Consider the following 288,358-nt stretch of genomic DNA (forward strand, 5'->3'; position numbering starts at 1 on the left):
AACTAACAGAAAGAGGAGAAAAAGAGCTAACACATATACACTCTTAGTTCTTTCTGAGCTCGTTTGTTGTTGAGCATACAGGCCTCGAAAAAATTCCAAAATTTTTGTTGCCACCCGTTATAACTAAACTTTTGAAACTTGTTCAAGTATTCTCCGACATGATTTTTTGAAACAAAACCAAACTTTCAATCGATATTGTGTTAAGTTCCAACGGATTACGGAAATCATTAACTTTCAGTCGTTTTGGAATGTTTTTCGAGTCTTGCGAAGCATTTTTTTGAAAGAGTAGACAATTTAGCATTTCTATGCATGTAGTAATGACTAGTATTCCGTTTTGCATAGTACTTCAAATAGCAAAATCTGTGGACAAAATTATTGAAAGCTTTTGAAATAATAAACTCATGAATTACTAGCAATCAATTTGCGAAATGTTAATTGATTCAATTTAGATAAAGCGAAATGATATTTAAGAAGAAAGAAAAGTTTGAGTAATAGGAGAATAATGTTATTGTTTGTGGTCTGACAGAAATAGTGTCACCAAGCAGGAAACTCTGACAACACTGCCACTAAACGAGATTCGCTGAGATTAACAACGGCGCCAGTTCTCTGTTTTATTTCCAAGCGCGATAACCGCGTCGTCGTTAATAACGAGTCATTTGTAGGTCGGAGATTTATGAAGTGAAAATTTAATATGTGAATTCTCGTAGGTATTAAGTTGAGAGTCAGTTCGTGCTCGCAACTCATCCGACACAGTCCAAAATTGCTTACAGTCGAGACGATAGAAACAAAGAAGACAATACAGTGTAGTGAACAATAGAGTGTACGAAATGGGCAAATACGATTTAACAAAGCCTGAAACATAGCCTACAAGACCAAATTCAATTTGTATCGATTTCAAGCGCTGCAAAGTTAGACCAGCAGCAAACGAAATTGAAATCTAACTTAAAGAACAAATGCATCTAGACGCTAATAATGTAATTGAGACTCAATTCAACAAGGCATCTAACTGTGTGTACATTATGTTTAAATGTGAAAGAGATGCAATTGCATTCGCTTCGGTTATCAATGTTGTGCACAGCGTTGAGTGTGACAACATTAAATACAACATTCCTGTATACATGGTGGACAATGCCATAGAAGTACGCGTGCATGACCTTCCTCCGCAGGCCAGCGATAAATTCGTTCGGGAAAATATGTCGCAGTACGGTGAAATCCTTTCCATCGAAATGAAAGTATGGCGGAATTTTGTCCCCGGCAACCGGAATAGCGTGCCAGTGGTACGTATGCAGCTACGTAAGACAATTCCATCTTACATCATTTGTGGTCAAGGTGGGACACATCCGTGTAAAACGCTGATTACCTATGAAAATCAGCTGGTTACAGTTTTGTGAACAACCTGCACACAACGGTAAACCTTGTACTGGAACAGCGAAAAGGACTTCTTCAACCAAAGACAAGGACAACTGTTCAGTTACGGGAGCTAGTGAACCCAGTACTTCTACTTCAAAAACGTTTCCAGCATCAAACCAGCAATCAACTGCAATCAATGTACAAGGCGCATCTACAGCAACTAGCAACGAGCATGAGACTACGAACAATAGCGAGAAAAAAAACGGAAACCATCCATAATAATACGTTTGACAACACCAATACCGACGATGCGACTATAAACGAAACGACGAGCCACGAACAAAGTGCTCCTCAATCCTCGTTGGATGACAATGGAAACTCCTATCCCCCGAGAAAAAGGGTGACTACGAGATCCAGTATTAAAAATAACAAATTCTTTTAAAACATCGGCTCAATCAGCCACGTGAAGCTTGTAAGTAAATAGGCCTGAATAAAAAATTTTATTAAAGAGAAGTTGAGAGTGAAGAATCATAATAGAAAATATCAAATAATTAATTAGTAGCATTTAATGTTTCGGATTCATCGTAAGGAGTGAACTTAACATAACATTTCAGAACCACACCAAATTCTTCAGTTTGTTACTACGTATCAGGAGTCATTATTCACTTTATTCAGCATTCATTACAGCTCAAGCATGTTTACGCACACATTGTTGACATTACTTAGCATGTCAACCTTATTTTAACTAAAGACTTTTTATAGACTTTTGAAACAATAACTGTTTGCAGACATTCGTCAGAAATTGAAGACTTTTGAAAATTGGCGCGATCTTTCAGTTTTTGCTAGCTAAACTTATTGTATTACCTGGCATCTCTGGTGATATGCAATACGTGAACAACTTGAATACTTCAATACATCCGTCATATACTTAAAAACTTTGGTAACGTATTCAATCCCACGAAGCAACGTATTCAATCCCACGAAGCCGGATCCATATCATTGGCTAAAAAGGCGAAGTCACCATCAGACAAAGAAGACTTTTGTCCAAAGCGCCTCCGAAAAGAATACATTCCGGTTTTTTCTTTGAGTAATTGTAGTCTCTGCTTATATTTTTCCATTTTTTAGCGAAATTTCTTGGGGTGCCTGTAACCAAACACCTTTTTTGAAATAGCCAAAAGGGTGTAGCCGGGTTTTCATACAAAAACTGCCCCCAAACAGAAAAAAATGATATACGCTGTTTGAAAGGGTTTATATTGAAGATGATTTTCCCAAAATTTTAACCCTTTAACTACCATATTGGTGGAATTAGGGTGGTTCTTCTGATTTTCATTTAATTTAAATTTTTCAAAAACCTCTTAAGAAAAATAAATGAAAAATAATCTGAAATATTTTAGGAATTATGGAAAACCTTCTTGATTTTTTTCAGAATTTTTCAAAATGTAATTCATGTAAAAAAAATTATCACCATTTTCGAACTTTTTTTAATCGCACTTACAATTTTTGTACCACTCTAGATTTTACATCAAAAATAAATCATTTATGAGTACATTACGCTGTATTTTTTCAGATTTTTAATAAATGTGGACGGGTATAATATCAGACTTTAAAAAAATCATCCGAAGGAGACGCATGGTATTTAGTTCTAAAATCATATATCACATGCCCTTTAAACTAAATACTACGCGTTTCCATCTACAACTTGAGTTCAAGGCTTAAGTAAGAATTTTCATAAGGAAGGACCATTTAGCGCGTTCAGAAACGATGTTCGTCTTCCTCTAAGAAATCTTCCCTGGCAGAACCCGCTTGAGCTTCCACCGTACCACGATCGGTGTCGACTGATCGAACTCGACTCATTCACAGTTCGAAAAATTCTTGTGATTTTATATCTTATAAGATGCACATATATGGAGCGTCATATGTCACTCAAATTTATATTCAAGAACATGTAAAATTGTGTGATTTGAAAATTACATGGCTTTAAAAGAAATGAAATAAAAATCAAAAGATCGACAGCAACAACGCGACTTGAACCGAAAAACATTAGATCACAAAGCACACCAATTAGTCGACTAAGCCACAGAAGCACATATCTGTTAGGCTGGTAAATCGTGCCTATAAATGTATACAGTCTCACTTGCTAGCCGAGTGCAGATTACACTCGGAGCCAGTAAATTTCTGTACGAATGGAATATTGCGTCATTTGAGAAGTTAAGTAGTTATGAATTGTATCGTTTGAAGAATTATGTCAATTGTAAAATTCATAATTTCTTTCTGTGCATTTTATTGTCAGATGAATAAATTTTATAGTAAATAAATGAATAAATAAATAAATAAATTTAATAATAAATTCTGTCCGATTAAGAAATATTAGCTAGATTATATTAGATGTCGTTTATTATACCCCGGTTCTAACTATTTAGTCGTTCACCGGGGATCACAAATATTGGCTAATAACAAAACGTAAACTGATAACTTGTTTGGACTGTTTCATTCAAGGAGAAATAGTGATTGTTGAGTTTGACGAAAAGAGTGTCAAGAGATGACTGATCATGAGTGCTTCAATAATTCGTCATTGTACCGAAACTAAAACTGTATTTAACTATTGATATTTATTTTATTACTTATTACTCAACTAGTTTATCTAAAAAAAACCTTTAAAAACAATTTTGGCTATCTGAGATGCAGAGAGAATAATGAAAAGTAAAAAAAAGAGAGCTTGAAATTTTTTCTAGAATGACTGATAAAAGCTTCGTCTAAATCTGTAACATTGGCAATTGACTTGGATATTGAATTTCTTAAAATTCATAGTTATGTGTAAAGTGAATTGAACATAAATTGCCCGCAATGCCTCACTCTAACCACTGTCCCAGTTATAGTCTAATCATCACCTGTTGTGTCGTAGTCGATGTAGTCAGCTCCCGGCATTGGAAGGGTCCGAGCAGAGCATCAGACGTATTCAAATGACGACGATAATGATTATAGTTATTATGCGTTATCGATATTGATTTTTTTCTTCAACATTTATGGCAACCACCGGTACGGAACCCAACAGCAGAACGTTTGGTTGGAAATCTTATCGCTCGACTGCCATCGCCTAGCTACGGTCGATACCGAAGTATGCAAGCTGCACAGATCACGTCAGTTCCCGGAGGGGGACCAACGCGCTTAGATCAGTGGCCCCCGAAAATTGACGGGTATTATTTTATGAATGAGGATCCATCATCAGCATCATCATCCGTCGGGACAGTGGGCAAGCAGCGAAAAACGCAAAACCAACAATGTATTCTCGAGAAAATCCGGATAATTGCTACCCTAGTCGAAACGTTTCCGTCCACTCAGAGGGAACCGTTGTGCACATCTGCCTTCTACAGACGGTTTCGTTCGGACCGATGACGGAGTCGGTTGATATTTTGGTTGTAGGTTTTGCGGTTCATTCTAATCATGTACCCAAATCGGCTAACGGCCTGTAGAATAGATGGCACGAGTCGTCAAGCCGGTGTCGTCGTAGCCCCACGTCAGTTGGTTCAGTCTCATACCAAAACAAAGCGATGTGCCGACGAATGGAAAACAAGTCGGTGGAAATTGCGATGGTGCTTTGAGCTAATAAGCGATTAATTTAATTTTTAGGAGCTAACCGAACCACGGACAAGATTAGCATAAGTCGGTAATAACTAGGTACGGCGAAAATGGGTAGCTAAGACGGTTGAATTGAGATTGATGGTATCTTAAGGGAGTGTGCGGTACAAATTTATTACAGCTTGGTTCGATCCAGCACATGTCCGGTGGTCTATCGATAATATCGTTTGAACAGTATATTGCACTGCAACGACAGATACGAGGAAAAATATTTCGATTCGCTTTCAGGTTGCAAAGGCACGGTCAGTCGCTTTTCACAGTCAAATGAAATAAAAGGACAGTAATTTCCCTAAAACGTAAAAGCAAATAAACCTGGTTGCTACATTTATACTTTTGATGATTTTATCTTGAACACTGCATGTGTTACGTTATAAAAAAATTAACCCTAAGAAGAAAACGTGTAATTTATGAACTTCTTAATGTTGGTACGAAATTGATTTTTTGATGTGGAACCCATTTTTATTCTCCATGTAGGAGTGCAAATCAGAAACTCAAGAAAAACTGCACGTAGAAATGTGGTCAGGTTTTAAACACTTACAGCTCAGTCTATTTTGTATCAATTATTAATATTATTTCATCATTTGATTGGAAATATTTCTAAGTTTCGATTTAAATGTATCAGGCTACGTATTTTCAATTATATATGATTGAAATATTGACTTTTAGCGAGCAGTGTCCATTTTTGTCTGCTAAAAATCTCCGGCGTGCCGGATTTCCCTGCCATAGACGACGGATTTGAGGGAGTAAGCTATATATCAAAGGGAAAACATTTCTCTGATTGGTCAATCGATGCAAAAACGAAGCTGTTGGAAGCACGCGAATCTATAAATAGAAGAGAAATTTTAGCTAACGTTTCAGTCCTACGTGTAGCATGCCAGTGGTAGATTGTTGCTAGACAGTAGCACAGAAAGCGCTATAAAGCGATTTGAAGCTTTAATTGGTATGCTCTGATCTTGTGTCATGCAAGCTCGGAGGAAATTCCATGTTATGTCGCTTCGCCTGAGAAATGTACAACTACCCTAGGGTAAATTTTGAGTGCTTAAGATTAATTTCTAATTTATATAAGATGAACTCGATTGATAATGAGAAAAAGTTTATCGCTTCAACCGAAATCGCAGAATGGTAGAGAAACTTAACACTATGAAAATAACTGCTTGCATACAAAACTTGAACACAAGCTTGGCGAACAGAAGCTTAAGTATGGAAATCCGTATCGCAAGTATGTACAAAGATATAATTGCATACATTTGGTATATTGGTGTAATTTCGTACGCTATAAAACAAAAACAAACAGAGTTTATATTCTGAGTTCACGTGTTCGGTGTTTGTTCTTTATCAAGATCAATCTAAGCAGACTCTCGTGCAATTGCGGATTCAAAAGTGTGACGGTTGATTGAACTTTTTGGTTGTAGATCATTAGAAATTTTGGTTACCTTGTTCCACATCAATGGCTCGAACAACCCATACAATTCATATAATTAAAACCATTTTGCCTTTCTCATATAGAAAGGCTATGCAATCAATGTGAAAACCGAGTTTCGAACGGTGAGCTGGAGGGCCGAATGTTATATACCATTCGACCCAGTTTGTCGAAATCACAAAATGTCTGAGAGTGTGTGTGTATGTATGTGTGTATGCATGTTTGGGTGTATATGACAAATAATAAACAATAATGGGGAAGGGGGGTTTCATGAAAGTCTATGTTTGTCTACGAAGGAGAAGGGGGGGTTTTGGGCAAAGTCTACGTAGTCTAATTTTTTTATTCACAAAACAATTGCAGAAATCAGCCAACCAAACCAGAATTATGTTCCATCGGCTTGGCTTTACCTGGAGCAAGTCAGATGCGAAAAAAAGAAAGTGTATAGTATTGCTGAACTGCAAACTTGCGGAAAATATCTCTTTCCTATCGTTCTACCGGTAAAGATATTTGAGAATAATTACCGCTTGTGTATCTGAAATAATTAAGAATTGAGGACACCTGTCTGTGTACGACATTCAAAGTTAACGATATAACTAAACTACTTTTCAACACAAATAGTGCATTCCTGCGCTCGTCTTGGGGCTTGTAGTATCATCTTGTTGAAAAACAAAATTTATTTCGACTACTGGACCATCTCTCGAATTATTATAACTATTAGTTAAAATTTGACATTCTAACAGTTAGCAGTTTGTCGTTATAAAAAAAAACTTCCAAAACAATTATAGATTTAGATATTGAGTAAACATTACTTCGTTATTATGTTAAATTTCAATTTCAATTTTTGATCACCTTTGACTGTCTCTCCAGTTATGCAGATGAACCGGTTAAATGTCAACGGAAACATTTCGTTTAAACAACGTGGACAGGATAGGCTATTGTTTCCGATTTGATCTAGTGCTAAAAAGGCCATACAACATAATGTCTCGTTGTTGGGTCCAGTACTGTCACGAGATTCACGAAGGGTTTACGCACTACTTTACTAATTTTTTTCGGCAATTTCTTAACCGATGTTTACAAACTAAGTAGCAAATAAAAGGTCTTGAAATTCTTTAAAAAGTCCCTGAAAAGTTAATTAAGATTCGATTCCCGGTTCCGGTATTACAGTGCGGTTAGTGAAAAATTTCAATCTCATGAGTATTTTTTCACAAGCGATGGCAAAACGAGGTGCACATTTTTACAGAGCTTACAGATCTTGTTAGTTAGTGAAGCTATAAAACTACTTTGAGACGACTAGTCCCTGGTTTTTGCTTCCGAAAGCACCGATAATAACGAAGAAAAGCTCCAAAAACGGAACTCACTTCGATTTCTCAGCAATGCTCACTTACTGTTCAATTTCATCCAGATCCGACTTCCGATCCCGAAATTATAGGGCGATGAGTGTCAAAAAAAATCAAACCGTCATTCAAAAAGACGATGCAAAACTGGTACGTGCGGCTTTGCTCCGTTCGCAGTGTGCTTTTCTCAATTTCATATAGCGTGCAGGGTTGGACATTTAAATCTATATTTTTTCAGGTGAATTGTAAATATGTAAATTTTTAAATCTTCTATTTAATTTTTACCAATTTGTTAGTGTTATCACAAAATCAGGATAACGATGCTTTTCTATAGAAGTACACTAATTGCCTTTCTCATGTTTTTGCAATCACTTGAAAAATTGACTAGTGAAAATTGGCCGAGAGGGCTAAATGTTCTATATCATTCGACACAGTTCATCGATCTAAGCAATGTCTGTGTGTGTGTATGTATGTGTGTCAAATAATGTCACTCATAAAATAAACAATCTCATAGTCCCAAAAAAGGTAGATTTGGCTCAAAACTGATTTAATTTGTAGGCTATATTAGTTACTTACTAAACGAACCGACTTCAGCTTTACTGGTTTCAAGTTCCCGGTTCCAGAAGTACCGGAAAAAGCAAAGCCTTGGTATTACATTCCTGTAGTGGAATTTGACCTTCTGTTTCAACAGACTTCGCAGCCGATTCAGAGTGTACAGAACCATTGCATGGCTGGTGCTACAATCCTACTGACACTACGAATCCTTCCAGGTCGGGGCTCGAACATACGCCAACTGGATTGATAGATCATTGCCCTATGCATTGAACTGCCAGCCCGGGATAAGTGTATCGGGACAAGTACCGGAAATAGTGGTCAAAAACTTTAAAACGAGACTCACTCAATTTTTTCAGAGATGATTTGATCGATTTCCACAAACAGGCTCAAATAAATAAAATAAATAAATTTTGAATTAAAGGAAACTACATGCTGACTTAAAACTAACTTGAATATATTTCACTTCTACTTACAGAGTTTTGATATCACTTCCCTTTTGTTTGTGTCTTGTGCAATCGAGCGGTGCTTACGGGTCCTACTAAATGCCGATTGCACATTTCCTGCTGACGTGACGTTAGAACTTAGTTACACATCAATGGTCCGCCTTTTGATTGCTGCTTCCCGGGTTTTAATGCGTGCTGCGTTGCTTCTCCACTCCCATATAAAGATGACTTTATTCAAGACTAAAAAAAAATTCTTGACGGAATATTCTAATGACATGTTTGGAAGTATAAGTAATATAAGAAAGGCAGCATTACACCACTAGTTGAATTAAAAAAGACTTTTTTATCAGTTAACCATCAGGCGGATACAATACGAATTTATGTGAATACAATTGAAAACTTTAATGAATCTTAGGTTTGAAACAACCCACTGACTAGTCCAGGATTGAGAGTTAGAGTTGATAACTTACCACCAAATTACAAAAGTGAATGATTTTAACCTTTGAGTGCTATATATGCTGACTCGACTAATGAGATGACCGTTTTTCCTAGAGCATATGAAATGTGTGAAAATGAACAAGCCTTTTCAGAATGTCCCTCCTGGATAAGAAAAGGCGGGTGAATAATGTCAAAGACATAACTGGAGGACGTGACTAATACATCATTGCCTATTAAATGATGTGCCTCAAAATAGCTCCGTCAATTCGATCTACGTGAACTGAGGATATACCAATATTTGTAATGAAGATCCATTTGCGCTAGAAGCTAAACCCATTTGTGGAACAGGAACTGGACACTTAAACTTCAGAAAATACGAGAAAAAAAATTGTATGGAACTCACCAATCCGTTGAGTACAACAATCGATTATTGAAAAAAGAAACATTTCCGTCATTCGTTCTCGGCTCAGCGAACAAAATGTCTATTGCGTGAGAACAAAAAGCCATTTAGTCAGCCACGCGGTTGATCGTTCCCTGTTCAGTCACGGCTTGTTGATGCTAACAAGTGAAACTGAATTCCTACTCATCATTCGTTCCAAAGCGGCAACGATTTCGAAGAAATAGGAACTACTAGACGGCACCAGACGGTCCAATGTATTCGGTCGACGATAAGCGAAATCTTAATCATCTCACAAATCCGACAATAATCGGAGTAAAAAATTACCCCATTTAACTTTAAAGCACACCTTCAACAGTATTCTTCCGTTATCTCACCGCACTGCAATAATGTAGCCTCGCAAAGCCAAATGTCGTCACCACTTACGGGCATAATTTTGCGACAATCATGTCCGCTTAGGAGAGCAGAGTACCTCGGCAGCGACCGAACCCGGCCGGAACGAAGCGAACCGAATGAAAACTGCGCAATTATTAATTTTCAACACCTCCGGCCAAAATCCTTACTTACGAGAAGCGATCATACGTTGGTTTTTTTTTCTTGCTGCTCGCCAGCTTACTGGACGTCAATTAGCATCCATTTTCACACTACTTGGGTGCAGCTAATTCGGAGCGGGTGCACACAAAGGCCAATAACGGGTGCAAATTTGCAGCCAATATTCGGCGGGAAGCACATTCCGAAGTCTCCCGGCGAATGCGGATTAAAAAGGCAAGCAATAATGGATCGAGCACCATTTATCATCACACCTTCGAGCTGTGTTTTGAAAACTGGGACTCGATCAGGCTAAAAATATTATGTCATTAATTAATAACGGGTGAGTGCCCCCGTTTGCCATTCGCCAAGCACTCTCGGTTGAGTTTTGCGTAATTGGAATTAGTTGCGGTTGTAATTTGTTTTGTCATTTCAATAATATGTAATAATTCTGGGAAGCCGTTCTCTCGATAAAGCTCAGGAATATCATTTTGAGTCGATGCATCAGAGTTTTATTTTGGAAATGCAAAAACTAGTTGAAATACACAATTCAAAATGACGAAAAAGCTGTAATTTTACTACATCCGCAAATCGCTTGCGAGATCAGGAACTTCTATGACAGTTTCGATCATTTCTTCTTTCGAACATCCTCCGATGTATCAATACTTATACTTGCCAACGAAAAAAACTGGGATAACGGCTGCTTCTCGCAGTGATGTTTTGCATTTCATTTCGCACCTTCTAAAAACGTCACTGAACACGCTTTAAAGTGATTCAGACGTGACGAACGAAAACGTTGCTTGTTTAGCGGTTCAAGTTGAACTGTTTAAGTTTGCAATAAGCAGTTCAATTCGAACTGCTCTGCACTGACGAGTCTAAGACGAAACGTAAAGAACAGTTGAATTGACACATTTGGTCGATTCTTAAAGTGTCATTTTTACTGTCAATTGGACCACTTTTACGACCATTTCCTTCCTTGCTTTCCACTCTACTTTTCACGAGAGTTCCGGTATTTTGTTTACATTATCATGTCGTAGTTGATTGTGGGTTGAGCATAAACATTTCTGGGCATACAAAGTTTCAGTGCAATAGGTTGAACAGTGTCAAAGACAACCACGCTCTCGAGCAGGTTTAATTTTTAAAAACGAAGAGAATCCAAATTTAAAATTGAAATAGTTCACAGCCACAAGGTAAAACGTAGTCCCAAAAAATGCACGCAATATTCTAACCGCTTAAGTTGAACGAATCGTCGCACAAAGCATAACAGGCAAAACTGACTCATAGAAACACGGAATATTTTTAGTGATTGAGCGCAGTGAGCTTCCCAAACGTTTTGTTGGCTTGTAAAAGAGACTCATTGATTTGTAATGCATTTGTGAATAATTTACAATTGAAATTTTGATTACTATGATACTAGAACTATGAACCATTAGTATTTATAATTGACTAACATGAGGTTATATGTATATATTGACTAACATACTTGATTTACTAGCCTAGCAGATATGTGCTTCTGTGGCTCAGTCGACTAATTGGTGTGCTTTGTGATCTAATGTTTTTCGGTTCAAGTCGCGTTGTTGCTGTCGATCTTTTGATTTTTATTTCATTCCTTTTAAAGCCATGTAATTTTTAAATCACACAATTTTACTTGTTCTTGAATAAAAATTTGTTTCAAATATGACGTTCCATTTATGTGCATCTTATAAATATAAAATCACAAGAATTTTTCGAACTGTGAATGAGTCGAGTCCGATCAGTCGACAGCGATCGTGGTACGGTGGAAGCTCAAGCGGGTTCTGCCAGGGTAGGTTTCTGCCAGGTTCTGCCAGGGAAAATCTAAAAAAATACAGCGTAATGTACTCATAAATGATTTATTTTTGATGTAAAATCTAGAGTGGTACCAAAATTGTAAGTGCGATTAAAAAAAATCGAAAATTGTGTTAATTTTTTTTCACATGAAATACATTTTCGAAAATTCTGAAAAACTCAGAAAGGTTTTCCATAATTCCTAAAATGTTTCTGATTTTTTTCAATTTTTTTTTTCTAAAGAGGTTTTTGAAAAAATTTAAATAAAATGAAAATCAGAAGAACCACCCTAACTCCACAAATATGGTAGTTAAAGGGTTAAAATTTTGGCAAAATCATCTTCAATATAAACCCTTTCAAACAGCGTATATCATTTTTTTCTGTTTGGGGGCAGTTTTTGTATGAAACCCCGGCTACACCCTTTTGGCTATTTCAAAAAACGTGTTTGGTTACAGGCACCCCAAGAAATTTCGCTAAAAATGGAAAAATATAAGCAGAGACTACAATTATTCAAAGAAAAAACCGGAATTTATTCTTTTCGGAGGCGTTTTGGACAAAAGTCTTCTTTGTCTGATGGTGACTTCACCTTGGTAGCCAATGATATGGATGCGGCTTCGTGGGATTGAATACGTTGCTGCAGTCGAATTTATTGACTTCTTCTCCACTAAGTAAAGTTTAATGGACCAATCAATGCATTGAAGTAAATTTTCCTTGACTTGGAGGATTTGTTTGAAGTCGCCATGGCTAACAGAACCAGAGAACCAAAGTTTTTACTTATATGTATTGAAGCACTCAAGTTGTTCACGTATTACATATCACCAGAGATGCCAGGTAATACAATAAGTTTAGCTAGCAAAAACTAAAAGATCGCGCCAATTTTCACAAGTCTTCAATTTCTGACGAATGTCTGCAAACAATTAAAGTTTCAAAAGTCTATAAAAAAGTATTTAGTTAAAAATAGGTTTACTTGGCATCTCTGCAGATTATTGACAATTTTTCGCGATTTGCCGAAAAAATGGAGTGCCGGTAACCGAAATCGGTAGACATTTTGAAAATGACAAAAAAATACTTTGGTTGCAAAAATTTTGATAGCATCCGGTATTAAACCACGAAATAGATCTATTTCACCTAACAAGTATTCAATCCACTCACCTTTTCGATTGATGCTTTTCAATTTATGATACAATAAAAAAAGTTATAAAAAACTTTTATGTTTATTTTCACGCAATTAAAATTTGTTTTGAGTGCAGCAAAAAGTACAAGCGTCTGTTTGCTTTGGTATTCGGCACGAAAAGAACGTGCTGCTATTACGCACTCACACACACACACACACACACACACACACACACACACACACACACACACACATGATATTTTTCAAAATGGCGCTATCTGCTTTCTGTCAAAAGTTTTGGCGGGGTTCCGGCAATCGAACACAGCCAGAAACCGAACATCTTCCCCTACATCGTTATGAATCGCTTCGCATCGATCCGCGTTCCGCAATCAGTCTGACATCAACCTAAGTCGATTAGTTTCGCTACAGCTAGTGCCAAGATAAGTTTGGGAATCATTGGCGTAAACGAAGGCTAGATAAGTTCCAAGACGAAGCATCAGAACGTTTATTGGACGAAGATGTACGCAAACATTAGAATTGACTCTACAAGCTGTTTTGCTGTGCCTTAGAGCTGTGGGACCGTTACCATTCAAATGGATGAGTTAAAGCAAACAAATATTGGGATATGTTTTTCGGCTTGTGAACTATTATCTGAAAGACAGAATACGAAAGAACTTCTTGTATTGTAACACATGGATCAATAAGTCCCAAAACTAAAGCAGAGATGGCGCTCGTAGTAAACCAGTAACCACGTCTTTCTAGAGTACTAACCTTTGCTTGAAACGGGTCAAAATTTTAAGTCGATCCGACCAGAAACTGCTGAGTTATCGAGGTTGGAGTAAAATGGAAAAAAACCGAGTTTCGTGTTTTGAAAAAACATTGTTTTTCAATGGGTAACCGTGCAAGCGAAACAATGGATTGAAAAATGTTATCCGGACTCTTGTCCATCAAAAGCAACGATTTGTCGGTGGTTCGCCGAGTTTAAACGTGGTCGTACCGACACAAATGACGCGGAACGCTCGGGTAGACCTGTGGAAGCCATTACACCGGAAAATGTGAGTGAAGTGACAAAAATTATAACGAAAGATCGTAAAGTGAAGCTCCGGGAGATTGCTGAGATGACACAGATATCATATGGAAGTGTATTTACTATCCTTCATGAAAAAGGTTTTTTTCAAGTGGGTGTCGCGATTGTTTTCGATGGAACAAAATGCACCCTGCCACAAGTCGATGAAAACAATTACGAAATTGAACGAATTGGGCTTTGATCTGCTTCCCCACCCCCCATACTCGCCAGATTTAGCCCCCAGTGACTACTGGCTCTTTGCTGATCTTAAAAAAATGCTCCAGGGAAAAAGATTTGGCTCAAATGAGGAGGTCATCGCTGAAACTGAAGCTTATTTTGAAGCGAAAGATATTTTTTTTTTATAAACATGGTATTGAAAAATTGGAGAAACGTTGGAACCATTGTATCACCCTAAAAGGTGATTATGTTGATGGATAAAAAAAATTTGGAAAAAATGTTGTTTCCATTGTTAGTCTCGGGACTTATTGATCCATGTGTTAAGTTGGGATGAAAAATGGGTCTCGTACAACAATCTCAAAATGCGATAGGCTTAACCACGCAGCAACTGAAACAGCGGTTGTCTGGACACCGCTCTTTGATACAGCGGTACCAAAAATTCGTCTCGTCGGGCACCGATCAGAGTGAGAGCAAAACGGATGAATATAAAAAGACAGCGTTAATGGTGCACATGATTGAATCTGAGCACATTTTTGATTTGGACAGTGCAAAGATTCTAGATCAAGATAATAGGATCAATGCACTGCAAATTTTAGAAATGTGTCACATTTTCACAGATGGTTCCACCATTAACTTTAGAACCGATACACATAATTTAAATGCAGCATACTCTGGTTTGTTGTACTCTCTCTCACATTAACAACAGTATCTTTCTTTTTCTACGTGTTCATCTCCTCATTTTCGCTGTCTATTGCTGCTCATCTATCTCTTTCTGATGTTTGCTCTAATATCAGCCATGACTAAGAAATATTTCAATGTTTAATCTGGTTTGATGTGCGGGGGAAGTGACTGTGTAAGTTAAAACAAACATACAAATTCAAATCGTAGTTCGTTCAAATTAATGTTTTCATACTGTTTGTACTTTTAGTGTAGAGTAGCCGTTCCCGTTTTTGATCATTTTAAATGTTTCAATCCACTTGACGAAAAATATTTGTTGTCGTTTGTGAGTAAACAATTTGTTATGAAATTGTATAATGTGAAAACTGTGACTAATCATGTATGTTAACCTTATAGTTGCCCTGAAGATGAAGGGATATTCCTTCGAAACGTCGGCTTTTAACGCAAAATAAATATTTTGTAAAGCAACATTGACCAAAAAGCCATCTTTCAATAAAATAACAATCTCAAATACCGAAAACCATGGAAAAAGCCGGGTCACACAGCACCTTCAACATCAAGGCCTAATATCCTCGGTTCCAAGGTTGTTCTTGTTGTTGTTGAAACTTACCTCCAAATGCCGATGTGGGACTTTCTACTTCACCCGCTATAGAGCCCAGATTTAGCCCCATCATATATCTATCTGTTCCAACAACTGACCTTACTGGATAACTGCTCACCTCATACGAGGTATTGACTCGACACGAAATTTTAAGTGGAGAAAAAATATTGGATGTGATGACAGTATCATTAGATGATCTGACGGAAGATTCATAGTACTGAGGTTGAGTTTGGTACGGATCCGAGTTCCAGTGCTCGGCATTTATCTCGCTCAGAAAGTTCCCAAGTGTTGCGAGTGACTGATTGTAACGTGCATAGTACAGAATCAGAGGGAGGGTTGAGCCCCTAAGCTCATACATATACTAAGTACACTACTGAAAGTTCAAAGTACGGCCTATCTATACGGACAAATGAAAACAAATCTCTATTCTGTGTGGAATCGATCCTCAATATGTTCCATTGAAGGGGGGTGATATTTCCTACGGTTAACCATATTTCGGATTAGGAATTACACATTTTGTTTTCAAACTTTCGTTATTTTTATCTCATTTTTAAAATAAATTGCGTTACTTACACTAATAACACGAATTTTTGTTATCGATTTTTCTACCAACGATCACCACTGGTTCTCATGCTTTTTTCTATCACTAGCTTATCCCTTTTAGCTCACCATGAACGTTTGCATTTCACAACTCTTATCGCACTAAATAAAATATATAATTTAATTAACCTAGTACTTTGTATGTTTTGTGTGTGTGTGAATATGAATGAATTATCCGCTCTCATATCTTATATCATTTCTCACTTTGCACTGCCTAACCTGTCTCCGGTTCGTGTAGGAATACAACTCTATTAATTTAGTTCGAATTTGCTTATCTACTCTACAGTGCTTTTTTGCCGTTTTCATTATCATCTTCATCATCATTATCATTGTCGAACAAGGAGACGTGCGCGTGTTGTTGCTCTTCTACTTGTTTTTGTTTTTTTTTTCAAACTTCACATCAAGATTGCGACATAATACAGTGCCTATTTACAGTCTCGCTAATTACCATTAGTAGTAGGATGGTAATAGGTGGCAAGATGCGTTTACCATTTTTTTTTCTATTATGTTGTGTCCGTGGGAGCGGAGCTTGTGCCTATGTGAAAGTGCATCATCCTACGAGCTACCAACAACCTTATCAATAGTGTATGTATTTGCCTCTGCTTTTTGTTTCTCTGGGCACAGCTTGTATAGAGACTGATTAGGATAGATTAATAGTTTCCGATATCTTTCCCGTTTCGTTTTTGTTTGCCGCTTCACGTGTTAAAACGAAGGTTTTTACATTAGCAACAATCTAAGTTGGCCTTGCCAGACACAGACCGAGTATCGTTGATAATTTTGACAGACCGTAGCGCACCTGGTGAGCAACGGCGGAAGCAACAATCCGCAGTAAAAGAGAAGAGAAGAAAGAATCACGATTTGCGAGACAAGTTTCCAATCTGAGAATGTTTAGGATTAGTGAACGTGGACAGAACCAGAGTGTCTCATTGGTGCAACGTTTGAGATAAACTGTATTTTCGTATTATTTTATGTCAACATGTCAATTTCTATCAGTCTTTGACCAAACCCTTTTATTTTGAATGAATGTATACGGAAAATAAAAACTTCCTGTTGTTTGACTTGTTTTTACATACATACATTTCACATAGTGGTTTTGAATCTTTCCTTTTGTTCGCTCCCTCCATTGTCGTCGAAACACAAAGAGAAAACTAACTAACTGACTTGTCGAGCAAAAAAGGTCGCGACAATTTCAAAAGTTTTGACGAAAGTCTGCAAAAAACTCGATTTTCAAATGTCTGCAAAAGTCTGCACAAAAAAAAATGTCTGCGGCACTATGTACGAAATCTGCAGATTTACAGACAAATCTGCCGATCTGGCTTCTCTGGTTTATAGTGTCATATTAATTTCTCAGGCACTCTAATTTTTTGTACAAGTAACAGTTTACGAGTTACAAAGATTTGAAAAGAAAGTGCGCGCATAACAAAACATTCACTATTTTCTAACATTATTTTTTGAGTCGAATCAGTGTCTCGATCCATGCAAAATAAATGGCTTACCGTACTGACGACATGTTCAAAGTTTCATACAAATCGGAGCAAATCGATTTTATTCCGTTTTTGGCTGGTAATTTCTGAAATAGCTTATTATGAAACTCAATTTGATGGACGCTGACGTTTTAGTGGCAGTGACGGACCGTCTGAATCGTACCGTATGGCACTGCTCATAATATTGATTGTAATATTGCAGCAAAATTCAATTACAGGTAGCGACACCTCACACTTTAAAAAATCCCTGTGATTTTACATCTTATAAGATGCACATAAATGGAGCGTCGCTGTTCACGCAAATTCACGTGGAAGAACATTTAATATTGTGTCTAAAACTCCATGACATGAAAATCGTTGAAATAAAAAAAGAATACTGATATCAACCGCCGTGACTTGAAGCGAGAATCATTGGAACGCAAGTACGTCTGTTAATTGACTGAGCCATAGAAGCATACATTTGCTTGATTGGTAAAAGGTGCATTTAAATTCATACAGTCGCACCTGCTAGCAGAACGCAAGTTAGAGTCGAAACCAGTAAAATTCGAGCTATTCTAACATTAAGTCATTACAAATGAAATCTTCCGTCATTTGACAAATTAGGTCTCTATGAATTACATCGTATGAGGAATTGAGTCACCTGTAATATTCAATTTTTTTGGTGTGTGCATATGAAAAATGAAATGATTGAAAATGAGTATTCTTTTGAATTTTTCATAGATTTGTGATTTGCACTTTTGCTTTTCGCTTATTCAAATAGATACCAGGAATCAAAATTAACTCGGAGGGTGTGAGAATGGATCTGGAAGTAAATATTACTACTTCTTCTAATGTGAACTGAATGTAAAAAAGATATATGCACAATTATTGACATGATATAATGTTACATCTTTTCGGTTGTAAATGGGAATCGATTGCGACGCTCCTTTAAAGTGTATCTTTCGAGATGTAGATTTACATGATTTTTTCGTGTTGTGTGTATGACCGACTTACAGGGTCCGGCACTCGAAGTGTAACCAATTAAAAAGGCCATAAATTCAGTTTGGAAAATTACTTTTACTTAGTTCAAAGTACAAAATGTGTAAAAATAATACAAAATTCAGAATCAATTCACTTTTGCTCGATATGACCACCTTTTGCCTTGACTTGATGACTTGAGAGAGCGAAGGAGTTGCTTCGTTTGGCCGAATGTGACTTGCAGGTATTTTGGCCCACTCGCGGACAATAACTTTTTTCAGCGCCTCGAGACTGGTGTATCTTTTAGTTCGGACTTTGCTCTTCAAAATGGCCCAAAGAGAATAATCCATTGGATTCGCATCTGGTGAATTCGAGAGCCATTGTGTGGACGTGATGAAGTTCGGAACGTTGTTTTTCAGCCATTCTTGGTTCACTCGAGCTTTGTGAGACGGTGCCGAGTCCTGCTGAAACGTCCATGGTCTGCCACCGAAATGTTTGTCTGCCCACGGCTTCAAAGCAACCTCCAGAATACTTTCCCGATAATATGTCGCATTTACCTTGACGCCAGGCTCGATGAAAACGATTGAAGAGCGCCCATCTGCGGTTACTGCTGCCCAAACCATTATCTGTTGCGGGTGCTGCCTCCTGGTGGCCAATCGATGACTCAAATTCTCGTATGAACGGTCGGTCAAGTAAACCCTATCGTTTTGAGAGTTTACGAATTGCTCAATTGGAAAAATTTTCTCGTCAGAAAATACAATGTTCGGAAATTGACCGCTTTCGGCCAAACGAAGCTACTCCTTCGCTCTCTCAAGTCATCAAGTCAAGGCAAAAGGTGGTCATATCGAGCAAAAGTGAATTGATTCTGAATTTTGTATTATTTTCACACATTTTGTACTTTGAATTAAGTAAAAGTAATTTTCCAAACTGAATTTATGGCCTTTTTAATTGGTTACACTTCGAGTGCCGGACCCTGTAGGTTAGTTACTAATAGGCTAACATTTTTAATTCATTTACTTGCTATTTTCATTAGTATTCAAACACACTTAAAAATCCCTGTGATTTTACATCTTATTAGATACACATACATGGAGCGTCGCAGTTCACGCAAATTCACGTGGAAGAACATTTAATATTGTGTCTACAGCTCCATGACATGAAATTAGTTGAAATAAGAAAAGAATACTGATAGCAACCGCCGCGACTTGAACCGAGAATCATTGGATCGCATGTACGTCTGTTAATCGACTGGGCCATTTCCACAGATTTTCATGATTATTACTGAAAACTGACAGATTTTGTTGATAAGATTCACAAAGGTTTTCACCGATTTTGGTGTACTTTATGGTAGAGTTGAAAAAAGGAAACTTCTTGATCAATAATGAATTAGAAAAGGCTTTCCACGCTACCTAATCTTGAAGGAAAAAAATCTTACATACACTCTTAGAAAAAATGAAATTTACGCTTGACGTATCGATGTAAGCTTCAGCTAAATTAACTGTGAAGTTAATGATATGACTTATCTTTACATGTTTTGAATTGTGAATGTATATGAATCGTGACGCTCCTTTTGTGTGCATCTATGAAGATGTGACTTTTTCTAAGTGTGTACCCCAAAAATGATGTACTCCGAATGTCACTTAAAATCAGTGGCACTTTTAGCGGACAATCATATCAATAGGGTTCAATCCAATTTAAGGTTGTGCAACCGAGCAGCGGTGAGTAATCACACTCTCTTAATTGGCATAAATTGAAACAGCTCGCATGACTTCCACATTGAAAAAATGTTTTAGTTTTAATATTTTATTTCACGGTGCACAGTATTTTATTCAACATTATTTGTGGGGAAATCGTTTAAATTTTTAAAGGCAATTTGGTATTGTAAGGTGACGCCAAATCAAAATAATGTTCTTGGACAAAGCCGTTTCACGAAAAACTACTGAGTTGCACGACAATCATTTTGAAACGACATCAGAAGGTGAAGATTCACACGGAATCGATTTATTTTCCGAATGCTGTTATTATAAGGTCTACAGGAATTTCTTACTTTTCTTTTTCATCCAATCGCAATTTAAAACAGCACTAACTAATTTGTTCCTTATCTTAGATCTTTTGCAATCGTTTGCATAATTTGAACAAGTTACATTATCTCTTTCCTGATTTTCTCAAATAAAACAATCACAGAAAGAAACAAATCAGTGGTATTCTATTTATAATAGCAAATTCTTGCATTTTTCTGGAAACTGCTTGTAAATAGTATTCCGGTTTTAGCTTCCTTGCATTATCACACTCCATTGGTAACATATTCACATTTCCATATGGGTTTCCTCTTTTATTCAATGTGGTTGGAAAACAAATTGTTCAGTTGAATAAGTTGTAAATGATTTATATTTACATGCTTTTGGACGTAAATTTAATGTCGTTTTCGCTTGAGAAAACTGAAACTGACCCAGAGGAGTTTCATCAAACAAACACTTTTCACGAAACTGTGTTGGGTTCGCACTGATGCCCCGTTTACACTTCTGCTGGCTGCCAGCATGCTGGTGCCCGAGTACTGCCCTCTTAGGAAAAAACGTTCAACTGTGGTCCAATGATCCAACGTATTAGACCAACGAAGGTCCACCGTTGAACGCATGCTGGCAGCCAGCAGAAGTGTAAACGGGACATTAGCAACGGGGGTTTGAACCAACCTGACATAAAAAACCGATTCGATTTTCACTTCAACAACGTTGAAACTACACGCTCGTTCAATGTTACTCTAAAGTAAGTACAATTTCACTCACTTTCGTTAAAAGTGGAACTACTCTATAGTGAGTAAATCTTATGTACTCACTTTTAAGTAAATATGGTATTTGTCAAACTCTGAGTAACATTTACTCTGTGCTACAAATAGGAAAATTAGCTCTAGTGAGTAAATATTACTCAACATCATTCGAATTGAATAAGGAATTCTTTGCTTTAAACAAATACTGACTCACTTCCATCCAACGTATGAAGGGAGCCGCTACCTGTTCATCGGTCATTGGGAAGGATCCGTCTGCCTTCCTACGTTGCCCACGTACTGGCATTTTGCACAGCATTCGTAGAAATGCCGATATATTCTGATATAGAAAAAATAAATAAAATACTTGCTATATGACTGAACACTTTTTTACCGTCTTCAACCTGCGCAAGTTGCTTTGAGGTGTATAGTAAGCATTTCGATAATGTGCCCTTATGATCTGGCTCCGCCTCCGACAAATTTTCCACAACGTTTTCAAAACACTGTGAGTAAAACTTCTTGTCTACTTAAAATCTGAGTAGAAGCAAAAGTGAGTACAAATTACTCACTTGAGAGTAACATTGAATGAGCGTTTAGGTTCGAAACTAGCTTCAAACAAACGGAGCGAAAAAGACATAAGTACCCTTTTAGAAAAAACGTTCAACGGTGGTTCTTCATTGGTCCAATACGTTGGATCATTGGTCCAATGAAAGTCCAATCAATCGTTCAACGGGAGGCAAACACGGGATCTTCGTTTGCCGATTTTGAAACAGACCGTTGAACCGAATGCCATTTTTTTCGTTCAACAAACCCGGCAGACAGAGGTTCATTGTTGAGCCATTTTTAACATGAGGAGTTAGAGCCCCGTTGGACTAGTTTTACTGCATAATTTCTGAAGTTTTTTAAACTTATTTTTTAAACTAACACTACATACCAGCACAATTCTTCTACTTCACGTAGAATAACAAAAAATTTTCCTTCTATGTAAAGGTAACACTTAATTTTCACACTATTTTTGCAAGAGAAAAAACAGCAACTAACCGTTCCAGCAAATTGAACGAATATTTTGTGCAATATGTCGTTCATGCCCCGTTTACACTTCTGCTGGCTGCCAGCATGCTGGTGTCAGTGTACTGCCCTCTTAGGAAAAAAACGTTCAACGGTGGTTCTTCGTTGGTCTAATACTTTGGATCATTGGACCACAGTTGAACGTTTTTTCCTAAGAGGGCAGTACACTGACACCAGCATGCTGGCAGCCAGCAGAAGTGTAAACGGGGCATCAACAAGCGCTCAAAGACCAACAAAATAGAACGGCCTCCTGAGAGGGTATCAATTTTTCGTTTTTCATGTTTATTTGCGTAGGCTACTTTGATGTCGTTTTGGACTGAAATTTCATCAATGAAACCGTTCTGTAGTGTTTGTACTATTATTTGTTCATTTTGACGGGTATTTATTTGGATGCTTGCTGCTCGGAAAAGACAGCGGGTGCAAAATAGTTGCTCTCAAATTGCACCAAAAGTGCATTTTTTTCGTGCGATGCAAATCAATGTAAGTGGCGGATATGAGGCTACGATCCTCTAGCCAAAAACAAGAAAACACAACAACAACAAATCAATGTAACACAGTGCACCTGTTTTGAACGAACGACCGCGCCAAAAGCGCCCAATTCGAGCAAAACACTCCACGAGTGTTTCCATTTTTTTTTAATTTCACACACAACATAAACTGGAGATGACCAGGAACGTGCTTCATAATGGAATGATACAGAATAAACAAGCAAACAAACCACTGATAGCTGTCAAACGTTGTCCATTTAGCTCAATTTTTTTAGGTTATTTCAAGCTGTGAAATCTAACGTTATTGTGTTACTGCCGGTATTGGAAAAGGTTGGGAATTTTTCCGGGAAAAAATTTTTCAATGCTGTAATTAACTAGTACAGAAAGAAAACAAAATTAGTTATTTTCCGAACATACCATTCGCAATTCTTCGGTTTTCGTCCATTCAGTAAATCATCCGTTCACCACGGACGGCAGGACTGCCATTGTGGCGACGCCGGACCTATCAAACTTACTGTCACTGAGAGGAACCAGTGTTACGCCCGTGCTGGCGTCTAAGGTTTCGGTCGGTACACCTACACGTCTAACGCCAGTGCCGAAGGGTGTTGTTAGTGGTGCGCCATATTTTAGCACGACCGGATGGGAATGGTGAGCGTGATTCATGGCAGACACTTGTTCCACACACGGCCCAACTGTGGACTCAACTGTGTGTGGTTTAATTCGAAAACGAGGGGTAATCGTGTTTGCGCCTGGGCAAGGGTATTCAATTTTTAGGGTTTCCTTTTCCATTTCGCTTGCTTGTTTGCTGTTGCTGCTGTCTACCGGTCTAGGGACCGGTCGAATGGATGGACAAAACGACGACGGCGGCAATGTTGGCGGCGGCCATGTTGAAACGAACGCGAAGCGACGGGGAGAAGAGAAAGATATCTGAATTGCACCATAAGTATTGTACATGCTAGCTACAGCCTAGAAGGAGGGTAAAAATAGGACGGGCTTGTGTGTTCCGTTCCGTGTGCCGAGTGGTTTCGGAACCGGGGGAGTGTAATATTTACATAATTGCTTAAATATTGAGTACTACCGGCGCTCCTAGTGACGTTCGTGTTTGGTCAGTTGCAGTGGAGTAGATCCTTCGCCATTCCTGCTCGATACCTCGATGTCAGACTCGTCGTCGTGGACGTTGATTTCTTCGTCTGAATCACTGGGAACGGGACTGACCGATGGGTTTGAGGAGCAGCTGGCTGCGGTGGCTGCATATGAGCGAGTTAGTCCGGCGAACAGAGCAGCCGCCGAGGTCGGTACCAGGGAGCGGAATGCACTGTGTTCACCGCCCATTAATAATGGAGTTGATGCTGTGACTAATGACGCCGCCTGTGCTGCTGCCACTGCTGCTGCCGCTGCCTGCGCCTGGTGGGACGTTCCCACTGCCGGTGAGGTTGACTGGTTTTGGTGATGTGCTGCCGTGAGGCCCGGCAACGGTTGGACTCCCGTGGCCGACATTGATCCCGATCCCGGTGGTGGTGGCGGCGGGGAACCAGGGGTGAAAGCGGAACTTGCTGCTGCTGCCGCTGCTCGGGAACTCGGGGAGCTGGACCTTTTTAAAAGATTCATTCTTTGATGACGTCGCCATTTCGCCCGTCTGTTGGAAAACCAAACCTAGTAGTTCAAGTTATAGAATTAGTCAAACACTTATGACTAGGGTCTCGACTACTAACCTGAACACGGGCTTCACTCAGCGATGTTCGAGACGCCAACCGTTCCCTCGTACTCACGCACGGATAATGCGACTTGTCGAATTCCTTCTCCAGTTCCTCCAGCTGTTCCGGTGTAAAAGTTGTCCTATTCCGTCTAAACTTTGGTTGATCTCCATCCAAGCTGTTCGAATCTTCGCCCTCGATATCTGCAATCCGAATGTTTCCCATCAGTAAATACCCGCTCTCTACAGCCACAAATCATTTACCGAACTCACCAATCAGTCGGTTGCCATCCGGACTGCCGAGTGTATCGTGCGAACCGGAACCAGGGGATCCGATGGTTACCGGAGTGGAATTACTGCTACTGCCGGGTGGCGTCATTCCGGGCAGTGATTGTCCCGGTGGCCACAAATGGGCTGGTGCTGGCCATGGAAAACCTCCGTACGGTGGCGGTGGGTATAGACCATAACCGGCAGCACGAGCAAATTCCGCGGCCGCCCGTTCTGCCGCCCGGTTTCGTAGAATTCGATTGATCGAGGACACCGACGGGGCGGTGGCATTGGTACAAACGCCTGTGAATGAAGGAATGCAAGAAAAAAAGAAAGAGAAAAAAAATGGTGCGATCAGTGCCTGTGATTCGAAATAGCATTGGCATGAAACGGGACATCTGTTATCAAGCTTGTAAAGTCAATGCCGGAGCGGCGGCTATGGCCGCAACAACTGCAACCGCAAACGCCGGAAAACTAGTTTATTTATGGTGTTATTAATAATATTTATTCGCGTATTAATCAGTAATTTATTGCCGCTTTGCGACCGGAAAATGCAACGGTTGGGGTGTGTGCAGGCGTGTTTACGGGATTGCTGTTGACACAAACACAACAGCGGATTAGCGACATTTCTCATCTCAACTGGTCTTCAGCGGTTAAGTCATCTTTTTCAGTTGTGGTCGAAAGAAAAAAAATCGTTCTAGGAAATGAGTGAGAAGCTCGTGTTCAGTCACCCTGTCAGCTGTCAGTTTCGTCAATCCGACGGGATCCTTGGTTTCGCTTCGGTAAGGAATGAGCCATCTTCACTTTGCACATGTACGCACGGTTGACTGCGTTCCACTCGTTGTACCGAGCAGGCGCAAATGCTAAGTGACTTGTTTGAGCATTTTACAGCTCACTTGATCTGCAAACAGTGGAGGAAAAAAAAACCTCAACCTCATACCTGAAAGGTAGTAACTTTTATTCTTCTAATTCGCTCCAGGAAGGACCCGGTACGACCTCGTTTCGCAGAGCGAAAGCGAAACAAAAGAATGTGTTAAAAGTGTCAAATTATAATCAACCGTGCTCATTGGGTCGGATAATACCGAGAAAAATATCTTAGCACACAGCGTACCGGGGCAGCTTCGTTGATCAACGTTCGTCGCCCGCCCGGTACTCAAGTCTCCCCCGCGATAGCCTTTTCTTTTTCGATCGAATTTGGATCAGGTTTTTTTTTCTCGTTGCTTCTCCGGAGTAAAGCAAACATAGGGAGAAAATCTTATTTCACTAATTTGATGTGTATAATTCCCTTGTTTACATTTTGTATAGCCTTTGCTTCACGCTGGCTGGTCGGTTGGTTGACAGCTGATTCGGGGAAGTCGAGCACGCCGAGCCTTGATGCGTGGAATGCTATGGAATTTCTTCAATTTCGATTAGGCTTATTCCGTTCCGTCGGTGACGGTGGCTTGCTGAGTGTAGCAGCAGAAGCAGCGATGGCCACCTCTGGCGTTTGGTTCGATTGGATTGCTGCGATCAAGTTCTCTGAAGTGGCATTAGCAGACGGTGTCAGTAACAGCTCAACACTTGATGGTAGTAGACTGATGCATTTGACAGACGGGCGGCCCTGGCGCGTTGGATAAATTGAGATGTCCTTTTGTGGTGGGAGAAGCCATGATGGCATTTGGAGGAAGCAGCTAATCCAATTAGAAACGGTCGTTGGGTGAACGAGTTTGGGGCTTGATTTCTAAGCAACTTGAGTTTTATGGTAAGTAGGGGGATTAGGCTACTTGAAATGTGTCCAGAACTTAGAAGTAATCCGGTTAGTTTTTGTTCTACCTGATGCATTCAAAAGATAAAATTCTGTTCAACACACATTCGCGCAAATATACGAGGGAAGCTCGATAGGTTTCGAGTTAAACAATTAACATCAAAGGGTTGTTATCAACAATGGCTACGTTTTTCTTCAAATCATGAAGATCAACACTTTTTTGAATACGATCGAACCATATCTTGAAGGCTGGAGGTTTGAACGCATCAAATGCTTCTTCAGGCGTCGAGAAACGTGAACTACTGCGTTTTTTTACGTGGGGGAATAAGAAGAAGTCGGTGGAGCCTAAATTAGCTAAAAGAACTATACGGCTGCTGAGACATAAATCCTTCAAAAACTCATTTGTTTGTCGCAATGTGTGAGAACTCATATCGTCATGATGGAGGATGATTCTCGCTTGGCGATTAGTATCCACAATTTTTCCGAAGGCTTTAAGGAGAAAAAAAGGGTTAGCCTTGAATTACTTTGTGCATGAACAACAATTCTTCGTATTGTGCTCGTCTTGAAACATTCGTTTAGTCAACTATAGTTTAGTCTCGAGCTCATATGCACAGCTGTTTGATTCGTCACCCATCATGATGTTATGGACGTCAAATCGAAGCATCGTGATTGAATTTGCGTTCAACGTTTCGTTATCCAATAGACACGACTCATCATTTAAGATATAGTCTGTCATATCATGCGGTATCCAATGCGAGCAAATCTTGTTGACAGTCAAACGTCTATGCAGTTTTAATGTAAGGAAGGGGAAGTAATGCCCAGACATGACGGTCAATCACATATTGATCATTCGAAATTAGATCACGCACAGTATCAATGTTTTCTTAGGAAAAAAAACAGCTGACCAAAAACAGTGTTGCCATACCTTTAAACTTATCGAACAACCCAACAATTCGATTCCAATAATTCCTAGACAGTCTGACTAAAAATTAAAGTTTTCTCAAATAATTGATATCAATAAGCATTAAAGAGCAAAAATCATGATTCTCGGACGATGGTTTTATAGTGAATGATAAAGTAAACAAAGACAAACTGCCATTTGCAGTAAGGCTCTTTGGCCGTGGGTTCTTGGTCGTGAGGTAGGGTTAGTAGTTTAAATTGGAGAAAAAATATCAGCATTCAGTCCATTAGCAGTCAGTCCTTGATACCTACTGGATCATATGGTTCTTTTTTTTTTTTAATTCCGCCTGCATTGACTGACAGGACGAGTTGCTGAATGAAAAAACAAACCAAGTTCAAGGATTCAGTCCCACGTTCAGAATTCAGTTTCTGAACCCAAGCTCTGACTTCAGATTAAATTTGGAACGCGGAACGTTCGATAATTTTCCGAATACAAAAATTCCAATTTATTTAATTTTTTTCATTTGAAAAATCGTGGGAAATTTCGAACTACTTTGCCCGATTTTCGAATTCTAGTATCGAATCGTTTTTCAAAGCTCAATCGTTTTTCAAAAAAAGCTAAATCGAATTTCAGAATCAAAAATTCAAATTAAAATAAACTTATAGTCCCATACAAAATTAATTAATTTTATACAATTCTGACTTCCGATTCTTGAATTACAGGATGTTGAATTTTTAAAAATCAAACAGTTATAGAAGATGACAAACCCGAGAAGCTTTAAAGTTGGACTCAAAACTATTGCAATTTATTCGTCATATCGAATCGGTTTAAGTTATGCTGGTTCCTGAATACCGACTCTGGAAGTACCTTAAATTACCGTAAACTTCAAAGTGGAACTTACTTCAGCATAGCATGGAATGTTTAATCGATTGTCACACTTTTATAATCAAAGTCGATCCGATTTGCAGTTTCGAAAAAACAGAGTAATTAAGGTCTAAGACAAGTGTGTTTTAGGGTGATTTAAAGGGCTATTTTCACGCTTCAAATCTGATTTTCTCAGAAACGGTGACAAATATCAAAAACCCAACTGACAAGCTATTAGAAAATTAGTTTAGATTATTCTGTAAAAATTTCAGAATGATCCATTGACTTTAGCGGTCGAGAAAGTCTTTATTCTGGAGGAAGAATTGCATAGCAGAAAACGCCGTCTTTCAACTTGTTCATTGAATATCTCGCCTTCAAAAGCATGGATCAAAAATCTATTCTGGCAATGTCTAGATATTTTAATTTGGATGCGATTAGTGCATAAAAACATATATGTTGTCGCGATAAAAATGAAGTGAACTTTAATTTTGTGAAGGTAAGTCGATTTCTATGGCGGCGCCATTTTTTCTGAGAGAGAAAAAAAATCGGTTCAGAAAGGCTGCCAAACAAGTGGTAGCTTTATTGGATTTTATGTGATGTAGTCAAACTTATAATCGAAAATATCAAAACTTTCTTGGCCACCCGGCCACATCGAGAGTCATTTTGCACATTTGCGAGGGAGTATGGAGAGAAATGTAATACTCACAGCGAGTCACGTGGTTTAACGCGTCGCACTTGCCTCAGCCCTTAAAATCTCAAGTTGCCGCTAAAACGACGGTCATTAAAATAATGTCATGAAAACTGAAACAACGAAGTATATTCATGCAAAAAGCATATGCAGATTGATAAAAAAGCTATCATCTCACTGCTTGGTGGATTAAGACGTTTTTACTTAAAAATTCATCACTTTGATCGAAATTACCGATTTACCGCTATACTTTCATAAATTCAGACGTATTCCGCTTAGCTTTTTACCGAAATTTGGCTGTCTAAAATACATACATCGAAAACTTGGTAATTTTGTAACAACCAGTTTTCACTTTGAATTAATTCGGTAGATTTGGAAGAAATAGTACTGAACCATCACGAATCCAATTGTCATCACGCCATATTGATTTTTAGTTGAATTTCATAATATTGAGTAAAGTGGAATTTAAACAAAATTCAATGTCTAGATGCTTCGTTATTTGTTATTCCTGTTATGCGTTTATCTTCGAGTTAATTATGGATTGTAAGTATAAGTTGAGCACAATGATGATTAAAGTGATTATAATTATGGTGCTTTTCCGCTGGCGCCCTTCTTCGTTCTATAAAAATATGGTAGCACAGGCTCTAGTTTCTAAATATCCGGCTCTTGCATCACCGACAGGCGATGCTCCTCAAGCACTTCGGTTCCATGCAAATGCAAGAAGCATCTACGCGGCTACAATATTTGGAATCGGAACACTAACTACAACTGGAGAATGTTTCCGACAAATTTTGGAATTCATAAAAAAAATAACATATATATTTAATTCAGTTCGCTTTCACATCTCATCCAAGTCAGTCGATAAAACAAAACCGCTTACGTTCGGGACAAAGGAAACCAAGTACAGTATTGTGTAGTGAGCCTCGAAAAGATTGAACCAAACGAACAAAAGCTACTGCCGACAAGAAAGAATACACACCAACTGGAAGTCATGCAATATTCAATTCACCGACCACTGCCGAACGCCAGCTAAAAGCTTTTTCCAAAAATTCTAGACGACATAATCTAATGATACTATTCTAGTTTTAAGTTAGTCGTTAATTAAGATTAGGAAATACCCTTGGCATCTTAGAGCTTAAGCAGTGTGCCTAAAAATATATATTATACTATTGAATCAAAAAAAAAAAAAAGAAAGAATACAATTGTTGTTGATTTCAGGCAGTGCAAAATTCGACCTTCGATACGAGAACTTGAAGGTTTGCTTAAGGAGCAAATGCATCTTGACATTAAACGTGTGCATTTACTTCAATGCAATAAGAACAATAATGTTGTTTACATCCAGTTTTATAAAAAGTTGGATGCAATTCAATTCGCAAAAGACAATAACAATGTGCACTATGTGGAGCATGAGAACATTAAGTACAACATTCCAGTATATATGGAAGATAGTGCTATAGAAGTGCGTGTGCATGAGCTTCCCTCAAGCGTCATCGATCCTTATATTCGCAAAACTTTGTCCAAATACGGAGAGATTCTCTCTATCGAAAAAGAAAAGTGGAAGAACTTTTTCCCCGGTATTCTAAATGGCGTACGTTTATTACGCATACACTTGAAGAAGACTATACCTTCTTATGTGATTTTCGGTCAAGATACCAGAATTCCGTGCAAATCACTTGTTACCTATGACAATCAGATGGCCACATGTCAATATTGCCAAAACGCTGTTCACTACGGTAAGCCATGTGATAAACTGGACAAGGAGACAACTACACCAAAGGACAACGGTGCTTCCTTTACACCAACCCCAAGCAACCCCAGTACATCTGTGACAGCCACCAACAACAATGAAGCATCCCCTTCAACGAATCCATCATCATCCCCTATAGAACAAAGTACACCAGCTGCAGATAACAACTTACCCTCCAACCAACCAGCAATTGCGACCAATGTACAACAAGGTGCATCTACAGCAACTCTCAACGAGCCCAAGACTACGATCAACAAGGACAACGGAAATCACACACAACACCGACGATGAAGCAATGGATGATGAGATAAGCCGCGATAATTACTGAACTGATTGCGGGACGTTCAGCTGTGTAAAAGTCGGTAAAAATATTGCTGAGTTCGGTAAAGGAAATTAAGTGTGCAGGTGACAACCCGCACCCGTGAGATGATCTACACGGAAAATAAAATCTACCTATTATTTGACTTCTTTTTACTTAATCTTGAGTTCTTTTGAATCTTTTCTTTAGCGGCCCTTACACGATCATTAAAAGTGTCATTACGAAGTAATGACACTTCTGCTCAAACGCTCGTCATTACTGCATTACTTTACATCATTACTTTTTAGCATTACACGTTCATTATTGATTATGAGTATTTGTAACTACTCCAGCACGGGGCTTGTAAACAGAATAACTTTCCCTCATCAATTAAAGAATATTAGCAATATTCTTTATCTTCGTTTAGCAGAAAATAAATTTGCTTTGCCATTGAAACATTAAGGTTAATGAAACAATAACAATTTAAATCTACACTTTGTCATTTCCAGAATTTTTTTTTCACGTATAGTTCTGAAGAGAATTTTTACTTCATGGTTGTCAAATTTTCTCTTCTAATACAACTGACGATATTCAGCACTTCCACAAAAAAATAATAAGAAGAAATAATGTCGGTAATGATGAAAAATCCGGAATTCCATCATTACTGAACTCGTAGACCTTATATGATCATTAAAAGTGTCATTACTTTTCAGTAATGACACTTTTAATGATCGTGTAAGGGCCGCCTTTTGTTCACTCCTTCCATTGTTGTTAAAATACAAAGAGCAAAACAACCCAACAGCGCGAGTTTCATTCAATGAGCTAAAATTAAGTAAACCGTATCAACTTGAAATTGAGTTAGCACGACTCAACTGTAGAGTAAATATAACTTACCATTGAGTAGAGATAACTTATCTTTAAGTATTTTTTTTGTGCGTGCCTTAAGGAAACTACGTAGAGCCACTTTACCAAAAATTAGGTTATTGAACGGAACCCCCAAATTGGATGGAATGTACCTAAAATTAGGTTGTTTTGCGGTTCCATGTAAAGAAAGCTACTCTCAAAATAATCGAGATCCGACAAGTAGGGACGGTACAGTACGAAAACAGTGTTTCCAGATATTAAATGATTCAAATATTTGAATCATTTATTATCTGGATTACTGTTGATTTTAAATAACAATTACCAGAACCATAGCTGCGTATGTAGTTTAATTGAAACATGCTATATAAATAATCTCAAAATAGAAACGAATTTTGAGATTTCTGAGAGCCGGAAGAAATACGGACGATTGGTTACATTGTTCCTAGGATCTGCTTTACTCTTGGTTTCGTTTAGCACCTCCTGAAAGGCAGAAACTGTAGAGCATAAAACAGCTGTTCGACAAAATGTACATTGTGCAAAAACGGGCGGTAGAAAATGGCAAAAATGCGAATAGCAGGTACTAGCTTTGAATGAACATTTTGCTTAACTCAATTTTACACTTCATTGTAGATCAAATTCTTCGGTATGAATGAAACAGTTTGCCGAGAAAAGCGAAAAAAACCTATATGCGGAAATGCCGTGATCGATCACGAGTCACGCCAACTGATTATCAAGTAGAACGGGCAAATAAAGCAGATGTTGCGCGTTGACGTAGTCAAACTGGGAACATTAGCTGAGGTTTTGCTCGTGAAAGAAACTCTCAAGCAAGGATGGCTTTTATCGTATCAAAGAATGCTCACTCGCAACTCTTCCACGATTAAATCAGTGCCATCAAAGAGAATCGGAAATCATCGCAACAACAAAAAAAAAACCGGCATGGTACATTTAACATAGAATAGACACTAGTGCGAGAGCGAATTTCTCTCGGTGAACCGTCTGAGAATCAACGGCTAGCACGCTGCTGTGGGGATTCTCTCTGAAGCAACAAACGGTCGCTTATTCTCGTTTCGCGATTCGATTCTGTATGGGCAGTGGATAATTGCGATAGAATCATTTTACTATTGCCGCTTATTCTAACTATGTGCTTATAACCTTTGTATAATTTGTGTCTATGAAAATGTATGTGAATGCTCCACACAAGGGTTTTTAAATATTGCAACCTAGTATGCGAATCATCAAGTCGAATCATCGATTCGATTTTCTGCGAGAATTGTCAACTTGCGATTCTCTCTTGGTAAATTCCACACAGCGGCGATCATTATCAAACTGAAATTTTTTTTAAGGGCCATGAAATACTCAGAGTATGAAGTGGAGCGAAGAAATGTAGAAAAATTGTCTCGAGGTTTATGCATTGAGAGACTCGAATTCTTGTAGCATTTTCTACCGGATTGAAAATGTTGTATACGATATAGATAAAAATCGAGCAGCTTCTGTCAAATTTTCAGCAATCACCAACACTGCTCTCAAGTATGGCAAGTACTTAGTAGTCTAAATGATCGGGCATCATACGTACGATGATACAAAACATGGAAATGGTTAAGTAATTGAAATAAAAGACAGCAAACAAAAGAAATTGTTACTTGTTGTTAAGGCCTTTTAATGAAAAAATCAACAAGAATTATAAAGTAGATTGTTTGACAACTTCAAAAAAATTGAGCTTCTACCTACTTTTTCATTCTCTTGTGTGATTTTTGTAACCGTATCCTACATCGTAATCGTCAGAACATTTCAAAACTCACGATAAATGCAATGTTTCTTACAAAACCATTTTCAACTTCCGCCTTTGAGACGCTTGAGACTAGAACATGTTGACTGGTTAGCATTTGAATTGCATACAATGGAAAGTTACCCTTCATTAAATTTTCATGTAGAAGTCACTGATTCTATTCTTGAAATACACGCAGATATTTTCTACTATATTTTAGGAAAATCTGTGAAAAATGCCCTCTCGTATCTTTTGCGTTTCCAAATTGTTTGTTTATTTACTCTGCACGGAACCACCCGCGATCCCATTTCAACCAGAATATTAGTTGATTTTCTGAATTCGATTGGTTAAAATTTGGTACAACTAATCGATTGTTGTTTTAACTAAACTGTCATTTTTGTTTTTCGATTAGCAGAAACGATGGTTGAAACAACTAATTTAACTGTTTGAAAAAAAAATGCTGTCAATTAGTGAGGACATTCAATTTCAACAAATATTTTAGTTGAAATAATTGGTGTTGTTATTGAAACAAAATTCTGTTAGTTGAAAAATAAATCGGTTTTATTTGTTTTAGACATTGCAAATAGTTGAATCAACACGAACAATGTTAATAATTTGCGAAAATAATCAAAATATACTTACTGATACATGTCATGATCTATTTGAAATAAGTTCGGTATGTTGAGATTCATGAAATAAATATCGTTGTTAAAATATAAACAGTATTTTATATTGACATGTAATATCATTAAGGCTGGGAAAACCACCGATCAGTGCTGATTTCAAGTGATCTTAACCAAGGAATAAATCATCATCATGAAATCAGAACTGATCTGATCTCTAAGTGATTTTGATTTTTGTATGATCATGATCATGTCAAGTCAAGATCAGTAAAGATTTAAATTCTAAAAAAATACTTCTGATTCGATCGGAAATGATTGATGTAGAAAAACGTTTTTAATCAGCAAAAGTGCCCGGAGGGGCGAGTAAATTAGCGAAAAAAAATTAAAATACCTAAAATGAGTATTGAAAGTTGATACCTTCAAACGGTTGAACTAAAGTTATGCACTGATAATTTTAGTAAATTTATATGAGCTTGGGTGCATCAACCGCTGGGAATTGGAATTTTGCGACGGCAATTCAAATTCATGTTAAAAAGCGTTTTATTGCTAATGCATGAACATCATCATCGGTATCAAACAGCTGGAAGTAAAACAGTCTGCTGGAAGTAAATCAATGATCGAATCTGAAGCATAAAATTTTTGCGCATAGCTGAAAGATTACGAGATGATAATTCATTAACATTTTCTAATTTGTCACCAAATCCTTTTCATCTTAAACAAGGTTAACTTTATCACAACACCGCTGTTAGATAAACACTTGTTATGGAATCATAAATTTCTCAAATCGAATGGTCACAATTTCACCAAACGCTTTAATCATCGATGTTGTTTTCATTGACATTTTGAAGCGACGCGAACAGATTTCAACTAAAAAAGTTGTTGATTTTTGCATTGCGATTATTGTTTTGCTTTCAACTGTCTCCGGTATTTGACAGTATTCAAAACAATATATTTTTTAACTACTTGAATATATGCAAATCAAAAACCATATTGGTTGAATCAAAAAGAAATTAGTTAAATCAACTATCGCAAAAATCAAAAACTGCGATATAGCAATTTTATGATCGAGGGGTTCTCCGTGTGGGGATTCTTGGTAACTAGATCCTGGAACACTTAAACAGTGTTGCTCGAGAAGGTTATTTTCATAATTATCAAGGTGTCGCTATATTTGCGGTAACTGGCGGTGAATCGTTAACGGACGATTTCATTGTCAGTTTTTCTTCGGAGTGCCTGGTCGTGTCGTCGATTTCACCCTTCAAAAGTAACGTTTTATCACAGCGGCTGTCAATAAATGTTTATTTGTGCTGATATATCAGTTGATTAAAAATATTTGGTGGTACAGCAAGTTCAAAACTCGTCAAAAAATGTAATAATTACCGAAGTTCAGTATACGCACTAGACTTTGTTCGTTAATTTTTTTGTATCTTTTGACGAGTTTTGAATAACCGAACTACCGAACATTTTCATTCTACTGATATATCAGCACAAAAACACATCTGTTGACAGCTGTACCTCAAGGTACCGCTGTTATAAAACATTATTGTTACTGAAGAAATTTACTAAATGAAACGAAAAATACTTCCCTAATGGTTTTTAAAACAATGACAATATATGGTGGTGTTGAGCCACAATCACTGACAAAATATTCTCTAATCGAGATCAGAGATTTCACCTGTAGTCATCAATCTTATTCAAACTCTTGCGCGAATCCACTACCGACTTCGGCGATCATTACTCATTGGTTTATCGATCGATTATTTCCGAGTCTGCCAGCCAGGTGCGACCAGCGTGTAGAGGTAATTGAAATACCGCCACGGCAGCGCGATCGGATCTGCACCCCAAAAGAACAGTGATTTTCACCGGTGTGGGGTCCTCCGTGGTGGTTAACTGAAGTAGAAAAAAATCAAAAACTTCCCGTTCGGTATTCGGTACTGACAGTAATTGTTAGGGCATAAATTGAAAACTCGAACACCTTCTTTCGCATGTACTCTGAACGAAGACAATTTATGATCTGAGCAGGCTCTGACAAAAATCACCCGCTGTTAGAAACAGTTTCCCTCACCGCACAGTTCGACATCTCAGCATTCCTGTACTCATTCGGACCAATTTAAGTAATAACTTGAAAACAGCATGGGTGACCTGAGTGGGGAACAGAAACGAGCTCAGATGTGACCACGCGAGTTTTTTCAGGGTCCGAAATTGGACCGAACAGGTTTGAACAAAATCTTGAAACTATTACCGGCCCAGTGTGGACCACGATTATTGACTTTGTTTGCCGACTAGCCGCGCACAACAGTAAATAGTAATCAAATTAACCCCCGTTCGTAGCGTGGTGCGTGACTACTCTTCTGGGTCAGCGCAGCCGTCAGTTAGGACCTCCGAAAACGCACGCGAAGCCGGTCGGCTTATTATTTTAATCACCTCCCGAACGGTCTAATTGTGCTCGATGGAAACTATAATAGCTGAGTCATGATTTCAGCGCGAGCAGTCATTTATGTATTTCTATTGGTGACTGAGCTGTCCCAGGAATCGTTTCAAGGGAACTAATTACCCAGTGGTGGTCACCTACGGCTACGCCCGAAAAAGGCAGTGTGAAATAGACAAACGTTGTGAGTTAAGATGGTGGCAACTGGTTGTAGTTCATTGGTTGTTGTCACCGACGGTGACGGCGAACGGCGTGAGATTAACATTTCAGATCACAGCTCGAACGGACAGGTACAAGCAATATCAATTAAAGGTTATGGCTTCGAGTGGGTTTGAACCTTCGAACGCGATGGCGCCTAGGCATTCGAAGTAAACTGCAACCAGCGTTCGTTGTTATGGGATATGCTAATTGGAGGCCGCCACTTTTGATGAGGAATCAATCTTGTGGCGGTCGCGATTGCCAAGAGAGTGAAGTTTTACTGTTTGCATGAAGCTCTCATTTCCATGCATTTTCATTAAAAATTAATTTTGTGGATTACCAAAACCAAATAATAAAATGGGTATATCATATAAATCCCCTTTCGGAGTAGTCGGCCCTGACCGCACATGATACCGATTGTAGTCCAAACGATATAATTGCTTACACACAAGAACCGATTTGTAATCCTCCTGTTTACACCTCTTTCTCGATCACAATATATTCATCGTTGGTTCGGGGTTCCTCTTGCCTTTCCTATGGGCACAGGGCTTCTTCAGGGGCCTGACCCGGCAGCCGATCTCCGTTGACGACTGCTGGTGGCTTTCAAATCGAGCGCAGATTTCACTCTCAACGGTAATCCAACCATCGGACCCCCACTTGAACGGACAGTTTTCTCCAATTGAGTGGAAGAATTATAACAAGCACATTCCTACCGAACCCAAACCCCCGACACCGGGACCGGGATCGATCGCATCGGACTGAACGCCCAAAGGTGCGATCGTCGAATAGAATCGATTCACGTCCGATTCGATCAATCGTGGTGAAAGAGATCGTTCGCAAAATTTGGCTGAGTCACTGTCTAATTTTTGGTTACTCTTTGGCCCCTGCAGAGTCAATGTAGGCCCGCTTCCAAGAGCAAATCTGGAATACAAAAAAAAGGAACCGTTCACAATCATTTCGATCCTAGCCGCTTGTTCGGAGACCCGCCCGCCGGGGTGAGGTTCATGAGCAATTCACGCCATTGGATCATCCTCGTTCCTTCGCCGTTGTCTTCCGTCGATTCGACACCGATCGGGGATCGGAAACCGTCTTGCGAGCCATCAATCATCGCGGCTATCGGTGCGATGAAGTTTTCGGGCAGCCGTGCGGTGAAATAATAATAGTTTATCGAACTGAAGTGTTATTATCAAAATATTGTTATTGTTGTGTTATTGATTAAGTTTTTATTGATTTTCACTTGGGACATGGAAACGAAGGCGCTCGCACTTCGGGTGAGTTGATTTATGAGCACCCGAAACGTTGGAACGCGGGCACGGTTTTGGTGATGGTCTCGCGGGGTGTGTAATTAATCCATTTCAAAAGTAACCGAAATAACAGGGCACGGAAGGGTGAGCGTGAGGACGTTCGTTCGGAAGACGCATAGCTTACTGAACCGGGAACTTACTATTCATTTGCTTCTCTCGTAGTGATGCTGACACTTCCAAGTGATTTTCAATGAGTATAGGCTCCTCTAATCGGGAATGAAATTATAGGGCGCTGTAAGTCCGAAACTCGGTAGGTATGGACTGGGCGAGCTTTGAAGTGGGTGTTGTTGACCCGGAAATGGGATGTCTTGGAAGTGATGTTATTCGACAGCGCGTCCACGAGCGAACTTCGGATGAGACTGTAATTTACGTTCTGTGAAACGAATAATTTGTCTGTTGATTTTAAAGGCGGATGGGTAGTGTCAGAGACATAACTGGATAACGTGAATAAGAATAAAACTGACACGTTTCCATCGCATTTGCAAATATCGATCGCTTGAATTGTGCCAGTTTCGACAATCCCTGCTTCCTGAATTGGAAATGGTGTGCGTATAACAGTTCGGCTGAAAAATTCGTATCGTTTAATAGAAACAAACATTTTTTTGCCAAAATTCGTTTTTATTATTCAACATAATTGCCATCAGAGGCGATACAGCGATTATAGCGATCTTCCAACTTTTCGATACCATTTTTGTAGTACTATTTGTCCTTTGCCTCAAAATAGGCCTCAGTTTCAGCGATTACCTCTTCATTGCTTCTAAATTTTTTACCAGCGAGCATTCTCTTGAGGTCTGAGAACAGGAAAAAGTCACTGAGGGCCAAATCTGGAGAATACGGTGGATGAGGGAGCAATTCGAAGCCCAATTCGTTCAATTTCAGCATGGTTTTCATCGACTTGTGACACGGTGCATTGTCTTGATGAAACAAAACTTTTTTCTACTTCAAATGAGGCCGCTTTTTTTTTAATTTCGTCCTTCAAACGTCACGTCACTGACAACATTCATAGTCACTGTTGATGGTTTTTCCCTTTTCAAGGTAGTCGATGAAAATTATACCATGCGAATCCCAAAATACAGACGCCATAACCTTACCGGCCGATTGTTGAGTCTTTCCACGCTTTGGGTTCGGTTCATCGCGCGCAGTCCACTCAGCTGACTGTCGATTGGACTCCGGAGTGAAGTGATGGAGCCATGTTTCGTCCATTGTTATATATCGACGAAAAAAATCGGTTTTATTTCGATATAACAGCTCCAAACACTGCTCAGAATCATCAATTCGTTGTTGTTTTTGATCGATTGTGAGCTCACGCGGCACCCATTTTGCACAAAGCTTTTTCATTTCCAAATATTCGTGAATAATATGTCCAACACGTTCTTTTGATATCTTTAGGGTGTCAGCTATCTCGATCAACTTCACTTTACGGTCATTGAAAATCATTTTGTGGATTTTTTTCACGTTTTCATCGGTAACAGCCTCTTTTGGACGTCCACTGCGTTTATCGTCTTCGGTGCTCATATGACCAGTACGAAATTTTGCAAACCACTTACGAATTGTTGCTTCGCCCGGTGCAGAGTCTGGATAACACTCATAAAGCCATTTTTTGGTATCGGCGGCACTTTTTTTCATCAAAAAGTAGTGTTTCATCAACACACGAATTTCACAATAACAAAAGTAGCTTCACTCAAAATGCAATATCTTACAAACTAATAATCAGACAGCTGTCAAATTTATACACGTATCTTTTGAAGGTTGGTACTAACTGAAAATGGTATGGATTTAATTCTAGTGGCGCCCTCTCATAGAAACGATACGAACTTTTCAGCCGATCTGTTAGTAAAGTACAACTTATTCTTAGTCACACTTAATGATTATGATTAGTTATGATACGAGCCTAATGTTGAAAGACGACGAGTTCAATTTGATTTTCGATAGGATCCAACCACTTTTATCATCTATTCCCAGACTGACTTTGGTGCGATACATGTAGCACCTATTTTACTCTGAAGCTAGCGTCCTTGAGTGTCTATTAGTGTATCAAGCATACGTCTCCATCTAACTCGGTGCCAGCCACTTGAGACACGGATACTTTGCAGATCGCCTGATCGATCTACCTTACTCGGTGTGTTCCTATTCTTCTTGTCCCAACCGGATCGGATTCAAGAATCATTTTCACTGGACTGCTGTCCGGCATCCTAATGGCATGTCCGTCTCAACGTTCCGTCTTCTATCCGCACTCCGCCATAGATGGTACGCAGCACTTTTCTTTCGACCACGCTGAGGGTGCGTTGGTCTCCGAGATTCGTAAGGACTCGAGAGCGTCCCAGATACTCGAACGTAACAAGTCACTCTATCCTTCGTTGATTTGACTAATCGCGTCAGTTTATCCGGGCAAAATCCATTGTTGTTCTCGATCAATCGTGGTCTCTAGTCTTTCTTCCTTCCCTTTTTCGTGGTCGGCGTCGTTTTTACCCATTTCATTGAAAGTTTTAAGTGATTATTCATACAAAGTGAAAATGATTTGCTTCTCCCAAGCTTCCTTTTGTTGATTCATTGTGCATTTTCACTCATTTGATCACCTACTGGTGGTTTAACATACGTCAGCCAAAGACATCATATTAACAAGATATCCAGCTCTTACATTTCCTGAACAAATCATTGGCAACATCCTTTTTTGCGAACATGGTGCCCTCAGGCGAGTCCGTATCGAATCTCGTACATAGAAGCAGGGGAGAGAAATGTCAAATTCGTGCGCGCCAAAATAGCAGCACTGCGCACCCATACAATTGACATGATATTTTGACGGTGACACCGTGCGATGGCGTTGTTGAACTGAAGATTGATTTCGCTCCAAGCTGACAGGGTTTGCTTCAGCTTAGCTCAGCTTAGCGAGTGTCACACAAAGCAAATCTCCCAACAGGCTCTCTCGCTGATGCCTCGCAAACACAAGGAAATATAACTGCTTTGCCGCGGAACTGTTCACGGTGTGGACTGAATTAATATTGAAGCTAACCGTTTGAAATGGTTCTCATTAAGGTCTGAGGACAGAGGGTGGCGTGTTGAGTTTTAAATCCACCACGTGGCTCGCTCAATTCCCTTTACGCATCGTATTTCTATTGTACTCTCTCGTATATGAGAAAACTGTACCGGGTTGCCAGCATACATTTTATTATTTTGATGAGAAGTTTTATCACATTAATCTATCGTATGGGTTGGACATTACATGGATTCCAATGAACAATAAAAAAATATTCAACTTGTCGAGCCAATTTTATTTCTCTCTCCTTTTTAAGAATGCTATCAGAAAACCAAAGCGAAAAAATGGCGGATGCATTGAAACTGACTTTGTGTCATAGAAAAATTCAAGGGAATTGAGCGAGCCACGTGGTCGATTTAAAACTCAACACGTGGCTCTCTGTCCTCAGACCTTAAGATCTACCAGTGTAACAAAGTGCATTAACAACCTTATCGTTGTAGGTCCATATTCGTGTTGTCACATGCGAATAATAGGACAATAGTGATTAAGTTGTAGATCTAAGACTACGAACAGCATTGAAAAATTATACATGAACTATTGAACTACGTGTAGATCTTAAGACCTATTTTCACCGAAGTTCTTGGACGACTGGAACAGCTATAAATAGACAAGTAAGCAATGTATGAACCACAAACAAAAACGGTATTAGCCGTTGTTGTTCTTGCTGTGACACAGTGTAATCCCTAAGGGCAATACTCCAAGTAGTTCTTGGATATTGGAACATCTCTTAAGCATTTCCATAATCTCAGAACATACTCAGAGGGTCCTCAGGCGCTAAAGCATCGGACGTAGTAGGATTGTACATGTTATTTACACTAAAATCAAATGAGATTTGAAAAACTTTTCTTTCACGCGATAAATTCGCAATGATGCGATGTTTGATTCAATTTACGCACCCCCGGCTCTGTGCGTAAATTGAGGTTCCAGTGTACTCGTTTGGTGCGATGCTCGAACTGTGAACAGTTCGGTAAAAACTGATTATTTCCCTTTCAATTTGCATACTGCAACAGTTTAATAATTCTTACAGCTCTTTTGTAGACATTTGTAGCCCTTAGCCTGTTTTGTAGAATTATGTTCATCGTTGTTCACATTTCGGTGCATTTTGTTGCCATGTAAACGACCAGCAGCTTTGTTTGAAGCGAAACTCACACTGCAAACGGTGCACAAAATAAATTCTGCCGTAGGTTTTTGACATACCAGTCAATACAAAGTCAATATAAAATATACCGATTTGTTAATGCCAAAGGAATAATATCGTAATAATTCGTTGCGAAAAATGGTAGGGGGCTTTGAAACGAACCGATTGATTAAGTCATGTCGATGCTCCACAATATTGATGCAATTTCACTCGAATGTACAACGCAGGAACAGCAGAATATTCCGACTCCATTTGAAACCGAAATCTGGAACTAGTTTCTGTATCTAGAAATGAATTCTGAAACCAGGAGTTGTAACTATATTTAGGAACCGAGGAGCTTGGTACTGAACATTCCACCTCTAAATCGTCGTCGCGGGTAAGCGTAATAAATTTTCCTCTTTGATACTTGTTAATACCATACATTACAGAAAACTTTTGAGTTGAGTTGAGTTATGTGATAAGGAGTGTATCGAAAATAAGCTATCCACAATTTTTTCTTTTAAATTATGATAAAAAACGATATTTTATTAAAACTAAAAATTGATCCTCTATTGTACGAGGTTAAACTTGAGCATAATGAAAACCGGGTGAAATTTAAGTTATTCCTTCACGAATTTTCGAATTTTTGATCGAACGCTCTTCATCAAGTTCCGGACAAGTGTTGCATCGCATTTTTTGTACGCTTGAGCCCAATTTTTTTTTAACTTCTGCATGTTCCGAGCTGCCTTACCAGTGTTCTTGAAGACCCTCTTCACGATTGCCCAGTAACGTTCGATGGGTCGAAGCTGAAGGCAATTTGGTGGATTAAGCTTTTTCTCAACGAAATTTATACTTTTTTCCGCAAGCCAATTCAGAGTGGTTTTGGAATAGTGAGCCGAGGCTAAATCCAGCCAAAACAGTGGAGGTGTACTATGCTTCTTTCATAAAGGCAGCAATTTTTTCTGGAGATACTCAGATCGATAGATTTCTGCAATTTATAGTTCCGGTAGTGTAAAAAATGATTGACTTCATACCATAGGAACATATTGCTTGCCATACCAGTACCTTTCGACCGAATTTCTCCACTTGAATCGACCTGTCCGCATCGCTCACATCCTCCCCAACGACGACAGTAACGTATTGTGGACCTGGAAGGGTTTTTTGAGTCCTCAGTTACATAAGTCTCATCGTCCATCAAAACGCATGCATCCGGACACTGCAAAAGACGCGAATACAATTTCTGGGCTTCCTTGTTGCTGCTCGCTTCTTCTGTTCTACACTTTGTTTAGAGATTTTCTGCTTCTTGTAGGTCTTCAGGTGATTTCGCCTCTTAATACGCTGGATCATTCCGACACTCGTTCCTGCTTTTTTGGTCAAATCACGTTTTGACATTGATTCGTTCTTCATGATTAGAGATACCACTTTCTGGTCCAGTATGGGGCTGGAAGAACGGAGTTTTGTGCCTCTTTCTGTTATAAATCCAAAGAATAGTGTTCCCCAAACTTATTAATGATGGTTTTAATACTGACATGATGAATTTCAAACAGCTTCGCCAATTTTCGCATTGTAATACCTTTCTCACTTAGCCATGTGTCCAGAACCTAAATTTTCACTTTCTTTTCAATACGCGACATTTTGAAAACGCAGAATTCCTACCGCACAAACAAGTAAACAAACGAAAGTTGGCAGCCAAACGCACAGCATGCTGTGATTTGAGCATAAAAAACCATCACAAATACATGCGTGCAACACAAATATATGTGGATAGCTTATTTTCGATACACTCCTTACAACTTAAAGTTTAATCGTAAAGTATGTTCATACGGTATATGCAATAAGATATATTCACTATCAAATACTTTCCATTCTCTGAGAGGGTGAATTTTGAAAAAGCGCTTCATACGTAAAGTAAGACGTATTCGAGTAAAAATAATGCCCAACCGAACCACCTCATAAATCTAGTGCTTCTGGTATATATATCTCCACGGTAAGGAGAAGAGTGAAGATTCGAAAAAAGTGTGATATCATAGAATATCTCTACCAAATTTTCAAAGGTATTCATGGAGAACGGTACATCAAATAAAATTATAGGGGATGGAGGATAAACTTCAACAGTCGCGTACAAAGTAATCACGCATGTGTTTCACCTTACCTAATCAGGTAAGGTAATCTCATGTGCCAGTGTAGTTTAGTTGATATATAGGAAATAGTTACGAGTGACTCTTATTCGCAAATTTCCAATCATCTATCTTACTTCATAGTATTTTATTTATCGTTGACAAAAAGTAAAAACTGATCTCATGATTTACTGTACTGTGGAACTAAACTGAAAGATTCTGTGTCCCCGAGACACAGTTTCTCAGCTTGAAACTCACAAACTTTAGACATCCAGTAAGCTTTAGTAACTGAATCAAATCCCGGACATCAATTCACGAAATATTCTACTTCGTTCCATTGTTGTTATTTTATGGCAACAACAGTAACTCATTACCGCCAATAGCCCGATTACCTATAGTTTAATCCCGTCAGGGTCCCTCGCCGCAATAAATACGCCGTAAAGATAGCAGAAAATTGAAAAATCAAAGCTAACACTTAAATCGAAATGAATACTAATATCCATCGTTCGAAACAGCACTGAAACAGAACATAATCTCGTCAATCAGTGCGGCGGCACCAATTAAGAAGTACACTTTTCCCATGCACACAAACCAAGCGGTTGACCAGCGACCACGACCGCGACCGGAGGATCGTACCGTCGCGTTCCCTTATCGATTTGCATAAGAACTTGGGAGCGAATTGGCGGGAGGGGGACAATCTTATTATATTACAGCTAGCTTTCAGTGCACCAGTCCACCACCACCGGCAGTCGAGGCCATGTTTATGCAAAAGCCGCCGCCTTATGGCCGAAAGAAAGATCTTATCAGGTCTACTAGATCAAGATTTATAGCCCGAAAGTACAAGCGTTCCATCCATTCCGAAACGGTTCTATACCGTACCATAGTTGGCTGGCTGCCCGGTTGGTTAGTTCCCATATGGTGATGATGTCTCAAGCAACGCGACAACGACGCGGAGCAGAAATGAGCTTGCAATTATATTCCCACAGCCTACTATGGATTCATTTTCCACCTCGCGACCTTGTTCGAAGCGTTGTTGTTCTGGCTATCGGCGACCGGCTAGCGACCGGGGGGAGGGGGGTAAATAATAGAATCATCATCCGATAATGATCTTTATTGGCTTATAAAAAATTTTCGTTTTACAACCAATGAAGCGGGTGGACGGACCTGGACATTCCCGTACGGTCGTAAATCACGTGCCGATTTCTCCCCGGATTCCAACCTATTAGCGTGTTTTCAACCCGAAATCACTAACTCATCGAACTAGTAAACCGCCCCAATAAAAAGTTGATTTTGTTTTTTTTATTCTTGGCCAACGATCTTCGATCGTAGAGAGTCGTAAAACGCAGCAAAATGTCCCTCTCAAAGAACTACTTCGGTGCCGACATTTAACTACCGTCCGAATGGGACAACCCATTAAATTCTCTAATAAAGCACTGAATTGATCACTGGTGGCAGAAATTTTCGTGTGTGTGTGTGTGTGTGAAATGTACATTGTATAGACGAACCGGTGAAACAGGTTCGGCATTGGCGCACCGTCGTCGTCGCCGTTGCCGTTTGGCAAACGAAGCGGTCAATAAAAACTGATTATGCGATTTCAATTACCGCGGGTGGGTTGAGACCACTAAAACTTAATACTGTTTGACCAGTCGAAGCTAGTCAGGATAGTGTGTCTCTTTATTACGTGTCACGTCGTCGAAATGACGATCGATTAACTCCATCGAGTGTATGTTTTCATTCAATAATTCAACTGCGTTAAGCACAAGAGAAAAGAAAAGAATAACCATTCTGACAGTGACAATTGTTACCACGTGTAGTCATCGTCAGCGCCGAAAAACTTTCTCGCAACGAAACCAATCGGCCAACCAAACCAGCTAAATTCCCAGTTCCCGCTTTCCACTTCATCAAGCATCAAGAGTGGTTCCGAGAAGTGGCTAAATGACTAGAAAATTCGGTCAATTGCTGCTTCAAATCGTTTTCTTTTATATTGATCAGCCTATATAGCATATCGAATACATGAGCCTATACGCATTTCTCTCCGGGGCTCTATTCAGCAGGATCATCATCATCGAATTGCCCGCTGGTAGCACCGCCATGCACGAGGAAAAAGGATAGCGCATCGGTGAGCCAGCAAATAACAACAAAATCCGATCCGATTTTCAGGTATTGTTTGAGAAAACATAGAAGTCTTCTTGTGAGGGGAGGTTGAGGTGTGCCATGGTGGAGGTGGAGGAACGGAGTCGATCGAATTCAAATGAAATCACGCTTGTAATAACAAAGCTCAACACCCAAGGCCCCTAAATGGGTCGCGAAGAAGGGTGCTGCTCGTACGGAGTCTGTAATCAAGCGCTACCAAAAAATAAAATCGATCCGAGCCTCGCGGGTTCCGCAGTAGAACGGGCAATCCGGCGAACAATAATAACAAGCTTGCTTTTACCTACTATTATGATTGATACAACAACAACAATGTGTGTGTGTAGGATGGGTGCTGCACGAAGACGGACGCAGGACGAGCGGAGGAGTTTGATTCGCGTAAGGGAGGTCTCTCCGCCTAACGCGCGGAATGAGAAATCATTTTGATTATGATTATTTTCATACCATTTTTAATTCTTTCTTGAATATCATCCTCACATCATTACGCGCAATGGACACGGGCGCGGTGCCTCCGCGGGAAGATTTTTGTGAAAACGAGCGTCGATCGAAGATTGATCGATCTTCAAAAGCGCAGCCATCCCGAACAGTAAGGGAGAACAAAATTGTATCTGAGATTGTTACGTAGTGGGGCATTATTTCTAACAAGTGTGTGTGTGTGTGTGTGTGTGTGTGTGTGTGTGTGTGTGTGTGTGTGTGTGTGTGTTGTCAACAAAGAGGTGGAGATCTCAGAGATGACTGGACCGATTTCGATCAAATCAGTCGCAAATGAAAGGTTTTGAGATCGGAAGTTGGCATTTTAAATTATACGAAGTTTTATGTCAAAATTTTTAGTTTTTTAACAATTTTTGTCACAATTCACCTTGTAAACAGAATATGTTTTTAAACTCAGATTCCGCACGGTAATAGTTATCCAACAATAGCTAGCGATAGATTGTTAAAATCCATCCATTTTTAACGGAGATATCGATATTTTTGTGTAAGCGACTTTTCGCTTTATTCCAGTAGTAGGTTTTTCACGCGCTTGATACTAAAGTGTTGTTTCGGAGCAAAGTGAAACACGATTTTCAATTTTGTTTTATGCAATTGTTCCTTAGCACCTAAAAGACTATGCACAGCACCCTTTTTCATGACGTTTCGATTTTAGCACGCTTCGTTTTTGACAACGTAATCGTTCGAACATGACATAAGGAGTGTATCGAAAATAAGCTATCCACATACATTTGTGCATTTGGCTGTCAGCATTCATTTGTTAACTTGTTTGTGCGGTTGAAATTCTGTGCTTTCAAAATGTCGCGTATTGAAAAGAAAGTGAAAATTAAGGTTCTGGACACATAGCCAAGTGAGAAAGGTATTACAATGCGAAAATTGGCGAAGTAGTTTGGAATTCATCATGTCAGTATTAAAACCATCATTAATAAGTTTGGGGAACACTATTCTTTGGATGATCTACCGGGAAGAGACAGAAAACCCGGTTCTTCCAACCCGAAACTGGACCAGAAAGTGGTATCTCTAATCATGAAGAACAAATCAATGCCAATTCGTGATTTGTCCAAAAAAGCAGGAAAGAGGATCGGAATGATCCAGCGTATCAAGAGGCGAAATCACCTGAAGACCTACAAGAAGCAGAAAATCTCGGAACAAAGTGTAGAACACAAGAAGCGAACAGCAACAAGGGCCCGGAAATTGTATTCGCGTCTTTTGCAGTGTCCGGATGCATGCGTTTTGATGGACGATGAGACTTATGTAAAGGAGGACTCAAAAACCCTTCCAGGTCCACAATACTTTACTGTCGTCGTTGGGGAGGATGTGAGCGATACGGACAGGTCGATTCAAGTGGAGAAATTCGGTCGAAAGGTAGTGGTATGGCAAGCAATATGTTCCTGTGGTTTGAAGTCAACCATTTTTTACACTACCGGAAATATAAATGCAGAAATCTATCCATCTGAGTGTCTCCAGAAGAGATGGCTGCCATTATATAAGAAGCATAGTACACCTTCACTGTTTTGGCCGGATTTAGCGTCGGCTCACTTTACCCAAACCACTCTCAATTGGCTTGCGGAAAAGGGTATAAATTTCGTTGAGGAAAATATCAATTCATCAAATTGCCCTCAGCTTCGACCCATCGAACGTTACTGGGCAATCGTGAAGAGGGCCTTCAAGAAGGCTGGTTAGGCAGCTGGGAACATGCAGAAGTGCGATGCAACACTTGTCCGGAACTTGATGAAGAGCATTCGATCAAACGTTCGAAAATTCGTGAAGGAATAACTTAAATTTCATCCGGTTTTCATTATGCTCAAGTTTAACCTCTTACAATAGAGGATCAATTTTTAGTTTGAATAAAATATCGTTTTTTATCATAATTTGAAAGAAAAATTTGGGGATAGTTTATTTTCTATACACTCCTTATAGGAGGTATTCGTATTATAAGTATTTTATAGGGGTATTATTAGTGTTTTGTTACAAGTGACGTTGTGAAAAGGTGCGAATTCCATAAAATAATTCCAATAAATCTTCTCGTAGCAGATTTTGTTAGTTGGTAGATAAGTAAACTTTTCTTTTACACTACCGCTCACCGCGTTTCCGTTTCTGCAAGCACCGGAAGTAGTGACGAAAAATTAAAAAATGGACTTTACTTCGATTGCTCAGCGAATGCCACATCGATTTTCACATAAATAGACAAATATTGAAGGTCTCACAGTTTAATAGACTGTTTGTTCACTTTTATTTGGAACCGATTTTTGGTTCCGGAGGAGCGTCTCAAATTTAAAACCGTTATACGAAGTAACTTTGCAAATCATGTGAGAAATCTGCGAAACTAAACCCAAAACTGCTACGAGTTTGAGGTCATGTTAGTTTATGACCAAACAAATCGATTTCGGATATACCGATCCCCAGTTTTCTGTTTCGGAAAAACTGGCAATCCTAAATGGAATTCATATTGATTTGAATTAATTTGAGCTCAAATAAAAAGTTCAATGATTTCATAGGGTACGATTGAATTTTACTCAAATCCCGGTTCTGCGGGAGTTATAATGTGTTTAGTATTAAAAATTGCAAGCTATCAAAAACTCCAAAAAGGACACGTTCACTTTTGCGCAAAATTACAGTAAAATAGGCATCATTACACCAGGTTTGAAACGTTTGCTTTTATTTTGAAAAAATGTTCTAGTTCTCAAAAGTGTACTTAATGAAAGTAGGAACTATTCAGAAACGTTCTCAAATCACAAATTTTGGCTTGAATAAGAAAAACAAATGAACGGTTCACTTCAAAAATCGGATCACTGTGACTTAGTTTGGAAAATCAGTTCCAGTATTTTTCAAAGCAGAAACCGGAAAAAAACAATGAGTGCAAAAACCGGACCTAGATTTTTCAATTCAAAACCCGTTCAGAAAACTTGTTTTTTTGCAAGAACTGAACAAAAAAAATTTGAATGGAGATATCGGATTCTGAAACAAATGCTTTTATTCGGTTCTTGCGTTCGATCCGGTAACCAACGAGCAGCTCATGCTTCTTTCGCAGCGAAAAAAAAAGAAAAAGTTTTTCTTGCTGTGCTAGGTGTCTTTATTGAACCACAACTTTACAGCAATCATGAATCTAACACCAGCTGCAATAAACGATAAAACGATTGGAATATTCAACAATGAATGAATTTCAATCTTCAATTCTGTAGTATTTTTTAACTTGAAATATAACGGCCCCTTATATTTAGAATCACTACAATCTTAATACAATCTGCTTCTGATTTCGAATCATGTTATTAACTTATCGAGATTCATATATCAAGTTCAAATATAACTTTGAGAGCATCCTGTTATGCTCTATTGATCGGGAACCTCAGAATAATCCACCATTCACTACATCGAAACCTGGCGTATTTTCACAAGCTTCACAGTTCGACATGAGCGATGGCGATGGCAATGATGATGGTGATGATGATGATGATGATCAGTCAATAAAGGTAAACAATCTATCCCGAATCGGTTTTGGAGTGGGAGACTCCACTCGAACCCGGGCCGGAGAAGATTTGAATAAGTATGTTCGGCAAGGTTCGCCGAAGCCGAAAAAAATTGGATTAAATCCCTCCTCAAGTGGGGGTAGTGATATCTGACAATTCGAATCCAAGTGATGACGCTGGCCAGGAGTGGGTAGTTCGGCTTCAGGAGATGGGCTTTGATTGAGACTCAATGGGCCTGTGGCAGGCTCGAGTGCCCGTCAGCGTTGGAACGATCCAAAGTGGCTCTGGACTGGCTGCTTCAGGTCAATTGCTTACCTCTTAAGGAGGCTCGTTCCCTCCCGTTATTTATTTTTACAATATTATGAACTGCTTCCTTGTGCTCGCAGGCAGAGCCTCTTTGCAGTGGAGCTAACAATGCGAACCCTCCAATCCACTCGAGCGTTGCGTAAAGGAGCCAACCGATCTCGGGTTCCCATTCAAAGTCGCACATCCACGTACACACACACACACTCACTCACTCGCTCATGAAGGAAATATAAATTATTTATGCATTACGAGCAATGTTGAACATGAGTCCGGATAAGATTAAATAATGCGCACTTGGCATGGAATTGCTGTTCGGTACACGGTGCGGAATGAAAGTACCTGCTCCCATTCTTCACCGGAGTGGTTGCTGGAGCCTCCTAATCAAGCTTAAGCAGCCGTCTGTCGCTAAAGGAAGATGAATGGTGAATGAACTATAGCTGGTTCAACAAGTTGGATTATTTATGTCCGCTGCCAACGATGTCGGGACCGATAAGAAAGCTACGATGACTTAATAGCAAGGTTGGATGTCCCAGTCGATTGGTGCGATCCCTTTCCAAGTTTGTTGGATTCTCCACAAAGAAACTTTCAGTTGTGTGCTTGATTGTAGATGCACAAATTCCCAAAATAAGAGCAAATTTGAGTGTTGTTGAATTTTTTGCAAAAGTTTGTGTCCATTTAGCAATAAATAGTACTAATTCTCACTCTATTTGCATAAAGCTATTGCGCAAAAGTTATTTTTTACTAAGTAACACAATCAAGAAGCCATGCATGGAAACTTTCTGATTCCAAGTAATGTTTAAATACTATGCAAATTTCAATGAAATAAAACGTTAACTTTTTGGACTTTTGAAAATCGAATTTTTCGCAGACATTCGCTGGAAGTTACCGACTTTTAAAATCTCAACCGAGCAAAATAATAAGTGTATAACAGAAGAAATTTTCAAAGTCAAACAGTCACAGTGTCGAGAATAATTGACGATTCCAGCTAATTCTTTTGCGATTCGTGAATCGGCGGTTTTTTGTTAGTTTAAAAACTTTGTAGGACTTTGTTCATAATTTCAAAACTTTTTATTTATTCTTCCAAATTTATTTCGTCCCGCTCAGAGTAACCAGAGTAACCTAAGAGTGAAATTTTCATTATGGGAGATCGAAAAACGGTTTCTTTTCATATTCAGCTAAATTTCAAACACAAAAACAAAAGTGAAAAGGTTGTCCAAACAAATCGAAAGGATGTATCGTGCTGAAAATTGACATGTCTGCTAAAAGATGAATGAAGTTCATACACATCATAATGTATTTTCGAGATTGCAGCGCATTTCGACAGTCAAAGAGGTTACTTTTTGCCATTTCTGGTAATTTTATAGAGAAATCTGGAAAATTCGAATACTATTCCTAACGAAATGTTCTAAGCAATGGCCAAACAAACAGATATTCGTTATAGTTCATTACCTCACAATACCCTTAATTTGCTTTACAATGTGTAAAACACACATCAAATTACCCTTTTACTGTTCAGTATTTTTCTACGGTTGTGAATTGTAGAACATTATTTTCACTTAGTGATCTGCCAAATTCATTCTATTCATAGTCATCTGTCAATGAAACCACCGGATTTCAATAGATCGTCTGAAAATACTTCGAAAAATTCGCTTCTACATTACTGGCATGTTCGGTTGTCTTTGAAATGTCATTATTTTTCGCAATTCAGGAAAAGTTTGACCAATTTTCAGTATAAACAATGAATGATAATGAAGATTGAGTAAACATTTCTCCCAGATTGATTTAATTTCGAAAGTGAAAACTTTGTCTAACATCGAAAAATTCGTACATGAAATTCTCAATTCGTTATAATTCCCGTAATTTCCTGATAGGTTTTTCAATAAGAGAATCTGGGAGGAAAATGGCCACTTTTGGTTTTACTCGAAAAATAGTACAGAATATAATATTTTCATTCGGAATGTTATATAGTATTCGAAAACTGCAACTTTTGCAAATGACAATTGTAGCTAATGCTCAGGTCCTTGTATAGAGAGCTTACCCGATGGGATGTGACTTTTAGTGTTCGAATCATTGCGAGTGACCATTTTTGTCACAGTTACCTCAAAATATATTTTAATACAGCCTAGAGTTTATATTTCATAGAAAGGTTATGTAGTCACTACGAAAACCGATTTTTAAGCGAGGCCCAGACCGACTCGCAAAATGTCTGCAGGCGTATGCATGTATGTATGTATGTATGTAATATTTCTTTGCACATTTCTTGGAGATGGCTGGATCGATTTTCATAAACATAGATTCAAATGAAAGAAACATACAAAGTATTCGAATTCGACATCAGGTTCGGGAATTTCAGGGAGACATGTGCAAAAAAAAAAGAAAATAAATGCACTAACTTTTCTAAGAAATGGTGAATGCTATTTTCACAAACTTAGAATAAAATCAAAGGTATAATTTTCTTATACAAAGTTGCTGAACCTTAGTTGGATCCGACTTCCGGTTTCGGAGTGACAGGATGATTAGTGTAAAAATTCCAATTTCAAATAACTTCCTTTTTTTCTCGGACATGGCGTGCTGATTTCGATAAACTTAGGTTATAATGAATACGTAATACGTCCAACTTTCATCCGGACCCGATCTCCGGTTCTGGAATTACAGGATAAATAGTATTGAAAATTAAAAACTTTTATAAGAGCGGTGATGCAAAATACGTAATTATATTTCAAAACTGGGCTCAAATCAATTTCAATCGCTAAGCCTTGTCAGTTGACGGCCAAATGAATCGATTCCGAATCTACTAGTCCCCTACTTCCGGTTCTGGAAACATTGGGAATATTGCTCACACATTCTAAAATCGAACTCACTTTTCTCAGCGATGGCTTGATCTATTTTCGCAAAATTAGTTTCAAATGAAAGGTTTTATGATTCCATACGGAGTTCCTGAATTTCATTCCGATCCAACTTTCAATTCCAAAAATACAGAGCTAGGAGTGTAAAAATTTCAAACCTTCATATAAAGCGCACCGGTACGAACATGCGCTGGTACGGTAGAAGAAAACACAACACCACATCTCCGAACGAAGCACACGCCATGCGGTGTTCGATTTTGTACACGAGGTAATGACACCGAAGATCAGGGTTGAAAATATAAGCGAGTCCATCGGCACCGAACACACACGAGCACAAGTTTTCGACCGTGTCGAAAAAAACCAGTATAACTATAATGATAGTAGAAATAATATAAATCCACGCCAGGTGAACGACCATAATAATAACGACGGTATAAAAATATCAATAAAAATCTTATCAAGCATATTTTATGCTACTGGTTCAAAAGTATTACTCTATATAATGGTATAAATTTCATATACGGAACTAACGAGAGCGCAGGATTTCGCTTGTTCAATATGTTTATTCGAAATAGTGCATGAGCTGTAAATCAACCAGCTTGAATTAAAACGAGGTCATTGTCTCTAAAAGGTTATGCAAAATCACTTGAAAACCCAACTATTGGTCCAGAGGGCCAAGTGTCATATACAATTCGACTCAGTTCGTCGAGCTGAATAATATCTGTGTGTGTGCCAAATAATCTCACTAGGTTTTCTCGGAGATAACTGAGCCGATTTTGACAAACTGAGGCTCAAATATTGGTCATATATTCCAGAATGGATCTCTAACACTTCTCTCAGCGATGGCTTGACCAATTTTGACAAACTTAGGTTCAAATGAAAGGTCTTCTGTAGGCACATACCCAGAAGGGGGCGTACTGTGTCAAAGATAAATAAAATGGAAATTAAATCCAGGGCAAAATAAACGACAGTAATAATAAGACACTTAACTGTTCTGGATGACTCTCTGGAAAGAGAATGTGCGCAACCTTACCATCGTTGAGCAAGAATTAGAATTATCAAATTAGAAAGATATCCTGCCGCTGGATCTCGCACATACTTATTTAGGACTAAAAAGGCGAGCGCAAGTGCACTTCGAGTACATGTTTGGCTGGACCCATTATTATACGCCAGAGAAATAAATGATTACCCGACAATGGACTGAAGTCGTCGTGGCACGAGTGTCTGGAAGGGAATGGGTCGGAGAGATCATGATGCTGGTTTTCTGGGATTGTCGTGGTATAATTTTGGAGTACTAAATTGATTAAAGACCGAAATCGCTGCGAAAGGACCTTACATGAAGCACATGAGCATCGCCACGATTTAGCGCTCTAATTCTACTTTGCTCACCTGATTTGGCCTCCTCGAACTGTTATCTATGCCCAAACCTAAAGTCATATCTGAGAAATCGATGTGAGTTTCGTTTTGGAATTTTGAACCGCTACTTCCGGAACCTGATACCGAAACATGTATAACTAAAGTATGTTTGTATGGCCATCAACTAATATGACATACAAATTACGAAGATGCTCTCGAAATGAACATTTAGTAGGTCCTAAACATGTGACATTGAAATGGCATGACGGTAAACGTTAAGAAATGTAATACAACAAAATTCTTTCGGTCATAGTTTCAAAATTTTATTTAAATACCTAATAATGATAGTTCTAGTGTAAAAGTTTAAGGTGTCTGTTAAAAATGCCGGTTAATGGCGCACCGGAAATTATCCATTTAAGCAATCTTCAGTTAGATTATTTTTTCATTCTGACCCTCTCCCGAAATCAAATCCTGGGTACGGGTCTGTGGCTGATGGGACGAATCTTACATAGGGATTGTCCAGATGACGTGGGTACTTGTCGATGGTGACCGCATTCTTTTGTTCCTGTGGGAACTGTCCACTTGGCATCAATATGATCTAATAACGGTTAAAATGCTTTTGTGGCGTTTACAGTTTCAATGTGGGATTTACCTATGATGTAACACTCAAAAGAGCTACAAGTATTTACTAAAATTGAAAATGTTACTTGGGATAACCTTACAGGAAAATAAAATAATGTGTGTTCGTCTTCATGGTGTTTGTTGAAAAATTGTTTTTAAGCTAGTCTCGGGCGCCAGAAATGTTCACTACGGCTCTGTTCATTTAATATATTAGCTTACATCAAACAATCGAACTGTTAGAGTATATTCATTAGTATTATTCGAAACATTAATAAATTGATCCTTGCACACTCTAAAATGCACCTGCAACAGAGAAGCTAGTTTTTATCCACTGGATTGGCGGGCACACGTCTCGTCTTGTTTTGTCTGTCATTGTTCCAAAGCACTCCGGTCTCTCGTTCTTCCACAACAAATCCAATCGGTTCGCGCTACCCGGTCAAATAGCCACAACCAATCGAATTTATCGCAATCACACACGACTGACAGCCCGGGTAAATCCGATTGACTATAAAAGCCGGTAAATTGAATTTTTAATACTCGGTCATTTTCCGATCGGTCCTTTCCGGACGATCGAGAAGTGTACGGAATCGATCAGGCTAATTGAAAGAAATATGGCAGTCACAACTATCAGACAGCTCCTCACCGGTCCTGGCCCCCGCGCGCAAAACCCTGTGGAGGAAGAGGGAACCCGCCGTAGTGAACCAGAGCGAAACAGGCAGAACGTGCGCTAACGGATTATCGCGGTACTTTCGCACCGTGGTCAACCGATGGCGACGGCGGCAACGGCGACGACAACGACAACGACGACTGATGATGGGTCGATTGTTGGCTTCTTCACGCTCACGCCTTGATTCAATTGAATGGTGCTATTGATACTTTTAATATCGACTGGACGGCTGACTGTAAGTGTGTGTGTGTTAATGTGAAAATGTTGCAATACCCTACCAGTATGCAAATATCACGTGCGCTTAGGATTGCAATTGCAGCACCAAGCAAGCATCGCCCATCGTCTTCCGCATGGCCGAGGAAAAAAGGGAGGAGAATCGATTCTGTTTTGCTCGCCAACGAGTATGGGCTGGAAATGGTGCGAAATGAGATTAAAAGTCGTAATTGAATCCAGCCCAAGATGGCATCAGGTACTGAGGCACTGCCCGCCGGTTGTGTCGAAGTTGAACGAACTTTTTCAACTGCGACAATGAATTGCGTGTACTTTCAGTACCGTGAGGTAAGCAGGCTTGTTTGGTGATGCGATTTGCTGTGCTTCCCCGGATTAGTCTAATGTGGGAGGGCATGAAGCGGAGAAGTAGGGAACCGCCAGACTGATAATCTGTCAAATTGTCAAATTTCAGTTAGACTTTCATTACGTTGACTGATTTGTGCAAAAAAAGTGTTGGTTAAATCAATCTTCTAGCCGAAAAGTTTTTGCGATAATTTTACCAACACATGGGTAATCCACACTATCAAGCCTGTAGCGTTTACGAAAAGCATCGACAAAATTGTCTTCTTCACACATCTTAATTCACGTTTTCGACATAAATTCTCGGCAATCAAGATTACTCGTTTCGCGTTCCGAACACCGAACGTCTCAACCCCTGAACGGAATCTCGGCACGGATAAGATGTTACCGATACGATAATGTGACGCGTACGCCTTTTTAACTGCTCTCACGTTTTTTTTCTTTTTCAGTCTCGCTCCCTATGTAGAGTCCGTTCGCTCGGTACGCGGTACGAGTGGCCAAACCGATGCTGTGATATCAGTCAGGCCGTACCGTGCCCCACCCGAGTCACACGGGGCACGCACATCAGTGACTAACTCACCATAATGAGTGGGTTAATTCTCACATTTGTCACAATTTTACATGCATCAAAATAATATATGGCATGGCAATGGGTGGTGGGAAAATTCTGCACCGGAAGATATGGGCTATAAGATAGATGGATCGCTCTGATTTGGTAGCCGGTGGTTGATCAGCGAACGGCCTCCGGCGTGAAACTGAACGAGTTCGAAGTGGTGCAATGTGTTCGAAGGATGAGGAATGAAAAATTATCCCCGATAAACGGGAACGTGGTTTAATTTTTTCATGCCGAGCGTGTTTTTTTTGGATCGAAAGATAGGTAATCCTGAACTGTCTGATTTTTGAATTCTTGAACATACATAGTTGAAGGTAGATCTATTCTCTTCGTCAATTTGGACTTTCGAGTACTTCTCCAAATGTAACCTGCAACCAAACCAAAAAATTCGAAGCACTCTTCACATATACTCGAAAAGTTGAAATACTAAGTTTCCGACTAAGCATGCTCAAAGATACAAAATTTATTTTCGTTGACAAGTTATAAGTTGTCATTGTTGATTCATTTATTTTATTTCGGCTTTAACCGCTGGAAAGGAGAATTCATTAAGTTCGTCAAAGTCGTTCAAATGAAATATTATGCCGTGGCCTTGTCGAATAACTTAAAATTAGCCCTCATTTCAAGTCAGTGTTGGTGATTGCCGAAAATTTGACAGAAGCTGCTATATTGCTATCTATGTTGTATACATTTTCAATCCGGTAGAAGATGCTACAAGAACTCGAGTCTCTCAACGCATGAACCGTGAGAGAATTTTGCTACATTTCTTCGCTCCCCTTCATACTCTGAGTATTTCACGGCCTTAAAAAAAATTTTCAGTTTGATAATGATCGTTGCTGTGTGGAATTTCTTAAGAGAGAATCGCAAGTTGACAATTATCGCAGAAAATCGAATCGAATCAACTTGATGATTCTCATACTAGGTTGCAATATTTCAAAACCCTTGTGTGGAGAATTCACAGACATTTTCATAGACACAACTCATACAAAGGTTATATGCACATAGTTAGAATAAGCGACAATAGTGAAATGATTCTATCGCCTGCCTGTATAGAATCGGATCGCGAAACGAGAATAAGCGACCGTTTGTTGCTTCAGAGAGGATCTCCACAGCAGCGTGCGAACCTTTGATGCTCAGAAATGTCATCGAGAGAAATTCGCTCTCGCACTGGTGTCAATTCTATGTTAAATGAGCCATACCGGGTTTTTGTTGTTGCGATGATATCCGTCTCTCTTTGATGGCACTGATTCAATCGTGTGGAGAGTTGCCAGTGAACGTTCTTTGATACTATAAAAGCCATCCTTGTTTCAAATAATGAATTGTCAACTGGTAAATGTACGTATTAACGTACTAGCTCCGGTGTTCGGAGAGCAGAATTGTCAAACGACTAAGCGGTTAACGTTTCTCTCCAATATTTTTCTGATTACTTAACCTACAATCAACGGAATTCGACACACATTCGCTTTAGCCAAAAAAAAAGAAACATTACCAACAATTAATGTGACAATGTGAAACACTTCTGTTAAGTAAAAATAGAACAAATGAACATACTGTCATCTCATCCTTTGAATCAATGCACTGAACAGAGATCCCTCTCTAATGACTTCGACATAATGGATATAAGGTGCTATACGTTTTCTCTTCCAGATGTGATTCATGCTTCCGGTAATCGATAAAAAAGCTCCGTAACTTGAATTTTGTATTGATAAACTTAATACAATGTTGAAGTGTTTTTCTACTAGAGTTGTTCATTCGGTAGAGTAGGATATATTTACAATTTGTATTCAGCCTAAGTAATCAAAATTTCTTCTTCGTTCCGTTTTAAGGAATTACTCATACGTGAATGTTCACTAAGGTGGGACAAAATATTGATATCTGCTCCACCAAACTTTTCGTGTTTCTTTTGGGTCCCATAAGCATCATGCAAAATTTTAGCTCGATCGGAGAAATTATATTTTCGCGCCCGTGGTTTAATGTTTGTATGGGATTTAGTATGGGGAAATTCACTTTTCTAAAAAAAAAATCGGCTGGAGACCAACCTATGAACTCTAAAAATCAGCGCTTGTGTTATTTTCGTAGAAAATTTATCGAGCAGGAAAACTTTAGAAGACAACAAAACAATCCGTTATTATTAAAGTTAATAAAGGATAACCGGACAATGGCTCACTCCCTAATATATCTAGCACCACTGCTGTTAGTGTTGGTAATATGATTGTGCTTTCTTTTATTATGCTCTAACGGTTGATTTGAGTTGTTTAATGTCTTCACAAAAGTTTCTCAGCTGAGTATGAGGATTATTTTTTAGGTGACAAGCCATGTTCCAAAACATACTGTAAAGACACAAAAAAGTCTAACTTTTTAATCCGAAGAAATAGGTTCTTAGAACCTTCTACAATATTTTAGATAAACTCAAATCCAATAACTTTGCCGATTATATAAACTCTCTATCTCTTATAGTTTAGAATATATAGATGGTACTATTTTATGCAAACAAAACCACTATCTACATGACTTTTTGTGTCTTTACAGTAAGGTTTGGAGCATGGTTTGTAACTTAAAAATGATCTTAATACTCTGCTGAGTAACTATCGTGAAGACATCAAACAACTTGGATCGATCGTTATAGCACATTAAATGGAAGTCACATCATATTACTTTCACTAGCAGCAGTGGTGCTAGATATAACATATTAAGGAGTGAGCCACTGTTCGGACCTTGTGTCGGTTTTCCTTTAATAACTTTTTCTACAAACGTCGGATTGTTTTGCGGTCTTCGAAAGTTTTCTTCCTCGTTAAATTTTCTACGAAAAAATCACATGCACTGATTTTTAAAGTTTATAGGTTGATCTCCAGCAGATTAACATTTTGTTAAAAGTGATTTTTTCCACACTAAATCCCATACAAACTTTAAACCTCGGGTTCGAAAATAGAGTTTTTTCGATCGGGCTAAGATTTTGTATGGTACTTGTGGGACTCAAAAGGAAAACGAAAAGCGAGAAATAAACCTTTTCATCTTTTTCCCATACATTCTTGTCCCACCCTAATGTTTACCCACACGAAAAAGCCTGCGATTGCAAAACAACTAAAATATTAGTTGTTTTTCTGATTTTGATTGGTTAAAATTTGGTACAACTAATCGACTGTTGTTTTAATTAATCTGTCATTTTTGATTTATCGTGCTGGCAGCTTAGCAACGACACCCAACAAAGACACGCACCACAAACAAGTAATGAAACGTTTCAGTTGAGCAATACCAAACTCCCTGAGCGAACAATGAATCGTTCCAATGAGGTGTCACTCTTGCAATTGAGCAGACACAATACCAGCAAAGTTACTTGTATGCATGAAAGCAAAAACATGTCTCAGTTGTTTCAACCAATCATTCAGTTATTTGAACTTAAGACGCCAATTTCAATAAATATTTTTTACTGTTACCCTCTTCGGGGGGCAGCTAATCGTTCACTGCTTGAACAACGAAATTTTACCTAATTAACTGCTTATATCTTTATCACTAAACTCACAAAGGATATATAAATGCACCAAAAGATTACAATTCTCAAAAGGGAACTCACCAGAAAAATGATCACAGGGAATTAGGAAATTTTTTCCATCACTTGCAGAACGGCTCGCTGGTAAACCTAATGCTACAGATACAAATTAAACATTTATACTGTAGAAATATCTATTTAACACATGTAAAACTTGTTTTACAATTAACTGTTATATTCTTCAGCATGCTTTCACTACCACTACGCAACTAACATAAATGACGTTCATTTACCATTGAAAATTTTCAATATGAAACGCTTCTGGTGAAATGAAGAGGTTTTTTGTTTTGCGTTTTGCTGTTTTCGTTCTCCGCCAAGTGACAGCATTTGAATACAACAGTTTCGGTTACCTGAATGGTTATGACAAAATCAACAGATATATTAGTTAAATCAACAACATTTTAGTTGAAACAACCAGGGCGTGAAACAACAACTGCAATATTGTAATTTTGTCATCTGCGGGTTCTCCGTGCAACAGAACAAACTTTGAAGCAGCTCCTTATACAGCTTTTAAGCACCGAGAAAGTTTTTTCAGAACTTGTTCTGTACGTTCAAGTTGCCAAAAAGTACCACGCGTACTTTAAAGTGGATATTTTCAGGTACTGTGGAATTTTTTAATTGCCCTAAGCGACGACGCCCAAATTTTAATTTGATATTGATCTTACCAGTTTGAACATTTTTTACAGAATATGAAATATAAAATAGCAGTCTCAACTCATTATGCTAATCATCTTGAACATTGATATCTAATTACCACTTATTGTATGCGCTTAGTCTTATCTAAATCATTAGAAAGCAAAATGCAAGGAAAATCTCTTAGTTTGACCTTAGCGCTTCTACAGCACAATATTTTTATTAATTAATCACGCCCTCGATGACCAATATTATTTAACTGTCACCATTGGACACAATTCATCAACTGGTATATAATATCAGAACTTCTTCTCCTGCCTGCACTACCCATACTTGCATATCAGTCCCATGTGGATGTCCCATGTGCCGATGTCGAGAAAAAGACGATCAAACTTTTTTTAACCGAATTTTTTTATTCATTGTGCCACTTAATGCTAAACCATAATATTATTATATGAAATATCGGTAATACACCTTTGCTATTCCAATATTGCAACAAATGAAATTATTGAAATTTGCACGGAATGGGACTGACATGCGGGTACATTGCAGATGGGACAGATATGTGTTGATATTTTTTTCACATTTTACTGAATAAACCCTCAGCTTTTATTGCAATTTCTGAGAGTATATTGAGGATAGATTTCATTTCACAAGCTAACTCAAAATTGACGAAAATCAATACGCGAGTATGGACAGTACAGCAATAATTTTGATACCCAAATAAGCACGTGGTTCGAAATGACGAATCATATGGATCAAGTATGCATGTGAAATCTCCACACAAAACGATCTAGTATTCCCTTCTTCGATGGTCAAATACTTATGTAACTCGTTATGCGCCAATGCGCCAATGCGCCAAACACCTATCGATGCTCTAGCAAGCATAGATATATTTTTTTCATATAACTATTTTTTTCGGTAAAGAACTCGAAAATATTCGACACGTATTTTTTATTTCAATATGGTACGTAAAATTTTTCGAGGTATGATTTTTCGAAATTTCGCGTTTTCAAAAAAGAGCCATATTTCAACAGCCTATACTGTAAAATGGAATAAAGATTCAAAAATTTGTCCAAGACATGAAATAAGCGATTCCATAAAACAACTTTTAAAGTTAATATAATGAAAAAAGTAAAAATAATAAACAAATAAGAAATTTTCAAACGTGGGCCTAATTTTTTTTTTTGAAAAAAGAAATCTTAGGGTTTTAACTCAATCTCAGATGATAATCGTTTTGATTGCGAGGTATAGTGCTGGATTCACGTATCATCCATTGTTACATATCGACGCAAAAAATTGATTTATTACTTGTAAACATGGCCAAACACTGATCTGAATTATCAACACGTTGTTGTTTTCGATTGGCTGTAAGTGAAATGTTCATGCAGAATTGTAAACACGACCCTCTGGACCTTGGTTCAAAGATCGGGTTACACTGTGAAGAAAGACAGAAAGCAATGTGTTTTATTGTATTGCTACATATATTGATATAATGATGATAAAAATTCGACTCAGTTCGTCGAGTACACAACATTTTTTGCACTCAATTATTTCGGAGATGGCTGTACTGATTTGCATGAGCTTAGGTTCAAATGATCCAACTTCCAGTTGCGGAATTACAGGGTGATATGAAAAAAGTGCGCTAACTTTTCTCAGAAACGGCTGAACCGATTCTCACAAACTTAGTGACTCAAATCAACTCAAATTAAAAAGCTACAATTGTCCCACACAAAGCTCTTGAACTTTATTTCGATCCGACTCCCGATTCCGGAATTACAGGGTGATTAGAGTAAAAAATCCTGTTTCAAATTTAACTTAAGTTCAAATTTACGGTCTTCTGATCCCATACATAACTTCCAAATTTCATTCCGATCCGACTTCTGGCTCCGGAGTTATACGGTAAAGTGTGTTGAAAGCTACTCCAATCGGTAGCTTTTATCAATAGACAAGCAAACAAACTGGTTCCGTCTATCCTGGTACCCGTTTTCCGATTCCGGAACCACTGGAAATAGTGGTCATATATATTTCAAAATTGATTTCACTCACTTTTCTCAACGATGGCTTGAGCGATTATTGCAAACTTAGGTTCAAATGAAAAGTCCCATATTGAATTCTTGAATTTCATCCGAATCCGACATCCGGTTTCGGAATCAAGTGGGTGAAGATTGTTTAAATATTTATACCGTCACTAAGAGCGGCGAAGTAAAACACGTAGAATAATTTCTTAACTTGCCTGGAAACTATTACAATCGGTAGTCATTGTCAGTAGATGGCCAAACAAACTATTTCGATTATTCAAAGTTGATAGTTTTTGTTTAATTTTAACATCGGTCCACCGTGTTATACTCACTGACATTATACTGTACAAATGCAACACACCGATAGCGTTGTAATTGTTACTTGTACTTCAAAAATTGGGGAACATAACGATACATCGCTTTAAAGGAAAAAAATGTTATTCTATTCTACTATATTATGATATATAGTGAAATTTATGTTCTTTTAAAGTGATTTGTTACGTTCCACTAGTAATTTTTGAACATAATGTTGTACATTCCTATCGACACCCTACGAGAAACTTATTGGCATAAATCTTCAAATAACCAGGGAAAGCGTCTCCTCATCGAAGTAACTCTCATGTAACAGAAAAAATAAATAGATTTCACTCCAGCTTCATGAATATAAGTACTAATTGTGATGAAAACAACTGCACAAATTACTTCGTTTAGCCGCTCGAAACAGAAGCTGCCTGTAACGCAAAACCGTGGATTAAATTTCACAACACCCTACACTGTAGTAGGAGCAGTTTACAGCACCTTGGTTATTCCTTAGCCGCCCGATAAATCGTTCGATTATCGATGTGCCATATTTCCCCGGAATTGGTGCGAATCAAACACCGCAACGTCCATACAGACAGCAGCATCGGTAGCAGTCCAAGCCAATTCCCGGCAAGATTGGATTGTTCCGATAGCGATTATGATTTACGATGCAGCGTAGATTATGGTTTCGATTCCGGCTCATTATGGTGCTATTTTCTGGCGAGTGATGGGTTGCGCAGTGAATGTAGAATCGAGAGAAAGCCCCGCCTCGGATGAGCTGCACCAGTTCCGCCGAGCAACGATGTTTCAATTTAGGTCCATTCGCTGCGGTTAAACCTGTGGAAGACACCGAACAATGCCAGCTTTGGGAAATCGATTTGATGGTGAGAATCCGAAATTTTCTTTTCAATGGACCGGGGCAACAAGATCCAACATTGCACGTCACAATAACTCAATAGTTATCCTCGAGTGATAAACCCGATCGATTCCCACCCTCCAGCGTTCGATCGTCAACCGTGCTAAGAACTCCCGTCTTTGCTCGCATCAATAAATCAATCGTTTATCAATTTGCCCTGATCTGGTCTGAAGTCTGGCTCCCCCGGATTCAGATTACAAACTTGTTGCACAAATTTGCTTCTCATCATCAGCATCATTTGATGCATCAGTGAATCACTGCTTCTGCTGCTGCCGATTCTGCTGTTGCTGCTGTTGGTGCATCCTCAGAAGTCCATCTCGCGAAGACATGACTCCCGGACGGTGTGCGTGTGCATGCGGAAAAATTTGCATATCAATCTGGGCGGCATGAAGCGAGACTCAATCGACGCGAGATTGATGTGTCTTCCCAATCCGTCGTTTCCCTTGCGTACAACGGACGAATCCGTACGAATCCAGTCAACCAGTGTGTGAGACGGTTTATAGCAGTCATTAGTAGGTAGAAGGAGGGGGGTTGTGACTTTTGCTTTGATTTTTGATTGATCCCGGTTTTATATGGGACCCGGGATGCTCTTGCAGATTCCCATCCGGTGATAAGTGTCACAACGCAGTCGTTCCGGTCCATCCAAGCCGGATCGATCGATCGGATCGATTAACCGACCGACCGACCGACCGAGCGACCGGCCGACCGACGGCAATCAATGAGTTCGGACTTACCTTCTGAGATGAGACGCTCGCGGATTTCCCAGGCGAAGATGGTCGGGTTCTCCCGTTTGTACTGTTCGATTTTGGAGACGACGGCCGGTGTCGCCACTTTCGGCTTGGACCCGCCGATCAGACCGGGTGGTCGCAGGGTACCTGCAAGTAACACAAAAGATTGAAGGAAACATCGTCAGAACAAAGCTGCATTTGCATACGCCCCGGGTCGAGGTTTATATATATTTTGTACTGTTTATCTTGATGATGGAGACATGATTCGGCGCGCGATTTGGTTTGTGTTTGTTTAATGTAATTACGGTTACCGGAGCGATTGAATGCGTCGATTCTCCCGTGGAGACGAGTGATTGACAGGGAAAGGAAGTTGGTGTTCGACGATGGATTTCCGCCGCAGCGAGGGTGGTCTGCGTAATAAGTATTTGACCGGTTATTTGCACTGCTGGAAGGACGGGGATTGTAAAAGGTATCGAGTTGAGAAACGGTCAGTTGTTCCAGATAGAAGTGTTAGAACTGGAACATTTCAAATTCGATGTGTCTTCGAATTGATTAATTAACTCTTAATTGTCAGTGAAAAATACATTTTGTTGATTTTTTATACTTTCAACATAATGCTTTGATATAGCATCATTCCCTCGTAAGAAACTTCGAACCTCAATTTCAATTTCCCCACTGATACGCCACATAAGTTTCTTATCTACATCACTTCACCGTTTTCGAATACTGATTTGATTTTTTTCTAACTTTTTTCGCTAGAACATAGCTTGAGATAGTTGAAAGAATTTCCAACTTCCTTACAAATGGATGGAATTGAAATAAATAATGATAAAGCCTGTACCTAACCCATTTTATGATGGCAACTCTAGGCTTTGCGACTTGATGGATGACAGCAACGTTCGTTGAGAATTGAGAATCCACATCTGCAGATTTCACGGAAATCGATAAGTTACCAATTGATTGAGATTTGATTAATGACAAAAGACAACTGAAACCGCAATGGCAGATTCCTTGCCAATCGGACGTTTCCATAAACCGATGCATAATTTGCTCAAATAACTAAAAAAAACTATTGGGAAAACATAACGGTAAGTTTTTTTTTCTATCGAGGACTCAACCTTATGGTTATTCGGCTCTCCGGCTCGGAATTTGTTTTAGTTCTGTATGCGAGAAATGGAATACAGGAAAAGGCGATGGCTCTACCTATTTTGAATAATTGAGAAAATACATTGCAATCGGACCAACATTTTACTAATAAGTCGTACTTCACATCTGAGGAGAACTTTTTTGTCGTGAATACGACTTACTTTACTATGGGGTGCCTTTTCAAAATTTACCCTCTGAGAGAGTGATAAGTTTTTGATCGTGAATATCTCTTGTTGTATCTAATGAATCAACATAATTTTTGCTACATGCCATCAGAAATATGATCACAATTTTATGATAAAATATTCAGTTGTGAGACATAATCTCAAATACTTGAAAATTAAACTTTTCTGAAATGTTTGGTATAAACGAGTATCGAAGAGGATAATTCATAAGGCGCGTTTGTCTTTCTCGTATTTTTAAAGCTCATAGCTCAGTGATCTGTGAAAGGATTTATATAATATAACTACCAATAGAATCGAAATTTTTCTACTTAAACGTGTATAGCAAAAGCATTGAAGTATTTCAATAGTACACTATTGAAAAACCTGTCTCATTTGACCCATGTCAACACCAGCCAATCAGAACTCGTTCTGAGGAAGAGAACAAAATATCTGCTGCTATACAACAAATCGTTCAAGAAAATGTTCCGAACAGTGTTTAATATCGTAGTGAGATGCACAATTTGGTCCTTCTTAAAGGCAGGAATGATTCCGTCCAGGATCCGGATAGTTTCTTTCAATGAAATGCAAATCTGAAATGAAATATCAAAATTAAAATTCTATATGCTGCTTTTTTTTTTAGAGCCGTTAGGACCGCCCATTAGTAAAAAAGCTACAAACGAAATCAGGTAAAAACAAGCCTCTCAACAAAAATTGGATCAGTTTGGATTCTATCGCCACTGCGAGCAGATGTATTTTGTGTCGATTGCAAAGCTAGTTTCGCTTCCGACAATAGCGATTACGTCGCAGCTGCCAGTCATTTGCATTGGTGAAAAAGCAACGGTGGAAACTCTAAAATTACAATTGATTGATAATTCATACAATTGATCAACTAATTGATATTCGGAAGTGTTAAGGAACATGTCAGTTGTTTTCGTATTCACGACATCCAGTTATGTCTCTGACATTACCCACCCGCCTTTTTTTCTTTCAACAATATATATAATACGGCACACTGTGTTAGCTCTAAAATGTCGAGAGTAAAAAGAAATTTTTGTTATCTATGACGTTTTAAGATCGCGAGATTTTCTTTTTCTTTTCAAAGTTGAATAACGTAATCATGCTCATCTGAATATGATAAAATATTCGAAAACTATTCCTAAATTCTTTGGCTATTATATTTAAAAAAACAACATCATTTTTAGGTTTGTTCGCGACAAAATCTAAACAGATTGAAATTGGAACACAACAGTTGCTTTAAGTTCAATCCAAACTGCCCTTTGTGATTTAATTGTGCATTAGTAGTAATCTTAAAACTAATTACAGTTCATTTAGGGGTTAGCCAAATTTTGTGCTAGGGCACATAACCGTTTTTATTATTTTTATGTTTCGTCTTTGACTCATCAGTGCAAAGCAGTTCAAATTGAACTACTTAGTGCTAAACTCGGCCAGAAATAATCGAAAACACGCTTTCGTTCGGCACGTCAGAAAAGACATTGCTCTCCGTTGAACTGCCGAGTTTAGCACTAAGTAGTTCAATTTGAACTGCTCTGCACTGATGAGTCAAAGACGAAACGTAAAAATATCTATTACATTTACTTCATTAGACTTCATGTTTGAACTACAAACGTTTGAATTTTCTCCAGCCATTAGAGTCTGTTCAGATTTCTCTGCAAGTTTAGCTGCTCTTGTTCAAGATTTTAGATTTTTTTCTATAGTTTTAGCTTATTGTTTATATTGAGAGAGTTCTCTCTTCACGAGAGCCCAATAGCGTTCAATAGGTCGCAACCACGGGCAGTTAGGTGGATTCGCCTCTTTCGGTACATTCACTTTATACCATTCCAAAACATCTTTGGCGTAGTGACAAGATACCAAACCAACCCGTAATAGCGAAGGAGCATCATGGCTGCGTAACAACCGCTTCTTTAAGCATTCTTCACGGTATATTTTACCTTGTTTACCGGTAAGCTTTGGCTTGCTCGACCACTGCTTAAAGTCGGAAATGGAAAACGCGTATGCAAGAAATGAATAAGAACGCAAGTACGAGTTTTTTTCCAAAAACATCATCTTTTCTGTGAAGTTTTGTTCATTATACTTCTCAATCTGGTTTTCCACATTTCTGGAAAAAACTTATTTTCCACGTTTCTGAAGAAAACAGGATAATTTAAAAACTTGTTTGTTATTAGTTGAATTTTTGATCGTCAATAATCTAAAATATGCAGTATTATCTATTCAAATCGATGTGTGGAAATGTTTCCTAGCAATAGGTAATCAATCATACATTTAAAATTGGTTGAGCTGTAGATATTCAAAACCTCTGACCTCTGTTTGTACGGTTTTAATTTATAGAAATATAGAAAACAAAGACATAGTCCTACGTCAAAAAGATCATGCAATAGTATACTACGAACAAAATATAGATGATGAACTTTTCGATTTAGCATTGATATTGCACAATACCCGTTTTTCGCATAAAGTGGAAAGCCAGTTAGTGGAGAAGTGAACGACTAAAACACGATTAGGAAGATACTGTCTCGCTTGTGTTGTCGATTGAACATGGATCTCGTTTTCACTATTTACGTACGAGTTACTCTAATTATTCTTCGTTTTCGTCTAGTTCAAATCCGTTGAATTTTTGGTTCTAATAAAGAGTCAGCTTCAATTGTTTGATGAGTATTTATTTGTGAGTTTCAAATCGATTCAGTTTTCAGTTGTTTTTTAGATAAAAAATTACTAGGAAGTTGGAATCTTTAAAGTGAGAAATTGTCAGATTGCGTTATAAATAGCTTGTTTGTCGAATACGATTTACTTTACTATGGGGCGCCTTTTCAAAATTTACCCTGCACAAGAATAGGTAGAACTTAACCACGAATATCTATTTATTTATTTATTTATTTATTCGTCAAACAAATGTAGACTACAGACAAAAAAAAATTACAATGGTTGCTTATATGCTATACATTATTTCTACGATTTCTGGTTAGATCGATTTTTTGGCAGTTTTCGTTATAAAAGCGCATCATTTGATTAATAGGATTATTTTCGGCATAACTTGTTTTATTTTTTTTTTTCGAGAATATTTGACGACTTCTGAGATGGCGACCAGGAGCATAAAATTTTAGTTGTGAAAGCAATGATTTAGATTGTACTCGTTGAGAAATAATGTCGTTGATAAATAAAGCATTGTAGCTATGCGGCGTTCTTCGAGTGTTTGTAAGTTTATGAGCATACAACGCGCTTTATATGATGGAAGAGGAAATGTATTTTTTTCAGTTTAGTCTACGAAGCGCATACAGTAGAAATTGTTTTTGAACAGATTCGATGCGTTCTACGTGTACGGAGGTACATGGGTTCCATACTATGCTACAGTGTTCCAAAATTGGCCTTACGTATGTTGTATATAATAATTTTATTGTGTAAGGGTCCTGAAAATTATGACTAAAACGTTTAATGAACCCTAACATACTATTTACTTCATTGACAATTGTATTATAATGCTCCACGAAAGTAAGTTTTGAGTTTAAAATTACGCCTAGGTCTCTAATAATATTACATTAGAAGGAGACATGATTTTTCTACTAAACGTTACTGAACTACATTCTTTAACGTTTAGTTGGAGTAAGCTTTTATTGCACCAAATGTTGAATACGTTGGAATACTTCAGCATCTACAGCATTTGCTATTTCCATAAAGAACTTGATGTCGTCAGCATATACAAGTACTTTTAGATGTTTGAGTATCAAAGAAATGTCGTTTACATACAAGATAAAAAGAAGAGGGCCTAAATGTGAACCTTGGGGAACACCTGAAGTGACATTTATTGATTTGGAGTATGTGTTTTGATAGCGTACAATTTTTTTACGTTTTGTGAGATATGATTCAAGCCATTCCAATAGTTTTTGTTCAATGCCATATTTTTTATGTCTATTCTGTCGAAAGCTTTGCTGAAGTCAGTATAGAGAGTTTCGACATAATTTCCATTGTCCATAGCTTCCAAAGTGACTGTAATGAATTCCAAGAGATTTGTTGACGTAGAACGACCTTTGAAAAAGCCATGTTGTTTTGGAGTTATGTAATTTTTACTTGTTGAAATATTTTCCCATTGATAATTTTTTCAAATAATTTTAGAATGCACGAAATAATGGCAATTCCTCGATAATTACGTATGTCTGATTTTGAGCCTGATTTAAAGACCGGTACTAAGAAGGAGGATTTCCATGTTTCTGGAAATATTCCTGTTCTTAGAGATAAGTTGAAGAGATGTTGTAATGGTGTTGTGAGTTCAGTAGCTAATTGTTTCAAAAATATTGGTGCTATTCCGTCAGGTCCAGGTCCCTTTGCTGCGTTGAGGTTTTAAAGTGCAGTGAATATTTCTTGCTTTGATAATTGATTGACACTGATGTCATTAGAAAGCTTCGCTATAAAAGAAAAGTAGTCACGTTCACGATCTGTTTCGGCATATGATGTATGTTATATATTTCTTGGACAAAATTTGCAAAATTCAGTGCTATTATTTCCAGTAGTTCCGTCTAGGTTCGTCTGGGAAGGAAGGTTGTTATTATTCAGTTTTGTTTTAACATAGCTAAAGAAATTTTTAGGATGCTCCTTGATTTCGCTTTCAACTTTAAGATTATATTCTTCGTGTGCCGAGTTGATTGCAATCGCTTGGTGTATTTAACGCAGCAACACATTTTTTTCTCCATACCATCGGAAATATGGTCAGCTATTTAGGATAAAATTTTCAGTAGTATGAAATAAACACAAATAACTCAAAATTAAAATTTTCTAAAATGTTGATGACCGACCGTTAAGATGAAATTGAGTGCCAAAATAGGGCGCGTGAAAATTTCAACCGCATGAATTGAACGAATCAACGTACAAAGCGTATACTGCAAAACCGCCACATACGGCAGTATGGAATATTTTCAATTGTTGAATGAAGTTGGTTTACGACATGTTTTGTTCAAGGATAAATTTTTTAATATTACCATTTAATTCTGTTATAAGTATGTCACTATACAAATTCACTATGTATCTCACAACATTATAAATCATGTATAATAAACGTCACATCACATATACGTATTTCGAATACAATTTGTATTCATCTTCAGTGTATTATTAATTTAATTTAAAAAACCGCTAATACACTGAAGATGAATACAAATTGTATTCGAAATACGTATATGTGATGTGACGTTTATTATACATGATTTATAGTGTTGTGAGATACATAGTGAATTTGTATAGTGACGTGATATACTTATAACAGAATTAAATGGTAATATAAAAAAATTTATCCTTGTAAAATCATTCTGTTCAAACACTCAAACGAAAAGTTAATGTTTTGTTCGCTAGTAAAACAGACACTAACTATCCAAAAAAAATTGAATTTTACAGGTGACTTAATCCCTTATACGATGTAATTCATAAAGACCTAATTTGTCAAATGACGGAAAATTTTATTTGTAATGACTTAATGTTAAATGAGCTAGAATTTTACTGGTTTCGACTGTGACTTGCGTTCTACTAGCAGGTGCGACTGTATGAATTTAAATGCACCTTTTACCGGCCAAGCAGATGCATGCTTCTGTGGCTAAGTCGATTAACAGACGTACTTGCGATCCAATGATTCTCGGTTCAAGTCGCGGTGGTTGCTACAGAATTCTATTTTTCATTTCAATGAATTTCATCATGGAGTTTTAGACACAATAATAAATGTTCTTCCACGTAAATTTGCGTGAACTGCGACGCTCCATTTATGTGCATCTAATAAGATGTAAAATCACAGGTTTTTTTTAAGTGTGTATGTATGCTTATATACCATGAGTATTTTTAATTGACTAATGTTAGGAAGACTCATTTGTGCATGTTGTATAAATCGGCCAATTTAGTCATTCAAATTAAAATTAAAATGCTTTTATGGTTGATTTTTTCGCCTATGGCGAAGTTTACAAATACATTAAAAAATATTCACATTTATGTCCGGAGCCAATCGAAATAGATAAGAATCACACAGAACTGTTCATCCCCGCTTGGAACACGTTCTGTTGCTGTCCTGAAACTTAAAAAATAATATCGATTAAAACTTGAAAGCATCCAAGTGAATCGTCACCCCAGGCAATCCAACAATTACTCTTTCTCAATCACTTGACGATTCTACCGGCGTGCCTTGGTTGGTTAGACTGTTCGGCTACCGGGATCCCATTACCATATTACTACCACCCGCTGGTTGCAACAGGCAGCAACGGTCGGCCCGGTATCCCATTTACGAATCGGTTGCCTCGATGCGGGTTCCAGTTGATTTCGGTCGGTCGGTCAGTCTTCGAGGTGGTCCCGGGCAGTCGCACCGAGCCGCAAATCTGCACAAGTTGATCAAGTGTTAAAATTAAAAATGTACCATTCGCTACGCCTCCTGACTGAGCAGCAGCAACGGCAACAACAGACAGCCACCAACCGTGGCAGTCTGCGATCATTCTGCTCCGATCCTCCGGGAATTCTCTCGAAATGCGCAGCCGCACTGGAATCGTTTGCGAAACGGAAAACTCCTTCGGGACATTAAAATGCAATAAATCATCATTTTCGGGGCCCATAAGTCAATTAATTAGACCAGTCGAGAGGGCTGCAACCAAGGCATCAGCAAGGCAGCTTAAACGGAAATCGAAGCTTATAAATATGTAAGCATCTGCGTTGGAAATTTTCTAGACAGCCAGCCCTGGTCTGCATGTAGCGGATCGGATGAAGATCAAAACCCTTCGCTCCTTGTGTTTTTGTTGTTGTTTTTTTTTTGTGTATTGCAATAACAGTCACGGGAAAAACAGAGTACACAGCAAACTGACTGAAATCATGTTATCTAAGTTTGCAACCGGTGGCTTGTGTGAGGATTGAAGCGATCAACGTGAGACTCCGGGAAGCTCCCAGACTGCTGGTTGATGGGCGAGAGTACAAATAAATACAGGAAGCCGGAAGGCATATATTTTGAGTCTCGTTTGCTTGCCCTCCGGCGAGGGGATAAGCCTTCAATAATTTTCCTTCAGTTCCAGTTTTTCCTTTCACGCTGCTGATTCGATTTTATTCCCCAACGCAGCAGGAAGGAAGCAAATTGTAGGAATTAAAGAAACTGATCAAACAAAAATGATAACGATTTACGCCGCTGTGACCACCCAGTGCAAAAACACATTTAGCTGATCGGACAGGAGCAGATATCTTTCCTGATGTGGGTTTCGGTAGAGCTGGGGTAAAGCCCGAAAACGGAGCATTAGCACCGTACCGCCGTACCGCGGTTTCGGATTGGCAGTGGAAAATTATAGATGTCATCACCAAAAAGCGAACGAAAACACTCAGTAGTTTATTCGGGGAGGTTTTCGCATATCCTTCGGCCTAAGTGCGGACAATTAATTACGCGGTTCTACTTGCGGATGCCCGGAACGCCCCCGAACCGGAATGGGTACTGATTCGCGGCGAGCTTCGATAAATGGGAAAAGGGCCACGGTGTGCCGGTGCGTGAATCGGATCCGCACAATAATTTACCATAATTGCACGGTGTGCGCAACACTGCTCCGATTTCGACAGCCACTTTGGAACGGAAACGGACCACCGGCGAAGCGAAAACACGCAGTAGCGATTCCAATCTACCTCCCCACCGGTTCGTAAATTCCGTGTCCGCAGAGGATGATCGAGCCTAGGTTCAATTGCTCAATGTTCATTACCGTGTTGGTTACGGCTATCGGTTCACTTGTCTTCCGATTGTTGTTGCCATCAAACCAAGCCGCAAATCAAGTTGGTGAGACCTCCCTCCCGGGTGGTTGGACTATTTCGGTCCGTCCGGTTCACGGGGTGTATTGATTGGACGAGAGCAACTTCAACCACCGGGAGGGGGCAGAACCAATGGGTTCCAGATCAATTGCCATTGTTCAAGATCGATGGGGAGCAGCAACTTTGAAGTTCGAGGAACCACGTGAATTACCGGTGCTGGACAAGGATGACTAATCTGAAGAATTCGAATCGTACTTGGAAAACTAAGAGATGCAATAGATGTGATAATTTCAATCTTTTGAGTATTGATGGAAGAAGTGAAGAAGAGGCATCAATAGATCGTATAGCAAAGAAGCTTCAAACATACGAGATAAAGAAGACTCACGTGGAAATGAAATATACTCAACTGCATTTCGGTTTTGAAAAATTGTCAAAAGAAACTGATCTGCCAACAGCTTTGTTATCCAACAGTTTTCTCACTTACCGGCAGATCGTATAAAAGTCATTTTCTTGTGTTCGAAATGGACAAAAATGATGAAGAAAAAGAGTTACTTTCTGCCTCGCTCGTAGTTGTGAGAACGGGATCTATGTTTAGTGGACACTACTAGCGGAAAAGTATCCTTAAAATTGAGAATTCGTTCTCCGTTGTATGAAATGTACGTGTATTGAGCAGTACCGATGTTCCCGATTGAAGCATCAAGAATCGATATTGAAAAAAATCGATTCATAATGATTTTAATCTGCATGTTGCTTCCAAAGAAGTTGCTAATTTCAAATAGAAAAGGTAAACAAAAATAAGTATAAACTAGCTCCGATTCCGATGTTAGATGAAACTTTGCACACGTCCTCAAAATGGGAAACCATTAGTTTTGAACGGATGAAGAGACCAATTCTACTCAAGACTAAATGAAAAAAAAACGCATGTACTTCCACCAAATCATTGTTATTCGAAACTGCTGTAGGCACTTCAACGCATGTTCAATATTCATAACAGCAAGAGCCATCTTTTGAAAAACTGACCGAACTAATTTGTACTCCCAATACTTTTCACAATTCAGGATTCTCTTTATATTACGAACATAACTAAACACTAGAGATGATCGGGTATGCAAATTCCAAAATTTCAAAAACACTCGTACCAGATTGAAAATAAAAATCTTCACCAGTTCGTGGTTCGACAAAACATTCTATTGTCCGTTTTTGGTTCGAGTTTCGAATTTGAATACCCGAAACCTGATCAACCCTAAGTACAATTCTTTGAGCTCGAGCCTAACAAGAACGCAAAAAAAAATTTTGTATCCAAGCCCGAACCGGTCGGGATTGGGTTTGGGTTGTGTTTCGGGTCCAAAGAAGTGCACCGCAAAATTTAAGCCGCATGAGATGTGTAAATCATCTTTTAAAGCGTATAGCAAATGATGTGTTAATGGCAATAACTAAACCACGCATATAAGAGAACCAAAAAGTCACCATTTGTGACATGAACACCCAACTTACATCTTAACAATTTAAATTTAATTCAAACTGTATGCATTGATAATACATTAAGAACGAAGCGCATCGTGCGTAGTCGTACTAAAGAAATACGGAATATTTTCAGCGCAGTGGGCTTGCGGCATGTTTCGTTCGCTAGTAATACACGTGTCAACTACGTATGGATATGAACCATGAATATATAAAATCGAGGGACATGCACAGTATATGCTTCCGTGTAGAATACGATTACACCAATTGGCTTATGTTATTTTAAAAATTGCTTTTCTAGACAAATTTCGCGTGAACTCGAACAAATGTTGGCCGTGCAGAGCAATTCCAGAAATACTTAGCAGATCATCAGACCTTCTCCGATTTGGACATGGCTTCAGTATGGCAAACCATAAGTTTTGAACTGATGGAGAGGTCAATCTGACTCACGACTGATTCTTAAAAAGGGCGTATGTATTTTTGCATTTCACAAAAAAGGCCTGTTTCAAATCGTTGTAACTCGGAAACCGTTAATTGTACAAAAATGGCGTTCAGGAAGAAGTTGTAGGAAATCGATAGGGCACTCTAAAAAAATATACACTGAAATTTTTTTTTGATTTTTTTCTCCATAATTACAAAATAATCCGAAAAATTGAAATAAAAATAAACGGGTTTTAATTTTTTTTTGATAATTTCTATTTTAAAGCTGTTATTAAAACCTACAGATTGATGGCTATCCCATCCGTGCCTTTTGAAAAATGAAGAAGTTACAGCTAAAACAGTTTACGGGTGCATGAAAATGATCAAGTTCTTCTCGTTGTAATTCGGAAACCGTTAATCGTACAAAAATGACGTCCAAGAAAAAGTTGTAGGGCACTCTAAAAATCGGTTCAACACTTATGGTTTGCCATACTGAAGCCCTGTGCAAAGTTTCATCCAAATCGGAGAAGGTCGATTCTTATTTTGTCACTTTTTCGTCTACTCATTCCTGTAATTGCTCCGCACCCTCTTGAATATAACACTTTCCTTACATGGATACATTGTTACAAAAAAACTACAAGGATCACCCCCGTAGGGTTGTTGGAGCTATCGATGTGGGCTAAGGCAACCAAAATTTCTAACGATCGATATTTTCAATCAACCGCCATGCTTTTGAATGCACGATTGCACGAGAGTTTCCTTCGATTGATGTCTTACACTCGATTTTGTTATATGCGTTTGTTACATGACCTCAGTGTATTGAGAACCAACATCGAACACGCGAGCACAGGCTCTGTTTGCCTTGATTCGCGTTTGTCTCATATCGAACGAAATTACATCCACAGCCCAAATATTTGCAATTATACCTACGTGCATACTAGCGTAACGGATTCCGATATTTAAGCTTCTCTTCGGTAAGCTTGTATTCAAGTTTTGAATGCATGCATTTATTTTTATAACGTTAAGTTCTCTACCATTCTGCAATTTCGATCATTATTCGAGTAAAGCACTCAAAATTTACCCCGAGATACTTGCAAATTTCTCAGGCGAAAAAGACTTTTCATCCAAACTCGCATTACACAAGATCAAAGCAAACCAATTAAAGCTTTAAATCGTTTTACAGCGCTTTGAGTCTTGTTGTCTAGCAGCTACCTTCCTCTGACATGTTACACGCTTATATTTATAGATTCGCGTGCTTCCCTAAAGCATCGCTTTTGCATCAATCGACCAATCAGAGTGATGTTTTCCAGCTCATAGATCGCTTACTGCTTCAGAACCATCGTCTCCGTAAGGGAAATCCAGTAAGCCAGCATAGCGTCTTAGATTTTTTTTGTCGTGAATGCGACTTACTTTACTATGGGGCGCCTTTTCAAAATTTACCTTCTGAGAGAGTGATAAGTTTTTGATCGCGAATATCTCCTGTTGTATCTAACGAATCAACATAATTCTTGCTACATGCCATCGGAAATATGATCACAATTTTATGATAAAATTTTCAGTTGTGTGACATAATCTCAAATAGTTCAAAATTAAACTTTTCTGAAATGTTGGGTATAAACGAGTATCAAAGAGGATAATTCATGAGCCGCGTTTGCCTTTCTCGTATTTTGAAAGCTCATAGCTCAGTGATCTGTGGAAGGATTTATATAATCTAACTACCAATAGAATCGAAAATTTTCAACTTGAACGTATTACAACAACATTGAAGTTTTTGAATAGTACACTGAAAAATCTATTTGATTTAACCCATGACAGCACCAGCCAATCAGAACGCGAGATGTCTGCTTCTGTACAAGAGCATCCAAATAAAAGTTGAGTGGTTAATTTTTCCAACCATTTGCTGAGCAGCTGTTTCCGAAACAAGACACACAAGAGAGCAATATCGAGGACCTGTTGTCTCACTGTTTCCCGTTCTGCGAACAGGAAAAGGAATTTTGGCAAAGGGGCTGTCCGTACACCGCTGCCAGTAGCAGGTATAAAATGAAATGTGATGTGAGAAATAGCGTCATTTAAGTTAAAGCAGCTACTCTGAACGTACGAGACACCGTCAGCACGATGGTACCGAAAACCGGTAGAAAGGCAACCAAAAAGTCCAGCAAGGCCCATTTGAAGCACTTTTCAGTGCTGAAGATTATCAGCCAGAACTAGTTGAATTTTGTCGCTTTCTTACCATTTTCTGAGCAACTGTTGCCGAAACAAGACTCACACGAGAAGTTAAAATAATTTGCACCATTACTAACACATTCAATTACGAACGGCAATGCGAAAGTAGAAGTGTTGATGTTGAACACATCTTTATACTAGTATACAAATATGCCGTGCGAAACAGAGTTGCCACGTATACATATCAATATGTATTTTTGTCGTGAATACTTTAGTATGCGGCCGAAAACAAAAATGAACAAATTGTTAGCACAAAGATTTCCACTTGATTTGCGCATTCTACTTTCCAGGCGTATAAGAACTGGCTAAACTTAAAGCAATCTTTAATATTTCTTTATCACAGTGATGATGGCCAGCTGGAGATGGCGAGGAATGATTTTCGTTTCCTTGTTGTCACGGGCAGCGTTACCGGCCAATTCCAACACTTCGGCAGCCAAGTACTCCATCACTGCCGCCAGATAGACCGGTGCACCGGCACCGACACGCTCGGCGTAGTTTCCCTTCCGTAGCAAACGATGGATTCTGCCAACTGGAAACTGCAGACCAGCACTGTTCGAGCGGGACTTTGCCTTGCCCTTAACTGTTCCTCTTGTGTGCGTGTTTCTGCGTAAAAATTCCATGAGATGCTGTTCACAGCTAGACAGTCAATTCAGTATTACTGGCTGCTGCTTTTCTAACTCTCTCTTTTATGTCGTCTCACTGTTTCCCGCTCTGTGAACAGGAAAAGGAATTTTGGCAAAGGGGCTGTCCGTACACCGCTGCAAGTAGCAGGTATAAAACGAAATGTCATGTGAGAAATAGCGTCATTTAAGTTAAAGCAGTTACTCTGAACGTACGAGACACCGTCAGCACGATTGTACCGAAAACCGGTAGAAAGGCAGCCAAAAACTCCAGCAAGGCCCAAGCAAAGCACTTTTTAGAGCTTTTCAGACAATTCAAAGCACTTTTCACTACTAAAGATCATCATGAAGAACTAGTTGAATTTTGTCGCTTTCCTATCATTTTCTGAGCAACTGTTGCCGAAACAAGACACACATGAGAACCATCTCAGATCTAAATGCAGATCTTGTTGATTGTGACAATTCAAGGCACTTTTTAGTGTCATAGATAATCATTAAGAGTTATTTAAACTTTCAATATTTCCTACCAAAAGATTCATCAAGATGGAAATTAAAATAATTTGTACCGTCACTAACACATTCAATTACGAACGGCAATGCGAAAGCGAAAGTGGTGATGTTGAACACATCTTTATACTAGTATATATATATATATATATATATATATATATATATATATATATATATATATATATATATATATATATATATATATATATATATATATATATATATATATATATATATATATATATATATATATATATATATATATATATATATATATATATATATATATATATATGTGTACAGAATAGTCTGTATTATTTTCATTAATATTATTATTATTATTGTTATTAATATTATTAATATTATTATTATTATTATTATTATTACTATTATTATTATTATTATTATTATTATTATTATTATTATTATTATTATTATTATTATTATTATTATTATTATTATTATTATTATTATTATTATTATTATTATTATTATTATTATTATTATTATTATTATTATTATTATTATTATTATTATTATTATTATTATTATTATTATTACTATTATTATTATTATTATTATTATTATTATTATTATTATTATTATTATTATTATTATTATTATTATTATTATTATTATTATTATTATTATTATTATTATTATTATTATTATTATTATTATTATTATTATTATTATTATTATTATTATTATTATTATTATCATTATTATTATTATTATTATTATCATTATTATTATTATTATTATTATCATTATTATTATTACTATCATTATTATTATTAAAATGACTCTTGCATACCGAAGATCGTCGATACATTTCAGGCCAGACCATTGTAATTGTCTCGTACTGAAATTTCGAAAAGAATCAGATAGCTTCGAACTTCATAGCTTCAATAAAAGTAAACTACAAATTTGTCGTACCTAGCCTCCCATATTAGCAAATTAAAAACTAGCTGTTTAATGTAACTAATCTGTACTTTAATATAGGTGCATCGCTTCAAACTCTATTACTCTATATTTATACAATAAATCAACTAACTGATATTCGGAAAAGTGATGGGAACGTGCCAGTTTTTTCGTATTCACGACATCCAGTTATGTCTCTGACATTACCCACCCGCCTTTTTTGCTGACAAAATAGGACATTGCTCGTTACTAATCAAAATTTCAATCATATATAATTGAAAATACGTGGCTTGAAACATTCAACTTACAAATATTTTCAATCAAATGGCGAAATAATGTTAATAATTGATACAAAATTGACTGTTACATAGAAACGCGTTTACGAAGTCAATCCATGGTTCAAAATATTTGCTAGATTCAAGGATATTTAAGCTGTCCGATTTAACCCCTAGTCCTGTCTCGGTCCGGTGTCCCCTAAAGTTTGTTGATGGCCTTTCAAACTGACGTCGGCCATTATCGTCCTTTCTAGTTCCGAAAATTCCGGACAAAGTGAACATCTCAATGGTAGTAATTAACATTATTTAGTTTGAAATAAGCGTTGAAATATTAAAAATCCATAACAAAGACTGCAGGAGAAAATAGCAACAAAATATAAAACTCTGGGTCATTATATAATATCAAAACAAGAACAAAACAACTACTTCGGGCCGAAGCATCTATATTGGCTCCGAATTCATCGTCTCTCGTTAATTGTAGCTCGACCTATAAGCTTACTATTGGTACAATTACCCTATATCACACGTTTATCATTAACCGCGACAGAAGGTGGTTATCCCAAGAAAAAAAACCGGCAGTCATCCCCTTGTTTGTTTTCGACTGCGTGAAGCCTTTCATCAGCCGTTTCATCGTTTCGATGATATATATTTTGCGAATCGCGTCGTTACCAAAAACAACTCACAAAAAAAACCGAATTAGCATACATTGTATCGCTGGACGGAACAAAAAAATGATGATGATGAAGGTGTTTCCACTGGATGAAAGGCAAACGGACACCGGGTGTTCGAAGCAAGGCAGCAGGGAAAATGTGCATCTTGTGCCTGCTGCCACGAACTGGCTGAGCTCCTTCTTTCGTACGTTCCGATCGTGGGCAATCGATCGTTCGATCGAATTAAGCATTTCGCGAAAGGGTAAGGGGGATTTAATAAAATAATACATACCATCTTAAAATGGAAGCGTTGGGTTGCTTTTTTTTCTGTGCGGAATAATTTTTTTCCTCCACCAGGTGCTTCATCATCCTCATTGTCGGCGTTCATAATTTGCCTCATTTTCTTCGTTGGCTGTTGCTTCGCGGCCACTTCATTAGCATCGTTTACTCGGTTGGGTCCTCCTACTTTTTTTTTCGTTTGGTTGCTCTTTGCAGTAACGCAGCATTTGTGCAGAAAATCGCTTGTAAGACTCACCAGCCTTCTGGCCGCAAAATGTACGGCTGGAACAAGTAGTAATTGTAGCACATTTCAATTGGACCTAATTAACGCGTTGACGATAATGATCTGAAGTGACAGGCTCCGATCGAGGTGTGAAACATGTGTTTTTTCAACAAATGTTGACTTTCTTAAGAACCATAATTTATGTTCATGATCCAAAAAGAAATTTGTTTTTGGAAATTAAAAATTTTCAATGTATTTCATCTGTCAAATTTCGGAACCGATCGACCACTTGCTGGCTCTAATTTGCAATTATTTGTACCCATATGCATTGAATAGGACTTTACGCTTGCGTTGCATGTAAAGTTGTGATGTTGGGAATGCCACCTGATATCTTCCAGTTCACAGCTGATCGACCAATAAGAGTTGTTTAAGAAATTCGAGATACATCATTGCCGGTCATAGTTCTCAGAGAAAGATAGAGGATATGAAAAAGAGGAAATGTTCAGGGCCTTTCCATAAAATTCAAATGGAGGGGCCATGCCTCCCCAATATTTCGACAACTGGAATAAATATTGGAAATTTGGAAGAGATACTCTAGGATATCCCACTTTTTCCTCTATAATCCTCATAATTCATACTCTGGATCTTTCATATTTTCACACTAATCAAATACAATGTTGGAGATATAATAATTTGAATGGACCCACCTGTCCACATACGTTGGAACAGGTAGGCACAAGTAGGGACATAAAATACGGTCAGAGGACGTTGGCACGATATTTTTGGAACTTGCCCTCCTTACTATCCGGACAGACGATGACTCTTCAAACTCTTTACAGGTGGCGCTCAGTTGATGATTTAGGTTAGATGATATGCGGTCTAAGATTTGCTCTTAGTAAGCTTCGGGTGGACGTTTAGAGGAACGATAGTGAAGAACTCCAGTATTTTATATATTATTACACGTCACCGCTAGCTAACGAGTCCGTACAGTATGATAATTGAAACATAACAACCATGGACAAACATAACAACCATGGATAAGTGTATAAATAAGTTCGTGCCGTTTTTTTTATCATATAGCGGAACATGATTTAGAAAAATGCGTTGGAAAGCCACTGCCATACAGTTTCAGTTCATTTAGTTGAATCGTAAATAACAATTTATTTTTTCAAAGAAAATACCTAATTTAGTGTTAGTGTTTTGCGGGGAGTTCTTCTTCATTATTTAGAAACCGTTTAGAAGTGGCAATTTTGAGTTGGAAGACGAAGAATGAGCTGGAGTGCCACCAAAGTTCGAAGATAAAGAATTGGACTCTGCACTGTGCATTATTCAGCCAACCATTTGTCAACGTTTAAAAAAATTGAGAAAGATCAGAAAGTTAGGCAATTGGGTACCGTATTATTTGAATCCAAGAGATGTCGAACGCCGTTTCTTCATATGCCATCAACTACTTAAAAGGCACAAAGGAAAAGGTTTTCGCTTCGAATTGTTTCTGTTTCTGGGTCTATTACGATAATTCAAAACGTCGAGCAAAGTTTGGATAAACCCGGCCATGCATAATCATCGACGGCCTTTCAGAATATTCGTGGTCTGCAAGTTATGCTCCGTATATGGTTTATTATAAGCTGCTACAACCAGGAGAAAGGATCACGGGATAGATCTACCGAAGATAATAGATGCGTTCCAGCTGCTTACGACAGAGTAATTTCACCCTTCCGATTAGTATTTGTTCCGGTCGATGAGGAATGACCTAGGTGACCAGCACTTCACCAATTATGGTGATTGAACTTGCTAAGGAAAACTTTCAATCAACGAATTGTGATGAAATCGAAAACATTATTTTTGCTCTGGCACTACGAAGCAATACCGCAGAAAAAATAGATCGAAAAATTGTTCATTTTATCCTTAAGGTCAATCTATCGAACAGAGATAGCAGATCTCACTTTAACTAATGGTTTTAGTATATAAGATGACTACTGGAGCAGTGGTGACTTTTGGAGCCGTTACCCTACCCGATTACCGGATTACCGGAAAGATAGCTCTATGGCAGTACAAGTGCATGAGCTTCCCTCAGCATATGAAATTATTCGAAAACCTTTGTCTAAGCACGGTGAGGTCGTATAAATTGAAAAATAAGCATGGAAGACTGACTTCCCCGGTATCCTGGATGATACACGATTATTACGCATATGTTTGAAGAAAACTATACCTACTTGGACAACATTTGGTCAAGATCCAAGGCTCGCATGTAAATCGTTGGTCACCTACGACAAACATCCATATTCAAGGACAATGGTCTGTTACATCAGCTCCGAGCGACTCCAGTGCTTATGAGATAGAACGAAATACAAATGAAACACTCTCATCGACGAAACCATCAAATGCAACCAAGAAAAATGCAAGAACCATAAGATTCCAACCAGTGTTGGTGATTGCCGAAAATTTGACAGAAGCTGCTATATTGCTATCTATATTGTATACAACATTCCGGTAAAAGATGCTACAAGAACTGGAGTCTCTCAATGCATGAACCGCGAGAGAATTTTTCTACATTCCTTCGCTCCACTTCATACTCTGAGTATTTCACGGCCCTTAAAAAAATTACAGTCTGATAATGATCGTTGCTGTGTGGAATTTCCCAAGAGAATCGCAAGTTGACAATTATCGCAGAAAATCGAGTCGATGATTCAACTTGATGATTCTCATACTAGGTTGCAATATTTCAAAACCCTTGTGTGGAGCATTCACATACATTTTCATACAACATATACAAAGTACTTATACTTATACAAAGATTATATGCACATGGTTAGGATAAGCGGCAATAGTTAAATGATTCGATCGCAATTATCAACTGCCTGTATAGAATCGGATCGCGAAACGAGAATAAGCGACCGTTTGTTGCTTCAGAGAAGATCCCCACAGCAGCGTGCTAACCTTTGATTCTCAGAAATGTCATCGAGAGAAATTCGCTCTCGCACTGGTGTCGATTCTATGTTAAATGAGCCATGCCGGGTTTTTGTTGTTGCGATGATTTCCAACTCTCTTTGATGGCACTGATTCAATCGTTGAAGAATTGCCAGTGAACGTTCTTTGATACGATAAAAGCCATCCTTGATTCCAACAACAGCGATGCCATTCGTGTCGTGACTATCGGATCGATCGGACGTAAATTCGGCTTTCTCCAATCGCGTGGTGAATTGTTTTATTCCGTTATCAAGGTCATTCCGTATTCTATTGTTTGCATCAGTGATAATTCGAATTAATCCGTTCTCAAGGCCGACTGTGAGCTTGTGTGAAGCAGCACTGCGTGCGGTACCGTTAGCCAGCGCCAGCGCTGGGCGCTGCGTATATATCGTTGTACATTAGAAACAGTGATAAATATATATAGTGATAAAAAGAGAAACGTTTCATTGGACAGTGTAGTGAGAGGCAAAAAAAAAGTGCTTTTTCCTGAAAGAGGTTTTTTGCACTCTACTGGAAGGAATATTCACCCATTGCCTCGGACTGGATATTGGCAGCCGTTCACCGTTTTGGAGCTTAAGCTAAGTAAAACTTTATTTTCTCTGTTGTTTAATACCACTTCAATTGCACCCCGAATCTGACCGCACGGACACAAGTCCGTGACATGACAGGCGATATCAAATTGCCTGACCTTCCCCTTGATGATCAGATGGATGCTTCAGATGGCAATAAATCGCGCATTAGAAGCTATCCCGATGGGCTTGCACTCTCGGCCGGACCGTATGCGGTTTACATCCGGACCAAAGCGAATGGTAAAAAATTGAACCTTCTAAAACTTTCTAATGACCTGTCCTCGCGATACAATACTGTACAAAAAATTGAAAAAGTACGCCCGGACAAGCTTAGGGTCTTGTTAGCCAGTGCAAAACAGGCTAATGAGATCGTTCAAAGTGAGAATTTCACGCGGGAGTATCGCGTATACGTACCAGCTCGCGAAGTCGAGATAGACGGCGTGATCACCGATCCGAGTTTGACTTGCGAGGACGTTCTTAAGCATGGGGCAGGCGGATTTAAAAACCCCCTACTCAAGAACGTTAAGATACTGGACTGCAAGCAATTGCGTTCAGTATCGACCGCTGAGGATGGGACTAAGTCCTATATCCCATCAGACTCGTATCGGGTGACTTTCGCTGGCTCGGCTTTGCCTAATTACGTCCTCCTGGACCGAGTTCGTTTACCTGTTCGTCTTTATGTACCGCGGGTCATGAACTGCACCAATTGCAAACAATTGGGACATACAGCATCCCATTGTTGCAATAAATCCCGGTGTATAAAGTGTGGAGGGAGTCATGCGGATAACTCCTGCAGTGGAGACAATGAAAAGTGTCTCTACTGTAAGGAGGGGCCGCATGACCTCTCTGATTGTCCCGTGTATAAATTGCGTAAGGATAAAATGAAGCGTTCACTCAAGCAACATTCCAAACGCTCATTTGCGGAAATGTTGAAATGTGCTACGCCACCTACCGAAAATCCTTACGCTTACTTGTCAACCGACGAGAGCGAATATGATGACCCCCTCGAAGGTACATCTTCGGCTGTCCCTCATAGCTCATCAATTAGAAAGAGAAGAAATAAATCCTCTCAAAAGCTCCCTAGTAAGGGTTCGAAGATGTCCTCTGATGGGTCTCGAAAAATTACAACAACTGGTAGTGATGGCAAAAAACCAGAGAAAAAAGCTCCAGGCCTTGGAAAATTAAATTCCGAGCAAGAATTTCCATCACTTCCTGGGACTTCAAAGCCCCCGAAAGTCCCTGAAGATCAATCAGAGAATTTACCAAATACTGGGTTTGTTAAATTCTCTGATATTGTGGACTGGATCATGTCTACTTTCAATATTTCTGAACCTCTTAAAAGCCTGATAATGGCTTTTATTCCTACAGTTAAAACATTCTTGAAGCAGTTGACTGCAAAATGGCCCCTTCTTTCAGCGATCGTATCCTTCGATGGCTAAGTCACCCACCGAGGTCACGGATACAATCACTGTTATACAGTGGAATTGTAGAAGTATCATCCCAAAAATAGATCCTTTCAAATTTCTAGTAAATAATCTGAAATGTGACGCATTTGCATTGTGCGAAACTTGGCTAACTTCTGAAATACCCTTAAACTTCCACGATTTTAACATTATTCGTCTGGATCGAGATGATCCCTATGGAGGAGTACTTTTAGGGATCAAAAAGTGCTATTCTTTCTATCGCATTAACCTCCCATCGATACCAGGTATTGAAGTTGTCGCATGTCATGTTACAATCAAAGGCAAGGATCTTTGCATTGCTTCCATATATATCCCACCAAGAGCCTCGGTTGGGCATCAGCGGCTCAGTGATATTATTGAGCTCCTTCCCGCACCGAAGTTGGTTTTAGGAGACTTTAACTCTCATGGTACGGGATGGGGTTGTCTTCACGACGATAACAGATCAGCTATGATCCTTGATATCTGCGACAACTTCAATATGACAATCTTGAATACGGGAGAAATGACACGAATTCCTGCACCACCAGCAAGACCAAGTGCGCTGGATTTATCCCTTTGCTCGACATCGCTACGGTTGGACTGCACGTGGAAGGTGATCCCTGATCCCCACGGTAGCGATCATCTGCCTATCGTGATTTCAATCGCCTATGGATTAAGACCATCGGAGACAATCAATGTTTCGTATGACCTCACACGAAATATTGATTGGAAATGCTACACAAATTCGATATCTGAGAAACTAGAAACAACACAAGAACTTCCTCCGGAGGAAGAGTACACGTTTTTGGCTGGCTTGATTCTCGACACCGCGATTCAAGCTCAGACGAAACGTGTACCCGGCGCGAAAACTAACATCCGTCCTCCCAACCCGTGGTGGGACAAAGAGTGCTCGGAATTAAACGCGGAGAGAACTTCATCATTTATCGAGTTTAGGAAAAACGGAACACCTGATAATTTTAGAAACTACGCGGCATTAGACGCTAAGATGAAAAGCTTGATTAAAGCGAAGAGAAGCGGTTATTGGCGTCGATTCGTAGACGGATTATCGAGAGAAACATCAATGAGTACTCTTTGGAACACAGCCCGACGAATGCGCAACAAAAACACCACGAACGAAAGCGAGGAATATTCTAACCGCTGGATATTCGATTTCGCTAAAAAAGTATGTCCTGACTCTGCTCCGGAACAGACGATCATGCGCGTCGCCTCATCTAACAGAAACGAAACACCTTTTTCGATGGTCGAGTTCTCACTTGCGCTTTTATCGTGTAACAATAAAGCTCCGGGGTTAGACAAAATCAAATTCAACTTGTTGAAAAATTTGCCTGACTTTGCCAAAAGGCGCTTATTGAATTTATTCAATAGGCTTCTTGAGGATAATATTGTCCCACATGACTGGAGACAAGTAAGAGTTATCGCCATTCAAAAACCAGGGAAACCAGCCTCCGATCACAATTCGTATCGGCCGATTGCTATGCTTTCCTGTATCCGGAAATTGTTCGAAAAAATGATTCTGTTTCGTCTAGACAATTGGGTCGAGACTAATGGCTTACTTTCAGATACACAATTCGGCTTCCGCAGGGGCAAAGGAACGAACGATTGTCTTGCGTTGCTCTCAACCGAAATTCAAATGGCATTTGCTCGTAAAGAACAAATGGCATCAGTTTTCCTAGACATCAAAGGGGCTTTTGATTCAGTTTCCATAAACATCCTATTTGAGAAGCTGCTGTTGTCCGAGAAATACATGTATTTCGCGCATGGTGATTTGTCGACAATACGATTCAGTTACATGGGTCTTCCTCAGGGCTCATGCTTAAGCCCCCTTTTATACAACTTTTACGTAAACAACATTGATGAATGTATCAACACATCTTGCACGCTAAGACAACTTGCCGACGACAGCGTTGTGTCTATTATAGGACCCAAAGCTGCCGATCTCCAAGGACCATTGCAAGATACCCTCGACAACTTGTCGACATGGGCTCTTCAAATGGGTATCGAGTTCTCTACGGAGAAAACTGAGCTGGTTGTATTTTCAAGGAAGCGAGAACCAGCACAACTACAGCTTCAACTAGGGGGTGAAACCATAGCTCAGGTCTTCACATTTAAATATCTCGGGGTCTGGTTCGATTCCAAAGGCAACTGGGGATGTCACATTAGGTATCTGAAACAAAAATGCCAGCAGAGAATCAATTTTCTTCGCACAATAACCGGAACTTGGTGGGGTGCCCACCCAGGAGACCTGATCAGGCTTTACCAAACAACGATATTGTCCGTAATGGAATATGGATGCTTCTGCTTCCGATCCGCCGCGAACACCCATTTCATTAAACTGGAAAGAATTCAGTATCGTTGTTTGCGTATTGCCTTAGGTTGCATGCAGTCGACTCATACGATGAGTCTCGAAGTGCTCGCGGGCGTATTACCGTTGAAAAATCGATTCTGGGATCTCTCATATCGATTGCTTATCCGATGCGATATCTTGAATCCGATGGTGATTGAAAACTTCGAAAGGCTTGTCGAGCTCAATTCTCAGACCCGTTTTATGTCCTTGTATTTTGATTACATGGCTCAGAATATTAATCCTTCTTCGTTTGTTTCCAACCGTGCTCATTTCTTGGATACTTCTGATTCTACTGTGTTTTTCGACCCATCCATGAGAAAAGAAATTCATGGAATTCCGGATCACGTGCGCCCTCAAGTGGCCCCAAATATTTTCTATAATAAATTTAGAACAGTCAACTGTGAAAAGGTGTTTTACACTGACGGATCAAACATCGACAGGTCCACAGGCTTCGGCATCTTCAATCAAAACATCACCGCTTCTTACAAACTCAGTGATCCGGCTTCAGTTTACGTCGCAGAATTAGCTGCTATTCAGTACACCCTCGAGATCATTGAAACCTTGCCCAAAGACCATTATTTCATTGTCACGGACAGTCTAAGCTCAATAGAAGCTCTCCGGGCAATGAAGCCAGGAAAGTATCCCCCATATTTCCTGGGGAAAATACGGGAACATTTGAGAACTTTATCTGAACGGTCTTATTTAATATCGTTAGTCTGGGTCCCTTCGCATTGTTCCATTCCGGGCAATGAAAAGGCAGACTCATTGGCTAAAGTGGGCGCATTGGAAGGTGATATTTATGAAAGACCAATCTGCTTCAATGAATTTTTCAGTATCTCTCGTCAGAAAACTCTCGAAAGTTGGCAAACTTCATGGAGCAATGGCGAACTGGGACGATGGCTGCATTCCATTATCCCTAGGGTATCGACGAAACCTTGGTTCAGGGGGATGAACGTGAGTCGCGATTTCATTCGTGTTATGTCGCGGCTCATGTCAAATCACTACACTTTCAACGCACATCTCCGGCGTGTTGGGCTTGCGGAGAGCGGTCTCTGCACCTGTGGCGACGGTTATCAGGACATCGAGCATGTCGTGTGGTCGTGCGTAGAGTATCGTGACGCCAGGTCGAAGCTACTGGAATCCCTCAGGGCCCGAGGTAGACCGCCTGAGGTGCCGGTTCGGGATGTGTTGGCGAGTCGGGATAGTTCATATATGCTTCTCATATACCAGTACCTTAAACACATTGATATACAAGTGTAATGTGTTATTCCTCGCTCAGAAAGTATAATCTCCACCTACAGGTTCGGCACTAACATCCGCCCGATTCTCTCGATCCCCGTCCCTGTCCACCATCTTCATTGGAACTAACAAGATCTTTTTTTTGTCACTAACTTTTTCGTTCCCCCTTCCCTGTCTCTTCACCATCTCGATGGCAACTAATTAGATCTCTATCGTTTTCAGACATTTTGTCCCCACATCCCCTGTTTTACCGCGTTTCCACAATATTTACTTTTTTTTTCTTCATCTCTTCCGTAACATCACCATCATCGTCCAGGGAAGACCGCTCCAGTCGAAAACCAGCATGCGGGCCACCCGCCAGGCCTTCGTAGCCTGGGGGTGTTTCCCGCGGACCCACACGGACCGAAGGATGCGGCCAACATGGATATTTGCAAACGCCATATGGAAGACCCTCATGCAATATCCAATTCACCGGCTTTACATAATGATACTATTCTAGTTTTAATATAGTCGTAATTAAGATTAGTAAATATCCTTGGCATCTTAGAGCTTAAGCAGTGTGCCTTAAAATTATATTATAATATTGAATAAAAAAAAAACAGCGATGCCTATCCAATCGAAGAGGGCATAAAACCATGTATTCTTCTTGAAGAACAACATAATTGATCCAACGGTGAATAAACATTCCCACACCACTTTTATACCACGATATCTTCTTTGTCTCAAATCTCTTTCCAACTCGCTTCTTACTTAAATCTGAGAGCAGTAAAAAAACGTTGCGGTCTAAATCAGTCGAATATGGTGGATGGGATGGCAATTCGTATTTATATTCATGGAATTTAGCCATCGTAATAATTGTAAACTTGTGCATTATCCTGATATAAATGTCCTTTTTTTCTGACAGGTCGTTTTATCTCAATTTCGACTTTCAAACGTTCCTACAATGCTCTGTAATATTCACTATTAACCGTTTTACCCGTTTCCAAAGTAATAAATGAACAATTTTGCTTTCGCATCCCGAAATACAGAGGTTTTAATCTTGCCCGCCGATGTTTGATTCGTCGGACGCTTTGGCCGGATTTCATCAGTCGCAGAGATGGGTAGTCTGTTCGCAAACGGTTTAAAACAACTAGTTCTTCTAGAAGAATGAGTAAACAAGAAATATGGCGAAAGTTACATACATTCGCATTCTTTGAAAAATGCACAAAAGCGAATGATTATTAAAGACTGTCCCATAAAGCAACCAAAAATCGATGCCATTTCGCAGTTTCAGAATCTGTCAATTTTTATGGCTACGTTCTGTTGTTTACACTCTTCTCTAACCACTTGTGCAGTTGTTTATTCGTTTTCATTAGTTTGTTTCGAAATGCGTGGACTTTCAGCAGAATACCGTCGAAAAATTGTGTACAAATGGTGCACAGAACGCGGACTGTCACTGAGAAAGATAGCAAAAATGGAAGGAGTAAGTGAAAAAGCCGTGCGAAATGCAATCAGGAAGTTCGGTGAGGATAACACCTTTGAGGATAAACCGAAAACGGGTCGAAAAAAAGATTCTTCTAACCCTCAGTTGGATAAACGTATACTGAAGGCGTTCGAGCAAAAGAAGGAGGTTTGAGTTCGGGATGTGGCCAAAAAAGTGGGCACTTCGAAGTCAAATATTCTTCGTGCTAAAGAACGTTTGAATCTTCGAACCTATAAGTAGCAGAAACAACCATAACGTATACCGAAACAAGAAGCATCGATCAGACCGAGGGTTCGAAAGCTGTACAATACGATTCTTGCTGGAAATTTGAACTGCATAATCATGGACGACGAAACTTACGTGAAACTCGATTACAAATCCTTGCCGGGATCACCATATTATACGGTGCAAGAAGGGCAAGTGTTAAACCAGTCCGAGACATCGATTGAAGTCGAAAAATTTAGTAAGAAAGCTATGGTCTGGTAAGCAATTTGTAGCTGCGGTAAGATTTCGAAACCCTTCATCACCACTGTTTCAATGAACAGCGAAATATACATCAAGGAATGTTTACAAAAACGACTTCTAGCCATGATTCGAAGCCACAAGGATCCTGTTGTCTTCTGGCCAGATCTTGCTTCTTGCCACTACTCGAAATCAACACTAGAATGGTATACTACCCAAAATGTCACTTTCGTCTGTACGGAATTTAATGAGGAACGTTCGCAAGAAGGTGCGCCAGCTAATCTACAATGGCTAAGTAGCAAACGTTGAAAATAATATCCTGTTGTTGTAGTCTTATATTATCAGTATATCGAATAAAATTTGAATATCTAACACTTGTGAATTATTTACAGCGAAATCAAAGTGCGTCCATACTTTCTGGGACAGTCTTTAGTACAATTATATGTCAAAAAGTATTCTTATACAGAACTAATTCTTTCTTTCAAGTTCTGAGCGATTCTTCAAAAGGTTGACTGTCGATTTAACTCAAGCGTATAAAGATGGATCCATGTTTCATCCATTGTAACGTATCGACGCGTTAATTCCGATACATTACGCTTAATCATGGCTCAACAATCTTGTGAACCAGCGATACGCAGTTGTTTTTGATTGGCAGTGAGATAACTACGCGACCGACTCTTCAAACATTTTTTTTCTTATACTAGTGTTCATACAAAATTCTGAGTGCACATTTTTTTAATAGCTTCACGATGTCGGCTATCTTCTTCAGCAACTTAACTTTTTGATTTTACATAACGAAGAAATACACTTTTGAGACGATTTCAGGAACAACAGTCTCATTTGAACGACCCGAGCTGGGTGCATCGTCGGTTAATAAGCTTCGATATGCTTTGAATAGAACTCAAAGTGTGCTTTTGGAGGCATGTTTTTGCTAGCAGAGTTTTATTTATTATTCATTAAAACACAATGTTCATTAGCATAGAAAAAAATAAGCATTTTTCTCTTCATCGTCTTTAATTTTTCAAAAGTAGAGTCACAGAAAGCACAATAATTAACACATTAACGAACCGAATGTCATGGAATTTTGAGAGATGACTTCTGGAGGATATTGAACGCTAGAATAGTGCCATCTGTTGGTCAGACCGGGAACTTATTGATCGATTTGTATATTTTACCAGTAGATAAGACGAAGTAAAAATTCCTTCAAATAAAACAAATTGTTATTAGCATGACAACCACACTAGCTCAAATGCAAACTTTCAAATGTTAGAAACTCTTGATAATAAGAGAAGGAATGAGGATAAATTCCTTTTCAGTTCGATTGTTTTTGTTCTCAATTTGCGATTGATTTATTCAAAAAAATCGTAGAGTCGTAGCACTAGTCATGGAATGGTTCTATGCGCTATGAATCGACTGCGAAATCTGTTGAAACAGAACGTCGAATTCCTCAAAAGAAATGTTATACCAAGGCTTTGCTTGTCGTTTGAGAGTTATGTGTTTATTTTACGAAAATAGTTAATTAGAAGGTCGATAATTTCGAATAGAACCAAAAAAAATTGTTTTTATATCTTTACCTAGTCAAGTTGAAAGAATAATTTTTTCAAACACCTTATTATGGTAATTTAAAAGTATATATCGACATAGTTCCGAGGCGTTGCTCTAACGTTTCGATCAACGGCAAATCCAACTCGGAAGTGGAAATTCACTGCAGCTCAGTAAACACAACGACTGTAAAGAAATAACCAACCTAGGCACATCTGGATGCCGCTGTGTAACGCGGCAGAAAATGCAAATTGTGCAGCGTTGCCTGGCAGCCAATCTGCGGTGCATCATTTGCATTTCAACCGATCAGCAGCCATCCGGTAGTGAGAATGTGCATTGTTACCGGACTGTTATCGGTGCACCTTGGCCGAACCCTAGTAGCGAGTCTCTATAATTAGAGAATCAAAACGAAACGAAACGGTGGCTTTGGTTTGGCAGTTTTAGGGGCTGGAGTTATGCTGATTTGTTTTCGATCCTCGATCATAACATATCGGACCTTATCGGATTATCAACGCTTTGAGGGCAAATTATTGGTTTGGGTGAAGGTACATTTGTTTTGTGTTTGAGTGGTAGATGCAAATTAGGGGGCTGGGATAATGTACCTTTTTGTTTTTTTGATGGTGGACAGGTGAAACCGTTGCCACTAATTCCTGGCTTTATTTCGGCACTTCCACGAATCAGCATACGTATGTTTATATTTAAAGATTTTTTTGTGTGTCTCTAAAACAAGACTCTATCCAGGTGGTATGCGTGACCAGCTGTGACCCGAACAGTAGTGAAACCGATCAACGCGACTCCCGGTTTTTTAATACCATTTCGAAGCTGACGGTTAAGATCATAAAAAATCTTTCTGCTCCCGGAGAAGCAAACCCCCGCGCAACAATTACTAGAAAATTGTTCAGGTCAACCGGGTGCGATCACCGGAACGCAGCATTTCTCCGAACAACGTGACCGTAATTATATTCCTCGAAAAGCGAAACCCACGCCCGGTCGAAAACTGTAGGTATTTTCAATTCTTTCAAATATCCTAAAATTGAATATCGTCGTCATCTTCGTTGTCGTGATCCCATGTCAATACTTCGACGTCGGTCACGGTCTTGACGGGCAGCTGATTTTGGGCCGTTCTCCGGTGGTAATTACAGACTAGACTGCCGAGAACCGAGTGGATCTATTCATTGCTACCCGTCAACTGACAGTTTAACCGTTCGGCTGCGGGATTCGTAGCGATCGCGTGATCCCGTTCGAAGATTCCACCACAGTTTTGGAACATTTACCGAATTGGATGACCAAATGCCCGTGGGGCCGGAAATGGACGGTTTCGGTTACGGCCTGTACGCGCTGAACGCAAACGGAAACTGCTTAATCACATAGCCGATGCTGGCCTGTGGGGTCCATGAATGGAAGCGCAATCTTGGTGAATGAATTCGTAATTACTGGAATTCGATAGCACAGTACAAAGCCAGCGCATCAATGTCGTGAATCAGCAGGTGACCGCTGGTTGCAGACCTGTCGACGCGAATAGTTCAACGTTCGATGCAACGGTCGGTGAGTTTTTAATCTGTTCTAATGACCTATCATTAGGCAATCAGATCGACTATAGGGGCGAATGGGAAGGTGAAATTGCCATGTTTGCGCTGAAATGCCAGTGATTTTGCTGGAATTGAATTCAATTTTTATTTGCTGGAACTAATTAATGCAACTAAAGTTGGTAGCAGTAATTTGATAATGTACAAAATTTTTTACACACTCAGTGAAAAATTTCCGGGAAATGCTTATGGAAATTCGTTCAATATATTGTATATGAATTTTCAGTGTTGCACAAAAGTAAGCGCCACTACTGTTATCTTTCAGACCGACGCACAGTGGTCGGAAACTGAAAAAATGACGGTCAAAAGTCTGTACTGGCTTTCATTGACGTTCAAGAGCTAAGGGGTCTTAACAAAAGTTTCTGTGGACTAGTGGACTAGTGGACTAGTGGACTAGTGGACTAGTGGACTAGTGGACTAGTGGACTAGTGGACTAGTGGACTAGTGGACTAGTGGACTAGTGGACTAGTGGACTAGTGGACTAGTGGACTAGTGGACTAGTGGACTAGTGGACTAGTGGACTAGTGGACTAGTGGACTAGTGGACTAGTGGACTAGTGGACTAGTGGACTAGTGGACTAGTGGACTAGTGGACTAGTGGACTAGTGGACTAGTGGACTAGTGGACTAGTGGACTAGTGGACTAGTGGACTAGTGGACTAGTGGACTAGTGGACTAGTGGACTAGTGGACTAGTGGACTAGTGGACTAGTGGACTAGTGGACTAGTGGACTAGTGGACTAGTGGACTAGTGGACTAGTGGACTAGTGGACTAGTGGACTAGTGGACTAGTGGACTAGTGGACTAGTGGACTAGTGGACTAGTGGACTAGTGGACTAGTGGACTAGTGGACTAGTGAACTAGTGAACTAGTGGACTAGTGGACTAGTGGACTTGTGGACTTGTGGACTTGTGGACTTGTGGACTTGTGGATTTGTGGATTTGTGGACTTGTGGACTTGTGGACTTTATGGACTTGTGGACTTGTGGACTTGTGGACTTGTGGACTTGTGGACTTGTGGACTTGTGGACTTGTGGACTTGTGGACTTGTGGACTTGTGGACTTGTGGACTTGTGGACTTGTGGACTTGTGGACTTGTGGACTTGTGGACTTGTGGACTTGTGGACTTGTGGACTTGTGGACTTGTGGACTTGTGGACTTGTGGACTTGTGGACTTGTGGACTTGTGGACTTTATGGAATTGTGGACTTTTGGAATTGTGGACTTGTAGACTTGTAGACTTGTGGACTTGTGGACTAGTGGACTAGTGGACTTGTGGACTTGTGGACTTGTGGACTAGTGGACTAGTGGACTTGTGGACTTGTGGACTTGTGGACTTGTGGACTTGTGGACTTGTGGACTTGTGGACTTGTGGACTTGTGGACTTGTGGACTAGTGGACTAGTGGACTTGTGGACTTGTGGACTTGTGGACTTGTGGACTTGTGGACTTGTGGACTTGTGGACTTGTGGACTTGTGGACTTGTGGACTTGTGGACTTGTGGACTTGTGGACTTGTGGACTTGTGGACTTGTGGACTTGTGGACTTTATGGAATTGTGGACTTTTGGAATTGTGGACTTGTAGACTTGTAGACTTGTGGACTTGTGGACTAGTGGACTAGTGGACTTGTGGACTTGTGGACTTGTGGACTTGTGGACTTGTGGACTTGTGGACTTGTGGACTTGTGGACTTGTGGACTTGTGGACTTGTGGACTTGTGGACTTGTGGATTTGTGGACTTGTGGACTTGTGGACTTGTGGACTTTATGGACTTGTGGACTTGTGGACTTGTGGACTTGTGGACTTGTGGACTTGTGGACTTGTGGACTTGTGGACTTGTGGACTTGTGGACTTGTGGACTTGTGGACTTGTGGACTTGTGGACTTGTGGACTTGTGGACTTGTGGACTTGTGGACTTGTGGACTTGTGGACTTGTGGACTTGTGGACTTGTGGACTTGTGGACTTGTGGACTTGTGGACTTGTGGACTTGTGGACTTGTGGACTTGTGGACTTTATGGACTTGTGGACTTGTGGACTTGTGGACTTGTGGACTTGTGGACTTGTGGACTTGTGGACTTGTGGACTTGTGGACTTGTGGACTTGTGGACTTGTGGACTTGTGGACTTGTGGACTTGTGGACTTGTGGACTTTATGGAATTGTGGACTTTTGGAATTGTGGACTTGTAGACTTGTAGACTTGTGGACTTGTGGACTAGTGGACTAGTGGACTTGTGGACTTGTGGACTTGTGGACTAGTGGACTAGTGGACTTGTGGACTTGTGGACTTGTGGACTTGTGGACTTGTGGACTTGTGGACTTGTGGACTTGTGGACTTGTGGACTTGTGGACTTGTGGACTTGTGGACTTGTGGACTTGTGGACTTGTGGACTTGTGGACTAGTGGACTAGTGGACTTGTGGACTTGTAGACTTGTAGACTTGTGGACTTGTGGACTAGTGGACTAGTGGACTTGTGGACTTGTGGACTTGTGGACTTGTGGACTTGTGGACTTGTGGACTTGTGGACTTGTGGACTTGTGGACTTGTGGACTTGTGGACTTGTGGACTTGTGGATTTGTGGACTTGTGGACTTGTGGACTTGTGGACTTTATGGACTTGTGGACTTGTGGACTTGTGGACTTGTGGACTTGTGGACTTGTGGACTTGTGGACTTGTGGACTTGTGGACTTGTGGACTTGTGGACTTGTGGACTTGTGGACTTGTGGACTTGTGGACTTGTGGACTTGTGGACTTGTGGACTTGTGGACTTGTGGACTTGTGGACTTGTGGACTTGTGGACTTGTGGACTTGTGGACTTTATGGACTTGTGGACTTGTGGACTTGTGGACTTGTGGACTTGTGGACTTGTGGACTTGTGGACTTGTGGACTTGTGGACTTGTGGACTTGTGGACTTGTGGACTTGTGGACTTGTGGACTTGTGGACTTGTGGACTTGTGGACTTGTGGATTTGTGGACTTGTGGACTTGTGGACTTGTGGACTTGTGGACTTGTGGACTTGTGGACTTGTGGACTTGTGGACTTGTGGACTTGTGGACTTTATGGAATTGTGGACTTGTGGAATTGTGGACTTGTAGACTTGTAGACTTGTGGACTTGTGGACTAGTGGACTAGTGGACTAGTGGACTTGTGGACTTGTGGACTTGTGGACTTGTGGACTTGTGGACTTGTGGACTTGTGGATTTGTGGACTTGTGGACTTGTGGACTTTATGGACTTGTGGACTTGTGGACTTGTGGACTTGTGGACTTGTGGACTTGTGGACTTGTGGACTTGTGGACTTGTGGACTTGTGGACTTGTGGACTTGTGGACTTGTGGACTTGTGGACTTGTGGACTTGTGGACTTGTGGACTTGTGGACTTGTGGACTTGTGGACTTGTGGACTTGTGGACTTGTGGACTTGTGGACTTGTGGACTTGTGGACTTGTGGACTTTATGGAATTGTGGACTTTTGGAATTGTGGACTTGTAGACTTGTAGACTTGTGGACTTGTGGACTAGTGGACTAGTGGACTTGTGGACTTGTGGACTTGTGGACTAGTGGACTAGTGGACTTGTGGACTTGTGGACTTGTGGACTTGTGGACTTGTGGACTTGTGGACTTGTGGACTTGTGGACTTGTGGACTTGTGGACTTGTGGACTTGTGGACTTGTGGACTTGTGGACTTGTGGACTTGTGGACTTGTGGACTTGTGGACTTGTGGACTTGTGGACTTGTGGACTTGTGGACTTGTGGATTTGTGGACTTGTGGACTTGTGGACTTGTGGACTTGTGGACTTGTGGACTTGTTGACTTGTGGACTTGTGGACTTGTGGACTTGTGGACTTGTGGACTTGTGGACTTGTGGACTTGTGGACTTGTGGACTTGTGGACTTGTGGACTTGTGGACTAGTGGACTAGTGGACTAGTGGACTAGTGGACTAGTGGACTAGTGGACTAGTGGACTAGTGGACTAGTGGACTAGTGGACTAGTGGACTAGTGGACTAGTGGACTAGTGGACTAGTGGACTAGTGGACTAGTGGACTAGTGGACTAGTGGACTAGTGGACTAGTGGACTAGTGGACTTGTGGACTTGTGGACTTGTGGACTTGTGGACTTGTGGACTTGTGGACTTGTGGACTTGTGGACTTGTGGACTTGTGGACTTGTGGACTTGTGGACTTGTGGACTTGTGGACTAGTGGACTAGTGGACTTGTGGACTTGTAGACTTGTAGACTTGTGGACTTGTGGACTAGTGGACTAGTGGACTTGTGGACTTGTGGACTTGTGGACTTTATGGAATTGTGGACTTGTGGAATTGTGGACTTGTAGACTTGTAGACTTGTGGACTAGTGGACTAGTGGACTTGTGGACTTGTGGACTTGTGGACTTGTGGACTTGTGGACTTGTGGACTTGTGGATTTGTGGACTTGTGGACTTGTGGACTTTATGGACTTGTGGACTTGTGGACTTGTGGACTTGTGGACTTGTGGACTTGTGGACTTGTGGACTTGTGGACTTGTGGACTTGTGGACTTGTGGACTTGTGGACTTGTGGACTTGTGGACTTGTGGACTTGTGGACTTGTGGACTTGTGGACTTGTGGACTTGTGGACTTGTGGACTTGTGGACTTGTGGACTTGTGGACTTGTGGACTTGTGGACTTGTGGACTTGTGGACTTGTGGACTTGTGGACTTGTGGACTTGTGGACTTGTGGACTTGTGGACTTGTGGACTTGTGGACTTGTGGACTTGTTGACTTGTGGACTTGTGGACTTGTGGACTTGTGGACTTGTGGACTTGTGGACTTGTGGACTTGTGGACTTGTGGACTTGTGGACTTGTGGACTTGTGGACTTGTGGACTTGTGGACTAGTGGACTAGTGGACTTGTGGACTTGTAGACTTGTAGACTTGTGGACTTGTGGACTAGTGGACTAGTGGACTTGTGGACTTGTGGACTTGTGGACTTGTGGACTTGTGGACTTGTGGACTTGTGGACTTGTGGACTTGTGGACTTGTGGACTTGTGGACTTGTGGACTTGTGGATTTGTGGACTTGTGGACTTGTGGACTTGTGGACTTTATGGACTTGTGGACTTGTGGACTTGTGGACTTGTGGACTTGTGGACTTGTGGACTTGTGGACTTGTGGACTTGTGGACTTGTGGACTTGTGGACTTGTGGACTTGTGGACTTGTGGACTTGTGGACTTGTGGACTTGTGGACTTGTGGACTTGTGGACTTGTGGACTTGTGGACTTGTGGACTTGTGGACTTGTGGACTTTATGGACTTGTGGACTTGTGGACTTGTGGACTTGTGGACTTGTGGACTTGTGGACTTGTGGACTTGTGGACTTGTGGACTTGTGGACTTGTGGACTTGTGGACTTGTGGACTTGTGGACTTGTGGACTTGTGGACTTGTGGATTTGTGGACTTGTGGACTTGTGGACTTGTGGACTTGTGGACTTGTGGACTTGTGGACTTGTGGACTTGTGGACTTGTGGACTTGTGGACTTGTGGACTTTATGGAATTGTGGACTTGTGGAATTGTGGACTTGTGGACTTGTGGACTTGTGGACTTGTGGACTAGTGGACTAGTGGACTTGTGGACTTGTGGACTTGTGGACTTGTGGACTTGTGGACTTGTGGACTTGTGGACTTGTGGATTTGTGGACTTGTGGACTTGTGGACTTTATGGACTTGTGGACTTGTGGACTTGTGGACTTGTGGACTTGTGGACTTGTGGACTTGTGGACTTGTGGACTTGTGGACTTGTGGACTTGTGGACTTGTGGACTTGTGGACTTGTGGACTTGTGGACTTGTGGACTTGTGGACTTGTGGACTTGTGGACTTGTGGACTTGTGGACTTGTGGACTTGTGGACTTGTGGACTTGTGGACTTGTGGACTTGTGGACTTGTGGACTTGTGGACTTGTGGACTTGTGGACTTTATGGAATTGTGGACTTTTGGAATTGTGGACTTGTAGACTTGTAGACTTGTGGACTTGTGGACTAGTGGACTAGTGGACTTGTGGACTTGTGGACTTGTGGACTAGTGGACTAGTGGACTTGTGGACTTGTGGACTTGTGGACTTGTGGACTTGTGGACTTGTGGACTTGTGGACTTGTGGACTTGTGGACTTGTGGACTTGTGGACTTGTGGACTTGTGGACTTGTGGACTTGTGGACTTGTGGACTTGTGGACTTGTGGACTTGTGGACTTGTGGACTTGTGGACTTGTGGACTTGTGGACTTGTGGATTTGTGGACTTGTGGACTTGTGGACTTGTGGACTTGTGGACTTGTGGACTTGTTGACTTGTGGACTTGTGGACTTGTGGACTTGTGGACTTGTGGACTTGTGGACTTGTGGACTTGTGGACTTGTGGACTTGTGGACTTGTGGACTTGTGGACTAGTGGACTAGTGGACTAGTGGACTAGTGGACTAGTGGACTAGTGGACTAGTGGACTAGTGGACTAGTGGACTAGTGGACTAGTGGACTAGTGGACTAGTGGACTAGTGGACTAGTGGACTAGTGGACTAGTGGACTAGTGGACTAGTGGACTAGTGGACTAGTGGACTAGTGGACTTGTGAACTTGTGGAATTGTGGAATTGTGGACTTGTTGACTTGTGGACTTGTGAAGTTGTGGACTTGTGGAGTTGTGGACTTGTGGAGTTGTGGACTTGTGGACTAGTGGACTTGTGGAATTGTGGACTAGTGGACTAGTGGACTAGTGGACTTGTGGACTTGTGGACTTGTGGACTTGTGGACTTGTGGACTTGTGGACTTGTGGACTTGTGGATTTGTGGACTTGTGGACTTGTGGATTTGTGGACTTTATGGACTTGTGGACTTGTGGACTTGTGGACTTGTGGACTTGTGGACTTGTAGACTTGTGGACTTGTGGACTTGTGGACTTGTGGACTTGTGGACTTGTGGACTTGTGGACTTGTGGACTTGTGGACTTGTGGACTTGTGGACTTGTGGACTTGTGGACTTGTGGACTTGTGGACTTGTGGACTTGTGGACTTGTGGACTTGTGGACTTGTGGACTTGTGGACTTGTGGACTTGTGGACTTGTGGACTTGTGGACTTTATGGACTTTATGGACTTGTGGACTTGTGGACTTGTGGACTTGTGGACTTGTGGACTTGTGGACTTGTGGACTTGTGGACTTGTGGACTTGTGGACTTGTGGACTTGTGGACTTGTGGACTTGTGGACTTGTGGACTTGTGGACTTGTGGACTTGTGGACTTGTGGACTTGTGGACTTGTGGACTTGTGGACTTGTGGACTTGTGGACTTGTGGACTTGTGGACTTGTGGACTTGTGGACTTGTGGACTTGTGGACTTGTGGACTTGTGGACTTGTGGACTTGTGGACTTGTGGACTTTATGGAATTGTGGACTTGTGGAATTGTGGACTTGTAGACTTGTAGACTTGTGGACTTGTGGACTAGTGGACTAGTGGACTTGTGGACTTGTGGACTTGTGGACTTGTGGACTTGTGGATTTGTGGACTTGTGGACTTGTGGACTTTATGGACTTGTGGACTTGTGGACTTGTGGACTTGTGGACTTGTGGACTTGTGGACTTGTGGACTTGTGGACTTGTGGACTTGTGGACTTGTGGACTTGTGGACTTGTGGACTTGTGGACTTGTGGACTTGTGGACTTGTGGACTTGTGGACTTGTGGACTTGTGGACTTGTGGACTTGTGGACTTGTGGACTTTATGGAATTGTGGACTTTTGGAATTGTGGACTTGTAGACTTGTAGACTTGTGGACTTGTGGACTAGTGGACTAGTGGACTAGTGGACTTGTGGACTTGTGGACTTGTGGACTAGTGGACTAGTGGACTAGTGGACTAGTGGACTTGTGGACTTGTGGACTTGTGGACTTGTGGACTTGTGGACTTGTGGACTTGTGGACTTGTGGACTTGTGGACTTGTGGACTTGTGGACTTGTGGACTTGTGGACTTGTGGACTTGTGGACTTGTGGACTTGTGGACTTTATGGACTTGTGGACTTGTGGACTTGTGGACTTGTGGACTTGTGGACTTGTGGACTTGTGGACTTGTGGACTTGTGGACTTGTGGACTTGTGGACTTGTGGACTTGTGGATTTGTGGACTTGTGGACTTGTGGACTTGTGGACTTGTGGACTTGTGGACTTGTTGACTTGTGGACTTGTGGACTTGTGGACTTGTGGACTTGTGGACTTGTGGACTTGTGGACTTGTGGACTTGTGGACTTGTGGACTTGTGGACTTGTGGACTTGTGGACTTGTGGACTTGTGGACTTGTGGACTTGTGGACTTGTGGACTCGCGACTTTGAAATTTGAAATTTGATATTTGAATTCGGAATTTTGATTTTAGACTGTAGATCTGTAACTTGCGACTTCAAACTTTCCATTTTTGGTTTTATACTTTGAACTTTTCACTTGTGACGTGACTGGAGACTTGTGCCTTGTAACGCGAGACTTGTGAAATTTTACTTTGGTATTTGGGTTTTTTAGAACTTTGGCTTGTGACTTTGGACTTCTCGCTTTTAACATAACTTAGCCAAATCCAGAATGACGAATTCTTCAAGCGCCCGAAAAAAAATCTGCTCTCATTCGTCAGGCAGTGTTCCCAAAATCATTCAAATTAAATCGAAATTTTATGAAAACTACAGTATGGGTTACTTTCCTAAAACTAGATCGCTAAATCTGTACCTCTTCTTACACTGAGTAAATTCAGCTCTCCGCTGGTGAAGAATGTAACACTCTGAAAAAATCTTTTCTGTTGAATTCAATTCGCGAATGACTGTTGGCACGTTGGAAGAATTTCCATAAATCCATCTGTTCCAGAAAGAAAATAGAAGTTTATTTCGGCTAATGCTGTCTCTACTAGGGGACATTGATTAGCATTTTTTTTCGGCAAATTTATTATCATTCAAAAGTGGAAGTAAACAGTTTAGTGCCAAGCGGTCCGAATACGGAAATAGTAAAATACGGCTTTCGACTGAACCAGGCGTTCCAGGCGCAAGAGCTATGTCCGTGCTACTGAAATCACCCACATGCATACTCATAGAAGCATCCTCGAAGCTCAGGCAAATTACCGGTCGCCAGAATGTGACTTCCATCACGCGAACCCAGCGAATTTCCATTTTTATTTTCCTTGCTACTCAAAACAGAGGTGTAGTTATTTATGAACACTTTCACACATACCCTCGGATCACGGTGGATATTTTTTCTTCTTCTCACTTTCCACGAACTCTTCCAATTTCTGCCTGTCTGACGGTAATTAACCCGACTAATGATGGGTCATTACCGAAAAGATAATCTACTGCCGGGATGAAATGGTTACACCAGCGTAAAATATGCAAATCGAAGTCGGCAGCTATCTCTCCGCTCGAAATCTAATCGTTTCATTCCCATCCGATAGATATTGAAAAACTTTCCCGGAGACGTGTGAAGTAAAATTACTGTCCGTTCCGTGAACAGAACAGGGGTACGTGATATAGCTATTTTTCACCGCAATTAAACACGGTCTGCGTCCGGCGTCCTTCCGAACGTTGGCACAAATTTATGCAGATATAAATATTTACGTGCAACATTAATTTCCTAAATTAAACATAAACACTCATTTTATTTGCCTTTTGACTGAGCTGTGGGCTTTGCCCTTTCACAAATATACATCCAATTGAAGGCGGCGAAGAGGAGGGACTTTGTTGGTTGAGTGTAAATTGTAAAACATGCACATCTTTTGTAAGCTTGGTTTCAACGGCGCAGCTACGTCAACCGACTGCATGAATGGAACTCGACAGCTATCGGTCGTCGAACGAATGGAAGTGGAGAAACAATACACAAAACACACGACCGGACAAATGTTGAATGAAAAGTGCATCGGCCCGAACGAGACGGGATGCAGTAGCCATGGCGGGGAGGCAGGGCACAATGTCCAATGTTTTATTCATTTCTATATGTCGCTGTACGTTGGTCGATCAAGGGTGCAACTGCAGGCCGTCCGTCCAGAAGCGGGTTGGAAATTATATGCCTCCCGATCGGTCTGGCAATAGAAGACCTTCGTGCCAGGCCAGGGTCGAAGAAATATGAGCAAAATTTACACTCAATAACATGCTGCATCGGTATTAATATTAATTGTGTTGTGTTAGAAAATATTTGTTTTGAATTTTTATTTGTGTGGTTTGTGGTTTTCGGGGGCCTTTTCCACACCACGGCGTAGTGTGAAATTTGATGAAATAGTTCTTAAATTGTTTTTAACAGTTGAGGTGTTTTCTCGTAGTTCCGCTGAAGCAAACGTTCTGAACCAGTGAACCAGTGTTTGACTTTAGACTTTGTACCATAGACTTTAGACTTTTGACTATGGATTTTTCACTTGTTACTTCGGACTTAGGGGATTTTGACATTTGGAGACAGGAAACATAAGATAGAAAACATAAGACAGAAAACGGAGAACATAATACAGGAAACGGAAGACAGAAGAGAATCGCCGACTCGAACAACAAGCCAATAATCAGAAGCCTAAGACCAGAAACTGGAAGCCGGAAGATTGTTGACAAATAATTGAAGTACTTAGGTGCCTGAAAAATAAGTCTGAGGATTGACGATTTTTGTCTGAGAACTGATGACTGATGGCAGAGGATTAAAATTGATCCAGTGTTGGTGATTGCCGAAAATTTGACAGAAGCTGCTATATTAGGTTTTGCACGATGACGACACAAATGAATTGCCGTTGAATCAAGTTCATGTTTGACAGTTGCCGTGTACTTGTTTTGTTTTGCGACTGCAATTTTAAAATTGAAAAATGACGGAAAAGTGCCTGTTAAAAACGTATTCCACAGTGAAAAGAACTAAAAAGATTGCCCTGTATGTGTTTCCAGCATCAAGGAGCGATATATGTATGAATCTGTTTAGTATGAGGCGACTTATGATTTTTACATTCGAACGATGAACCTCTGATGAACTTTTAAACTGTAAACAAGTTACGCTTTTTTTTTTTTTGAGAACGGCCAATAAGCCATCCATCAACATTTACTTTGAAGTGTAATTTCGAATGACTCGGCACTAGCTGAGAGTAAGTCATAATAGTAAATGGCAGAGAAAAGTTTTCTCTTTCGTCAGGTGTAAAATTTAATACACTATCTTTCATAGCTCGCTTGCAATTTCTTTCAAAACTGGACGTTGACAGGTGGCTTATTGGCCGTTCTCATAAAATACGCGTGAAGTACACGTCGACTGTCAAAAAAAGTTCATTTTGTGAGGTTATGGCATGTTCGTGCAAAACCTAATTGCTATCTACATTTTATACAACATTTTCAATCCGGTAGAAGATGCTACAAGAACTCGAGTCGCTCAATGCATGAACCGTGGGAGAATTTTTCTATATTGCTGCGCTCTACTTCATACTCTGAGTATTTCTCGCCCTTAAAAAAAATCGACATTCTGATAATGATCGTTGCTGTGTGGAATTTCCCAAGAGAGAACCGCAAGTTGATAATTATCGCAGAAAATCGAATCGATGATTCAACTTGATGATTCTCATACTAGGTTGCAATATTTCAAAACCCTTGTGTGAAGCATTCACAGACATTTTCATAGACACAACTTATACAAAGGTTATATGCACATAGTTAGAATAAGCGGCAATAGTCAAATGATTCTATGACAGTTATTAACTGCCTGTATAGAATCGGACCGCGAAACGAGAATAAGCGACCGTTTGTTGCTTCAGAGAGGATCCCCACAGAAGCGTGCTAACCTTTGATTCTCATAAATGTCATCGAGAGAAATTCGCTCTCGCACTGGTGTCGATTCTATGTTAAATGAGCCATGCCGGGTTTTTGTTGTTGCGATGATATCTGTCTCTCTTTGATGGCACTGATTCAATCGTGTGAAGAGTTGCCAGTGAGCATTCTTTGATACGATAAAAGCCATCCTTGAATCGATCAATTAAAAATTTATACTTCTCATTGTGAGTTCGAAAGTAGTTTGACAAGGATACAATTCAGATTTGACATTTGTTCGAACTTCAGTTGATGAGTGTCCGATAACGGCCTCGTGTTGATTCGTTATTAGTCTAACAATGGATTGAAGTCAGTCTAGTGTTGCATATGATTCACCATATTACCGTAGATAATTTTGCTAGTGAACAGTGTCAACTGTCTAGGTTTACGTCGATAGAGTCGAAAGAATGGGCCGTGTGGACCGAGTGTATATGGTAGACAGCAAAATAGCGATAAAGTTTAAAATGTTGTAGCAATTACCGCTATTGAACTTTGAACTGAAATTTTAAAATCGTCAAATTTTTTTCGACAGTCACAAATCGACGCAAAAAGTCAACCCGATTCCGCATCAACGTGGCCAAACACAATTGCATTCGGTAGAATAACGTTTTCATCGAAATGGCTTTCGCCTTAACGGCTTTCGACCAAATGACACTGGTCCGTCAACAGAGTCGACCGTCAACTGGTATCATCAAGTTGTTGAATACGTAACCCTGTTTTCTAAACGCCATTTAAAAACAACCTTTCGCAAACAATAATCACCATCGTAGGTGGTTTGATTTTTGCGTCCTCGGTTTTGCAATGCATTGTGTACATTTTATTTCATTTTATGGGGCTCTGAGTTGGTACAAACAGGTCAGCCTCGTATTTTCGACGGTTGTGTACAATTTTCAAACAAATCACCCAAGGGAGAAACGTTTTGTTGCTTCACTGGGGGCAGCCGAGTAAGCGAAAAACCGTCGTACAATTGAGTTATGTAGCCGCAAAATCGATTAAAATCTGTGCTGAAATACAGCAGACAGGAAACGCCACGTAATCAAATCTGTCACGGGAATGCAGTTGAAACGTTTTCGCTTGCCGTGGCCCTCCATATCTGTAATGTTAATGCTGATGAAGGTGTAAAACAGCGATGCTGTCTGCATACAATTAAGATTATCGGTTGAATGTTCTGTGCGCATAAATTTGTGGCACATTGCAGTACCGTGCGTTTTACTGGCAACTGCGGATTTCCTCTGTCATTTCGCGATGCGCACCGATCAGTGATTCCAACACGGGCTTAGGTAATTTCGTCAATGTTTTACGAGTTCCCAAGATGTTAGACTGAACATTTCATTTCCGTTTGTTAACAGGGCGGTAAAACTAAATTGCCTCTCAATATGCGACATCCGTTTTAGGTTTAGATTTCTTTAATTTGCGTGTATTTCCTGGTGACCGATAGGCAATGAATATACTATTCTAGGTAACATTGTTAGTAGCCGCTACCCATCAAAAAGGAAAAATTAGGACAGACTCACAAAAAGCTTAAGCTCAAATTTTTTTTTCAAAAAATACAAAATATTGCTAGGGATTTGAACCTGTGATTAGTAAAGCGGTTTTTTGTGATCACTGTTATCCAAGGTAGTTATGCAAAACGATATTTGCAAATCAGCGAGGTGCACGTGGATGACATTGAAAACAAAGCGTCAAATTTGACTAGTTTTTTAGTTCGAAACTTCCTTCCACGCACGAACTATTTTGTTTGACAAGCGCTGTGTTCCCGTGGGCGGCAATCTAAAGGTTTTCGAACCGGTACCACCAACGGAGATATTTATCGACAAGAGCGTCTCAAAAATTGCTTTTTATTTTGGAATTACAGAAAAGAAACATCTAGCTTACCAAGCTTGTCATTAATTAAGATCACAGCCGGTTTCTACGGAGTTTGCTATTGTTGCAAAATTCGTAATTTATCAAACTGTTTAAGCTTCTTCCGATTGAGTCATGCTGGACAAGTTGTAAAAGGCATTCTTAAGAAACTTGGCAATGAAACGATTTCGGACTTTCAGTCTAATTAGCTATCGGCTGATCGATTAAGAAGTGTATCGATAAGTAGTTAGCAACATTCAAAAAGTCATTACTCTGAAATGGCTTAATTTTTTGCAGCGTGTTTTGCGGTGACATGTTTGTTTACATGTCAATAACAGCTGCGCAATCGATTGGTTTCGGTACGGTTTATCGTTTCAATGATGAGTCGAATTGATCCGGAAACGCGAAAGAAAATTCTGCACACTTGGTGCTCAGAAAGTGGTGTCACGTACAACGAAATTGCAAAACGGGTGAAAGTGCACCACACCAGTGTCAAAAATATTATCGAGAAGTCCAGTAAGACCCTTTCCATGACGAATTTGCCCCGATCCGGTAGGAAAACGGGTCCCAGCCAGCCCGGCCGGGACTTAAAAGTGGTTGAGTATACATCAGGATCATCGCTTTTTATTTTGGAATTACAGAAAAAAACGTGATTAATCCACCTAGCAGTGAGATGATACCTTTTTTTTATCATTTCGCATGTGTTTTTTGCATGAATATTCTTCGGTGTTTAAATTTTCATTACATTATTTTAATGACCGTCGTTTTAAGCGACAATTTGAGATTGTAATCACTCATTACTCTGTAATGTCGAAACTGCAAATACAATCGAATTTAAATCTAGAAGTGTGATAATCGATTAAACATGCCATGATATGTAAGTTACACTTTAGAGTTTACGGTAATTAAAGGTACTTCCAGAGCCGGTATTCAGGAACCAGCATAACCCAAACCGATTCGTATGACGAATAAATTACAGTTTTGAGTACAACTTTGAAGCTTAATTGGATAAAATTCATTAATTTCTGTATGTATGTATGTATGTATGTATAAAACTAATTAATTTTGTATATAAGTTTAATTCAATTTGAATTTTTGTTTCTGAAATTTGATTAGGCTTTTTTGAGAAAACGATTGAGCTTTGAGAAACGATTTTATACTGGAACCTGAATTCTAAAATCGGTATGGCCGAAGTCAGATAAATTCACCTGAATAGCTGTATAGTTTACATTTGTTTCAAAATATTTGAAAATCAGTGAAGACATCTTTGAGAAATCATAGCATGAATTAAATTTTTAGGTGCCTTCTGAATCGACAACTGAATACCACTAAAACTGAAAAAAGTTAATTTTTTTTATCGACTATCCAAATCTGCTAACCCGATAAACCTGATTAATTTATGTGGAATAGACATTTTTATACTAATCACCCTGTATCCCCGAAACCGGAAGTTGGATCTGACTGAAGAGCAAGATGTTTAAAAGAATCTTGAAACTTTTCATTTGCATCTTAGATGATTCTTAGATTTCATTTGAATCTTAGATCGGTTCAGCCATCTACGAGAAGAATGAGTTACACAATTTTGATTTCGTTTCATAAATCATCCTGTAGTTCCGGAACCAGAGGTCGGAACCAAACATAATTCAGGATCTTTGTATGGGAGCATACGAATTTTCGTATGAATCTGAATTTGTAGAAAAGAAATTTTCAGAGAAAATTGAGTGAAATTATTTGTCACACACGCATTTGCTGATCTCGACGAACTGATTCGAATGGTATATGGATGTTATGTTCTTCCAGCATTTGTTGCTGTAAGTAGTTTAAAACAATATAATTAAAAAAAATCTGCCATCATCTGGTTTATATATGTCATATTCGAACGATTATATTGCCAAAAACGAGCCGTGCTAAAATCGGTCCGAGGCAAATTGTCATGAAAAAGGATGCTGTACACAGTCTTTTTGGTACTTAGAAACAATTGTATGTAACAGAATAGAAAATCGTGTTTTCCGTTGCTCCCAAGCATTGCTTTGTCATACAGCGCTCAAAACTCCTACTGCTGGAATAGGGGGAAAAGTCTTTTACACAAAAAATTCGATATCTCCGTTAAAAATGGACGGATTTTAACAATCTATGGCTTGTTGAATAGGTATTATCGTGCGGAATCTAAGTCTGAAAACATATTCTGTTTTCAAGGTCAATTGTGACAGATACTGTCAAAAAACTGAAAATTTTGACATAAAACTTCGAATAACTCAAAAAGTAAACATCCGATCTCAAAACCATTCAATAGCGTTTTGGGTGACGGGGAGACCTTTCATTTGCGACTAGTTTGATCAAAATCGGTCCAGCCATCTCTGAGATCTCGACCTCTTAGTTGACAACACACATACAGACACACACACATACACACACACACACACACACACAGACATTTGCTCAGTTCGTCGAGCTGAATCGATTGGTATATGTCATTCGGCCCTCCGGGCCTCGGAAAAATTTTCGAAGGTTTGAGCGAATTCTATACCTATTTTTATATATATATAAAAAGGTAAAACATCTAGATTACCAAGCTTGTCATTAATTAAGATCACAACCGGTTTGAACCACTTTGCTATTGTTGCAAAATTCGTAATTTATCAAACTGTTTAAGCTTCTTCCGATTGAGTCATGCTGGACATGTTGTAATAGGCATTCCTAAGAAACTTGGCAATGAAACGCCAACGATTTCAGTCTAATTAGCTATGGGTTGATCGATTACAGATGTTAATATTTTCTTCAAATCACTGTAACTCGAAAAAACTGTTCACTGTACAAATATGGCAATTAAGAATAAGTTTGAGGAAATTGATTGGACACTGAAAGAATATACATTTTCTTGAACTAGAAAACTTACCGAGAAACGAAGCAAACGTTTCATCAATTTTTTTTAATCTGCATTTTAGTTCAATATTGATATCAAAACCAATACTTGACGTGAATGCGATTAGTGCCTTTTCACAAATGAATAAGTTACAACTAAAGCAACTTGAAGAGGTTCATGTTTTGCATGTAAGCAGTCATTTGAACACTAGAATATAATTTCAGAAATCAAAAACAATAAATTTGTTTATTAGTACTAATAGTACTGTTGTTGTGCCGTTTAATTCCACTATGTCACGTCATTACACTCTCATAAAATCACTATTTTCACAGTCACTATTTTCACGAAAATGTATCAAACGTTATAATACAGATACGTATTTCGGAATGTTATTTACATCCTTCTTCAGTGTAGCGGTTTAATAAGTTTTAATGTTTTAATAAACTTATAAAACCACTACACTGAAGAAAGATGTAAATAACATTCCGAAATACGTATCTGTATTATAACGTTTGATACACTTTCGTGAAAATAGTGACTGTGAAAATAGTGACTTTGTGAGAGTGTAATGGCGTGACATAGTAGAATTAAACAGTACAACAACAGTATTATTAGTGAGAATATTCTACTAACAGCTCAAACAGAAATTTGGTGATTATTAGTAATCATTGGAAAATAAAACTCATGTTTTTTTTAAATCCTTAAACTCCTGTTTTCCGAAATCGCTATTTGTCGACTATATCCATTTCAAAATAACACCCATTTCAAAAGGCAGCTTAAATAAATTTTGGGAAAAATGTGCTAAAAGCTTTGAGTGATAAAATGTACATGTCCGGTCAATCAGAGATGTCCATCTCCTCTGTGGGACGAAGAGCAAGCAAAATTTCGGTTATTAAAAACGGATGTGTGTCCTATGCACAAAAATTTGTTAACCCCTAATTGGTTTGTATATACCAAAACACTTTTTCTGTATAGCGTTTCTTATTGAACTGCTAAGGAGCATAACAATTAACCATAAACTAATAATTCAACCTGCTATAACTAAAGGCATATATTTAACAGAATTGAACAAAATTATCAGAGTTCTGCCTACACTGGACATAATCGATTTTCAAAATTTAAAGTCAATATATTAAACAAACACCGTTTTCGATTTAAAAAAATATTCAAGATAGGTAGGGGTGGATGGGGTAAAATGTACCCCCTAAGGAAATATAGCTATATCTTAACTTAAGAGAATAACACGGAAGAGTTTCATGCATGACTATCTTCCGTAATCATTATTTCTCAAAATTACGTACAAATACTCGCTAAATACAAATAAAAAAATAGAAAATACTTGAATTATCTTATTTTCTAAAACCCTTAAAAATTGTCTATTGTAATATATGCGGGGCATTACGCCCGATCGTGGAAAACATTGAAAATAGACGATTATCTGAACATAGAGGCAGGATGATCTTAAACAACGGGTAAACATCCATCAAAACATCGGAATAGACTTTTCGTTGACGAAATATTTGCCAGATGGAAAATTTTTCACTATTTTTCATTAAATTGATAACTTATGGATAATTGTTGTAAGCGAATTCTAGAGCATTTTGCCTCACACAATTCGGGTCGTTTTGCCCCAAAAAATATGAGACGATAAATTTGACGATTTTTCTATAAAATTGCAAATACATCGTCTGGATTAGAACTAATTTTAGAAACCTGAATGATTGGCAAAGAAGTTCACTGGTTACACAATTAAAATCGTCTTCCTCACCCTAGAAAATTACTATGGAACGAAAATCAAAAATTACTTATAACAGAGACTTAATTGTTTTTTTTTTAAGTTTTCCAGATATGATTGAACCATCGCTACCAAAAATTTATAGTAATCTGTTGTTATGGCGGACTTTCAGTTTCATTAAAATTGCAGTGAAAAAAATTGGTAACTTTTGAAAAAAGCAAAAGGTGCATTATACCTCGTTTTACCCCATCTTCCCCTAATTATGCTTCTAGTCCATGTATTGTAAAATAGTAATTGATTTTTTTTTGCCAACTAAAACGTTTCGTGTCCAGTACTGATACCTTTAGCAAATATCGAAAATATCAAATTCTGTTAAAAAGTAAAGCAAAGCCTTGGCGTTCCACAATAAAAAATGGCGACTTCCGGTTTATAGATATTCCGTGAAAACAGTTACAATATGGGTGCTTTCGGAACGGATTTTATGTGTATGTACCAAAACAATTGGCTGTTTGAAGTCGATCTAAAATTCAAAATGGCGACTTCTGGTTGATTGATATTCCTTGAAAACCCTTAAAATAACTATACACTGAAGTCTTTTTTATGCGAATTTACATACCGCATAAAAAAACGCTTAAAAAACCGCATAACTCTGAAACTTCTCATAAAAAAAAACCAAATAACTCTGAAAATTCGCATAAGAAAAGTCGCGTAAAAAACGCATAAAAAAAGACCTCAGTGTATTGTTGGAACGGATTAGATGAGTAGATACCGGCAAACAATGTTTGGGTTCGTTCCGAAATTTAAGTTGGCGACTTTCGGTTTTTTTTTATATTCCTTGGAAATCCTTATAATATGTATAGTTTCTGAAACTTTTTAATGGAAATTATCCAGAAATCGTTTTTATTTATAACAAGGATGGCTTTTATCGTATCAAAGAACGTTCACTAGCCATCAAAGAGAGACGGATATCATCGTAGCAATAAAAACCCGGCATGGCTCATTTAACATAGAATAGACACCAGTGCGAGAGCGAATTTCTCTCGATGACATTTCTGAAAAACAAAGGTTAGCACGCTGCTGTGGGGATCCTCTCTGAAGCAACAAACGGTCGCTTATTCTCGTTTCGCGCTCCAATTCTATACAGGCAGTTGATAATTGCGATAGAATCATTTTACTATTGCCGCTTATTCTAACGATGTGCATATAACCTTTGTATAAATTGTGTCTATGAAAATGTCTGTGAATGCTCCACACAAGGGTTTTGAAATATTGCATCCTAGTATGAGAATCATCAAGTTGAATTATCGATTCGATTTTCTGCGATAATTGTCAACTTGCGATTCTCTCTTGGAAAATTCCACACAGCAACGATCACTATCAGACTGTAAATTTTTTTTAAGGTCGTGAAATACTCAGAGTATGAAGTGGAGCGAAGAAATGTAGCACAATTCTCTCACGGTTCATGCATTGAGAAACTCTAGATCTTCTACCGGATTGACAATGTTGTATACAATATAGATAGCAATATAGCAGCTTCTGTCAAATTTTCGGCAATCACCATCACTGATTTTAAAGCAACTACTTTTTACGAAGTAGGTTAGTAAAAAAGTATACGTTATTTGAGATTTGGTTCCTAAAAATAGATTACGTTTTTTGGGATTTGGTTCGTAAAACGATTCACGTAATAAGAGGTAACGTACAAAAGTGCTCGTAAATGGTATAAAACTTTTTGAAAGTAATTAGTAAAACAAGTTTAGCCCTTTCCAAAAGATAGTCTAGATCAATTTTGGATAAACAATGTACGCACATTAGAATGAGAAAAAAATTTCAGCTCCACCGAACTTTTCATGTTCTTTTTGGGTCACATAAAAACTATGCAAAATTTTAGCTCGATCGATGAAACAATGTTTTCGCGCCCGAGGTTTGAAGTTTGTATGGGATTTAGTATAGAGAAATCTACCTTAATAAAATCGGCTGGAGCTCACCCTATAGACAATAAAAGTTAGTGCGTGTGTAATTTTCGTAGGAAATTTAACGAAGAAGAAAACTGTCGAAGACTGCAGAACAATCCAACATTTGTAAAAAAAGTTATTAAAGGAAAACCGACACAAGGTCCGAATAATTGTTCATTCCTCAAAATTTGCATAAAATCGTGTAAATTTACGTCTTCAGAGATCGACATATATGTGGGTGTCAAAAATTTCACAATTTATAGTAAATCTAACTTATATCCAATGCATATTTTCAAGTTCTAAAACATGTACATTTACCCGTTTGCTTGAAAGGTATGTTTGACATACACTGAGTCTTTTTTATGCGAGTTTACGTACCGCATAAAAAACCGCAAAGCTCTTAAAATTCGCATAAAAAACCGCCTAACTCTGAAAATTCGCATAAAAAACGCATAAAGACTGTCCCAGAAGGTATGGACGCAACCAAAAACCGCTGTCATTTCGCAATGGTTCAAAATCTGTCAAATTTTATGGCTGCGTTATGTTGTTTACACTCTTCTCTAACCACTTGTGCAGTTGTTTATGCATTTTCATTAGTTTGTTTCGAAATGCGTGGACTTTCAGCAGAACAACGTCGAAAAATTGTGTACAAATGGTGCACAGAACGCGGACTGTCACTGAAAAAGATAGCAAAAATGGAATGATTAAGTGAAAAAGCCGTGCGAAATACAATCAGGAAGTTCGGTGACGATAACATCTTTGAGGATAAACCGAAATTTTTTTACCGAATTTTTTACCGAAGGCACATCTTAGGAAACATGTCTCGGCAGCCGAAACTATTCAACAGTTCAAAAAGATTGGAAAAAAGTGTCAAAACTTGTCTCCAAGAAGTCTGTACGGAATTTAATGAAGAACGTTCGCATGAAGGTGCGCCAGCTAGTTTACTTTTGTTGTGCTAAAATGGTTCTCAGATTTACCAATGAAGGAAAAAAACCCTTCTAATAAATTGCAGAACAATTCGACATTTGTAGAAAAAGTTATTGAAAGCAAACCGACACAAGGTCCGTACAATGGCTCATATTTATAATGTATATTTATCCAGAATATATCTAGCACCACTGCTGCTAGAGGTCGTAATAAGGTTTGACTTTCTTTCATTATGCTATAACGGTTGGTCTGAGTTATTTGATGTCTTGGTATTCTACTTAAGTGACAAACCATGTTCCGAAACTTACTGTAAAGACACACAAATGTCATGTAAATTATTTTTTGTTTACCAACATTATCATCGTCCAAATCTTCTAAACTATAAAAGATAGAGAGTTTATGTCTTTAGAAAAGTTATTGGATTTGATTTTATCTAAAACATTGTTCTATTTCTTCAAATTAAAAAGCTAAACTGTTTTGTATCTTTACAGTGAGTTTTGAAACATGACTTGTCCATTTTCCCGTACTAAATGTCACCTAAACTTCAAACCTCGGGCGCCAAAATATAGTTTTATCGATGGAGCTAAAATTTTGCACAGTTTTTGTGGGACCCAGAAGGAATACGAAAAGTTTGGTTCAGCGAGAAAATAGACCATTTCATCTTTGTCCCGTACAACCTTGTCCCACCCCAATGCACATCCAGAAAGTTTCATTCAAATCTGAACGGGTGCTGCCAACTTTTGTTCGATTTGGTGCGTAGTTCGTCTCATCGTGATTAAGTTTAAGATGGGAAATGTACTAAAAGCAACCATAATATTAGTATGCAATTAAACATTCGGAACTTTATATGAATGAATATGTTAACTGTTGTTAAATACTGAAATTCGTGTTTGCCATTTAAGTCAGCATAGAAATTTCCTTAATGTTTATTTTCCAATATTTTTATAGTGTAGTTTTCATGGATTGTTGTAGTTCACCAACATTTATTTCGAAACTGTCAGTTCGTCTCAGTGAACCTGCACGAGGCAAACAATTTTCTCAATTTTTTTCATGCGGCTTGCTGTTTGATGTCAGTGTCACCTGGGAAAGGCACCGCCATCGTACAAATGTTTTCCACTGGAAAACGGCAAAGATTATACCGTATAATTTCGTTTGCATACAATAGCCACAGTATTGCCACAATTATCTGACACAAGTAACCCGGTCGGTCCCGGGGACGAAGGACGGCATTGGGCCGGCCACGATGGATGCATCAATTGTCGTCAAGCATAACGTCAGTAATGATACCCTTCAACGGCGGAAAAGCTTTGAGACCTGCTGTCGGTTTGTGCCTCAATCGATAGCAGTTTCATAGGCACAAATACGGACTCACTGGGTTGATCATTTTCAGCCTCAAATTTCTTACTTGAATCGGGTTTCCCGTCGACAAAAAAGAAAGGTACACGCCTCCCTCTGGATGTAGTCCATTTTGACCGTTACAATTTATCCGAGAGAGTGACACAAAAACAAAAAGCACAATAATTACTAACCGAAGCTGACGATAATTGGCCGTTTTCCCCTCCCACAGCAGCTGCTGTAGGAATCAATTTCGGTCGCAATCGGAACGAATTCCGATACGTTTTCCCCATCAAAGAGTAGTACTTACCTAATAGTTTAGACACCGCACCCTGCTGGGTAAGCATATGTTGTGCCAGGTCATACCCCCGCAGGCCGAACCGGGACAGCTCCAGTAGCCGGTGCTGGGACACCAGTCCGGCGAGGGCGTGGGCATTGGCGGGATTTCCTGCAGCAGCTGCGGCCGCCGCGGCAGCTCCGAACAAATTCGTCGTGGACGGGACGGATCCTGGCGAGGGAAGGTTCGGCGAGAGGCCCACTGGAAAAAAAGGGGAAAGAAAGAATTGGGGTTAGAATTGTTGATGGTTCACTAATTCCGATGACGTTAGAATTATGAGTCCAATCAGAAGCCAATCTTGTTCCGATTGTATTCCACTGTCAAAAGTATTTGAAACTTTCATCGATCCCCAACGATCAACGGGGACGGTCGATTCCACGGAACACAATGTGCTCAGTTCAATAAAACCTACATTAAAATACCATCCCCCAAGAAAAAAAATGAAACCGTCTTCACTCAGTAGGAAGCACGAAAATGGACACCTTTCGGCCCGATCGGCTGCCAAACAATAGAGCTATATATCCTTGTACCTTCGCACGCCTGGGCGTGTAAAAATGTGCAACCTTTTGTGTTTTTTCGCTACTGGTCCCGATTCGAAGCGTTGAACTGCACCGCCGCATCACACAACTGGCCGCGACCAGTGGCGCAGAACTGAACTGTTGCGAACGTCAAAAATTTATTACATTGACCAACAACAGCCCAGACTACTCATTCTCCACTCTCACTCTTTGTTCTCTTGACCTACGGATCGATTTTCTCACTTGCATAGAAGCTCTACGGGGAAAGGATTTATGCTTCCTTTCTATGCCATCCCAGCGAACCAACGGCGGAAGCTTTTCCGCGCGCACTTTGTGTATGTTGCGAACACGGCGCGGTACAAACTGTTATTATGCTAAATAATACAATCAGTCCCAGGTAGTAGCCGTAGCATTAGCAACGCAGTATGCTGATCCAGGCCCATGATCCCATGGGATTATGCACGCGGTTCGGATATTGGCGGAACAAATAAAGTCACTCAAAGGCTACTGAATAAATTTGTACCGCGCAGATCCAGCGCTGAACACGAGTAGCAGCAAGTGGCTTCGGCCCCGACGCCGAACCGTGCAATTGTTTCAATATTTATACTTTTATAATATTTTTATTAAATTTATTGACATCTGAATGAACAATCTTACCTTCTGGCTGGGCCCGTTTGCGCTTTCCTGTAGAGTGTCCGCAACTCTACTTTTACCCCAAAAACGGATCCCACCGCACTCCGCAACGTGTGTCCCGGATCGACGGATCAGCGGGACAGGGATTATTTATATTTATGGGCTTGTGAGCGATATAATAAAAGTCTTCCCCGGCCCGTTCGCCTTCTCCCGTTATCGATTTTGCACAAGTGCAAGTGAATCATTTTTTCCCCCATCTTCCATCGGTTCTGTTTGTAGCCGTACGGTTGTCGCACCGTCACGGGATCGTTGGTCAACGATTTTTGACAGAGACATCTTTATTCTGCGTGAAGGCGCATCAGGACCGACGATACGACAGGCAGAATTGAAAATTTGCAATTTTTCGCCGAGAAGCTTTCATCAGCTTCGATCAAGCTTCCTAAGCTCGAAGCAACACAGGAGGTGGCTTCGCGAGTGGCGCTTCCAGATCAAAGGACTAGCAGACGGGGTGCAGTTTTGTATGCTGATTGGCAGCTGCTTCGGGTTAGTTTTTTCCTCTTTTATACTGGCGCTGTAATTCGTTGGGAGAAAATAGCCAATTATGCCAGTCCTTAGTTGGATTTCTCGTTAAGGAGATCAATATAATCTGCGTTAATCGATTTATATCTTTCGATGCGGGAATCTGTCAATTATTTTAGTTTGTGATTCATCGCAATTACTTATTAAAATTAGTGTTGACAGATTCTCCAAACATGTATGAAGTTGTGTACGATGAGATGGTCAAAAAAGTTCATCATTTTTCCTGAAGTAGATGAATCCCTACTGTACATGGCGAACGAGGAAACAGAATCTTTTTTTCTATTTTCCTTCTTAGTCCCTTTTTGTCTCGTTCCTCCAGGAAAATGAAAATGGTGAGAAGTCGGGTATTTAGGTTGAAACATCCTATAGTTTTTGAAACTACTGGTAAAAAAACCTAACCACCTGAAATGAATTAGCCATTGAATGATGTGATCGCTGATAGGATGCACTGTTTTGGAATTAACTGTTTCAACTATAGGAACAAATGCTTTCATAGTTTTTCTTTTGAAAATTATTATGTTGGCCCATTTGAGTGAACTATATGCGGATTGTGCAGGTTTAATGAAAAAATATGTTTTTTTAAATAATTACTGAATCTCGCTCAGTACTCATATTATTAACCAAAGTATTAAGAATAGATAATTATCCACTATTCACGCCTTTGTTCGTTTGTTCGATGTCTCTGTTGTTTATGGAAACTTCATTGTGGGGACATTCCTATTCTTGTTTTCGTCATAATGTCTCGAATATTCTCTCGTATGATCAATTTTCGAAAACGCTATTATTGATCGGTTTCCTCGTCAGTTGACGAGAAGCTTAATGATTGAACAGTGTTTTTTTTAAAGGGGTTAGAGGTTTTAACTCATTCGCCTCTTGCATCAGAAAACTGCCTAGCCCTATGCGCGGGGTTGGAAATCGAGCACAGGTAGGATGCATTGAAGGTGTGTGTTTTTCACAACGGCACTTCACTTGAACCACATTTGAGTATTATGAATTAATGAATGATTCGTTTTTTCAACTGTTTTAGTGTATAGCTTTATGTTTTATTTCATGTAGACAACAGTCAGATGGAATTAAATTAAATAAATAAATTAGTTGAGAGGGGTTCTCGTATGAAAATCAGTCTATTATTTATTATTGATGGATATGTGATCTGTGAATATAATTTTACAGCTAAGTTATTCAATCAAATTCAAACAAAGAAATGTCTTATTAATTCTTTGGGGATAAGTAAGAGTAATGCTATTAACAACCTGTTCAAAATTGGCCTAGCTGGTGCTCGAAACCTGATCACTGTTTGTACGGTTTAATTTTTCGTCATTCAGGTGTTATGGTACCGCGTAGGTATCCACTTCATGCAAAGTGCACATGACTTGTTTCATAGTTTCACGATTCGTCTTCGACTCATCAGTGCATCAGCAGTTCAACATAATCTGCTGTTGCACTGAAGAGTGGAAGACGAAACGTAAAACTATGGGATTTATTTTTAATAGAAGCCTTTTCACGATGTTGAATAATTTTTCAAAGCCAGCACCGGACTTTCTCTTATTCTGATCATTTGGAACACTGCATAGTGGTCAGAAATTGAAATTTCATGACGTAAATTAATCTGTTTCCGTATCATAATTTTTTCCTAGTTGCTGTACCCTCTTCACCCAAACCTCCATTTACGTAATATGTTATGTGGAATTTTCAACGTTAAAAAAAGTTTTCCTTATGTATATGGGGCATTCCACGCAAAATCAGCCACCCAAAATTTTTTTTTCATCTAACTAAATTTTTTTTCGGTAGAGAACTCGAAAATATTCGACACGTATTTTTTATTTCAATATGGTACGTGGAATTTTCGAGGTATGATTTTTTGAAATTTCGCGTTTTCAAAAAAGAGCCTGTAAAATCTAATAAAGATGCAAAAATTCGTCCAAGACATGAAATGTGCGTCCTTTCCTTAGCTTTCAAATAAGCGATTCCATAAAATAATCTTTAAAGTTAGTATAATGAAAAAAGTTATAAATTAATAAACAAATAAAAAAATTTCAAACTTGGGCCTAATTTTTTTTCTTTTTTTTTTTGTTGAAATAAGAAGCCTTAGGGCATATTCAGTAGTGTTTTAGTTCTAGATGCATAATTTATGCCAGTTACAAAATTTAAATCTGGATTTTAAAACAAGAAAAACTGGCAGCCCCAGCAGTGTTTTACTCGTGTTTCAAATATACAAAAAATAGAACGGCATCGTAGACCAGTTTTAAATTTGACAGTAGAACTGGTCGAATAAATAAAACTAAAACGTTTCAGTTTCATTTACATTATAGACCACCCATATGAATCTTGCAGCTGCTGAATTTGCTCTTAGGGGTTTAACTCAATCTTGGCAAAGTTTCAGAGTGGAAAGATCAATACTTTCGGAGCAGTGAATTTTTCAATTACGACCCGAACGCGCGGAGCGTACCGCAGCGCAATTCGCTCGGAGACGGGCTTAACTTGTCGACACATGTCGCGCCACAGATCGAATCCTAAATTCGCAGTTTATTGTTAGCAACGTTTCAGGCAGAAAGCGAGTAAAATTAGGACAAAGGATTTACGTGAGTGATAAAATAATGGTGACATAAAGCTTTTGCTCAGTTGCAATTTTTCTATGATTTGGTTTTTCTGGTTTACAAAAACTCAATACGTCAAACGTGAAAACTTTCATTTTTAATTCCTTATCTCCGTGCGGCTCAACATAGTGAAACGATTGTGTTCCAGAAATGGTTTTACATTTTTCGATACGATTTTTAAGAAATTTCTCTGCCTTTACATAACCTTCCGAACATTTGTATATGACTGAAATATTGGGTAGAGAAGATGCTTGCCTACACAGAAAGAAAAGATGAAACTTACACGACATGTTAACCGATAGTACTATTAAATAGACATCGGTTGAAACGAAAATCTGATTTAAAACCATGGTTGAGGTAAAATTACATTGAAATTCATTTCAGACTGTATATGTACAAACCGCTTCGTTTTGTAATGTAAATTTCCATTCAATTGTCTGCTTCAAATATGTGCATTAAAAAAATGCAAATTCACAATATATTTTTATCTGTGTAGTCCACTCGTACAATTCATTCGCGGTCGAAATTTGACAACCATTGATCATTTGTAAATTTGCGCGAGGTGCCATTCTTTTGATAGTTCCTCCAGCACCGTCGCATTGCCCTTTTCCATGAGCTGTCGCGTGAAAATTCCACTGTTGAAAACAATGAAAATCATGCTCGTGATGAAAAATATTCGCAGTGTTTTACATTTTTGAATTGAATTATTTACTTACTTACTTAATATTTTTAAAATGTGAAAAAAAATTGAAGAGTTCCGAAAGTTTAATAATTTGCGATTTTGCGGAAAATTATGCCTTCGTTATTCAAAACGCCATAAATGGCTTTCATTGGAACAACGAACAAGCGACTATATTCCCCATTGTTTTGTATTATAAAATGAACAACAAAATCGATCATAAAACATTAGTAATTATTTCTGATTGCAAGAAACATGACACAATAGCTGTGTATATTTTTCTCGATGCTCTTAATCAATATTTTTCACAATACTATCCACATATACGCAAGCGCATCTATTTTTCTGACGGCGCTTCTCAGCAATTCAAAAATCATTGGGGGGTTTGGAACCTCTTGGGTTCTAGTTTGTGCTAAAGTGCACATGACCAAATTGAATTATTCACGTTTCGCAATCAGCTCATCAGTGCATTAGCAGATTATGTTGATCTACTAATGCCACCTCGCGGATCAACATAATCCGCTAAGCAGACGTAAAGTCGTTGCTACTTACAACGCACTTATTTTACACTAATTGTGCAATGTCTATTCTGACGTGCCGAAAGTAACGAAACCAATTGACGGCAATGCTGGCCGCCAACAGATAGTAGTCATTTCGGGGTTTGGAACCTATTGGGTTCTAGTTTGTGCTAAAGTGCACATGACTAAATTGAATTATTCACGTTTCGCAATCAGCTCATCAGTGCATTAGCAGATTATGTTGATCTACTAATGCCACCTCGCGGATCAACATAATCCGCTAAGCAGAGTTGCCGTCAATTGGTTTCGTTACTTTCGGCACGTCAAAATAGACATTGCACAATTAGTGTAAAATAAGTGCGTTGTAAGTAGCAACGACTTTACGTCTGCTTAGCGGATTATGTTGATCCGCGAGGTGGCATTAGTAGATCAACATAATCTGCTAATGCACTGATGAGCTGATTGCGAAACGTGAATAATTCAATTTGGTCATGTGCACTTTAGCACAAACTAGAACCCAAGAGGTTCCAAACCCCCCAATGATTTTTGAATTGCTGAGAAGCGCCGTCGGAAAAATAGATGCACTTGCGTATATGTGGATAGTATTGTGAAAAATATTGATTAAGAGCATCGAGAAAAATATACACAGCTATTGTGTCATGTTTCTTGCAATCAGAAATAATTACTAATGTTTTATGATCGATTTTGTTGTTCATTTTATAATACAAAACAATGGGGAATATAGTCGCTTGTTCGTTGTTCCAATGAAAGCCATTTATGGCGTTTTGAATAACGAAGGCATAATTTTCCGCAAAATCGCAAATTATTAAACTTTCGGAACTCTTCAATTTTTTTTCACATTTTAAAAATATTAAGTTTGTTTTCGAGCAATGAAAGAATGCATGTGAAGCTCAGCCATAGCCGAACCAGAAAAAAAAGTCAATGCCGGAGAGCTCGGATCGATCGGAACGGCATAATGCGGATAGCTTTTTAAGCCCGTATCCGAGCGAATTGCACTGTGATACGCTCCGCGCGTGCGATTCGTAATTGAAAAATTCACTGCTCCGAAAGTATTGATCGTTCCACTCTGAAACTTTGCCAAAATTGAGTTAAACCCCTAAACCTTCTTTTTTCAACAAAAAAAAAGAAGTAAAAAAATTAGGTCCAAGTTTGAAATTTTTTTATTTGTTTATTAGTTGTTAACTTTTTTCATTATATTGACTTCAAAGGTTGTTTCATTGAATCGCTTATTTGAAAGCTAAGGAAAAGACGCACATTTCATGTCTTGGACGAAATTTTGTATCTTTATTATATTTTACAGTATTGACTGTTGAAAAAAAGCTCTTTTTTGAAAACGCGAAATTTCAAAAAATCATATCTCGAAAATTCCACGTACCATATTGAAATAAAAAAATACGTGTCGAATATTTTCGAGTTCTTTACCAAAAAAAAAATAGTTAGATGAAAAAAAAATTTGGCTGATTTTGCGTGGAATGCCCCATATGTATTATTGGATATGTACCTATAATGCAATGGATAATTTTGGAACGAAAAGCAACAGTATTTGCAGGAAAATGATGTTCTAAGTCGCTTCAAAATCCAAGATGACGAATTCCGGTTTATTGATATTTCTTGAAAACTATGTTTAAGGTCATTCCGAAATCCAAAATGGCGGCTTCCGGGTCATCGATATTTTTTTAAATTCCCTAATTTGTGTCGATATTACTCTTTCATAAACACTTCGAAACGTCGTTTTCTTACATCTATTTATCTTATCCGTTCCGAAAATACCAATATTCTAAGAGGTTTCAAGGAACATCAATAAACCGAAAGTCGCCCTTTTTAATTTCATTGCATGCAAAAACCTCTTTTTACGAAGTAGGTTCGTAAAAAAATTTCACGTTATTCGGGTCTGGTTCTTAAAAAAGATTACGTTATTTATGATTTGGTTCGTAAAAAGAGTTACGTAAAAAGAGGTAACGTAAAAAAAGTATTCGTAAACGGAGATTTGGGTGTATCTAATACTACCTAATGATTTTCGGCATTTGAAATTATCGTACGAAATCCATTTTTCATCCTCAGTCACAATGTGATTAAATAAGTTTAATTTAAATCTTCCATCAGTGAGTGTACATATAAAACGGAGCGCTTCCCACGAATGCCGTTTTTGTGAACACAAAATTGACATTTTCAGAACTAAAGCTTGCTTCAGATAGAATTGGAACAAAGACAATTGCCTGTATTTCAGTTAAATATTATTGAATTCAAGATCTTTTTCTATGCAAATGTAGCGTTTTTTTGATACTTTTAAGAAAAAATACGGATAAAATTATTCGTCACGGTTTCGAAGAAATTCTATAATTTCTCCTGTCACACGGCTCATTCGGCGGCGCACACCTTTCTTGTCCATCGTTTTAGCTATCTTATTCCACCAGGTCGTCATCTGATTGATGTCTTTGACAATCTTTCCCTCTGCCTTGAGTCTCCTCTTCATGATTGCCCAATTTTTCTCAATAGGGCGGAACTGGGGGCAGTTGGGTGGGTTAAGGTTTTTCGGAACAAACTGAACCCCTTTCTCAGCGTGCCATTCTTGAACGACTTTGCTGTAATGACAGATTGCCATATCTGGCCAAAACATTACGGGATGGTCGTGGGATCGAATGAACGGCAAAATTCGTTTTTGGAGACACCCTCTTTTTGGTATAGTTCCGATGTCATTGTCGTATTTGTTACGAAAACTTTCGTTTTTTGCCACAGCTGCAAATGCCCTGCCAAATCATAAAATTTCTCGCAAATTTGTCGGCAAAAACAATTTTAAATTTGGCTGAAACATCCCCCCGAGCCGTTTCCAAGTAAAATTTTTGACCTGGGATTTGCCCGAAGTCAGCTTTGACATAGATTTCATCGTCCATCAGAAGACACCCGTCGAACTTGGTCAGCACCTGGTTATATAGTTTCCGAGCATGAATTTTGACCACACTATTATGTTTTATGGTCTGATTTGGCTGTTTGCTAGCTCGATACGACTTGATTCCTTCCCGGAGTCGAGTTCTCCTCACGGTACTATGGGCAGCACCGAATTTTCTGGCCAAATCACGGTCCGACAGATTAGGATTCCTCTTAATCGTCTTCAAAATCTTACCACGCAGTTTCAGGTCGACAGTTCCACTCCGACGATTGGCTTGAGGCTTCCGAATCGTCGTCAATGTTTCCTTTATAGCGTTTGATAACGCACCATACGGTATTTCTGGGCAATTTCAGTTGTTTAGTTAGCCTAGATGCAGACTACAATGGATATTCCAAATAACTGTGCACAATTTTTCCCTTCTTTCGGCTTCCGTGTTGATTGTTTACAAAGTACAGTCGATTTGCGGAATGTCAAAAATCATACGTGAAGCTGACAAAATTCCCGACACGTGGGCGTCAAGAATTTCCAAATCCGTCCACCTGGAGCGCCACAATATGAGCAATAGTTTGGTTCAATTATATATGAAGCAAGCTTTAGTAAACAATATTTATACGCACGCCAAAAGCATGACGAACATATCAGTATATACTATAGTCAACTTATATAGCTTTGACCTGAATTGTATTTGACGCATTTATATGTTCACACTGCCTTGAGTTCGTAGAAAAAAATTTGTGGTCCCAATTTATTTATCTTCCTAAAATGTCTGAACATAATAGCAGATGACAAGTCAACCAAATTTTGATCGAATACGTTATAGTCAATATTTGGCGGTGCGAGGAAAGTGACACAGGATTCGATTCATGTTTCGATCATCTTAGTAGAACCAACTGACACAATGGGCATGTAGGATCCTGAAAAACATGATCATAACCATAAATTTCACTCACAACCTTCCACTCAAAGCCACGAAGCCTTTTAAGATCATATTTCCTGCTAGACAACTAGTTTACTTCTAGAACCCGACATGAGCTTTCTCTTACCTTGACCCAAACCGTTCCACTTGTACCACTCTTCTGCTGTCATTCGTTGCCCCATTGATTCGGTATTTGCTCCTCGCAGGCAGGAAGCCGTAAAATACGAAGGGCCTCTCTACTGCTTAAATTAAACAAAAAAATCCCAAATGAGGCAAACAAAAAATCCCCAAACGCAGATACTACGCACGTAGGATAAGTCTTCAAAGGGACGGAGACGCGGTGGGACCGGACAGTTACCGAAAGTAGTACGGAAGAATCCATCCAAATGAATTGGCGGGCTTCGCCTTGAAAATTGATTATCGAGAGTGACGATCGCCAGTTAACCAGATGCGCACCATTCCTCCCCTGCGCTGCCGGTTGGCCAGGGGAGCAACAATAACAACAAAAAACTACACAAGGGATTGATGGATCACCATCAGCCACCGTGGGTCACCGAATCAGCGACCGAACAATCAAATAAACCTGGGAAGAAAGGAGCCTACCAGCCTACAAAAAGGGAGCTAATTTATTAGAATCTCGTATCGACGATCTCCGAGCGTCTGGCTTCGTTGGAGATCGCAGACATCCCGCAAAAACCAGAAGCGCAGACAACTGGAATTCGATGACGGATTTTTTCTTCCGCTTGAGATTTCACGAGTCGACGGTTGGTGGAGGTCCTACCGGCGGTCGCAGGAATGCTGATTTCGATTTCGACTTGCGTTGATTTTTTTTTTTTGTGTTGGCTACCAATTTTTCATCCCGCTGTAGGTTCAATGTACATATCATCGATTAATCGACGATCGATGGCGCGAATTCGAATCGCTTCAGAGATACTCCTTTAGGCTTTATTTGGCCGGACTGTGCGCGAGAGAATTTCGATCGTTTCGAGCCAAACCAAGTGTTCAATTGTCAACGCGGTGGCGCAACAATTAATTTAACGGCGGGAAACAATAGCTCGCACCGGTTACGGGGTTCTTTTGAGCAGTCACCGCCGATCGAATAGTAGCACGTTTTGCCGTTGTAGTTCAAGAGGTTTGAGTGAAACGAAGGTATCGAAAACAATCCGTTCAGTAGCCGCACTTACCCTCACGTAGCAGCGCAATCCAGTAGGTATCGTTATTAAATTCCATAATTCTGGATCGATCGCGATGGCGGTGGCGGTGACGGCGGCGGCGGTTTCGGTTCCCCAGGAACCGGTAACTAATAATGGTACAATTGGAACGTGTGAACATGCGCACGAAATGTAACACCGCACTCGTGGTGTTCGGCGTTTGTTTGGCCGGGACTAGCAAGTGCGAATATCACGAGGTGAGATTACGCGTGATTGAGAGCGCTGGGATGTACAAGTTTCAATTTGATGTCAGAACTGACGAACTGATGAGTCTGCTTCTTCTGATGTCGTAGGAGCACGGTTCAGAACCATTAAGATGCCCGTCGGTAAGGGTGAATGTGTACTGTGAATGCAGAACAACCGGACTGATGAAGTTGGAAAACGCCTTGATATAATCTAAATCCTACGATTGAACATCGACTATGGAGAAGTTTGGTCGTTTGTGTGACTGAAGGTAAGTATCATTCGTGTCGTGATTATTCTGTTTCCCCTGAAACCGCTGGGAATTGCGACTGCATGTGTGAGAAGGTGACTAATTGGATACAAGTTAATTACGGTTGGTTTACGGACCAGTGCGCATTGTTGATCACACTGATCACACGACAATCAGTCGAGCTTGCTCGATACAGTTATTGTCACGGAACGATTGAATGGTGTATTCAGAAAGGTTTCCTTTTAGGGAATAGATGGTAATGACCGTTCTGTAATGGTTATATCACGACTGGTCCGACGTGACGCGGTGTCCGTTGTGTATTCGGAATGTGACATTTTACGTGAAGAAGAACTCGGGATTCAAAGTGTTTATTTTGGTTATACATTTTAGGTGATCGGAGTAATTTTGGAGGATTTGTCTTCGATTCAATTTTAATTATCACACAGACTAGTGACAGAAACCTGAGCCGTTTAATATCTGAAAACATTGTTTAATTTACTGCAGCACTCCTAGTTGTCGGATTTGGAATTTTTTGACAGCAGTTTGTTTAATGTTGCTTCTTCCAGTGCGATTCATTTTGTTTCACAGCAGTTATTCTTGATGGAGTCCTGCACACTTGGTGCTCAGAAAGTGGTATCACGTACAACGAAATTGCAAAACGGGTGAAAGTGCACCACACCAGTGTCAAAAATATTATCGAGAAGTTCGGTAAGACCCTTTCCATGAAGGATTTGCCCCGATCCGGTAGGAAAACGGGTCCCAACAAGCCCGGCCGGGACTTAAAAGTGGTTGAGTACATCAGGATAAACCCATCGGCGTCGACGCGGGATTTGGCCAAGCAGTTCAACACCAGCATAGGGATGATTCAACGGATCAAAGTTCGGAACTCCCTGAAAACGTACAAGAAACAGAAGGTGCCGAAAAAGTCCCTGGTACAGCAAGTTCAGGCCAAAACAAACGGTCGTCGATTTTCTTCACGAAGACACAATTAACGCCAAGGTATGCGAGAAAGAATGTTTGAAGAAGAGAATGCTGCCACTGTACAGTAAGCATAAGGCTCCTTCTTTCTTCTGGCCGGATTTGGCTTCAGCCCACTACGGCAACTCCGTTCTACAGTGGTTGTCAAAAAATAATGTACAATTCGTAAAAAAGAACATCAACCCACCGAACTGCCCGGATCTTCGGCCAATTGAAAGGTATTGGGCAATTGTCAAGCGGCACTTTCGGAAGGAAGATACAGTGTACCAAAACATGCAGGAGTTCAAAAAAAAAACTGGACAGCTGCCACCAGGAAAATCACAAAAGTAACTGTGCAGAATTCAATGAAGAATGCCAAGTCTAAAGTGCGAGCGTTTCACAGAAACTAGGATTTTCTTCAATATAATCAGTAAAATGCATAAAAATGTAATTTTTCTACAATATATCGAAAACTGATGTCAAAATATGTTTTTCTTTCGCTTTTTCATTCAATGTTGCTAACTACTTTTCGGTACACTCCTTATATTACCTCAACCCATATTGCAAGAAAAGGATCGGTATTTTTCATAGTTAGTGGTACCACCTGCACGGACATGGTCACACAGCGTCGGAACAAGAAGAAGCTGCCGGGTTGCCGGACTTACAAAAATTCAACGGGATCGCAGAGACCGGTAACTCCTGTTTTAATTATTAGCTAAGCTTTTAATCAATACCCAATGAAAGTTAAGTAGGAAAATCCCTAGATGATCAATTGAGTTTGTGAATAAATAAAATATTCTCGAACTTACAAATCGTCTCCAATCACTGGAATTGTTCTACCATTTTGACGATAGTTCTAACAGGTGGAACAATTGCCGTTAGTGTTTGAACATCAGCACAAGTTTAAAATTTAAAGTGGATGAAGGAAACGCTTCTAAATGGCAGAATGTTATTGTTCTTTACCCAAATGACAAATAAGACAGCCACAGTAGATATCCAGTATTAAAATAAGGTGAAAAATGTTATTTAATGACAAGTTTATTTTTTTATAGGTAACCTAATTTAATGAAGTCATTAATGAAAAGCAATAATTACTGTTTACTACAGTAACACGTTTCTTCAAAAGAGACAATGATTTACAGAGCCTATACAAGAAAGTTCATCGTATATTATTTCAGCTTCATAAGCTCTGCGATAATTTTGAGCTTCCAAAAATGTTTTTGTGTTCGAAAAACAACTTTGGGTTTCCAACAATTTTGCATGAAACCTAACAGGCCGAGATACTTAAAATCATTGTGTGTGAATACTATTTACCCTCTCGAAAAATTATTTGCTTGACATTTGGTGGACGGCCATTTTGTACAACTTAGCTCATGAAGAATGTTGAGCCAGTACGTCCCTGAATGTATTTTTTAATTTTCCTAAATAATGCTGTATGCGAAATATCAATAAATTACCAACAAAAAATAGTTAGCTTCAAATTTTTTTTTATTTAAATGTTTTGTTTGGTAATTGTGCAAAAATGTCATAAACTGCGGATCCCCAAAACCTACGTCGATATTTTATTTATAGTTTCCATTGAAATCTTATGTTCTTTCGTTACGAAGTCACAAAAGATCGTTGTACATGAGTATGTGTTCCAATTGTCTCAATGGGCAAAGTAGTTCGAAATACTCTATGATTTTTCTATATGCCATAATTGAATATAATTTTTGTAATCCTTATGACTTTGAAATAAATTCGAAATTTTGCTTTGAGTTTCATTTTTATTTCATTTTTTTTAAATCACATATTTCGGATGAGTTATTAGTCAAAATCAAAATGTGGTTCAAAATTCTCCTATTTTTTTCGAAATTAAGAACAATATTCAACCCAGTCTCTTTTCATGCGAATTTTATAAGTTGTGCGCTTTTCTTCTTGCCTTTCTGTATAGAAAGGTATTAGAATTGCTGGGAAAACCGACTTTCGAACGGAGCCTCGGAGACCCATAGTGTTATATACCATTCGACTCAGATCGACGAGATCGGAAAATGCCTGTGTGTGTATGTGTGTGCACTTTTCGAAGCTATTTTTACCGCTCAATTTTCTCAAAGATGGCTGAACCGATTTTAACAAAGTTAGGCTCGTTTGAAAGCTACTGTCGGGCCATTGATCAAGTTCGAAGATCAAATGACTGTGACTTTTGCTTCCAGAGATATGATGGTATAAATGACGTAACCGACAAAACGTGTTAGTTTTTTACCGCACAAGTTTCTCGGAGATGGCTGAACCGATTTTAACAAGTCTAGGCCCGTTTGATAGTTATTATTAAGCCATTGATCAAGTTCGAAGACCAAATGGCTGTGACTTTTTGTTCCAGAGATATAATGGTATAAATGACGTAACCGACAAAACACGTTGATTTTTACCGCTCTTATATATATAAGGGTGCCGAAATTTTGGGACACCTCTATTTTCGTAAAGCTCTAGTGCTTAAAAGTTTGAGCACCTCGAAAAAAGTCCTCATGTAAAATTTGAGCTAAATCGGACATGCGTAAGGGTTTTGAAAATTTTCAATCGTGAAAAAGCACCATAGGGGAGTACATGAAATTTTCAAAATCGAAAACTTTTTTGATGCCAGTCTGAAAACTGCATGAAACGTCGAGATTTAGTGTTATCTCAAAAAAATAGTCTCAAAAAGTCGATTTTTTCAAAAAAAAATTTTTTCGGGATGACACTAAATCTCGACGTTTCATGCAATTCTAAGTCCCCCCCCCTCCTAGGGTGATTTTTCAAATCTATGAAAATTCCACTAAGTGGACTAAGAAGGGTTTTTTAGATTAGCATCACTATTCTCATACAAATAGGCAACGCAAATTTCAAGCACTAGTTTGGAGAAATGATGCTGACCATTCGAATCAATCTGAATTAATTGGTGTCAAGAATGAGCCAAAATTAGTGTCAGAAATTTTTTCATAAAATGATAAAAAATTCATTAGACTGCTTTGAAGAAAGAGAAAGGCATTATCACACCACTAGGTGGATTAGGAAGGGTTTTCTTCTTAGAAATGCACGAAAGATCGAGATCTAGTGCTGTTTCGATAAAACAAAATTAGGCAACAATTTTTTTCTTCAGTTTTGTGGTTTTTATGCGAATTTCTAGTTATGCGGTTTTTTTTTTGATACCCATGGGATAGAAAATTGATTCTAGAACCAGAGTTAACCCCCTTATACAAAACCATGCGCATCTCATACGCATTGTAGTTCTTCCGGTAATTAGTCACACACATACACTCCTTAAAAGTGAGAGTAATATGGTATAACCAATACTCCAATACATCATCTCTAGTAGCTGAAATTTCACCACAACGATTTTCTGTTTTTTGCGGCATAACAAGAAAAGTGGCGAATGCAGGATATATTCTCTCAAATTTAAACTACTGCCGGGCGAAGCACGTATCCAAGGTGGTAACCCTATTCTTAGCGATCTTTTTTGTGCTTCTCTAACGTATTATATTGTTCATTCCAGAGCATTATCGTGTTTGCTACGAGTTGGAAAGAAAAATATTTTTGTGGTAAAATGGGACAGGGCAAAGCGTGGTATTTCACTGCGTTCAGAATGGTATGTGCTTGCTTTTTGTAAAAAATAAATAAATAATGCATAGATGAAATATTGGCTTTATAAACAAATAGTAATGTTAATGTTAATGGTATCATGAGATTTTATAAAGTGCATGTGGCAAAGCGTGACAAAGAAAACTTTCTAGTCACTCTAGCGATTCCAGGCCAATCAAGTGACAGCGGTCAGGATACGATGGTCAGACTAGTAGGTTTTACCATGGCAGGTGTTTTACAGCAAGCCGGACAAATCTCTTCTGTCCTATTCGCAAGTTCCAAGCACTTCTCGGAGAAAAGTGCTATAAAACTATTGGTCGAGGTGATATCCCTTGTAAGTTTCAATTTGGTTTTTTTTTCGATGATTTCTTCAGAAAAGCGTATGATTTGGTGGGGTACCTGTGGACAAATTCACAAATTTTCGTAACCAACAACACTGTGGATTCCGAAAAATACAAGTAGGTATGCCTAAAAAGTGTGAAGGGTGACTGAAAGTAAAGTTTGTAAAATCCGATAATGGTTGCTTTGCGGTACATGAGATGGTTACAATGCTCCAGTTTGAACGAAATCTTGAATCTCCCGCTTGATTTAGCTCATCAGCGCCCGAACAGTGGCATTTTAGGCATTCTTAAATGTAAACTTGCGAAATCATCGACGAGAATGTGACGAATGGTTTCGTTTTCTGACTACAACTGCAAATTTATTACCAGATTATCCCCCCAATACCTTGCTGCGCAACTGACGAAACCTGGTTCCAGTTTTTTCATAACTTCGCTGATTTCTTTCCGTACTCAGTGTTTCCTTCTAGGTTTTGAACATTCTATTAACTGTTGTTTTTTATCATTCTCTAAACTGTTGTTCTTCAGCACTTTATGTTAGTCAGCTTGGAACCGGTCCACTCAAGATTTTCCAGATGTTGGCACAATATATTTTGCGATCGACTGCTCCAACCAAGCTGGTACCAGTTGGTGTCCATAGAAGTGTAAACAAACCACTGTCAACGATTTTCGATTCTCGAAATTAAAGGCATGCTAGCGTCCCGTTCCAATTTAAAGTTTTGGTCTGATTTGGCTAGCTGTCACTACAGCGAAGAAGTGCTGCAGTGCGTCGATTTGAATTACTCTAAAAAGGGCATTAATACATCTAACTACCCTCTATTCCGCCCATTTGAGAAATATTGGTCAATTGTCGAACGGAAGTGGAAGAAGAGCGGAAAAGTGACTCGGGATGCGACAGAGCTTATAGAAACTGATAGATACAAAATCCGAGATAAATCAGTTATTCTGTACCCAGATATTAAACGACTCAAGCTTTGGAAGTCGTCGTAGCGCAAACCAGATGAAACATTTTTGCACTCGATCGAAACGTGCGATGTAAACGTTGTGGTAGAGTGTCCATGTTATAACACCGTATTCTGAGACGACGTAAAATATTTCTAGGTCTCGATTGTCATAATCGGTCCCTTGCGTAGTGTTAGATAGGTCCTAAGAGAATTTTAGTGATCTGATCTAGAATTTTGCCTGAACTTCGCAACGACTTCAAATGATTCTGTACGCTATACGAATCGGCTGCGAAGTGTATTGAAACAGAAAGGCCAAATTCCACACAAGAAATGTAATGCCCAAGATTTGCTTTGAAAGAAGTGTTACGAAACTAAAGATTTCGTAAATGGAGGTTTGGCTGTTGTAAACATATTGTATACGTAATGAAACAAAAACCAAAACAAAATGTATTACAAACATTTTTATTTTTTCACTTCATGGGCATTTCCTCTACAAGCCTTACTTCGTTCGATAATTTTTACATCTTTTGGCAAATTTTAAACAGCCGAGCCACCGAACATTTTCATTCTACTGATATATCAGCACAAGTAAGTATTTGTTTCCAGCAGTACCTCAAGGTACCGCTGTGATGAAATGTTATTTTTACCAAAAAAATCACCTACCGAGATTTGAACAGATGAGTTCGGTAATCTAATTTAAGTATGCAACTATCCTTTGCTTTGACGACCATTATTGGAACAAAGAAAACGCTAATCAGCACAGCAAATGGAAGCACCCATGGGCATCAGAAGATTACTGTCAGTCGATTATACTTCTCAATTGTGGTGACACCATTTCCTAGTGTGTTAATCGAAATATAGTTCAATCAATCCACGTTTCCGAATCATTGGTTCGACCAAGCGCGCCGCATCTCGGTTTGAAATACAGGGTGATTTTTTAAGAGCTTGAGAACTTTTTTAAACAATAAAACGCATAAAATTTGCAAAATCTCATCGGTTCTTTATTTTAAACGTTAGATTGGTACATGACATTTACTTTTTGAAGATAATTTCATTTAAATGTTGACCGCGGCTGCGTCTTAGGTGGTCCATTCGGAAAGTCCAATTTTGGGCAACTTTTTCGAGCATTTCGGCCGGAATAGCCCGAATTTCTTCGGAAATGTTGTCTTCCAAAGCTGGAATAGTTACTGGCTTATTTCTGTAGACTTTAGACTTGACGTAGCCCCACAAAAAATAGTCTAAAGGCGTCAAATCGCATGATCTTGGTGGCCAACTTACCGATCCATTTCTTGAGATGAATTGTTCTCCGAAGTTTTCCCTCAAAATGGCCATAGAATCGCGAGCTGTGTGGCATGTAGCGCCATCTTGTTGAAACCACATGTCAACCAAGTTCAGTTCTTCCATTTTTGGCAACAAAAAGTTTGTTAGCATCGAACGATAGCGATCGCCATTCACTGTAACGTTGCGTCCAACAGCATCTTTGAAAAAATACGGTCCAATGATTCCACCAGCGTACAAACCACACCAAACAGTGCATTTTTCGGGATGCATGGGCAGTTCTTGAACGGCTTCTGGTTGCTCTTCACTCCAAATGCGGCAATTTTGCTTATTTACGTAGCCATTCAACCAGAAATGAGCCTCATCGCTGAACAAAATTTGTCGATAAAAAAGCGGATTTTCTGCCAACTTTTCTAGGGCCCATTCACTGATTTGCAAGCGTTGCTCGTTAGTAAGTCTATTCATGATGAAATGTCAGAGCATACTGAGCAAATAATAATGCATGAAAATCATAACCTCAAAAAATCTGAGCAAATACTAATGCATGAAAATCCTAACCTCAAAAAAATCACCTTTTACATGCCAGAAACAAATCACTTCAAACAAAGGATTCGCTCGGCCAATCGTGCCCCGGGAACTTAATTGGATCAGGCTACTGCTAATACCTTTCTCCGCGAGCATGCTTCCACACTCAACTGACTGTGGCTAACCATCGGCGTCCACGTAATTTGTCCTCGCTTCCAACGGCTTCCAGGCAAGCTTTCAATTTCGGGTAATTCAATATCCTTTCATTGTTCATCCAGTAGCAGCACAGCACCAGGCAGTAAGCAGATTTGGTGGAAGTTAATTCCGCTGCCGGAAAATTCCACGGAATTCATTTCACCATAATCCAGAACGGGGAACCTCTTTCCGAACGTGTGCTCGCACCCTCCTTAAATAAACCGCGATCGCGACTGCCACTGTTCCCACACTGTACCAAGTCGACCGGGACTCGCCATGGCGGTGAAATATTTGTCCGCAAAGGGGTTCGCTGGCTCCGACTCCCTTTTATGGCTGATGACAGTCGGTTACCTACAGTAGCGCGCACCCAAGGGATTGACGCCATTTTGTTCCACGGTGGCTGCATTGGTACAATGGCGTGTTTAGACCTAAATATTGAAGTTTGATAGTTTAATTTTTATACAAATTTGATCGTTTCCATAAATGTTCGAAAATTAAATTAGGCGTGCTAAAGTCTTTTGGAATGTTTACAAATGCAATGTTGCAATTTGATGGAATTTTGCGAGAACTGTATTTAAGGGGGGAGGGGGAGGGGGGAACTTTGAACTTTTTCAAGAATGTTTTGTCAAGTTTTTAAGTCAATCGAAGCAGATATCTTGGGCCTGGGTGCCGAGAATTTGTTACTGAATTTTGTTCCAATAGGCTTCAAAATTTCACATAATATTCTTGAAATGTTTTACTTTAAGAAAATACAAAGAAATAAATAAATGGTTTTTCAGAAGTGTTAGACCCTACCCATCCCTTAATCTTAAATATCTCGAGAACGGATATTTCTAGGAACAATAAACTGTAAAGATCAGTGAATCAGTGTTTTTTGTTCATAAATTTTGCTAACGTCCATGAATCCTTGGTGTTGGATTCAAAAGCGACCTTATAATCGTTTTCCGATATCTACTCATCAAATCTGTTCCGGTCATACCCATTTTGTAAAAGTTTTTAAGGAATATCTTCAAATCATCATTTAGGGTTTTGAAACGACCTTAGACATTGTTTTTCAATATCTTCTCATCAAATCCGTTATAACAATATCCTTATTGTAGAAGTTTTCAAGGACCATCAATAAACCGGAATTTCGCCATATTGGGATTCCGAACGATCTCAATCATCGTTTTTCTGCATCCAATAAGTTAATCCGTTTCGAGAATACCCATAGTATATGATTTCAAGAAATATTGATAAACCGGAAGTCGCAATTTGGGATATTGGAATAACAATATCGACATGATATTTTTTTCAAGTACTTTTCTTTTGTATAGATGGAATTCGAAATAACGTAAACTTTTTTCGTAAGTAGAGGTAAGTTTAGGTGCAACTGTAATTTAATTTGAATTTTTAGATGCGCATTGTTCGAAAAACTATACTGTTTTTTTTTGTATAGATGAAAATATTATATGTAGTGAATACAAAAGATCTAATTCTTCTCTAAAATAGTTTCAGTTACGTGTTTAAAACACGGAATCATGGGATATAATTTAGAGAATGGAATAAAATGTCCAGTTTCAAGCATTTATTTATGAGGGCCTTCTCTAATTGTGAATTTCTCTCCCATAGAGTATTTACGATTTTTATTCAGACTTCCGATTTCAGAACTAGAGATTACAGATGATATTTACAAGAAAAATATGACAAAATTTGCATTCTATATACTTGTATGTAACATTTTTGTCCAGTCACTTATCTAGGATATGGCTAGACCGATTTTCATCAGCTCAGATTGAAATGAAAGGCCTAGAGATCATCAATAAACCTCCTGAATTTTATTTGGATCCATCTGGTGTTGAAAGCTTGAAATTTTTTGCTTGTGTGTCAAAGTTTATAAATATTCAAACTTGAAAATAAAATTTCTGAAATCTATTTTTTTTATATCGAATATCTTAGAAACGTCGAAATCTCAAGTATTTAAATTAATAAATATCCTGTCAATAATTCAAGAGAGACTTGCTCAAAGTAAAGTATTTTTAACTTAATTAAAAATCAAACAAATTAATAATTGGAAAATCAGGATCGACTTTCTGTGATTTAGATAAACCTTTGCAAACGTCATATTGTCCATGTAGCAAACCGTTCACTTTGCATAGAGATACCGATTCGACTCATGACGAATATTTTAAAAACGGCGACTGAATTTCATGCGGATTCTTACTTCAATTTGTTGTTACTCGAAACTGTTACTTCTACAAAAATACTGTAATAGAAGAAAGATAAATTGAAAACAAACCCATCTTTATTTTGTTTCGCAATAGTTTTATTAAAATTTTTAATATTATATGAAAACTAGTTATGAAAACTAACATCAGATGTGAATTATTCTTGTGTCTTTCCTGAAATAAAGAAGGCACAGCCAAAACAGCTATTAGATCAATAAGAGAAAATGTATTACTTTCAAGCTTTTTAAGCATAATCTGATATTTAAGTGACCAGTTTTCATAATGGTTTGCTATGATGAAGACGTGCGCAAAGTTATATCTAAATCAGAGTGTGTGCAGTCTGATGACTTTGCCGCCCATTGCGATTTGTTCGTTTTCCTCATCGCCAATAGATTTAGCAATTGGACGTCCATTGTCGTGATGTAAAGTTATGGATTCTCGAAAAAATTATTAAGTGAATAATTGATTTTTCGGATTTGAGTAGGATTCGGGCGTTTTTGATTCTGATGATGAATCCAATTTTCGTCACCAGTGATGAAACGACTTCTCTTCATGCAATTTCTGCAGAAGTTCCAAAGTACACCGGCTCAACAAAACAATAACAATCGAGTTAATCGATCAAGAAGAGGAACTTTATTGTAAAATAAACCATTGAAAATTGCTAAAACGACAAACGATAAACGATAAACGATAAACGATAAACGATAAACGATAAACGATAAACGATAAACGATAAACGATAAACGATAAACGATAAACGATAAACGATAAACGATAAACGATAAACGATAAACGATAAACGATAAACGATAAACGATAAACGATAAACGATAAACGATAAACGATAAACGATAAACGATAAACGATAAACGATAAACGATAAACGATAAACGATAAACGATAAACGATAAACGATAAACGATAAACGATAAACGATAAACGATAAACGATAAACGATAAACGATAAACGATAAACGATAAACGATAAACGATAAACGATAAACGATAAACGATAAACGATAAACGATAAACGATAAACGATAAACGATAAACGATAAACGATAAACGATAAACGATAAACGATAAACGATAAACGATAAACGATAAACGATAAACGATAAACGATAAACGATAAACGATAAACGATAAACGATAAACGATAAACGATAAACGATAAACGATAAACGATAAACGATAAACGATAAACGATAAACGATAAACGATAAACGATAAACGATAAACGATAAACGATAAACGATAAACGATAAACGATAAACGATAAACGATAAACGATAAACGATAAACGATAAACGATAAACGATAAACGATAAACGATAAACGATAAACGATAAACGATAAACGATAAACGATAAACGATAAACGATAAACGATAAACGATAAACGATAAACGATAAACGATAAACGATAAACGATAAACGATAAACGATAAACGATAAACGATAAACGATAAACGATAAACGATAAACGATAAACGATAAACGATAAACGATCAACGATAAACGATAAACGATAAACGATAAACGAAATCATCAGAACTATCGTTCAACTAAATAAATTCAAATATTTTGTATAATAAAAAGCATCATTCGAACAACATTTTGTAGTTTTTTCGTGGAAAAATTTTGAGAATTAAGTCGGTGAAGAGGCATTTTTGCGGACGCTTCTTAAAAATCATGATTTGCGGCGTCCACTGTTTCTCAACGCAGACAAATCAGAAGATAACAAATCAAAGCAGCAAAGTTAGAGTAGAAGTTTTTCTAGACCCCAACGATTCTGTTTGATTTTTTTTTAATTTTTTAAATTGTTGGTAGTTGTTTAAATTCAAAAGTACGATTTTTCTCGATAAAATCGGCCATTTTGTAGCTGTAAAACCTTCCCATATTAACAAACAACGAAAAGGAAAACGTTGGGGTCTGGATTTTTATATGTAGAAAGTCTGTGCAAATTTGGAAAATATTGATGCAGTAGTTTTTGAATGACGACGGACACAGACTCTCAAAACCTGCTTTCGAGAAAAACGCGTTTAAAGTTTATTGTTTATAAAATCGAAGGAAACAATTTATTACTCAAGGGAGCACGTAGGCTCTAACATTCTCAAAAAGCCTTATTTTTCATTCTGTATTTTGTTATAATGAAACATTTCGAGAATGTTTTGTCAAGTTTTTAAGTCAATCGAAGCAGAAATCTTGGGCCTGTGAGCGTAGCTCTTATTTCTTCGTAGTATGAAATCGGCAAAGAAAAATGCCCATAACTTGCTGAGTTTCGTTCCGATAGGCTTCCAAATTTTACAGAATATTCTTGAAATGTTTTACTATCAGAAAATAGAAAGAAAATAATAAATGATTTTTCAAAAGTGTTAGACCCTACCCGCCCCTTAACAAAACGTAGAATCATTTATTGTATTCAATTCCACCGGAAATCACGATTTTTATCCCTAAATTTAATTTTTGTATATTTTGATCTGGCTCAAATTCTACACACGCATTCGTAATGACCAAAAAGAACAATTTTCATCATCAATGCACAATTTTACCTCAAGCCTAATTTATAAAAAAGCGTTCCTTAAGAATTTCCGACAACATATATCTCAAAACAGCTGGTGCAATTGATATGGTGTCTTCAGTTATGTTCTAGGTAATTACAGTACTGAGGTTATATAGAGAAACTATACACTGTAAAAAAACTATCGTATTTATATTTCGCAAATGAAACTTGAATACCGGTTTTCTCAAAAAGGTACTTTTGATGTTTTTTTTTAAATTGAAGAAGTTTATTACACTCCACATGAGCTAACTTTTTATATTGCAAATTCTTTCAGAACCATAATAGATCATCGCGGATCCCCACGTTTACAATTGATTTTGTTTGTTGGATATATACTCACGCTGTACTTCGGAAACCACATCGTATCATTGAAAAATGTTAAAAAAAGTTGGAGAAAATCACAACTTGATTATTGTATTGACCTGAAACATCATTATATGAGGTTTGAGGCAACACAACAAAACGTACTGTTAGTAAGAAAATGATTCGCGGACCCCCGAAAAATACTATGCTGACCTCCAAGGTTGGGAATAGCTGTTTTTTTTTTGAAACCATCATTTTTCAATAATTCCCGTCCCAAGTTTATGGAAGATCGCTAAATTTCAAGTCAAAATGAATCTAATCGATTTTTCCAAGTCCTACCGTTCCCGAGATTGGAGTGAATTTAGCAAGTTATGAAAAACTGTTAAAACTTATTCGCATCGAATCAAATAAAAACATTTAAACCCGAAGCTCCCAAATTGCAACCAAAATTGCAGCACCATCAAACCCTGGAGCTATCGTTTTTTTTTGTTTGGCCAACAGTGTTAAAAGGCGAAACCCTTTGAGTACGCACTTCCCTGTGTCTCTGTGTGATCACATTCGCATTATTGACGGCGCCGATGCATCGAAAACCATCTCCCCTTTGACGAACACCCCCCTTCCCTCAGCCTTCGGTCTTTGGTTGATATGCAAAAGTTAATCGTATTTTAATTTATTTTTAATCATCGTGATGAAGTGAGTGGTGACTTTGACTGCATTCGATGCACAATCGCAAAGTCACAAACTTGATTGTTCCTGAGCGTCGCAGGCGAAAAAAGAAAAAAAAGAAAAAAAAGAACCCGAGCCCCATTAGGGAGGATAACCCGTCGGAAGAAAATCATGGCGCGCATGCGTTCGTCAGATCGTTAATTATTAATATCGTATTAAGGGCTAGTACAATTTAGTACAGAACTTTTACGGGGCCAGAAAGCGGAAAACGAGCGGTTGGGGTCGGTAATGACATGCACACATCATCATTATCAGCAGGAAAATGAAACGCAGAAAAGATGTGGCTTGTGGACCAATCATCCAGCGGTCAGTGACAGCCGAAGAGGGCAATTTTATGCTGAGTAAAGAATGCGATTGCAATAGTTAGTGCGGTGTTTTTTTTCTCATGGGGCTGCCTCGTGAACGGTGGAAAGCAGAAACGATTATAAATAATTTATTTTGTGCACGCAATAAATCGAAGTTTACGGAATGGGCTTGCAATTCACCAATATGTGGCGCAAATTGTTGTGTGTTCTCGGATAAAGCTATGTTTCCGCTTGGCTGCGTCGCTGAGCAAGATCAGTCACATAACAGAATTAAAAGTGGCGTCTTAGGCAGAACGGTACCAGTGATTTGTGAAGCCTACGGCGAGTAAATTGAAATAATGATGAAAGTTGATTCGCTACAGCTGAAAATCAAAACTCGAAACTCAGACAATCCGGCTTCCGATGCCTATTATGCGTGTTTGCACTCATCGGCAGCGTCAAGCGGAAGAAACACAATCCTCTCGGCATCAGGCGGAATTACGAGCAGCTAACAGCACACATCGGAGCAATTTGCACATGAGCATTCGCATTAATTTGCACCTCTGACAACGGCAGGCAACGAAATCACACACACACACACCCACACAGTTCTTAGTTCGTTCTCCCGGGAGCGAATCGACCAACCGAACCGAAAGCTGTACGGCCCAAGACCGGAGTGGCGAAAACGCAAAGGCGTTGGGTGGTGAGAGGCAGGGCACTAACATTAACCAGACATTTGATACTTTTCAACACCTCCGGCGTGTTAAGCCTAGGGACTAATATTGTGAGTTGGATGTGCACACTTGGAACAGCCCGGTATGGAAATCGTTCAGATGCAAGTCGAATGAGAAATGGTGCTACATAGAAATGACATTTGCTTTGAATACGATAGGGTGGTACTACGAACAGGTAACAACTTGCAATTCGTTTTTCACCGTCGCAATCTCAAGTCGAATATTAAGAATTCACAATCCGGAAATGTGGAGAACAGATTTCCTACGGTAGCAGAAACTTTACGTCTGCTAAACGGTTCATGTTGAACAGCTAGGTAGCATAATAGTTCAACAGTACCGTCGAATCGAAGACGAAATGTAAAGAAAACGTTCTATATATTTTAATAACAGGTAACAGCACAGAAAATATGTAATAAAAAATTTACATATGAAACAAATCATGACAACGTAATTCGTGAAGCCTTCCACGAAGGGCCGTATTATTACATGATCCAGTACTGAAAATATATCAGAATGCATGAGACATGTGTTTGATCAACTGTAAAAATGTGTCAATATTAACGCTCGAATATGTCGGTTTTCGAAAATGGTTACACGATTTTTGCTAGGTGAGGTTTTTTGAGTGAGGTTTAGGGTAAACGGTTAGATCGACGACACGACCTGCCACTCGTCTATTAAAACTGTGTCACAAATTTAACTACCCATCAGTAACTCGTAATGTCAAAATGAAATCGTTCGAAAAATATATGTTCGGACACGACACTGGCCATCAAGACTAAACAACTGTTGTTTTCGATTAACAGTTACCTTCACCGTGGCTACTGGTTTCGGTAATAAAAACAAATAAATTTCGTCTAAATTTGGTGAATACAATTTGTGAGAAAAAACACGGTTTATCTGTATGTCAACCGATAAAATGAGAAGATTGTGTAAATATCGATCTGCTCATAATTTTTATTGTAGTGTGGAATTTTTTTAATACGTGCATTCACAACGAGCTTGTATTTCGATCGAATCAAAAATTTTCATCTAGTCTTTCGATCGAGTTCGAGTTTTTCATATATAAATAACACTCGATCGAAATATATGAATTGAACCTCACATTCGATCGAAATGCAGAAACGGAGTAAATGTATGTATTTAAAAATTCCATATTGAGTGAAAAATAATTGTCAGGTCGTTATTGTATGTCTGGTAATCATCTACCGTTTATCAAAGAACGCTCCCAGAATATTTATTGTTAAGGAGTTTGTCTCAATTACTGTACATATTTGTTGGTTTTATCATAAACAATTTTATATGAAACATTTATATTATTACCAGTAATAATAGTATTTTAATTCAATATCTTAATTTTTATCATTAATCTCTTTCATCCAATATTGTTTAAATGTAATACCATGTTATCAAGAGAAAAGTTCTCGTATTTCAGTTTCATATGAAAAATCGGTATTATGCGGATATCCATTTCGAACTGATATGATTTAAAGCTTATTTCGCTAAAAGAAATTACGAAAAGCACATAATTTGGATTACTTTAAAATCCGAGATTTTATCAGAAGTTGCCTAGAAAGTTTTAAAAAGAAATTATACGTTTGAATAATGTTGATGTTTGATGCTTTTATCTACGGGTAATTGAAGTGCCGGATTCTGTTTTCTCCCTTTAGAACAGTATGCAAATACACCATACAATAGACCTCTTTTCGTAAGGAAACTTGGATCGTGGCTTGGAAATCTGATAGATGTTGTAGTGTTAAACTACACTTTTGATACTGATTTTTCTTCGGAGTGCCTGGTCGTGTCGTCGGTTAGATGATCGATCCTTACATGCAATTGCTTTTTTTACTGATGGGTGAACCGATGTTCACAAACTTAGATTCGAATGAAGGGTATTTTGATCCCATAGCCTGCTAATAATTTTTTTCAAAAGATGAGATAACTAAATTCCTATCTCATACCTCACCGTGTGTCTATGATGTCATTTGGTAAAAATAAACTTCGTCGACTGGGTGCTATCGCCTTCTGCGTTAGTAGCAGAATAAGAGGGTGCGAATAGGTTTGTATGTAATTACTCATTTGATATGCCAAAAATATTAAAAATCCTTCAAATAGCTCAAGTGTTTCGGATTGACGTATTATTGCTGGAGTGCATTCAAACCCATTAATGTGGTTTTATTTATCCAGCTTTTCTGCAATATTCCTTTCATTATTCATAAATTATAATTTTTTATCCATAAATCCATAAATAATTGATCGTATAAGGAAAAAACGTCTTATAAATAAGAGTAACTTTTTGGATATATGAAAAAAAAAAAAGAAAACGATTGGAAAAATTATCAAGAAAGGGTTTCCTCGGACGTAAAAAACGTCTGTCAAGCGGTCAACGGTCAATGTCAATATAGAACTAAAATAACGGATGCTCAATGATAGTGGAAATGATAAGTGAAAAACGGCTTTGTTAAACATACTGATCCTTATTATCTGTTTTATTGAACAAACTGCAGATTCAAGACATGATATGAAGAGCGACGTAAAATACAGAAATAGGTAATCCATAGAAAACAAGGCGAATAATGATTAACTCTGCTTTAAGGCATTCCAGGTAAATGATGTAATTAAATTTATATACATTATATTATTACATATTGCAAGGAAAGCGTCGTAAATTCTTTGTTGCTAACATCTCGTAGAATTTGGGCGGGCTCTTAGGCACATGTATAGATATTGTCAACCACTGTAAAGACTGTCCCAGAAAGTATGGACGCAACCAAAAACCGCTGCCATGTCGCAATGGTTCAGAATCTGTCAATTTTTATGGCTGCGTCTTGTTGTTTACACTCTTCTCTAACCACTTGTGCAGTTGTTTATTCATTTTCATTAGTTTGTTTCGAAATGCGTGGACTTTTAGCAGAACAACGTCGAAAAATTGTGTACAAATGGTACACAGAACGCGTCACTAAGAAAGATAGCAAAAATGGGAGGAGTAAGTGAAAAAGCCGTGCGAAATGCAATCAGGAAGTTTGATGAGGATAACACCTTTGAGGATAAACCGAAAACGGGTCGAAAAAAAGGTCCTGCTAACCCTCAGTTGGATAAACGTATATTAAAGGCGTTCGAGCAAAAGAAGCAGGTTTCAGTTCGGGATGTGGTAAAAAAAAGTGGGCACTTCGAAATCAAATATTCTTCGTGCTAAAGAACGTTTGCATCTTCGAACCTATAAGAAGCAGAAACAACCAAAACGTATTCCAAAACAAGAAGCATCGATCAGGCCGAGGGTTCGAAAGCTGTAAAATACGATTCTTGCTGGAAATTTGAACTGCATAATCATGGACGACGAAACCTACGTGAAACTCGATTACAAATCCTTGCCGGGACCACAATATTATACGGTGCGAGAAGGGCAAGTGTTAAACCAGTCCGAGACATCGATTGAAGTCGAAAAATTTGGTAAGAAAGCTATGGTTTGGCAAGCAATTTGTAGCTGCGGTAAGGTTTCGAAACCCTTCATCACCACCGCTTCAATGTACAGCGAAATATACATCAAGGAATGTTTACAAAAACGGCTTCTACCCATGATTCGAAGCCACAAGGATCCTGTTGTCTTCTGGCGAGATCTTGCTTCTTGTCACTACTCGAAATCAACGGTAGAATGGTATACTACCAAAAATGTCACTTTCGTCCCAAAAGACATGAATCCACCTAATTGCCCACAACTTCGACCAATTGAGGAATTTTTGGCATTAACGAAGGCACATCTTAGGAAACATGTATCGGCATCCGAAACCATTCAACAGTTCGAATAAGATTGGAAAAAAGTGTCAAAACTTGTCGCCAAGAAGTCTGTACGGAATTTAATGAGGAACGTTCGCGAGGAGGTGCGCCAGCTAACCTACAATTTCTTAGTAGAAAATGTTGAGAATAATATTCTGTTGTTTTGTAGTCTAATATTATAAGAATATCGAATAAAATTTGAATATCTAACATTTATGAATTATTTACAGCGAAATCAAAGTGCGTCCATACTTTCTGGGACAGTCTTTAGTTTCATAGTCTGCTATTATAATTTATCCAGATACGACCTTCGGTTCCGGAATTACAGGATGATAAATACACAAATTTCAATTTCAAGTGCATGTTTTCAAACAATTTGAGATCATTGATCAAGTTAAAGAATTATATGATTAACATTTTTGGTTCTGGAGTAACCGCAAAATGGCAATTTTTCTATCAGCACATTTTTTCCGAAATAGGCCAACTATGGAGTTCAATTGTATTACTGCGCTATCGGGAATGATTATGAACAAGCAACGTAAGCGCTGAAGCTGGCTTTTGTGAACTACCCGAATCAATCTGATAAAAAATAGCACTACTAGGTTGGATTGAGAAGCTTTTTATTGTGTGGCTTGCTCGTGACGAAATCTGGACAGATTGAATTTGGAAAAACACAAATTCGCTCTAGTACCCCTAAATGACCATCTGAATCGACCAAAATTAGCCGAAACTTCTTCTCGTTCGGCACGTCAGAATGGACTTAGCACACTTCGGTGCTAACTATAGTAGTAATGCGAAAAGTATCAATTTTACGATTTATTAATTTTAGTTGGTTTGACTTAAAGCCGCAAACATATATTGGAGAAGCCAAATGAATGAAAAACTAACAGAAAAGATGATTTATTGGAAAACTGTTTCCAACTTTCGTGCATACTTCCACGCACCGGCAAGGAGTCGTTTAAAATGAAAACTGTACCGAACCGCAATGATAAACAGAATGTGAATATTTGACGAATTTATCCTGCCTGACGATGAACAAGGAAATTTATGTGCTGAAAGACTCTAAGCAGTCTCCCGGAATGTAATTTCATACTGTTATGCAACGGAACAGCGTAGAGGAGCATTTCAGAACGAAGCAAAAGGCCAATTTTTCAGAAACAGAATTTAGTTTGGCAGGCAATATGTAGCTGTGGCGACCATGTCAAAGCTTCATAGTTACCGGAACAGTAAACAAGGAAATATACCGTGAAGAATACATCCTGGCCGTCACCCGACCGATACCTTACATCTAAACAGCTTCTCTGTCCATTAAACACTAGCCTTCTCGCTTTATACCTATTTTTTCGCTCAAGCATTAGGGGGCTGACGATGTCCAACTGGCGACTGGCACCATTAAAGACAATCGATTATAAATACACTATCTTACTCAATGGTATCGGTCGGGTGTCTACCAGGATGTAGACCATGTTCGATGTACGTTCTACCATGTCTGACTGACGTTTTAGAGTGACTATAACAAGGTTTCAGAGTAGCGAAGTGGTAACGCGTGTGCACGGAATGCATAAGAACGCAGGTTCTAGTCCTGTCTCTGAGCGTATCTTTTTCCAATAAATCATCTTTTCTGTTAGTTTTTCATTCATTTGGCTTCTCCAATATAGAGGAGAGTTGGCATCACTGGGAAAGTGTGATGCAGTGTCCTGGTGCTGCTCTCAAAAAAGTATAATTTCAATGTGTTGTTTGATACGTATAGTTAAAAATTTGGTTGAATTAGTAGTTTTCAGTGGTAGTGCAGGTGTGGCAAGTGTGTGTTTAGTAATGAGAGTGCTATTTATTGAATATTATTGATCCGCGAAACTAAGAAGATCAAGCGGCGGAAACTGAGAATTTACCGCCCCAAAATTCAACGTTGTCAACCTGTTAACCGATCGAAGCGCCGTCTGCATGTCATTATCGGTTTTCTATGGAATATGTGAAAGTTTACAAGTCGATCGTGTCATTCAGACTGAAGGTCTAGAGTTAGTCTGCAGCGGACCCATTCGCGAGTGTTTTCATTTTATTCTCTCAGTGGTCGTGTTTCATCTCGCGTTGCTGACAGCAGAGCGAGCGGGAGAAAAGATATACTGGTGAGATCGTTCCTTGGAGATTTTTATATTTTTCTTACTTATTATATTTTTTTCTGAGTATCGAAAATCAGGTTTTGTTGAGATCATATTATTAACCAAAACATATCCGGATCTCTTTCCCTCTCTACTAACAAATCTCCTATCCCGTGATGCTCGTGGAGATACAGTGGTACCCGCGGTCTCTAGAAACAACGAGTATCGGACTAACATTCCTTTCTTTCCCTCAGTAGCACACTCTTTGGTCGTAGCCAGCGTCGTTATTCATCGTTTAATGAAAAGTTAGGAGTGAGTGGGTATGTACAGTGAAAATGATTTGCTTCTCCCAAGCTTCATTTTCTTTGTTCCACTCATTCGGTCAATCACGAAGTGCAGCTACGGGCGATACACTTCAGCTCAGCTCAGCTCAGCTCATTTGGCTTCATCAATATATGTTTCCGCTCAGTCATTGCAAAAACTGATCAATTTTACGTTTGCTTAGTGGTTTAGTTTGAACTGCAGGTGGCATAACAGTTCAACATAAACTGTTATGCACTGAAGAGTCCTAGATGAAACGTAAAGATAAGAAATTTGCTGTTTGTTTAATCCAGGATGTATTTTTTGTTAATTTAATTGTGCATTATTAGAGTTACTTAATTTGGCTGCATGAGGAAACTACGAACTTTTGAATTTACTCCAGATATTAGGGTCTGCTCTGCCATCAATTTAACTACTTTTGTCCAAGATGCTAGGAATTTTTCTATAGTTGTAGCTTTCTGTTGTTGAGAGAGTTCTCTATTCACGAGTCCAATACCGCTTGATATATCGCTTAGATGGATTCGCCTCCTTCGGTACAACATGGACTCCATTCGCTTTATACCATTCAAAAACAAGACGTAATGACCAGATGCCAAATCACATCAAAACAGCCAGGGAGCGTCATGGCTGCGTAGAAATGGTAGCAATCGCTTCTTTAGGTATTCTTCACGGTATATGTCCTTGTTTACTGTTCCGGTAGCTATGAAGCTTTGGCATGGTCGACCACAGCAACACATTACCTGCCAAACCAATTTTTTAAATGCTCCTTTACGCTGTTCTGTTGTATGACAGTATGAAATTACATTCCGGGAGACTGCTTAGAGTCTTTCAGTACATAAGTTTCCTTGTCCATCATCAGGCAGGATAAATTCGTCAAATATTCACATTCTGTTTATCATTGCGGTTCGATACAGTTTTCATTTTGAACGACTCCTTGCCGGTGCGTGGAAGTATTATGCACGAAAGTTAGAAACATTTTTTCTAGCCACAGTACGTACCGAAAGATCTGGTCTCTTCTGCAATATTTGCTTCAACTTCAAGTTCTTCTGGTGGTTTCTGAGATCCTTCCAGGCTCCCTGGCTGTTGTCAAACGAGTATCGAAAAATTTAAAATTTGTTGTTGACAGTGCTTGCATGAAAACCATGCTTTTTTGCAATTTTTCTTACGGACTGATCCGGATTTTCATTGCGACCGCTCACAATTGCTCTCCTTTCGACGTCATCTTTGATGTAAAAGCTTATAGTGTCTGTGCAATATTTCAAGCGTTGATGAAGTATTTTTGAGATATATGTATTTATTCACGGAACGACCGAAATTAGCTCTGCGCCTAATTCGTATTACTGTTTTTGAATTAGTTGATTTCAACAACAAAATTTCCAAAATAACTATAAAATTAGTTAAAATTTAGAATTTACTGTGCTGAAAAAAACTCTTATTTTTAGAGAATGTGTTTAGTTGGCGAATATTCTGGACACAAACCAGCAATATTTCAACCCAACACGAAATTCTCATTGACAACTAATTTCGTTATTAAAATCAGAAACTTTGATTCTATTTATCTATCACCGTCATTATTGAAGGACAGCAGTGTCAAAGCAAAACAATCCATTAAAAAGCTAAAAGGGACAGTCTTGTTGAAACTGCTCGCAAATTGTTTAGATGTTTTTCGCATGTGTTACGATATATCCCTATATAAATTTCTAAACCGATATGTAAAAATGACGTAAACTGTTAGTGGAAAGTGTATTTATTCAGAATTTGTGCGCAGTTGAAGCGATTGTGGGTAATAATGTTTTTACGCGAAACAGTGAAGTGAGTTTCGAATGTTGCACTCTAATTGTACACGTCAAATGATGTTTTTTTGTATCTTCTCATTCCGGGCTACGCCTTCCGGTGTACTACTTGTATTCGGTTTTTGTTTTCCGAGTGCTTAAAGTTTTCAGTGAGAGAGTCGATTTCGCGAAGTCGAATGAAGAAAACAGCGATTTAGAAGTAAAATTTTCAAAAATAAGTTTATGTTTTGCTTATGTCTTTTTCTCCAATACAACATCGTATTTATACCTGCAAATATAGAAAAGATAACCGCGACTGAAATTTTTTTCGGTAGTAGTGTGCCATCTAGTGGCTAGTAGTCATTACGGTGCCATATAGCGCCATATAGCTGCTAATTGCAGAAACCAATTCAACCATTTATGTTGGTTGAAAACAACGTTTTATTTCTCTAATTCAACTAAAAAATTAGTTGAATGGATATGAAGCGTGCCTTAGCTAAGAAATGACAGCACGTTTAATTGGTGAATTCAACTAAAAAAAAATAGCCATTTCAACAAATATTTTATTATTATTAAGAGAATTAGAATTAAAAAATCTAAATTAGCAAAAGTAAGATTTTTTTAGTTGTCTAAAAAAATAACTAACTAAAATCAGAAAATCAACTAATTTTTTCGCCAAAATGCTAATTTCGGTCTTTCCGTGTTGTTATTAATATCTCAAATTTTTCTATTTTAATTTTTTTCTCAATTTTGCATCAAGAACTGTTTTCATTTTACTATCAGCGTACTGTCGGTTTGTTCCCGCATATTGTTCAATTCAGGATCGATACACATGCAATCGCTCGGATCCAGCAATTTCCACCACCCTATTGCTACCGACCCGAACACGAAACAAGGTATTTCCTACCTACCTTAAATGAGTTCAGGCTTTAAGTTTAAAAATTATGCATACAACATTAGTGTAATCCTATTTGAAGTGCGATGCAGTGAAATAGACTAGACCACTCGAGCGTTTGGGGTGGGAAGGAGAGACGAAAGTGATAAGTGGCAAAATCGACATGAGCCTCTTTTTCTCATTTAACACACCTCAAATCACACGCAGCTAGACTACAAAGTTGGGGACGGGGGCGGATTTCGCATATTCTGACCATTCGAGACCATAGGAAAAGCCAGTGTTCGGCTTTTGGTCGGACATTCGGATGGTGTGAAAAATCGTACGATCGATAAAGATTTAAATGTGGTTTTGAACACGCACAGCTGCTAGCTGAGACCATGGCACAATAAGCAGAAGTCGGAAGACGATACGAATTTAATGGGTACAGGGAAAACGAAGGGAGGACTGAAAAATAGTGCTCATCATAAATTTATCATAAATAATCGCTTTTGCGCGTAGAAGTGCTGGACTGTCGTTTCCGAAGGGCAACTAATCGCGATATATTAATTAGTACAATTCAACTTTTGCGGTTCTGAATACCAACCGAGTATTCTGAACCGCGAGCATTGCCTTTACTGCACGAGCGAGACAGAAAATGTAGAATAAATTGACGTCAACAGTTCCATTCTTTTGCTTGTGACTCCCGTTCCGGCCTCCCGGAAGACCACCACCGGGCTAGGCATGGACGTGGCAGAGCGGCGGTGTTGTGTTGCACATCCTACCGGCAAACGGTGCTCTGGATGGGGCGGCAGCCGACCGAAGTCGTTCAGTTGTAAGGATGTTTCTCGGAAATTTGAAATTAGTCTGGATTTACCGGGTGCCGGGAATGGGTGAAAGAACATACTGCGATTGGTTTGCACTCGGACAAATGGAGTGAGACAACTTGCTGGCACTAGAAACGGGACCTTGCTTTGTTTTTTGTAGGTGCTCTGGAATACTGTTAATTGTCTGATTCTTCGGGTATGATCAACGCATTTATAAGTCATTGCCCTAGTTGGTTGTTAGAATGGGCTTGCATAGCATTTATTGGAGATCTTAATCACGCACAGGTCCGATGAGAGTTTAACTGTCTGTTTGGGTAATTAAATTTGTAATACATTACATACTAACCCAAAACAGTTCTGGAAACCATACTCGATCCAGTGGGACAGAATTGGAAAAAAAGTATCGGTAAAGTCACTATCTTCACTATCTTACTAACTACGCAATACCTATTCCACCATGCGGGCCAAGATAATCAAACCTGACCGGTTAGCAAGTGGTCGACTATCGTCAAAAACCGACTGAAGAACCACGAAGCGAAACTGAATCGAAAAACGGTCAATTATGCCATCACTACGGGACATCTCACAGCGTTCCCGTCGATCGTCGATGGAAGCGATGAAATTCAAATCACACCGTCGGCGGCTTGTACGTGCTGTGCTCAAATGAGCTGCTTAAGCACCCTTATCAGCTCGTATCACATCACTTTTTTTTGTCTCTTTCGGAGTCGGACCTGGTGTCGGACGTTGTCACCGTTTCGAAAACAGCGGGGTGCGGAGATTTTAATCGGGCCCTAATGGGGTGTCATTTTCGGGGATTGGGCAAATTTATGTGTGAAGAGTCGGTTGCGGATCTTGATAAGAAATTAAAGCGAACTTGATGAGGACAAATTCAATCAAGCCAGTCGAGTATTTTAGCGAAAGAAAACTTAATCAACAAGCCTTCATAACTGACTGTGATGACCTATTTGACCTCCGAAATACAAAATCACTCGCAGCTTGCAGAATATTAATCGAGTAAAAGCCAAAAAAATAAGTTCACTCAAATATGTCAATTGCATGTCCATCGAACCGGTTCAACTCGCTAATAGCACTTCACAACTTCCCGGCAGTCATGAAATTTCTTTCAATTAATCAGTATTAATTTATTCGTACATGCTTAAACAATAAAACGCGTCACAATGTTCAGTAGAGAGGGAGAGAGAGAGAGAGAGCTCGTTTAACCGCGAACGCCATATGCCAAATCGAGCCACCGATTGACTGACTGACTGGAATTACGTACCACCACCAGAGACGAGCAGCCGAATGTTCATCGCTGTCATCAACATTAATGTTTAATTTTTATTAGCGCTTGTTTGTGACCTAAGCAAGTGCCGGAGGTCCAACGCAAAGAGGACCCCCGAGAGCAGAATGCACAAATGACAAATATGTACAACAATTTGGCTCCTGCTCTCCAGTTGCTTGTCAGTTCGTCAAGTGAAAAAGCGGTGTTCATTCAGGTCCAGGGTGCTAGCCAGCGACGGCAGATTGCCACAAAGTATTTACTTTGGACACCTAAAATAATTAGGTTACATTGCCCACTTGAACACAGGAGCCGGGGCCATAGTCGCGTTGATTGCAAAAACATTTTTTTCCTAAGTTGTTAAGGGGCGGGTAGGGTCTAACACTTTTGAAAAAAACATTTAGTTTTTTCTTATAGTAGAACATTCCAAAAATATTCTGTGAAATTTCAAAAACTATCGAAACAAAACTCAGCAAGCTATGGGCCTTTATGTTTGCTTATCTCATACCGCGAAGAAGTGAGACCTCGGCGCACAGGCCCAAGATTCCTGCTTCGGTTGACTTAAGAACTTACAAAAACATTCTTGAAATGTTTCCTTATAACAAAATCCAAAGGAAAAATATGGTTATTTAGGGGTTTGGCTAAAAGCCGTTTTTACGTTTCGTCTTCGACTCGTCAGTGCAGAGCAGTTCAAATTGATCTGCTTACTGCAAAACTTAAACAGTTCAATTTGAACTGCTAAGCAGACGTGAAGTTAACGCGATTTGCGAAACACTTTTTAGATTGGTCATTTTGTCTCCATAAACATGGGACGATATTTTTGACATTTTTTCCATATAGTTACAAAAACATTCTTTCTGCATGCATTCGACACATACAATGAGTCTTGAAGTTCTGGCGGGAGTTCTTCCATCAAAAGATCGATTTTGGGAGCTTTCATCACGCCTGCTAATAAGATGTTAGGTGCTGAATCCCATGGTAATTATTAATTTCGAACGACTAGTCGAGCTTCGATCTCAAACAAAATTCATGACAGTATATTTTAGCCACATGTCACAGGAAATCAACCCTTCAAGATATATTCCTATCCGTGTCAGCCTCCTAAATGTCCCTGACTCAACTTTATTTTTCGATACATCCATGCAGCGCGAAGTGCGTGGAATCCCGGATCATCTACGTTCGACGGAAATCCCAAAAATATTTTCAAGTAAGTTCAGGCATATTGACTCTGAGAAAATGTTTTACACGGACGGATCGCGAATTGAAGAAGCGGCAGGGTTTGGTATGTTCAACAATAATGTTTCGGCCTCATTCAGGCTTCAAGAACCCGCATCTGTTTATATAGCAGAGTTAGCAGCAGTTCATTATAGTTTGAGTGTAATCGTCACATTATCTCCAAACCATTATTTCCTCTTCACAGATAGTCTTAATGCAATTGAAGCCATTCGCTCAAACATGACTGGCAAGAATGAACCATTTTTCTTGGGCAAAATAAAACAGTGCCTGAACGACATATTGAACAATAATTATCTAATCACTATAGTCTGGGTCCCGGCTCATTGCTCCATTCCGATATTTTAGCCAAATGTGGTGCTAATGAGGGTGAAATTTATGAGAGACCGATTGCTTTCAACGAATTATATAGCGCATCTCGCCAAAGAACACTTTCCAGCTGGCAAGCTTCTTGGGATAAAGATGATCTGGGTCGGTGGATGCACTCAATTATTCCGAAAATATCGACTAAGGCATGCTTCAGGGGACTGGATGTGAGTAGGGATTTCATTCATGTGATGTCCAGACTCATGTCCAATCACTACACGTTAGACGCACATCTCCTTCGAATTGGGCTCTCCGAGACTAATCGTTGTGCTTGTGGAGAAGGTTATCGGGATATTGATCATGTCATTTGGACATGCGTGGAGTATCGTGATGTCAGATCTCAACTAATAAATTCTTTGCGTATTCAAGGTAGACTATCCAATGTCCCAGTTCGAGACATTCTTGCTTGTCATGACCTTCCATACATGAAACTTCTTTATTATTTCATAAAGAAAATTGGAGTTTCAATTTAATAAAGAACCCCTTTAAGACTTGGTTCTGATTCCAGCTGCGTCCATGAGTTCAACCAATAGCTATATTAGATTAGAAATTATGTAATGATACAAACAAACTCGAAATAGTTCATGAAATTATCAACAAAATGTCTGAAAATAACAGCTTATTTTATAATTTATAGAAGTTAATCGTTTAGTTCGAATAATATTTCCGAGTAGATTTCATAATTAATGACGAATTACTTAAGATGATATTTAAGTAATAAGAGGAATATGTTTTAATAAATTCAAATCGTTGTGACTATTTTAGAATTATATTAGGATAAGAATTTTATGTAAAAGTGATGCTACGGCGAAGAAAAACTTATGTAAACTGCCTTAAGAAATAAACATATTTATAAAAAAAAACATTCTTTGTATTAGTTCTAATTTAAAAAAAAGGAAGAATTGTCGAAGAAGGTTACAAAATTAAAATGGCCTATCTTGCTCTGGAAAATTATTATGGAACGAACACCTAAATCACATATTCGATTTTTTTAAATTAGAATAATAACGTTTGTGACTATTGCGGATACATTTTGGTACGATTATTGAAACCATAGCAACATTCACAATATTTTCAAAGAGTCAGAAGAGATAACTTTTTGTATTTCGATCGTAACTAACCGTTTCTATTATCTAAAAAAAATTCAAGCTCGACAAATCATAGCTGCAATATTTTTCTATTCAACGTATATTCGTCTGTCGAAATTTGTTGAGAAACATCGGCACACGAGCTCTTCAAAAAACGTTCACAACATTGTCCCCTTGTACTCTAATAAAGACATAATTGGTTTTTGGATATTTTTTCAAATATGATTGAACCAACGCTATCAAAATTCTATAGTAATATATTTCCGTGACGGACTCTCAGTTTCATTAAAATTTTTGTGAAAAAAATTGAACTCTTCTGAGAAAAGTAAGAGGTCCATTTTGCCACGGGGGTACGTTTTACACCATATTCCTCTATAACTTATGTTTTTCGAGCATTTTTAGTTTTGACATATGCGAAATTACCTTTTGGGGCTGAAGGAAACAAACAGTGCTTCTTATCACCACCAAAATCGAAGGTAAATTTTCTAGATTCGTTATAACTTCGACTCTAAAACGTGGCTATGAATTTATGTTGTTCGTATTGTTCGGAGTTGAGGGCAAATCATTTTTTGAAAATAGAGGTGGTATTCCGAAATCAACCCAAAAAGGGTAACCCGAAATCGAGCTCCACGATTTCGCACTTATAAGATTTTCTAAAGTTTTATTGAGTGATAATGTGACGCAGAGTTCAAAAATAATCGCAGAAAAGGTAAAAATTAAACAGGACAGAAAAAAAGCGAAAGAAGACAAACGAAGAAAACCTCAAGAAAAAATGGAACAAAAAGTAGAAACTAAAAAACAAAATGACCATCTGCAATTCGCGTAGAAATGTGTCATTGTCATTAAATAAGTTACAAACTATAAATATTAAATCATTCTGCAATTAAAGTGTTTCTCTTTAAACATTAAGATTGCATTTAAAGTATTGCACCGGGGCTAAGCCGAACACTTTTAAGGAATTAGATTTTACAGTATAGGCTCACTCCAAGAAAATTTGAATTTTACAGGTGACTTAATCCCTCATACGATGTAATGCATAAAGACCTAATTTGTCAAATGACTGAAGATTTTATTTGTAATGACTTAATGTTAGATGAGCTTGAATTTTACTGGTTTCGACTGTAACTTGCTTTCTGCTAGCAGGTGCGACTGTATAAATTTGAATGCACCTTTTACCAGCCAAGCAAATGCATGCTCCTGTGGCTCAATCGATTAACAGTCTTTTTGGGATCCAATGATTCTTGATTCAAGTCGCGGCGATTGCTTATCAGTATTCTTTTTTTTTATTTCAATGAATTTCATGTCATGGAGCACCCGAACGCTCGGGTAGGGATTTTCAACGAATTTCAACGGAACCGTAGCGGTCCAAAAACACCGGAGTTATTCCAGATCGCGTTGGGGTATGTCTGTTCTGCCGTTAGAAGTATGTTATGTAGGTGGCTAAAAGTAGTTGATCAAACAGCTCTAAGTGGAAAGTACTTTGAATTTACATCAAAATCTCGAAAATCTGCAAATCAGCTAACAAATACTAAACTGGAGTTCCCAAATCAGTTTGGGAAGCCTTCCAACAACTTGAGAAGTCCTGAGATGAAATGCCATGTCAAATTTCAAGCACAATTCTATGGGACCACAATCCGGATTTACCGGAATTGGACATTGCATTTTATGAGTACTAGTAAGTCCTTCACATTTTATACAATTTCCGTTTTAATCCCATAACCATATAAAATTTTATGTATCAAAAACTTCTAACGGCAGAACAGACATACCCCAACGCAATCTGGAATAACTCCGGTGTTTTTGGACTGTTACGGTTCCGTATGAGTCAGCATAGACTAGAAGAAAATCTGTTTTTGTTTTTTGACACTGGACGCATCGAAATTGATAAACGGTATCAAGAGTTATGATTTTTTGAAAAAAAAAATAAATTCGGTAAAAACCCCTACCCGAGCATTTGGGTGGTAAATGTTCTGCGACGCTCCATTTATGTGCATGTAATCCTCGTACTGTATTGAAATTTAAAAAAATGTGTCGAATATTTTCGAATTTTTTACCGACAAACATAGTTAGATGAAAAAAAAACAATTGGGTGGCTGATTTTGCGTTGAATGCACCATATATAATACTGTGGTATACTTCAAAACAATTTTCGACCCTTGAAAGAATAACTGGAATCGGTTTTTTTGGACGTATATTGATAATGTCTACCAATTTTAAGGTCAATTTAAAAATATACTTACCCCTTTATGAAAGTGATAAATTTTTAACACACTTTACCCAATAATTCCGGAAGTCAGATCCAAATAAAATTCAGAAGTTTTCAATAGGACCATCCTTTCGTTTGAATCTAAGTTTGTGAAAATCGGTTCAGCCATCTCTGAGAAAAGCTAGTGCAAAAAAACGTTACATACACACATATGTATATACACACAGACAATTTGTGTACTTGACGAACTGAGTCGAATGGTCTTCGGACCTCGGTTCAAAAGTTCTATATGAGAAAGGCCAAATCAATGTGAATCTCCCACGCATTGTTAAATTAAGAATAAATAGATTTATAGTACACTGATAAAAATATGTAATTAATGTAAATTTACATCTAAAGACTGTTCCAGAAAGTATGGACGCAACCAAAAACCGCTGTCATTTCGCAATGGTTCAGACTCTGTCAATTTTTATGGCTGCGTCCTATTGTTTACACTCTTCTCTAGCCACTTGTGCAGTTGTTTATTCGTTTTCAATAGTTTGTTTCGAAATGCGTGGACTTTTAGCAGAACAACGTCGAAAAATTGTGTACAAATGGTACACAGAACGCGTCACTGAGAAAGATAGCAAAAATGGAAGGAATAAGTGAAAAAGCCGTGCGAAATGCAATCAGGAAGTTCGGTGAGGATAACACCTTTGAGGATAAACCGAAACGGGTCGGTAAGATTTGAATCTTCGAACCTATAAGAAGCTGAAACAACCAAAACGTAGTCCGGAACAAGAAGCATCGATCAGGCCGAGGGTTCGAAAGCTGTAAAATACGATTCTTGCTGGAAATTTGAACTGCATAATCATGAACGACGAAACCTACGTGAAACTCGATTACAAATCCTTTCCGGGACCACAACTTTATATGGTGCGAGAAGGGCAAGTGTTAAACCAGTCCGAGACATCGATTGAAGTCGAAAAATTTGGTAAGAAAGCTATGGTATGGCAAGCAATTTGTAGCTGCGGTAAGATATCGAAATCCTTCATCACCACTGCTTCAATGAACAGCAAAATATTCATCAAGGAATGTTTACAAAAACGACTTCTACCCATGATTCGAAACCACAAGGATCCTGCAGTCTTCTGTATAGATCTTGCTTCTTGCCACTACTCGAAATCAACGGTAGAATGGTATACTACCAAAAATGTCACTTTCGTCCCAAAAGACATGAATCCACCAATTGCCCACAACTTCGACCAATTGAGGAATTTTGGACATTAACGAAAGCACATCTTAGGAAACATGTCTTGGCAGCCGAAACCATTCAACAGTTCGAAAAAGATTAGAAAAAAGTGTCAAAATTTGTCGCCAAGAAGTCTGTACGGAATTTAATGAGGAAGGTTCGCAAGAAGGTGCGCCAGCTAGTCTACAATGGCTAAGTAGCAAATGTTGAGAATAATATTCTGTTGTTGTAGTCTAATATAATCAGTATATCGAATAAAATTTTAATATCTAACACTTGTGAACTATTTACAGCGAAATCAAAGTGCGTCCATACTTTCTGGGACAGTCTTTACTTTCTTGCACATATTTAAAGCAGGAAATTTAATATACAATTTTTTCCCTGTTCTTTATTTTTCATTACACTTTCAAGGCAAAGCTAAGCGTTTATTAAAATATACAGTAGTCATATTCAATGAAAAAAAAAGTATTCCATTATAGTTTCACAACGGTGACAGTCTCTCTAAATTCAAAATTCACGATCTTCTTTTGTCTTTTATTTAGGTTCAGTCGTGCTCGCATTGACCACCCTTCGCGTTCGTCCCTGGCACCGACCGTTCAGTTCCGATTTGACAAGTGCAAATGGATCCGCAGACAGTGTCTCTCTTGAACCACTGACTCCGACACTGCTAATGTTTTATCGATGCTAGTTGCGTACCATAATTCAATTTCACGTCACTCTATCTGCACCTCTCCCGAGGTGCGGTCTGGAGAATGCGTGGTGCGACCAAGACAGTGAAAATTAGCAGCTTTCCCTGGGGAGGTTGTCACCCTACGCCCGCCGCTATTCACCAACCGCCCATTCGTCGCAGCAGCAGCAGCATCGAGGGCAGATTTTTGCGCGAAATATTTTAATTTCAAATTAATTTTATTTACCCCCATTATCATTTCGGTCCGGCGCGATTCGAAATGAATTTGGTGCCAGTGGCCATTCAGCGTTCAGGACAATCTTACGACGACTGTCACATTCCCGGTGTTAACGGAATGAGTTTCTCCGCAACTATTTCGTCCAGATGCCCCCGGTAGAAGAGCTGTGCCACCACGGAGTGATAAATATCAATGGAAAATTTGTACGGCAATTAATATTTATTCGACTGCGACTGCTCGCCAGCGCGCATTGGACAATTTGACGCAGTTGACAAACCGGGAAAAGTTTGCGAAATCGAGTTTCCAGTTGTAACGGGTTTACTGTTGTTGATTCACGAATTCCTGTGTTCCGTCTTGAATATCCAAACAGTTGGCACCAGTTCTCAGGAATATAGCATTGTTTCAAGCGATGAGTTGAAATTATAAGCAATTGCCAGTGCGTATCAAAAGCAGATTGGTTGACGCATTTGATTGGACTAGCGACGCTCAATTACTCACTCCTAGGTCGGTTATTAGTGATCGCGCATGACTAGCCAGCTGCCAAGTGAGCGCAAAAGAATTATCAATCAAAACATCAAGTCGTAGGTTTGCAATCTTCGAAACCAACAAAACACATGTTATACTATAGGGTAGACATCCTCTGTGTGGAAACAAGAAATGTTATTCGGAAGATTGAAAATTCAAAAGGTTTTTGTTTTTCATTGCGAATCACGTTAATACTTCCCCTTGAATTGACAAAACAAAAATGCGTTGCAACATCTCTCTCCGTGCACAGCCACGGCACTCGAACATTCCATGTATGGTCAATTTGTCGATCGCACATTACCGAATTACCTGCTCCCACAGGAATCACTCCGGCCTATCCGTAATGACTGCGAAAGTAAAACAACAACAACATTCAATATTATGATTGCATACATAAGCAATATTTGTCATGTTCCTGTCGTCCGTACCTGTGCACCGGGACTGGGTTGACAACGGCTCAGAACACCTCCGAAGAACCCGGCCACTGAACGATAGGTATTTATTTTTTTTTTGCTCTTGTTTTCTCCTGGCTCTTCAACTCAGTCTGGAGAAACTGACGAACCGCTGTCGTTGATTTTAACAGATTTTTTCCACTTTCTTTCTCGCTCTCGGAACGCGTCGTTTCCATTCAGCCACGATCGGTTTCGAAGAATTCCGAACTGACGGCATTGTCATCAACGCGCGCGGTTCTACCGGATTGTGGGGATGTGGGGAACCACGACCGTAGCATCGAAGACGAGAGGGTCTGGGTTTTGGTACCATGAAGTAATTTCACATATTGAATTTAAAAAAAAAGATCATCCCCTCAAACCCTGCCAAGCAACGACTCCGGTGACCATGGTAACCGGATCTCACTTATCGTCGCTCCCCCCCTTTCGCTGCACTGTCGGTTCGCTTCCGAGGGCCTCCGTGAAATGATTGATCTTATTTGTGAGCAAGTTTGACTTGATTTTGATAAATATCTTGCACCGAACCGATCGCGGCCAGTAGATGCGATGAGGGATGTGTTTCGCGTGTTTGATGCTAATTCGCACGGTTTGAGCTGGCTGTTGCCATCCTTTCGATGCAGAGAACTTTGTCCGTTTGTCTGCTCCATCGTTGACAGGTGCTTTGAGCTGCGCAAGGATTTGTATGCGCGTTCGGTTCATTTATCATGACACAGCCGGGCCCGTCGGTGGAAAATGTGCCGATGAATTTGTCGGTAGCGAATCGAGATTGATAATGGCGTTTGGAGCGTTTTGAGTTGAATCGTCCGATTTTTTGAAGATGGTAATCTTCATTATGCACACTTTGTACAAATTTGTTTTTAAACAATGATCAATGTAAAATTACATTGAAATGCATTGATTTTCCAATGAAAAAAAACTGGTTATTTATTAAAAACGTGCTTAATCCACCTAGCAGTGATATGATACCTTTTTTTTATCAATCCGCATGTGTTTTTTGCATAACTATACTTCGGTGTTTCAGTTCTCATGACATTATTTTAATGACCGTCGTTTTAAGCGACTATTTGAGATTTCAATCACTCATTACCGTGTAATATCAAAGCTGAAAATCTGATCGAATTTGAATCTAAACGTCTGACAATCGATTGAACATTCCGTGGGATGTCGAAGTGAGTTTCACTTTAGAGTTTGGGGTAATTTAAGGTACTTCCAGAGCAAGTATTCAGGAACCAGCGTAACCCAAACCGATTCGTATGGCCATATGACGAATAAATTGCAATATTTTTGAGTCTAACTTTAAAGTTTTTCGGGATTGTCATCTTCTATATCGGTTTGAATTTTAAAAATTCATCATGCTACAATTCCATAATCGGAAGTCGAAATTGGATAAAATTGAATTTATTTTGTCTTTGTCAATTTGTTTTTTTTTTTTTGAGAAAACGATTGAGCTTCGAGAAACGATTTGATACTGGAACCGGAATTCGAAATTCGGTGTAGCCGAAGTCAGATAAATTCACCTGAATAGCTGTATGGTTTACATTTATTTCAAAATTTTTGAAAATCAATGTAGACATCTTTGAGGAATCGTAGTGCGAATTAAATTTTTGGGTGCCTTCCGAAACGAAAACTGAATGCAACCAAAATAAGTACGATAAACCTGATTAATTTACGTGAAATAGACATTTTTATACTAATCACCCTGTATCTCCGAAACCAAAAGTTGGATCTGACTGAAAAACAAGATGTTTTATAGAATATTAAAACTTTTCATTTGAATCTTAGATGAATATTAGATTTCATTTGAATCTTAAGTCGGTTCAGCCATCTACGAGAAAAATGAGTTACACAATTTTAATTTCGTTTCACATATCATCCTGTAGTTCCGGAACCAGAGGTCGGATCCAAACATTATTCAGGAACCTTGTTTGGGAGCATACGACTTTTCATATGAATCTGAGTTTGTAAAAAACAATTGAGTCATCTCCGAAAAAAATTGAGTTCGAAAATTATTTGTCACACACGTATTTGCTGATCTCGACGAACTGATTCGAATGGTATATGGCTGTTAGGTTCTTTCAGAATTTATTGCTGTAAATAGTTCAAATCAATATAATTGTGGAATCGCCTTCAACTCGATAATGCTGCCATCATCTGGTTTATTTATGGCATATTCGAGCGATTACGTTGCCAAAAACGAACCGTGCTAAAATAGATCCGAGACAAAATATCATGCTGTGCACAGTCTTTTGGGTACTTAGAAACAAATGTATCGTATTTCATGTTGCTCCCAAGAATTTCTTTGCCAGACAGCGCTCAAAACTTCTACTGCTGGAATAGAGGAAAAAGTCGCTTACACAAAAATTTCGATATCTCCGTTAAAAATGGACGGATTTTAACAATCTATGGCTTGTTGGATAGATATTACCGTGCGGAAACTAAGTCTGATAACATATTCTGTTTTCAAGGTCAAATGTGACAGATACTGTCAAAAAACTGAAAATTTTGACATAAAGCTTAGTATAACTCAAATAGTAAACATCCGATCTCAAAACCACTCAATAGCGTTCTGGGTGACGGGGAGACCTTTTTTTTGCGACTATTTTGATCAAAATCGGTCCAGCCATCTCTGAGATCTCGACCTCTTAGTTGACAACACACATACAGACACACACACGGACATTTGCTCAGTTCGTCGAGCTGAATCGATTGGTATATGACATTCGGCCCTCCGGGCCTTGGAAAATTTTTCTAAAGTTTGAGCGAATTCTATACCTATTTTTTATATTTATAAAAAAAAGGTAAAACCATCACAAAAAAAAATGCGTACAACACAAATGTATGTGAATAGCTTATTTTCGATACACTCCTTACTACTGGTTTGAGACCCATTTCTGTGGTAACATTTTCAGAAAAGGCCGTAAACAAAATCTAAGATGTTCTTACTGCGGAAAGATCTTCCACAAACGACGTTACACACTACGTATGTTCATATTTAAGAAAAATATTATCAAAATGACAGTTCATTGGTTACGCAATTTATTTCATCTGAATAAATTCAATGTTTATCGAAAAGTTGGGTTGAAAACTTTTTTGAATTTTGCATCGTTTTGAAACAGAATAAACGCAGCTTTATTGTGATTCTTCATTTTGCCTTATAAATCCTATGAAGCATGGTTCACTTGGTTGGAATATCATCCTAACGTGGTTTTCTGTAGGCTTTTGTGAAGATTAAAATATTAATTCTTGATTTATGATGTAGCTCTGAAAACTGTTATAAGTATTTATTGTAATTAAAACTGCTGCTTGGGTAAGCTTCAACTCGGATCAACGTCGAATATCGCCCATAACTGGAGAGCCTGTCAAACGTTGGCTTAATATCGTTTAATGTTTGCTTGACATACGTGATCAAAAATTTGATTTTACCGTCGCTATAGCTGAAAAATGCTATTTTTATTCCAATCACCGTAGCACAGTCAAATCTACCATAGCAACATTGAAATTAAGTATGGATGTTGACAGATAAAGTTGAAGTGCTTTTCCTTCACTCTCATCTATTTTTTTTTTTTCATAAATACGTTTTTTTCTTAAGGCAGTTTACATAAGTTTTTCTTCGCCGTAGCATCACTTTTACATAATATTCTTATCCTAATTTAATTCTAACATAGTCACAACGTTTTGCATTTATTAAAACATATTCTCTTATTACTTAAATATCATCTTAGGTAACTCGTCATTAATTATGAAATCTACTCGGAAATATTATTTGAACCAAACGATTAACTTCTATAAATTATAAAATAAGCTGTTATTTTCAGACATTTTGTTAATAATTTCATAAACTGTTTCGAGTTTGTTTGTATCATTACATTATTTTTATTCTAATTTAGCTATTGGTTGAACTCATGGACGCAGCTGGGATCAGAACTAAGTCTTGAAAGGGGCCTTTATTAAATTGAAACTCCAGTTTTCTTTATGAAATGATAAATAAGTTTCATGTATGAAAGGTCACGACAAGCAAGAATGTCTCGAACTGGGATATTGGATAGCCTACCTTGGGTACGCAAAGAATTTATTAGTTGAGATCTGACATCACGATACTCCACGCATGTCCAAACGACATGATCAATATCTCGATAACCTTCGCCACAAGCACAATGATTAGTCTCGGAGAGCCCAATTCGAAGGAGATGTGCATCTAACGTGTAGTGATTGGACATGAGTCTGGACATCACACGAATGAAATCTCTACTCACATCCAGTCCCCTGAACCATGCCTTTGTCGATATTTTCGGAATAATTGAGTGCATCCACCGACCCAGATCATCTTTATCCCAAGAAGCTTGCCAGCTGGCAAGTGTTCTTTGGCGAGACGAGCTATAGAATTCGTTGAAAGCAATTGGTCTCTCATAAATTTCACCCTCAATAGCACCACGTTTGGCTAAAATATCGGCTCTTTCATTGCCAGGAATGGAGCAATGAGCCGGGACCCAGACTATAGTGATTAGATAATTATTGTTCAATATGTCGTTCAGGCACTGTTTTATTTTGCCCAGGAAAAACGGTTCAGTCTTGCCAGTCATGTTTGAGCGAATGGCTTCAATTGCACTCAGACTATCTGTGAAGAGGAAATAATGGTTTGGAATTAATGTGACGATTACACTCAAACTATAATGAACTGCTGCTAGCTCTGCTATATAAACAGATGCAGGTTCTTGAAGCCTAAATGAGGCCGAAACATTATTGTTGAACATACCAAACCCTGTCGCTTCTTCAATTCGCGATCCGTCCGTGTAAAACATTTTCTCAGAGTCAATATGCCTGAACTTACTTGAAAATATTTTTGGGATTTCCGTCGAACGTAGATGATCCGGGATTCCACGCACTTCGCGCTGCATGGATGTATCGAAAAATAAAGTTGAGTCAGGGACATTTAGGAGGCTGACACGGATAGGAATATATCTTGAAGGGTTGATTTCCTGTGACATATGGTTAAAATATACTGTCATGAATTTTGTTTGAGATCGAAGCTCGACTAGTCGTTCGAAATTATTAATTACCATGGGATTCAGCACCTCACATCTTATTAGCAGGCGTGATGAAAGCTCCCAAAATCGATCTTTTAATGGAAGAACTCCCGCCAGAACTTCAAGACTCATTGTATGTGTCGAATGCATGCACCCTAAAGCAATTCGCAAACAACGATACTGAATTCGCTCCAGTTTGATAATATGAGAGTTTGCAGCGGAACGAAAGCAAACGCATCCATATTCCATCACTGAAAGTATCGTTGTCTGACACAATTTTATTAGATCTTCCGGATGAGCACCCCACCACGATCCTGTTATTGTTCGAAGAAAATTTACTCTTTGTTGGCATTTTGTTATCAGAAACCTAATGTGTCCTCCCCACGTGCATTTGGAATCGAACCACACCCCGAGGTATTTAAAAGTTAAAACCTGTTGGATCATTCTTCCCATCATATGGAGCTGAAGCTGCGCGGGATCATGCTTTCTTGAAAAGACGACTAACTCTGTTTTCTCCGCAGAGAATTCGATACCAAGATGAACAGCCCAAACGGACAAGTTATCTAAGGTATCTTGCTATGGTTTATGCAGATCAATAGCTTTGGGTCCAGTAACTGAAACCACGCCATCATCTGCCAATTGTCTTAGTGTACATGGGGTTACTAGACAGCTGTCAATGTCATTTACGTAAAAATTATAGAGGAGCGGACTGAGGCATGAGCCTTGCGGGAGACCCATGTAACTATTTCTGAGTGTTGCCAAATCGCCATGTGAAAAATGCATGTGTTTCTCTGACACAAGGTTGTGCAAATAATTATTTATAACCGCTGGGAGTCCATTTTGGTGAAGCTTGTCTGAAAGAACATCAATGGAAACTGAATCAAATGCTCCTTTAATGTCTAAAAATACAGATGCCATTTGTTGCTTTTGAGCGAAGGCAATTTGGATGTCAGACGAAAGTAATGCAAGGCAATCATTCGTCCCTTTATTTCTACGGAAGCCAAACTGAGTATCTGACAACAAACCGTTCGTCTCGACCCAAGTGTCGAGACGTCGTAGAATAATTTTTTCGAACAATTTTCTGAAGCATGACAACATCGCAATGGGTCTATATGAGTTGTGATTGGAAGCTGGTTTCCCCGGTTTTTGAATGGCGATAACTTTCACTTGTCTCCAGTCAGGTGGAACAATATTTTGCTCAAGAAACTTGTTGAACAATTCCAACAAACGTCTTTTTGCGAGGCAGATTCTTCACCAAGTTGAATTTAATTCTGTCCAACCCTGGAGCGTTATTGTTACAAGACAAGAGTGCTATAGAAAATTCCATCATTGAGAATGGGTTATTAATAAAACCATTATTTGGAGGAGATTCCCGTATAATGCTCTGCGTAGGAACAGAATCTGGGCAAACTTTCCTAGCAAAGTCAAATATCCATCGGTTCGAGTATTCATCACTCTCATTGCCCAAGTTACGATTCCTCATTCGTCTGGCCGTGTTCCAAAGAGTGCTCATTGAGGTATCTCTTGACAAACCTTCGACAAAATGTCTCCAATAGCTACATTTTTTGGCTCGAAGTATGCTCTTGTTCTTGGTTTCTAAAACCATAAGTTTTTCAAAATTCTGAGGAGTTCCTCCTCCCCGTTTTAGAAACGTCTTGCAAGCATTTTGTTTTGCGAGTTTAGCCTCTGAGCACTCTTTGTCCCACCAGGGGTTGGGAGGCCTTCTGTTAGTCGTTGGCCCAGGAAAGCGTTTAGTTTGGGATTGTTCTGCTGCCTCCAGAATCGAACAAATGAGGAAGTCATATTCTTCAAGTGGAGGGAGCTCTTCCATTGAATTCAAAATACTAGAGATACTACTTTGGTATTTAATCCAGTCGATATTTTTTGTCAAATCATATGGAATACTAGCGGAAGTAGCAATGCAATTGCTACTGCTAATTGAGATGATGATTGGTAAATGATCGCTACCGTGTAAATCAGGCAGTATTTTCCAGGTGCAATCTAGTCGAATTGAAGTTGAGCAAAGAGATAGATCTAATGCACTTGGGCGTGCCGGAGGTCTTGGGATCCGTGTCATGCTACCCATATTTAATACCGTCATGCTAAAATTGTCACAAATGTTTTGTATTAAAGATGATCTGCTATCATTGTAAACGGAACCCCACATCATTCCGTGCGAATTTAAATCCCCCAGAATCAATCGTGGAGCAGGAAGGGCTTCAACCATTTCATTAAGCTGTCGCTGTCCAACTTGTGCTTTTGGAGGAATATAAACCGAAGCTATGCAAATATCTTTGCCTTTAATGTTTATTTGGCAAGCAATAACTTCTATACTAGAAGTTGAAGGGATGTTTAATCTATAAAAGGAATAGCATTTCTTAATTCCCAAAAGCACTCCACCATACGGAGAGTCTCTATCGAGACGTATAATGTTAAAATCATTAAAATTTAAAGCTATGTTTGAAGTAAGCCATGTTTCGCATAAAGCAAATACATCACATTTTTGACTATGCAATAATATTTTAAATGAATCAAGTTTTGGCATGATGCTTCGACAATTCCACTGCAGGACAGTGATTGTATCATTTGCGACGGGTGATAAATTATCCATCAAAAGATACAAAACCTGAGACAATTGGCCATTGAGCTGATAACTGCTTCAAAAAGGTTCTAGCTATTGGAAGGAATGCCATTATGAGAGTCTTTAAGGGTTCAGATATATTGAATGCTGAGAAAATCCATTCAACAATTTCCGAAAACTTCAGTAATCCTGTTGGTGGCTGTGAAATGGAGCCCACTGGATTATTATCTTTTTCTGTACTAGATCCTGGATTGGTTTGTGAATTTGACAAACCAGGAGGCACAGTCTTTGGTTTTGACTTTTTTTGTTTAACACGGGGATCTTTTTTTGAAGATGAAACTTTAGGTGTCTTTTTTGGTAATTTGGAAGAAGACTTCTTTCTCTTAACTGACCCTTGGGTAGTGATAAACGAATTACCTTCACTATTTTCGTCAGAGTCAGAGTCCTCTGGTTCCTCTAGATTCGAAAACCCGTTTTCGGTTTCCAAAGGGGGGACATCAATGACCGTTTTAAGCATTTCTGCATATGTGCGCTTAGACCGTGCTTTTAAAGAAAGCTTAATTTTGTCTTTGTGCACTTTAAATGCAGTGCATACTGAAATATCCTCATGAGGACTTTCCCCACAATAAATACATTTTTCAATTTCCTTGTTGCAATCATTATCTTTATGAGGTCCTTCACACTTAATACATTTTGGTTTATTGCTACAGTAAGTAGCTGTTTGGCCGAATTTTTTGCAGTTCGTACAATTCATTACATTTGGAACAAAAAGCCGAACAGGGAGGCGAATTTTATCGACATAGACATGGGACGGCAACGCAGACCCGGCAAATGTCACTCGAAACGAGTCTGATGGGCGATAAACTTTTTTTTCCTCTTCATGAACTACTTAGTACAGTTGTTTGCACTCCAGTATTTTCACACCCTCAAGCATAGAGTTCTTGAAACGACCAACACCATGCTTGAGTAAATCATCTACCGAAAGACTCGCTTCGGTAACAACACCGTCAATTTCGACATCTTTGGAGGGTATGTAAACTTTATACTCTTTATTGAAATGTTCCGAAGAGACAATATCATTCGCGTGTTTCAAATTATTTACCACAACACGAATTTTATCGTTATTTACTTTTATGATCTCTTTGATTGAAGAGTATCGTGATGTCAAACCTTTATTAATTTGAAAAATGTTTAATGGCTTTGATATACGTCTAAAAAAGACTATCCAAGGCCCAGAAGAGCTCTCCTGATATTTTTTCGTTCGTGGGGGTATCGGATTCATGCTAGGATTTACGTCCATGGATTCATCCATTACATTAAAATTTTTAACTAAACTTTAAAATAAAATTTGAAACCAACACTACACAGTACTCAATCAAAAGGAAAAGAAAAAACTTCTACCTTGAAATTGTTATCTATCTCCGTTGCACTGCCGTGTAGATCCTCGTTGCTCTAGATGTTCTTGTTGGATGTATCTGGACGTTGATACAATGCTGAAGCTCACTGTAGCGATAGAATATGATGTGATGCTACTGCTACCTGACATCCAGCACCACTCGAATTCCGATTTGCTTTCGTCTTCGCCAGCTGTAACCAGCGCAGGTCACCGGTGTATACCTGCGTGTTGTATGGCAGTGGAAAGACCGAGTTGTCTTGTCTCCTTCTTCCTAGTGCTCCGCACCGATATGCTTCTGCACCGAAGTGCCTTCGCACCGGTGTGCCTTTGCACTCTCCTGCTTCTATGTGCCTTTGCACTCTTCCTCTTCGATGTGCCTTTGTACTCTCCTGCTCAGCACTTGTGGCTGTATATTGCGGCCTGGGTAGAGTTTGGGAAACGCCCTTTGTTGTTTCCTTCACCAGCTTGGCCCAGCACTAGGGCTCTCTTATGCAGCACGACTATACGTTTTAACGGCTGCTGCCAACAGGTTTCTACCTGTAGTTCAACCGTTGTCGTATTTAACGCGTGTAAACCAACCAGCGTTATTAAACTGTACGCTTCTATACACAACCTTCTCGGTTGAACGGCTATTACTGAATGACTCTCATCTATCATAGACTTTGATTTATGGGTTCATTTCGATAGTCCCACAACAAAAAGGCCTAACTGCAAATGAGAGTCTCCCTTTGTTTATTTTCTTTTTTGATTATTACTAAGTCATTACTGCAATTTCTCGAAAATTTCCAAAATAAATTGAAAGCTTGTAAATTTAGCTTTGCGAAAAGTATGGCGTCCAATATTAAATCAATCCGGTAAATAGTGAAACAAAAAGGAAACAAAAAGAAACTGCCACTTACAGTTATGCCCTTCTCTCGTGGGACTATCGATTTCATTTGATTTGATATCGTCTTTACGAAGTAAATTTATTATTTTTATTTTGCAGTTTTATCAAAGCTAGATAATGAGCAGAATATTACTAAAAGAATAGAAATTGACGTTAACCAGTTTTAAGAGCCTCATACACGTTCAGTTTTTTGTGTGTAACGTTATGTCGCTGCACGGAATCGTAAAACTACACTGTCATACACACACTCTAAAAAAATTTGAATTTTGCAGGTGACTTAATCCCTCATACGATGTAATTCATAAAGACCTAATTTGTCAAATGACGGAAAATTTTATTTGTAATGACTTAATGATAGATGAGCTTGAATTTTACTGGTTTCGACTGTAACTTGCGTTCTGCTAGCAGGTGTGACTGTATGAATTTAAATGCACCTTTTACCGGCCAAGCAGATGCATGCTTCTGTGGCTCAGTTGATTATCATACGAACTTGCGATCCAATGATTCTCGGTTCAAGTCGCGATGGGTTTGCTTTAAAATTCTTTTTATTTCAATGAATTTCATGTCTTGGAGTTTTAGACACAATATTAAATGTTCTCTTCCACGTAAATTTGCGTGAACTGCGACGCTCCATTTATGTGCATCTAATAGGATGTAAAAATTTTTAAGTGTGCAGTTCGAAAAAATCTTGTAATTTTACATCTTATAAGATGTTCATAAATGGAGCGCCGTACTTCACACAAATTTTTATTCAAGAATGTGTAAAATTGTTTGATTTGAAAATTACATGGCTTGATTTCGAACGAAATAAAAAACAGAAGATCATAAGCAGCACTACGATTTGAACCGAGAAATATTAGATCACAAGCACATCGGTTACTCGACTGAACCAAGGAGCTCATATCTGTTCACTGAATAATTGATACATATAAAACCATAAAGCGGGACTTGGTAGCCGAGTGCAAATTACATTCGGAGCGTGTAAAATTATGTGCGAGTGGAATATTGCGTCATTGGAAAAATTAAGTAGTTGTGAATTGTATCGTTTATAGAATTCTGTCACCTGTAAAATTCTTAATTTTTTTCTGTGTAATATCTGAAAATTAAATGTAACGGAATGTCTATGCTGAGTTAAATAGTGAAGATGGATATTTATATAAGCCATAATTTTCCATTCAATGTAGCATACATTTGCAAATATTCATTTACATATTAATATCAAGTATGTTTTCAATTATTTGTGTATGCACTTAAGAATAGATAAAAAACATTTTTCTGCCTAGCAACTGTATTTTTCGGCCCGACTGATTGAGTTTTACATGTTCCTCACACAAACTTCACTTGCCGCTTTCTTACGGCTAGCTACTGCGACTGTATGAGTTGATATGCACCATCTATTCACCATACAGATATGTGCTCTTGTGGCTCAATCCATACACGCTCGCTCTTGTGATCTAAAGATTCTCGGTTCGAGTTCCAGTCGTTACCAATATTTTTGTATTATATTTCATTGATTTTTTCTAGCCATGTAATTTTCGAATAGCACATATCTTTTATGATGGATGCCTTCTGCTACAGCTTATTCAATGGAATTTTAGAGGTTTCATTCTAACTGTGTATTTAATTATGAGCACTTTCCACCTAACTTTGGGGATCCGTTCAGCAACCAAATTTTAGGTAAAGTAGTTCGAAGTGGAAACCACAAAGCACTCGCAAAAAACAACTGAAAATTGAGTTATAACTAATAAATAAGTTATATTTACCCAGCTGGTGAGTTTTAAGTTCTCAATGACAAGTTGAATACGGTTTACTCAATGGTAACAACTGAAATTAAGCTCTTGCAGTTGGTTGGCTTTGATTCCTCACATTTCTCAGTGCTGGCTAGACCGACCGTCAGACCCAAATGGAAGGTATTATGGAAGCATAGATTTCTGTTGAGTTTTGTCTGGTTCCGATTTCCAGCTCCGGAAATACAACGTGAAAAGTGTTGCGAATTTAGAACGGTCAACCGGTTCCGGATCAATTTCAATAGACACTTATGGGACTATCGAATCAAATCAAATAATAGTACTTATGTTGAATGATTAACACTAAAACAATAGAAGACCGAACTATTTCTTTGAATGAGTGCTGAAGACTAAATATGGAGTGATTTTTTCTCATTCTTGACTTCAACAAGTGGAATTCACATCGGTTTCCCAAAGATATGTCTTAAAATTTATTTCGGTTTTTCACTCGATACTGGAATTCTGGGGTTTTGAGTGTGATTAGCTAAGAAATTTCCATAACGCAAAAAGAAGAAACTCTAAAAAAAGAAATGCATTTTTCATCTGTTGCCAAAACTTTTAGGTTAATAAATTTCTGTTAATTTGCATTCGATTATTGTGTGGTTTATTCTCAATTATTATAGAAAAATTTGTCTGTCTGTTTCAATTCAAGAGTCAAATGCAGATTCTTCGAAGAATCCCATCCCAACGTTTAGAATGAAAGCATCAGTATATTCACAGGTGGGAAGAGAGATTTTCTGAAATAATTACATGTACCAATTCTGGCAAACTTAAATTGAATAGATCATTGTTTCCAGTTTCAGAATTTCCTATAAACACTCATAAAGGCCCAACTTACCAACAAGCATCAAAACTATGTCGTACATTTGCTTCATATACATGTGTTGAAATACCATTAAAAACTCATCAGTTCTACATGCTACTGTAAAACTTATATAAAATCACAAAATAGATAATACTCAGCTGTACTAATGCAGATATTGATTGATTGATTCCTGCACACAATGTATAAATGTCAAAATAGGAAGACAAAAATAGCTTCGCTATGCCTTTAATACATTCTTCTTTATTATAAACAACACAGCAATGTAGAAGGCAAAAAATAGCAGCTCAGAACAGTAATCAGCATATCTGTTAAATATTTTATTTGAATAAGCTGAATGTACAAGATAAATGCCAACGTAATTTCCAAACTTCCATTCCAGAAATTAGCTGGATATTTTAATTTGTTTCATAAAGCTTTTTTCCAATCCATTCAATTCTTACACAGTTCGAAAAAATCTTGTGATTTTACAGCTTATAAGATGCACATAAATGGAGCGTCATATTTCACACAAATTTATATTCAAGAACATGTAAAATTGGTTGATTTGAAAATTACATGCCTTGATTCGAATGAAAAAAAAAACAAAAGATCAATAACACAGCGCGACTTGAACCGAGAAACATTAGATCACAAGCACATCGGTTACCCGATTGAACCACAGTGCTCATATCTGTTCATTGAATAATTGATACATATAAATCCATACAGCGGTACTGGCTAGCCGAGTGCAAATTACGTGTAAAATTCTGTTTGAGTGGAATAATACGTCATTTGAAAAATTAAGTAGTTGTGAATTGTATCGTTTGTAGAATTCTGTCACCAGTAAAATTCATAATATTTTTATGTGAAGGTACAATGAAAGCAGTTTCATCGTTGCTGCTTGATAAATGAAAAGCAGCACTGTTTTTGTCAGGCAAACTGAACTGTCAGTTTTCAATTTTCCAAAAAAAAACCCTAAGCAATATTTCGGTATTATAACATTATACTTGTTCCATAATACCACTAAAAGAATATTTACAGTGTGAAATCGCCAATGCTTGTTAAATTTTTACTAGCATTTTATAATCATATCAAGCAAACACGATAGTTAGGCCTGGATTCCATTTGAAGATAGGCCAGATTTTTTAAATTTTAGTTTTGTTTTTTGATTATAGAGGTTGTTTTAACCATGAGGTCATCCGCCTCTTCGGGCCAGAAAAGTTGTCTGACCTTATTTGAGTAGAGTTGGGAATCGAACACAGGTAGGCTGCGTGAAAGGTATCGACTTACCCATCACGCTATACCCGACCCCCAGATTTTTTCAATGTTTCAATTGATTGCTAAACTATTCGTTTCAATAAAAACATTTTTCTTAACTTCTTATTCTTAATTTTTCCGGGAGAAATATTTTCTTATATATTTCTTCGAGCTTTAAGGAAAATATTTATTATTTTGGTATTTCTAATTTTCAAGTTATTTCTCGCCATTAAAGACTATAATTTTAATGATAAAAAACATTTCCTTACGTTTCGTCTTCGACTTGAAGCTTCATTAACAGTATATATTGTGTTGATCATGCCACCTGATGGTTCAACATAAAATGGCTAAGCAGACGTAAAGTTTATGCTACTTGCTAAACAGTTTTTGAATCAAAAAGTCAATGACTGAAGTGCTGGAAGAACGGGAAATTCATTTATGTCGTTTTCGCTTGATACCAAACCTAACCCAGTTTCCACCCTAACTGCTGTCAAACCGTTTGTTTGAAGCTAGTTTCGAACCTAGTTTTAACGTTTTTGAACTGAAAATCGAGTCAGTTTCGAACCTGGTTGTTATATCAGGTTTGCTCAAACCGCCGTTGCTAAGCGCGAAAACAACACAGTTTCGTGAAAAGTGTTTGTTTGATGAAACTACCCTGGGTCAGTTTCAGTTTTCTCAAGCGAAAACGACATAATATTATATGTTAATGTTAATAATGTCGATGAATCCGTCATACTGATTTTTCGGTAAGTTGAATAGGTAAAAGCAAAATATACACTGAAGTCTTTTTTTATGCGAGTTTACGTACCGCATAAAAAACCGCATAAAAAAACCAAATAAATCTGGTAATTCGCATAAAAAACCGAATAACTCTGAAAATTCGCATAAAAAACCGGATAACTCTGAAACTTCGCATGAAAAACGTCCCATAAAAAATCGCATAAAAAAAACCTTAGCAAGTCTTTTTTTATGCGAGTTTACGTACCGCATAAAAAAATAAACCGCATAACTCTGAAAATTTGTATAAAAAAAGTCGCATAAAAAAATCACATAAAAAAAGACCTTATGTATTTATATGATTGATCATTTCATTCCTTATAGTCGCTAGTGGAGTTTTAGCTAGATTACATGTCACACTCCAAATCAATACGAGAAAAGTTAAAAAAAGGCAAATCTCGGTAGCCAGCTGCTCAGATCAACCAATCAATAAATTTTTATTTCGAGAAAATAGAACGTATAGGTAATCTAACCGCTCATGAAGTCTATAACCCTTTGCATAGTGACTTCAGTGGTTTGATTCAATATGTAGAAAATTTAATACATGTAACGAAGTGGCAACCAGGAGAGACCAAGTTCAAGATCAGAATCTTATAAACACTGATGAGATTTGGCATCGTTGCACTAATAGAAGAATTTAAAGTAAATCGAGGGGGATGTCAGTAATTCATTTAATTATTGCTAATGATATATTTACTAGAGTTTAATTCCACTTTGATTACCTTATATCTAGTATCCGCCATTTTCCTTATTATAATACACGGGCAAAATTCCGATTCAAGGATTGAGCAAAACGAGTCATGGTTTGGGGAAAATAGTATAGTTTCATGTTATGATAATACACCATGATTAAAAGTTCTCGGATCATGATCCATTTGGACTGATATCGTTGAAAGTTAGCGTAACGCATTTGACTTTGTTGGGTATAACTTCAGGCGTCTTTCGGCTACGATGGTAATCTTTGCAACATAAATTCAGGCGTTATGTTTTAAAATATGAACATTTTAAATATGAGTTAAATGGAATGGTGTGAAAGTGTATGGCGTATTGTTTATACGATTTCAACTAATGTCTCAAATAATGTACATTTGAATAGCAAAACAGTGAAAAGCACAACAAATTTCTTTTAATCTGAAGCATCAACAATTTAGATATGTTTTTGAACAATCATGACATCTAAAATAACGTGTTTACTTGCGTTCATTGCTCCAGATTTGACTTTTTGTTTCAGAATTTGAAAAACGAACTGCATGAAAATACATATGTGAATCAAACCTCTTAAAAAGATACTCTATGTTGAATTCTTGCAAATACCGCGGATCGATTTTTCCTTTTTTGTTTTAAAAACACCGTTTGCAAAATCGTCTTATTTGAAATATTTAGGTGAATCAATACAGCTTGTGTTCTTTTCAGTAGTTCATGCTTTTCAATGTCTGCTATTTGTCTTACCATTAATCTATTAACTAATCCATCACATCACTTGAGGCAGAAGGTTCAAAGTGATATCCGGATACAAAACTGGAGTTACGAGCTTTAAAAGAAATACATTCCTCAAGTAACGCATTTTCGGACCATGATTAATTTTCATGGGAGAAGACTTTTTGCTCATAGTTTCATGAGAAGTTAAAATGATTGGTTTCATGATTTTCTAATCATGACAGCAGTAACGGATTTCTTTCCGTGTAAGCATGTTAATGCTTATACCGGTCATCAATATATGATAATCGTCGGCAAAACCATAAGTCGGAAATCCAAGGTTATTAAGTTTCCTTAACAAACTATCAGCGACTAGGTTCCATAAAAGTGGGGATAGTACACCACCTTGAGGACACCCACAGACACTCAGCTTTCTAATCTCTGGCCTGCCGAAGCGATGATCAAAGAAGTTGATTGCTAAGCATTGCGTGTATCCAGTAAGGGAAAAACCCAAGATATTCCGTTCACGACTGCAATGTTTAACCTCCTGCAGCCATTCAGCCATCGGTACGGAAATACACCTTGACTTAGGAGTTCCTATTTTTGTGGCCTTTTACGACATGGAACAGGAAACCAGTGGATCAATTCTTGGTAAAAAATAATTCCGCCGGATGCCACACGGCTTACCTGTTTGGTGGACTTATACCATCGGTACAGATGGACCGTAGCGTTATTCTTAGCCAGTTGGGAAACCGCTACCGACACTACACGGCTATCTAGGCTGCTCAGAGAGGGAAAGTTGACATTGATGTGAAAAGTAAGCATCGCTTTACAGATCATTTTGCGTATATCATAAATTTAGCCAGATTTTCTATGCATATCCATGAATAATTGATCAACACACCGCTTGTTTTGCTTGGTTAGTGCAACGACAACACCGTTGTTGACAAACGGTGAGGTGATTTCATGTTCAAAAGAAATTTGAACTTGTCATACTGAAACCAAATAATTATACACTAACGCATATTTGAAACGATAGATGGTAGGACAAATTATTAATCTAACAAGTTATTTTTATGCTCATAGCCTTTGTAAGTATTGTAGGTAACTAATACAATTATTAATTGGGGGAACGGTATAAAGCGTGATTTGATTTTCAATAAACATAGTGCTGTATGTAACAATGGTGAGTAAAATAATTCTAATGAAATGAACTTTTCATTGGAATATTAGTGCATTAAAAAAATTCTTTGCCTCAAAATGGACTAGAAAACGTGGAGTTTACTTCGAGAACTAAAAATAAGGAAATATATGTTAAATTTCATGATCTATGAGTAGTGGTTTAAATTGCTTACCCTATGTGTGTTGCAAATGTGGTCACTGTAACTATCCGTCCAGGAAGCGGCACATGAAAGTTATCTAACTTTTTTGCTCATGTCGAAGTCAAACATAATAAAATGTTTAATACCAATAATGTATAATTGAACAATCCAGAAAACGACCAGCTTCCAGTGTTGAATAAATTGAATAAATTTGTTAAAAATACACTTTGTACAGTAATTATAATTATAGTTTCTTATTGCCGAAAATTCATGTTGATGTTGAAGTACAACAATGTACTAGTGCAACTGATATTATACCTGATATTGAAAACGACGGATCGGATTGGGCTAAATATGTAAATACATATTAGTCACAATCTCAAAAGCATAACATAAATCACACAGAAAGTAATTATGAATTTTACTCTATGGCTCAGTCGACTATCTGGTGTGCTTTCTGATCTAATGTTTTTCGGTTCAAGTCGCGTTGTTGCTGTCGATCTTTTGATTTATATTCCATTCGTTTTAAAGCCATGTAATTTTCAAATCACACAATTTTTCATCTTCTTGAATATAAATTTGTGTAAAATACAACGCTCCATTTATGTGCATCTGATAAGATGTAAAATCACAAGAATTTTTCGAACTGTGCAGGGTATATACGCTACTTTAAAAAAAAATTACTTCATATTACACAAGAGAACAGTCAGATAATAAAAATGTTCTGTTTAGCAAATGAAACTTAGTCTAACTATTAATTATTTCTCTCAGTTAAGATGTGAGCCGATAATATTGAGATGCATCATCTACTGATTTCATTAATAAAGAATAATATGCATTTCGAAGAATATCAATGTTGTCTCTGTCCTTTGAAGTGAATTTTCGCCACAAGGCTATCTTTTCATTCGAAATCAGAATCAACTCAATACTGTCATCCCACTTCAAATGAATGACATCGAAGTAGAGGGAGCGATGAAAAGTGTTTCATTGATTCATGAGAGAAGTTTAGTTTTAAGATGACGCCTTCTTTCAACAACGAAATGATTTCTGCTAATCTAATCGCTCCACTGAAACAAAGATCTGTTGTTCGCTAATGTTTTCTACACTATCTTCTACATTCTCCCGTACACCAGTGAATCACAACGGTTTCGTTGCGGAGACAGCTAAACAAAATTATTCGCTTTCAAAACACCGTCGGCACGCGGCGGGGGAGGACAAGCAAAAAGTGACTTACCAGTAGGCGATAATTGCAGCGTCGGTGGCGGAGGCGCCTGGTGCTGACCGGGTAACCCTCCGGGTGCCCTCGGTGGTTCCATGCTCCACGGGGCGGCTCCACTGGTCGGCAGCTGTGCGAACTCACTCCCGATGGCGGATCCTATCAACATCATATAGGAAGCGGTCGGTTTTTTTTGGGGTGCCGAAGCGCCTTCGCGGAATCAAGTTCAGAACCAACGATGACGAAGTCAGGTTTCAGAACCGATCGCAGTCGCACACTCTCCCACGGGTGCACTCACCAAAGACACACCAGTCGTTCGAATTGCTAGAACTACACCGAACCCGAAGCGAGATAGACCTTTTTTCCGTCCAGCGCGCAATGGGTCTCCGGGGGTTAGTGAAATTAATTATTTCATTAAAAGTTGATCGGAAAACAAATAGCACTGACACTTGGCCTGTCCCGATCTTTATACGGTTATGTCCACTTCGGATGTATCGGTGTTCAGCCTGGCAAGCCCGGCTCGTGAGATCGTTAATTAAAAGCGCGAAGGTAGGAATTTTTCATCACGTTTCTTTATTGGGCGTTTCTGTTTAATTATCACAAAACTTCCAGCACTTATCAGCACTTGTCGATTATTCACTTATCGCTTCCAAACTGGGGTCGCATTCGATTGCTACATTTTCTCACTTCGATCAGCAGGTTTTGGTTTCCAGCGAAAGGAAGTTTGCCGAGAAGGGCGCTCGCTGATCGAATTTCACCGATCCGCACAAAACCACGCAATATTTCACAGCTAACAGGTTTTGGTCTTCACCAATGGCGGAGGGAAACCAGATTTTGTGTAATGTACAACCGAAACAACCTTCCGATTTGCGTGTGCACACACAGGATTCGCACTCACTGTTTTTCAAGGTCTGTCTCTGGACGAGGAACCCCTGCGGGTCCTAGCAGCCGCTTCAGTAATTACAACAACAGCAAAAACAACCACAAGAACACTGCCAACTACGATCCGGATATTGACCGGTCCCAAGTGGAAACATTGCGCACCACAGAGCAGTAGAAGGCAAATGAAAAAAAAACAACTCTCGAAAAATCTCCGCGATGAACCGGCCGCGATCGACACACACACCGGGTTTGATCGAACAGCGTGCAGGTAGTGGACAGCAGCTCTTGGTTACCAGTGTCAGACTGAAAGGCAGGAAACGAGAAGCACGAAAGCGTTGAGCAAAATCAAGCACCCGTTGAGCTTGGAGAGCCACACAGCCACCGTTGCGCGCGGAACACAACTACCACTGCACCTCACGGTACTGAAGGAAGGCTCGCACTCATTCGATTGTTAGCTGGTTCGCTTGTTCGTTCGCTCGCTCGCTCGCTCTTGCGTTCGTTCGTTCGTTCATTTCCTCGCCTGTAAGACGGCTCAGGTGTTTAGCACCGTCGGCAGGTAGGCAACCAGGTAGGTGGGTAGGCTTCGACCTGAGTAGCACTAGTTGTCCTGCTTGGTCCGATGGCGAGCGGGAGCAAGATAGCGCGCGAAATTGGTCGCACCCACTGAGTTTACGTGGTCTTTCACTTGGTGGTTCGCAGAGTGAAAACAGGATAAGGGTAATGGGTAGTGGATTTTGATGAAGTAGGTACGAGAACGTAATCTCTATTAACCACCAGCAGCAGCAAAAGCAGCAATCGAATCGGGGCGTCAATGTGTTGAACGGTGGCGCAGAATTTTCCGCACCTTGGCGTAAACTGTTGAGTGTTTGATAAAAGGCGACGGCTAGCACATTGCAGCCTTTTGAACTGAGATATTTTTTTCTGTGGAATAAAGCACTTGAACATCAGTTGAAATTACTAGGTGGAGGATTTGCGTCTTGGATTTGTTATGGATAGTAGGAATGGTTATAAGTTTTTGATAACTTTGTTTTACTAACGACCAAACATAACAACGTCAGAGGATTCACAAAGATTATTCTTTAATTCTAATTTGTTGTTTTTGGGCAAATGGTCGGTTGTGACTGCAGGGATGCAAACTGCCTCCCCTTTTTTATTACTGTAGCCTGTTAACCCACAGTTACATTTTCTATTATTCGTACTGTACCACGCTGCTGCATCCAATCTAAAATTCTATTACAGTAGGCATGCGAAGCAGTATCGCGTTAAAATCTTCCGCCGAAATCACCGCCTCTTGAAGTAGGTAGAAATTCTATTTTTCTAAATTTTACTGTCTCCTTGTTCGCGCTACTGTAGCATAAAAAATGTAGCTCGCTACAGTAGAAAAACGTACTTTGCCGTTGTAGAAAAATGTTAATTAGTGCGATAGAAAAATGTACTTTATCGCGGTGGTTAACAGTGGTATCGAAGAACAGTAAGCGCAGCACATTGTCTATATGCTTCGCTATTTAAAGATGATTTTCGCTTATTCAGAATGTTTATAAAGTAGTATTGCTAATATCATTTATTAAACCCCGGTTTTAAGCTTTTGATCGTTGTCAGGAGGTATTAATGGTTGGTTTTGCAAAAGGGTATTAATGAAGTATTTTTCTCGAACCAAAAATGTTTTGAAGTAAAATTATTAAGTTACACAATTATTCATCAACAGTTTCACTTTTTCTGTACCATTTTATTCCACTATTTCACTGTCACGTTATTACACTTTCACAAAGTCACTATACTTTAATGAAGCATAACAAACGTTACAATACAGATACGCGTATTTCGGAATGTTACTTACATCCTTCTTCAGTGTATCGGTTTTATAAGTTTGTTTTTAATTACAGGTACAGAAAAAGTGAAACTGTTGAATACATTCCACTAACAGCTCCAGGTAAAAAATAGTGACAATTATTCATGTTTTTCAAATAAAGAAATTATGTAATCGCTGTGAGAATCAACTTTTGAATAGAGGCCGAGAGTCTTATACCGTTTGAATCAGTTCACTTAGTTCGCAAAGTGACTGTGTGATTAGTTCAATAAATTATTCATGTTTTCTGGACTTGTTAATTGATGGACAAGTAAACCCAATTCGACTTTACTGGTTCCGGAAAGTAGTGGGCGAAAGATATTTTTAAAATAGTTTGATCGATTTTCACTAACTTCGTATAAAATTGAAAGATTAGTTCCGAAATGACATATTTATACGTGTAAAATTATTCAAACCGTGATATGAACAAAATAATAAAATCAATGAGTATTTCGATCGAAATGAATGAAAAACTCACTCGGAATGGAAATACTCGGAACTCTGCCAGTTAGAATGTTTTGTTATTTTGAGAACAAATTAACGGATTAATGAGTGCGGCTCAATATAATCAGTAATTGAACACAGTACTAAAAAAAACAAATTAGAATAGTAACTTAAGCCGCCATAGTTAGATTCATTATACTCTATTTGTACTACCGTCAATCATATGTATTAAAAAAAGTTTTGTACTGTGTTACAACATGCAGATCATCCAAATTTATTTACATTTGTAAGATCACCATCTTGCTATCCCCGTCAGCTGATTGTTCATTTATATTATTTTTCCAAAGGTGTCTGACAGCAACCTAAGGACCACTACGGGTTTTTACATTTTTCATTATGCTACGCACGAAACACAGAATTGAGCCAGAAATCGGTTATATCAATCGAACGCAAATGCACGAAACAAATGCACGTAGTGTTATAAAATATCTAGTATATTTACATATCCAGAGCCACTTCAGTAAACTCGAAGAAAATTAAATCTCTGATACACAAATAATTTCAACTGCACTGACTATGTCAAACGGAAACCTTTATGATAATTGTTAGGTTAGGTTAGGTAGAGCTAACACAAAACCTATATCAGAGAAACGCTGGAATGGCGACTTAGCCCACAGTGGGAAGTTTGGGCCATCCTCATCTAATAAGAAAAATCAGTAAAATATTGATGACTTTCGAACAGCTCAACAGTAACATCAGTAAAAAGTATCATTTACCGAGCGATCGGTAGAGCTGAGCTAAGACTCATTTCTTCATAATTTTATACTGAATTATTCATCACTCCATACTGAAGTTTGGGGACATTTACATAAAAATTGTAAATACACGAGATTGGTAAGCTGTAGAACATTACTGCTATTTTGGTCGGTTTGGATGAAAACCTGGTAAAATTTCATCTTTGGTCCCACAAAATCGATTTCTTTAAGTGTGCTCGAAGAAACATAAGGCTTACTGCCCAAAACATGGAAAGTATTCAGATATCGAAGACTATATCTTTCTGAAATCGTTATTAGCTTTTCAATTTCAGTAAATTATGTAATTATCCGAAATTTAATTTGTGCTGATGATGATCGTTAGAAAGAACCTTACGTATATTAGTAAAACAAAGGTTTATCATTTGTATTTTTTATTCTCATGTTTACCGGAATCAGTAGAAAATCAACGCACCTTTTATAGATTTTACGATGGATTATTCTTTTGCTTGGGATTCACTAAAAAAAAATTTTTTTGACGTAAAATGATTTCCACTTCGAGTCACTAAAACTCTAAACGTAGCGAAATAACTAACGATTTCTTTAAACTCGACATTTGGTTTTTCTAGTTGAGAGAGAGAGAGTTGTACAACCAATACTGATCGTTCAATAAAAATACATCTTTAAAGATAGTAACATCGACAAAAGGTTCAAAGAGAAAATCAAATTTCTTCTTGTCCTTATTTTATTAAACCTAGCTTCTATTGGGTTGTAAACACAGTCTAAATATATTGTATGCATGGTTAGATTACAGGAAAAGGCTTCTGTGTTTCCGTTGAAGAGACTTAAAAAAGTTCTTTGAAAAATCCCTTAGAAATGCATACATTTGAAATAAAGATATAACTAGAAATAAAAATGCAAGTAAAAAATGAAAATGTCCGCTTCAGAAAACATGATTTTTTTTAGTAGGGTAAGTTGAAATATGGGGCATTCTGAGTGCATTCGCGAAGGTAATAACACTTGTATTATGCACAATTATGCCGTAATCTGATTTTTCAGAGCCGAAACAAAGATGTTTCATCCGATTTTATCATAATTTGTTGATTGGTAGTCGCGTAATCTTCGAAATAACGCGGTAGCTCCACAAATGAAATGATTATTAGTACAATAACCCTATGTAAGATGAATGCATTTCTATAGCCATAAATTTTAATCTTTTAGTAGTCTGGATTATTCTAAACATAAAATATAGTCAACATAAAAATTTTTAAGATAGGCTCATTCAAATGCAATTATCAATAATATCAACGAATTCCTATTCAATAAAATATAATCATTTGTTCAAATAGATAAATAATTCGTCTATACGCAAAACTAATACTAATACATACTTTCACTACACACCTTCTGAGCAAACACGGTAAAGTACAGCGGTAGAATACATTTTCGTCCGCAGCTGTAGAATACATTTTTTTCGTTGGCGGTAGGAAGCTACAGTACATTTAGGAAAACTACGGGAGTTTCAAACAGCAGTACAAGGCCGTACCATCAAGAAAAGTTAGAATGGAGTAGAACAAAATTTAGTTTTACCTGTACCGTTCTGATCGTCGCTGGTACTCTCTCTCTGCGGTAAATGTACCATCAATCAGTTGCAGCAGGCTGTAGAATTTTGAATGTGTAGAATGTACAAGGATAAACGTATTCTACCGCTACCGTTTGCATCCCTGGTTGTGAGTTGATGCGGATTCGTCCGGCGAACGACCATAAGTTTTAAAGCCGATACATATAAAACAAAATAATGCGGATTTGTACTGTATTTCTGCTCCATCTCGATGTAAATAATTGAAGTCCTACTAACTGGACAGTCTCAGTTTTATTCTTGTTTTGTGAAATATAGTTTTTTCGAGTTTCGATTTTCGATATTCAGTACAACTATTCAATAATTATCATTATCATGACCATACTCACATATCAGTTCCAGTTCCATCAGTTCCGATTTCCGCCATGTTTAACACTAAACATACAAACACTTTATATATTATACAAGGCGGGTCATTTAAAGTGGAAACATTTGTTTCTGAACAAAATATAATCGATTGTTAGTCGAGCTGTATGGCATGTTGCACCGTTCTGTTGAAACAAAATCATTTATCATGGCTTGATAACGATCGCCATCGATAGTTTTCGTTGCTCCATCATCGTCTTGGAAAAAATAGAGACAAATCATCATATCTGCACAAACTCCTCTTAAAGTTAAATGGATTGCAGTAACGATTTTTGGTTTTTGAATTCATTTTTACACCGCGATCTTATTTGTAATGTTGCTTTATTGTTAGTCAAAGTTAGGATTCGATCAGTGGCGCGACACACTCCGGGCGTGTAGGTCGTGATTGAAAAATTCATTGCTCCGAAAGTATTAATCTTTCCACTCTGAAACTTTGCCAAGATTGAGTTAAATTCCAAAGGCTTCTTTTTTTAACTAAAAAAATTAGGCCCAAGTTTGATTTTTTTAATTTTTTTATAAGTTTTTAACTTTTTTCATTAAATAAACTATAAAGGTTGTTTTATGGAATCACTTATTTGAAAACTAAGGAAAATTATTATTATCAATATCATTTATTTTACCCCGGCTTTAACCATTTGGTTGTTCACCGGGGGAAGCTAAAGAAAAGACGCACATTTCGTATCCAAACGAATTTTTGTATCTTTATATTTTACAGTATAGGCTGTTGGAAAAAGATTCTTTTCTGTGAATGCGAAACATCAAAAAAACATATCTCGAATATTCCACGTACCATATTGAAATAAAAAAATACGTATCCCATATTTTCGAGTACTTTACCGAAAAAAAATAGTTAGATGAAAAAATATATAAAAAAGGATGTAAGTTTGTATGTTTGTAACGACATAACTTTGGAACTACTGACCGGTTTGCCACCAAACTTGGCACAGCTACTTCTTGCGCTTCAGAGATGGTCATAAGGGTATTCTTTTTATGGAGAAGAAAGCGTAGTAAGTGTCCTTAACAGGGAGGGGTCATGAAAAAATTCATATAATTTGATGATAATCATTGAAACATTTTGCATACCTTAGATATAACTATATGGGGGTTGGATGTAACAAGTTCTCTTATAAAGGGGGGTGTAATGTTTAAAACGGCATAACTCCGGAACTACTGAACGAATTGCAACCAAACTTGGTATAGATACTTCTTGCTCTTAAGAGATGGTCATAAGGGTATTTTAATGGGGGAGAGCGTAGTAAGTTTCATTAGCACGAAGGGCATGAAAAATTTATCTAATTTGACGTGTATCGATATTTTTTGAAGACTCTAGAGACATTTTTCATATATTAGATATGATTATATGAAGGGTGGATGTAGCAAGTGCCTTTACCAGAGGGAGTGTAATGTTTGTAACGGCATATCTCCGAAACTACTGAGCGGATTGATATCAAACTTGGCACTGAAATTTCTTTTTGCCTTTCTCATATAGGAAGGCTATGCAATCACTGTGAAAATCGACTTTTTAACCGAGGCCCCGATCCGACTTCCGGTTCCGGAGATATAGGATGATATGCACCAAAAAAATGAAAAAATATGCACTCACTTTTTTCAGAGATGGCTTAACCGATTTTCGCAAACTAAGATTCAAATAAAAGGTATTATGGTCCCATAGCTTGCTATTGAATTTCATTTGAAAGTGACTTTTGGTTCCGGAGTTATATGGCAATATGTGAAAATTTGAGACAAAGTTTTCACTCAATTATTTCTGGAACAACGCAACCAATTTTCGCAAACTAATATTCAAATGAAAGGTCTTATAATATCCTAAAAAAATTGTTCAACATTTTATCTGGATCCGACTTCCGATTCCGGAACTGAAGCGTGATAAGTGGAAAATTGCCAATTTTATTAGTATTTTTCCACGCATGATGGTTAAGAACAGGTACAAATCCCATAAAACTGTCTGATAAACTCTCCTAGTTTGCAGAGCTTGTTAGTTTGTGGGCATGAAAACTTAATTCGACACTACTGGTCCCCTCTTTTCCTGTTCCGAGAGCACCGAAAGTGGAGAAGAAAAACTCCTAAAACTAAATTCATTTCGATTTCTCTGCGATGCTTGAACCGATTTTCACAAATCTTGATTTGAATTAAAGTTCATACTGTTTTTAAAGCTACTGTGAAATATCATCCGGATCCAACTTCCGGTTCCGCAGTTACAGGGCAATGAGTGTCAAAGTTTTCACATCGCCATATAGAGGGCAATATGTACAACCAAGGATGCAAACTGCCTCCCATTTTTTATTACCGTAGTCTGCTTACCCACATCTACATTTTTTATTTTTCTTACTGTACCGTGTTGATGCATCCAAACTAAAATTCTATTACAGTAGGCGTGCGATGCAGTATCGCGTTAAAAACTACGGCTGGAACCACAGCCGTTCGAAGTAGGTAGAAATTATATTTTTCCACATTTTACTGCCTCCTTGTTCGCGCTACTGTACCACAAAAAAAAGTAGCTCGTGGCGGTAGAAAAATGTACTTTGCCGTTGTAGAAAAATGTACATGAGTGCGATAGAAAATGTACTTTACGGTAGGCGCTGCACATTGCCTATTTCGTTCATTATTTTGAAGATGACTTTCACGTATTCGCACGTGTGACTAGTCAATGAATGCTTTAAGGGCTTGTTGGTTGGACAAGTAAACTGAACTCGGCTATACCGGTTACCGTTTTCCTATTCGGGAAGCCTAAAAAATAATGGTTACAAAAGATTTCAAATGAAACTAACATCGATATCTTTGAGGTGGTTAGATCGCTTCTGGCAGTCTTCGAATCAAATAGAAGGGTCATTCGTTCGGAAATAATAATTTAATCGTTCTCCGGTGTGAAATAATTTTAACCGTTATATAGGGTAACAAAGGTATATTGGCCACTTCATATATTTTGGCCCACCTAACAAACTTTATCGATTTTATCGAATTTAATTGATGTGAAGTAACTCATGTTACATAAATTTGAAGGTAAACACATTAAATTACCTATTGCGGAAGGGTTTTTCAAAGATATTACAACATTTGATGGATATTTATTCAAAGTGGGCCAAAATAAAATCAATCCTAAAGTGGGCCAAAATACCTCTGTTACCCTAAATGAAGATAAAAAATAACATTTTTTTTGGTATTTAGATCAAATCAAAGTTATTAGATTGAGTGAAAAATTTCCATTTTCCGCATTTCGAAATGTTTTGATTGAATGTAAAAATTGTGATTCTGCACTTCGAACGAGTGATGTTTTTTTTTGTATGGAAAGCTCGAACTTCATCGAAATACACAATAGGAATGATTATTTGTTTATTTGATCGATTACGCAGAGAACAGGATTCAGCATATTATGAAGTAATACGATAGTCTATGATTTTTTCATCCAGTTTAGATATATTTAAGTAGTATTATATTTTATATCACAGTGCAGTGTCATCATTCCTGTTCTATAATTGAGGAATTGTCACTGATAAAAGATCATTGTTTAGTTTTACAACTAAAATATTCTCAAGCATAGAATCAGAAAGATTTGTTCTGTGTTCGGAAAGAACTAGTGCTAACGCACTAAACGCTCGTTCCACTGATACCTGTGTGGACGGCACAGACAAAACGCATAATGCAACATTTGCTAAATCCGGCTGAGACGATATACGATTAACCCAGTACTTCCAAACATCAAAGCTATAACTTTGATGCGGTTCTAAATCCAGTGCGTTAAGTTGCTGGTGTAATGTTACGGAACTGCAATTAGTATTGGGTAATCCTCCCCCTAGCATTTCGGTAAGGAATGTGTCGAACTCATCACTTTCGATTGTTTCCGTTGATTTACTTTCATTTTTCATTTCAATTTTTCGAATTTTGGAGAGACGGTCATTTGTAGCTATTAGAAATTGCTGTGGATGGAAGTTAAAAACATTAGTCAGAATTAAATTATATATATATATATATATATATATATATATATATATATATATATATATATATATATATATATATATATATATATATATATATATATATATATATATTGTTACCCTTGTCTCTAGTTTATCCTCCACAGTCAGAATATTTGAATTCAAATAATTTAATCTGGGATCCAACAACATACATGCTTTGAAAACCATACTAGTTTTCAAACCACTTAATCTGACGGTTAAAGCAGATACTAATTTTGTTGTTAATGCATTGGACGCTATCTTTTTAACTTCCATAATGGCCTTCAGCCACTGAATATAGAAGCAAGATAAGCTGACATGCTTCGACTGCATTTCTTTAGTGCACCTAAAAATGGGTTCGAATGCCTCAACATAATGACATATGAATTCCCAATGTGAATCAAGATCTATAAGTTTCAAGAATTCAGTTATATAAGGTAGTCAATTGCTCATTACATTCAATATAACTCACCAAGTACGTTGTATGAACTTCCCATTTCCCTATAAAAAAGCTCATGTGTCTTGAAATGTTCAAGCATAATGTAAACTCCTCCCCATCTGGTCCGAGAGAATAGTGGTGGCAATGGAGTTTTATGTATTTCGAAGGAGCTTTTATATATTATTTGCCGGCAAGTTACGGCTACTTTAGCAATTTCACGTATGCTAGAATCGTACGTTTTAACAACGTCGTGCACTGCCAACTGCATTGTATGCACTGCACAACGTACCAAACTAATTTCTTTCTCGTACTCTAACATAGACTGATCAGATAATACATCATCTGCATCTGCTTCTTCATCTATGAACGCAACCGCATCTTTCTGCATCTCCCGAACAGCGGCAATCATATTAGCACCGTTGTCACAAGTAACACTAAATAGTTGTTCTTGTGCGACTCCGTACATCTTCAGTACATCATCGATTTTTGACTTTAGGAATTTACCAGTCTGGCGACATTTAACTTCCATCATTGCTACAAAACAAATCATTTATATGCTTATACTACTTTGGCCAAATCAAAATAGCCTTACCTAGGGTTCTAATAATCACAGTATCATCTTTATTATATTGCGCATTTATGCCCACTACATGACGGCCATATCGGGACGCAGAGTCGACTTTAATGCATATTAATCGACCTTGCATTTCAGCTGCAATTTTTTCCCTAATATTTACTGCGCATTGTTCAATATGGCGGGAGATATTGTCTCGATTGATTTTAAATTTAAGTGCTTCGCAAATTGGATCTAGCAGTTCTCGAAAACCTTCCCATTCAACGGCGCATAGGGGCAAGTGATGAAGTGATACCATTTTTACCAAAGATTCAACCACAGCTTGTCTGTCGAGTGCTATTGATGTTTTAAGAATTTTCCTTTTCTTTTCTGGTGCATATCCTTGCTTCAGTAGTCCGTATTCCAGAGCCTTTTCCGGATGCACATTTCGTAAATGCTTAACAAAATTTCCGGGATCATAACTACTTTTTAATTTTTTGTACGTACAGTTTCGAGTAGAATCGATGTTACAAATTATAAAATCACCTTCACACTTATAACAATCATTGGCTATGTCCCGATAAAAACGCTTTATTTTCGATGAATCAGTCATTTTTCACGATCACGAATCGATTTGGAAAAAATAGGATTTCAGGAACAACAACATTCACTGTTAATGAAGGGAAAAAATTGACAAGTCGACGTAACCATTTCATAAGGTCACAAAAGTAAATTGTTTCTCTTTGTTTACTTTTTCATCTGCTAAAATCTAATCAGTACGTTTCAACGCAGCAAAGCATTGAATTCTTCATTTAAAAAGGGTCTTGAAAACAAATAATTCATTACACCATTCGGGAAGATTATCAAGCATATCAAACGATCTACTATTTAAATAAAATATAATCTGGTCTTGAGAAATACAAAAAAATCGTCAACACATAATGTTTATATATTAAATAATAATCATTTGTTAACGTTCAACGTAAACACGTGCGCTACCATTTTGAGCGAACAATGTAAAGTACAGCGGTAGAATACTTTTTTTCGACGGCGGTAGAAAGCTATATTACATTTTTAAAAGCGGCGGTAGCTTTGAGCAAATGTATCGCCCAGCCTACTGTAGAGTGCTGTAAACCTAAGAAAGAGTAGAATGAAGCAGAACAAAATATATTTTTACCTTCACCGTTCTCATCGTCGCTGGTACACTCTCTAGAGTAAATGTATCTACCAGCAGTTGTAGCAGGCGGTAGCACTTTGAGTGTGTAGAATGTAGGGAAAGAAATGTATTTTACCGGTACCGTTCGCATCACTGTGTACAACACCGAAAGAAGAAGAAAACACAAAATGAACAAGGCGTGTTTGTTCTTTTTCGTACACGTTGTGTAGTGATGTCAATAATAATAATAATAATAATAATAATAATAATAATAATAATAATAATAATAATAATAATAATAATAATAATAATAATAATAATAATAATAATAATAATAATAATAATAATAATAATAATAATAATAATAATAATAATAATAATAATAATGATAATAATAATAATAATAATAATAATAATAATAATAATAATAATAATAATAATAATAATAATAATAATAATAATAATAATAATAATAATCCAATTACATATTTATGCTGCTGATTCATGCTGTTTAGCTTGACTTACATATGCAGAAGTAACAGAAACGCAAGTTAGTTTCGTTTGTTAGATTTCGTTTACATCTTGTAAGTCACAGGAGATCTTCTGCAGGATACCTCCCCAAAATCAAGGGGGAGGTGATCCGATAGACTGATCGACCAGATCGGACGGAACAGAGAACCTTGTCCCGCCTCAGGGTGAGCCACACCCGCTCGTGGCAGCCATCCCTCCTGCCAACACTGTGGAGTCAGGCTCTCGGTAGAGCACATCCTCACCTACTGTCCCGAATTCCAAAACCTTAGATCCCAATACAACATTAGCTCCTCTATCCGCAACACCCTCTCCAACGATTCCGTCTCCGAAACTACCCTAATCCTTTTCCTAAAAGACGCCCGCCTCCTAAACCAAATTTAGTATCTTCCCCTCCCAACTAAATCCCCCTCAACTACCCCATCCCTCTTCCTCCTCCTTCTCTTTCAGAATCTCGGCGAAGACTCAGCATCCACTGCCCAGACCATCCGGACCACCGCTGCCGCACACCCAGTCGAGAAACTACACTGCTCCGTGGGCCATCCGCGGGGGGCGAACCCCCCCGGGATGTCGACCACGGCCCCCTTCTCTTTTAACCACTACACGGACCCCACCTAGATCCAACCTCTATCATCACCGACCACCAGAGCACTGTTTCACTACTACCCGAGGCACGACTTCGCCACCGCGAGAGGCTGGCCTCCCGGAACGCCGATCACTGAACCCCACTCCCAACGGACCTGCACCTGCAACCATCACCCGAATACAGGACCGAGACCAGGAGCCTGACCCCGACCTCCAGAAAACAATCCGCCACAGACCCAGCACCTAAGCGGCCATCCGCCGGGGGCGCTGCCCTCGGGGGTGTTACCCGCGGCCCGAAGCTGTAACATCAAACCCAGACCAGCGCAGAAAAAGAGTCTTTTACGTAGTCTTAAGCTTATCCTTATCTTCTATCTTTCTTTATCTCTATCCCCTCACAATCTATGACATATAAACCGATACCATGAAATGTAACCATTATTACTGACTCTATGTAAAAACTCTCCCCTTTTTCCCTAAATGCCCCACCTTATATCTCCCAGCCACCCCCAAATCCCTATCCCAATCTGATACAAACCCGGTAAACGATCATTATTAGGTTTAAACCGGGGGTAAATAAACGATATAAAAAAAGATTTCGTTTAATTGATTTAATCGAAATAGAGCATGAGATAGTAAGTATAGGTTTAACTACGTTCAAAGCTGTTCCAATTTGTTTGTCATATTTGTTGGTAGCAAACGAATCAACTTCGGCTGTTCCGTTCATCTGAATCCGGTTTCGGAAGAATTGGAAAAGTGTGATCAAAAACTGCAAAAAGGATCTCACTCACTTTTATTGGAGATGGCCAAATCGATTTTCACAAACTTATAGGTTCAAAAGAAAAGTATCATTCAAAAGAAAAGTCAGTTTCATACGGAATTCCTTAATTTGTAGTAGATACTACTTTCGGTTCCGGAACTACAGGGTAAACAGGATTTATAGAGTTTGTGACATTAGGTCCGAACAAATTTTACTATTTCTATTCAATAAACAGATGATGATCACGGTTATATTTATGATGTAATGAGTAATATGAGAAAGGCATCATTACACCACTAGATGGATTAATGGATTAAGATAGGTTTTTTATAATAAATTTTTTTATCTGGTTTTTTTGCGTAAAAACTTTACATGGCCGATTGGCTTACATTTTTGTTACTTAAATTTTTTTTTTGCTATTGGATTTCGTTGTCACCCTTTTTCTAGGTGGAAATGAGTTTTCATTTCCATCCAAAGAGAATCGGGGGTCACTACGTCCGCGGCTTATCTCATCATCCATTGCTTCATCGTCGGTATTGTGTGTGATTTCCGTTTTATTTTCGTTGTGTTCGTTGAGTTGCTGTAGATGCGCCTTGTTGTATATTGATTGCAGTTGCTGGTTGGTTGGATGGTAAGTTTTCTTTTTTTTTTTTTTTTTTTTTTTTTTTTTTTTTTTTTTTTTTTTTAAATAACTATTTATTGGAATATGAGTTAAAATTAAATTATTAAGATTTAAATTGGGTGTTCAGCCACAAGTGGTGACTTTTCAGCCCTGTTATATATATATGATTTGGTTATTACCATGAAGACATCATTTGCTTCCGCAATTCTGAGATTTTTGTGTAGGGAAAATTCTAAACCTACTTGTATTGTGTAATGGGGAAAAGGAACTTATATACTAACTTACTAACTAATACAGAGAGCGAATCGATTCAATTGAAGATTGCATCGATTTTTGTCGGAATTGGATGGTAAGTTGTTAACTGCAGCTGGTGTACTTTGTTCTATAGGGGATGAAGATGGTTTCGTTGAATGGGATATTTCATTGTTGTTGGTGGCTGTCACAGGTGTACTGGGGTTGCTTGGGGTTAGTGTGAAGGAAGTACCGTTGTCCTTTGGTGTGGTTGTCTCCTTGTCCAGTTTATCACATGGCTTACCGTAGTGAACAGCTTTTTGGCAATATTGACATGTGGCCATTTGATTGTCAAAGGTAACAAGTGATTTGCACGGAATTCTTGTATCTTGACCGAAAATCACATTAGAAGGTATAGCCTTCTTCAAGTGTATGCGTAATAAACGTACGCAACTTAGAATACCGGGGAAAAAATTCTTCCACTTTTCTTTTTCGATAGAGAGAATATCTCCGTATGGGGACATAGTTTTGCGAATATATGAATCGGTGACGCTTGAGGGAAGATCATGCACACGCACTTCTATAGCACTATCTTCCATATATACTGGAATGTTGTACTTAATGTTCTCGTGCTTAACATAATGCACATTAACATTATTGTCTTTTGCGAATTGAATTGCATCCAACTCTTTATAAAACTGGATGTAAACAACATTATTTGTCTTATTGCAATGAAGTAAATGCACACGTTTAATGTCAAGATGCATTTGCTCCTTAAGCAAACCTTCAAGTTCTCGTGTCGATGGTCGAATTTTGCACTGCCTGAAGTCAACAACAATTGTATTCTTTCGTGTCGGCGGTAGCTTTTGTTCGTTTAGTTCACTCATGTCGAGGTCGTTCTATTGTTCACTACACAATACTGCACTTGGTTTCTTCTGTCCCGAACGTAAGCGGTTTTGTTTTATCGACTGACCTGGATGAGATGTGAAATCGAACTGAATTTGAATCTTAGTTGGAGAAAATCAGTTAAGCCATCTCCGAGAAAAGTTAGTGCATATATTTACACTTTTTTTTGAATATTTTACCCCATAATTCCGGGACCGGATGTTGGATTCAAATAATTTGATTCTAAGTTTGTGAAAGACAGTCCAGCCATCTCCGAGGAAAGTTAGTGCAAAATAAAAACGTTACATACACGCATATGCACATACTTACACACACAGACATTTTGCGTTCTCGACGAACTGAGTCGAATGGTATATGACACTCGGCCTTCCGGGCCTCGGTTAAAAAGTTGGTTTTCACAGTGATTGCATAACCTTTATATATGAGAGAGACAAAAATTCCAAGCGTCTGTTTGCTTTGGTATTCGGCACAAAAAGAACGCGCTACTATTACACACACATGACATTTGTCGGAATAACGCTATCTGTTTGCTGTCAAAAGTTACGGTGGGGTGCCGGCAATCGAACACCTTACCCTACCTTCCGCACAACTCAGTGATAATTATAAGGATAATCTTAGAGGAAAGCTGTGAGTAATTTCGCAAAAAAAAGACAATGCAAAATTGATTCTACGAGAAACAATATTTCTTGATGAGTACAGATACTACTAAATAAGCATACATACTGTAAGAGATTTTACAATGTTGAGCATTTCTGTGGAAATAATGTGATCATAAGAATATTTATAGCGGGAAGGGAGAAGTAAGTGTTTTAATTACTGAAATCTGAGGCATTATTGATCGGATGAGACGAGGAATGTTTATTCTTTACAAGCACAGATCCTTATAAAAGGGATAAACTGACCTGATTTAAATAAAATTCTGTGAAAATTATGATATATTTATATAATTTTATTTATATAATTTATAATAATGCTATATTGAATTATTGTCGTGGATACGACTTACTTTACTATGGGGCGCATTTTCAAAATTTATACTGTACAGGAATGGACAGAACTTTATCGCGAATATCTCTTGATGTACTTAACCTAATAACATAATTTTTCCTACAAGCTATCGGAAATGTGATCAGGAATATGTGATTAAATTTTCAACAGCGTGAGATAACCATAAAAAAAAATCATTCAGTAATAGCCGTTCAACCGAGAAGGTTGTGTATAGAAGCGTACAGTTTAATAACGCTGGTTAGTTTACACGCGTTAAATACGACAACGGTTGAACTACAGGTAGAGACCTGTTGGCAGCAGCCGTTAAAACGTAAAATCGTGCTGCATAAGAGAGCCCTAGTGCTGGGCCAAGCTGGTGAAGGAAACAACAAAGGGCGTTTCCCAAGCTCTACCCAGGCCACAATATACAGCCACAAGTGCTGAGCAGGAGAGTGCAAAGGCACATTGAAGAAGAAGAGTGCAAAGGCACACAGAAGCAGGAGAGTGCAAAAGCACACCGGTGCGAAGGCACTTCGGTGCAGAAGCATATCGGTGCGGAGCACAAGGAAGAAGGAGACAAGACAACTCGGTCTTTTCACTGCCATACAACACGCAGGTATACACCGGTGACCTGCGCTGGTTACAGCTGGCGAAGACAAAAGTAAATCGGAAATCGAGTGGTGCTTGATGTCAGGTAGCAGTAGCATCACATCCAACAATCAGCATCCAACAAGAACATCTAGAGCAACGAGGATCTACACGGCAGTGCAACGGAGATAGACAACAATTTAAAGGTAGATGTTTTTTCTTTTCCTTTTGATTGAGTACTGTGTAGTGTTGGTTTCATTTTTTATTTTAAAGTTTGATTAAAAATTTCAATGTGATGGATGAATCCATGGACGTAAATCCTAGCATGAATCCTATACCCCCACGAACGAAAAAATATCAGGAGAGCTCTTCTGGGCCTTGGATAGTCTTTTTTAGACGTATATCAAAGCCATTAAACATTTACCAAATTTCTAAAGGTTTGACATCACGATACTCTTCAATCAAAGAGATCGTAAAAGTAAATAACGATAAAATTCGTGTTGTGGTAAATAATTTGAAACACGCGAATGATATTGTCTCTTCGGAACATTTCATTAAAGAGTATAAAGTTTACATACCCTCCAAAGATGTCGAAATTGACGGTGTTGTTACCGAAGCGAGTCTTTCGGTAGATGATTTACTCAAGCATGGTGTTGGTCGTTTCAAGAACTCTATGCTTGAGGGTGTGAAAATACTGGAGTGCAAACAACTGTACTCAGTAGTTTATGAAGAGGGAAAAAAAGTTTATCGCCCATCAGACTCGTTTCGAGTGACATTTGCCGGATCTGCGTTGCCGTCCCATGTCTATGTCGATAAAATTCGCCTCCCTGTTCGGCTTTTTGTTCCAAATGTAATGAATTGTACAAACTGCAAAAAATTCGGACACACAGCTACTTACTGTAGTAATAAACCAAAATGTATTAAGTGTGAAGGGCCTCATAAAGATAATGATTGCAACAAGGATATTGAAAAATGTATTTATTGTGGGGAAAGTCCTCATGAGGATATTTCAGTATGCACTGCATTTAAAGTGCACAAAGACAAAATTAAGCTTTCTTTAAAAGCACGGTCTAAGCGCACATATGCAGAAATGCTTAAAACGGTCATTGATGTCCCCCCTTTGGAAACCGAAAACGGGTTTTCAAATCTAGAGGAAACTGAGGACTCTGACTCTGACGAAAATAGTGAAGGTAATTCGTTTATCACTACCCAAGGGTCAGTTAAGAGAAAGAAGTCTTCTTCCAAATTACCAAAAAAGACACCTAAAGTTTCCTCTTCAAAAAAAGATCCCCGTGCTAAACAAAAAAAGTCAAAACCAAAGACTGTGCCTCCTGGTTTGTCAAATTCACAAACCAATCCAGGATCTAGCACAGAAAGAGGTAATAATCCTGTGGGCTCCATTTCACAGCCACCAACAGGATTACTGAAGTTTTCGGAAATTGTTGAATGGATTTTCTCAGCATTCAATATATCTGAACCCTTAAAGACCCTCATAATGGCATTCCTTCCAATAGCTAGAAATTTTTTGAAGCAGTTATCAGCTCAATGGCCAATTGTCTCAGGTTTTGTATCTTTTGATGGATAATTTATCACCCGCCGCAAATGATACAATCACTGTCCTGCAGTGGAATTGTCGAAGCATCATGCCAAAACTTGATTCATTTAAAATTTTATTGCATAGTCAAAAATGTGATGTATTTGCTTTATGCGAAACATGGCTTACTTCAAACATAGCTTTAAATTTTAATGATTTTTACATTATACGTCTCGATAGAGACTCTCCGTATGGTGGAGTGCTTTTGGGAATTAAGAAATGCTGTTCCTTTTATAGATTAAACATCCCTTCAACTTCTAGTATAGAAGTTGTTGCTTGCCAAATAAACATTAAAGGCAAAGATATTTGCATAGCTTCGGTTTATATTCCTCCAAAAGCACAAGTTGGACAGCGACAGCTTAATGAAATGGTTGAAGCCCTTCCTGCTCCACGATTGATTCTGGGGGATTTAAATTCGCACGGAATGATGTGGGGTTCCGTTTACAATGATAGCAGATCATCTTTAATACAAAACATTTGTGACAATTTTAGCATGACGGTATTAAATATGGGTAGCATGACACGGATCCCAAGACCTCCGGCACGCCCAAGTGCATTAGATCTATCTCTTTGCTCAACATCAATTCGACTAAATTGCACCTGGAAAATATTGCCTGATTTACACGGTAGCGATCATTTACCAATCATCATCTCAATTAGCTGTAACAAATGTATTGCTAATTAGCTAGTATTCCATATGATTTGACAAAAAATATCGACTGGATTAAATACCAAAGTAGAATCTCTAGTATTTTGAATTCAATGGAAGAGCTCCCTCCACTTGAAGAATATGACTTCCTCATTTGTTCGATTCTGGAGGCAGCAGAACAATCCCAAACTAAACGCTTTCCTGGGCCAACGACTAACAGAAGGCCTCCCAACCCCTGGTGGGACAAAGAGTGCTCAGAGGCTAAACTCGCAAAACAAAATGCTTGCAAGACGTTTCTAAAACGGGGAGGAGAAACTCCTTAGAATTTTGAAAAACTTATGGTTTTAGAAACCAAGTACAAGAGCATACTTCGAGCCAAAAAATGTAGCTATTGGAGACATTTTGTCGAAGGTTTGTCAAGAGAAACCTCAATGAGCACTCTTTGGAACACGGCCAGACGAATGAGGAATCGTAACGTGGGCAATGAGAGTGATGAATACTCGAACCGATGGATATTTGACTTTGCTAGGAAAGTTTGCCCAGATTCTGTTCCTACGCAAAGCATTATACGGGAATCTCCTCCAAATAATGGTTTTATTAATAACCCATTTTCAATGAAGGAATTTTCTATAGCACTCTTGTCTTGTAACAATAACGCCCCTGGGTTGGACAGAATTAAATTCAACTTGGTGAAGAATCTGCCCGACCTCGCAAAAAGACGTTTGTTGGAATTGTTCAACAAGTTTCTTGAGCAAAATATTGTTCCGCCTGACTGGAGACAAGTGAAAGTTATCGCCATTCAAAAGCCGGGGAAACCAGCTTCCAATCACAACTCATATAGACCCATTGCGATGTTGTCCTGCATCAGAAAATTGTTCGAAAAAATTATTCTACGACGTCTCGACACTTGGGTCGAGACGAACGGTTTGTTGTCAGATACTCAGTTTGGCTTCCGTAGAAATAAAGGGACGAATGATTGCCTTGCATTACTTTCGTCTGACATCCAAATTGCCTTCGCTCAAAAGCAACAAATGGCATCTGTATTTTTAGACATTAAAGGAGCATTTGATTCAGTTTCCATTGATGTTCTTTCAGACAAGCTCCACCAACATGGACTTCCAGCGGTTATAAATAATTATTTGCACAACCTTTTGTCAGAGAAGTGCATGTATTTTTCACATGGCGATTTGGCAACATTCAGAATTAGCTACATGGGTCTCCCGCAAGGCTCATGCCTCAGTCCGCTCCTCTATAATTTTTACGTGAATGACATTGACAGCTGTCTAGTAACCCCATGTACACTAAGGCAATTGGCAGATGATGGCGTGGTTTCAGTTACTGGGCCCAAAGCTATTGATCTGCATAAACCATTGCAAGATACCTTAGATAACTTGTCCGTTTGGGCTGTTCATCTTGGTATCGAATTCTCTGCGGAGAAAACAGAGTTAGTCGTCTTTTCAAGAAAGCATGATCCCGCGCAGCTTCAGCTCCATATGATGGGAAGAATGATCCAACAGGTTTTAACTTTTAAATACCTCGGGGTGTGGTTCGATTCCAAATGCACGTGGGGAGGACACATTAGGTATCTGATAACGAAATGCCAACAAAGAGTAAATTTTCTTCGAACAATAACAGGATCTTGGTGGGGTTCTCATCCGCAAGATCTAATAAAATTGTATCAAACAACGATACTTTCAGTGATGGAATATGGATGCGTTTGTTTTCGTTCCGCTGCAAACTCTCATTTTATCAAACTTGAGCGAATTCAGTACCGTTGTTTGCGAATTGCCTTAGGCTGCATGCACTCGACACATACAATGAGTCTTGAAGTTCTGGCGGGAGTTCTTCCATTAAAAGATCGATTTTGGGAGCTTTCATCACGCCTGCTAATAAGATGTGAGGTGCTGAATCCCATGGTAATTAATAATTTCGAACGACTAGTCGAGCTTCGATCTCAAACAAAATTTATGACAGTATATTTTAACCATATGTCACAGGAAATCAACCCTTCAAGATATATTCCTATCCGTGTCAGCATCCTAAGTGCCCCTGACTCAACTTTATTTTTCGATACATCCATGCAGCGTGAAGTGCGTGGAATCCCGGATCATCTACGCTCGACGGAAATCCCAAAAATATTTTCAAGTAAGTTCAGGCATATTGACTCTGAGAAAATGTTTTACACGGACGGATCGCGAATTGAAGAAGCGACAGGGTTTGGTATGTTCAACAATAATGTTTCGGCCTCATTTAGGCTTCAAGAACCTGCATCTGTTTATATAGCAGAGCTAGCAGCAGTTCATTATAGTCACATTATCTCCAAACCATTATTTCCTCTTCACAGATAGTCTGAGTGCAATTGAAGCCATTCGCTCAATCGCTGCTGGCAAAAATGAACCGTTTTTCTTGGGTAAAATAAAACAGTGTCTGAACGACATATTGAATAATAATTATCTAATCACTATAGTCTGGGTCCCGGCTCATTGCTCCATTCCAGGCAATGAAAGAGCCGATAATTTAGCCAAACGTGGTGCTATTGAGGGTGAAGTTTATGAGCGACCGATTGCTTTCAACGAATTCTATAGTTCGTCTCGCCAAAGAACACTTGCCAGCTGGCAAGCATCTTGGGATAGAGATGATCTGGGTCGGTGGATGCACTCAATTATTCCGAAAATATCGACAAAGGCATGGTTCAGGGGACTGGATGTGAGTAGGGATTTCATTCGTGTGATGTCCAGACTCATGTCCAATCACTACACGTTAGATGCACATCTCCTTCGAATTGGACTTTGCGAGACTAATCATTGTGCTTGCGGAGAAGGTTATCGGGATATTGATCATGTCGTTTGGACATGCGTGGAGTATCGTGATGTCAGATCTCAACTAATAAATTCTTTGCGTACCCAAGGTAGACTATCCAATGTCCCAGTTCGAGACATTCTTGCTTGTCGTGACCTTTCATACATGAAACTTATTTATCATTTCATAAAGAAAACTGGAGTTTCAATTTAATAAAGGCCCCTTTCAAGACTTAGTTCTGATCCCAGCTGCGTCCATGAGTTCAACCAATAGCTAAATTAGAATAAAAATAATGTAATGATACAAACAAACTCGAAACAGTTTATGAAATTATCAACAAAATGTCTGAAAATAACAGCTTATTTTATAATTTATAGAAGTTAATCGTTTGGTTCAAATAATATTTCCGAGTAGATTTCATAATTAATGACGAGTTACCTAAGATGATATTTAAGCTATAAGAGAATATGTTTTAATAGATTCAAAACGTTGTGACTATGTTAGAATTAAATTAGGATAAGAATATTATGTAAAAGTGATGCTACGGCGAAGAAAAACTTATTTTTTTTTTTTTATTCAATAATATATATTAAGGCACACTGCGTTAAGCTATAAGATGCCGAGGGCATTAATTTTACCACTTAAATTAAAGTAATTTCTTCTATTTCGTGATGTGATTTCGAGGAGATCAGATTCCAAGGATGTAGTCTCCAACTAGTCATCGGCAGCGTCTGGTCGGTTGGAACTTGTACGCTGAATTATCCTGGTGACGTTGGTACGCATCGATGGTTTTTCGTATTCTTTCGTGTGGGTCCGCGGGAAACACCCCCGGGCAGTTAGAACCCGGCGGGTGGCCCGCGCGTTGATCATCGTCTGGAAGGAGTGAAACAGGGAGAAATAAATGTTGTTGGAACAAGGAATAAGAAAGTGAAGTTACTTAGCTCAGCGAAAAGATCTTATTAGTTCACGTCGAGATAGTGAAAAGACGAAAGAAGGGGGAGCAAAACAAAATTAGTGTCAGCACAAAGATCTTGTTAGTTCCGAAGAAGATGGTGAACAGATGTTGGATGAGGTGTTGCGAGCGGATGTTAGGATCGAGGTTGAACTGAAATATCATCGGGGGATAAGAGAAGACTCGAAAAAAAGCAAGGACTCGTTTCGCTTTTATTTCATTGGCTTGAACACCCACGTGGAATGGGATAAAGGTTTCTGAGAGAACACAGATCAGACTTGTACGTTGATGATTTTTATGAACTGGTATTAGAGTGACATATAGGGAAGGTCTCGATGAGCCAACACGTCTCGTACTGGAACCCCAGGTGATATACCTCGGGCCCGAAGGGAGTCCATTAGCTGCGATCTGGCGCCACAATACTCGGTACATGCCCAGACAATATGTTCGATGTCGTGATAACCCTTACCGCAAGTGCATAGACCGCTCTCCACGAGGCCGATACGCCGGAGGTGTGCATCCAAGGTGTTATGATTAGACATGAGCCGGGACATCACACGAATGAAATCACGACCCACATTCATCCCTCTGAACCAAGGTTTCGTCGATACCTTCGGGATAATGGAGTGTAACCATCGTCCCAGCTCCCCATTACTCCATGAAGTTTGCCAACTTTCGAGAGTCCTTCGACGAGATATACTGAAAAATTCGTTGAAGCAAATTGGTCTTTCGTAAATTTCACCATTTAATGCGCCCGCCTTGGCCAATGAGTCTGCCTTTTCATTGCCCGGAATGGAACAATGCGAAGGGACCCAGACTAACGATATTGAATAAGACCGTTCAGATAAAGTTCTCAAATGTTCCCGTATTTTCCCCAGGAAATATGGGGGATACTTTCCTGGCTTCATTGCCCGGAGAGCTTCTATTGAGCTTAGACTGTCCGTGACAATGAAGTAATGGTCTTTGGGCAAGGTTTCAATGATCTCGAGGGTGTACTGAATAGCAGCTAATTCTGCGACGTAAACTGAAGCCGGATCACTGAGTTTGTAAGAAGCGGTGATGTTCTGATTGAAGATACCGAAGCCTGTGGACCCGTTGAGATTTGATCCGTCAGTGTAAAACATTTTTTCACAGTCGACTGCTCTAAACTTATTGTAAAAAATATTAGGGGTCACTTGAGGGCGTATGTAACCCGGAATTCCACGAATCTCTTCTCTCATGGATGTGTCGAAAAACACAGTAGAATCAGAAGTATCCAACAAATGAGCACGGTTGAAAGCAAACGAAGAAGGATTAATATTCTGGGCCATGTAATCAAAATACAAGGACATAAAACGGGTCTGAGAATTAAGCTCGATAAGCCTTTCGAAGTTTTCAATCACCATCGGATTCAAGATATCGCATCGGATTAGCAATCGATATGAGAGATCCCAGAATCGGTTTTTCAATGGTAAGACGCCCGCGAGCACTTCGAGACTCATCGTATGAGTCGACTGCATGCAACCTAAGGCAATACGCAAACAACGATACTGAATTCTTTCCAGCTTGATAAAATGGGTGTTCGCCGCGGATCGGAAGCAGAAGCATCCGTATTCCATTACGGACAATATCGTTGTTTGGTACAGCCTGATCAGGTCTCCTGGGTGGGCACCCCACCATGATCCAGTTATTGTACGAAGAAAATTGATTCTCTGATGGCATTTCTGTTTCAGATACCTAATATGACATCCCCAGGTACCTTTTGAGTCGAACCAGACCCCGAGATATTTAAATGTGAAGACCTGAGCTATGGTTCCACCCCCTAGTTGAAGCTGTAATTGTGCTGGTTCTCGCTTCCTCGAAAATACAACCAGCTCAGTTTTCTCCGTAGAGAACTCGATACCCATTTGAAGAGCCCATGTCGACAAGTTGTCGAGGGTATCTTGCAGTGGTCCTTGGAGATCGGCAGCTTTGGGTCCTATAATAGACACAACGCTGTCGTCGGCAAGTTGTCTTAGCGTGCAAGATGTGTTGATACATTCATCGATATTACTTACGTAAAAATTGTATAAAAGGGGGCTTAAGCATGAGCCCTGAGGAAGACCCATGTAGCTGAATCGTATTGTCGACAAATCACCATGCGCGAAGTACATGTGTTTCTCAGCCAATAGATTATACAAAAAGTTATTCAAAATCGGTGAAAGACCATGCTGATGCAGCTTCTCACATAAGATATTTATAGAAACCGAGTCAAAAGCCCCCTTGATGTCTATGAAAACTGATGCCATTTGTTCTTTACGAGCAAATGCCATTTGAATTTCTGTTGTGAGCAACGCATGACAATCGTTCGTTCCTTTGCCTTTGCGGAAACCAAATTGTGTATCTGAAAGCAAGCCATTAGTCTCGACCCAATTGTCTAAACGAAAGAGAATCATTTTTTCAAACAACTTCCGGATGCAGGAGAGCATAGCAATCGGCCGATACGAATTGTGATCGGAGGCTGGTTTCCCAGGTTTTTGAATGGCGATAACTCTCACTTGTCTCCAGTCATGAGGGACAATATTACCCTCGAGGAACTTGTTGAATATATTCAACAAGCGCCTTTTGGCAGAGTCAGGCAGATTTTTCAACAAGTTGAATTTAATTCTGTCTAGCCCCGGGGCTTTATTGTTACATGACAGAAGCGCAAGTGAGAGCTCTACCATCGAAAACGGTGTTTCGTTTGTATTCGATATCGCGACGCGGGAGATCTTCTGTTCCGGAACAGAATCGGGGCATACTTTTTTAGCGAAATCGAATATCCAGCTGTTAGAATATTCCTCGCTTTCGTTCGTCGTGTTTTGGTTACGCATTCGTCGAGCAGTGTTCCAAAGAGTGCTCATCGATGTTTCTTTTGTTAATCCGTCAACAAACCGTCGCCAATAACCTAGTTTCTTTGCTTTAACTAAGTTCTTCATTCGCTTGTCTAGCGCCGTGTAATTCCGATAATTATCAGATGTTCCGTTTTTTCTGAATTGTTTGAATGCTAGAGATCTTTCAGCGTTCAGAGATGAGCACTCTTTGTCCCACCACGGGTTGGGAGGACGGATGTTAGTTTTCGCGCCGGGTACACGTTTCGTCTGAGCTTGAATCGCGGAGTCGAGAATCAAGCCAGCCAAAAACGTGTACTCTTCCTCCGGAGGAAGTTCTTGTGTTGTTTCTAGTTTCTCAGATATTAAGATTGCGTAGCATTTCCAATCAATATTTCGTGTGAGGTCATACGAAACATTGATTGTCTCCAATGGTCTCAATCCCTTGGCGACTGAAATTACGATAGGTAGATGATCGCTACCATGGGGATCAGGGATTGCCTCCCACTTGCAATCTAGTCGTAACGAGGTCGAGCAAAGGGATAAATCCAGCGCACTTGGTCTTGCTGGTGGTGCAGGAATCCGTGTCATTTCTCCCGTATTCAAGATTGTCATATTGAAGTTGTCGCAAATATCATGGATCATAGCTGATCTGTTGTCATCATGAAGACAACCCCATCCCATACCGTGAGAGTTGAAGTCTCCTAAAACTAACGTCGGCACAGGAAGAAGTTGCATGATATCGCTGAGCCATTGGAACCCAACCGAGACTCTTGGGGGAATGTAAATGGAAGCAATGCAAAGGTCCTTGCCTTTGATTGTGATATGACATGCGACCACTTCAATACCTGGTATCGAGGGGAGGTTAATTCGATAGAAAGAATAGCACTTTTTGATCCCCAAAAGTACTCCTCCGTAGGGGTTATCTCGATCCAAGCGAATAATGTTAAAATCGTGGAAGTTGAGGGAAATATTTGAAGTCAACCAGGTTTCACATAATGCAAACGCGTCACATTTCACACTATTTATTAAAATTTTGAAGGAATCAATTTTCGGGATAATACTTCTGCAATTCCACTGTAAGACAGTGATTGAATCCTCAACCCCGTTCGATGAGTTAGCCATCGAAGGATACAATCACTGAAAGGAGGGGCCATGTAGCAGTCAACTGCTTCAAAAATGTTCTAACTGTTGGCATAAATGTCATAATCATACTTTTAAGAGGATCAGTAATATTGAAGGTTCTGAAAATCCAGTCCACAATATCAGAGAATTTCAGTAGTCCAGCACTTGATTGATTGTCTAGTTGAATTTTGGGGGTACTGGGGGTGTTTGTTGTACCAGGAAGTGATGGAAATTCTTGGTCTGATCTTAAGTTTGCCAGACCAGGAGCCTTTTGCTTCGGTTTCTGTGAAGCACTTCCCCGTGTTGTAACTTTGTTGATCCCCGCAGAGGACACCCTTGGGCCTTTACAAGGCAGTTTAGGAGATGAGGTTGGCTTTCTTTTCCTAGAACCGCTAGGCATAGCAAAGGATGTTCCCTCTTGAGGGTCATCGGAGTCAATCTCGTCAGAAGGCAAACAATCATAAAGGTTTACCGATTCGACAGGTGTCATGGCGTTCTTCAGCATCTCTGCGAAGGTGCGCTTGGAGCGTTCTTTAAGAGATCGCTTCAATTTTTCCCCGCGCAGTTTGTATGTGGGGCATGAACTCAATTCATGTGGATTTTCCCCACAGTAAAGGCACTTTTCAGCTTTTTTACCGCAGGAATCATCCGCATGGTCCCCCCCACATTTGATGCATCTCTGTTTATTGCCGCAATAGGTGGCTGTATGGCCCAACTGCTTGCAGTTGGTGCAATTCATCACCCGCGGCACAAAAAGTCGAACCGGTAAGCGAACTCTGTCCAGAAGGATGAAGTTAGGAAGAACTGATCCAGCAAAAGTCACTCGAAACGAGCCTGATGGAGAATATGTTTTTGTATTATCCTCTGCAATTTTTATTGAATTCAATTGCTTGCAGTCCAATATTTTTACCTTCTGAAGTGTAGGGTCCCTGAAACAACCAACCCCATGCTTCAGAAGATCTTCGCAATTCAGGCTCGCTTCCGTGACCACGCCGTCAATTTCTACTTCTCGCGCTGGTATGTAGACTCGATAGCTCCGTGTAAAAGCATCGTGGCGAGCGATCTTATTCGCCTGCTCTATAGTTTTTACGACCACTTTCAATTTCTTTGCTCGAACCTTTGTTATCTGAATCACGTCCGGATAATGTTTAGCCAGTTCGCGCGATATTTGCATCAAATTAAGCGGTTCATCTTTTTTGGACCGGAAATATACCACATAAGGCCCAGCAGAACCGATCGGCCACACGCGAGTACGAGGGGGATTGTCAGAGGAAGGAAGATCATTTTGGTCTTCTATAAAATCCATATTGATGAGGGGTTTGCCATTTGAGGGGGAAAGGCCTCCACCCTCGCTCATAATAAGGTGAAGGAGACGCTTCACAAAAATATGCTAGCGAGAAGGAAAGATAGAACAAATAATATAATAATACTTAGCTTGTATCACTTCAAGGGTAGCAAAATGATCGTCCCTGCAGCTGGTATGCAGAAAACTTCTCAACACAGCTACCAATGAACGCTGACCACGTGTTTGGTTTTACGATGGCGGTAGATGCTAAGCAGTATCTTCAGACACACTCTCACTATCACACAAGTCTTCACTGCACATACACAGTATAGCCGATGGCAATCAGTTTACGCCTGGAAGGCTAAGTCCGAGCTGGCTACCGTCCGGGAGGCAGAGCTCGACCTTGGCAGCCAATATGGAAATGCGTTGCTGTAAGCACGTGTTATCACAACGACTTTTGTGGTATCGAAAAATGCACTTTTTATCCGTACAACGGATCGAATTGCACTAGATCGGGATGGGTTAGCTTTGATCCTATACACTGGCACTGAAATTACCCGTAACAAACAATCGCAATCTACAAATAGGCACTCTACAGAAAACACTTGGGGAGATTCTACCGAAGCGACCGATTACAACGAGTGTTCGATACCATTTCTGCATGATGAAATGAACCTTGTATCATCTCACCTTCTATATCTTCACATGAAGAAAAAAGAAGAAAAACTTATGTGAACTGCCTTAAGAAATAAACGTATTTATGGAAAAAAAAAAACCATAAAAAAAAAATTGAAAAACAACTTTAACTAAAACTTTTAGAAATAATGAGGAAAATTCATCACGCTCGCTTTCTTTTTCGCACCCGGACGACGGTTTTGAGGTCAAGGTAAACTTTGATTGAAAATCGTTCATTTCTTTTAGTGCTTCAGTAAAACCATCAGTGTAGTGCAAATCTGGGATAATTTGATTAGCTATGTGAAATTTTTGCACTGCAAAATTCGTAACAGTGTTTAATATGGTTTTCATCAAAACAGTGTCAATATCTTAGAGGATTACATAATTTGGTTCTTCTGAATGCCGGAAATTAATCAGGTACTGCCCTTTGATAGTTTTTTTCACTGTAAAATTCAAATCCAAAATTAAATAATTGACATCAAAATTCTGTTATTTATATTCGGAAGTTTAAAGAAATCGTAAGTTTTATTCGCATTCACGACATCCAGTTAGGTCTCTGACATTACACACCCGTACTTTTTATATTATTATTTTGGCAACACACTTTTACTGTGTTATGCAACATATATTTGAGTTCTACCGTTGTTACAAATAACAACTGTGCGACTTGTGCCGTTTCAGTATATAATGTGTCCGATAGCTATTTGAATTATTTTTGATAAGTTGCACAATTGCTGTAGCTATTTCCTTTTAACATGCCGATGCTAAATTTTTTGCACAACTTTTATAAACGCCAGTGCAACATGCATGGACAAGTTGGTGATTTGCTACACAATTGTTTTAGACAGTGTTGGTGATTGCCGAAAATTTGACAGAAGCTGCTATATTGCTATCTATATTGTATACAATATTTTCAATCCGGTAGAAGATGCTACAAGAACTCGAGTCTCTCAAAGGATGAACCTTGAGAGAATTTTGCTACATTTCTTCGCTCCACTTCATACTCTGAGTATTTCACGCCCTTAAAAAAATTTACAGTCTGATAATGATCGTTGCTGTGTGGAATTTCCCAAGAGAGAATCGCAAGTTGACAATTATCGCAGAAAATCGAATCGATGATTCAACTTGGTGATACTCATATTAGGTTGCAATATTTCAAAACCCTTGTGTGGAGCATTCACAGACATTTTCATAGACACAATTTATACAAAGGTTATATGCACATAGTTAGAATAAGCGGCAATAGTAAAATGATTCTATCTCAATTATCAACTGCCTGTATAAAATCCCCACAGCCGCGTGCTAACCTTTGATTCTCAGAAATGTCACCGAGAGAAATTCGCTCTCGCACTGGTGTCGATTCTACGTTAAATGAGCCATGCCGGGTTTTTGTTGTTGCGATGATATCCGTCTCTCTTTGATGGCAATGATTCAATCGTGTGAAGAGTTGCCAGTGAGCGTTCTTCGATACGATAAAAGCCATCCTTGGTTTTAGATGTACTCAAAGTTGTTCTACAATGATGTTTTCGGTAGCATTGTGAAATTTAACAATGATAAGTTACATGGCCGATTTTAATGTGTATAAGAATATTTCTTAACATATTAATCCTAAATAATAATTCTCAAACTATTGTAGAACATCTTGAAATTTCAATTAGTTACATTTGCTACTTTTTAGTCGCTAGTTGATAAAGTTACAATTGCTTTTCGGTAATTGATCACCTATATAAAAAGGTCCAGAACCGCTAGTATAGATCATGGCAAAATAATTTATTATTATGAACTAGAAATCCGTCGGCTTTTAGTTCGTCCAAGGTGACAAAACCTCCTGAAATAATCCTCCACGAAAAAGTACTTCTGCTCCGTTTTTCTTAAGCCGAAATTAGTGATGAAACGATACGGTGACTTAGCAACTGAATAGCCGCATGGTTGTCAACTAAGTTGAAATTGAACTTCGGCGATAGACTGTTTTTGAACAGGGTACTGCTATAAGGTACTCTAGCTTGCGCTTGAGTCGTTGGTGTGCCTCCTTTTCCAACAGACTCGAGGGGTAGTTTTTTTTTGTCTCAACCTCATGCCATCCCCTCGGTATCGATGGCGGTGATGACGGTTCGCGGTCAACAGTTGGATGGCGTGAGGGTTAAGCCGCGACGCGCACTGTCTTGGTGAAGGCAAACTTAATACGTCTGCGAGTTCTGCGGGTCGAAACAGCTCACCGGATGCTGCACGGCACCGGGCTCAGCTTTGCGAAAGAAAGAGCGTATGATAATCACCAAGATGCGTCTTGTTTCTGCGTTCGCTGCCGTCGGATGCTGAAGGCGCTTTCAATTAAAAACAGTGCGTAGAACGTTTGCTCATTTATTGCTACTTACACTTAGGTTATGACTTATTACCACTCATTCGGGCGCGAACCGCCCGCCTCCGTCCACGCTGGATGGGTCCGGAGTAGACGTGTTCCATGAAATCCGCCACGAGAAACGTAATCCAGTTCATGGCTTTGGTGCCGGTGGTAGGAAGGTATGTTAATGTCATCCTTTCGCTGCCGAACAGTGTTACATTGTTATGCATCCACATTTCACTGGAGGCAATGTTTTGAACCCGCAGGATAAAACACTCTTCCGAAGCGTTTCTTTTTCCGAGACCGTCACTGCTGCGTGATCTTCTTCGGAAATGTTGGCCGTCATTTATTTCTCTGCTCCCTGGTTGATTGTGGCCGTTCTCGTTCCCGGACAGGGGAGGCCACCTTTGTTCCATTGGCTGCTGGTAACCGCAGGTTCCACTATCCTCTAAGTGGATGTTGCTTCAGATGTCGCTCTGCCGGCCGGGAAGATGCTTCAGTATATTATCTCCTTCTTTGTGGAAGCAAAAAAATAAGAAGACCCCGCCTGATACCAGTGGTACCGCTTTTTTTTCTTATTTCGTTCACCGATACGGGACTAGCATCATAAAGGGAAACGGTGGTGACGGCAGAGATGTGTCAGATGGTACTTTCGGTCACCGGTCATTATTCATCTGCATGATATTATTGTTGTGTGCTGGTTTGGGTTGGTCTTTCAATTGGTCGAAATTTATGTCATTTTTGATGAGCGGCTTCGGGATCCTGAAAATGAAGGTATCTGCCGTTGGTGCTGCTGTTTCTTCAATTACTCAATTATACACGGTCGTATGGCGCACATGGGATCTGGTTTTGAAAGACAAATTAAGAGAAAAATAATGGATCTTGTTCAAAAAAGTGACACCGGAGAAGGCTGCATGATGTTAAAAAAGGAAAGAGTTTTTTTTCGTTTATTATCTCTCTTCTAAGGATGTAGATATTTACTCACACATAGCTCCAGTATCCGTGATGCATGTTTTTGATCTGTTTCAATACTTACATCAAAATTGAATGAACACTAACCTGTAACTTCTTTTCAGGCTTGTTTGCTCATGTTGCATTGTTATGAAGAAAGATATATTTTTATGAATTCCTAAAATCACTGAGAATTGATTAGTAAAACAGCAAATGGTACATAACATAATCTCACGCTTGATAGCGAATATAAAATCATATTCAACATAAATAATTCTGCTGCCAGTGAGAACAGTCGCAGAAACTCTGCGATGCAGTTACTGAGAAAACAACAAAAAAAACATTTACTTTTACCAGCATCACGTCTCGCTCTTGGAACGAGATCGTCAGCAAATGATGGGACATTCGGATGACGTGAGAGTTAAGCCGCGGCCGCCAGCTTAGCTGTCAGCGGTTAATCATGATCATAGGTTCGGACGATTCTGCAAAGTATCGGTTCCACACCACACGGTTCCCCTTAGTTTCTTCTATCCGGACAAGCAAAAATAGAGTGGTCCAGTTTTACATAATTATTTCGTTACCCGCAGCACCGTAATGTTTCTGTACTTCTTTTGAAATACAAATGGAAACTTTGTATGCAAAAGACGGATGCTGTCGGTTGGAACTATCTACCGTACCGCAGTGACCACAGCTTCCCTGGCGAAGATTATGATGTGTATCGCTATGCATCGCCTGTGAACTGAGTAGTCCGTGACTTCCTAAGCACGCAACGGTGTTACCGTTAATCGTGAGTGCATCCACAATTGCGTTGTGTCAACATGGTAGCCAGTTGTCTCCTTTTTTTTAAATCTTGCAGTATCACATTTATTATAAGGAAATTTTGGTAATGTTTAAACACAGAATTACGGCTAGGATTACAATATGAAGGTGCCACAGATTCGCAAATGTAAATAAACAGTATTTTTGTTGTTGTTATTAGAATGGCCATTCCCATGTTGGGGTAGATGAAATATCGATTCTTTTTTTCACTTGTTTTGTCGTGAATATGACTTACTTACCCTCTACAAGAATGGGTAGAACTTAATCACAACTTTCAATAGTATGAGATAACCACAACAAACTCAAAGTTGAAGCTTTCTAACATGTTTGGTATGAACGAGCATTGAGGTGAAATCCCGTACCAAAACAAGGCAGACAAAGTTCCAACCGCAAAAATTGAACGAAAAATCGGCCAAAGCGTATCGCGCAAAACCGACACATAGAATAACGGAATATTTTCAGTGGTTGAGTACAGTGGGACATGTTTTATTTGCTAGTAAAGCAGACACTAACTATGTATGCCTATAAACTATGAGTATTTTTAAGTGACTACTATGAGGGAGACGCATTTGTGCATGTTGTTGAAGTCGGTCAATTTAGTCATTCAATTTATAACCAAAATGCTCTTATAATTCATTATAACAGACAGACGAGCGAAATTGTTCATTCTTCGTTACAGATCAATTCTTTTGACATGGTGACAATACAAGAATCGCAATGGAAAATCAACAATTTTTTTTAGTTGAAATTAGTTCGCGTCGCTTCAAAATGTCAATGAAAAAAACATCGATAGTTAAAGTGTTTGCGAAAATTGTGTGCATTCGATTTGAAGAACTTAATGATTCCATAAGAAGTGTTTATCGAACAGCGGTGTTGTGATAAAGTTAACCTTGTTTGATGAAAAAGATTTGGTGACAAACTAGAAAACGTTCACTGATTTTGTGTTACAAAAATCAAACGATTCAGATACATTTGTATGCCCGAGATATTGAAATTTAAAAAAAATGCTAATATTGAAATGTCCTCAACCAAATGTACAGGGTCCGGCACTCGAAGTGTAACCAATTAAAAAGGCCATAAATTCAGTTTGGAAAATTACTTTTACCTAATTCAAAGTACAAAATGTGTAAAAATAATACAAAATTCAGAATCAATTCACTTTTGCTCGATATGACCACCTTTTGCCTTGACTATGGCCTTGAGACGATCAAAAAACGAATTGCAAGCTGCCGAATGTGACTTGCAGGTATTTTGGCCCACTCGCGGACAATAACTTTTTCCATTGCCTCGAGACTGGTGTATCTTTTAGTTCGGACTTTGCTCTCCAAAATGGCCCAAAGAGAATAATCCATTTTTCAGCCATTCTTGGTTCACTCGAGCTTTGTGAGACGGTGCCGAGTCCTGCTGAAACGTCCATGGTCTGCCACCGAAATGTTTGTCTGCCCACGGCTTCAAAGCAACCTCCAGAATACTTTCCCGATAATATGTCGCATTTACCTTGACGCCAGGCTCGATGAAAACGATTGGAGAGCGCCCATCTGCGGTTACAGCGGCCCAAACCATTATCTGTTGCGGGGGCTGCCTCCTGGTGGCCAATCGATGACTCAAATTCTCGTATGAACGGTCGGTCAAGTAAACCCTATCGTTTTGAGAGTTTACGAATTGCTCAATTGGAAAAATTTTCTCGTCAGAAAATACAATGTTCGGAAATTGACCGCTTTCGGCCAAACGAAGCAACTCCTTCGCTCTCTCCATCGCTGAATTTTTTTTTCGCGTTCACTTTTGGCAAAATGCTTTCTTGCGCTTGTAAACAATACAACTCCGAACTGTCATTTAGCAAATTTCTAGTGAGCTGATGCCCGTGCGTCAGCTGCGCGAGCGGTCTGAAGTTGGTTACACTTCGAGTGCCGGACCCTGTATATGCGTTCGTCTATACCTAATCATTTTCGTTCAATTCATGTTAATGAATGATGATCTCGTACTCTTTCAGGTATGGGCAAAAATTTTATGCTTCAAGCGATTGGTTCAATGTTTAAAGAAAAATGTCCATCTTTTTTCGTGATTTATAAAAAAAAACCTGTTTTAATCCACCTAGTGGTGTAATGATGCCTTTCTCATATCAATCATACTATCATATATAATACTGTGGCATTCTTCAAAATAATTTTCTTCGATTCTTAAAAGAAATCGTGTTAAATCCACCTAGCAGTGAGATGATACCTTTTTTTATCAATCCGCATGAGTTTTTTGCATGAATATTATTCGGTGTTTTAGTTCTCATGACATTATTTTAATGACCGTCGTTTTAAGCGACAATTTGTGATTTTAATCACTCAACACCCTGTAATGTCGAAGCTGCAAATCGGTTCGAATTTGAATCTAAACGTGTGACAATCGATTGAACATTCCATGAGATGTCGAAGAAAGTTTCAGTTTAGAGTTTACGGTTATTCACGGTACTTCCAGAGCCGGTATTCAGGAACCAGCATAACCCAAAACGATTCGTATGGCCAAAAATTGAATACGACGAAATTGCAATAGTTTTCAGTCCAACTTTGAAGCATTTTAGAATTGTCATCTTCTATATCGGCTTGAATTTTAAAAACTCATCACCCTGTATTTCCATAATCGGGAATCAGAATCGAATAAAATTAATTAATTTTGCATGAGACGATAAATGCTTTAATTTGAATTTTTGTTTTTGAAATTCGATTTTTTGAGAAAACGATTCGATACTGGAACCAGAATTCAAAATCAGTGTAGCCGAAGTCAGTTAAATTCACCTGAGAAGTTGTATAGTTTACATATGATTCAAAATGTTCGAAAATCAGTGCAGACTGACTAAAAAGCAAGATGTTGGAGAAGAAATATGAGTTACACTATTTTAATTTCGTTTGACATATCCTGTAGCTCAGGAATCAGAAGTCGGATCCAGACGTAATTCAGGAACTTTGTTTGGAAGCACTTGGTTGTGTCATCTCCGAGAACGCATTTGCTGATCTCGACGAACTGATTCGAATGGTGTATGGGTGTTATGTTCTTCCAGCATTCATTACTGTCAGTAGTTCAAATCAATATAATTATACAATTGTTTTTGACTCGAAATTGCTGCCATCTTGGCCATCCTCTGATTTACATATGTCATATTCGAATGATTATGTTGCCAAAAACGAACCGTGCTAAAATCGGTCGTAGGCGAAATTTCATGAAAAAGGATGTGTCGCAGTCTTTTTGGCACTTAGAAACAATTGTATGTAACAGTATGTATGGCTTGTTGGATAGCTATTACCGTGTGGAATCTAATTATAGAAACATTTTTTTTTTGCATGACAAGTGTGACATATACTGTCAAAAAACTAAAAATTTTGACATAAAAATTCGTATAACTAAAATAGTAAGCATCCGATCTCAAAACCATTCAATGGCGGTCTGGGTGACGGGGAGACCTTTCATTTGCGAATAGTTTGATCAAAATCGGTTCAGCCACCACTGAGATCTCGACCTCTTAGTTGACAACACACACACACACACATACACACACACACACACACACACACACACACACACACACACACACACACACACACACACACACACACACACACACACACACACACACACACACACACACACACACACACACACACACACACACACACACACACACACACACACACACACACACACACACACACACACACACACGGACATTTGTTCAGTTCGTCGAGCTGAATCGATTGGTATATGATATTCGGCCGGGCCTCGGAAAATTTTTCTAAAGTTTGAGCGAACTCTATACCTATTTTTATATATATAAAATAAGGTAAAATCCCTCCTTCTAGTCCTGATGTCGATTCTCTTCAAATTATATAAATTTCGTCAAGACCTAGAAGAACCTGTGCCAAGTTTGGTGGCAATCCGTTCAGTAGTTAAGGAGTTATGCCGTTAAAAGCATACAAATTTACATCTATTTTGCAATTCTCTATAGAAAGGTATTAGAATTACTGGAAAACCCGACTTTCGAACGGAGCCTCGGAGACCCATAGTGTTATATACCATTCGACTCAGTTCGACGAGATCGGGAAATGACAATCTTAGTTAATTGGTGGTGTCAAAAATGAGCCCAAATTAGTGTCAAAAATTATTTAATAAAAGAATAATAAAAAATTCATGATACTGTTTTGAGGAAAGACAAAGGCATTATCACACCACTAGGTGGATTAAGAAGGGTTTTATATGTATCGATGGAAAATATCGATCATTAAAAATTCCACATCACTATCTCGAACAAGCCCATGAAACTGATTCTTGTAGTTTTTTTCCATTATGGATCTTTGGGATGAATTCAAAAATATGACACATATATTTCGAATGGTTCACAGTATTCACAACATCTAATACGATCCGATGTTTTTCTTGGGCAAATTCGAAACACATCGGTTTTCCTGGTCGTTCAACAACATCGGCCAGTGCGAACGGTTGAGCATTCCCATCAATCGTGGCATGCGTATCGCAACACTTTCCGCATCGGGATAATAACAGTTAAAATTAATCACGGCATTGAATGGTGCGTCTATTTATTTTGATGTCCCCCTCCATAGACACATCGAACTGCCAAGCAGCGTAGTGACATGGGTGCAAGTGCGTGTAATTTAGTCATCATCGTAAAAATATAAATTGACACTAAAGGCTCAATAAAAGGCAAAGGCGCGGCGACAAGGCCATAACTAGGGTCATAATGGTTTGATGCAGCGTGGGTGCCCAGTGCCCTCGGTGGAAGGTAAAAGCATGGTGAAATACCAGGTTCACTGGAAAAGGAAAATACTATAAAGTAGGTAATCTAAAAGGGATCCTTGCCATTTGCATTCACATTGAATAGAACCATTCGCCGGAGAGAAAAAATTACATTCGATGTTTGTCGTATGAGATTACGACGGATGAAGACATTAATCCGCCAACATTAGGAAAATTATCATAAAATCCATAATCATGAGTGTCACTATTGCTGGTAAAGTGGTGATAGCCACCTAATAAAGATCTAAGAACGCGATGTACCCCGAAAGCCATCCAGCATCCTTAGAATTCGACTAGCATCCGCATCACAGTCCATATTCGCTTCGGATCTGCAAACGATCGGGACACTTTTAGTCATGATACTGCCGAGTTTGTTTTTCCTCAGACCGGGAATGGATGGGGTGGGAGCCTACCAAAATTAACTAATCAACGCCGTCCCGTCGGCTCAAGCGTGAGTTATGTGTCTCGCACACCAGAATGCAGTGCAGAGGACTTCGCGAATCGTAGGCCGCTAGCTGCTCTTCTGCAGCCAACTTCCCGATCCGGACCCCCCATCATCCCAAATCCCGCTGCCACAACTGGACGGCCAGTCGTAACTGGGGACAAACGACAGCCAAGCAACAAGCGGGTCCCACCATTCTCGTGCCCGATGATTAAATCTTAATGGTGAGAAAATCGCACACTCTGGCGTGACTTCGCCATGGCTTTTTGCTCGATCTTGGAATTCTCATTATCTGGACCGCGGTGGGATCTTTGCCTTGCTGCGCCCGAAGTTTCGAGCTCCCGAGATCCTGGTATCGTGTGTGTGTGTGTGTGTGTGTCTGTGTGGTAAGTAAGTACCAAATCGTAATAAGGGTCCAGACGGATCCCGGACGCGGTACAGGATGAAACGACGTCGATGACATTTCGCTTTGGAAGGGTTGTTTGTTGACGGTCGAGTTTTAAAGTACATGTTTTGATCGGACTTTTTGTTCGGGCATGAAGAAAGAGTAAAATCGTGGACTGGCGAATCAGGAGATGCACAGACTCACGGTAACAGGCAACAGACATTCGAACCCGATAACGACATTATTGGTCGTTCTGGTTCAGCTTTTATTGCTTTCGTACTGATGCATTATCGAGGTGCAGTTCGGTTATGGTCCGGTGAAGTTATTTGCCATCCAAAACTGGTTGATTTTCCATGTGCACAGATCACGTTTTGCAGGATGACCTGATTGGCATTGTAATAGTTCGCTTGTTCGATATTTTTAATTTGAAAAAATCGTCTGAGACGTAAGTAAGGACATAACGCTTAGCTGTAATATAAGTGAGATTTAAAATTCATTTGTTCCACGTCTGCCTAGCGGTTTATGTTGAACCGCGAGGTAGCATTAGCAGTTCAACATAAACTGCTGATCAGTACATGAGCCGAAGTCGAAACGTAAAACAAATGATAACGAATTTGGTCGTTTTCTAAAAAACGAACTTTTGAAACACTACCAGGAAAGCTCTTCGTTGGGGTAGGAATTAAACACGGTCGAAAAATTGAACATCGAACCGCTAGTTCTTCGATAACTACGAGTGTGTATGAACTTACCTAACACGAAACCCAAGCATTCACAGGACAGGAAAAGTAAATATGATAAAAATTATTTATTACCTTGAAGGTCATTAATTATCCACGACTGTCTCCATCAGCGGTAGCATTGATTCGTTCTGCAGGAAACGATTCACAGTTCTGATCGGACTCTGTCCGACATCAAAGAGACTGAACGATGTTGTGTCTGTGTGTGTATGTATGACAACGCTTGGTCGGGAGGAGGAAGGGAATCGATTTAAAACTAAATCAAAGAGAAGGGGAGGAACTAAGAGAAAAATTACAGAAAAAAAAGAAAACAGAACGAAAGTATGAAACCAAGAACTTCAAAGAACATAAAACGCAAATATAGCTGCACAGAGTCAGGAAAGTGAGCAGCATTAAAATTTTATGGTGTAAAAAGTTTATTTATGAACAAACAGGTCGTGCGAGCTCGGAGCAGAGCCGAACACAAATCAATTGGCTCAATGCGCAGGGATTGGGGTGGCCGGCGGAATATGCGGGTGCGGCCGTTGGCGATGCGGTGGCACAGTGCGGTGTAAATCGCATGTTACACCGTCATTTGGCTCTCGGTAAAAAATGAAGAAAAAAGGCTGGGAAAGGGGATGCGGTAATTCATTTTATAATTGGCCTTCTGCTTCTGCCAGCCCTGCACGATGCAGGGGAGTGAGTGAGAAAAGTATAATCGCTTTGGCAGCTCATAAAAATTACCATATTGGAATCACTAACACATGACCGACGAGTGCTCCGGTCCGATTGTGTTGGTGCAACACCGTTTATGATCCATTCATTGGTAGCACTGTCGAAAGAGTAAGTGAAACCGTCGCCAGATAGAACGAGCCAAATAGTGTATATTAGCTTCAATTACCACACACTTCTACGAACATCTGCGACAAGCGATCACACAAACACACCAGATTCAGTTATTGAAATGAATTCGGATAGAAGGGGCGTGGCTTGTGATCTATCTCACCGGGGGAAGGCGTTCTTTCGGTTGTGTTGAATAGAAAGAAAGAAGCACCAAATAAGCTAGTGAGTAGGAAATCCAATACCCTTCCATCGGCTGTTCATTACTTATTTATGCTTACTTTTGCGGTTAAGCTTTTGCGCTCATACTCGGGGTTGGTCGAGCCTCTTGCCGTTTGCCGCCCCACCCTTTCGATTCTGTCATGGAATGTGACTGTTTCGGAAGTCATGGCCCAGCGAGTATCGTTTGGCTTGTTATTTTCACGAAAGCGTATCGCACGAATCTAGCCTAAGTAGAAACGGAAACTTATCGGAGTCAAATGGGTTCCCCGAATGAAAGGTTTTCTGTGTTCGAGTGTAGGAGTAGGACCCTCTGACCCATGGGGAGGAGGTGATAAGTGCTGATTGTAATTTCGATTACGCTAAAAGTGATTCATGGATTCGTTTTCGGGTGTTTTGTTATTGAGCAGTTATGTTATGGGTTGAATTATTCTGCTTTACGATAGTGAAACAGAAAGCAATTTCGTTAAAATCGTCACTGTGACTTACTTGTAGGTTTGAAAATGTAAAAGAAACTCTACAATGAAATAAATCATATCTGAGTCTCCTTATAATACCACGTGATCCTATTTAATTTCATCGAGTCAACTTCCGTGTCTGGATCAGAGATGCCTGCTGATTTGTTTGTAAATCAGCAGATTTATAAAATGAGCTGTAGACATGTTTCAGTTGCAGACTTTTTTTGTAGACTTTTGAAATCACGTTTTTAGTAGACGTTTGCAAAAAATTTCAAAATTGCCGCGATCTTTTTTTTTTTATTTGTTCGCTATACCAATTCCGTGCTTCATTCTTTGAAGAAAATTTGGTGTTCGCGGACTTTTTTTCGAGTTTAAATTTTTCAATATATTTGAAATTTTTAGGGGAATATATGCTTGAATATATTTGAAATTTTACAGGGTGATGAGTATAAAATTTAAATTCCTAATTGGGAGTGATGATGTAACAAAAGAAAAATTTTCTTAGTAGCATTCAAAAACTTAAAAACGGAACTCACATAAATTCCTCAGAGCTCACACCGATTTTCATTCGCTCCAATAATTCACACTTATACTTATATTACCGAAATCGGTAATGTCCTGTCCATCATCATCATCAGCATAGGCGAACATGCTTCTGAAGTGTGCTCGCGTTCATCTTTTTTATCCTGAGTATGCAAGTGGAACATCCAGCGGCAGGACATCTTTTTCATTCGCTGAATCTTGCTAAAACTATGATATGTTTGCTCAGCACTAATCTTTATGGCACTTTCTGATCATCCAGTACCATTTCCTTTAAGTTTGACATTGATTGTAATCACTGTGAAACCCGACTTTTGAGTCTCGAAAATAAATTCGATTGCAAAAAGAAGCGGGCTATTTAAAACTGGTTGATAAAATCTTCTAATTAGCACATCTTGTTAGTTGATAACCAAAAAATTCATTTCTGTTCCTGATTCCGGAAATAAAAGTTAAAAATCCCAAAATGGAAATTACTTTACTTTGATTTCGGGAGGGGCCCGGGCCCTTTCGGCCCCCCCTCTGGGTACGTGCCTGATTACAATGATCAAAATAACTTAAAACTAAAACTTCGAAATTGTACAATATAGAGAATATAGAGAAAACTAATACTAAATGAACAATTATAGTTACTAGAACCTATCGAGATCTATAACTGAGAAACAGCTTTTTTAACATTACGAGAATGATGAAGGTCAAATACAATTTTAAAATAGGCGGCAAAGACTAATCAAAGTTTCTCAATAACCGTAATTAGTTCTAGGTTCTAGGTATTCTATGAAATGGACCTTACAAACGTCACGTCGAATAGAGAGCAAATCTATATCAATCAGCTTGCAACGATCTTCGTAGCTTGGAAGGTTTGATGGGTCTCTCCACGGAAGACGACGAAGTGCAAAACGGACGAATTTGCGTTGGTTTGCTTCTAGGCCTTGAATGTCTCGAAGGTAAAATGGTGGCCAAACGACAGATTTAGTTTAGTTTTTTGGGGGGCAGCAAACCAATCCTTGGGACCTTTTTGTTTGCTCACCCACCCAAGTAGCACATGTAACTTGTTCATAAAAAATAAAAATAAAACAGATGCTGCATAACGGTCGCATGACAAACAAGTCGTATTATGATGGTGACAATGGAGTCAAAATAATGTTACGAAATGACATCTCATCATACTAAGTTACAATAAGTTCCAACGTAACTTTTTGGTAATCTAACTCTTACGACGTGCTCGCATTGACTGTTTTTAGTCGCCAACTGGTTACTGTAACAAAATGCGACAATGAAAAAGTGACACACTATAAGACAAAGTTAAGTAATGCTTTCATATCGGTTACTGTATTCGTTGTGATGCAACAAAAAAAATACAATTACAGTGCCGGTTGGAAGCTTCCGTACATTATCCCAGACAGTAATATTAAATCAATAAGTAGAATAAGTAGAAAATTCCTTCAGTTTAAAAAATTGGCTAAAGTTAAATCTGCGCTTATACGCAAATTGTTTGCCGGTACATATGCGGAGCAAACTTGTTTCGTTTTGGGAAGTACATGACCAGGGAATGAAATATTCATTAAATTTGAAAAAAGTGCAATTTTTAATTATTGCGATTGGTCAACTATTTTAACTTTGGAATATGAAAAACTAATATTAATCACAAAAATGTTCTAACTGAAAACATTTCGACTATTTTGCTATAAATTTCATATGACGGGAATGAAAATATGAATATTATTTAGTATGTCGATGTTCTGAAACCCAAGATATCGGAGGCGCGCACGTTTTCAATAAGTACAATGATCAACTTCACCATAAATATCGAATTGCACTTAGATTTTGAGTAGATATAGTGAGTTTAAAGAATATTGAATTCTATAATTTGGCTCTTATTTTGGTTGTAAATGTTGAATGGGAAAAACATCAACCAATTGTAACTTGACACAAACTTATATTTTCTGTTTCATAGTGACTGATGTGCGCACTGAATCAAATCAAATATTCTTTACTGAGAAGTTGTTTGGCAACTCTTCGTAAGTCGCACAAGCTCCGCCTCTTACGCTTTTCAGGTTACATAGCAGTTATAATGCACGTTGCAAAGTCTTCAACTTGTTCCATGAATTTGTGTCATATAAGTTACTGTCATTGAAGTGTAATAATGTGTGCTACTTGTGAAGTCATCTTTCCGGAGAAACTAAACCAACGGTGGATGTGGCAAATCTTTTATTTTGCCCCTTCCTTGGTACGTCACTGTCTAGAGTCGAGCGTATCAAGCTACAGTAGAGTGCTTTCAGACAGTAACTAGCTTCAACATTCTTGGAAATACGAAAAATGAAACCAAGAAGCCTAGAAACTGTAGAAAAAAAAAGATTTCTCTGTGCTCTGAGCATTTGCGGCTGAAATAAATAACAGTCGTCAGTGTTTTCAATGATGTTGAACAGCTTGAAATCATCCGCAAAAGATAACTTCTTCTGCATTCTATCGCGAAATTTAAATCGTTTAGATAAATTAGCACGAGGAACGGTCCGAGATGACTACCCTGAGGGGCACCAGAGCTGACGGTGAAATAGTGCAGTCTCCATACTTCACCATCATTTCACGGCCGGTCAAGTACGAGTGTAACCAAACAAGGATAAAGTCACTAAATCCGAGTCTTTCTAGTTTGAAACTCAAAATTTGATGGTTGATCTTGTTGAAAGCGGTGGAAAAGTCGGTGTAGATAGAATCGACTTGCTGACAAGCTTGTAACGTACGTATGATGAAGGAGGTGTAAGATACTAGGTTTGTTGACGTTGATCGCTTGGGTATGAAGCCATGTTTGGTCTCCAATATATAAACTGAGCAGTAATGAGTAATGAAATCGAGAACGATAATTTCAAACAACTTAGGGTGAAGCCAGAGTGGGCGCGACACGCGACGCGATGCGTAACGCGAAAGTTTTCCAATGATAGTCAAAGTGAAAGTAGTAATCAAACAATAGAAGATAATTTTATTGATATCAAAGCACTAATCGGAGCAATTTTAACGGAATGCGCAAGTGTTGGAGATTTGAAAACATTAGAAATTTAATTATATTCCTATATAATGAAAAGAAAATTCTGATCAAAATGAATCGAAATCAACTCTTATTTAGGCCATCAACATGCTGTAGTGTTAATCGCCTGCAGGTCTATCCAAAGTTGTAGCTTTTTTTGCAGAATGCAAATCTTTCTCACGCGACAATGTTTTTTTCTGCAAAAGTTTCAACTTTCGAAGTTCTATTTCCAGAAGTAGTGCCGATTGGAAGCCAGCTTCTTAACATTTTCAACTAAAAATTTATTGAAAATGTATGAACTTTTTCCATCGACATAACTCGAAATATTCTCAAAACTCATTTAATGCACTTTCATTGACTGTACATGCCAGTAATTTCTAATGTTGTCAAATCTCCAACACTTGCGCATTCCGTTAAAACTGCTCCGATTAGTGCTTTGAATCAATAAAAATCGTCTTCAACGTCTTCGCGGCCATCTTGAAAACGCTTATACCACTCGTAAACACTTGTTTTTTTCATAGCAGACTCACCGTAGGCTCTCTGTAGCATTTCGCACACTTGGTTACACTTTATTTCATTTTTCACGCAAAATTTAATACAAATTCTTCAATTCTTCCATTGTTTAAACTAACAAAAATCGCCGAGGTCAAAAAAACACGTCTACACCAGCCGCTACAAGACAGAATGTAAACAATGAATACAGCTGAAAATTTCACCGTACATTAGGGACATAGGTACCAACACAATAAAAAAAAATTTGACCACCGGACTCTCCAGACGCGCGCAATTAAAAAATTCCGGGAACTTTTTGAACAGACCTCGTAGAGCCATTAGATGTAATGTCACATAATATTATAAGCAAATTCCGACAAAAATCGATGCAATCTTCAATTGAATCGATTCGCTCTCTGTATTAGTTAGTAAGTTAGTATATAAGTTCCTTTTCCCCATTGCACAATACAAGTAGGTTTAGAATTTTCCCTACACAAAAATCACAGAATTGCGGAAGCAAATGATGTCTTCCTGGTAATAACCAAATCATGTATATAATAGGGCTGAAAAGTCACCGCTTGTGGCTGAACACCCAATTTAAATCTAATTTAACTAATTTAATTTTAACTCATATTCCAATAAATAGTTATTTTAAAAAATAAGAAATAAAAGTCATTTCTTTGCTTGCACAGTCATTTTTCTATTAAATCGGTATTTTATCAACACACGAAATTCTTGTAGCTCCAATGTTTCTAATGCTCCAAAATAAGCGTCACTGAATACACAATAACAAAACGCTAATAAACCAAATGCCATCAAATGGCATATAAAGGCAGTCTTTATTGCGAAATCATTTCTTTGAAACAGTTTAACTTTGAAATGCGTTTTCTAGAAACCGCCCGTTTTCGCGATAGAAATGAACCTACTGAAAGGATATTGCACTTCGGCGCCATATCCGAAAAGTGTTACATATATAGTGTAAACTTTGCGTTTGCTCAGTTGCTTAAATTGAACTGCTAGGTGGCAATGGCAGTAAAATTTGAACGAATATGAGCTTCTGTGACTTAGCCGATTAAAGGATGTACTTTGTGATCCAATGTTTCTCGGATCAAGTCGCGTTGTTGCTGTTGACTTTTTGTTTTTATTTTATTGAATTTCAAGTGCAGCGTCCTTAGCAAATTTGCTGGTTTGCATTGGCGCAGCAGTTTTTGTTTACGCGCTCTTGGAATGTGCTCGGGGTTGCTGAGGTGTTTTTTGTTTACGCGACACTGAGGTGCTCTGCGTAAACAAAGAAATTTCACGGACAACCGCGGTAACGTTCACGATGGTCTCGGGTTTAGGCCGAACAGCTAGTGAAATGTTAGGAACATAAAAACCACTAGTCGGAAAAAAATCAGAGGGCAGTTCAGTAGAGTTCAGTTCAGTAGAGTTCAGCTCGGTTCAGCACAGACCAGACTCAATTTCTGAAGAATTAAGTGAAAAGTTAGAGTTCAGCTCGGTTCAGCACAGACCAGACTCAATTTCTGAAGAATTAAGTGAAAAGTTAGAGTTTAGCTCGGTTCAGCACAGACCAGACTCAATTTCTGAAGAATTAAGTGAAAAGTTAAGTCTAGTTCGGAGTGTAATACAGTAAGCCGTAGGAGTATGCATAGTGAGCATTGTGAGGGTCAAGTATCAAGTGACCTCAAAATCAAGCAAGAAATAATGTTTTCGGAAGGCATCTAAAGAAGTGAAAATTGCTGTAATGAATAGAGATTTAACAGATTCATGTGTAGTGTTTGAGATCACCATGAGGTGTTGTGAATAGATTTTCTAACTAGTGGAGTATGCACTAGATTGTACTGCAGTAGGACATACGTTCATATGTGCGTAAACTTAATGATATGCCGAACTTAGTGAGACTGCGTGAAGTGTTAGCCTTATTAACAATCGTTAGTGACTTTTGTTAGATTGTGGGAAAGAACTCCCAAAACAGCCTAATCCTGCACTATTGAGAATAAGTAGCTGTTAAGTGAAAAGCATAAAAAGATAAACTATAAACTCAGAAAAAAAAGGTGAATTTCGTGGTATTACTCCGTATAGAACTAAAAGAAACGTCATCTTCGTTATTCTGCCACCCGCCACCGCTCGGCCGGGAGCCTACACAAGTCATGTACTTTTCAAAACACACAATTTTACACGTTCTTGAATGTCAATTTACGTGAAATGCGGCGCTCCATTTATGTGCACGGAAAACCATCCAATCAAAAATTACGATCTCGCAATTTTTTATTTTTGCAGTTGTTGTTTTAACTAATTTTTTTTTTTTGTTTTAATTATAGAGGCTTTAACATCTTAGGTCATTCGCCTCTTCGGACCAGAAAATCTTTCTGACCCTATGTGCGGGGTTGGGAATCGAACCCAGGCGGGCTGCGTGAAAGGCATCGACTATCCCATCACGCTATACCCGTCCCCTTTTAACTAATAATTAGTTGATTAAACAAATTTGCTATTTGATTTGCACATATTGAAGTAGTTGAAAAATATGTTGTTTTTAATGCTGTCTAATGTCAAAAACAGCACAAAGCAAAACAAAAATCGCAATGGAAAATCAACCATTACTTTATTTGAAATTCAAACGCGTTTCTTAACCATTTTCATGCAAACGAAATTAGCTTATTATACGTTTGTAAAACTCGTGAAGAATAACTTTTGAATGATAGTAAATTAATGTTTATCATAAAACTAGTTCTCAGTATATTAATGTGATGATAAATTATCTACATCTTTACTGCTCTGGTGTTACAAGAAGAAACTATTGATATAAAGTAGTGCTGTGCACAGAAGTGATAGCAGTTAGAGATGTTGCAATTAACAAAACGTGTTTAACCAAAATTAGAACCCAGTGAATTTTATGTGTTTGAATTTTGGTCTTGAAATCAACTTGATTCTGCATCGAGAAATGCATGTTAATGAATGAGCATCATGTTATCTTCAAGTCATGTATAAAATTGTATGAACAAAGTGATTAAATTGAAAATGTTTAATATTCATTCATATAATCTGTTGAAACTGTATGTTGCAATGGCTCAAAAAATAAAAATCAATGCATTCGGTTCGATTTTTTATTCGTAAGTAATATAGTGGTCACAATTAGAAAGATTCGTTGACACCAGCACTACTAAAAGACAGTATATGAAAAAAACAAAAATAAAAATGGTTTCAATGAATAATTCATTTAATATAAAGCAAGGACTGAGAGAGGTTTTATCATACCGATAGATGGAAGGTAATATCATTTTTCTGCTTCATTAAAAATAATACTTGGCGTGATAGGATATGAGTGTGATCCGAAAACTAAGAATTAAAAATAAATTTTAGGAACATAGAATATCATTAGACTTTGAATCGATATACTAGTTTTTCGCAAATCAGTTACCAATCATAGAAATCAATAATTTTGATGCGTTACCTTCTAAAAAATCAACAATCATTACTTCAGTGAATAAAAAACCGTGTTTCTAGTCTATTTTGCTATTATGTTGTTACTACAACAACATTAACTTTTATTTATGCCGTCAAAATATAATATATTATTTATATTAAATATTACATATTTTTTTATATATCTTAACATATCGAATTTTCATTTAAAAAATCAGAACGTATATCAATAAGGAATATTTTATTGTCATTCAAAATCAATAATTTTGCTTAAGTTGAAATAACTAATCGTAATATCTATAACAACTAAAACCGATTTGTTTTTCAACTCACATAACTGTTAAATCAAAAACAAGGTCGGTTGTTGTAACTTATTATTATTATGTTTATTGAAATTGAAAGGTGTGTGTGTCTTGACTAACTGACAGCATCATATTCTTCAACCAAAAATTTTGTTATTTCAACCATCGTTTCTGTTGATCGAAAAACAAATATGACAGCTTAGAAAAAACAACAATCGATCAGTTGAACCAAATTTTAACCAATCAAACTCAGAAAAACAACTAATATTTTGGTTGTTTCACGATCGCGAGAGGTTCCGTGTGCATCTTATAAGATATAGAATAAATCCGTTAACGTTATCATGATTACAAAGTCTTGAAACCAATAATCTTATAAAATTATGACAATTATCCATGATTTTATGACCAAATGATCCCAACCATGAGCAATAACTCTTCTCTCATAAAAATGTGTCATATTCGTAATATGCGCCACTTGCGGAATGTATTTTATTGAAAAACTCGTAGCTCCAATTTTCGGTGGAACATTCTGAATCAAGTGAGAATGTGGTAGATTAATGGATTGGTAAAAAGCAGGCATTGAACTAAAAGCACTGCACTAAACTGTGAGGTTGATTCTGAGAAATATTTAGTAAATAATTTGAAGTTGTATTTATCGATTCACTCACTGATAGACAATTGACATCATATAAGATCATTGAAAGGACTAAGCGCGATCACAGTTTTTATTTGACAAACATTGAAATTATGTTTTGGATAAACACATCTGTAGGCATTTTAGAATTTTTGATATTTCTGTTGTTGTTAGAATAATATTTCGAGAGCTATCGGAAAACGCAGAATACATTCGATTTTAAGTTGGGACATAACGCCTAATCACATTATTTAATGTTCATAGAAATATCATCTAAATTATTTTATTCACTTTAAAAAATTTATATTATGTATGCATAAATAAAATGATTACTCAAATGGTATTTAATATAGTATTAGATGAATAACTGTTTAGACAGTTTAGACGTTGCTCGAACCCGCAAGGTTTCAATACTTCAAATGATTCAGATTATACGAACTCAAATATTAATATTTAGATATTCGCTATTTGGCCATTCGGAGGAATGGCATTCAAAGCATTATTTTGTGTCAAGCAAACTGAAAAATGTTGTCGTTCATAACACCATTTCGTTTAAAAAGATTTCTTATTTCAAAACCATAGCGCCTGAATTTATATTGCAAGGAAGACCATGAAAAGCCGCTTGAGTTTTATCAACCAATGTAATGTGCGTTGCGATTCATTTTCAGTTGAAAACGTCCAAATAGTTCATGATTCGAGATATATGATCATAACACGAAAATACACTCTTTACCTAAAATCAAACCATTTTGCTCATTTGCAGAATTGAATTCTGCCTTGTATTATTTACATTTATTCACGAATTTCTGCAAAAGTTTATGTTTACAATGAAGATTAAATAAATGCTCCTCTAAATGCACAAATAGGTCTCGATCGAAACGAATGCTGAAGACTGGATACCCCCAGAAATAAGGTGATCAACATATGACAAGGTAACCCAAATACGGCAATGTAACAATTAAGAAATCATCTTAGACTTATGTACTTATAAGAAAATTCCCCGGCATCTTAGAGCAAAGCCAGTGTGCCTAGTTAAATATACTGTTATATTCAAAAACAAAAAAAACACATTGCAATTTGCTTATTCAGCTTGTCGAGATCGCAAAATGCATAATGTGTATGTAGTACCTTTTTTTATAAATACGTTTATTTCATAGGCAATATACGTAAGTTTTTCTTCGCCGTGGCATCCACAATGCATTTCGAATATCATATTAGTATGTTGGTATTCATTAGTTATTCTAAACACTGTTTTTATCAAGCGAGTTGCTATTATAAATTACATTAAATAAAATACATTTATTTTGTACATGGTCTTATAACTATTTCCGGTTTGTTTGTATCAGTTCATCACTTTTATTCAATATCATATAGTTGGCTATTGGTTGAACTCATGGAAGAGAAAACAGTCTAACATAAAATAAAATTTAAATTGGAACTTCAATGGACTTAATGAAATGATAAAGAAGTTTCATGTAAGGAAGGTCACGACAAGCAAGAATGTCTCGAACTGGGACATTGGATACGCAAGGAATTTATTAGTTGAGGTCTGACATCACGATACTCTACGCATGTTCAAACGACATGATCAATATTGCGATAACCTTCGTCACAAGCACAATGATTAATCTCGGAAAGTCTAATTCGAAGGAGATGTGCATCTAACGTGTACTGATTGGACATGAGTCTGAACATCACACGAATGAAGTTCCTACTCACATCCAGTCCCCTGAACCATGCCTTTGTCGATATTTTAGGAATAATTGAGTGCATCCACCGACCCAGATCATCTTTATCCCAAGAAGCTTGCCAGCTGGCAAATGTTCTTTGGTGGGACGCGCTATAGAATTCGTTGAAAGCCATCGGTTTCTTTTAAATTTTACTATCAATAGCACTACGTTTGGCTAAACTATCGGCTCTTTCATTTCCTGGAATGGAGCAATGAGCCGGGACCCGAATTATTGTGATTTGATCATTTTTATTCAATATGACGTTCGGGCACTGTTTTATTTTGTCCAAGAAAAACGATTCATTTTTGCCAGCAGCATTTGAGCGAATGGCTTAATTGCACTCAGACTATCTGTGAAGAGAAAATAATGGTTTGGAAATAATGTGACGATTACACTCAAACTGTAATGAACTGCTGCTAACTCTGCTATATAAGCAGATGCAGGTTCTCGAAGCCTTAATGAAGCCTAAACATTATTGATGAATATACCAAACCCAGTAGCCTCTTCAATTCGTTATCCGTCCGTGAAAAATATTTTCTCAGAGTCAATATGCCTGAACTTACTTGTAAATATTTTTGGGATTTCCATCGAGCGTAGGTGTTCCGGGTTTCCACGCACTTCGCGCTGCATGGATGTTTCGAAAAATAAAGTTGAGTCAGGGACATTTAGGAGGCTGTCACGGATAGGAATATATCATGAAGGGTTGATTTCCTGTGACATATGGTTAAAATATACTGTCATGACTCTTGTTTGGAATTGATGCTCAACTAGCTTTTCGAAGTTATTAATAACCAGAGGATTCAGTACCTCACATCTTATTAGCAGTCGCGATGAAAGCTTGCCTCCAGTCAGGTGGGACAATATTTTGCTCAAGAAACTTGTTGAACAATTCCAACAAACGTCTTTTTGCAAGGTCGGGCAGATTTTTCACCAAGTTGAATTTAATTCTGTCCAACCCAGGAGCGTTATTGTTACAAGACATGAGTTCTATGGAAAATTCCATCATTGAAAAGGGGCTATCAATGGAACCATTATTTGGAAAGGACTCCCTAATAATGCTATGTGTGGGAACATAATCTGGATAAACTTTCCTCGCAAAATCAAATATTCATCGGTTCGAGTATTCCTCACTCTCATTTCCTACGTTACGATTCCTCATTCGTCTGGCCGTATTCCAAAGAATGCTAATTGATTTATGTATGTACTACCTTGATCAAAAACCTCCCGGAATTTATTCAGAAAATAAAAATTATTCATCAAAATCGATACTCTTGATATGTCAGACTGCAACACACTTAGGTCAGCGTTTGACCAAATCCTCGAAACATTTTTTATATTCATTTTTCGGTATGGCCACCAGAGCCATCTATGATTTTTCCATAATCTCATTGCATTGAATTGCTTCATGAAAACGTCTCGTAACGCCCAAATAATACTCCTTGTTGACGATCTGGCCTTGTGGAAGGAATTCATGATACATAACATATCTTTTTCGACTGAAAAGCATCTCTTTTTTTTCGACTGAAAACGACGTGTTTTTTTCGGTCGGTGTATGCCATTCACTCACTTGATGTCTTGATTGCGTGTCATATCTCGTTTCCAGTAATAATCCGGTTGATGAACGTTGGGTCAGATTCGGACTTGAAAATTATGTCTTTTGCATTAAATTCAGATCATTCGGCACCACTCGGTGGTGATTCCATGAACTTTTTGATCGAGTATGTACGAAACTGTTTCAATTATTGACGGTCGTAAATTCATACTCTAGAAAGTGTATAAAATTTGGCATAAAAAATTCCAAAAATTCGATAATGAGAAAATCAACAAAAATGTTAGTTGAATCAATAACTTTGTAGGTGAAACAGCCGAAGCAAGGAACAACAATTACATTATTGATGTTTTTTGATAGGTGGGTTTTCCATTTTCGCACATAGGGTCAGGATTTTTTTTTCATCACTGAAAGACAAATAGCTATTGTAGAGATGGAAACATATATAATCGTAAAAGTAACACCAGCTCCATCTTTCCAATCCAAACTTATTTGACACTAGTGAATTGTTTGGCATCAGTTGGACGACAAAAACAACACACATACAAACAAACCACGCACACAAGCAAAAATCAAACAAACATAGAGAGAGATATAACGATTCTGATTAAGCATGCACAGATTCTTATTTTCTTCCTACACGGAATGATTGTTAATTGATTGATGGCCAGTACAGGAAATGGTTAATTTAAAAAAATGCAATGTGTCATGATGAATGTTAAAAAAAATATCTGCCCAGCTGTTGTTGTACTCTATTGCCTACATGCTAATCAATATGCAAAACATATGGAATTTAGAAGCACAAAACCGTTTACTAATTGGAATACGGACGGTTGACCGGTTGCTTCTGGCCTGTGCAGTTCGCAGAAATCGTCCACTCATCGTGTCAGCGTGACTTCGAATGATCGTAATTAGCCCTGTGCTATCTATGGCAGGCTGAAAAACTACGATTTCCATTTGACTTGAAACACTGGAGCAGGAGCCAATCACTGCAATTATCTTCGACGCACATTTCTAGTTTAACTGTAATTTTCAAACCACCACGACATCAGATTTCCTGCACCTCGCCGACCGGCGACAATTTCAATTTAAGGCTAAGCCGTACTCACGAAACGCGTCGAGGACAAATTGCTGGCAACTTCGATTTTGCTACCAGAAAGCTCCACCCACTGCTACCCCCGTCTCGAGCTCCTGGTATCGATGACCGTTCGACGCTAGATCCCGGGGGCCGGAAATGGGCAAACATGTGGCTTTTGAGTTTGCATTCCCAGAAGGATACAAGTTTATTAAGTACGCAGTTGTGACACGCGAAGTGCTACTGGGACCTGGTTTGTTTCGTAGGGAACGGATCACTGTCACAGTTACGTGTGCCGGTTGAATAATTTAGCAAACATTGCCGGGTGTCGTAAAGATGTTCAATGGTATGCGTTTTTTTCTCCCTTTGTATAACAGCGAACAGCTATGGTGACAGCTATGCAAAAGTACGGTCCGAAGAATGCATCGGCTTCGGTAAGTGGAAGCAAACTTGCGACACACTGAGGGTGTTTTGCTTGCATTCGTGGCATTGGCCAGATCGATTAGACGCAATTACGTACAAGTGGACTCTCTGCCCTGGTCAGGCAACGTTTGAACTAGATTATGTCCCCGGCGGCCAGCACCGAGCTCGTCATGCCGATGACCATCATGCCATCGATTACCGTTCGCGAAAAGCACGAGCAAGCATAATTCGAAATCGGGTTAAGGCATTCAACCGTCCGCTTCGATGGACCCCGAAGCGATTAGACCTATGTCAATTAGCGAACAATTAACTTATGCCACGGAAATAATAATAGGACTAAAAACGGTCGTTAGACCAATATGTTCGAAGAAGGTTGCTCGCGAGAGACATTTTATGGCGAAAAAGTAGAATTAAATAATGATTTTAAAGTATAAAAATCCTGATTTAATCCTTTTAGTAGTGTAAATATGATTTTCTCATAACTGGTAATATGGGAAATTGAGACAAGTTTTATTTAAGAATTTTTGAACACTACTTCCGTTATTTATGGAGCTGGAACCCGGGACGTGTTTAGTCGAATTATGCTTCGATGACCAATAACTAACAGGACCTACGAACGTGAACAGGTTGTAGCACAGTTTCGAAGAGATTGAAGTTTCTTTTCTTGGTCACATTAAATAAACGGTTGAAATCACCGGGACCGAAAGCAGGAACCAAATAAAATTTAACGACCACCTAAGAGAACGTAAGACTTTTCATATCCAAGCTGTAGAAATTGGGATTCGACTTTTCTTTGTTAATGGCCATCAACTAACGTGAGGAAATTATTTACCAGTTTAAAAAAATTAGATTATTTTTACATGATCACTTTCATATAAACCTATTTCAATCTTCCTAGTGATGCAATATGATGCCTAACTTATTATTGCCATTTATCGCGAAAGTGGAAAGTTCATATTTTATTGATTTTATTTTCCATCTGACCTGAGAGTGTCTCCACGCAACACGTGTAGATAGGAAAAAGCCTGTTTGAAATAAGTACCAGCTCCACATCCTTTAAAACCTTAACAAATTCACGTAGTACACTGAACTTTGAACACTGATTCAGTCTTTTTCAAGGCTACCTGAATCACTAACAGTCTTTTTCAAGACGTCTTCCAATTCGTCTTCTAACGAAAACAATTTATTGACAGATAGATCGACCTCGTCATGATCTTCTTCTAATGTCAGTTATGCTAGTATAACAGGTAGAAATCTACCATTTATTTCTTACAATGTAAATAATCAAAACACAGGACCGCCTTGCAGTTCATCTTCTAACGAAAACAATTTATTAATAGGTAGATCGGCCATATCATCTTCTTCTAATGGCAGTTCTAATAGCAGTCTACCTACAAATATTCCTTCAATTCCATTCGCTTCTTTAAATGAAGTTGATTTGGGCGATATAACTGAAAATAAAATGATCTACCTACAAGATCAACCTTTTCAAATGATTATCCGAATGAAATCGACTTCATCACTTTTTGAATCATTTCAAATCGGATGGCAATTTGCAAATAATATTAGAATGAATTAAAAATTTAACAGTGATGTTAAATAATTATTTGAATATTTTAAATTGGAATGGTCGATCTTTGAAATCGAGTGAAGATGAATTTTATAATTTTATCAAAGTTCACAAAATTCATATTGCCATTGTAACAGAAACTTTTCTTAAAGCAAATGTCAAATTGAAAAGTATTCCACATTATCTGGTTCATCAATTTGACAGGTTTACTGGAATGGATGGTGGAGTTGCCATTTTTGTCCAACGGCAAATTAAACGTTGAATTTTAACCTTCTTTCAATACTAAAGTTATTGAAAGCTTGGGAATCGAAGTTGAAACCATTCATGGAATTTATTTCATCGCTGGAGCATATTTGCCATTCCAATGCACCGACGAACAATTAAATTTCTTTAAAGGCGATTTGCAAAAACGTCGAGATGTTTGCATTTAATTTTATGATGTGCAAAGAATCCCAGTGGAAATGATTTCCATTTAAGGGTTCCACAATGATACAGACTAACAAAAATTTATACAAGAATGAATTACTGTTGACAGTTTGTAAAACAAGGAATACATGAAGGAACTACATTAATTAAATATCTTGCTCAGTCTATGCTTAAAATGACGCTTCAGTCTAGCCCCGAATAAGGCACGGCTGATACCAAATAGATGAGCTGTGAATGGATGTAAGCAAAATAAAAGTTCAGAAGTGAACGCTTAGGAACATATGACTTGACCTTCCTCAAAAATTGGATGGACATGTTTTTCAATAGATTTAATATGGAGAATCCAGGTTAACGTGGGCTCAAAATATGCACCCAAATATTTGGAAGAGTACACTTTTTCAAAAATACGATGTCCCAATTCAGGATGACGATGGATTGGTATTATTTTTCTTATAGATCGAAAAATCATATATTTAGTTTTTATGAAATTTAAGGACAATAAATTTGTACTAAAATGATGATCTAAAATACTCAAATCGTTCTCCATTGAGTTTATAAAAGCATTGATGTCATTGTTAGGATAAAATAGAGCTGTGTCGTCGGCAAATAGCCACGGAGTCCCTGTGAGTTGCAGGTTACCTTTATCATCAATATACAAAAGAAATAATAGTGGTCCTATATTGCTACCCTGAACGCTTAGGAACATATGACTTGACCTTCCTCAAAAATTGGATGGACATGTTTTTCAATAGATTTAATATGGAGAATCCAGGTTAACGTGGGCTCAAAATATGCACCCAAATGAGTACACTTTTTCAAAAATACGATGTCCCAATTCAGGATGACGATGGATTGGTATTATTTTTCTTATAGATCGAAAAATCATATATTTAGTTTTTATGAAATTTAAGGACAATAAATTTGTACTAAAATGATGATCTAAAATACTCAAATCGCTCTCCATTGAGTTTATAAAAGCATTGATGTCATTGTTAGGATAAAATAGAGCTGTGTCGTCGGCAAATAGCCACGGAGTCCCTGTGAGTTGCAGGTTACCTTTATCATTAATATACAAAAGAAATAATAGTGGTCCTATATTGCTACCCTGTGGCACACCAATGTTTATGGCAGCAAGATTGCTACAGTTGCCCTCGATGGACACGAATTGTTTTCTGTCCGTCAAGTAGCTACTGATACTTAGTTCTGACTAAGTATATAACATATATTGATTAGGGCACACAGCGTTAAGATGCCGTAAACGTCTAACGTGATGTTGGATGATCTTGATTAGACAATCGTGATTGACCACGTTACTAAAGCTCATCATCATAATTCGGTCATCTCAGCGTTTAACCAGAGATGTGAAACCTACGCAGACAGGTCGCAGGTTCAATTGTAAGCTTCTTCGGAAAGCTGCTTCACTATGGATTGCGCTTCTTCTCCCCTTGTTAGGCTGTTCATCCAACCGACGGAACAACGGTACTCCGACCCGGACCGGATCTTGATTTGGTCCTGCTTGACTGGTCAATGTTTATCACCGACAATGGAAACGCATGGTTTTTCATTCACATTCGATGTGCAACGAAAGTTGTATTCCAACTGCCACAAACAAGCTGGTTCCCTCACTCCGGCACTCTCCCACTGGCAAGCTAATCTGCATCTAGTTACGAATGCAAGCCCGCCCAGGATTTATGGCCATTGCAGTTTGTGACGTGTTCGCCCCGCAGTGCATACGCTAAGCCAATATGCATCGGGCTTAGTGGTAGATGTGGTGGAGGGAAAACATAGAAACAAAAAACAACAAATGGCTTTGAACTTGCGGTGGTTCACGGAACGATGGACCTGGGCCGGGTGTGGTGCTGCCCGGGACGAGAATCGGAGTGATCCGCTTGAAACCCATAACCAAAGAGTGAGTACTCAAGTGCACATGTTTTCCCATTTCCGTTCCGATATTTCATTCAGCAAGGCGAAACAAAAGCATGGCAGCGGTGGCAAACAACTGCCGTGATGGCTGCCGCCGCGCCTCATCAGAATAAAATTTTTGCGCTACAACTCTGACCCCATAAAGTTGGCCCAAGTTACGGTTGCAGTTTTTTGAATGCATCCAGCCCTTCCGACATGCTGGTACAAGCTGCTGCACAGTGCACATAACGACAATGGGCTGGTGCAAGCCGGTGCTGTTTCTTTTTTTTTCTTGTAGCTGTTTTGTTTCGTATTTCGGTTTACTTCTGCGATGGCTGATCTAAATAGGCACCGGACTGGATTAGTTTCCCAGTGCTGTATCGGAGGAATCAAGCGATAAAACAATGCGACTTCCTACAGCGAAACCTTCGGTAAAACTGGTACGGGGACGAAGAAATTACCGTTAAAGTTGAGTACTGGCGGTTGAAAGATGGTCATCGTATGCCACCAGAAAAGGTTCGCTTTTTGTGCATTTAACCTATAAATCGGGTTGCACTTGTCGTTACACTATCGGCTGGAAAAACTAAGGTTATGTTCAGCGGTTGCAATTAAGTTCCGCATTCGGTTCTATAAATAGTGGACAGTTCGTCCGGTCCTGGAGTCAATTAATGAAGGATATTAGGCCGACGTGACGTAATTGAATCCGGAAATGGTACAACTGCTGCGAATAAATAGTAAATCTTCTGATATCAGAACAATATAGTTGTTGATGTAATAAAGCTGTGATTTTTTTATTCCTGCAGTAACATCAGCGCTATTTCAAATACTGTCTATTTTGTAGAATTTGCACCGGTATTGATTATATGGTAATTGCACTCGAGCTCTTTACCACAGACATTTTTTTTTTTGCAAACAACGCTAAACACGGTTGCAGTGAGGTAACAATAATTACGTGTTAATTAAGCGTCCCATTACTGGTAGATTGAGTAAAAAAAAACATAAACGACGTCTAACTGCATTCACACGTTAGGCGAAAGTCCTAACCCAGTATCGTATAGAGCAATTCACTAACAAATGTAAAAACGTGTGTGTTAATGCCGAGGCGGTAGCAAAAAGAAAAATATTGGTCATAATTAATTTGCATATAATAACCGCAATTATGAAGTTGATTTATTCGGAGACGAAGATTGCTTAGGAAAGTGCCGGCTTTGTACTTTGGTTCCCCTTCTGAAATTGGCCTAGAAAATCCTAACGAAACAAAACTGTAGTACACTTTTCTCCCCAAGACACCCGCCAGTATTTAAGAGCTAGACTGAGACGATCTGATTTTCATGCGATACAATTGTTACACATACATAAGGATGATGGATCAAATCTACGTTTGCTGCTAGTAACAAATAAATTTGTGCTCTTAGTCGTTGGTTATTCATTATTTGTTTTCTTATGCAAAGTCTTGGTTTTACTTCCAATGAAATAAGCACATTTTCAGTAAGGTTGGAAGCGTGTCAGCTTTGTTCGTATTCACGTTAGTCCGTTATGTATCCGACATTACACACCCGCCTTTTTCATGAATCTATCTCTATCTAGAGCTTCTGAACAATTCCACAAATGAGTAGCGAGTCGTCTGACGGTGCATACTACAATTCGGATGCAAGTTTGCACACAAAAGGGGCCAATTCGGATGAAGATTAATTATTAAAAAGGGTGGATTAGATTTTGCATGCACTTTCTTTAAATCGTTGAAACTCAGAATCTGTAAATCGTTGAATCTTGATGCCCAAGACTGAATAGTCGAAAATCGATTGGGCACTTTTATATACACAGTTAAATATGTGTAAAACAAAGAAATTTATAATAGTCTTTCGACTTTTTTTCAAATTTTATTTCAAAGTACGAAAATGTACAAAGCTAAGCCAAACTTCAAGCTTTTGATAAAAAAAATGGAAAAGCCATGCCGTGGGTCCTACTTTTCGTCATAAGTTTCAAAATAATTGCTGACCTACAATTTTCTCAACAGATTTACTAATTCCACGATAGTTTTTTGTATTATGATATTTTTTCCCGATTTTTCAAAAATCCAGTAGCCAAATTTCGATGACAGAAGAAATTTATCACAATTTTCATGAATAGAAGAGAATCTTAAAATGTCTTTCTCTTCCCAAAATTATTGTCCGTTCTAAACGAATTCAGCAGCTGAGCTTCGGTCACCAAATTTCATGAAAAAATAAGAAGCTTTCCTCTCCTTCTTAATTTAAAAATTCCGTCAAATCCAAGATTTTTTTCAACGTTTGAGAACGTAAACAAAATATCTTCATCGTTTTGAAGAAATTCTGTCTTTCTTTTAGTGATAAAATTCTGCGAAACTATTAAAAAGTTACTAACCCTCCGTCCGACTGATGGGTCCAGCCAGTCTTTTTCTTTTTTTATCATCAATTTAACATATTTATAATTTATCTATCGACTAAAGGTTTCATATAGCTTCCCAAAATTTTATTGGCTATCAATCTATGCAATTTGCAATATAGACAGTGTCCTCGAAAAGGACGAAAAACGGCTGGTTTGAAACATTACCCTCGATCTGACTAATGGTATTTGGCTGGACCCCATAAACATTGTATAGAAAGACATATTACATAATATATGTATATGATTTTTGATGTGGAACACATCTTTATTTTCTATATAGTGGTGCAAATCAGAAACTCAAGAAATACTACACGTAGAAATGTGGTCAGGTTTGAAACACTTACAGCTCAGTCTATTTTGTATCAATTATTAATATTATTTCATCATTTGATAGGAAATATTTCTACGTTTCGATTTGAATGTATCAAGCCACGTATTTTCAATTATATTTGATTGAAATTTTGATTAGTAGCAAGCAGTGTCCTATTTGTCTGCTAAAAAATCTTTGGCATACCGGATTTTCCTGCCATAGACGACGGTTTTGAAGGAGTAAGCGATGTATCAAAGAGAGAGCATTGCTCTGATCGCTTAATCGATGCAAAAGCGAAGCTGTTGGAAGCACGCGAATCTTTAAATAGAAGCGAAATTAAAGCTAACGTTTCAGTCCTACTCTTGGATGCTAGAGGAAGATTGTTGCTAGAGTGCAAGACAAAAACGTGTCATAAAACGATTTGAAGCTTTAAGGTGAAATGTAGCGTCATAAAATGCGCGCAAAATTTTATCCGCTTCAGTTGAACGAACCGTCGCACAAAGCGTACCAAGAAAAACGGACACATAGAAACAAGAACTTTTTTCAATGATTGAGCGCAGTGGGTTTACCTCTCGTTATATTGGCTTGTAAAAAGACTGGACGTAATGGATTTTTGAATCCTTCACACTTTGAATATATGCTAATTCAATAGTTATTGTTAGTGATTACTCGTATACTAGAGCTATAAATCATGAGTAATTATGAATGACTAACATGAGGTTATATGTATATGTATTGAATAACTTGCTAACCATGTATATGCCTGATTTTAGTAGCAAGCATGGATTCTTCTTCAAAAGAACGATTGAAGACAAGAGAACATTCAAGTATTTTCGATATCTTTGCCAGTAGTTCACCACGCCCTTCCCGCCGATGAGGTAGAATTTACGTAAAAGTATTTACTTGACTCGCATGAGTTCATCTTACCATACAGTTAAAATTATTTAGTGAATTTCTCAAGCACATATTTGGTTAATGAACGATAATACTTGGCTTGTATTCATTTCATTCAGTAGCTTCTCAATGATGAAGTTATAGTTTTGCTATAAAAACTGCTACAATCTAAAATAATACCTGTTATAAGATATTACACAGCCAAGCATTATTGCTTCAGCAACATCAATGCATTGAACTCAACAGATTTGGACATTATTAGTATTATAAATGAAAGTTACTTAGAAAATAAACAATTTCTTACAATACCCATTTTATTGTATTCAACTCGTTTTTATTTCAACACAAAACCCAATGCTGCATAAATTCGCGTCGTTATTTGATATGTAATTTTTGCTCACGATTTAATGCCACCAAGTCCACCGTGCATTTCTCACACCACCTCAATACGAAACAGCAGCGCGCAAGCAATAAAAAAATGCGGAAAAGTTTATGTAAACTTTTTCAAATTTCGGTTGTTTTAGCTAAAATTTTATAATTTTGAGTTGCATTTTCAGATTCTTTGTGAAATTCTGCTACAAATACTATTTTTCAGTTCTAAAATCATCCCCGTGGAACGGAACAGTAACCGTTTATACATTTCAAAAACCAATTACGGCTCGGCAAAGAAAAATTTCAAAATTCTAAGAATACTTAGTTGTGATAAATTTGATTTCGAAAACTTAAGTGTTTTTGGTTTTTCGAAAATCGGTCTAGTTTTTGAATAATTGATCAAAAACGCGATTTTCGCATTCCGCTACATTTCACCTTAAGGGCTGAGGCCAGTTGTTAGCGTGAAACCGTGTTGCTCGCTGTGCGTATTACATTTCTCTCCATGCTCTCTCGAAAATGTGTAAAATGACTCTCGATGTGGCCGGGTGGCCAAGAAAGTTTTGATATTTTCGGTTACAAGTTTGACTACATCACATAAAATCCACCGCTTGTTTGGCAGCCTTGCTGAGCCGATTTTATTTCTTTACGTTACCAGGATACAAGAGCAGAAAAGGAATGGTGCCGCCATAGAAATGGACTTACCATTACAAAAATAACATTCACTTAATTTTTATCGCGACAACATATATGTGTTTGTGCACTAATCGCATATTTATTAAATTATCTAGACATTGTCAGGATAGATTTTTGATCCATGCTTTTGAAGGCGAGATATTCAATGAACAAGTTGAAAGTTGCCGTTTTCAGCTATGCAATTCTTCCTTCAGAAAAAAGACTTTCTCGACCGCTAAAGTCAAACAATCATTCTGAAATTTTCACAGAATAATCTAAACTAATTTTCTAAGAGATTGTCAGTTGGGTTTTTTTAAATTCGTCACCGTTTCTGAGAAAATCAGATTTGAAGTGTGAAAATAGCCCTTTAAAATGTCCTAGAAAACACTGGCCTCAGCCCTTAATTGGTATGCTCTGATCTTGTGTCATGCAAGCTCGGAATTCCACGTTAAGTCGTTTCCCCACGAGAAATTGACAACTACCCCTGGATAAATTTTGAGTGCTTAAGATTAATTTCTAATTTATATTAGATGAACTCGATTGATAATGAGAAATAGTTTATCGCTTCAACCGAAATAGCAGAATGGTAGAGAAACTTAACGCTAAAAAAAATTGCTTGCATAAAAAACTTGAACACAAGTTTGGCGAAGAGAAGCTTAATTATCGAAATCGCAAGTATGTACAAAGATATAATTGCATACATTTGGGATAATGGTGCAATTTCGTCGGTTATAAAACAAATGCAAATCAAGACAAATCTCGATGAACATTAGAAAAGGTCCCAAATGCGAGTGACAGTTTCTCTTGGTTTACTTTCTCTTTCAATTATTACGGCAAATTCCAATAATTTCCAACAAATTCTACAGTGCATATCGAAAGTTGATGGTTTTTGCTATAATCCATAATTCTTACTCTGTCTACACGCTTGATTCAATTTCCTTATATGCATCTCACCATGACTTAACTCAAATCCTTAACTTAACGCTACAACTTTTAAGCAGCAAGAAAGTGGACTTTTTAAGTAATTGTGGAACTTCTGGTTGCTTGGGTACCTACCCTTGATGTCCCAAAACACTGTCTGCTGTATGTTAGCTAAAGCGACAAGTTATTGTGAGAGAGTCAACCCAAAATTCACTAATTTTCGTGTTCTAAACGAGGTAAACCGTAAAACAATTGGATTAAGGGGACGGGTATAGCGTGAATTACAAATACAAATCACGACTATTAGGTTGTTCGCAACGCTGTTTTATTGCATATGGATTGATCTACATTAGATCTACAACTGAAACATGTCAATCACGACGCTGAGATTTAGTTCTATTTTTCGAGTACAAATTTAAAACAGATTCAAAACTGCTCGACGAAATTGTTTTAAATTAATGAATATTTGAAACACGAATAGAACACTGTTTTAATTTTTTTTTGCGTGAGCGTCTGTTACGAAATCAGAGAAACGAGATGTCAAAGCGTCGAATGACATTTCAGAAATTATCAATATAAGCGTTAAATGTTTTGCACTGAATAATACAGTTTCATTTAGAAGCACTCCAGCTCACTATGATCTGTGAAAATAGACCACCCATATGAATCTTGCAGCTGCTGAATTTGCTCTTAGAGTCTATATTCTGGGTTCGCGTTTTCGGTGTTGGTTCCTAATAAACATCAATCTAAGCAGACTCTCGTGCATTTGCGGATTCAAAAGTGTGACGATTAATTGAAAAAATCGATCATTAGAAATTTTGGGTGCCTTGTTCCACATCAATGGCTAGAAACAACCCAAGAGGCTGATCCTTGTAGTTTTTTAATGTATCAAGCCAGTACCGATGACTTGGTTTCAACAGCGGAAACAAAGAAATCGTGTCATGTTTTAGGCGTATATGATGTGGTAATACACTAAGGTCTTTTTTATGCTGTTTTTTATGTGACTTTTTTATGCGAATTCTCAGAGTTATGCGGTATTTTATGCGAATTTTCATAGTTACGCGGTTTTTTTTAATTCGGTACATAAATTCGCATAAAAAAGCGGGTGGGTAATGTCAGAGACATAACTGGATGTCGTGAATACGAAAACAACTGACATGTTCCTTAACAATTCCGAATATCAATTAGTTGATCAATTGTATGAAATTGTATGTAGAATTCGAAACGATGCACATAAACTAAAGCACAGATTAGTTACATTTAACATTCTGAAACACAAATATTATGAAATAGTCAGTATAGTTCGAACGAATAATATAATAATTCCCATTATAATAAAATAATGGTGGCTATGAATAGAACCTTTTATGAAAGCGTTTGTGATGGAGAGTGATGAGTTGAATTCGAATTCCGATGGATGCCGTTGACTTTCGTCATCTAATTCCAGACTGAACTGTTGTACGTGGGTGCGATACTGATATGGTTGGTGTAGGTGCAGCGTTTACAACCGATTATAATCTTCCAATAAAGATAACATTAATTCGCTGGGTTGATCAATGATACAATAGACCTAATTTATCGAACGAAACTATCAATATGCTATAGGGATTCGTTTCTAGCATTCAGAAGGGTCAACCTGCGTAATTCTCTACGACATTAAACTCTGGAACATTTTTCGCAAAAACAAAGAAGGCTTCACTTGATCTCGATTACTGTGAATTTCACACAGCGAAAAGTGCACAAATCTAAGCAAACTGTTCTTGATTTGAACTAAACTGAGGATAATTACCTTCGATTTGCGAACAACAAGTTCATCAGAAAACTTTTGAGCCATTAGAACGGCTGATTTTGTGTAATGCTCTCCACCGTTGCTTTTTCATCAATGAAAATGACTGGCAGCTGTGACGTAATCGCTTTTGTCGGAGACTAAACTGGTTTTGCAAACGACACAAAAAACATCTGCTCGCAGTGGCGATAGAATCCAAACTGATCCAATTCTTGTTAGGAGCTTTCTTTTACGTGATTTCGTTTGTAGCTTTTTCACTAACGGGCGGTCCTAACGGCTATAAAAATAGCCGCATACAGAATTTTAATGTCGATTATTTCATTTCGGATTTGCATAATTTATTGAAAGAAAATATCAATATGCTGTAGGGATTCGTTTCTAGCATTCAGAAGGACCAAATTGAGGACTACGATATTCATAACTTTTCGGAACATTTTTCTCGAACGATTTGTTGTACAGCAGCAGATATTTTGTTCTCTTCCTCAGAACGCGTTCTGATTGGCTGGTGTTGACATGGGTCACCGATTCCATTGGTAGTTAGATTATATAAATCCTTCCACAAATCACTGAGCTATGAGCTTTCAAAATACGAGAAAGACAAACGCGCCTTATGAATTATCCTCTTTGATACTCATTTATACCAAACATTTCAGAAAAGTTTAATTTTGAATTATTTGAGATTATGTCACACAACTAAAAATTTTATCATAAAATTGTGATCATATTTCCGATGGCATGTAGCAAAAATTATGTTGATTCGTTAGATACAACAAGAGATATTCACGATCAAAAACTTATCACTCTTTCGGAGCGTGAATTTTGAAAAGGCACCCCATAGTAAAGTAAGTCGTATTCACGACAATAATTCAAATAATGTGTTGGTGTTGGTTCGGATTGATTGAACATTTTTTATTGTAGATCATTAGAAATTTTGGTTGCCTTGTTCCACATCAATGGCTCGAACAACCCCATGGGGCTGATTCTTGTAGTTTTTTTTTAAATTTCGTGCGAAGTTCAGCCCTACTTTTTTGTCCGATTTAGCCCCGCACAGTCAATTTATTTCCGAGATGCAAAAATAGTTATCTTTTCCACGTAATCGGAAGAACTCAATAACTCAACAATTTAGCACGGCATGAAATTTTGAATGTACTAACCAGATCGTCATCACGATGCACAGAGATCAATACATTAAAAAAAATCAGAACATTTGGAAAAAATGGCATCGAAAAACGTGCACGTTTTGACATGACAATTAATTTTCATCGATTCTACCAGAATCATTAAAAATTATGTTTCTCAGCCGTATTTCAAGCATGCCGTACATCGAAGCATGCTTGGGTTCCGTATAGTCGATTAGAAGCAGCATGTGTTTTCATATGCAGGGTAGTTTAATTGGTAAAACAATCTCCCCGGTTAGGAGTTAGCTAAGGGTTCGAGTCCCGTCTCTGCGGTAACATTTTCGCAGTTTTCATTACATAATTTCATTCGCATGTCAATTTCCCAATCTGTTTTCTCTTTTAGATACTTATCATATTTAAAACTAGCTCAAGACGTCTCTACGTCTTAACAAAGCCTAAAACACAGATCGTTTGAAAATTATGTTTCTCAGCTGTATTGCAATAAAATACTCATATTGTCAGAATGGAAGTTGGGCCATTCAGAAATCTCTATACACTAAGGTTTCTTTTTACACGGGGGTTACGTACGGTGTTAAAAAAAACCGTGTAAAACAAAATCGCGTTAATTGCGAAAACCGCGTAAAAAAAACGCGTGGAAAATTGTATGTAAAACTCAAAAAACCGTAGATTTGATTATTTGTTTGTTTTGTTTCTGACAAAATGTAACTGTTACTTCATAATAAAAACTAAAATCTAAGAGCCCACCTGATGTTACGAAAAGGGTCATCCTCGATAAAACACATTGGAAGACAAGTTAAAATTAGTACACTTAGGAGACGCACTGTCTGGTAGGTAAATTAATCTAAATAACTCATACCTTTTTCATAATACATGACGAGTTTCAAAAGAACGATAATACGTTGGTACAAATTAGAACGTTCGACTAAAGAAGCGCTGGTAACACCACCCATAAACACTTTCACTACAAATAAAGCTTGAGAAAAAGTTCTTTAACTAAACTGAGTAGAAAGACATGGGTATTGGTTGCACTTAGCGACAGACTTGAAAGGGAGAATCCGTAGAGATGAATACAGATCAAACACGAAAAGGTATTAGTGTGTCTTGATGAAGCAACTCATTTCATCGGCGTAGATCATAATACTGCTAGAGCTATATCATTCAAAGTGCTATAAAATACTGTACTGCTCGATATGACGAAGAGTTGAAGAGATTAGTATATCCGACTAGTTCTTCAACTCTACGAAATTCTCGATTATATCATTGACGATGCTGACAATATGTCATACACCACAACTAAGCGAAGGACACGTTGTCGTGTAATTTACGACAGGGATTGAAGATCTGAAAACTGATTAATCATTTCATGAAACGATAGTCAATACTACAGTGAATTGTTGAATGAATGATTTTTGTTAACTTTAGAACTTTAAACTAGCTCTCATAATCGTTTGTTTACAAACAACCTGATCCCAGTGTTGGTGATTGCCGATAATTTGACAGAAGCTGCTCAATATTATTCTATGCTGTATACAACATTTTCAATTTTCAATCGAATCGATTCGACTTGATGATTCTTATACTAGGTTGCAATATTTCAAAACACTTGTTTGGAGCAATCACATATATTTCCATAAAGACTGTCCCAGAAAGTATGGACGCAACCAAAATCCGCTGCCATTTCGCAATGGTTCAGAATCTGTCAATTTTTATGGCTGCGTCCTGTTGTTTACACTCTTCTCTAACCACTTGTGCAGTTGTTTATTCGTTTTCATTGGTTTGTTTCGAAATGCGTGGACTTTCAGCAGAACAACGTCGAAAAATTGTGTACAAATGGTGCACAGAACTCGGACTGTCACTGAGAAAGATAGCAAAAATGGACGGAGTAAGTGAAAAAAACGTGCGAAATGTAATCAGGAAGTTCGGTGAGGATTACACCTTTGAGGATAAACCTAAAACGGGTCGAAATATATGATCTGCTAACATTAAGTTAAATAAACGTATACTGAAGGCGTTCGAGCAAAAGAAGGAGGTTTCAAATTGGGATGTGGCCAAAAAAGTGGGCACTTCGAAGTTAAATGTTCTTCGTGCTAAAGAGCGTTAGAATATTCGAACCTATAAGAAGTAGAAACAACCAAAACATATTCCGAAACAAGAAGCATCGATCAGGCCGAAGGTTCAAAAGCTGTACAATACGATCCTTGCTGTGAATTTGAACTGCATAATCATGGACGACGAAACCTACGTGAAACTCGATTACAAATCCTTGCCGGGACCACAATATTATACGATACGAGAAGGGCAAGTGTTAAACCAGTCCGAGACATCCATTGCAGTCGAAAAATTTGGTAAGAAAGCTATTGTCTGGCAAGCAATTTGTAGCTGCGGTAAGATTTCGAAACCCTTCATCACCACTGCTTCAATGAACAGCGAAATATACATCAAGGAATGTTTACAAAAACGACTTTTACCCATGATTCGAAGTCACAAGGATCCTGTTGTCTTCTGGCCAGATCTTGCTTCTTGCCATTACTCGAAATCAACGGTAGCATGGTATACTACCAAAAATGTCACTTTCGTCCCAAAAGACATGAATCCACCAAATTGCCCACAACTTCGACCAATTGAGGAATATTGGGCATTAACGAAAGCACATCTTAGGAAACATGTCTCGGCAGCCGAAACCATTCAACAGTTCGAAAAAGATTATAAAAAAGTGCCAAAATTTGTCGCCTTTAATGAAGAACGTTTGCAAGAAGGTGCGCCAGCTAATCTACAATGGCTAAGTAGCAAATGTTGAGAATAATATTCTGTTGTTGTAGTCTAATATTATCAGTATATCGAATAAAATTTGAATATCTAACACTTGTGAATTATTTACAGCGAAATCAAAGTGCGTCCATACTTTCTGGGACAGTCTTTAGACACAGCTTATACAAAGGTTATATGCACATAGGTAGAATAAGCTGCAATAGTAAAATGATTCTATCGCAATTATCAAGTGCCTATATAGCATCGGATCGCGAAACGAGAATAAGCGACCGTGATAACCTTTAATTCTCAAACAGGTCATCGAGAGAAATGCGCTCTCACACTGGTGTCTATTCTATGTTAAATGAGCCATGCCAGTTTTTTGCCAGTTGCTGCGATGATATCCGTCTTTCTTTGATGGCGTGTGAAGAGTTGCTAGAGAGCGTTCTTTAGTACGATAAAACCCATCCTTGCCTGTTCAATTTTTTTTCATAAGAAATTACAGAGTGTTTTCTAAACTCTCATCAGAAACCGTGTTAATTGCGAAAACCGCGTGAATAAAAACTGTGTTAATTCCGGAATCCGTGTAAAGAAGCCGTGTATAAAAACCCGTGCGAAAAAGAACCGTGTAAAAAGAGACCTTAGTGTACTTTCTTAAGGGAACATATTATAACACTTTACCTTACTTGCGCAACTGAAAGATGAAATAAGTTCAGTGAGAAATGTTAACAACAATAGTGATCTGACAATTCTACCTTATGAATAAGAATTGGTGGAATTTTCGAAAGTTATGGAATTTTAAGTGAACTCTAGAACGTTTCCTTTACTATATAATACTTGGGGAGCACCTCAAAGTTCGTTTTAAGGAGGTTCATGCTATATTGTATTGGAATTATGAACAAACCTTAATCGACCTTACGCACTTAAATTTTCAAACAGGTAACTGATACACTAATTACCACAATGTTTTAGATACCGTAAAGTTACCGTCCATTTTGTTCATCACTAGATGATTCAGTGATATAGAGACCACAATAATAGTCACTAAATGGTTTCATTTCAAAACATAAGAACCTCATACTATTCAAAAAACTTCGGTTCGGTTCCGAAGTCTATCACAGTCCATCCCGATACCTATAGCTATTAATTAAACATACGCTGTTCGGAATATTCATGAGCAATCTAATTCCACCTGACCACACACAAAAAACGCAGAGAAAAGGCTTTTCGTTGTAGTACCAAACCTGCCACCGCCTTCCCGAAGATTTCCACTCACTCGACGGCTTGTTTGCTCTGAAACAAAACAAATCCTCTAAATAACTGAACACGAGTGTGCAAAAGCGTTATATAGAAGTGGAGCCCTCGATGTGAACTCAAGTGTGTGATATGTACTTTTATGGAAGGAGAGTTGATTTTTTTTTCTTGCTGCCCCGTTACATCGTAGATCTAGATTATTCATTTTGTTTATTCATTGTTGCTGCTACCCGGGCACGGTATCGTGCGAGCGCTATTTTTTCCACCAAGAAAGTTAGTTAACTAACGATACACACCTAAGTCAATTATAATTCCCGCCCCACCCCCGAAGGGGGGGTGGGGGTGACGTGCCCGAGAGTGCGAAGAAAATGCCCGCTCGTCAAATTTCGAACCAATTATCCACAATTAGGTTCGATAATTTATAGCTCCGCAGCACAGTTGGCACGGCTCAAGTTGGCTTTGTTTGTTTAGCTTGCAAGAAGAGAAGAGTTTGGTAGGATTTACCAACGAGTTTAGCAAACACCGGTTGTTTGTAGACTCGATTCAACGGTAGAAAAGTAATCTGAATTCAGTTTCATCTCTAGTAGAGTAAATGTGGAAGATAATTTAATTTCATTATTCACACCAAACCAAAGACAGTTTGAACGACGAACACGAATGGTCTGCTAAGAGTGGTTCAGTATGATTTGAGTTATTTACCTCGAACGGGAATCGAAATTGGTAGCTTTTCTCGATAACACAATACAAAGTGGGTAGCACAAACGTTCAACACACCGCCTCCAGTAAGGATACGCATCGAGGCACATTTCGGCTCTCAACAACCCGGTAGTGGCCGCCGTCATGCGTGTAATTACAATTTCGTTAATCCCTTTCTCGCACTGACTGGCCCCGGGACCCGTCGAGGTCGTTTTCGGTGGTGGCTCAATTTCTCGGAACCGAAGAAACAAAAACCAACGCACAAGAAGCTTCCCGATATCCGATATCAATCACCTTACCCCGTCTAATAATTTATTATTCCACATTACACCTGTCTGACAGACGGACACACAGACGAACGGACGGGACTGCCGTCGTTTTATTTTTTAATGTTCTCCTTTCTGCCCATCGACATCGCCAGAGAGGCGGAATCGACGGACGACGCGAAGAAAGGTCACGTTTGGGACGCAGCTTGGTGCGAACACTGGTTGCTTCCGAAGAAGACGGGAAACATCCAGCCTACACACAAAACCTACAATCCGATGGCGCGGTCCGGAGAGGGTTGAAAGGATTGAAGTCGAAATGGTCCAACAAAACTGTTGTAGTTTTATTCTGCTGCCACCACCTACCGGTGCTCCGAAGGGGAATTCTTTTTGCTTGAACTCAGGAGGCTCAGCAGAACGCGTTGGTGCGCTGACTTGCAACAAACAAACCTCTGCGCGTAGGGTAGCGAGTAATCGATGATGACATCGTAATGATTGGAAAATGTATTTTTACTGCCACTCTTCGTTTTTTTTTTTGGATACGCGCACTTGTCGATTAAGTGCCCGCGGCGTTTTCTCGAGCAGATGCACGAAGTATCTTCCGGTGTCGCGTCGAGCCCGGTAATCGATTGTCTGATCGGAACGCCGGCTGAGTTTGGCTAGGAAATGATCGAGTGGAAGATGAAGGGAATTTTAACATTTATCCTATTTTCTGTCAGTTCGCAAACCCAGGTGCCCAGTTTGTAAAGTTATTTTAGTGCACTGCATATCTCTAAAACACAGCATTAGATACCAAGACAAATATTGATATCGACTAACATTTTATCCAAAAACTTTCTTTTTCTTCAAAAGGAGATCTTATCACCATTTTGGTCTTAGGCAAAGAGGTTGCTGAAACAGTTCGAATGTAATCATGATGGGTATGAAGTTTAGATCGAAACGAAAAGTACGCGTGTGTCATTTTACCTTTTTGCCTTTCTCATACAGAAAGTTTATTTACCATTCGACTCAGTTCGTCGAGTACGCAAAATGTCTGTGTGTGTGTGTGTATGTGTGTGTGTGTGTGTGTGTGTGTGTGTGTGTGTGTGTGTGTGTGTGTGTGTGTGCGTATGTGTGTATGTAACGTTTTTTGCACTAACTTTTCTCGGGGATGGCTGAACCGATTTTCACAAACTTGAATTCAAATGAAGGGTCTTATGTTCTCATACAAAATTCCTGAATATTATTTGGATCCGACTTCCGGTTCCGGAATTATTCGGTAAAATGTGCAAAAAAAATGTGAAAATAAGTGCAGCAACTTTTCTCGGAGATGGCTGAACCGATTTTCACAATCTTAGATTCAAATGGAAGCACTTTAGGTCCCATACTAAATTTCTGAATATTATTTTGATCTGACTTTCGGTTCCGGAGATATGGGGTAAAATGTGCAAAAAAATGAAAATATGTATTCTAACTTTTCTCATAGATGGCGCGACCGATTTTCACAAACTTAGATTCAAATGAAAGGTCTGTAGTCCCATACGTTATTCCTGAATTTCATCCGGATCCGACTTCAGGATCCGAAAATATAGGGTAAAGTGTGTTTAAAAATTTTATACCATCACTGAAAAGGACGAAAATCCGTAAAAAAATCTAAATCGCCCTAAAACCTTCTCCAATTTTTAGTTTTTATCAGTAGACGGTCAAACAAACTGATTTCGGTTAACTTGTGTTGGAGATTTGTGTATTATGTATATTTTATTTGGTACGTATGAGATAGATCTGTGTATTCATATACACCCAAATCTCCGTTTACGAACACTTTGTTTACGTTACCTCTTTTTACGTAACTCTTTTTACGAGCCAAATCCCAAATAACGTAATCTTTTTATACGAACCAAATCCCAAATAACGTAAACTTTTTTTACGAACCAACTTCGTAAAAAGAGGTTTTTGCGTACATCGAAAGCGATTTCCGGCTCCATGGAAATTACTACAATATGAGTATTTTCGGAACGGGATTGATGATTAGATGACGGAAAACGATGTTTGAAGTGGTTCAGAAATCCAAGATGGCGTCTTCCGGTTCTTTGATATCACTTAAAAACATTTACAATATGGGTATTTTCGGGACGGGTTTGATGAGTATATACCGGGAAATAATGTTTGAAGGCGCTTAAAAAATCAAAATGGTGAGTTCAGTTGTATCGGTATTCTTTGACGATCATTACGATATGATTATATATCCTTTAAAAAGATGTTATGTTTCTGTCAAAGGTGTTTCCTGCTAATCATTATTGTTTGAATATTGTACTATATTTTCGAAATGACCATAACAAGTAGACAGCTATAATAATTTTATATTGTCATAGTTATATTGTATGATTTCAATATTTTATTTAACAACTCAAGTCTCAATCTAATATTTGGAAGCAACCACAAACATTAAAATTTGGTTTCAAATCAATGACCGTGTTCTCCAATTTTTTTTATTTTCATTTTATAATTTCAGTTGTTTTAGTGTACGTGATAAAGTCGAAAAAAGCACTGTTACTCTCATCACGACACATTTGTTTTTATTTAAACTTTTCAAAATCTCATGTCAACTGGCCCGTCGGAATATGATTTAACATTTTGAAAGCAATTGAGAAAATGGGATATTATTTGGCTCAAGTGGCAAGAGTCAGTTAGACAACCACATGACACTGATTTTCTAACATTTATGAGCAATTCCAGAAATAAATAACAGATAAACTGACAGGATCGACTTTCTCCGAATCGGATGAAACAATTTACACCTCTTCAGTATGGCAATCTCTTCTTCCTGATACAGGAACCTTTTCGACGCAATATTAAAATTCAGAATATCGAAATTTAAAACCGTAACTAACCACTTCAAACATCGTTTTCCGACATCTACTCATCAATCCCGTTCCGAATATACCCACATTGCATCCTTACAATGGAATATCGATAAACCGGAAATCGCCATCTTGGATTTTGAACCGACCCCAAACATCATTTTCTAGCACCCACTTATCACATCCGATCCGAAAATGGCCATGTGATTGGAGGTTTCCACATTCATTACACAAAACTTTTTTTACGAAATAAATTCCAAATAACGTAAACTTTTTTTACGAACTACCTCCGAGTTTATCAAAGTAGAGTGCACGATGGAGATTCAAACAATCTTTTTTGACAATAATTCATTCTCAAATGAATGTTAAGCCTGACATCTTGGATGAAATATCAGTTTTGATCAATTTTTCACCAACGTTTGATGGAAAATTGCTTACATTTTATGAATGTAGATTCTAACTCCCTAAAAAAAGTTAGTAACACTGCTTCAATGCATTTGTATTAGATATCCCTACACAAAATAAACAAAACTAAATATTTTCTTTTACATAAGCAGTTTGCCGGAAAAATAAATAGTTTTACGACAACATTCCATATCCATTGCGTTTCGTGTGTTAAATTCAAGGTTCCTTTTTTGCCGGATTACTAATAGAAGGTACGTAAATCTTCATATCGCAATAATTTCTACAAGAGGACATCCATATAGAAATGTGTTTGTTGCTAATCAAATGAAAATTGTTTTTTTAATTTCATTTTTGTATTTTTTAATTTGGCTCAAATTTGCATAAACGTAATTTATGGTCAAACGAAACAATTTTCAAAACCAATTTACCATTTTTACTCTAGCCTTACTTTTGAAGGGGGACTAAGGAAAAATCTTTTTAAAAATTTCAATAACATCCCAGAAACGGTATCGGTCCAATCGATTAGGTATCTTCGGCAATGTTTTAGGTAGTTATAAGGACTATGTAAAAAAATTTAGAAGTGTTGAAAATTTTGTTATTTAGTTTTTTATTTTAAAAATAACCGCTCAGGTATCTCAAAATAAAAGTATTTTTGATACGGAACGGAGAACGCGCCATGACTCGATCGAGGACATAAAAAGTAATTTGCTGAAGGAACTGAGACCAACCCAGTCATCCTGGAATAAAGAAATACTAAAATCTAAAGAAAAATTGTTTTATTGTTTTATTTATTCCGAGAGTAGTATATTTTCCGTAAAAAATAAGAAAATATGTTTCCAGTTTTCCGACATAGCCTGTTATTTTCTAAGGGTAAGCCTGTTGTTATATTTTTCCTGATACAAAAAATTTTTTGTTGTTACAAGTTTGTATATAAAACAATCTGGTAATCAAGTAAAAACAAGAAATGGCTCATAATTGAAGAACGAAAGCTAGCTTCTTTTACAGGGATTGCCAAAATCTCACGAAAAGGAATATTACCAAATTAGTTGGTCTAGGATTTACTGAAAAAATATGTTTACCAAAAAAATTAAAATTTGCCATCATCATCTCGTTTTGAGTTGAACAAACGAACCTCTCTATCAAGTAGCGATGACTTATCGAGTAGTAAAGAGGAAGATGCTTGTACGGATGTTCAGAGTCAGGAAACAATACAAGCAACAAGAGCAACACCAACAGAGACAGCCAATTCCAACATGTATGTTTTTAGTCGTAAAACATTAGAAACGACGTCAGCAACATCAATAGAGACAACGGACCCACACGTTCCACAGAATACATCAAAAAAGTTAATATTGATATTTAATGAACAATATTCGAAAGTAATTACTATATTCAAGGAACACAAAACCACCATTCATTCATTCTAGTTTTTGTATATAAAATAGATATTATACGATTTCCAAATTGTAATGCTAGTATAAAAATTGTAGATGTCATTGAACAATAAGAAAATTTAAATAAATGTGACTCTTGAACATTGTATAAGAACTTAAAATAAAAATCTTTCGAGTAAAAAAGCTGTCTTTTAATAAACTCAAATAGCCAAAATCGTTACAAAAATAAAAATTTCCGAAATTTTGTTTTCAAGCCCCTGTATCTAGAGAACGAAAGCACATAGCGTTCTTGTATAAAATTTTGTTGAAAAATATTTAAAAAAAATCTCTTTATGATTTTCAAACATCAATATTCTTTGAAAATATGTAACATTTTCAAACATTATTTCTCTATTCTGAAAATTTGACTGTACTTTATTTTGGAACTCAGCTATATCTTATCAAAATAAAAAAATATATCAAAACTACATTTTTGATACATTTGCATAGTACTCATAATTACCTAAAACATTGCCGGATATACTAAAACGATCGGACCCACCGTTTCTGGTACCCTCAGTCCCTTCTCAAAAGTAAGGTTAGAGATAAAATGCCAAACGTCATCAATAAGGCTTATGCGTTTTTTGTTGGCGCTTTAGAGGTTTGTTATGGAACCTAAACGCCTTCAAAAGAATTTTTGATTGGAATGGTCCCCTTCTCTTGAAATGATGAAAATTGTCAGTGATCCACCTAGAAGTGAGATTAAAGTTAAAATTTTCCTACATTGTGTGATAGAGAATTCATTTCTTCGGAGAAGCTGTAGACCATATTGTTACAAGAAAACATGTCGAACACTGGATGCACAGTGGTCCGAAACGGGAAATTAGCGTGACAAAAATATTTTCACTATTAAATATTAGTTTTTTGTAGTTGTTGTTCTCACAAAAGTTGTTTGTAATCAAATGGTGCTCCTTTTAATGAAAAAAGTTACTAGGGTGGTCCTTATTTAGATTGAAATCTGAAATCTAACTTTGTTAATTGAACTCAAAAATGATTTCATTGTACAATAAAGTTGAAGGAAATTTTATTTTGAGCAACTTTGCATAAAAAAGCATCTCTCTAGTTTTTCATTTGATCGAGTTACATAAATTTTCCCCAGTAAAAGTAGGGTGGCTCCTGAAAAATCACTATTTTTGTTCTAACTTTTTTGCGAAACGTTCTATGGAAAAGTTGTTTTCAAAAGAGTCGTTGAAATAATTATTGCGCACAATTTTGTTGGCCTAAACTTTTTCATATGAGCCACCAGTGGAAAGTTATGACTATTTTTTTGTCAAAAACTAGTCCACCATCAAATATCAACATTCATTAGATGCCAAATCGATAAAGATGTATCCTATGTGGTTCCTGAAAGGTCATAATATCAGTAAAAATTTAAGAGAAAATTGGAAAGGTGTTATTTTTTTAACTTATTTAAATTAGTTTTAAAAATACCCTCAAAAACTCAAAAACATTGCATAACTCTCAAACGCCTTAACGTATCAACATACTTTCTTCAACAAAATAATTATATCAAATTAGTTCTACAAATGTTCCATACATTGTCCTTTCGAGAAATGAGACACACAAAAACTACAGCCGAAAATAGATTGCAGAACAATTTTAATTAATTGTTTACCAAAATAACACTTCAAATGAGTTTGAGCAAAAAAAAAAAAAAAAAAAAAAAAAAAAAAAAAAAAAAAAAAAAAAAAATGAGTTTGAGCAACTGAGGATTAGAGATACTTTGTAATTTGGTTTTTTCGAACTAGTTTACCATGATTAATTTATGAACAGAAATTTTCATGATCTCGACAACCATTCCAACAAGCTGGTGCAGGTTAGTAAAATGCAAATATTTTTATCCACATCGTGCCAAGACGCCTATGACACTGGCCCTGCTTTCTCATCCACTTGTGTACCGAATAGCCTGTAAAAACCGGAAAATGACGCACAATGAGTTTTGGTTCGAATAAATACATTCTACTCATTTTAACAAACTAATGATTTTTTTGGGTTTCAGGAAGTGCTTTGACTTACAAAAAATCTATTTTCGGCTGTAGTTTTTGTGTGTCTCATTTCTCGAAAGGACAATGTATTGAACACTTGTAGAACTAATTTGATACTATTATTTTGCTGAAGGAAGTATGTTGATACGTTAAGACGTTTAAGAGTTATGCAATATTTTTGGGATTTTTGAAGGTATTTTTAAGACTAGTTTAAATAATTTAAAAAAATAACACCCTTCTAATTTTCTCTTAAAATTTTATTTTAAGAGAAAATTAGAAGGGTGTTATTTTTTTAAATTATTTAAACTAGTCTTAAAAATACCTTCAAAAATCCCAAAAATATACCCTTCTAATTTTATTTTAATTTTATGTCCTTTCAGGAACCGTATAGGATACATTTTTATCGATCTGGCATCTAATGAATATTGATATTTGAAGTTTGACTAGTTTTCGATGAAAAAACAATCATAACTTTTTACTGGTAGCTCATATGAAATAGCTTAGTTGGGCAAAATTATGGGCAATAGTTAGTTCAACAACTCTTCTCAAGACAACTTTTCCATAGAACATTTCACAAAAAAGTTAGAACAAAAAGAGTGATTTTTCAGGAGTCACCCTACTTTTACTTGGGAAAATTGATGTAACTCGATCAAATGAAAAGCTAGAGAGGTGCTTTTTCCAACAAATTTGCACAAAATAAAATTTCCTACAACTTTATTGTACAACAAAATCATTTCTTAGTTCAATTAAGAAAGTTAGATTTCAGATTTCAGTCTAAATGCGGACCATTCTAGTAACTTTTTTCATCAAAAGGAGCACCATTTTGATTACAAACAACTTTTGTGAAGACACCAACTACAAAAAACTAATATTTAATAGTGAAAATATTTTTGTCACGCTAATGGTCGTCAAATGGTGAGATAACTAAGTCCTCACAAGTCCCTATCTCATGCCTCCCCGAGCGTCTATGATGACATTTGGTCAATAGAACGGCGTCGACTGGGTGCTATCGCCTTCTGCGTTAGTAGCAGAATGAGAGGGTGCGAAACGGCTTGCAGGTTGAAGCCCATCCTAAAGTGCAGTGTTTATCATAGTATATTACAACATATAATTCTGTTGTTTATTACATCATGTATTATTATTATTATTATTATTATTATTATTATTATTATTATTATTATTATTATTATTATTGTTATTATTATTATTATTATTATTGTTTTTATTATTATTATTATTATTATTATTATTATTATTATTATTATTAGAAGAGCGTAACTTACACTGCGACATTAACTGTTATATTGTATCATAGCATATTATTTCACATATTATCGTCTTACACTATTTTATGTTATTATATACTATGTTGTATAGTATTATACTGCATTGCATTATATCATATTATATTGTATTATATTATATTATATTTTATTATATTATATTGTATTCTATTATATTATGTTATATTGTATTGCATTATGTTGTATTATATTATATTATATTATAGGCTTTATTATGAGTAGTACTACGTACCTCTGCGCAAAATATAAATTTGTTTTCCTTATAAGTTATCATTTTTAAAGTAAATTTTAACTAAATATCAAGGTCGTCACAAGGTGAGCTTGGTGCTCACTGGTTCCTGTTTCATGCCTACACGTGTATCTGTGGTGACAATTGGTCGATGGAATGCGTTGATGGCAGAATGAGAGGATGAGAAATGACATATAAATTGAAGTAATATAATATCATAGCATATCGCAACATATCATTTTATTCATGCTATTATTTATTATATAATTCATTGTACTAAATTATGTTGTTTTTTATTATTATTTTCATTATTATATTTATTGTTATTATTATTAATTTGTCATCAATAATAATAACATATATTATTTTTATAGATGTGGATATTATTATTGTTATTAGAAGAGAAATATTCTACTTCCTGCAGTATTGCGAAGATAGAAGAGCATAACTGACACTCTACATTAACTGTTATTTTATATATTGATTTATAATATATTATATTGCATGACATTGTATTATATTATATTAAATTAAAATATATTATACTATATTATGTTATATTATATTATTTTGTAGTATTTAAGTATTATTATTATTATTATTATTATTAGTATTATTATTATTATTATTATTATTATTATTATTATTATTATTATTATTATTATTATTATTTTTATTACTATTTATATTATTAATAATATTATTAATAGTATTTCTATTGTTTCTATAAGTATTATTTTTATGATTATTATTATTATTATTACTATTGTTACCATTATTATAATCTTTATCATTATCAGCTACATTTTCATTTCCATACTAAACATTTCACTTTACACATATATTATTAAATTGTATCATATTATATTACGTCATATTTTGTGGTATTATATTATATTACATTGTACTATATTATACTATATTATGGTACAATGTTTGGTATTGTTTTATATAGTATTGTAATACATTTTTTAATACACAATTATAAGTGTATTATATTGCATTGTGATGTATTACATTTTTATATTTTATGCATAATAATATTTTGTAATATTCAGTGTCGTATAGTGACCAAACTATATTATAATATATTATGGTATATTTTACTATATTATGTCACATAACATTATGCTACTATTATATTCATCATAAAATATTATAGTAGACTATAATACACTGTACCATACGATTTTGCACCGTTTTATACTATATTGTGTTTTATTGTATTATACTGCCGGAAATTATATTTAAGTGTATTATGTTACATTATATAATACTATGCTCAAGTACATTGTTAGGGAAGAGGGATGGGAGTGCATCAGGGTATCTTACAAGTGAATGACTGGATGAAGGAGTGAAATGTCAACCCGATTCACAGGGGAAAGCTGTGTGTTTTCCCCAGAAGGTCTGAAATGAGTAAGACGCACCCTTCTAACAAACAAACCATCAGGCAGGTTTAAGCTGGTACAGCGAATTCTTTTATTATATGGCCGGATGTTATTGCTGGAAGGCGCCGGGTCCTCAAAACCCATTTTGGCCTTCTTAACAGCAGTAATATGAAAGTTATCTGATAATCAAATTCGGATCTACTGTAAGTCTACCTGCATCCACTGGTAATGCCTTGAACTGATGGTGGCTTCACACATACATACACATACATACATAAAATATTTTTGTCACGCTAATTTCCCGTTTCGGACCATAGTGCACTGTAGAAAAAAAAGAGAAGGACTTGTTTGGGGAATTATTTTGGGAAATTGAAAAACAAAATGGCGGCTTGGCAGCATTTCCGCGAAAGTGCTGCATTTTGACGGCCGAAAACATAAGTCAAGTAAATCTTGACCAACCGATTAAAAAATTTTACCGAATATTCTCGATAGTTATCTCCACAGAGGTACTTAGGGGTTTTTTAATTGACTGATTTTCTGTAAAATGGCAGCCCTTTGAAATTAAAATCGCTTACTTAGATTCAAATGAAAGGTCCTATGGTCCCATGCATAATTCCTGAATTTCATGCGGATCCGACTTCCGGATCCGAAAATATAGGGTAAAGTGGGTTAAAAATTGTATACCATCACTGAAAATGGGGGAAAACCTTTAAAAAAAATCTAAATCGACCTCAAATCTTTTCCAATTGATAGTTTTTATCAGTAGACGGTCAAACAAACCGATTGCGGTTATTCTTTCAAGAATCGCAGAGAATATTTTGAAGAATACCACAGTATTCTGTATGATAGTATGATTGATATGAGAAAGGCATCATTACACCACTAGGTGGATTAAAACAGGTTTTTCATCACAAAATTGTTCATAAAAAAATATTCGCAATTTTCAAAAACCCCTTCGTACCTCTGTGGAGATAACTATCGAGAATATTCTGTAAAATTTTTTAATCGATTGGTCAATTTTTACTTGACTTATGTTTTCGGCCGTCAAAATGCAGCACTTTCGAGGAAATGCCGCCAAGCCACCTTTTGTTTTTCAATTTTTAAAATTGATCATTTTTTGTGTACCTAAATAAACATATTAAAAAGTGCTTTATGCAAAATTCGAATTACTCCATTTTTTGAATCCCAGAATAATTCCCCAAAAAAGTCCTTCTCTTTTTTTTCTACAGTGGTGTAACCCCTTAATAAAGCAATCGATAACCAGTTTTTCAACAATACAATACAATAGCTCACAATTGAAGTTCTCTTAAATGTTTGGTATGAACGAGCATTAAGGAGAAATTTAGTACCAAAAAACGAATCATCGCACAAAGCGTATCGTGCAAAAGCAACACTTATAAATACGGAATATTTTTGTGATTGAGTGCAGTGGGCTTCCAACATTAGGTTTATAGTTGAAGAAAATTTTTTGACATAGCTATACGATTTGTATATTCAGCTATATGATTTGTATATTCGAGACGGGTTTGACAAGTAAGTTCTTGAAATTATTATCATATTAATTCCCAACCCAAATTAAGAAATTCTAGATGACCACAAATGATTTGTTGTGGTTTTTTTTTTCAATTTATGAATGAATTTGAACATTACGTTGAAATCGGTCTTGTCTCCCACATAACCCTGTAATTTTTTTGCGTATATTCCCACTGTTACAATTCAACAAGTAAACCATTTAAAGTTTGAATAATTTACACAAACAACCAACGTACTAGACGTGCGATTATCGATATTCGAAAACGTAGAGAAAGCTTGCCAGTTTTATTTGTAGCTATGTTTCTGACATAACGCATCCATTTTTTTTATCCACTATTGTTTGTTTTTTTTTTCGAAGTCGATGAACTATATTTTCCTGATTCTTACGCAAAATATACTGTTGTTCGCCAAAAAATATATACTAGCGTCACATATAACTCATGCTTTCATAGATATTACTAAAGGATTTTTTAAAAAACTTTTTTTTGAATCTTGAATAAAAACAAAAAAAATTTGTTTGAGCAAACGCAAGCATCACCTTTCCAATTTATAAAAAATTTTGAGCCAAGATTTAACCCGGGATGGCAGTTCAATGCATAGGGCACTGATCTTGTTGCAAGCCAGTTGTAGTATGTTCAAGCCTCGACCAGGAAGGATTCTTAGTGTCAGTAGTATCGTAGCACCAGCCATGCAATGGTTCCGTACGCTATGAGTCGACTGCAAAGTCTTTTGAAACAGAAGGTCAAACTCCACAAAAGGAAAGTAATACCAAGGCTTTGCTTGAGCCAAGTTTATAGGAATTCTTCGTTTTCTTTTGCCTTTTCCCTCTACATGATGGTATAAATTTTAAACACACTTCACCCTGTTGTTCCGGAACCGGAAATTGCATCCGAAAAAATAGTCAATAGCAGTCTATAAGACTATAAAACTTTTCATTTATGTTTCGTTTTTGCCAGGTTGCAATTTCATAAAGAATGTCCCAGAAAGTATGGACGCAACCAAAAACCGATACCATTTCGCAATGGTTTAGAATCTGTCAATTTTTATGGCTGCGTCCTGTTGTTTACACTCTTCTCTAACCACTTGTGCAGTTGTTTATTCGTTTTCATTAGTTTGTTTCGAAATGCGTGGAATTTCAGCAGAACAACGTCAAAAAATTGTGTACAAATGGTGCACAGAACGCGGACTGTCACTGAGAAAGATAACAAAAATGGAAGGAGTAAGTGAAAAAGCCGTGCGAAATACAATCAGGAAATTCGGTGAGAATAACACCTTTGAGGATAAACCTAAAACGGGTCGAAAAAAAGGTCCTGCTAACCCTCAGTTGGATAAACGTATACTGAAGGCGTTCGAGCCAAAGAAGGAGGTTTCAGTTCGGGATGTGTCCAAAAGGTGGGCACTTCGAAGTCAAATGTTCTTCGTGCTAAAGAACGTTTGAATCTTCGAACATATAAGTAGCAGAACAACCAAAACGTAGTCCGAAACAAAAAGCATCGATCTGGCCGAGGGCTGTACAATACGATTCTTGCTGGAAATTTGAACTGCATAATCATGGACGACGAAACCTGCGTGAAACTCGATTACAAATCCTTGCCCGGACCATAATATTATACGGTGCGAGAAGGGCAAGTGTTAAACCAGTCCGAGACATCGATTGAAGTCCAAAAATTTGGTAAGAAAGCTATTGTCTGGCAAGCAATTTGTAGCTGCGGTAAGATTTCGAAACCCTTCATCACCACAGCTTCAATGAACAGCGAAATTTACATCAAGGGATGTTTACAAAAACGACTTCTACCCATGATTCGAAGCCACAAGGATCCTGTTGTCTTCTGGCAAGATCTTGCTTCTTGCCACTACTCGAAATCAATGGTAGAATGGTATACTACAAAAAATGTCACTTTCGTCCCAAAAGCCATGAATCAACAAAATTGCACACAACTTCGACCAATTGAGAAATTTTGGGCATTAACGAAGGCAGCCGAAACCATTCAACAATTCGAAAAAAGATTGGAAAAATGTGTCAAAACTTGTCGCCAAGAAGTCTGTATGGAATTTAATGAAAAACGTTCGCAAGAAGGTGCGCTAGCTAGTCTACAATTGCTAAGTAGCAAATGTTGAGAATAATATTCTGTTGTTGTAGTCTAATATTATCAGTATATCGAATAAAATTTGAATATCTAACACTTGTGAATTATTTACAGCGAAATCAAAGTGCATCCATACTTTTTGGGACAGTCTTTACACACTTCACCCTGTATTTCCGGAACCGAAAGCCGGATCCGGACAAAATTGTTCACTTACTTATGGAAACATTATACTTTTCATTTGAACAAAAGTTGGTGAAAATCGGTTTATCCTTTTCTGAAAAATTCCGGCTTGGAGTATACGATCACTTCTTGAGCCGGGAACGAAGATTCGGTATACATAAAATCATCAACTAAGTTGAAAGTATTTTGCTCGATTTTTCAGTGTAATGTCTAAAAACATGCACATGAAAATGAAATATTTATACCTGTAATTCCGGAACCGGAATACGTACTCGGATGAAATTTGATACAGTTCTACGGGTTTGTGAGACCTTTCACTTGAACCTAAGTTTGTGAAAATTGGCTGAGTGATCTTTGAAAAAATACGTGCATTATTATTTTTTTGTTGAACATTTTACCCTTTCATTTTTTAGACCTCTTGTTTGAATCTAAGTTTGTGAAAATCGGTCCAGCTAACTCCGAGGGTCCATCTTAAAATCATAAACATAAATAAATAGTCATTTAAACAATTGAATATGATTCTACGCACAAAAAGTTATATTATAAAATTAAGTAATTGTTCAGAACGACTTAAAATTGTTTTTTTTACTACTAATTTCATGAAATTTCATGATAAAATTAACATTTAATATTAACATATATTTGTAGGAAACACGACAATGCTCGGAAACGAAAAATATACAACGTTATATAAGTGCAAAAAAGTGCACTATGAAATACAACGATTTTTTTAATATGGTTTGAGATCGTAAGTTAGTTATCAGCTTTATTTCATGCAAATAATACTTCTTCAAGAAAACTAATGAAAACGCTTGATAGAGTTTGATGCTGTTTTAAAACGAATTTTTTTTATTTGGTAGATGGCATCATAATGCAGAAAAGATATCATGCATATCCCGCTTTGTCTCCCATTCCTCTAATTAACCCTAATTAACCCGATTGAATCTATCATTCAATCAATTTCTAAAACATCACTTGCCATCTAGGATGGGACAGGTTGGCATAAATAAAATACAAAGCAATTACCCATCACAGGTTATAACACGAATGATAAATAAGCAAACATAATATTTCAATTAGATTTTATGGTGTTTTGAGACTCACATTCCCATCGTATACAACAATCAACGCCAGTGAACGAGGTGCGGCCATATTATTTTTTCACCACCCTCTGCGATGTTTTTTAGCTCTCCGTGTAACACACGCGAATCCATCCCAACAAAAAGGGGGAAGCGGGTTTGGACAGTGTGCGTATCGAATTTCCGGCTGCCATAGCTCTTTTACCTGTCGAATTTCGGATTCATTGAAGGATCCGAGTGTGTTGCAAAAAGAAAATAAAAACTCTTTTGGCTTAGTGTGGAAGATTGGAAGGTTTCCAATTCGTGGAAAATATCGGTCAAAGTTCTCCGGTTGGAGGGTTCGGTCTTTTTAAGTTTCTAGATGCTATGGAGGGTGAGTTCGTTACTAAAACAAAAGCCCCTGTTTGCACGGTCGTATTTACAAATGAATTATTTTCTTAGAAAATTCCATTCCAAATCGACCTCGTTGTATTCTTAATTGAAATATGGGTAATTAATTCCACCATAGCTAATTCTAATTGTAGCTGGTGGGGTTACGGAGCAAATTACAGTGTGAAATCAGCATCTGCAGTTAGCTGCCTGATTTGATTGGTGCTGTTGGTGTACCAACGAGTAGGCAGAAACGAGTATAATATGCGTCCTCCACCAATGGAAACAAAATCAAATAGTTCCAATTCCGATGGCGCATTATCAGCCCATATCTACGTGTATTTACTTACTGACAGTGAAATATTATCCTCAGTTGCCTAGTTCGGTATACGGAGCTGGGAATTTGTTATTCAGCACCGTTCTCTATAATTTCTACCGATAGAAAAACATCGCTCATATTGCCTCAACGAACGGGGCGTTCCACATATTTATATAACATTTGCATAAAATTGCACAAAATATCACATCCTGCACGGTTTGCCGCGTAATCACATTGTAACGGTGATCGTAATTGGCTTTCTCCACCAGTTAGGCTTAGGATTTGAAAGGAAAGTGTTTGACTTTCCGTAAGTAGTGAAACCCTTTCTGCAAGACGCAACTCGCTGCCGAGTACAACTAGGTAAATGGTTGCAAAATTGCATTCCATATTTTCAACCAAACTCATTACTGTTACAAAGCGTTGCTGCCATCAGGGCCCCGGTCGGTTCGAGGAGCCAAAGGACCCTCTCAACTTCGCCAACCCAACAACAACCCGGTAGTGGCAGCAACGGACGGAATCGTGCTGGCCAAAAGGTCTTCAGGTGCAATTTTCCAAATGGCCCAAGCCCGAGCACTACTAGTTCGAGCAAGCCGCACGATGGCAGTGCAATTGCAATATCGTGATTAGACCGTGTTTCAATCATTTTGAAATCGCGCCATGGCCACCGACTGGCGTAATTTCTGCTGATTGGCGCGTTGGCCACCACCGTGCCAAGTCAGCGTTAGCAGCACTCGTTTGTGTCCGAAAAGATCCGGCTGCCTGGAATCAGCCGGGGTTAGTTGGTTGAGCTGTGGTCAGTGACCAGCAAACAGGGCAGAAGTGCTTTCAAAAGGAACCTTCTCTGGGCTTGGAAGGATTTCGATGGAATCGAATATTAATCATTGTGATGATTTAAAGACACCAATTTTCCTTAACCTAAAAGGTTTTCCATACGAATCATGGAAATCGAACTGATTTAACTTGTATTTTGTAGCCGTTTCTTTTTAACTGTCCGAAATAAAACTCCAAAAATCCTGACATTCATATCCGCATGCTGAAGAACACCTAACTAATGGTCACATCAACCGATGAATGCAGATCTGCAGAAGAAGACAAGCAATACACCCTCATTCTTGTTTACGTCCGTATCCGCTATACGACGAACGGGTACTTTCGAACGAATACGAATAAGCCATTCTTGTTTTCACTCGAATGAATTCGAACGCGACTCGTTTGCCACAAAATATTCAAATATCAGTAAACTTCTTCAAAAAAAATGCTAAGCATTGATGAAATCAGTCCAATTCTTGTGATTAACCATATGCGAAACGCTAGAATGTATGCCATTTTAGCTTCAAACAATACGTGTATTCGAACATCATTCGTACGAACGAAAAGTCGCATTCTCGTTTACGGACGAATAGACTAAATGCCGTGGTTTCGATTCGTCAGTTTAATGTTGCGAATCAACCGTTCGAACACATTGGAAAATGTTTAACCGATTTCTAACAAAATTATTTTCGAATCTAAAGGTGATTTGTAATCAAATCATAAATTTGTGTTTTGCATAAAACATTTAGAAAGCATAGCAGTATAGTAAAATGCTGTTTTTTGGCGTGCCTTTGAATATATGCGAGGTTCAAAGTTTTTACGCATCAATTTTAAATCTATGAAGTACTTTATGGAAAATACGCCATGGGTAAACATGCTTTATTTTATATTAAATGCATGATTTTACCAATGTAATAAATCAGTAGGCTATCGAAAACATGACAAAATTGCAAGAAAAATGCAACATATTTTTCGCAGATACTACTGATCGGACTGCTGTTTTAAATGTTTTTTTAACTTTGCATGAAGTTTAATTTGAAAATTTCATTTACCGACATGAATGAAATTGGTCCTGAGTGCGATATTTATTTCTTATGTAGCATTCGTCACTTCCTTGATGCTTGGAATCTTCCTTAAAAAACTACCTGCGCTACCGATCCTTCTTTTGCATATGAATCGCGTACGTACACGTTCGAGTGAAAACAAGAATGGCTTGTTCGCATTCGTTCGAAAGCATGTGTTCGTCGAATAGTCAATACGGCCGTAAGCGAGCATGATGATACAAAATCAGCGAAAAAAACAAGTCAAATAACAAATGATAGCAAAGATTTTTATTTACAACTCAAATCTGTACCAGAACTGATAATTTAAAGTTGGATGGGCGTTGTTTTTATGCATGTACGATGTTTAAAAGTGTGATTGATTCGAACGTAAACGGGAATACGAATTTGATATACTTTCGAACGTATCGCATACGGCCGTAAACAAGAATGAGGGTAATAATCAAATCAATTTTGACGCTCATTGCTGTCAAAAACAGAAAATCGTCTTTATTTCGTCCTACTTTTTACTTATAATTTTAACTTTTTTTATCAATCCACATATATTTTTTGCGTGAATATTCTACGATTTTTTCAGTTTTTATTAAATTATTTAAATGACAGTCGTTTAAAACAATCAAACTGTTCAATCACCTTGTAATTTTGGAACAGCAAGACGAATCGAAGATAGAAATTGTATGAAGCCTTAAAATAATTCTTTTAAATCTAAACGAGTGACAATCGACTAAGCATTCCGAGAGATGTAGAAGTGAGTTCCTCTTTAAAGTTTGTGTCATTATTAATGGTACTTCCAGAAACGGTATTCAGAGACCGGCATAATCCAGAATAGTTCGAATTTCCATGAATTAGTATAACGAATAAATTGAAATAGTTTTGAGTCCAACTTTGAAGATTTTTTCTAACCTCGGAACTTTCTAACGTCGAAACTTTCGGAAGCGGAATTTGGAGATCGATGTGGCCGAAGTCAGTTAAATTCGCCTAATAGATTGTTAACCATTTCATTAGATTCGAAATTTTTGAAAATCAGTGTAGCATTCTTAGAGGAATGGTAGTGCATTCCACATAAAATTGTTGGGTGCCAACCGGGATCGAAAACCAAATACCGGTAAAACTGAAATAAGTTTATTCGGTCGTCGACTTTCTAAACCTGTGAACCCGATAAACCTGATAAAATTATGTGAAAATTTTACACTAAGCACTCTGTATCTTCTGAACTGGAAGTCGGATTTGACTAAAAAACAAACAGTTTTTATGGGATCTTAATACCTTACACACTTAAAAAAAATCCCTGTGATTTTACATCTTTTTAGATGCACATAAATGGAGCGTCGCAGCTCACGCAAATATACGTCGAAGAACATTTAATATTGTGTCTAAAACTCCATACATGAAATTCATTGAAATAAAAAAAAGAATACTGAGAGCAACAGTCGCGACTTGAACCGAGAATCATTGGATCGCAAGTACGTCTGTTAATTAACAATATTAAATGTTCTTCCACGTAAATTTGCGTGAGCTGCGACGCTCCATTTATGTACATCTAATAATATGTAAAATCACAGGGTTTTTTTTAAGTGTGCATACATCTGCTTGGCTGGTAAAAGGTGTATTTAAATTCATACAGTCGCACCTGCTAGCAGAACGCAAGTTACAGTCAAAACCAGTAAAATTCAAGCTCATCTAACATTAAGTCATTACAAATGAGATTTTCCGTCATTTGACAAATTAAGTCTTTCTAAATTACATCGTATGAGGGATTAAGTCACCTGTAAAATTCAATTTTTTTGGTGTGTACATTTAAATGTTAGATTGGCGAAATCGGTTCAGCCATCTACAAGCAAAATTAGTCACATTATTTTAATTACATTACATATATCAACCTGTAGTTCCGGAACCAGAAGTCGGATCTAAATGAAATTCAGGAACCATATATAGGAGCATAGGACCAATCATATGAGTTTAAGTTTGTAGAAATCAGTTAAGCCATCTCCGGGATTTTCTAAGCTTTGATTGAATTCTCTGAAGGTGAGAAAATCGATTAGGAATTCCATGAGATTTGGTTTTTTTTGGGATCCCGAATCCGGTAGAACTGATATAAGCTTGATCATCGACTATCAAAATCTGCAAAACCAAACAAACCCAATTAATTTATGTGAAATGGACATTTTTACACCCTGTATCTCCTGAATCGGAAGTCGGATTTGATTAAAAACCAAGAAGTTTTTATGGGATCTTGAGACCTTTCATTTGAATCTTGAATGGAAGAAACCGGTTCAATCATCTAAGAAAAACGTGCTTAATCCACCAAGCAGTGAGATGATACCTTTTTTCATCAATCCGCATGTGTTTTTTGCATGAATATTCGGTGTTTCAGTTTTCATGACATTATTCTAATGTCCGTCATTTTAAGTGGCAATTTGAGATTTTAATCATTCATTACTCTGTAATGTCGAAACTGTAAATCGGATCGAATTTGAATCTAAAAGTGTAACAATCGATTAAACATTTCATGATATGTCGAAGTAATTTCCACTTTAGAGTTTAGGGTAAAGCATAACCCAAACCGATTCGTATGGTCATATGACGAATAAATTGCAATATTTTTGAGTAAAACTTTAAAGATTTTCGGGATTGTCATCTTCTATATCGCTTTAAATTTTGAAAATTCATCATCCTACAATTCCAGAATCGGAAGTCAGAATTGAATAAAATTGGATTTATTTTAATTTGAACTTTTGTTTCTGAAATTCGATTTTTTTAGAAAAAGATTGAGCTTTGAGCAACGATTCGATACTGGAACCGGAATTCGAAATTCGGTGTAGCAGAAGTCAGACAAATTCACCTGAGTAGCTGTATAGTTTACATTTGTTTTTAAAATGCTTGAAAATCAATGTAGACATCTTTGAGAAATAGTAGTGTGTATTAAATTGTTGGGTGCCTTCCGAAACGAAAACTGAATACAACCAAAAATGAAATAAGTTTATTTGGTTATCGACTATCCAAATCTGCTAACCCGATAAACCTGATTAATTTATGTGGAATAGACATTTTTATACTAATCACCCTGTATCTCCGAAACCGGAAGTTGGATCTGACTGAAAAACAGAATGTTATATAGATTCTTAAAACTTTTCATTTGAATCTTAGATCGGTTCAGCCATCTACGAGAAAAATGAGTTACACAGTTTTAATTTCGTTTCACATATCGTCCTGTAGTTCCGGAACCAGAGGTCGGAACCAAACATAATTCAGGAACCGGGAGTATACGACTTTTCATATGAATCTGAATTTGTAGAAAACGGTTGAGTCATCTCCGAAAAAAATTGAGTGAAATTATTTGTCACACACGCATTTGCTGATCTCGACGAACTGATTCGAATGGTATATGGCTGTTATGTTCTTCCAGCATTTATTGCTGTAAGTAGTTTAAATCAATATAATTATGGAATTGCTTTCAACTCGAAAATTCTGCCATCATCTGGTTTACGTATGGCATATTCGCGAACGATTATGTTGCCAAAAACGAACCATGCTAAAATCGGTCCGAGGCAAAATATCATGCTGTACACAGTCTTTTGGGTACTTAAAAAAATATATGTAACAGTATATAAAAACGTGTTTTATGTTTCTCCCAAGCATTTCTTTGCCAGACAGCGCTCAAAACTTCTACTGCTGGAATAGGGGAAAAAGTCGCTTACACATAAATTTCGATATCTCCGTTGAAAATGGACGAATTTTAACAATCTATGGCTTGTTGGATAGCTATTACCGTGCGGAATCTAAGTCTGAAAACATATTCTGTTTTCAAGGTCAATTGTAACAGATACTGTCAAAAAACTGAAAATGTTGACATGAAACTTCGTATAACTCAAAAAGTAAACATCCGATCTCAAACCATTCAATAGCGTTTTGGGTAACGGGGAGACCTTTCATCACAGACACACACTCACATACACACCGGACATTTTCTCAGTTCGTCGAGCTGAATCGATTGGTATATAACATTCGGCCCTCCGGGCCTCGGAATTTTTTTCTAAAATTTGAGCGAATTCTATACCTATTTTGTATATTTATAAAAAAGGTAAAAAGTGAGTTACATTATTTCATTTTCGTTACACATACTAGCCTGTAGTTCCGGAACCAGACATCGGATCCAAACAAAATTCAGAAACCTTGTATGGGAGCATCAAACATTTCGAATGAATCTTAGTTTGTAGAAATCGTTGAAGGGGCGGTAGGGTCTAACACGTTTGAAAAATCATTTAATTTTTCTTTTTATTTTCTTATAGTGAAACATTTCAAGAATGTTTTGTCAAATTTACAAAACTGTCGAAGCAAGACTCTGAAAGTTATGGGCCTTTACCTTCAGCTTGGCGCACAGGCCCAAGAATTTTGCTTCGATTGCCTTGGAAACTTGACAAAACATTCTTGCAATTAAGTATGATCAGCATCTAACGAGGAAAACAGATTGAAAAAATGACATGCGAATGTAACTATGTTATGAAAACTGCAAAAATGTTACCGCAGAGATGGGACTCGAACTCGTAGCTAACACTTAACCGGGGAAATTTTTTTACCAATTAAACTACCCTGCATATGAAAATACATGAAGAGAAAGTCTAACTGACTAGAAGATGTCAATTTTCCAATCTGTTTTCCCCGTTAGATACTGATCATATTCAAAACTAGCTGAAGATGGCTCCACGATTTGTTTCCTTCGATTGCATAGACAATAAACTTTGAACACGTTTTTCTCGTAGGCAGATTTTTTTTGGCAGAGAAAATTTTCAAACTTTAACCGCTGGGCAGCACCCCTTACCCATGTCCGACTTAGCTCAAATTTTGCATGAGGACTTTTATCGAGGTGCTAAAACTTTTGAATAATAGCGCTTTACGAAATTAGAGGTGATCCCAAAATATTGGTACCCTTGTATACATTAGAGCGGTAAAAAACAACGTGTTTTGTTCGTTACATCACTTATACCATTATATTTCTGGAACCAAAAGTCACAGCCATTCGGTCTTCGAACTTGATCAATGGTCCGATAGTAGCTTTCAAACGAGCATAAGTTTCTTCAAATCGGTTCAGCCATCTCTGAGAAAATTGAGCGCGTATAAATATCTTCGAAAAGTGCTTACACAGACATTTTCCGATCTCGTCGAACTGAGTCGAATGGTATATAACACTATGGGTCTCCGAGGCTCCGTTCAAAAGTCGGTTTTTCAAGCAATTCTAATACCTTTCTATAGAGAAAGGCAAAAATCATACAAAACCGTAGGGGTCTAGAAAAATATCTACTATAACTATTCTGCTTAGATTTGTTGACTTCTGATAAATCTGCGCTGAGCTACAGTGGACACTAGAGTGTAACAAATGTTATATGGGAAATTGATGGAAAGGTTTATTTTCTCGATCCACCAAACGTTTATTTCGGGTCCCGTGAGAACTATTTCATTTTTTTTTTGCACATATCACCCTGTAATTCCGGAACCGGAGGTCGGATCGAAATACTTCAGGAACTTTGTACAAGACCTTTCATTTGAATCTAAGTTCAGCCTGCCGAGAAAAGTGAGTGCAAAAATATGTCACTCAGCCCTCCATGCTTCGGTTCAGAAATCGGTTTTCACAGTGATTGCATAACCTTCATATACGAGAATGGCAAAACCAATTTGGAACGTAATTCTTTCAGGTTCATGGGTTGGTTTCACAAGCATTAATAGAAATGCTGATTTTTTAAGTTTGTTACAAAAATGCGTGAAATCACTTGTCTAACAAATCCAACAAAAATAACTGTTCTGTTGCAATTTGCATGGGCACTGGTCTTACAAATCAGTTGTCGTATGTTCGAGCCCTGACCTGGAAGGATTCGTAGTGTCAGTAGAATCGTAGCACCAGCCATGCAATGGTTCTGTACACTGTGAATCGGCTGCGAAATCTGTTGAAACAGAAGATCAAAATCCACTACAGGAATGTAATACCATTTATTTGCCATGATTTTAGTCCTGGATCGATTTTTCTTTTGATAACATCTCAAAGCCACTGCTAAGTGTTCGTTTCATGATCAAATAGAGATGAAGTCGAATTCGTGATAAGTGAAAGCAATAAATGTTCAGTTAACCTTTCCAAGATCTAAAAGATAAAATCTAAGAGATAAAAGACCACATTGCTAGACATTCGCTCCATTAGCTCACACAATACAGATATTTAACTTGATCGTTAATTTGGTTATGCAATCCTATTATATCAATCAAGAAAAGAAAAAATACCTATAGAAGAGTGTTTCGAACCTGTATGGAGAACAATATTCCAGTAAAAACTTTCACCAACCCATACCTAGTTACAGCAGAAGCATACGGATTTATTTTTGTTGGTTTAAACATAAAATTATCTATGATTACCTAGCCACCTAGGCATACGAAAGAACTCCCATCCAACCACGATGTGTGTGTTGGACAAGGATGCTCGTAATAGTAGCAATAAATTTCAAATTCGCCGTAGTCCGCCTCTCAGGAGCAGGACGTGGAACGCCTTTCCCTCCCAGTGAATGTAAGCGACTTTGAATATGCAACCCATAAGCAAACACTTTGTTCCGTGGTTCGCCCAGGGCTTACAGAACTATGGAATTATCAGTTTAAACTAACATGGCGCATTTGCTGCCGAAAGAAGGACCTCGGTTCCTTGCACAGACGAACCAAAAGGAATACACCTGTGCTGGCTCTGAGAGGGGGTTGCGATGATCCACTTGGACTGCTTGGTTCTTCCTTCTAGTTTTTACTTCACTCCGGTGCGCTCGATTTCATTCCGGAATGCATAATGAGCAAGTGTCACCGATAGGATCTTTTTGCGTGCATCGAAATGTATGCGAGACGATGACGGCAGGATCGGGAAATAGCCGACCGTCGGAGTCAAACGATCGCTCAACATGTGTCCTCATACAAATTGTGACACATGTAATGATGTTAACACACTTTACTTAAGCCATGGGCAGCGATAAATGTTCGCGATAAAGTGTCGTAAGTGAGGACAAGTGTTGTTAATTATGTCTCAACGAGGTTGAATGGATGATACTCTGTTTGAAGGACAGGAAGCATTACCTATTGGTGATTTCCAATTTTGCTGGTTTCTTCTTCTTTTTTTTTGTTTGCTGTGTACGTTTTCAAACATTTTCAGTTTAGTATATTCTCCGGGACTATAAACAGTTGAATACAATATTTCCAGTTTCTATAATGTCCAAGAATTTTCGATCGAATTTCGTTCACCTAAAGGATTCTACAGAACTCTTCGAAAGTGTAAGAACTTCTGCCCATCACATAAATCTTATGCCCTTTTTCTCGTGTAACCGGTGAAATGTGTACCTTATTTAACAAAGCGAAACAGTTTAATTATGACGCACCCGTCAAGCATATGGCGTGTCAGGTTATTGCTCGGCTTGAAATTTCCATTGTGATTCGAATTTCCTTTATTTTTTCGTCATTCTGCTCCCGGCTTCCCTTAATCCAATCCAGTGCTGAATCGTACCAAATACCTAGTAGTAGCCGAACAGCACCACATTAACTCGATATGAAAGCAACAAACGGCAAGGGGAGAAAAAAAAGTTTGCAACATGGCAGCATAGAATGGGGATAAATTTACGTTCCTGACCCGGCGCTTTATTTTTCCATCCAGGTTGCCACTTGATTTATGCGCTTCATTCGCATCAAAGTGTGCTGTGTTTTGTGGTGCGAGATAGCAATCGCGCAAAACTGTTTGATAATTATGCACTGCTGCAGCTCACCGAAGTTGGCTTTTTGTTTTCCCGGTTAGGTTTGCAACGCTACACAGTGCCAATACTTTCGATGAGCAATTCTGGCTAACCCTGGGAGGAAATGGAAGGTAGTTTTTGATTCCGAATAGGCGCTGAGTTAATCGCTTTGGTTGAAATCCAGTGGCGTATCAAAAATTTTTTTTCCTTGTATCTGAGTGAGCTCCAAAACAAAACCCCAACCATGGAAAAAACAGTGAAACAGTTGAGTTTTCACGGAAATGGGAACAGGTTTGCCAGAAAAAAAAAGATCTTACGAGATCCACTGGTTTATAGATGATTTTAAAGCGCTAAATTATTGCATTTTCTGTATATCCATTCATCTCAAAGGCTTCGATCAAACAGAAATCCTAGAATCCTCTAAACGGCAAGAATCCATGTTGCACCTCTGGTAAAAACTGCTTAAATAACACTGAGTTAGAAATTCTGCTCCATTGGATTTATAGACCGGTACCATCCGACAACATCTTGTTTCGATCATTACAAAACTCTTCTATCAGAATAAATATAATAGTTAGAAAAACAAATATATGGATGATTAGTATAGAGAGTCATGACCTATTTTGGGACCACGTTTCATCCAAATCAAATATGGTGATATTTTCGTCAAATGGTTCAAATGAAAGACCTTGTGGTTCCATATTGAATTCCTAAAATTCAGCCGGTTACGAGATCCAGTTCCGGAATTACAAGCTGAAGATTGTCTTGACTTGTCTCAAAACTATTACAATCGGTAGTCATTGTCTGTAGACGGCCAAACAAATTAGTTTCGGCTTTCCTGATTCCCGGTTTTCCATTAACGACCTGAGAATGTAGCCATAGACTCAAAAATGAATCTCAGGTCGTCAAATTGTGAGATAACTAAGTCCTCACAAGTCTCTATCTCATGCCTCCCCGAGCGTCTATGATGACATTTGGTCAATAGAACGGCGTCGACTGGGTGCTAAAACTTCTGCGTTAGTAGCAGAATGAGAGGGTGCGAAATGGCTTGTAGGTTGAAGCCCATCCTAAAGTGCAATGTTTATCATTGTATATTACAACATATAATTATGTTGTTTATTACATCATGTATTATTATTATTATTTTTATTATTATTATTATTATTATTATTATTATTTTTATTATTATTATTATTATTATTATTATTATTATTATTATTATTATTATTATTATTATTATTATTATTATTATTATTATTATTATTATTATTATTATTATTATTATTATTATTATTAGAAGAGCGTAACTTACACTGCTATATTAACTGTTATATTGTATCATAGCATATTGTTTCATATATTATCGTCTTACACTATTTTATGTTATTATATACTATGTTGTATGGTATTAAACTGCATTGGATTATATCATATTATATTGTATTGTATTATATTATATTTTATTATATTATATTATATTATATCATATTATATTATATTATATTGTATTCTATTATATTATGTTATATTGTATTGCATTATGTTGTATTATATTATATTATATTATATTATAGGGTTTATTATGAGTAGTACTACGTACCTCTGCGCAAGATATAAATTTGTTTTCCTTATAAGTTATCATTTTTAAAGTAATCTTTTAACTAACTATCAAGGTCGTCACAAGGTGAGCTTGGTCCTCACTGGTTCCTGTTTCATGCCTACACGTGTGTCTGTGGTGACAATTGGTCGAGGGAATGCGTTGATGGCAGAATGAGAGGATGAGAAATGACATATAGATTCAAGTAATATAATATCATAGCATATCGCAACGTATCATTCTATTCATTATATTGTTTATTATATATTTCATTGTACTATATTAGATTTGTTTTTTATTATTATTTTCATTATTATATTTATTGTTATTATTATTGTTATTAGAAGAGAAATATTCTACTTCCTGCAGTATTGCGAAGATAGAAGAGCATAACTGACACTCTACATTAAATGTTATTTTATATATTGTTTTATGATATATTATATTATATTGTATGACATTGTATTATATTATATTAAATTAAAGTATATTATGTTATATTGTATTATTTTGTAGTCTATTATATCATTTTATGTTATATTAATTTCATTACACTATGTTTCATTGTATTTATCAATATAAAACATTTTGCACGGGGCGTAAAGAGGAGGGAGCATCAGGGCATCTGACGAATTGATGACTGGACGAGGGATTGTGGATAGCCAGCCCAAGTCTTTTGAAGGAAACTTGTTTCCTTCTGAAGGTTTGAAATGAGTCTGACGCGCCCTTCTCAAACAAACCATCAGGCGGGTTCAAGCATGTATAGCGATATGCTTCATCCATGCACTGGATATTATGGTTGGAAGAGCATCTTCTATTCCCGCGGAATACGAGTAAGTGACTCTATTTACATATCCGCCCAACCCTTTTTGTTCGCTTTTCGGTAACAGCTATAGTAAGAAGGTGAATGGATGAGTCATATCGGGGCTACTGTAAGTCTACCCGCATCCACTGGCAAGTCCTTGAACTGATGGTGGCTTCACTTCACATAACATAACATAGACTCAAAAATGAATCTCAGTAACTTTGCTCGAACCGATTTCGATTATACCGGTTCCCGGATTCTTGTTTTGGGAGTACCTGCCACAGTAGAGCTCGCTTCGTATTATCAGAGATGGCTTAACCGATCTGACTACTGTTTCACTCTGTAAGTTATACTAGTTTATGGACAACCCTTTTTGTCATTCTCATATAGAATCACTGTGAAAACCGACTTTTTAACAGAGGTCCGGAGGACCGAATGTCATATACCATTCGACTCAGCTCGACGAACTGAGCAAGCGTGTGTGTGTGTGTGTGTGTGTGTGTGTGTGTGTGTGTGTGTGTGTGTGTGTGTGTGTGTGTGTGAGTGAATGTAACAAGAATATGAACTCACTTTTTTCAGAGATGGCTAACCGATTTTCACAAACTAAAATTCAAATGAAAGGTCTTATGGTCCCACAGCCTGCTATTGAATTTCATTAAGATTCAACTTCCGATTCCGGAGTTACATGGTAATATGAGGAAATTAGAAAAAAAGTGTGCACTCTCTGAAACGATTCAACTGATTTTCACAAACTAAGACTCAAATGAAAGGTCTTATAGTTTTCTAAAAATTATTAAAACATTTTATCCGGATTTGACTTCCGGTTCTGGAACTAAAGCATGATAAGTGAAAAATTACTAATTTCATGAGTATTTTTCCACAAACGATAGTCAAAAACAGGTACAAATTCCATTAAAAACTCTGATAATTTTTTGTTAGTCTGTGATCATAAAAACTTGATTCGGCACTACTGGTCCCCCTCCCCCCTTTTCCTGTTCCGGAAGCACCGAAAGTGATGAAGGAAAACTCCAATAAAAGAACACACTTCGATTTCTCTGTGATGCATGAACCAATTTTCGCAACTCTTCATTCAAATTAAAGCTCATATTATCTTAAAAATTACTGAGAAATTTAATCCGATTCCGACTTCCGGTTCCGCAGTTATAGGGCGATGAGTGTCAAAGTTTTCAAATCGCCATATAGAATGGCATTATATACAACATCGGTACGTGATGGTACGTTGGAAGAAGACACAAAACGAACGAATTTGTTCTATTTCGTACACGCTATGAAAAAATCGAAACGATTACGGATGTCTACTACTAGTGTCTAATATTGGTAAAAGACGGTGCTACATTTTTAGCTATTCTATGATAAGTGCGACCGAAAGAAGAAAGGAATGTCAATGAATTCAAATTCATAAAAAAAATGAAATTATCACAGCCTGTAGTGCAGTAATACCATGCCGGTGGTGTAGTGATGTCAATAATAATAATAATAATAATAATAATAATAATAATAATTATTATTATTATTATTATTATTATTATTATTATTATTATTATTATTATTATTATTATTATAATTATTATTATTATAATTATTATTAATTATTTATTTATTTATTATTAAATTCATTCATCTGACAATAAAATGGTCTTAATGAATATGTTTAGTCAAGTCATAAAATAATAATAATAATAATGATAATAATAATAATAATAATAAAAATAACAATCCTACTACATGGGGGACGTGTATAGCGTGATGGGTAAGTCGATACCTTTCACGCAGCCCACCTGGGTTCGATTCCCAACCCCGCACATATGGTCAGAAAATGTTTCTGGCCCGAAGAGGCGAATGACCTTAAGGTTAAAACCTCTATAATCGAAACAAAAAAAAATCCTACTACATGTTTTATGCTGCTGATTCATGCTGTTTAGCTTGACGTACACAGGCAAAAGTAACAAAAACGCAGGTTCGTTTCATTTAATTGATTTAATCGAAATAGAGCATGATATAGTAAGTTTAGGTTTAACTAGGTTCAAAACTGTTCCAATTTGTAGGTCATATTTGTTGCTGACAAACGAACCAACTTCGGCTAATCTGGTTTCGGAAGAATTAAAAATGGTAATTAAAAACTACAAAAGGGATCTAACTCACTTTCCTTAAAGATGACCAAATCAATATTCACAAACTTATATGTTCAAAGGAAAAGTCTTACAGTTTCATATGAAGTTCCTAAATTTGTTGTGGATACTACTTCCGATTCCAGAACTACACAGTAAACAGTATTTGTAGAGTTTGTTATTACCTTCACTAAACTGATTATTTTCACTTCCGATTTGCATATTTCAACAGATAAGTAATTTCAATAGTTCTTTATATAATATTTAGAGTCACTAGAAGGGCTGATTTTGTATGATATTCCCCTTCGTTGTCCACTTTTCGATGCATTTTTCTCCAATGCAAACAACTACAGCAGGATGACGTAATCGCTCTTGTTTGAAGCGAAACTGGCTTTGTGAATGTCCCGCAGCAGAACTACTCACAGTGAGGATGGATTCAAATAGCAACATACAGAGTTTTGATGTTGATAATTTCTTTTCGGATTTGCATATTTCAGTGCAAGAAACCAATTAATAATATTAAAAATGCTGTCGGAATTCATTTCGGTCTTTCAGAAGGGTCAAATTGTGGAATTCTCTACGATATTCAACACTATTCGGAGCATTTTTCTCTAACGCGAAGCTTGGCTTTATTTGCACTCGTTTGGTGCGAGTTTTACACTGCGGAAAGTGCACAAATCTCAACAAATTATTCTAGATTTGTAGCATTTGCAAAGAAGTAAATTATATAGTTCTTCAGATAACATTTAGATCCATTAGAAAGTAGCAGTTAGGAATGTCTGTTACCGGTGTATGATTTTGTTTGAATACGGTACTGAAGTTGAAACAAATCATAGCGACTTTACGGAATGTGTAAACGAAAGAACGAAAGAATTCCAATGAATTGAAGTTTATTTGAAAATACCTGCCTCGGAATTGCATGATTCGTGATGTATATGAAATTTTTATATCTGGAAGTGCAGTAAAAGTGCCGATGGTGTAGCGATATCAATGAAAACTGACATTAATATTGTTATGCGAATTGATCAGAATTACACTTGATTCGTGTGATACTGTTTAATTAGTTCAATCGAAATAGAGCATGAGAGGTGAGTCAGCCAACTGGAATGAAAACAAATTCTCATAAGTCAATATCTAGAATAGAATTTATTTTTCATTAATTATATTGTTACCGGCTACTGAAAATGGAACAAATACCATAAAACAAGCCGGTAAATTCTTCTTACACGAAGAGCTTGTAATCGAACAAATTCATTCTGGTTGAACCGATCAAATTTCGATTCAAATAGAATTCTTAATTAACAAATTTCGTAAAGAAAGATTATGCAATCCCTGTGAAATCCATCATTAAAATCGAGACCTGGAAGGCCAAGTGTCATTAGTCCCATACGGATCTCGTAAATTTCATCCTGATACGACTTCCGGCTCCGGAATTACATAGCAGAATTAAAGCGACGAAGTAAAAAACCTAAAAACTTATTTTAACTTACCTAGTGGTGTAATGATGTCTTTCTCATTTTATATATGATACTATGGTATTCTTCAAAATAATTTTCTTCGTTTCTTGAAAAAATCGCCGGAATCGATTTGTTTTGCCGTCTATTGATAATGATTACCGATTGAAGTAGTTTTGAAGCCAATTTAGATTTTTTTTTGCGTATTTTGTTTCGCAAATTCAAGAATTCCGTATGGGTGTTGATCAGTGCGGTAAAACTTCATTTCAATCGAATATTATTTATGTCCATTGACTGTCAGCATACCCCTTCTCATTCATTTTACTTTTGTTAACGAAGCTCCCAGAATTCTACGTCAGTTGAATAACCGTACCTAGTCACTTAATGTTTCGCTTGCTCAGTTTGTAGTGCCAAGTAGTCTACCTGTTTCATTGTCCTCATTGTGGGTAGTGAGCAAGTGCGAATGAATAGGCATATCATCAACATCAACTCGATACCCGAAATTCTCTCCGACCATAAAAATAAATAGAGGGTGGCGGTTCGGTATCTGCATTGAATTGAATGTTTTACAGCACTGGTCTTGACCTCTCATTTGATCTCAAGTTTGTGAAAATCGGTCAAACCAAAGCTGAGAAAAGTGAGTAAGATCTAGTTGGGCAAATATGGTCACTATTTCCGGTTTTCTGGAATTCAAATCCAAAATTCAAAATCCAATCAAAATTTCAGACTCGTGACAAAACTGGACTCCCTATGGAACTAAACCCGGACTATAAAGTTTCACACAAAAATGAAGAACGAATACATTAGGGTGCCAAATCTTAAGATAACTCAAAGAGCGCAAAAGAAATGAAATCGTGTTCAAATGGATTGTCTGTTGGTTTCAACCTTGCGTGAAATATGTATATTCCTACTTGCTTGGGAATGTAGGTATCTCAAAACTTCACGCCATGCCAAATAATTGATGTTGAAAAACTGACCTCAGAGTCTTTATCGAAGACTATTTGATTGTTTCGCTATTAACGTTTTGATTAAATATATAGTAATTATCAAGTTGGAATAAGTGATAAGAAGAATAATTGCAATATAGATATCAACATTTAGGTATCTTTCAAGACTCCGTTAAGAATTTGAAGTCAAAAATTATGTGTCCAATGAGCCCCACTTTCTTGTCCGTTTGAGTCCTGCACAGATTATGCATTTTCGAGACGTAATAATGATCTCATTTTCCCCACAATCGAAAGCACTCAACAATCACTTCATTCAGCGCACGAAATAAACATTTGAAAGCACTAACCCCAGCGTCATTACAATGCACAAAAATCAAATATACCCAGTATCTGTCTGTCACATGAACAAACCCATGCGCACGGGGGTTTTATCCCCCCCCCCCCCCCCTCCAAAAAAGAATTTGCAACAGTAAGTTCCATGAACAATAGAGAACTTTTTATATAAAAGTGAAAATAATTTGACTTCCTTTTTAAATTTTTTTTTTTTTTTGAACCCCCCTCTACCCTTGAATCTCACCCCCCTTGAACCACCCCCCTTCTTTTGACCCCCCTTGCACGGAGAACCCCTCGATCATAAAATTACGATATCGCAGTTTTTTTATTTTTGCGATAATTGATTTAACTAATTTCTTTTTGATTCAACCAATATGGTTTTTGATTTGCATATATTCAAGTATATATGTTTCCATAACAAGTGTTTATCTAACAGCGGTGTTGTGATAAAGTTAACCTTGTTTAAGATGAAAAAGATTTGGTGACAAATTAGATAATGTTTCGGTGTTACAAAAATCAAACAGTTTACACACATTTGTACCCCTGAGAGATATTGAAATTAAAAAATGCTAATAACCAAATATAATCAATCAAATGTATATGCGTTCGTCTATACCTAATCATTTTCGTTAAATCCATGTTAATGAATGATCATCTCGCAATCTTTCAGGTATGCGCAAAAATTTTATGCTTCAAATTCGATCATTTATTTACTTCCAGCAGACTGTTTTACTTCCAGCTCATTGATACCGATGATGATGTTCATGCATTAACAATAAAACGCTTTTTGACATGAATTTAATTTATAGAAGTAACAGAAGCAAAGGGTTTCAAACACAAAGAACGCGCTGCGATGCACCCAAGCTCATATAAATTGACTAAAATTATCTGTGCATAACTTTAGTTCAACCAGTTGCAGGCATCATCTTTCAATAATCATTTTAGATCAATTTAACCATTTTGCTAATTTACTCGCCCTTCCAGGCACTTTTGCTGATTAAAAACGTTTTCCTACATCAATCATTTCCGATCGAACAGAAGTATTTTTTAGAATCTAGATCTTTACTGATCTCGACTTGACATGATCATGATCATACAAAAATCAAAATCACTTAGAGATCAGATCAGTTCTGATTACGTGATGATAATTTATTCCGTGGTTAAGGTCACTTAAATTCAGCAGTGATTGGTGTTTTTCCCAGCCCTAATGATATTACATGTCAATATAAAATACTGTTTTCTATTTTAACAACGATATTTATTTCATGAATCTCAACATACCGAACTTTTTTCAAATAGATTATGACGTATATCTGTAAGTATATTTTGATTATTTTCGCAAATCAATAACATTATTCGAGTTGATTCAACTAGAACAATGTTTAAAACAAATAAAACCGATTTATTTTCCAACTATCAGAATTTTGTTTCAATAACAACACCAGTTATTTCAACTAAAATATTTGTTGAAATTGAAAGGTATGTGTCCTCACTAATTGACAGCATTTTTTTTAAACAGTTAAATTAGTTGTTTCAACCATCGTTTCTGCTAATCGAAAAACAAAAATGACAGTTTAGTTAAAACAACAATCGATTTGTTGTAACAAATTTTAACCAATCGAATTCAGAAAATCAACTCATATTCTGGTTAAAATGGGATCGCGGGTGGTTCCGTGTGAACTCTCTTTATCTGCCATATTTCTTGAAAACAGACCATTATTTCATTTTATGTTCAGTACGTCTATTTTTTGTTCACATCGATTGATAATCACATCGATTGATAATCACATCGATTAATCGATACATAATTTATACAATACGTTGTTCCAATGTAATAACGTGTAATTCTTCCTGCTATATTTCTTGAAAACAGAAAATTATTGCATTTGATGTTCAGTACGTCTATTTTTTCGCATCGATTAATAATCACACTGAGATTGTTACAATTCTTTTTTTGCTTTGTAAAGGTTAAAATATTACACGAAAAGATGCTTAATTTCATATCAGAATCATAGACAGTATTTAGGTATGTAATCTACTCAATACGTTGTTCCGATGTAATAACGTGTGATTTATCTGCAATATATCTTGAAAACAGAAAATTATTGAATTTGATGTTCAGTGCGTCTAATATTTTTCACATCTATTAATAATCAGAATAGGATAGTTAAATAGTTTATTTTCAGAGCGAATTTTGCTCGTTTCGATGACATGAATCAAATTGATACATAAGAACCTTTTAGTTATAAACGTAATATTTGGTATCCCTCAACACTTTAACTTTTTCGTTTGAGCCGCTCAGTGTTAACAGCGTTAACATCTTACACGTCACTCCCATGCAATGTTAGCATTTTCTACGGGTACCGAATTCATTTCCGAATTACCGACCATGACTATAATAATACTTTTGACAAAAATTTGCCCCAGAAGAGGCAATTTATCATAGACCAATGGAGTAATTACTAGATATTAATGACTGACCGCTTTTAGTGGCATGTTCCTCCACCTCCCAATGCAGCAGCAACACCAGTGATTATGTATTCATTGCGCTATCCGCCATCATTTCCTATTGTTGCTGGCACCGAAACGCTACCATTTTACACCGTTCGTCGTCCATTGCGTCGTCGTGGTCGGCCCTCTCTGCCAAACAGAAAACCACTCAACTTGTGCTTGGTCAACCTGGTGTTCGAAGGGAAAATTCGCATGACCCGCAACCTCTCACACGGCCGGTCGATTGGTCGGTTCGGTATACAGTGCGGGTTGCTTTCCGTACTGTTGGT

General features: G+C 38.0%; 2 protein-coding genes across 4 annotated transcripts; both read right to left on the reverse strand.

Annotated features, from left to right (window-relative positions):
• Positions 1–22,519: 22,519 nt before the first annotated feature.
• LOC131435200 (paired box protein Pax-6-like) lies at positions 22,520–183,220 on the reverse strand. 3 transcript variants are annotated; one of them, XM_058602842.1, is made up of 6 exons: positions 181,898–183,220; positions 118,804–119,031; positions 65,785–65,925; positions 24,868–25,164; positions 24,614–24,798; positions 22,520–24,554 (listed from the first exon to the last, which is right to left on the reverse strand). In XM_058602842.1, exons 1-6 carry the CDS (start codon positions 182,049–182,051, stop codon positions 23,988–23,990), a joined length of 1,572 nt encoding a protein of 523 aa, XP_058458825.1. In that variant the 5' UTR covers positions 182,052–183,220; the 3' UTR covers positions 22,520–23,987. The 3 variants fall into 3 exon arrangements, with proteins under 3 accessions (XP_058458825.1, XP_058458824.1, XP_058458826.1); XM_058602841.1 differs by having other exon boundaries at positions 24,859–25,164; XM_058602843.1 differs by having other exon boundaries at positions 24,079–24,537; positions 24,859–25,164; positions 181,898–183,218.
• Positions 183,221–191,403: 8,183 nt separating this feature from the next.
• On the reverse strand, positions 191,404–194,075 carry LOC131433787 (uncharacterized). Its single transcript, XM_058600384.1, has 5 exons — positions 192,814–194,075; positions 192,255–192,755; positions 191,882–192,189; positions 191,514–191,740; positions 191,404–191,434 (listed from the first exon to the last, which is right to left on the reverse strand). Exons 1-5 carry the CDS (start codon positions 193,385–193,387, stop codon positions 191,404–191,406), a joined length of 1,641 nt encoding a protein of 546 aa, XP_058456367.1. The 5' UTR covers positions 193,388–194,075.
• Between the last annotated feature and the right edge of the window lie 94,283 nt (positions 194,076–288,358).

Source organism: Malaya genurostris, chromosome 3 (genome assembly GCF_030247185.1).
Source record: "Malaya genurostris strain Urasoe2022 chromosome 3, Malgen_1.1, whole genome shotgun sequence".
Lineage (NCBI taxonomy): Eukaryota > Metazoa > Arthropoda > Insecta > Diptera > Culicidae > Malaya > Malaya genurostris.

Excerpts from the sequence above, each read along its gene's own strand:
- LOC131435200 (XM_058602841.1), bottom strand. The coding sequence starts at position 182,051 with ATGATGTTGATAGGATCCGCCATCGGGAGTGAGTTCGCACAGCTGCCG. Across the intron at positions 65,926-118,803 it reads TGCGGTGTCTAAACTATTAG|GTACCCTGCGACCACCCGGT; the intron begins GTAAGTACTACT and ends TGTTACTTGCAG. Across the intron at positions 25,165-65,784 it reads CGAGCGTCTCATCTCAGAAG|GCGTTTGTACCAATGCCACC; the intron begins GTAAGTCCGAAC and ends CTTCATTCACAG.
- LOC131433787 (XM_058600384.1), bottom strand. The coding sequence starts at position 193,387 with ATGACTGATTCATCGAAAATAAAGCGTTTTTATCGGGACATAGCCAAT. Across the intron at positions 192,190-192,254 it reads AAGTTCATACAACGTACTTG|ATCTTGATTCACATTGGGAA; the intron begins GTGAGTTATATT and ends TGAAACTTATAG. Across the intron at positions 191,741-191,881 it reads AGGATAAACTAGAGACAAGG|CAATTTCTAATAGCTACAAA; the intron begins GTAACAATATAT and ends TTCCATCCACAG.